Raw genomic sequence first — 288,358 nt, forward strand, 5'->3', positions numbered from 1 at the left:
CCCGTCACAAAATGGGCTCAAAAGCCTACTTTGTTATGATTGGGATATGTATATCTCGGATAATGCTAACCTGTTGACTCTTGTTATCTGGTATCAGGATGTCACTATCCGCCGTGCTTTACAGCTGTTAACTGTGAAATAACATGTTCTCTAGCAAAATTAATGTTCTGAATAATTTGGAGGGATACGTGCAAGTTTGTTTGAACTCAATTTGATAGGTTAGAACTACACCCAACACGGACAAAAATTGTCAAACTCAAGCTCCTATTTTTAGACAATTATATACATGTATTGGTTAATACTCATCATCAGTTGATGAAGTGCGCAATGTTCTTTGAATATCCAACAGAAAATGCATTCAATGTGGGAAAGACTTGAACGATCCGTTTCAACTGTGCTGTAATAAACTGGTCTCAATGCACACCCCCTTGTGATTTTCTTGATAAAGTCATCAATAAGTTTGCAATTGGTGCTGCTATTATTCTGAAAGGCTATGAAATGAGTGATGACAATCTGTATCTGACATTGTTAGGAGGATATAACACACGATGTCTCCAGCATAAATATGATCAAAAGAACTTTTTGGTTGCTTGTATATATTGTTTAACGTCCCGCTCGAGAATTTTTCACTCGTATGGGGACGTCACCATTGCCGGTGAAGGGCTGCAATATTTAGGCCCATGAGTCGACGCTTTGAGCCGGGGGAGACCTTTATCGTGCCACATCTACTGTGGCACGGGGCATCGGATTTTGCGGTTTCATCCGAAGAACCGCCCCCACTCGGCCAACTTCGACTGATTGCGCAGCGTACATCAAACATTAGTATGAGGTGCGAATATTCCGAGGTTAGCCGAATGGGACCGCCCCATTTAGTACATCTTACGACAAGCAAGGGGTACTGAGGACCTATTCTAAATTGGATATCCGTGGGACTGTTTGTGTTTTGCTGCAACCTTTATGTACATTTGGTATATAGCACACGAAAGCCGATTAGGACCACTCTGAGCAAGGGGAAAATGCCATGATTCGTTTTAAAGTTAAAGCGTTCCGTGGGGATCCGGGTAAGTATTGGTAGTAAGAATACCTTGCTTGTCGTAGAAGGCGACTAAATTGGGCGGTCCTTCGGACGAGACCGCAAAAACTGAGATCCCGTGTCAAAGCAGGTGTGGCACGATAAAGATCTCTCCCTGCTCAAAGGCCATAAGCGCCGAGCATAGGCCTAAATTTTTGCAGCCCTTCACCGGCAGTGGTGACGTATCCATATGAGTGAAATATTCTCGAGAGGGACGTTAATCAATATTTAATCAATCAATTAAAGTTATAACGCTTTTTTTTTTTTTTGCGTCTTTTCACTTCGCATTAGAATGCCTTTTGAATAGCAATAGCGCCATAAAAGCTTTTCACTTTGCATTATAATGCTTTTTGAATGGCGTTATTGTATGATGAAAGCAGTGTCATTTTCAAAAGAAATATAAAAGATCCAGTGTGAATTTTGAAATTTTTTATGTTATTACTCCTTTTGAATCGCGCGTTATTGTGATGATTTTTTTTTTTTTTTTGAAAAGCGTTTTTTAACGCCTTTACTTAGCGTTATTACGCCTTTTCCCGCATTTTAACGCCATTTTTTGCGTTATAACTCCATCTATTTTGCGTTCATATGCCATTTTACTTTGCGTTATAACACATTTTTTTTCCAGCATTGTCCTTAATCGGGCTAGTAATAGCAGGACTGGTCATGTCTTTCAGAGTAATATTTAGTATGTACATCTATACAATATTGAGTGTACCAGCAAACAATTTTTCCTTGCTATTTTGTTTGTTTTTCTCTAAAAACAACCTCTTCCTTCAAAACACGTTTTTACCATAATTTTCACTGTTTTCTACGTGAATTTTCTCGTGTTTAGAATAACATTATAGTTTTGTTGGTATTCATGTAAAGTATCTCTATAAGAAGGGAATGAATAAGTAGATAGAATGATAGTGTAACGGGAAGGCCGGAATTTAATGAAAATGCTGGTCACACAAAAATGCAACGGGAACCAGTTTATATAAGGACTAGCATAAGCCAGACCTTTCCCAAAGTACATATTATGTAAAATTTCTAACTTATCTGTATTTATTCAAATAGCTATGGTTAGTATTTGGGATTGGAAAGACTTGATAAATTATTGAAAATATAAACCACACTGGTTGCAATGTATACCCAGGTTCTTTAGTGCTTCCTATATTGTGATCAACACCGTGTTTTGAAATGAAAAGACTTGTAAGTAAGTAAGTAATTTTTATTTAAAGTCGGAACTATATACAGGTAAACAATAAACATGAGCTAAGAGCTCTTTAACCGACTATATAGCATTAAAAAAAAGCACAAAGCACTAATGATATATAATTGCATGCAAGACATATGCATGCAATTACATATATATCAATTGTAAAGTTTATGAATTTATTATGACAAAAATAAAAATGATATTAGGCTAGTTGATAACAAATAGGTTTTCCAAAAATATGACAACTGCAATTATCCAACTTGAAAATAATCAGATAACTAGATATATGAAAAACAAATTATATTGAAGAAGGAATGAAAATTATTTCTATATTGCTCTAACGGACTTCCACACACCCGATACGTAGCTAAATTCTAATAATAGATACCAGGATACCCAAGTGTAGATATATCCCCAAAAAGAAGTAGAATGTGGTAATTTTACCCTGAACCTAAATATTAATCTACTATGGGTAAATCGATCTACATTGTAAACAAAGAAACGAACACGGAGTTCTTGTGGAACGAACCTTACAATTCTTGACCCGTAGCAGAGTAATTAAATTTGATTTTGCAGCTCCTTATATACGACTGACAAAACAATGAGGTACTAAAGATAAACGCTCAATTGGATAAGACAGGATTAAGCATATTAGCCAATGAAATTGCAGAATACGAATTACGTTTGGAAAGACTGACAACATGGCGGTTATATTGAAGTAATTAGAGGATTGAAAGATGAACATTTGTAATACAAAATTATTTACTCTGTATGATTTTTAAAACAACTTACTAAGCAGCTACTTTTGAAAAGAAATTGCTTTAATATAAAAATTCAATTTCACATTGCGGTCCCACCCTAACCCTAGGGCCCCTGATGTGAACAAAATTGAATTTGAACTACCTGTAAACTCTTACATATTAATATGACTGATCGTGACCCTGCTGGTTTTGAGATGAAGATTCTAAAAATGTTTCTCATGCAAAAATTCGTATGTAAAACTTTGATCTCCTATTGTGACCCCAACCTACATGTACCCCCGGGGTCATAATTTGAATAAACTTGAATCTACAATACCTGGTGATGCTTGCACCTTAATAGAAATAATTATAGCCTTGCTGTTATTGAGATGAATTTTTAAAAATATGTTTCTATATATATTCCCATGTAAAATGTTAATCCAATATTGTTGTCCCATCCTACTTTCGGGGGCCACAATTTCAACAAACTCATGAATCTGCAATACCTATTGAAGCTCGCATAGAATAGGACAAATCATGTCCTGCTGTTCTTGAGAAAATTGTTTAAGAAGTTTAAATATATCCTCATGCAAAACTTTAATCCCCTATTGTACAAATTTGTTTGAAATTAACCCTGTGGTTCTAGAGAAGTCGAAAATGTTAAAATTTTACAGATGGACAAAATGTGATCAGAAAAACTCACTTGAACTTTTAGCTCTAGTTAGCTACAAGGTTTTCTTTCGATCCTCTGTAGTTTCTGAGATTATTCAAAGACAAAAACTAAGATGTTCTCAAATATAGTTGGAGGTTATGACTACAGGTCTTATCTCATACTGTTAAGGAGAAGAACTCGTAAGTTGTACCAACTTGCTTCTGATCCTTTTGTATATTTTATATATAATAAAATACGTTCAGATCAAATATCATACTGTATTCTTATTGTGAATTAGTTACAACGTGAGTATTTGATATTACCGAATAGCTTCCTTGATATTTTCCCAGATACTTAACTGTTCGGATCAACGGCGCAAAGTATAATTATAGTGAAGGGGTCAAATAGCAAGAACAGGAAGTGTGTTAAATCAATAACGCAGCTAAACTCATAACTACATCAATAAAATGTTCTAATTGTATCTCACCCCACCCCTCCAGACATCACCAAATCAGCTGATAGTTACGAAATTCACTTTCAAAATAATAATTACGGTGAAATTTGATGTCATTATGGATATGTCTTAATAACAATGCTATGGAACTGAGGATAAATCTCTCTCGATTTCTTTTCTAAGACTCTCCCAAAATACTGTTTGTCCAAAAGTCTGATCGGGGTATTCTATATAACACCCTTTCTTAATGAAGTCACGAGCTTTTCTTGGATACTTTGACTGACATACATCTGGCATAAGAATTAAAAACACAAACTTCAACGTTTTTCTCGCTTCTATGCCTTCCATCCTAGCCATATTCAACTCGTAATCCTGCCATTCGGATTCCAAGAAATTTTTCGAGACAACACATATTGTTCGTTTACTTCGACTGATGAAATCCATTATATTAGATGCATGCGCACCACAAGGCTCCATATCTCTATGCATTATTGCAAGTTTTATGTCGGACTGTTCTTCCAGGTTTTGTACCATCTCGTTTTTCACAAATGATAGATCATTAATGGAGTATGAAACGTAAGCATCAAATTCGAACTCGCCACTGGAATTGGACTGAAGTCGATGATAACCTCGAAATTTCTTGTTTGCCATGTACCGTATATAACGTATTCTCCAGCGGTTTCTGTAAATTAAATAACATGCACTGATTGTAACAATCAAAGTGCACCCAAAACAACCTATTACATACCAAAATAGGTACGATTTGCATTTTTCTGTCAAGATATCAACCGATTTCTGAAGGTCGTGAAAATTTAGGGTATCATCCAAGCAATTATAATTTTCAATACCTTTAAAATGTGAACCGAAAGCAACAAGCCAGTTCAAAACTGCTATGTTCTCGCATGTGCATGAAAAGCGATTATTGGTCAAGTCCACCGTTAGGTTGCTGTGATGGAAAAGATTTTCTAATTGTGTCATGTCTGTAGAACTAAAACTTGTGAGTCGATTGTCTGAAAGATCCAAAACTGTTAATTTTTTCATGTGATTAATCTTAACATCCCACTTGTATAGTCGGTTCGTTTTTAGCAACAACTGTATCATATTCGAAGCGTTCTTAAATATCCGCTGTGGTAGGCTTTCTATACCATTGTTTGATAAATCTAAAAACTCTAAAGATATCTGATTTCTGAATGTTGAACCGTTATGATCCAACGATAAACTTTTCGCAAGGTTGTTGTCTCTAAATTTTAACGTCTTTACGCCAGAAAAGTGTACAAGGAATTCTGTTGAAATATTATAGCAAAAATTTTGAGATAAATCAAGTTCCTCAATGGCTTCCACTCCATGCACTGGACCAATCCATTCATACCAAATGTTGTTTTGAAAAAATATATTTTTAAGGGAGATTGCATTTATCCCGAATTCGCCTAAATCTCCAAACAGACGGCTTGAAGACCAGTACAAGCTCTGGAGTTTGGGTGGTAGCTGGAAGATAAGAACTGGCTGTTTTTCCTTCTCTCCCAGATCCATCTGTTCATCTTCATCTGAAATCTGTATGGACTCTTGCTCCTCTGTAGATGGAGAGCACGAGGAGACGTCAGAACTTTCATAGCAATTCTGAAATAGTTTCTTTGTTAGACTAGGTGGGTTTACCTGAAAGCTTACATTGAGTTCCTTCATTCGTCCCAATAATCGATATTCGAATGAATACACACCGAGCGAGAGTCTATTGCTTGCCAGTGATAGTTTTTGAAGACTTTTAGGAAGACCCTGCAATACACCTCTCTGCATCCAATCAAGCCTGTTTCCAGCTAAACTTAACTCCTTTAAAGCAGTTTCTGACAAATACTTTGTATGATGCTGACAGAGACGCGTTGCCGGTCCCATGAAGCACCTAATATAGTCCAAGTGCAGTTTCTCTATTTTGGTATTTGTGAGGTTAAATGTTATGTTTTGTAGATTTTCAAATCCTAGTTCTTTATTGTGGGAAAGGTAAAGTTCTGTTAAGTGTTTGAGATTACCAAACACCCCTTTATCGACATATTTAATCATGCATGCAGAAACATCTAAAATCCGCAGAGATTGGAAGTATCGAAAAGTTTGTTTCCCAATATGTTTAATGTAACAGTACCCCTGTATTCCAGAAAGATCCAAGGTGTGCAGTTTCCTCAACTGAAAGAAATGATTTCCGAACACAGTTTCCCTGGGCGTGTCAATACGAAGAACTCGTAACTCTTTCAGTTCGGCAAACACTGTGTCGTTGATAAATCCCTCCTCGGAGTTGTGTTTAACATTCAAGTTCCGCAGTGACACCAATGGCGCAAATAAACCCTCAAAATAATTTTTATTTGAAAGATTAATGCGATTTCTTTCTAAATTCAAAACTTGCAAATTGTGCAGACATTGAAATGGGTTGTGGTGGTAATGTCTGATGTCATTTCTTGATAGGTCCAGCTCCAAGATTTGATTTGGACGTATCTTTCTTGTGGTAGTGTTGGTCGATAATTGGATACTTTGACAGAAATCTGGTACAGTAGTCAATCCACGAGAAGAACAATCTACCTTCACAAACTTTCCTTTTTTCAAAACTTCACAGCTTATGTTTGTATCATGACAAACAATTATATCGGTGTAAATAGCTACATATATTGATAACACACGCAGAACAAATATGCTTCCCATGTCAGAAATGATCATACAGACTAAAGTGATTCTGTAAAACTGCGCTTCGTTCACATATTGCCTGAAACACGGAAACAATTATATACACGCGATTTGGAACGTTGAATTCTTGTCTTGTCTAGCTGCGAGCAATTAAATGAATTGCAGTCGACTGCGAGTTTCCTGTAATGATAGTTGCACTCTGTAAACATTCAAAGAGAATTGACAAATCTAGGCTTTTCTTATCTTTGGAATGTCTCATATGTAAATAATACTACTTACAAGTTATTTGAACAACGTGTGATTGATGTTTACAAACAATTTTAGAAAACATTTCAAATTCACCAAAAGGTTATTTATATCAGCATTTGATTGATAACTTTTGTTCACAGTTTTACTTGACTAAACCCATTGACTCTGCGCTCAAATCTTTTATTACTCGCTTTAGAACTTCATCTCATCAACTGAATGTTGAAGTTGGAAGACATAATAATATAGTCAGAGAACGACGGTTATGTACTGTTTGTGAGCTAAATGCTGTAGAGGATGAGTTCCACTTTATTTTAAAATGCTCTCTATATGATGATTTGAGAAAAAAATATGTTAAGAAATTCTATTATTCAAAACCCAGTGTTTACAAACTGATTAAACTTCTCAGTGTTAAAAATACTGAAGAACTGATTTATGTTGAAATTTTTTTTACAGTATGCAACTAAGCTACGAAACTCTCATATGATGTGATATCATTTGTTTTATCTAAATTGTACATCGTTGTCTGCTCACGCTTTATAATGCAATTTTTGTTTGTTTTATAATTGTATTTATCCATATGATATCCAATGAGCTCACAGGGGCTAAGCCCGTTTTGGGCCAGAACTCTGTGATGCCAAAAATATTTATGGTATCACAGAGTTCGGGCCCAAAACGGGCTTAGCCCCTGTGAATGAGCCTGTGGCTCAAGGAAAATAAAGAATATGACTCCATATTAGAAATAATCATACAGGCTAAAGGGATTCTGTACAACTGCTGTTCGTTCGCATATTGCCTGAAACACGGAAACAATTATACATACGCGATTTGGAACGTTGAATTCTTGTCTTGTCTAGCTGCAAGTAATAAAATGAATTTTCATCGACTACCCGGAATATATACATGTGTACATGTCCGTGTTTGTCCTACTCTTACTTTGCAGGTGATCTTTATGTAGAGGAGTAATGCTATTGATCACTGTTCGTTATCTTAACCTTTCCATGAACTATTTTTTGAAAATTACAGAGAAGGAAGTTTTTAATAAATCCCTATTGCAGCGGATAAATCGTGTTTGACCCATACGTGCGATAGAGTCAACACAAGTACTGAAACTGGTCTAATCAAAACCTTAAGACTCAATTTTAAGTTAAAGCTCCCAAAATTTTTCTCTGCGGGGATCAATGTTGTGCCGCCTATAAAACAACAATTCTTGATTGGATTGCCGGTGCCCAATTGTTTTTAACGTACGATTACCTGGGGAGAATAAAAATGCAAAAATTGTTATTTACGTGGGGAGCGTCGTTAAATTCACGATTTTCTCCCAAACTTTGTTTTTATCTAAATCTATTGTCTAATGTGTTGAAAAGGGCACACAATTCTACATTTATACAAAAGCCCATTTTAGAGAGTTTATTTTTTGTTTTGTAAACAAAGTATTGCGGTATGTTATTGTTCACGATGTTTTCAAAAGAAATGAACATTACCGAGGTAGTCACCACCCAGAGAGCAACAAGAGCTCAATTTTCTCAATTCAATTCATTCTCACAAGTCAATAAACATGACATCGAGAAATACAAAAATAGTCACAACAATACTGATATGTACATGCATGTTGAGGTGCATATATAATAGTGAATTTTACGGACTCAAAGAAGGCGGGATGGCCATCGCATTTATAATTTCAATAAACCTAGCTATATTTGATATAGCAAATTTAAATTATTAGAATATAATAAATAGTGAGATTCCATAATATTTGGTCTGTGATGAAATTATTGCGGCAAGTACAATTTTCAAAAGTCTTTTAAATACCGGTATTCACATGGCAAAAGGCACTGAAGTTCGCCTATTTTAGAATTACACTTTGTATGTTCAATCTGCTCTGGGGATACTAGACCATTTCCCAGTCTCTATTTGTGAGCGGTGATTTGTCGTTCTGAATCTTGCAATTCTATGCATTCCATAAATATCCGTATTTGACAATATTTTGACATTTAAATTCAAAATTTCTAAAATGTTTTCACGTTTGCTGCAATTATTACATTCTGACAGCCATTGCAGCTGGAATTGATCCCCTACCTCTTATTTCAAATGATTTACAAGCCATCTTCTGATTTGTACATTTTGGACAATCCATATATTGCTTTAGCCAATCGTTGATAATGCTTTTAGCATTTTTCATCCATATTTTGTTTCGATAGGTACCATCTAAGATTTGTTTGGATGCGAGCTGATAAGATAAATAATGAAAGTTTTGATAATATTGGATCGGACCAAAAAGAACTGCGAACGATAGTATTGTTTCACCGCCTACCTTCTGTTCTTAAAAAAGTTATCATTTTTAGATGATTCTTTTATGTCAATATAGATATTTATATGGATTTTCATAAAAGTTGACTGATTTGACAAAACAACGAGAGGTAACTCTATAATTTGGGTTGAAATAATGTATATATCACTATAGAAATCGATGGAAAACAGAAAATATTTCTAAAACATCTTTCTCTTCAGTGAAACATAAATTTCGTTTAACAAGTATTTTAAAATGTCATTTAGCTAATTCATACCATTATCTTTTGTTGTTTCACCGGGGGGGGGGGGGGGGGGGGGGGGGGGGGGGGATATGTTTACATACCAAAACACGGTGGACATTTCCACTCTTTGATCAATTGTAAATGAGTTTAACCTATGAAAAATGAAAATAAAGATTAACCATATTTTACTCAATAAAAGTAATTTGACTAAAATGGCTATCTACTTATATCAATAAGCATTTTAAAATATATGGCGTTTTTTAAAAAGCCTGATTTCACGAAATAGATTTTTCTACCCCTAATCAAAAGGTGTTGTAATTAAGAACAATTAATTAATTAACACTAGTATTAAAGTTACTGATCAGTTACTGGTGAATTCTACTTTGCATTGAAAAAATCTTATTAGCAAAATTCCAAAGATTTTTAAGATATACAGGTTGGAAATGTAGGCGGGAATCTAGAGTTAACGTGCGTATTTCTTTGTAATTCTGCTTTTAATACCTATTGGTATCCTCATTGATTTGCATCCATTGTACATATTTACAATAATCTTAATACTGTTCGTTATATTCACCTTTCATTTGCCTGTTATGTTGCACGGCAATAATTTATGCCATAAACTTGTTCTCCAAACATTGTCAAAAGCGCCTTTGAAATCTATAAATGAACAAAAAAATTCTTTCTAGCCAGAAAGTACAATTCAATAAAAACAATATAGTATCAACATATCAAATTATAATATTTACATGTAGCTCTAAAGCCTGTTTGGTTTTCAATCCGTACTCATACTACCCGTAAGACAACCTTCCATAAACCGCTACAACGAACAATTTTCTAAAGTTAGCAAAGTACATGTACATAAAAATGATAAATAATGAGAACAGAACTTCTGATTTTTAATGAGTTACTCTACTGCCTACGATATCAAAAACACAGGACCCCAATCAAATCATTAGCATTCTAAACTACTTTGCGTTACAAAGCATAAACCGCATGCATCGATCCCGATCAAATGTTCTCCCATGTATATCAAATAGCATATACATATGTACATGTACACTGTAAATAGCCTAGTCGGCGCTTGTGACCCATGCATTTTATTTCGAAAACTGTCCAAAAATACTTGGTTTAGAAGGCAGGCATTTTTCACAAAGTTAAAAAAAACAACACATGTTAAGTTTCACCAATTCTTCGACTTCATATTGCAAATTAGGATTCGACAGAAAAATGGATTTTTTCCCTAACAATTTCAGTTGGAAATGATATCGCATTCCATTTGAAGAAATTGGGGGATTTTCAAGTTTTGGGACCAGAAATGGGTACTGACTAAAACCTGGTCTCGGTCCCGGTCTTCGGTCTCGGTCCCGTGACTAAAACCCGGTCTTCGGTCCCGGTCCCAGATTTTTTTATTCGATAAAAACAGAATACATCAGAATATTTTAGCCTCAATTTCTCGTTAATTTAGATATGACATATCATGTTTGCATTCTGATAGTTGATTGATAATATTATTGTCATCTTTCGTAATATAATATGTGAAAACTCCGGGACCGGTGGGACCGAGAAGTAAAAACAGTGCTAAAAGCCGGTCCCGGTCTCGATGGTTTTTATTTTTCTAAATAGCCGCTTTAATCTACTTTTTTATGAGAAAAAGATAAGAGTGTTATATTCAATGACATTCCCTTGTATGCACATGTATGTTTCTGATTTATTGTATGTTTGTGTTTTATTCCAATTTTCCTTTTTATGTCAAAATCGAACTCAACTACGTGATTTTTTCTCTCCCAAATGAACGCGTTACATTACATTTTCATAAAAAGATAAAGATGTAGAAGAGAAATATTATATATGTACTTATCCTGGTGTATTTGTTTGTAATTTACTGTTGGATATAGTATTTACAAAATTAAGTCTTCTTCTTTTTTTCCATTTAGGTCAAAAACCTGACCACACGATTGATAAAATTTTCAAATTCAATGTTGGTGTATTCCGAACCGGGTCTCTGTATATGTACATGTATACGCGGGTTACTATTCTCTCTCTCTCTCTCTCTCTCTCTCTCTCTCTCTCTCTCTCTCTCTCTCTCTCTCTCTCTCTCATTTACGAGTGTATCGTTAGAATCGCATTAATTTGTTAAATTATGATGTTATATTAGTTGTTTTAATCAGGGAAGAAAAGCCTCTATGTAAATATTAGAACAATACAAATTAGAGTGCACGTGCAAAATATGAGTCCAGAATGTACGATGTATGAGGTACTTTAAAAAATTATGTTTATTAGTGAAATGGAAAAAAAACAAAGCAAACATTCTCCTTAAATTTTATTATGATTATTGAAACATGATGAATAATTGTTGTTGATAGCGAAACAAAATTAATGTGCACTCTTGTCAACAACCCCGGGTTTTTGTTAATGTATATTGCATACACATGTAAGCAGACCTGTTATATAGTCCTTGGTGTACATGGCATAACAAGTAATTTTATCCGACTCAATCGACGTTTTTAATCAAAGTGTTAATATTTATGACCAAAAAAAACAAAACCAGGAAAAAGAAAATTCAAAAGCCATTTTATTTTTCATATTTCATTTGAATAGGAGGACATCGAACAGCACCTTCGAAAATATGATTGCGTTCTACTGAACAATTTCTGACAAATACACGCATTATTTTCCTCACTCTAATTAACACAAGATTCTTCCGCAAAATGTCTATGACCACGATAAAGTTACATGTAAATGAATTATGTATTTTCCATAGCATGCCAGTTTTCAATTGTCTTTGATCTCAATGAGTATTTTTATATAAAAAGTTAAAATTGTAACTTTTAGAAAAAATATTCTAGAAGAATCAGGGGACTGTAAATCCTATAAGGTCGATGACGTCGTTCCGAAAAACGACCGTCGGGAGATAGCGTCAGAGTTAACAATGCAATATTGTAACGTTATTTTCTCAATATCAGCAACAAGTAAATGGTACTTGTTATATATGAATGAAACGAGAAAATTATCACCTTTCTACCTGCAAAATATGATCGGTTTTTGAAGCGCGGCCAATTTTGGCCAATAACGTCCCTTGTTCTTTATGCACTTTGAAATATAAGATATTTTGAAAATAGGAAACCAACAGTTTTTTGTGCAGCACAATTAATACATATATGTTTATACATATACGTATATAACTATTCACAATAAATATAGTTACCACATAATATTACAGTAAAAACATACCATAGATTATTTGAAGATCATCTAAAGTCAGAGGGTATCTTCTGTATAAGTATACAGAATCTGAGAATTTTTGGTGAGCATGTGTATGGAGCGCCAAATTAACATAAACTCAAATAATTGGAGATATCTTTAATTATTTGAGTTTATGTTAATTTGGCGCTCCATACATGTGCTCTATTATATGACACACTTTTATAGATACTATAAATATATTAGGTGGATTTTTTTTAAGCATTGTATCTAAAAGAACCACAACTGAAAAAAGAAAGAAAACTAAGTATCAAATAAGAAAGGAAGAAATATTTTATAGTTATTATTTATTGGTCATATACAACTATACTCATATAAAGAGATCGGGTTCGGAATACAAAACATGAATCTTTGAAAACTGATTTTGACAGGAATAGAAGAAATAAAATAAATGAACAAATAAACTAACTGTAAATTACAAACAAATACACCAGGATAAGTACATGTATATTATTTCCCTTCTACATCCTTATCTTTTTATGAAAAGGTAGTGTAACGCGATCATTTGGGACAAAATGTCACGAACATGTAGTTGAGTTCGATTCTGACATAAGTACATGTATAAAGAATATTGGAATAAAATACCTATACACACAATAAATCAGAAATATGTGTATACAAAGGGATGCCATTGAGTATCACGTCCTTATCTTTTTTATGAAAATGTAGATTAAAGCGGCTATTGAGGGAAAATGTCGAGACCGGGACCGGCTTTTAGCATTGTTTTTATTTCTCGGTCCCACCGGTCCCGGAGTTTTCATATAATATTTTACGAAAGAAGAAAATAATATGATCAATTTACTATCAGAATGCAGGCATGAGATGTCATACCTAAGTTATTGAGAAATGGGGCTCAAATATCCTGATATATTCTGTTTTTATCGAATAAAAGTATCTGGGACCGGGACCGAAGACCGGGTTTTAGTCACGGGACCGAGACCGAAGACCGGGACCGAGACCGGGTTTTAGTCAGTACCCCAGAAATGGCTGTTGTCAAACAAGATGATGTAAAGGTCGAATAAATATCCAACTGGTTGAACATGTTTTAAGTCTGCAAGCGTTTATCTTTCTTGTCTTTGTTGTTGTTTCACGTCCCATTCAGCACTGTTTCACTCAGATAAGAGACCTCACCAACTAAAGTGCCAGAAAGGGTCAATTCAGGGTAGCCTACCAGTCCGGATCTGGTTTTAGTCTTTACAAACAGCTCACCTAAAATCGATATAGACTGTCACCTAAGGCTGAGTAAATGTAATTGATTGTTTTCAATGCCTTCAGTATGTGGACATAAATTTTAACAAACTTTTTTCAATGATGTACTAGCATGATGCATGTATTGTTTGCGCATTTTGAGCTCTAAATGCTCTTTCGTGTATTTATATTTACATTCAATGAATCTTTTCTCTTATATTTCTATTGAAATTGACATTGCTTTCATCTGGAACAATGGATTCATGTTTGTTGCAAACTAGTTCGATCCGGGTTTTTAGTACCACCTATCCATGTAATCATTACCAAATATGGAGAGTAGTCAAGGTCGAAGAGTGCAATTGGTTGTTCCGTTTAGCGTAACAATTGGGTCAACCATAGCGCTCTTAAGTGGATGGGTGTCTTTTCCATCCCATGTACCCACCAGAGCTACTCGGAGTGAGTGTGGAATCTGGTATGGAAGGTAATATTATATTATATACAAATATTGATTTATTAAACTTCCCATTTCAAATTAATTTGGTTACACGCAATATGATATATACTGATAATTAAACATCCTGTTGGAACCTGCTCTGATTGTAGAAAACACTACTTTGAAGAGGGAATAACGAAACACGCACAATCATTATAGAAAATTGCCATATCAACTTTATGAAATGTTTTAAGATATAATTTTATATATCAACGATCAGTTGTCATATAATATTGACTTTGTTCAAGCTACAACACTATCAATGTAATTCTCTGATAGCAAAATGGGACAGATAAGGGTTTTTTCCCCCTGAGAGGTGCCATTCTGCAGAGCTTTACATTGTACCTACTTAAGAAAGGAAGTAAGATTTTAACTTCCAGAATGATTTGATACTGCAAGAACAGTCAGCTGTATTCACGGCAACATCGCAGGTATGTTTATTGAGACTTGTACATTCAGCACCATTTGTAACAATCAATTAAAATAATGATTCGTAAAACTTCCGTCTTTATAAATACGTTTATGACAGGTACTTTTAAACCTCATAATTATTGTTTTATTGTAGTCTTGATAGGGAAGTGCTAAGCTACATTAAAAGAAACAGAAAAAAACAATCCTGGGAAAACCGACCTGATTCCGGTTTTTATTTCCCTGTTTACATCATTGTGTCAGTCACCAAAAACATTATCTTGTTTGAAAATGGAACTCTTACTAGGACTACTGTTTATACCTTTTGTGCAAATCAACACCGTAGAACTTCCCATGCACTCAAAGTGTAAGTACACCTTAAAGGAAAGAAAGGATGTGATTGTAAATTGTTCCAGGCTCGGCTTATACGATATTCCAAATTTTTGTCATTCTTCAACTGAGCATGATCTAACTAATGGAAAAATTTCTCCGCATAAAATCATAGAAATGGATTTATCGAAAAATGCCATCGCAAATATCGCAAAACATTCATTGCAGTGTTTGATTAACTTAATTTATCTGAATCTAGAAGAGAACGAGATCCAACTGTCCGATGAAAATTACTTTGAAGGTCTATTTTCTCCATTGACGTCACTGCGTGAATTGAATATTAAGCACAATTCGCAAAACGGATACATAAACGACACCGTATTTTCTGAGTTGAAAGCGTTAGAAATACTACGAATTGACTCTCCAAACATTACGAAATTTGGGGGGAAATTTTCTCAGTTAAAAAAATTGCATACACTGGATCTATCTGGAGTGAAAGGATATTGCTACATGAGACAGGTTACAAAACTAACATTTGAGAATTTACACCATTTGAAGGTTTTAGACCTTTCGTCATGCAAGATTAAATACATTGACAATGGGTCCTTTAGTTTGTTTCAGAATTTGACGGAGCTGTTTCTCTCTTATAATTCAGAAATAGGATTTCAAGGCGTACAAAACATAACATTTAATCTAAAAAAATACCAAGATTGAAAAATTGCATTTGGACAATATTCGATGCTTCACAGGACCCGGAACAATGCTTTGTCGTAATCACCTGTTGCAACTCGCCAACACTTCTATCAAAGAACTGGATTTAGCTGGAAACCGACTAGAATGGATGGAAAGAGGGGTCTTAAAAGGACTTCCAAAAACGATTGAGAAACTCTCATTGGCAAGTAACAGATTTTCAGCGGGGATGTATTCATTTGAATATCAAATGCTTCCAAGCTTGAAAGAATTAAACCTCAGCTACCAATTAAACCCACATAGTCTCGTGGATAAATTAATTGAAAACTGCAACGAAAATCCAGACCTGTGTTCTTGCTCAGCAGCATACGTTTCACATCCCCTTTCGGAGGACGAAAAACTGCAGATGAAATCAAAAGCTCGCATTACCTTTTACTTATCACCGAAACTTGAAAGAGTTCATTGGGATTCAAGCCGTTTATACGGTCATTTAGGGGCGTTTGGAATTAACACTACGTCTTTGAAATATCTCTACTTGCAAAACAATATATGGTACAAATGGAATGGACCTCTGCATGGATTTGAAACTCTCATAACCGTGGATTTTTCTCAAAACTTTTGTAGCAACGTTTCAACCGAATTCTTTACTTCTTTCACTAATGTAAAAACATTGAAGTTAGCTGACAATTTTCTTGGCAAAAGTTTATCTCTAGATCAAGAAGGTTTAACATTCAGAAATCAATTACGCTTGGAGTATCTAGATTTATCAAACAATGACATTGCATTTCTACACCCCAAAGCGCTGCAAAACGCCTCAAACATAAAGCATCTAATACTTCGTAGAAACAGACTCATCAAATGGACAGTTACTATTGGCCACATGAAGAACCTAACAAATTTGGACCTGTCCAATAATCGCCTAACATGCTTCGAATCCACAGAAATGAAAAATCTGGAAGTCCTGTTTAATAATGGTAATCATCATCTAAAGGTGAATTTGGAAAACAATCAACTGTCTTGCACTTGTGAAAACCTTAAATTTTTAACATGGCTAACTTCATACAAGTCTCATTTTACCAACTTCGACAACTACACATGCTTGGAAGATTCCACGTCCCTTGAACAATCTGTAAATAAACTTGCAACGAAGTGTGAATCTTTTCTCTTGTGGTATATAGTTGGTTGTGTTGCTGGCACTTTAGTCATAAGCTTGACCGCCAGCTATCTGGTTTACAAAAACCGATGGAAAATACGCTATTTGAGATATATTGCCAAGAAAAAACTTCGCGGCTACCACAGGCTACAGGCCACGTCCAATGGCGGATTTGATTATGATGCCTACGTTTCATACTCACTTAAAGACGTATCGTTCGTGAAAAACGAAATGATACCTAATCTAGAGGAACAGTCCAACATACGATTGGCAATAATGCATAGAGACATGGAACCGTGTGGTGACCACGCAACAAACATAATGGATTACATTAGCCGAAGTAAACGGACAATATGTATAGTGTCAAAAAATTATTTGAAGTCCAGTTGGCAGGACTACGAGTTAAATATGGCCCGAGTGGAAGGGGTCGAAGCGAGGAAGATGTTGAATTTTGTGTACGTAGTTTTGATGCCAGATGTTTATCAGTCTACGTTTCCAAGGAAAGCGAGATATTTCATCAAGAAGGGGTTTTATTTGGAGTACCCGGATGATTCTTCTGGATATGCTGCGTTTTGGGAAAATCTAAGAAACGAAATACAGAAGGACTGGCTTGCTTATTCGAATATTTCAAACCTCCAAGACACTTGTTGATAGGGGAAAATGCGTATTAGAGCGACATACATAAATATGTGTGCAGTTATGAAAGAGACCCATGTAATATATGGAATCCCAAATGGTTTCTACAAGTTACTGAGACATAAGAACAATTATTCTTTAAATTTTTCAAAGATTTCTTCGATATTATTATCCCACATTCAAAGTTTTTGCTAATAACCTTTGTAAATTATAATAATGTTTTATTTCCTTGATTTTTAATACTTAGCATAGTACTCGACATTAAAAACGCATTATTTTTATTGTTTTATTCCCCTTCTTACCCTTGTAAAGCGCCTTAGAGTATTTTGTTTGATATTAGGCGCTATATAAATTTTATTATTATTATTTTCATTTTTGAAATTGAAACAAATTCAGTATCCCAGCAACCTGTGTTCATGGAATTCGTGAATTACCAGATTTAAAAAAAAAAATGCAATTAGACTACCAAGAAGATTGTGATTCTGCCACGAATCTTTTCTCTTTTTCCCCCTCTTTGTTCTGTGCATGTAGATGTTTTGATAAGTCTTTTATATGAATGAGTTAATTATCGATATTTTTGAGGCCGGAAATTATTCGAACAGTTGGTATAGAGTGTACATTTTTTGTATTTTCAAAATATGTGATAAGGAAGTAATTTCATTTTTTGGCAGAATTATTATCATCAAGTTGCTAGAGTGTGGCGATACCGATTACTGCACTGTTCGGTTTTATCTGAAATAACCAGTAGAAGGAAATTGTGTTTTACAGCGGTTTGTTAAAATGGGTTTGGCAGTTCACAGTTGGTAGCATGTGCCATCTGTTTCTTGTATACTTAATGTAGTTTATATTTTTGTGCATATATATTGAATATCTGTAATTTTAGGGTTTAAGCATATTGAAACACCATTTTGTATTGTGTGATTAGCTGTTAGTCTTATTCCCTATTAAGGAAGTTAGTTCCTGAGCTTTTGTTTACAACTGCGCAGGATGATATAACTAAGTATTTACTGGTTCAATACTGATCCCATTGTTGCAAATACATTACACATCTATTGCTGAACCCTATCCAGTTGAAATTTTTTGTGTCAATTCAAATTTTGGAAGGCTTTGACAGGGACTATATTTTGTGGCGGAATTATTCACTAATCAACAAGTTCTAATTCTGCGTGATATTACAGTTTCTGTTTCATCCAATGTATTGTCTATTTTTTATACCCCTAAACGTGTATTTCAGTTTTATAATTCATGATACAGGTAGTTGAGACTTGGAACTAGTTCAAATGTTGTAATTTATTAATTTGGTTGATATATTTTTCCAAACAGAACACCGATTCCTCAAAGAGTTCTAATTAATTTACTCGAAATTTTATATAAAAATTCAAGATTTTTGCCAATAATTCAAAAATTTGATCTCCAACCCCCACTTTTTAAAGTTCCATTTTAAATTGGATTACCAGACCTTGAAAATTATGTAAAATTTTAGAAATTGACATTACTCCTAATATGTCCTTTTAAACTCTCAATTTTGATATCATGAAGTTTTTCGTATATCAAGTGCAAAAAGGTCATTATTTATTTCCTTTACGAGTATTAATTTCTTTTTTCATCTGAAGTGTTGGAAGACATGATCATGTATCTATTTTATGTAATGATTGATTTTTGTTGCATATGCTGTGTTGACACTAACAGAAAAATCAAGTTTAATTGAATAAATTTTAAGTGTAAAAAGGTCATATTTAGAACACTAAAGCTCAATAACAAGCGTTGCGACCCAGTTTTTCTTTTTAATTTCCTAATTCTCCTTCTGTGTAGAAATCAAAATACACTTCCCAAAAAATTGACATTACTCCAAATGCCAGGTGCGAACCTCTTTAAGGTTTATATATTTTTCTTAATTTTCGTCATTTTCAATATGACGTTTTTCATCGACTACACTGGTGTTGATTTAATTGATCATTACTCAGCAAAAATAGAGCTGCGGTTAGATTTTACAGCATGAAGAAGCATAAAACAACAATTATGTAAATAATTACATTTATTGAATATTATTATCATTATATAATTACACTTCTGCTTCATACTTATATATTTTATTGAAAATAAATTTAACGGCAAACTAACAACTCAACCTAATGACAAACAGGGTGATTTCAGCTTCTCCATGGTCAACTTTCTATATCAATGTAGCAATATTCAATTATCACCTGCATATGGTGTTTCTATCTCTCAACTGATTTGATACGCAAGAGCTTGTTCTGCGTATCGTCAGTTTTTAAATCCAGACAGGCTACTGAAAAAAGTTGATGGTACAGGGGATCAACAGTCTCGTTTAAAGTCAGCATTTGGCAAATGTTTTGGTCGTAATAACGATCGAGTTTGCCAGTACAACCTATCGTTGGATCATGTTTTATACAGAATGTTATATGGTTCGTAGCACTCTGATTTTGACTACGGATAACTCAATTTACTTGATCAAGCTATAAGGCTCATGGCGGGTGTGATCAGTCGACAGAGGGATGCTTACTTCTCCTAGGGACCTGATCCACCCTCTAATGTGTCCAGGGATCCGTATTTGTCCAACGCTCTTTTTGTATTGCTTTTAGGAGATATGAAATCACTGTTCGTTATCTTCACCTTTAAGTTAACCATTGAGCTTGTATCTCTGCTGGTGGACAGTCTGTCCCCGAGGATACTTGTCGCTCGATATATGTTCCTTCATGAATATACACAATAACGAAACAATATTGGCTGACACGTCGCCCAGTATAAAAATGTGTCACTCTGTGGAGTCTATAAGGGGCACATGCTCCTACAGGTGTCCCTCGGATTATACTTCGAGATATCAAATATTTGTCTGATGTACAATCATCAAATTGTCAGCTTTAGTACAGAAACCAAAATTCTTATACCCAAATTAAAGACTGTTATGTTGCTTTAGGAGATTTTTTATGATTCCTTTTCAGATCCTATGTGCTCGATCTCAAAATGTTCTGTAAAAAATTGTAAAACTTGTGATATACTGATCACTGGAAATTCATTTAGTAGTAATCTCACTGGACGTAGTTTCTGTACCAAAACGTTTGATAATTTGACTTCTATCGTTGTCTACGCTATTGAGTGTAACCTATGTGGCATAATTTATGTGGGAGAAACCAAGAGTTCACTTAATAAAAAAATATCAGGGCACATATTTCTAATAAATAATGGTGGTAACCAACTTCTTTACAAGCATTTTAATTCACCGGAACACTCCATCTTGTTCATGAGGGTAAGGATTTTGGAAAACATTTACCATCACACAAACAATCCAATATCAAGAACCATTTTTTGTAGACAACGAGAAGATCACTGGATCAGGACCCTAGGTACTGCATTTCCATATGGATGCAATGATAATGTATATGATATGGAAATTTAATTAGTCCACAAGGAAATAACGTGAACGTAAATACTCAAAGACGGAAACGCAGTCATGGACATCGTTCATATAAAAGATGATGTCAAGTTTGATTAACTTTTACCTTACGTCAACAGACAATTAAGTCCACATCATATTCGTACAAAACTTTACTATCTTCCATTGAGAGTTTTACATACGTTATTTAAAGAAGCCACAGCTATTCTATACCTGGAGTTTTCAACACCTGAATATAGACTGAACTCTGTGATTATGGATGTTGCTAATCACAGGCTCTTTAAACCATCACAGGTCATGGGTGACATTCCTTCCAAATCATGCCGCCAGCAGCTGGACATGTCATTACTGGTGAAGTTGATTTAGTTGATAATGAAGACCTCAAATCACTTATTCTAAAAGGTCTTAAATACAAAGAACCTCGGTCTTTCAATTGGCGATAGAACTTTATCTCTATTATGAATTATGTCGAAGATTATGCCAGACGATGGGCTACATATGAAAAAGAAGAATTTGATACATTGTCAGAATGGGTTAAAAGCATGCGAGAAAAATTAAATTCCAGCATTAGACATATCAAAACAAAAGTGCGTACCATTTATCCTTCTGTGTTTAGTAAACCAGAAGTGATAAAAGAAGTAGATTGGTTATATGAGGAATATGTTTTAGTTCCAGCTGACAAAGCTTGTAACAACATTGTCTTTGTTTGTAAGGCTCGTTATTCCAAATGTATTTTAAACGAACTTGGCATTAATTCCACTTTTGGTAATCGTACTTATACTCCAACTGCTTTTTCAAAAGATGAAATTTTTCGAAACCATGCTTCAGTTTTAGACACATTTAATATTCCAGTCAATGGGTCGAATGAATATGAGTTACCAACTTACCATACCTACATGTATACTGGATTCCTAAACTACATAAAAGCCCTTACAAACAAAGATACATTGCTGGATCCAGTAAGTGCTCTACCAAGCCCCTATCTTTGCTCCTCACGAAAATATTAATAGCTGTGAAGGAGAATCTCCAAATTTACTGTGCTACTACAGATGCCAGAAGTGGTGTTAATCAAATGTGGATTCTAAAATATTCTAAAGAACTTGCAGTAAACTTGAAATCGCAAAACTTTTCCCAAATCAATAGCATTAAAACCTATGACTTTTCAATACTTTACACGAGCATTCCTCACGATAAATTAAAGACTAGACGTTTTGAAATAACATACAGTTGCTTCTTCAACAAATTTGGAAAACGGAAATATTCATATCTAGTGATCACTAATCCAAAAACTTACTTTGTTAAACACCACTCTGATTCCACGCACAAGTACTCTGAAATTGAAATTAAAGATATGCTACAGTTCCTCATTGACAATATCTTCGTGGTCGTTGGTGATAATGTCTTCCAACAGTCTGTTGGAACTCCCATGGGTACGAATTGCGCTCCTTTGTTAGCTGACCTGTTTCTATATTCATATTAAGCAAAATTTATTCAAAACTTCTACTTGAGAAGAAAAAATCTCTTGCTGTGGCCTTCAGTTCGACATTTCGATATATTGACGACGTTTTGTCTATTAACAATAATAACTCATTCATGTGTCGATTCGATATATCCCGGTGAGCTCGAAATAAAAGACAACACAGAGTCGTCCACGTCTGCTTCATACTTAAATATTTTATTGGAAGTAAAAATTAACGGCAAACTGACAACTCAGCTGTATGACAAACGCAATGATTTCACCTTCTCCATCGTCAAATTCACATATTTATGTAGCAATATTCAATTATCACCTGCATACGGTGTTTACATTTCTCAACTGATTCGATACGCAAAAGCGTGTTCTGCGTATCGTCAGCTTTGAATCGAGTTAAGCTACTAACAAACAAGTTGATGGTACAGGGGTTTTCACAGTCTCGATTGAAGTCAGCGTTTCGAAAATTCTATGGTCGTTATAACGATTCAGTTCGTCAATACAACCTATCTTTGGGTCACTGATTTTGACTACGGACAACTCCGTTTACCTGATGAGGATATAGGGCTCACGGCGGGTGTGACCGGTCGACAGGGGATGCTTACTCCTCCTAGGGACCTGATCCCACCTCTGGTGTGTCCAGGGGTCTGTGTTTGCCCAACTATCTGTTTTGTATTGCTTATAGGAGTTATGAGATTGATCACTGTTTGTTATATTCACCTTTCATAAAGTATTACTTACTGATACCGTAAATGACAGTCTTTAGCAACAGAAATCCTTGCTTAACAAATAAATCAATAGTAATATATCATATTTTACCCGCCGCTAAGAGAGCGGCCATGGAAGTTTAATTTATGACGTCACACCGTCGGTTCCGGTTTAGTTCATCAGCAGCACTGCAAACATGATAAGTCACGAACAATTAAGTTTGGAGCTGTACATATTTGAGCCCGTTCTGTCGCAAGAAGAAATTAAGAAAAGAAGACGTTTAGTAGAGTCGCAGACCAGGCACATTTCTTCATACAAATGCCTCGAACCTCAACTTGTCATTAAGCAAAAGATGGATCCACAGTTTACAGTCTTTTATTTCAAATGACTAAGTTGGGTCTGGAATTTTGAAAAAAAAAAAACTTTTTTCACATCTCCCCTTCGCATTAATGTAATTGACTGCTTGACAGGTAGGCACCAACCTATTTATTCGAAAAATCTACCACATGCATATCTTTGATCATCTTAGAATGTCATCAAAACCGGAACAGACGGTGTGACGTCAAAAATATTGATTTTTGTGATCTTGAATACAAAAGAGTTCCTCATCATGGCAACCCCTATAGATAACGGGGATTTCAATTTTTAACGCTTTCAAATTAGTACTGAAGCTTATCTAGGCCGTATACCAACAGAATAGTATGACAAATCTTTATCATGTAATCAATCCTATCATTTATCATGTAAAATATTTTGGGTCGTCCTTCCCTTTATGCTTGGAGGCGACCATTATCTCAATTACTGCTGTTTCTCTGTAAGGTTGGAATAAATCCTTTAATTTTCTCGAAGATAAAATGTAAATCTGTTTGTGAAACATCGATACCTTCGGATAGCAGCAGAATTAAGGCCACAAAGTAAAACCTTTTGGAACACTGGAAAGTTCTTACCATAAAAACGCGCTTGTAAAACATAAAAGCCCTATTGTTACGAGTTCATTCAGAAGCTGTGGTCAATGTTAAAGTTTTTGCTAGAGATAAACAGACAAACGGACAGACAAAAAAAACTCTATCCCATAAAAAGTTGTTTTTGAAAGATTTTTAAAAGATCCCGCCCTATTTTTGTCTTTCCTTGATTATCTTCTCTTTGAAGGAGAATATTTAATTGAAAGTGGTTCAACAGTTCTGGAAAAGAAGTCGAAAATGTTAAAAAGTTTATGGATGGACAGACGGACGGACGCCGTGCAAAATGTGATCATAAAAGTTCACTTGATTTTTCATTTCTAGTGATGTGCACCATGTTGATGTCACCATGACTGGAGTAAGCATCCCCTGTCGACCGGTCAAACCCACCGTAAGCTCCATATCTTGATCAGGTAAATATATCGTGCAATAATGGCAACAAAATGTCATCACAGTTTATAAATAACTCATTCAAATCATATCTCCACAACTGGTTTTATTAGGTCTTATTTCTATTGCGCAGAAAATTTCTTCAATGAAATTTCTAATCTAATTGTCACTACGATCGCTTTCAGCATTTTGTATAATACGACGACTTCATAACGTTCCTAAAATGTCGTACAAAAACTATATACTGGTAGTTAAATCACTTCCTTACACTTGCAGTTAATTTCTTTCCAGAGAAAAAGTTAAAGAAGTATTTAGGACTATTCAAGCATATCATCTTCCTGTCTTCTATATCGTCGTTTTAATTTATTTTCCACTCTCTTGTTGATTTGTGTAGTTTCTCTAATATTTCCCTATTTTCGTCGGACCTACAAATAAACATTCCCATACTCATTATCTAATACTTTATTATTTGATCAGGATTTATTGTTGTGTAATACACACACATGTGACCTTGACAAGATTCTAGACGTTCTATTTTTAGAACGATATTTGTCAGAATTCAGTAGAAAGACAATGTAATGCTTGTTTGCTGAAACACTGTATGTTCTAGAAGAGAATTCTCCAAATATCATTTCAGCATAGATAGACCGTATTTTTGTGGGCTACTTTGACCCATAACATTACCACATAGATTTGATATTTGAGTGAACATTTTCAGGTTTTTGTTTACCTCTTTAACCAAATGGTAGAAGACAAAAATGTTTGGTCTCCAATCCTAACTTTTTTTTTTAGTTTCATTTTAAATTTAAAGACAAGACCTTTAAAGTTATGTGAAATTTTAGAAATTGGCAATACTCCTAATATGTCTTTTTAAACACTCAAATTTGATATGAATTTTTCGTACCGGTGTTGTATAGTAGCCTTTCCCCCTAGCCATCCCCCCCGAAAAAATGGCTATATAGTAGCCCCCCTCCCCCCCCCCCCCCCCCCCCTCGGGAAAAATGGCTATATAGTAGATCTTCCCCACGGAAATGTGGTTATATAGTAGGATTTCCTCCCTTTGTAGCCAGATGACCCCCACGGAAAACTTACTATATAGTAGATTTCCCCCCTTCTTTTCATTCCGGTTACGTTTACGGCGGACCATTCCCATACATATTCTTTCCATTCTGAAATTAATCCTTTTCTGGCTATTCATTTCTTTTATATCCTAAATGGATAGTAAATTTCCGAAATCCCTTGATTGGGATTTTTGGAAATAGATATTAATTCAACAAACATCGTTTCATTCAGTCGAATGTTATGTAAAACAATCATATACGTATTTAGAATGTAAAATCAGAATAGTTCGTGCTTTTAAAACAGCACCTATTTAGGCAACTCAGAATTCGTTAATTAAACGGATAAGTATTTATCGTTCGATGAATCGAAATTGTCTCTCTCCAATTGATTTATACATATTTGTTTACATAATTTCTCCTTAGATGAATTTATTTTGCATTTGACAGATGGAAAACGTCATCATATTTCATTCCTATTACGAAGAATAATCTGGAAACGTTTTGATTTTTATTGTGCATTCCTAAAACGTTTTTAGCTCGCTCAACTGAGGTTTTCTGATCACCTCTTGTCCGTCGTCTGTCTTTCTGTAACCTGTCCACATTTTCGACTTCTTCTCCAAAACCACTGGGCCAATTTCAACCAAACTTGGCACAAAGCATTCTTAGATTAAATCTGTTTAAATGAAGGGTTATAGGGCCTCTACAGGAGGATATGATAATCAAATAATAAATTTTGTGTTGTTACCTTTGAATTTTTTTTCTGAATCAAAATACTAGTATAATGATAGTTTTGCTCAAGCTTGTTTATTGCTAGGACCTGCTGCTCAGGTGAGCAATGTTGCTTATGGGCCTCTCGTTACTTTTTAAGTTTCATATAACAATTTTATAAAATTGTAGGATAGAATTATTCAAGTGTTAAAACTGCAGTCCTGCACATACATTCATGTGCGTTTCTCTCTGATTTGTGGATTTTATTTTGTTAATATTCTTTTACAAATAAAATGAAAAAGCGACTATTCTTGAATGTTTCAAACTCATTTCTAGAATGCAACTGGAAATCCCATAAATATTCATTTAAAGCTGAATATAAGATACTTGAGTAACATGAATTACGTAACTGTTCTCCAATACAGTTTTTAAGTCTAAATGAACTCAGTATAACATCTTATAAATACCATTTATAAGAAACATTTTAGGTCACCTGGGTCACTGTAGTGACCTATTGCTATTGGTCTGCGTCAGTCGTCGTCCCTTGTCCGTCCAGCATTAACAACTTCTCAAAAACTACTGGACCAATCTTTACCCTATTTGATATGTAACAACTGTAGGAGAAGGGAACCAGAAAATGTCAATTTCATGACCCACCATCCGAATGGGCCTTAATGTTGGGATAAAAACTGTAAAATATATGCAATTCTTTAAAAATCTTTTCTACTCCTAGGCATATAGCAGACTAACTGAATATATAGTAATGATGAGCCAGAAAGTTTCTACCAAAATTGTAAATTTCATGACCCCCGGGGCAGGGGTTCCTGTGTTAGGGCGTGGCCATATTAGTCATATAGTGACAATTCCTTCAAAAATATTCTCTACTACTAGTCAAATAACAGACAAGCTGAGCATATAGTAATGATGGGCAAGGAAACCTTTAACAAAATTGTAAATTTCATGATCTGACAAAATTGTTTATTTTGTAAACCAGGTTGCAGGGTTTCAGGATGGGGAGGGGGGGGGGGGGTAAATGGTCAAAGAGAGTTAATGTTTATAATGCTTAAAACCTTATGTCTAGTTCTTTTGATGTTATATAAAAACTAGGTAAATAAAAAGATGAAAGATGAGGTGATCAAGATGCTGCCTACCCGAGTAATACTTTTGGGGAAAGACTTTGCTGGAAGGGGTGGTGGTGTCTGAAATTCCATCAATTAATCTGCCAAAATATATTGAGATATTGAACACTGAATGCTTTTGTAAAGAGGTTACATAATGCAGTCTACCAAATGTTTCAATTGTGAAGGCTTTAGTGCATATAAGATCCTTTCAAACAGGTCCATTAGGGGGGAAACCCTGTTATGGGGGAAGATCTACTATATAGTAGACTTTCCCCTTAGGGGGAAAGGCTAATATATAGCCATTTTTCCGGGGGGTAAAGAATGATGAGCCAGAGAGTCCCTTTCCCCCATAGTAGCTATGGGGGAAAGGCTGCTATACAACACCGGTATATCAAGTGTAAAAAAGGTCATTATTTATTTCCATTACTTGTATTAGACTTTTTTTTATTATCTGTATTGTTAGAGGACATGGTCATACATCTACTTATGTAATGATTGATTTCTGTTGCTTATTTTGTGATGACACCAACAGAAAAATCAAGATTAATTGAATAAATTTTAAGTGCAAAAAGGTCATGTTTAGAATACTTTCGCTCAATAATAAGCATTGCGACCCCAGTGTTTCTTTTCAATTTCCTTCAACGTAGAAATTAGAAATACATTTTCCAAAAAATTGACATTACTTCAAATGTCAGGTGCGAACTTATTTAAGAGGAAAATGCCATGAAGCTATCCGTGAAATGTACGTTACAATATAGGGGCTTTGATAAAAAAAAAAAAAAAGTTTCAGAATTGCTTTAGGATGAGGGAATACAAAGTTATCGCATGCCCTGTAGTTGGAAAACATCTTGAAGTTTAATTTCTTGAAAGAATATTAAGATTATTATAATTAGAGAAAGATGCATTTAAAAAAACCGAATACAGTACGATATTTTAACATGATTATAAAAGACCATGACACAAAAATAGTGTCTCCGTTTAAGGAGTAGTTTTCTAGCCACATGAAATACACACCCTAATACTTTGTTTCCATTGATGTTTTCAATATTCTGGCAGCATAATTTCGTATCAGAAATACGTATTGATAGTGAAACTAACGCAGTATCACCTTTCAAAAATGCGTGATCTTGTGTAACGTACATTTCAAGTGTTAATTTACTTGCGATATGGTACTAATGGTACTAATGTTTGTCATTGTGTAAAATTGAAACGCAAGACAATTATAGGCAGATAATTATATTTTTCTTTTCTGCAATTGTTTAGCAATATGAAAAAGTACAGAGGGACAGTTCTGGAATTCTTTATTTTTCCCCCAGCAAGTAGATTTGTGATTTGCACACATTAACTGAGAATGGGTGCATGTACATTGCACTTGAAGTTGTGCAAGTGTTCTTATAAGAATGCTTATATCGGATATAGTCCCTTTAAAAACACCTTCATATTTTTCACGTGCCTTCTCTCGAGTTCCATCTCCCTTTGATTTTTGTTTTCGAATTTCCCATTAGGACCACATCCTCGAGATGATCTACCACCAATCCCTTTCGCCTTTATTGATCTCTACGTTAAGCCCCCCCCCCACCCCCCCCCCCCCCCCACCACCACCACCGCCACCATTGTTGCACTTCCCTGAGCAATTTCTTTGATTCACTATTCTCCCTTTTTTTCTCTATAGACTCAGAGGCGGATTTAAGGGGGCGCAGACCCCCCCCCCCCCTCCCCCTAAAATTTTCAAATTTAAGATAAATTGTGGTCTCTTATTTTATAGAAAAATGAAAACGATAAAAGAAGCAATAATTTCTTCCACTCTCGGAGGAATAAATGTCAAAATCTTTTGATATATTAAATTACTTTCATTGAGAGAACTTACATTTTTTCCAATAACCCTTAAAATTTGCGTCATTTTAATAATTTCATCTCTTTAAAATGTTTTAAAATGAAAATAGTAAAAATGACTATACATCCAATATTAATATCTCTCTCTCCGGCCTCCCTACTTTCTTCCATTTGCTACTTTCCACACCCGCCCTAGGCCCCTATCACCCTCCACCCCCATCCCCACCCCCTTAGATATCTTACCCCATCCATCCCCAAAGAATAGGATAAAAAGTTCATGTGCGAGAAAGTAACACTAGATCTACTGAAGTATGAAAACGTTTAAAAATAATTTTCTGCATCAAATGCCGGCTTTCGTAGCTTAGGAAAGTCACGAAAATTATTAATATAATATTCCCGGAATTTTAAAATATGATCGTGCAAATTTAACATTTAGAATTATATTCCGAATTTCCTTCGAGGAACGGGAGCTAGCTGAGGAATGGTAGGACTTTTGTGAATAGTCTTGACACTTATTATTCAAATGGAAATGTAATACTGCAAGTAAGTATTTACAAATTGTTTTAATGACTTTAAGAGATGATTATGAAGACTGAGATAGTCTCTATATTGGCAATAAAAGAATTAAAAGGGGTCATTATCTGGGGGTGATCTTTCTTTGCTGACAAAACTAAAATTCTGGTGTCATATTTTTCAGTACCTTAAAAGTAAGCACAAGCGTTTATTAAATTGATTAAACATGAGCATTAGCATATATTGCAGAACACTAAAAGTATCAACATTTTGAGTCTGATACTTTCATAGGCACCTTCCCTTGGTACCCTCTGTGTTTGTGACAACATTTTATAATATTGTTTTTATTTTACTTCCCATATAGCACACTTATTGTACAGCACATTTCCAATCAGTATTGTGATGAGAATTCAATACCTATGTCAATGTAGAAACCCTTAACATGCTTATATGGTACACATATGTAAATTACATCATGTAGTTATAATGTTTAATTGTTAATTTGTATATTCCCCCTGAGGGCCCTTGATTGGTGAATAAATATATTGGAATATATAAATAATTCTGCTATTTCTGGTGACCCTTTTTTGTAATTTAAAGTCCAGCTATCAACATAAACCTTGTTTTTGGCAGAACACCAAACATTGCAACAATAATTAAGATGAGGAAAGACAACAGTACTGTGTTAACTAATGAATTATGAATCATAAAAGATGACTGTGCAGTCAGTGGTCAATATGATATCATGCATAACATATATCCTGTGAGTGTGGTGTATCACATGCAGATGTGTAGAAACATTTGATTGTCGCAGACATTTAGGATAATGATGCAAAAAAGATGACTTCATGAGATCTATAGTGACATCACATGTACTCCATCGTGATGTGATTGACACACTGAATGACTATTTAAACGTAACAAAAAATACTTAAAACGTCTAGTATAATTCAATCTATATCATTATTGGAAAAATTCATTTAGAGATTTTTTTTTTTTTTTTTTTTTGAAATGTTATTTAAAAACAATTGTTGATTTGAACAATAGATATATGTGATCCAAAGAACTCAAATTTTAGTCTCTCTTGACTACTTGACAGGAAGGTCTTAGTGTCTTTTAGAAATTTAAATCAACGAATACCAGTGCTCATGTTTTAGCTGAGAGATTTTTTTGTCATAATATAGTATGTGTTCTTCACTTTGATTATTTTGGCTAATTTTCTCTTAATATACCTATGTACATGTGCTACCTCTATATTGCTTGCTAAAAGTAGTTGCAAGTGATTTATCATTATTAATGAAAGTGCCCAAAGGGATAATTGAGTATTTTGATTTTACACCATATGTTGGATAAATAATAGATGTGTTAATACTACATTACTTATTTCAATATGAATGTTTAGTCACAGGAATCTAAAAAATATTCATACAGTGTCCCTACAGTTATGTCTAAGAATCACATTAGAGAAAAATTAACATAGGAAAATAGGTTGCGGTAACTCGGTGACTAAAGCTAAAGGCAATTAGATATGAAAGGAATATATACAAATAATTTCATTCATGTTTTAAAAGGAAATCAGCCATTAAGATTATGAGATTTGATACACAATCACCAAGGACAGCGCATTCATTTGTGTGTACATGTCTTCGTGCTAAAAAAGATTGAATTCTACGTTGTGCAAGTTACACAAATCTCCCATAATCATGATAATAGAAAATAATTATCTCGTGACAAGCAAGCTAGGTTTTTATTTTCAAAATGAATCTCAGGTGTTTACCGTGTTATTTTCTGGTGTATTTGATATAAATGTGCACCATGGGTTTTAACATGAAGCGCAGTTTGATGCTTGCAAAACACAGCGGAAAAATCATGAACCTTGAATCAATATTTCCGATTAATTTTTCTATATTATCGTAAACCCATATTAACTGTTAAAAATAAGGTATATTTACATACCACATCTCTCTAATAATGCTAGGTATGATGTAGGTACTGGCATATAGTGTCTGAAAGAGCAATATACCGGTACCTCCTCTCTCATTAAAACAAGTAAAAATGGGGGACTCTTTTGATTACTGTGATTCTGTAAACAATTGGTAAAGCTGCTGCATATTGGTCAATTTTTTGCCAATCACAAAACCTGAAATCAAATACAGTCAAACTTCATTATTTTTAACTCGATAGGGACCAACATTTTTTTTTTAGATATCCAAGAGTTTGAGATATGGAGGTTAAAATACTTAAATAAACTATAGTTGACGCAACTCACTTCGACATATCCATGGCTTTCGAATTATCGATGCTCGAGATACTGAAGTTCAACTGTATGTCCTAATTTAAGATCTGTGTTTAGAATTTGATGTGTGTAGTTTGAGTAATTCTTATTGGTGACACTAGTACTACCATTTGATCACACCCATTGGCTTCCAAAGATTGATTGTAATTGTTGAACCTCCCACTCGAGAATTTTTCACTCATGTGGAGATATGTCACCATTGCAGGTTGCAAAATTTAGGCCTTATGCTCGGCACTTATGGTCTTCCAAAGAATCATATTGTAAACTGTTGATCTACAAACAGGGGACCTCCAGGTTTTGTTATGTCAGTTTGTGTTCAGTATGTAACACGGGACCTCCAGGTTTTGTTATGTCAGTGTGTATTCAGTATGTAACACGGGACCTCCAGGTTTTGTTATGTCAGTTTGTGTTCAGTATGTAACGCGGGACCTCCAGGTTTTGTTATGTCAGTGTGTATTCAGTATGTAACACGGGACCTCCAGGTTTTGTTATGTCAGTTTGTGTTCAGTATGTAACACGGGACCTCCAGGTTTTGTTATGTCAGTGTGTGTTCAGTATGTAACGCGGGACCTCCAGGTTTTGTTATGTCAGTTTGTGTTCAGTATGTAACGCGGGACCTCCAGGTTTTGTTATGTCAGTTTGTGTTCAGTATGTAATGCGGGACCTCCAGGTTTTGTTATGTCAGTTTGTGTTCAGTAGGGTGAGATGTCATCAGCTGTGTAGATAATTATTCACTTCCGTATATGTACCCCAAATATCATTATTCATCTAAATAAATATCACATGAAAATGTTACATAACTATTGAATCTATATTGATCAATCTATTTTTTTTTAATATAAGTTTAGCTGTATTCATGTGTATTCAGCTGCGGAATATATGATGAACTGGTACATAGAAAATGATATGCTCTGTTGATAAAGGGTTTGACATTCAAATAGGAAAGCATCAAAATATTTTAAAATTTAATACCACATGACCAAGTACTTCCACCACATGTATGTATGTGTATAGTCCTTTGGTACCAGGAGTTGGAGGTTAATGAGGTCAAACGTTTGCTTTTTATGGGGGATGAACAACAGATGTTGCTTATCAGTGGACACTGGCGTGTACATTAACACTGTGATTTAATCGTAAGAAACAGCTGAAATCAATAACGTCACATATTTTTACATATACTCTCACCTTGACTCGGTGTTGCAAATCTATAGTATTTGCATTTAGATTATGTCCATATTGCATTATGTACGAATATTGATATGATTGATGATGGGAGTTTTATTTGCTGCAGTCATTATCATTATATATATTGTGACAATCGTCTGTGCTATAAAGTGCTTTAACAAACCACCAGGTGCTGAAACTAACCTGGAGGAGGACATGTATGCGTCTGACTGCTGATGGCAGAACATGAAGTCAAGAGCCCAGGCGAGGGAAAAGCCATGTTCATTCCTGTAGGTCGGAACCTTCCACGACCCACCATCTTGCCAACGACTTGTGGATTTCGTCGGCTGTACATCCACGTTTGTTTCTTTGCCGTTGTTATCATTGTGATATTGATTCTCAGAGCCATATCCAATGTGCGAGTAGTTTTTGTGCAATATCACTCAAACTCGGATACGGATGGGGAGCTGGTTGTTCTTCCGGAGAAGTTCGCCTTTCCTAGAGGGGCATATTGCCTAGATGGCTCCTCTCCGGGTTATTACATCAGATATGGTAAGAAGTAAATACTCTTGATAATTAGTACCTGTATTGCTATCAACAGAAAGAAATATATAGAAATTGCTTATTATATAGAGAGCAAGAGATTTGATCAGTGAAAACAAACAGTCATTCAAACTCTACAAATTGTAATGATAGCTTCATTTATTCCTAAAAATGAAAATTATTTCTTAAATATACAGTGAAACCAGTCCAAACTGACATTCTCAGGTAGATGAGTGTTTTGTTAGGGTAGACAGGATATCAGGTTGCAGTGTAAAGAACACTGAAAAGTAGATAATTTGGAAAAATATAGAGTCAAAATTCACAGTAAAACAGAATACACAGGTGTTAAATTTGACAGGTGTAACTGTAAGATATATAATTGCAATACGATACATTGTGATATATTTTATCATGTTTACACTAAAAAAAATTATGCATTTTGATGAGTTATGGATCTTAGACATTTCAATTTTCACCAACACATTAATACATGTACATGCACGTAATATATCAGTGATTTTTCTACATTTTTTACAAGGGTCCTGTGGCTTTCGAATTGGGAAAAATTGTTGACATTTCAGTCAAATTGGGAAAAATCAATTTTATCATAAATAAGTTTTAAAATTATATCAAACATTATATTATCTTTAATTTACACATCTAATTTTCTTTAACCTTCTAAAATGTTCAACTATATTCTATCCAAATCATCATTCCCATAACTCTTTGTTAAGTCTTATGTATATAAATCACATCGAATGTTTATTTTTTTCAAATATATTTTCCTTTCATAATTTTATTATTGGGAAAAATGCAAGCTATTAAATTGGGAAAAAATTGACAAATTTTAGGAGGGGAAAGGGCCAAAGTTCGGATCTAAAATGGGCCTTACAAAATCACTGTATATGATAAAACATGTGAATGTTAAATCTATTAGTACCTGATCAAAATGATGAGAAATTATAACTGACATGCTGCGGTTATTATTATACATGTACTTATCATGTAAAATGTACGGTAATATGATTTTGAAAATTAGTTGCACCAATTTTCAACCTATATATGTTTTATTTAAGCTGCAAAAATAGCAGAACTATTAAATATATATGCACCAATGATATGTACCAATGTATATTATCAGAAATTTATTGCTATTTTTAGGGAAGAGCCCAAACTTAAACAAGTGGATCATTCACCTTCCGGGCGGTGCCTGGTGTACATCTATAGAGGAATGCTACAGCAGGTAAATGTCTATTGTTACCAATTCTTACAACAGATAGGTCTGTGTTGTGTGAGAACAGAATGTTGTAACAAGTAGGACTGTGTTGTGTGAGAACAGAATGTTGTAACAAGTAGGTCTGTGTCTGTTGTATGAGAACAGAATGTTGTAACAAGTGTTGTGTGAGAACAGAATGTTGTAACAAGTAGGACTGTGTTGTGTGAGAACAAAATGTTGTAACAAGTAGGACTGTGTCTGTTGTGTGAGAACAGAATGTTGTAACAAGTAGGACTGTGTTGTGTGAGAACAGAATGTTGTAACATGTAGGACTGTGTTGTGTGAGAACAGAATGTTGTAACATGTAGGACTGTGTTGTGTGAGAACAGAATGTTGTAACAAGTAGGACTGTGTTGTGTGAGAACAAAATGTTGTAACAAGTAGGACTGTGTCTGTTGTGTGAGAACAGAATGTTGTAACAAGTAGGACTGTGTTGTGTGAGAACAGAATGTTGTAACAAGTAGGACTGTGTTGTATGAGAACAGAATGTTGTAACATGTAGGACTGTGTTGTGTGAGAACAGAATGTTGTAACAAGTAGGACTGTGTTCGTTGTGTGAGAACAGAATGTTGTAACAAGTAGGACTGTGTCTGTTGTGTGAGAACAGAATGTTGTAACAAGTAGGACTGTGTTGTGTGAGAACAGAATGTTGTAACAAGTAGGACTGTGTTTATTGTGTGAGAACAAAATGTTGTAACAAGTAGGACTGTGTCTGTTGTGTGAGAACAGAATGTTGTAACAAGTAGGACTGTGTCTGTTGTGTAAGAACAGAATGTTGTAACAAGTAGAACTGTGTCTGTTGTGTGAGAACAGAATGTTGTAACAAGTAGGACTGTGTTGTGTGAGAACAAAATGTTGTAACAAGTAGGACTGTGTTGTGTGAGAACAGAATGTTGTAACAAGTAGGACTGTGTCTGTTGTGTGAGAACAGAATGTTGTAACAAGTAGGACTGTGTTGTGTGAGAACAGAACGTTGTAACAAGTAGGACTGTGTTGTGTGAGAACAGAATGTTGTAACAAGTAGGACTGTGTCTGTTGTGTGAGAACAGAATGTTGTAACAAGTAGGACTGTGTTGTGTGAGAACAGAATGTTGTAACAAGTAGGACTGTGTTGTGTGAGAACACAATGTTGTAACAAGTAGGACTGTGTCTGTTGTGTGAGAACAGAATGTTATAACAAGTAGGGCTGTGTTGTATGAGAACAGAATGTTGTAACAAGTAGGACTGTGTCTGTTGTGTGAGAACAGAATGTTGTAACAAGTAGGACTGTGTTGTGTGAGAACAGAACATTGTAACAAGTAGGACTGTGTCTGTTGTGTGAGAACAGAATGTTGTAACAAGTAGGACTGTGTCTGTTGTGTGAGAACAGAATGTTGTAACAAGTAGGACTGTGTTGTGTGAGAACAAAATGTTGTAACAAGTAGGACTGTGTCTGTTGTGTAAGAACAGAATGTTGTAACAAGTAGGACTGTGTTGTGTGAGAACAGAATGTTGTAACAAGTAGGACTGTGTCTGTTGTGTGAGACATTCTCAACCTTTTCTTCAAAAATTTTGATCCGTTTATTCACTAATTGTGGGATACATCTATGTGTGCTGTTGGGTGTTGTGACCCATTGGCGTCTTGTTTTATTGAAAAAATATTTGTATAGATACAGATTAAATTCATTGTGTATTATGTTAACAGGAGTTTCACGGAGCTGGGCTCCAGTGTGGAGGCTCCAATGTTCCGAGCTTTCAATGGAATTCTCTCCCCGAGCGAGTCGGAAAACCCTAAGTTTCACATGTGGAATATGGTGGATTTTCTGTACTGTGATGGGGGCTCATTTCTAGGTATGTACATCATGTCCAAGCAGTGCATTCAGAAATCTCAGTCTCGAAGTGTACATTTCTTTTTCAATAAAACGCAAGGTCAAAATGGCGTTAAACCTGTGTAGTGTGATACTGTGCTATAGAGCTGCTCTTATTAAAAGGAGTAGGATGGGGGGGGGGGGGGGGGGGGATCTGTCTGTCAATGGGTTGTTTCAGAATGATATATGAAATATAATGATATTTAGTGATGAAACCAGTGTACTCAAAAATCAGATCTTTTGATATGCTCAGTCATATTTCTAGTTATGTAGTGCAGTGAGTGGGCAGATCTAAGAATCCGATTTTAATTACTAACAAGATAACAACCTGAATGAGCAGGTGAAAGTATCTGATTTTAATAAAGCTGTATTGAAAATTCGTGTGAAGACTCTTTGAGGATGACACTTCTTGTTTTTGAAATACCAAGGTTTAGGTCACCATTTTACATATAGCAAGAAATGGTTTCATATTTAAACTTTAGCAATGCATAATGATATACCGTGGTTTTGAGTGGAATGTGTGGTTACTATGATATACATGTTATGATGTAGAACAGTACAGAAATGAAATTTCACACTAAGAATCTTCCATAACATATGGATGACCAATGGTCCAATGGTCAATGTGACATATGGCAAGAAATGGTTTCCTGTTGTTACATGTATCTCGTGTATATGAGCTTTAGCATTGAAATTTCATCTGAAGAATCTCCATAACTTAAGAATGTCATGACCATTATTATGGGGGTAAAAAGGTCAAATGTCAAGGTCACCAGGTTACAATTCATAAGAAATGGTGTCTAGATTATATCTTAAACACTGTTAAAGCTTTTAGCGGTAAAAATTTACATATTGTTAAGATCAGAGGCAATTTAAGGGTCATATTCTTTACCGTATTTTAAACTTCACAGCAAATATTCCCACATTCACTCTTTACCGTATTTTACGCTTCTCAGCAGACAAAGATTCCCACATTCATTTTTCAGCGTATTTTACACTTCTCAGTGGACAAAGATTCCCACATTCATTCTTTACCGTATTTTACACTTCTCAGGAAACAGGAGTAACATCATCAGCCACAAATCAAAGAGGCTGTACCTGACTGGTTTCCAGGTGTTCAATGCTCTGATAGACTACTTAGTAGAACACACAGAACTTAGAAATGCCGACCAAGTCATCCTCATTGGCTCCTCAGGTAATGATCAACAATTCTGGTACCCAGCACCAGTAGTGTGGAAGCACAAAGTGATGTTTGAATAAAGCATTAGTTACGTTGATAGAATGCAGATCTGTTCACAACTACCAATGTTTAAAATACTTTTCAGTTTTACACTTGTGAGTGGTGATGTATTTCACAATCAGGTCTGTGGTGGGGCCACAATAGGGGATCAAAATTTACATGCTGATATCTAGAAAAAATCTTTAAAAATCTTCTTTGCAAGAACCACTGGGCCAGCTAGGAAAGTTCGAATTTACATGAAAGCTTCCTGACATAGAGTAGATCCAAGTTTGCGCAATTCATGGTCCCCCATGGGTAGGATGGGACACCAATAGGAAATTGAAGTGTTGTATACTGATATGTAGGAAAAATCTTTTTAAAAATATCTCTTGAACTATTTAAGCTAGGGTTTTCATATTTTGTATATATATTTTTTCTGAAAGACCTTTCATGTAATGCAATGGTGAGTGATCTCTTGACCTTGAAGTTTTACCTATACTTTTAATGAAAATCTGACTTATACTAAATGTCCTGAACTATATAACTAAAGGTAGATCTTTCATATCTTGTATATATATATTTCTTTTTTCAAGACCCTTCATTACATATTATGATCTTTGACCTTGAACTCGGAGTTTGACTTAATTTTAAGAAAACATAATTCATTAAATATATTCGGAACTATTTAGGTCAGTGCTTTCATATTTAGAATATAGATTCTTTATGGCAAGACCTTGTACACAATGGTGGTTGATCTTCTGACCTTGGAGTTTGACCTACGTTTTAAGAAAACCCCTGACCTATTTGATATCTTCTGAACTATTTATGGTAGCACTTTCATATTTTGTATATAGGTTCTTTATGGCAAGACCTTTTTATTTCTTGAAGCTTGACCTTAAAGTTAGACACACTTTTTAAATCTCTGACCTAGTCAGTATCTCCTGAACTATTTAAGGTAGAGCTTTTATATTTTGCATATATATTATTTATGTCAAGAACTTGATATACTTCATTGTTTGATCTTATGACATTGACCTGAAAGTTTGACCTACTTGTAATAAAAAAATCTTACTGTTTAATATCTCTTGAACTATTTAAGATAGAGTACGAGAATAATTTTATAAAAGTTTTATAACCTTCACCTTTAAGTATGGGTATGATTTAGAGCACGGAGTTAAAGTTTGAGTATGAAATGTGCTCAAAAAAGTTTTATAACCTCCAGGCCAGAACAGCAAGATCATGTTAGTCATATTGGTGTTGAGGCATCATTCTGTGTAATATGAATTCATTTTCAATTATGTTGTAATCCTTTGGGGCTAGGTTTGGGGACACAATATGGGGTCAAAATTTTTTCTGGGATTAAAAATTCATTAAAAAAAATCTTTTAAAATTCACAACAGCTGAACAATGGCATGGCCAAAATTACTCAGGCGAGTGGTGTGACCCATGTTTTAAAAAATGCTACTCTTTCACCTTATAAGTTCAAAAATTTCTTTTTCAACTTTTAAAACTTGTACTAACTAAATATGTACCATTGTACTATCTGAATTTGTACTACGTACTGTACTTAAATTAGCTGGTGGAGTTGGAGCCACAATAAATGCAGACTACTTACGAATGCGACTGACTGGGGTAAACTCACTCCACCTGGTGGTGGATGGGGCCATGTTCGTGGACAACCCAGATCAGACCAGGCAGCATGTGATGAGAAACATCTTCAAGAATACTTTCTACCTCCATAACATGCAAGGTATATAGTCATCAATAAAAAATTACCTTTACTCGCAAATCTTTCCCCTTTTCGTATGTAAATTGTGTGAACATTATTATTTTAGAAACAGACCCAAGAAATGAAATATGAAGAAATTAGAACATTTTTATACAGCTATATTTCAATATTTAAGCAAATTTCATGGATTTATGGCACACAGAAATTACAATAACTCAAAAAATATAGCCAATATAAAAATTCTTATTAAACATAACTGTTCTCCAATATATGCAATACTCTCTAATATGTGCAAAACTGGAAACCAACTTTTATTCTCGATGACTTTACCAATGATGAACTAGTTCAGAGCAACTCATTTTTGCGACCTAGAAAATCTTAAAATACAAGAGACATTAAAGGGGCATGGACACAATTTGAGATGAAAATTTTCTAATTTTATTTTTCCAGTTTTAATGTTTAGAATGCTTAACTAAAGTATATCTAATGGTCAGCAAAAATTTGAATGTCAGTTGCCGAGGTACATGGGAGATGCAGAGCTCACAATTCTTTGTTATGTTGTTTTCACAAAAATTAAGCCTCCATGTTAATATTTAACTAATTTCCTTCGACAACAGGTGCTGAGAGTATTCAGGAATGTACCCAGAAGCTGCCAGGCAGTGACCAGTGGCAGTGCCTCCAGCCCACCTACTTCTACAAACACCTATTTACACCCGTCTTCTTCCTCAATTCTCTCCACGACACATGGTACAGCAAAAATGCAATAGGAGTTACCTGCCCTTTTTCCACCTGCAGCCAGGCCGACATTAGCATTCTGAATCAGCACAGAAGTTACCTCCTTTCTTGCATTTCCCCGATGCTGCAGTCGGTGCAGGATGGGATTTATCTGACTTCCTGTCCGGTTCATACCATGACCATGAATAAACGGTTCTCGTCGCAGTTGAGTGAAGGTGGCATCTCGCCTCAAACAGCTCTAATTAAGTGGTATTTCCACCAAGTACCGAATTACACTTTTGTTGAGAATATAGGTTTTAGAGAAGCTACTGCAGTTTGCAAGTTAGGAAGCTGATATTCACATTTGCGAGGATATACGATTGGTTTCTGAATGTTGTTTTTTTTCAATTAGAAGTGATCAGCTTGTACTGTTTGCCTTTCAGGTTTTTTTTTGGAAGTTTATAGAAAAATAACTTGATCTGTGTTTTATTAGCAATATCAGCTGCTTAATATCTTGAATTTCCGGATGATTTTACTGTTATAGAAGTTGGTGCAGGACATGTTAACCAAAAAGAGAACAATTTATGCCAAGGAACAGAAGACATTTGGATCTATTTTGATCACCTGAAGCTACTTAACAAACTGAATACAGACTACATGATTTCATCATGACAATTTGAATAGGTTTCCTTTGTAACACTTATTATTTTGCCTTAACTTTCTACTCTCTCCTAGCTGTTTTGAAAATGGAAAGTGTTCAGTTGTTAAAAACGGGAGTATTCATGCTCGAGTAGCTCAGAAGGGATGTTTTAATTTCTAAGAACAAAGAATATCAGGAGTAAGTCCTTGGTTAAGAAATTTTTATCATATTGATATTGAACCACCTAACTAGCATTTTAATATTGTGGATGTCTGCTTTTATAGTGATTAAACTACAATGCAGAGCCTATTACAAGGCATCTACTGTTGACAATCTACATGTACCATACTAGTGTAGATCAAATATGAAGACATTGGATCCGATCTTTCAATTTTTATTGATGTGTAAATTAAAAGAGTTGAAATCCTTCAAATTTCATCTAGGTAATTGCATCTCTTCCTTTGCACAAATGTTGTATACCAATCTGCATCTCATTAATTGTTAGAAGCTTGTAAATATTTTATTTCTTTTTGCAAGTATATTTGTATTTGAAATATCCACAAAAATCAGAGTACCTAGAAATACCTGGCTCAGTTTACAATCATCTCAATTATTGTCAGAATATTTGTTTTATATAATATTATGTTGTTCCCACTTTCCCAAACTCCATCACTTAATAATTTTTAGCTCACCTGAGCCAAAGGTGCAAATGAGCTTTTCTGATGAAATTTGTTTGTTGACAGGCAAGAAATGAACATATTTTTAAAGAATGTATTGAGGATATGGAAAAACGCTCAGGTGTTATTTCAGGTTTGTTTAACCCTGGCTATCCACAATGGACGTGCAAAGTTTACACGGATATGTATTATAAAAATGATTTTAAGATAGGATCTGGTTTTAATCAAATAGTTGCCTTTTGGAGTCAGGAGGTGTTAAAAATGGACATATTTGTTCAACCACGGATCCTAGCTGTGACTTACAGAAAAGGATACAAAAACATTAATGGCTAAATATTGGAAACTGCTGCTCAGGTGAGCGATGTGGCCCATGGGCTTCTTGTGTAATTCGATAGTACAGGGAGCTAAATTGTGATTTTTAAAAAAAAATTTGAAATTGTATTTCACAAGTGCTTTGATTACAACAAACGTTTCCCCAAAGTGATATTGTGCCAAATCTTGTTCATAAGGTAGACTGATTTGTGAACATTTGTGCTTTATCTGATGAAATCCATCAGCAGACACACAATGACTGCAGTATTAATGTGTAAATATATTGTGTAATGTGTATATACATGTTTTCTTTATTGAATTGCATATATAAATGTGGATGCCTCTACCACATATTACTACAAAAACAGTGCCATTACAAGATAATATACAGGAAGTAACCAGGCTATGGTAAAAGAATAAGTGCCATTATCTGCAACAGTTGAATAAACCTTCAATCATATACACACTAATACTCATTGTATTTAATCCATCAGGTTTACGATTCGTTGGACATTTTAATCCTGGAGCAGGTGCAAATCCGTATTATTATTATATAGTTTGTAGACAATTCTCAAGCCAACAGGTTTAGTTTACATGTTGCAACAGCTTTTAAGATTTCATTTCATTGTCAAGTGATCAAATTATTATTTGTGTATGCAAGAGAAGTCAACAGATGTTAAGATTGACTCGTCATGTCTAGTATTATTATCATTTTTGTTATTTGTCATACACGTGTTACCCCCATTATGTACCAGAAAGTTGATAAACTCATGTACCATTTGACTCTGTACACACATAGATCATCTCAGTACACTTATTGTGTTTAGTAGGGTGTTCTACTATATGAGATTCCCACTGTAGACCCCTCCTCTCTGATTACAAATATTTAACACAGGTTTAAATGAACAATTGTCTTTTAAGTGGACTGCTATGCTTTTCCCCCAGAATATTTGATTTCCCATTTGTTTTCTGTAGAATGAAGCTCGGTCTGGGATATACATGTATTAAGACATTTAAAAGTTTTACATCTCATGACAATAACAGTACAAGTATCTGTATTGGATGGATGAAAAGTCAACAAAAAACCAATGTATCTAAGTATTGCATGTACACTGTACTTCAGTTAATTTACTTATAATTTTTGCCTAATTTTAACTATGTGTGTAAATGAACAAAAATATTGTAACCCAAAGAATTTTGACTTGCTTTCATTTCCTGGTACACAAGATTTTTTTATTAGAACATTACCTTGTTTTTGCAATTCTTTATACATAGACCAATATCTTCACAAATCACAATATTTGTAGCCTTATTAACAAATGTTGCACATGACATTTTAGTTGCTCAAAGTTTGTATGCATTTTATTCACAAAACATGTAATAACAGTTCAGTTATTTATATCAAAGACAAGTATTATTTGTAGTGATTTGAAATGCACATTGAAATCGTGAAGTGGAATAAATTTGACATTTGCCAATTTTCATGAATTGTTTCTTTGTTTGAGGGTATCTTTCATGCTTTGTTGCATAAAACAAGAAATGACTTAAAGCATCAAGTCTGTAATACTGAAATCCATTTCTTTGATAGAAGGACAACTGTCCATTGATTTCAATTTCACAACAAATGTCGTCCAATTCACCAAAAATGCACATGGGATATCATAAACACAGAAGTCTCGAGTGTGGAAGAACCATGGGATTTGTGTTCTGAAAGATAGAAGATAAAACAAGATTAACTCCAAATGGCCTTGTAGATTGACATGTGATGTCTATTTGCTCTACTGTTAATTTTCTATGGCACAAAACAAGACAGCAAATGGAACTGGGGAGTATTCATATCTCATGATCAGTCATCCAAAAATTACTGTGTTAAACACCACTCTGATTCAATACATAAGTACTCTTACTATTATAAAGGTGCTAGAGTTCCTTATTGACAATGTATTCATAGTCTTTGGTGATAAAAGTCTTCCAACAGTCTGTGGAATTCCCATGGACATGGATTTTGCTCCATTATTTGCTTACCTGTTTTTGTATTCTTATGAGGCAAGTTATTCAAAAGCTAGCTGCAATAATGTAGCCCTCCCTGATTTTTTTTAAAAATTCTGACGCATGAAAATAATTTTTAAAAACAAGTCTGAGCTACATTATTGCAGCTATTCAAAAGCTACATGAAAAGAAAAAAAATCTCTTGGTGTGACCTTCAACTTGACATTTAGATGCATCACCAAATCTCTGGGGGCAATCTAATTATGTTGATTTAATGTATACCAGTTAACTTGAAGTAAAAGACACCACAGTCTTAAATATCTACTTCATATTTGGATATTTTATTGAATATGGACATTAATTGCAAATTAACAACTTTATGACGAACAAAATGAATACAGCTCCATCATCAACTTCTCATATCTGTGTAGCAATAATTCATCACCAGCATGTGGTGTGTATATCTCTGTACATGTACAACTGATTTGATACACAAGAGCTTGTTCTGCATATGATCAATTTTTAAACCAAGAAAGGCAACTGGCAAATAAGTTGGTGTTACAGAGATTTCAACAGTCTCATTCAAAGTAAGCATTATTGCAAATTCTATGGTTGTGATCTAATTTGCAAATACAACCTGTCATTAGGTCAAATCCTGACTGATATGTATGATACCAATTCTACTTAAAGACCCAATTTTAAGTTAACACCCCCAAATTGTAAGCCGCCTGTCAATCAAACATTTAACAATAGATCACAGGTGGATTGACATCTGCAGAAACTGGTCTGGAGGGACCCAGATAGGTGTTTTGATAACAATAACAGCCAGTACCTACAGGCATTTTTTGGATCTTGAGGAAGCCCTGTATTCTAGAGTTTTGATAGCATTGGTCTGTCCAGAACTGTGATTTCCAATTGTTTTTAAAAAGACCCCTGAACAATGCAATTTTAATATAATTGTATTTCCCTCTCTATATACATATATATATAAACCACACAATCAGAAATCAAACAATATTTTGCACATTAATTTCTAAAACTTGTAACTTATAGGTGAAATAATTTATGTCATCAATTTACATGTATGATACTTCTATATTTATAACAGAAATTATTCATTGAGTCAAAGACTGAGAGTAAGATGGGTGGGTGTAGACTGTGTGTCAGCTACCCTTAGAAAATATAACCATTATTCAAACACTATGACCACAGAAACTCTGCAGATGGCCCTGAGACAGGTCCTGTGTATATCAAAACTATACACCACACCCTGATGTCTTGGCAAGGTAAATTCCAGGTAAATAACAATGACCATAGATGTGCTCCACCCACACCCAGTGATCCGTGAACAAACCATACGGTATTTTTGTTGGGTCTTTAACATACTGATTTTGACTATAGATTACCCTGTTTTCCTGATCAAGATAAGGTCTCATGGTGGGTGTGACCGGTCAACAGGGGATGCTTACTCCTAGACACCCAATCCCACCTCCAGGATTTCCAGTGGTCCATGTTTGCCTTATTCTAAATTTTGTATAATTTTAAGGGATTTATAAAATTAATCAGTTTGATATAACTTTTTCATGATATCAGTTATTTTACCTCTGATTAGATGGAATGTACCACATGGTTATATTTCCAAAGACAATCAATAACAAAAATATAGACAGTATATATACATGTAGTGCTCCTGTCAAGATCTCTGTCATTGAATTCATTTCATGGAATGTGTTGATTTAAATTTATAGAGTAGCTTCCCTTTCAATTTTTCATGATGCAGGTGCTTGATGTTTTACAATTTTAAAAAGCAATCGGTGAGTACAGCTAGGTCAGACTAGGTGTTTTTACTCTTATTTTTGGCATACTGACTAATGGTTGTCTCTGTTCAGTTTCGTATGTCATTGACAAAATGAAAATGTTATTATTGATAGGTTTATTTTATGTCCCTTTGAGAATTTTTCACTAGTGAGGCATCACCTGCAGCTGTAAATGAAGTGTCATAAATTTAGACCTAAATGCATGGTGCTCAGGGCTGTAGCAGTAAGGGTTCTTAATTACCCCCAACATCTACTATGACACAGGACCTCAGATATAAAAATCTCATCCAAAAGACCAGCGACTCTCACACCCTGTAGATACTTACAATATTAGAAGAGAATGGCGCCCTATACACACCCTGTAGATACTTACAATATGAGAAGAGAATGGACCTATACACACTGTAGATACTTTCAATGAGGCGAGAATGGTCCTATACACACCCTGTAGATTATACTTTCAATGAGGTGAGAATGGTCCTATACATACCCTGTAGATACTTACAATGAGAAGAAATTGGCCCTATACACACCCTGTAGATATTTACATGTACAATATGAGAAGAGAATGGTCCTACACACACCCTGTAGATACTTACAGTCCCTGAAACATTCTACTTTACCATTTTTACGTTCGCTCACCGTTCGTTCAGCGTGCGTTCACCGTGCGCTCTCCGTTCACAGTTTTGCATTCAGCGTGCGCTCACCGTTCGTTCACCGTTCACAAAGCATTCAGCATGCGCTCACCGTTCGTTCATCGTTCAGTCTTTTCATTGTCATTTGGAACACCAAAGTGAAAGGACCAATCTTGATAGCAAGGCGAAAATGAAAATTGAACGTGTGCGTAAGAGTGGAAGGATACTTTCTTACTATATCAGAAATTTAATTTTGAAGTACAAAATGTCAGGATTATCCACTGTGAATGCCGAAAGGTTCATTGAGCTTTTGTTAAAAACAATTCTAAATGAGAGACGAATATAAAAGGTTGTCGTTATGAATTTAACCCAAGTACAAAAAAATAAGGCAATTTCAGGTAATGAAAACCTCTTCCCCTGTGGGGGGGGGGGGGGGGGGGGGGGCTGTTTGTTAATTACATGAACACCTGTAAACTCTGGATGTCACTACACATGTAGATTATAGTGTTTTCCTTTTCACATGCATTGTATATATATTATACCCATGCATTAAATGTATCTGTACACGTAATGGTACATGTATACACAATGTACATACGAAATTTGCTTTTGTTTGTGTATGACTGTTGCGTGTATTAATGTACAATTTGCAATAATTTCATGAAATATATACATGTATACTCGGTACTTGTACAAAAATATATTACATTGAATATATCCAGAACTGTAAAATATGCTGTATCACGATTCCGGTTTATTTAATTTTTTATTAATTGATGAAATATACATGTACATGTATTTTATTACTTGATAATGAAATAAGTAAAATCCCAGGGAAAAATCCGAAACATTCCAAGTAAATAGATCATTTTGCGTTCAGCGTTCGTTCCCCATTCACTTTGCGCTCTGCGTTCGCTCACCGTTCACCAAATTGTGTTCACTGTTCGCTCTGCGTTCACCATTCGCTCTGCGTTCACCGCTCAAGTGGGAAAGAAGGACTATACAATGAGAAGAGATTGGCACTATACACACCCTGTAGATACTTACAATATGAGAAGAGCATGACCCTATACACACCCTGTAGATACTTACAATGTGAGATGAGAATGGCCCTATACACACCCTGTAGATACTTACAACATGATAAGACAATGGCCATATACACACCCTGTAGATATTTACAATATGATAAGACAATGGCCATATACACACCCTGTAGATACTTACAATATGATAAGACAATGGCCATATACACACCCTGTAGATACTTACAATATGATAAGACAATGGCCATATACACACCCTGTAGATACTTACAATATGAGAAGAGAATGACCCTATACACACCCTGGACATACTTACAACATGAGAAGAGAATGGGCCTATACACACCCTGTAGATACTTACAATATGAGAAGAGAATGGGCCTATACACACCCTGTAGATACTTACAATATGAGAAGAGAATGGCCCTATACACACCCTGTAGATACTTACAATATGAGAAGAGAATGGGCCTATACACACCCTGTAGATACTTACAATATGAGAAGAGAATGACCCTATACACACCCTGTAGATACTTACAATATGAGAAGAGAATGGGCCTATACACACCCTGTAGATACTTACAATATGAGAAGAGAATGGGCCTATACACACCCTGTAGATACTTACAATATGAGAAGAGAATGGGCCTATACACTGACTGTATCTCCTCATAGCTTCATGGATGTCGTCTGGCTGTATGGCAGAAGAGATCTCCAATGCACTCCCTATTCCACACTGTATAGAGAAAGTTGTTGTTACAGCAAACACTTCGACATTCAAAGTACATAGTCATACAAAATCTTAGTAGGGACAAACTCCAACAGATAGGGCACTTGATTATAGGACTGTCCACAAGGAATAGAGAAAACTATTGAATGAACTGTTGTTTATTAATGAAATTCAAAAATTCGTAACTAGGTTCATTAAAGTAGTTGGTTGGTTGTTTATTGTTTAATATCCCACAAAAGAATTTTTCAATCATATAGAGATGTCACCATTACCGGTGTAGGGCTGCAAAATTTAGGCCTATGCTTGGCACTTCCTGCCTTTGAGCATGGAGGGATCTTTATCATGCCACACCTGCTGTGACAAGGGGCTTCGATTTTTGCGATCTCATCCAAAGAACCATCCCATTTAGTTGCCTCTTACGACAAGCAAGGGGTACTGAGAACCTATTCTAACTTGGATCCCCATGGGAGCTAAGGCACTACAAATAGGAAAACTGATTTTTTTGTGCCAACAATGCTCTAAAACTATTGAGTATGAAAATATATTTCATGTCACTATGTATGGTTATGATTTATGTATCCTACTATTGTAAATGTATTATATTTGGCATGTATAATATTCAACAAAAATAAAAATATTACTAGTTTATCTTAGATTTGATTTAGCAATTTTTGCAACTACAATGTATGCAAAAATTAACCCAGAGCAAATCAATATTATGGAACATAATAACATTTATGTTTAAAGCGTATATATGTGTCATTTACCCTATTGGGGACCTCGCAGAACTTTACCCCGTTGGGGGCCTCAAGTTTGATGGCCAATCACTGGCTTGGATAGGCACGCGATAGCTTGTGTTTTGCACACATTAGCCTTTCCATATACAGTAAAACTCGAATATAGCGAACACGGATATAGCGAAATTACGGCTATTGCGAAGTGAAATCGATTTCCCCGGCAAATTCTTTATATATTCTATATAAAAATCTGCGGTTATAAGGAACACGGATATAGCGAATTTACGGATATAAAGAAGTAAATTACAATTTCCCTTGAATTAAAAATGAACGTAAAAATCACCTTTTATAACGATTTTTTTTTCATTTTAAACTCGTGAATCTTAAAGATCGCTTATTACGAAATTTCTTTTTGTATTTTTTCAAAAGAGTTTGTTAACGCAAAACAATACTTACACATACATTAAGCAAATATATTGTCGGTTTTGTTTATTATTCTCGTTAATTAAATTTGAAGTTTGATTGCATTTATTATATCATACACTCATTTATTTAACTCCGCCATGGCCGATCCCAAGCCCGGATGAGAAAGGAGGAGGGTTTTGCGCAGGGCCAGCAACCCTGCCATGTAAAAAAACCAAACCTGCTACAGAAACCAACACTGAGGAACTTGGAACTGGGGAGAGGATAGACACTACCCAGCATACTGGATCCATGACGGATGACAGCCAAAGCCGACAGGACACTGACATCCAGATGGCAGACGTTCTCACCCCTAAAGACGTATGTAGAGTTGGATGCTGGAATGTACGTACCCTCTACCAAACAGGAAGGCTAGCACAAGTCATCAAGGAGATGGAGTTGAATAACATCGAGATGCTAGGAGTTTGCGAAACGAGGTGGACTGGAAGTGGATCCCGGAAGCTAGCTATGGGACATACCATCATTTATTCAGGAAGGAAGGATGACCATCATAGCAGAGGAGTAGGTCTTATAACCAACAGAAGACTCAGTAGATGCATGATTGGATGGAAACCAGTGAGTGACAGAAATCTGACTTCAAGATTTCACTCATAGTATGCCAAGCTGACAGTCGTTATCTGCTACTCTCCTATAGAAGACTCCGAGAAGGAAGAGAAAGAGGCATTCTACGACCAACTTCAGAAGACAGTGGAAGAGACACCAGTCCATGACGTGCTTCTGCTATTAGGAGATCTCAATGCAAAAGTTGGGACAAAAACGAAGGAAAAGAACGGGTGATGGGAAAACAAGGATGTGGTATAATCAATGACAATGGAAGCAGACTTGTCAACTTCTGCGAGGACAATAACCTGGTCATTGGAAGCACCATCTTCCACCACAAGAACATCCACAAATGGTCGTGGACATCGCCAGATGGACAGACCAGGAATCAGATAGACCATGTCCTGATAAACAAGAGATGGAGAGGGACACTACAAGATGTAAGAGTTTTACGGGGAGCTGATGCTGGAAGTGACCATTCTCTTATCCTGACAAAGCTGAACTGAAGTTGAGGAAAGCCAAGAAAGGGGAACAACGATCACTGCTTCTTGATGTGCAGAAACTGAAAGATCCAGTGATAATGAGAGCATTCCAGCTGAAAGTCAGGAACAGATTCGAGGTGCTACAAGATCAACAGCAACTCGACCTAGATGACTTCAACACAGTGATGATGGAAGTAGGACAGGAGGCACTTGGGTTGAGAAGGAAGAAGAAAGAAGAATGGATATCAGCCAAGACCTGGGATATGATTGTGAGAAGAAAAGCTACAAAGAGCAAGCTTCTGTCAACTAAGTCACCAAGGCTGAAGGAGGGCTTGAAGAGAACATATTCTCAACAGGACAAAGACGTCAAGAAGAGCGCAAAGAAGGACAAAAAGGACTACATCGAGAGGTTAGTTACTGATGCTGAGGATGCAGCCGCTAGAAAGGATATGGGCACATTATACCGTATCTCTAAATCTCTCAGCGGAGGCTTCAAGAATGCAGAAACACCAGTCAGGAAACAGGATGGGGAACTGACAAGCTGTACGGAAGAGGAGCTAACATGTTGGAAGGAACACTTTGAACGAGTGCTCAACAGAGAGGACCCATCAACAGAAGCAGAGATCAGCCCTTCAGATGAAGTCCTGGATATAAACACTGAAAAATCAACACTGGAAGAGGTCACCAAACCCATCAGGACCCTCAAAAATGGAAAAGCACCGGGATGTGACCAGGTACACGCAGAGATGCTGAAAGCAGAGGACGTGGTAACACCAAGAGTACTGACGGATATCCTGCAGAACATCTGGGGGAGACAGAGACAGCACCCAGCCAATGGAAAATTGGCCTGATTGTGAAGCTGCCCAAGAAAGGAGACCTGACAGACACCAACAACTGAAGGGGAATCATGCTACTGTCCATCACAAGCAAGGTCCTCTGCAGAGTCATCTTGAACAGAATAACGGACATGGTGGACCCTCTCCTACGGAATGAGCAGGCAGGGTTTCGGAGAGGAAGGTCATGTGCAGACCATATCTTCACATTGAGACAGATTATGGAATAGAGTAACGAATGGAACACCACAGTATATGGCAATTTCATAGACTTCGCCAAGGCATTTGACAGTATCCATCGACCTGCAATGTGGAAGATCATGGCACACTACAGAATACCAGACAAGATCATATCCATCATCAAGATGCTCTATCAGGACTTCCAGGCCAGAGTGATCTGTGGCACAAACCTCACGAACAGCTTCCCACTACAGACTGGAGTGAGACAGGGATGTTAACTATCTCCCCAACTTTTTGTGATGTGTATTGACTGGGTGATGAAGAAGACAACCAGTCAGAACAACAGGGGATTGCTTTGGACATTTGAAAAGTCTCTAGAAGATCTAGACTTCGCAGATGACATTGCACTCCTGGCTCATCGTTTCCAACACATCCAAGGGAAGACAACCGACTTGACAAACTACGGCAGCCAGATAGGTCTCAACATCAACGCCGGAAAGACGAAGATCATGAAAGTTAACAACAAAACAGAAAGAGAAGTGAATATTGGGAAAAACGTAGTAGAGGAAGTCTCAGAGTTTGTTTACCTCGGCAGTAAGATCACAGCCGATGGGGATTCAACATCTGATGTAGAGAGCAGAATAGCCAAAGCAAGAGCAGCCTTCGCAAGCCTGAGGAACATCTGGAAGTCAACAGCCATCAGCATCAAGACCAAGATCAGGATATTCAAGAGTAACATCATTGGAGTCCTCCTATATGGTGCGGAGTCGTGGAAGGTGACCAAAGGTATTGTCCACAGACTGGATGTCTTCCAGACCAAATGCCTACGACAGATTCTGAAGGTTTTCTGGGCCAACACCATCAGCAACAAATATCTATATCAGAGAACGTCAACATCACCAATATCTGAGATGATCAAGATGTGACGATGGAAATGGATCGGACATGTCCACAGGATGGGAGCAACATCAATCCCAAAGATCGCCATGAGATGGACACCAGCAGGAAAGAGAAATAGAGGGAGACCAAAGGAAACATGGCGGCGATAAGTAGAGAAAGAGATGAAGGAGTGTGGATGGACTTGGGGCCGGATTCAGAACATGGTAGCAGACAGACAGAGATGGCGATCCTTAGTGAAGGCCTTATGTGCTTCCTAGCACAAAGAGGATAAGTAAGTAAGTAACACTCATTTATTTGTGTAAAGCAACAAGTAAATGACAACTGCGATAGACTGTTTGTATGTATTGCACATAATTTTGTTGATATTTTTCTTTTGACATGTTCTTGCGTGACACTTAACAATCCCTAAAGATAAATCATCATATATAAATCAGTGTGTATATATCTTGTACAAAAATATTTCTTCTCGAAAATACATAGGCTTAATTTTTCTTAGACACAATACAAACTCAATTATATCGATTGCTGCTTTCTTATGCAACTGATATACATGTAGAACAAATCAGTTTTATAATAAATTTGTTATATTTTAATATTATGAATTCACTATAAACGTATAGCGAATTACACTTATAACGAATTTTTACAGAGTGTTAACAGAAATTCGCTATATCAGAGTTCGCCATCATTTTGCTCTGGGTTTGTTTTGATGAATTTTTATTTGTCATCTGCGTAGCATTATTTAAGTTATTTTGTCTTCTTTGGGGGAAATCAGACTTTGAGTAATTTAGCTTTGCAGGTACTTTGATGTAGAATGTATTAGCTGATTTCCCCCAGAATCTTCTGTTGATTTCTTTCATCATTTGGTATTGTAATAAATGACAATTTTTCAATCTCAATCACTCTTTTGTTCAGATTTTTAATGACAGCAAAAACGAGATATGGTGAGCAGAGTTTGGGTAATAGAAGCTGATAAATATAAACAAACATTTTGCAGTGTACTTGATTTAGTGAAAGATCGCTTCAGAAAAGAATACATCACCAAATGCAATGGTTACATACCGGGTACTATGCTAAAAAACAGAGGTCTCTTTACCAAGATATCAAGCTTTATATGTGTGTATTGTGTGGTCACCTTTTTCCGTTTCTTGCTCTTTTGTTTTGGGAGTGAGGCACTTAGAGATGAAGAGCTGGAACTTAAACTGAGGGTGGATCCAGGGGTGGTGGGGGTGGCAGGAGGACTCTGCAAAATCCAGATAAATTGTCCATATTACAACAAGGCTTCACAATATACATACACAGCTTCCAATGGATGCCTTTTAGAACTACAGCATTTATGTGGGCTTCCAAAATATTGATGTAGGTCTCCACATTTATGATAAATACAGAGTTTTTTGAAAGTCTTTTTTTCCCCACATACTAATCATATTAATAATTCTACCAGTCTGAACAATGAAAAGTACTGACATATCATAATTACTGGCCCAAAGAAAATTTCAGAGGTCAAAACCTTTGAACTGGAAGATATACAAAATTTTGAGCATATGTGATCAATTATTTGGCTACAAGAAATACCAGAGGCCCATGTAGACCTTGATAAAATGACACTGATTCACATTCATTACATATCATCTGATAATAAACAACTCTTGTGCCAAGTATCAGTTCTCCATTACAAAACTGTGGCCCAGAAACAAAGTAAGATAGAAAGACAGATAGGTAGGTTGATAGACAGACAGACATGAATGTTCCTATATATATGCCACCTACCATTTGTTTGTTCTTTTTGTTATGTACTTAATTCATTTGCTAGATGTTTAAGAGTATAAAGCAAATTTCACAATTCCATTCATTTCATGTACATATGAACCATCTTGAGACCTCGTATTTTGACTTGGGGACCAGGAATTTTCTTAATTTCATTGACAACCTCAAATGCATCATGAGAGATGCATATGCACTTGTTTTTGCAAAACTGGGGAGGAGATTCCCTTAGAGGCATTAATTATTTCATCTTTCAAAATATCTGAAATATCTGGATACTCCAATAAATCTTGGTGACATGATAGCAGATACATTAGATGCTGTTTTTACCCAAGGCCTGTAAACTTCACAACTTTGGTAGAATTTTCTTTGCTTGTCGTGACTAATCTGCAAAGTTTGCTTACTAGATAACCCACATTTAATAAGATATCTAAAGATTTTTTTTTCAAAAATGGCCCATTTAGGTATTTCAGAAGTAAAAATATATACAGTATAATCTGTCTAAACCGGCTATGTGTGGTTCCAAAGAAATTGGCCGGTTTGCACAGAGTCCGGAGTGCAGAATGTTGACAAGAATGAGAGTTGCTTCCCTTGTATTCACTATCTATGCATACATGTATAATGATTGCTAACGTTTTGATATACATGTATCACAAAAGAATTCAAAATGTAAAAATATAAATGTCAGTGTTTTATTGTCGTGCTCATTTGAAAAAGTTTCAATTTTTATTCAACAGTTTAAAATCTGGGAATTATTCGCGCAGTTTTCTGTTGGTAAATTGTCGATTTCGTCTACATCATCGCCGTTATCAAGTGCTACATTATGTACGTTCGTCAAGTTTGTAATATGTTCGTTTAAAATTTGTCTTTCCCAGCTTTCATTGTAAAAGTATCGCTTTCAACTCTCTCTGTTTGTGAAACGGAAACTAATGCAATGCGGAGTAATCGACTGGACATGGCGAGTTGTGCTAACTAACTGCATATCATCACTGTCTGACTCGCTGTAGAGCTCCAAGAAGTCCACGAGGGGAAACCCTGCTTTTGGAAAACATAACGGGATTGTCGTCGATTTTGTTTCATTCCAAGAATGTATTGAATTCATAGATTAATTGAACTTTGTCTTTTAACGTCAGTTCTCGTCTCTGTCGTTAGGGGGAGGGCGCCATTACCTCGTGCGTGGTGCTGTCATAATTGAAAAGTGCACCCCCTAAAAATCAGGTTTTATTTTGAACTGATCGCGACTCCTCGCCAGTTGCACTCTTTTACTTACCTGTGGCTTCCCTGGAGACACCCTTTATGTACACCGCGTGTGATCGACTGAATACCGACAGGTTGGTCATCGTGGGGTGGCTGGTTTAAATGTGATAATTAGAGCTAATTATGAGCAGTTGGGACCTTGAGTACACAGAGTACAATTAGGGTGGTGTATCATCGAGGGGCCGGTTTACACAGGATAATTAAAGTTAATTGATAGCAGTTGGGACTGTGTAAGCCAGCCGATATACAGAATACGCAGTATCCGGAGTACAGGGAATTATTAATAAAGGATTTGTTAAAGAAATGTTAGGGACTATATTTTGTGGCCGGAATTGACAGAGCGCCAGAGTACTCAGAGGCCGGTTTGGACAAATTATACTGTATGCTCAAATACAAAAATAGATCAACAGGTCACCTGAGTGATGTGTGTTACCTAAGAAATTAAAATTTCAAATATAACAATAATTAGAAAATACCTTCTAGGGATAAAATAGCATATTTCAGTTGCTACACACAAGTGATGCATGCTGCTTGGACACACAAAATTATCTGACACATACCTGAACAGGAGACGCTGGCCCCTGAGTGGAGGAGGGAGGGGAACCAATGCCTGACCCCAGGGATCTCTGGTTATAGTAATTTATGCACACATTTGGGGAATCCTTTGTTACTGGGTCACCATACAATGCTTTTTTGTCCTGTTTTACTAGCAAAGCCATATCCACAATCTGTTGAAAAGAAATAAAACACTACATCATCTCCAGAAGTGCTAAAGAGAAATAAAATGCTACTGCATAAATTTTTATTGAAGTTGTATCATCAAAATTAAAATTTTCAAAATGAAGCATGCAATCAGAACTTGAGTTGTCAGAAGATAACAAAGCTTGACATGACGCATTTATATGTGAAATATTAAACCCCTATCCCCCTTGGCTTAAAACATATATAGCCAATTTTTTTCCAAAAGTGAGTTCAAAGTCAAGGTCAAAAGTCTTAGTACCATTGCCTGGTCATGAGGTATCTACCAGTATATGTGAAATATCAAGGACACATCCCTTTTGTTCAAAACATACAGCAAAGGTTAAGTTTTATGAAAAATAGGTCAAAGTTCAAGGTTACAGTAAAATGTTTCAATACCAAATGAAAGGTCTGGTCACAAGGAAATAATATGTGTCAAATATCAAAGCCTTATTCCCCTTGATTCAAAATATGTATCGAGGTTAAATTTTTTTATAAGTAGTTCAAAGTCAAAGGTCACTAGGTCAGAAGTCTTGGTACCAAACGAAAGGCCTGGTTATATGTAAAATATCAAAGCTCTATCGCCCTCCCTTTAAAAGGTATAGCCAAATTTAAAGTAATTTCCTAAAATTTGACACCGACACCAGGGGTCATGACAATAGATCTCCAGACATTTTACATGGCTAGATAAAAATTACACCTAAAAATATAGATGAAGAAATAATTGTCTGTTCAGCTTGGCTTTAAAAAATTTCAATGAAAGCTTTTGTATATGATTTAGCCTTTTTTCTGATTCAGTGCTTCTTGAGAAGAATGGCCTCTGTGGCCGAGTGGTTAGAGCATCACGCTCAAAATCACACGACCTCTCACCCCTGTCGGCGCAGGTTCAAATCCCGCTCGCGCCGGTAAGTGAGAAAGTTTCCCAGTTTACTTTCGGAAGCTCGGTGGTCTCTTCCCAGGTACATTGTATCTGGGTTCTCTATTCCACCAATAAAGACTGGGCGCCACCATATAACTGAAAAATTGTTGATTGTGGCGGAAAACATCAATCAATCAATCTTGAGAAGATTTTTAAAAAAATAATTCCAATTTCCACTACTCCTTAATCATCTTCCCTAATAAAGTGGCATGGCCTTTCATCTGATCAGACTTAAATCCACTTTACCCACCTACTTGCCAAGTTTGGTTGATAGTGGCCTAGTGTTTCTTTCGAAAAAATAAAGTATGTGAAAAGTTTAGAGACAACAGACTTCCATCCGACAAAGGTTAGCTAATCATAGTACGGTAGAAGTGATAAGATGTGAAAGAAACATTGGCTATACATGTAATATGGTGAGCACCTACATGTATATGTATTTTTGAAAGCTATAACATAAAAAAATAGTATACTCTGAAAAACTTTGGAAAATTCCATGAATCATTCATGTGCATGTCATAATAAAGCACTATAACTAAATATGCAATCTTTGCTGTGCATGTAGCAACTACTTCATAGTGGAGTGGCTTCACTTCACCAATTTCAGAGATGTTCTGGAAAATTTTGATAGTTATCACACCTTGTTCTTTAGCTTCAATATTTGGATCTTGGAGATAATGAAAGGTGAAGATAACAAACAGAATAAAACTTCACAGTGATGTCTTGATGTGAGTAAAAAATTCTTGAAGGGACATAAAACATAATCAAACAAGAACAATGAAGAAAAACACACAGATGATGGACATTGAAGTGGTACTCGAGCATATGTCAATGAATTTCATGAAAAGACCACTGAATGGGAACACGATAAACCATTTAATCTTCTACAGATCAGGGCCCGTACAGGAATTCATGCACACCATTCCATCTTCTACAGATCAGGGCCCGTACAGGAATTCATGCACACCATTCCATCTTCTACAGATCAGGGCCCGTACAGGAACTCATGCACACCATTCCATCTTCTACAGATCAGGGCCCGTACAGGAACTCATGCACACCATTCCATCTTATACAGATCAGGGCCCGTACAGGAATTCATGCACACCATTCCATCTTATACAGATCAGGGCCCGTACAGGAATTCATGCACACCATTCCATCTTCTACAGATCAGGGCCCGTACAGGAATTCATGCACACCATTCCATCTTCTACAGATCAGGGCCCGTACAGGAATTCATGCACACCATTCCATCTTCTACAGATCAGGGCCCGTACAGGAATTCATGCACACCATTCCATCTTCTACAGATCAGGGCCCGTACAGGAATTCATGCACACCATTCCATCTTCTACAGATCAGGGCCCGTACAGGAATTCATGCACACCATTCCATCTTATACAGATCAGGGCCCGTACAGGAATTCATGCAGGTTCACTAATTGCCTATTAATTAACCTTCATTTTTCTTTCAGAAAGAGAACAAAACACAGAGATAGTTACCTGAGCAACTGTTTCATACGCGAAGTAGGAGAATATTTCCAGAGCTTGTTGGTTTGGTTTGAGCTCTGTGTTGATGCCAGTCAATAGCCAGTCCTTAAAACGCTGCGACTTGTATTTCCTCCCTATGATAAAAATGGATTAATGTGTACCCCCACTGGCAACTCTATGATAATCCTCCAAGTCTCACTGAAACCTCGACATACTCATACATACAATAAAAGAGAACACCGTAGTGATTTACAACATCATTTGTCACTGCCGTACTTTGAAAAGTGTTATTAAAATTATAAATTTTTAATTAAGTTGTATATTCACACACCTGCACATATGATTTTAAACAACTCAAAAAGAGGTGGGAAACCCATTCATACAAGATCTAACAGATTTAAATTTCAAAAGTCCTCTCCATAGAGTGCATGTGCATCATCTCAAATGCTCTTCGTGCACAAAGTTGAACTCCAATTTTGGGGGCAAGAAATTCTGGAATATAACTTCAAATGTCTGTACAAAAGACAAATGGTGCACATACCAAAACTCATCTGTCTGGCCTCACAGAATTCCATGTACTGCTTCTGGTCCATATATCTAGTCTGTAGCTCAGCTCGCTGTCAAAATCAGTGTCAAGTCATATTACATGTAATTCTTTCAATCATTCATTATGAAGCTCAATATTTAAATCATTGTAGCAATCATTCATCATACAGTTCTCTGTTTAAATCATTGTAGCAATCATTCATCATACAGTTCTCTGTTTAAATCATTGTAGCAATCATTTATCATACTGTTCTCTGTTTATACTGTTCTACGTTTAAATCATTGTAGCAATCATTCATCATAGCTCTCTGTTTAAATCATTGTAGCAATCATTCATCATGCAGTTCTCTGTTTAAATCATTGTAGCAATTAATCATCATACAGTTCTCTGTTTAAATCATTGTAGCAATCATTCATCATACAGTTCTCTGTTTAAATCATTGTAGCAATCATTTATCATACAGTTCTCTGTTTATACTGTTCTCTGTTTAAATCATTGTAGCAATCATTCATCATACAGTTCTCTGTTTATACTGTTCTCTGTTTAAATCATTGTAGCAATCATTCATCATACAGTTCTCTGTTTAAATCATTGTAGCAATCATTCATCATACAGATCTCTGTTTAAATCATTGTAGCAATCATTCATCATACAGTTCTCTGTTTAAATCATTGTAGCAATCATTCATCATACAGTTCTCTGTTTAAATCATTGTAGCAATCATTCATCATACAGCTCTCTGTTTAAATCATTGTAGCAATCATTCATCATACAGTTCTCTGTTTAAATCATTGTAGCAATCATTTATCATACAGTTCTCTGTTTAAATCATTGTAGCAATCATTCATCATACTGTTCTCTGTTTAAATCATTGTAGCATTATCATTCATCATACAGTTCTCTGTTTATACTGTTCTCTGTTTAAATCATTGTAGCAATCATTCATCATACAGTTCTCTGTTTAAATCATTGTAGCAATCATTCATCATACAGTTCTACGTTTAAATCATTGTAGCATCATTCATCATACAGTTCTCTGTTTAAATCATTGTAGCAATCATTTATCATACAGTTCTCTGTTTATACTGTTCTCTGTTTAAATCATTGTAGCAATCATTCATCATACAGTTCTCTGTTTAAATCATTGTAGCAATCATTTATCATACAGTTCTCTGTTTAAATCATTGTAGCAATCATTTATCATACTGTTCTCTGTTTAAATCATTGTAGCAATCATTCATCATACAGTTCTACGTTTAAATCATTGTAGCAATCATTCATCATACAGTTCTACGTTTAAATCATTGTAGCAATCATTCAGCATACAGTTCTCTGTTTAAATCACTGTTTCAATCATTCCTGTCATCATTATATTTAAGCTCCCTATTTACACTACTCTTTCAAACACTCATTATATACCTGTATTAAAATAAGTCATGAGGGGAAAACTTAACCATGAAAGCTAGGGCACTTACACATTACATTTCGACACATTTGTCCCCTGTTTAATTTTGAATAACTCACTAATTGTAATTGGATGATGGTTTACACATCTTTGGCAATTTTTCAGCCATATTCTGGCAAAAATGTATTGATTAAAATGTATTGATTTGGTATGAATTTACATAAACAAAAATAATGTACCTACAATCATGATATTTTTTTTTACACTGCATTTCTACAACAGTAAATTGTCGCTAGATTAGACAGAGATTATGAATTATATATTCTTCACAGAAAGTACAGTAAATTGCAGAGCTTGGTACACTGTACACAGAGATGGTCTAAAGATTTTATATTGTGGTTTAGCAATGTGATACCTGATTCTGAACTTCACCATATCACTCTGTTATTATATATACATCATGAATGAGTAGTAATAGTTATCTGGGTGTAAATCACGGATGCGCAGAATTATAAACCTTAAGTAATTTCTTATACACCCAGATTCGACAAAGATATTGAATCTATTTCAATGTAACATAAATCACACAATTTAATTTATTTCCCATACAACCTGAATCACAAATTTATTTTCTATATAATCTTAAGCAATGATTTTGTTTCCATTGTAAAATAATGAATTTATCTCCTATGTGACCTAAATAGCAAATTCATTTCCCATGACAACTAAAGAACTATACTAGTAATCTATTTTCCAAGTAACCTAAATAACAATTTTTATTTCTCTCTTGATACCAATTTCCCCACTACAACAGCGCAACACTGTGAGTACTGGTAAATGTAACTCTGTGACTTAATTGGAACATAACCATGTGTGTACTGAAAATGAAGCCACTGTGATGTCACAGACTCCCAGTTAAGGATATGGTCAAAGACTTAGAGCAGCAAATCAGAACTTATTGTTTTAGATACATAGATGATAAATAGCCTTTATTGATTTTTGGAATAGGTAATGAATTTCCTCAAAATTAATTTCCTTTTAGTGGAATGAAAACTGAGGGGGGGGAGGGGGTAACTAATGTAGGTACTGACCAATAATCGCTCCCTCTTCACTTCATCTGTACCATCATCTTCCATTAAAGCCACCAGTTCTCCTTTGTATAAAGAAACAACAGATTTTCAAGTATTCTACTTCTAATGACAAAGTCATACTGGAAAGCCAGTTTCTCCACTTGTATGATACATGTACCAGTCAGAAAATCTCTACCAAGAATGGAATGCTACAGACCCTGAAGTAGACCGAACAGCTTGGGATCAAATAAAAGCTTTTGGTTGAGGGAACAAATATTGCACATGTTGGGAACATATGCTTTTGGTTTGGGTAACAAATGTTGTACAATTTGGGAATGCATGCTAATTTGGTCTTAGAATGGGGTTCATGAACGATTGCAATGTACCAGGTTCAGAAGAAAACTCAATACTTCTAGATGAAAAGGATGACTGCATTCATTTGGTGCAGATGGAAGCACACTCCAGGGTCTGCAGCATGTGTTTGTATTACAAATCCTCAGTCTACAACATAAATCTATGTTTTTGTTTAATATCTTCACTTGTGAAGTTCTCAGTATATATTTCATTTTATGTCTGTTACAGTAATTAAAATAAGCAGGCTCAAATTAGTTATGGTAGAGGTCTGCAGTCTAAGAACACTCGTTATTCAAAGAATCAACATCATGATACATGAAAGCTCATCAGAAAATGTTCGCTAAGTTATAGATCAAATGAAAGCTGCAGAACTGTAGCTCTCTGGAGGAGACAATTGAGACAAACTGACAGCTAGGGTTCAAATCAACTGGCAATCTAACATGGCTTACCTTAACAAATATTTTTTTGTAGTTGAAAATGTGAGTTTTCAATTTGCATAAGACTTTTACAAATGTTTAAAGTTAATATGACTTGACACAAATGTTGTGGAAAAGTATGCCGGTATTTATTTATACCATACAAGTGATATTTTTAGCTAGACACAAATTTAACGATTTGTCCATAAATCATTCTAGTGAATTCTAGTGAATTTAAAATTCCAAGAAAGATAGCCATTACCTCTGATATCGAATAAAAAATTGGCAATATTCAATTTTAATTGTTCGATCAACACTGCAAGTCGCCATACTACAATTCTACCGCTATAATTAAATGACAACTTCCTTCCAGCCTTAGTTCCATCCTTATTATGGTATCAAAACATAGAGGAAGAAACTTGCAAGATGTAACCAAAAAGAAAACACAAATGAGAACTTAAATGTCAATCATTAATAGGCCTAGATTTCTCAAAAAAAAAGAGGCAAAACTTGGACTTACTATATGTGTGTCTGAGATTTTACTAGCATTTTGACTGCTCAAACAGAATGAGTTGGAGATTTTATTGAGAAATCCTGGACAGAATAGATAAAGATTTAAAAACCCGGGAGAAATTGATGAAATTGAGTGAAGTGCACATCTTATACAACAGTGCTACTACTGGAGCTTGCAAAAGCAGTTACATGTGAAAATGTAAAATGTCTTTCTATCAATTCCTATTCATATATTCTTGCATTATCTTTCAAATACATATCAAATATCATTGAATACAAAATTGACCTGGTTTTTTTTTTTTTTGTAACACAGCACAGTGAAACAAGTGACAATTAAGACACCGACTTCTTGCAGCATAAAAAAAAATTCTTCCAGTCAATGAACTCTCTATATATCTCCTCGACTTAGACGACTGATTTATAGGGATTACTAAAACCAGTCTTCTTCTGTTAGATCATCAGATGAAGAATTCCGCACTTCACAAGCCAACCTTATTAGAAATTCATGAAGTTCACCATTTCAAAATCTTTGTAATTATCATTTCTTGACTTTGTTATGAATGAATGAGAGAGAGAGAGTGAGAGAGAGAGACAGACAGAGAGAGAACATTATCTAAGTGAAGGCTCTTCATTAATTACTGTCAAACCTGTATAAGCAGATACTCGTGGGATTCAGCAAAAGTGACCTTTATAGACAGGCGACCTTTTAATAGAGCTAGGTCCACTTTATTAAACGAAACTTAAGACTTAATTCTATAATTTACAATACTATATAAAGTACATGTATATATACACTTCCATGCAAATAAATGCATAGAGAATGTTACATAATAAACAACAAAATTTGAAACATTGTAATTCATTGAAGAAGACCATTTCACATACAGTTGTGAATCCTATCTACTGATGGGAAAAGTTGGTGATTTTTTATCGGCAGTCTCAACTAGAGCTCTCTGTTTTCTACATCACTCATTATTTCAGCTTTCCCTTTTAAAATATTTGAAACTTGAGTTTCCCCAATGCCCGATTTTGAGGCAGCAGTGTGGGCAATTTAATCCCGATTTCATCATTTTAATATCTTCATATTGTTCTTTCCAATTCAGCAATTTCCTTTCACCTTTTTCTGCTATACTATTTGAAATGAACCCTCTTGGTTTACTGTAAAAACAACTCAATATGATATGCTCAGTTCAATAGATAACTTTTATTTGTTCATTCACCATTTCAAAATCGATCTAATTAGCGCGATCCTATTCTCGAAATTTCACCACGCTTTACCAGTTGTGTACAACAGTAAGAGTGCATTTGGAAACCGTTTAGCTGCATTCGGCTGATAATCCTTGGATGCAAGTCATGTGACAAATTCAAAATGACCACTATACTCAGGGGAAAATGGCAGTTTAATTTGAAATTTGATGATCGCTGACCATGTTACACAGGTGGCCACTTAAAAGAATTATATTAATATAAAGGATTCTCAATCAAGAGGGGATAAAATGACCGCAAGAGACAAGTGTCCGCTTGATAGAGGTGACTGCTATGGCAGGTTTGACTGTACATAGCCATGATATGAAAACTAAATGTCTCTATTTATCAAAAACAGTGTGCATTTGGAGTTGTGTATTCTTGAAATTCTTGCATGGGATACAAAATTACTATTCAAACAGGTTTCTATAATTACCCTCTTTTAAAATCATGATATAAGAAAAATTCTTTTTCATTAATTCATAAAGGGTTACTGTAACTTTAAGTATTTTACCCTCGACATGTCCAATCCTCGGCCATCTTGAAATTTTTTCTCGGCCCAATCGAGTTCGAGATATGAAGTTTGATTGTATTTGTTGTTGTGAACAAGTCTAATATTTTGTTTTATTAATAGATATGATAAGAGTATATGTGTAGGCACACTAAGTTAAATCATCACACATCACTTACGCGTGTCCCATCAACAATTAGCAAATTTGAAAAAATGGCTTACAGTACCTGTGGAATCAATAGAACTGAGAAAGTCGTAGCAGATTTTTTGACGTTTCTTGAAGGGTTGGGCCACTTTGTCTCCCCCCTGCTCCTCCTCCCCCTCATCACTGACCCCCTTCAATGCCATGGATCGCTGATCCTTCACATCCATATACCGCAACAAACGCCTCAGCTTTACCTTCAAAGAAATCACAGTAGTTCTAGAGATCGAGTCACCAAAACCAATCTAATTAAAGGTAGATCACAGTACTTCTAGAGAGTCACCAATACCAATCTAATTAAAGGTAGATTACAGTAGTACTAGAGTTACCAATACCAATCTAATTAAAGGTAGATTACAGTAGTACTAGAGTTACCAATAATCTAATTAAAGGTATATTACAGTAGTACTAGAGAGATACCAATACCAATCTAATTAAAGGTAGATCAGAATAGTTCTAGAGAGTTACCAATACTAATCTAATTAAAGGTAGGTTACAGTAGTACTAGAGAGTTACTAATACCAATCTAATTAAAGGTAAATCAGAATAGTTCTAGAGAGTTACCAATACTAATCTAATTAAAGGTAGATCACAGTACTTCTAGAGAGTTACCAATACCAATCTAATACACCGGTTTTGACAGTATTTGACATTTCCTACATCAAGTATTTAATAAGAAATCGGTTTTTATACATTTTATCGTCTTTCTCACTGATTGTGGTACCACTCTGTCCCACCTAAGGATTCAAAGTTCCACTAAATGCACCTCCTACACAGGAGAGCTCTAATCTCGAAACTGGCGTATTAAAGGTAGATCACAGTAGTTCTAGAGAGTTATCAATACCAATCTAATTAAAGGTACATCAGAATAGTTCTAGAGAGTTACCAAAAATTTAGATCCTTCAATTCAGCAATGCTCAAAAGTTCACATCATGAAATGATGTATGTGTTCTAGGAACTATTTTGTACTGATATTATCACATACATCTAATATTGTAGTGTGGTGCAAGGCTTAATGCCCTTGGATGTTGGTCTGGGAAAAAGACCCTGTCCCAATTGAAAATTGACTGGGGGTTTTCTCCCAAATTCTGATTGAAAATTTCCCAAATTATCAGCTCACATGCATGGTAAATATGGTATCTACATGAGTTATAATAAATCATTTAACTCTTAATCAATTGTTTTCTCATCCAGCACAGAATTTTGAAGAAAAAAAAATCAGGTTCCCTTCTGGCCAGATTCTGCCAAAACCATACTGCTTCATTCTGATGCTAGGACTGAGTTCCTACCATTATGTGGTTACTACATGAAGTTACTTTTTCAGTAGGAGTTTCTGGAACATGATTGAATACTACTGGTCTCAATATTACACGTACAGTATCAATATCTGGGTGTAACAGTCACACACACCTGAAAGCCTAGTCGAGTTTCATACTTCCAATCCACTGAGAGGTAGTGAATTAGAGTTCATTGCCCACTCCGTAATCTGAGTACAATACGTTGATCTAGACTGACTCTCTGATGTTATATAGTCCAATACAGGAAAATAATGATCTTCGTAATACGCAGAAATGGCACTGTGTTTCATGTAATTATAAACCTTTCCCACCTACCTCCGTGACATTTCATATAAAAAAACACCCACAATAGCATAATAAAATATAGAAATATAATACCCATCAATTAAAACTTGTCCGCCATTCCACAATTTCTTGTGAGGAAAATCTATATGAAATTGAAGTCATTCATGCCATCATATCATACGAGACTGGATAATATTCAATAAAAAAAATATACAACCGTATCCCCTAGTTCAAATCCTTGGTTTTTCCTGTTTTGGTTTTTCTTTTTTTTTTTGCGCATTATAGTGTTCTGGGGTTTCCAATAAGATTATGAGTACACAAAGACTTGAGATAATTTCCGTTAAATCAATAAATGGAAGATCTTGTGGTTTTTTATAATTACAATCAAACAGAATGAAATTCAGCCCTCCGGAAAGGTTACCTTATCCCCAGCCAATATATATACATACAAGTGTGCTGAAGTTCCGATTTCATTATTTCTACTGCACCAAATGCACTCTCGCGCGGTCTCATGTGATAGACTGAACTTTTAGTGCTGAATTGCAGTTTTATTTTCATCTTCTTTCTGTATAACTATCATAGATCACATGATTGAAATATATCGTATCAGAGATTCTACACTATAACAGCTAGTAGCTGCCGTAGCTTTATAGCTACAAGTATGATATCATAATCTACTAAACTATGTATAATGTGTCTCATAGAAATTCTTCTTTCCCCATAAAATAAGATGTGTCTGTCGCAATATTGAAAACGGGGTTATACATGTAGGAAATTTTCAAGTATAATTATATCATTATATTTTTGTCTAAACTATAAAATCTGAATACTCAATAATCATTGAGAGGGTATCCATCTCCCGTAGTCAGTGGCAGACAGAAATTGATTTTAAATAGGAAACATTTCACAGGACTATATGGTACATGTATTATATAAATGTTAATTTTACCACGGTTATTGCAAAGATAAAAGGTATGCCGCGGTCATTATTCTCCGATATATACCTTAATATACGTAATAACTGATTATGAGAAAATTGATACACAACTTGTTTGCACTTTGTGTTTTGCTAACATAACAATTAAGTCGATAACTGATGATTCAATTTTATAATCATAAAAATCAATATATGTCGTAATTCAAAAAATTTATAAATCATTGAAAAAGTTTTTGTCATTCAATATCATAAATCAACCGTTTGCATTCTAAGATCGATGCACATGTAAACAAACATGGCAATGCCCAGACAAGTTAACCCCCTTCCACGTATGTGTAGTTTTCTTAAACTGTGTACTCAAAGTAGTTTGTATAATCCATCAATATCAAACTAAATACTTGAAATATTTTTCAAATTAGATCTATTATACCCTAACATCTTGCCTTTTCATCAGCAAAAAACATGTAGGCCTATAAATATACTCCTTTTGGAAACCATGACGTTACAGTAACCTGATTTGTAAATGTAGCTGCATGTATTCGTAAACGATATGCTGTATACATTCTTGTTTTCATGGATGATGCATAATAATCTACTTGGTCTCAAAATGTTGTTTGAAATATGGAATCCTCGGCTTTTATATTTCAAAACTACATTTCTCAACCTTGGAGGTTATCCAGCAACATCCACGAAAACAAGAACTTTATTTCTTAATCCGTTTTCACAGATTTTTAGGGGAGGTATATCTTCCATGCCCACAACTTCTAACAATGATAAGGCCAAAATAAAATATCGGTGTGTTTCTTATAGTATTTCACTCCCCAAAAAACTGAGTAGGGTATGTAGGTAAAACATTTTATTTTATCAAAACTTTTTATTCAAATAGTTTCAATGTTGTAACGAAATTTTAATACATGTTTTATTTTCTTAATAACTTAGAACTCTGGTTGAAAATAAAACTAATCTTAGTGGGGATAAATCAGAAAAGTACAGTAATTCTTCCACTGTTTAAGCAAATACAAGACTAAATGAATGCAGGACCACACAAGGACATGCACCAAGACTGACACATTCTCACAAAGATAAAGTAAAACAGTTAATCAGGGATCATTATTCTCCAGACACAGGTTATAACTCACCTTCCAGACGGTGGCCTGGTTTATTACAATGTACACCACTACAGCGAGTATACAATAAACAAGAGGTCCATGGGCCACATCGCTCACCTGAGTTACCTAATGGCCCTGTCATTATTCAGCTGTTGTGATTTTTAAAAGATTTTTTTATCAATCTTTATTCCCATGAAAAATTTTGACCTCTGGCATATTCTGGCCCCAACCTAGCTCCAAAGAATCAAAACATAACTGAAAATGTATTCACATATGACTAACATGATCTTGCTGTTCTGGATAAGATCAAGGTCACAAGGTCAGAAAGACCTTGCCATAAGAAATCTATATACAAAATATGAAACACCTATCTTAAATAGTTCAGGAGATATTGAAAGCATCAGATTTTTTTAAGTAGGTCAAACTTCAGGTCAAGGTCACAAGGCCAAACACTGAATTGAATCAAGGTCTTGTCATGAAAATCTATAAACAAACTATAAATTTAAAGCTTTTCCTTAATAGTTCAGGAGATATTGATTAGGTCAGGTTTAAGAAAGTAAGTTAGGGTACAGTTTTTACAATAAAATCATTATTAGAAATCCAGTTAAACAAAATGGCATCAATATCCTCAAATGTGGCTGTATTTTGATAAATTGTATCACAGTATGTGAGATATGTCACACACATTCAAAATACACCACAGGATCAACATCATCAACGACAAAACATTAAAAGCATGGAATGGAAATGAGTAGAAGTGACATTGCTGTTTCCCAATGGATGTCTATAGTCTAAACCTACAGAATCCAAGTCCGCGAGTAATTATTATAACAAAATACAATTATAAAAGTTTTTAATTTCAACTTGTATAGTAGATTTTTAGAATAGCTATATATACAGACCCGAACCGAAATATCGGAATCCAATGTAAAAAATCCTGACCCGACCCAATCCGAATTTTTTCTGAAATGCGACAGCCCTAATTATATCTATGATAAGAGCATCTGCACAAAGTTGTCAAGATATCATGAAGATTATCATCAAAAAGGCTCAATTGGTACTATCCTGACGAGTGTGCAGGAGGGCAGAGCATATTCTTATTCATTGAAATATATTACCAGCAACTAGTGCCATATTGGACATATATGTGCATTTGTAAGTGGCATCCATGATTTAGTGGAACAATAAGGCTTACCTAAATAAGTCAATCACAAAACCAAATTTGTTTACAGTATAACATCAGCTTTATTGGGCTGCAGTAATTTAGCAAAGCTGTTGAAATTCAATTAAGGAGATTTGCTACACATGAGACATTTGATATGGATGAAAAGTGGAGGATATATGTACAATAATAATTTGAAATTGAAAACTTTCAAATTTACTTTATTTAGTCAAAAAATGCAATTTTAGTTGAAAGCAATCGGAAAAAAATTTAAAACCCTTGCTGGACTCGAACACGCAATCTACAGTTCAGCGGTCGACGTGCAAACATACCGAGCTACTCAGCGAGGCGAGAAATTTTTAAATGAATAGACAAATATTGCTGATGTGTGTATATTTTCATCCATGTTTTAAAAGGAAGTCAACCATTATGACGATGTAGAGTACCTCCTTAAGGTTTTCAATACACACACACACAAAAAAATATCATTAAAGAAAATCTAGATACTGTACTCAGAAACCTGCATGGTTTTCCATTAAAGGACATCAACAATGAAAAAGATTCTCTAGAAGGTTTTGATAAAGAAATTAACTTATGTACTTTTAAAAGAATAAAGCTATATTTAACATTGAACACCATGGGGAATACATCTTCTTGGCATACAAGATAATTAAAACAAAAAGACATTCCTTCAAGAAAAAAAATCTTTGTGCAATAATTTTTTTTTAAATCATTATAATATTCATAAAGAAAACTAAACTTTGAAGAATTACTACTTATATAATTTCAGAGCAAGGGGAAATAACTCTCTAAAAATAATTTGCATAAAACTTCCTTCAGGCATTTTGATATGTACTCTCTGTATGCAGTTTCACTAAGATACATTTGTATCATCCAACATCTAAAATGTACTTATGGAAAACTATTATTATGTGACCAATATACGCAATACAGAAAGGTGAAGGAGACAATGTTTGTAATCCAATTCTTGCTGCATGCTTGACATTTTGCCAATTTTATTGTCAGATAATAAAACATACTGTCACTTTTGAGGGAAAAAACCTCTGGAATGGCAGTTTTCTAAACTTCTGGAATCACAGAGAATTATTTGTGATCACTGTCATACCTTAAGAATTCGTCATTTGGCATTTACTTTAATCAATCTTATGTTGGTAATATTGTTTGAAGCAACATCATTTTGGTCCGAGTTTTACAAAAATCTCATAAAATTTAAACATTTATTGATTTTTGTGCTTCTAAGATTCAATTATATAATGTTATTAAAGAGCAATTGAATAGACAGATTTAACCCGGTTAATACAAAACTATTTTATATCCAGACACCAATATACATAGGTGACTAGGTGTAATGTCAAATGCATGCGCAATTTAAGATCTTTGATGACCATTATGAAAGCTGGATATTAAAACTTCTTGATAGCTATAAAATAATCATTCTGAATTTGTAAAGCATGCAAGTGCAACCTGATCATATATCAAAAGTTATGTAATCTCAGATACCAGAAACAACTATAATATTAATGCAGTGTCCATGGGCCACAACGCTCACCTTGCTCGTATGAAGATATTAACAGAACACAAACAGTGGCTCGGCAATAAGCAGTCTTACTATTCCACCACTATATGCATATCCCAGGACACAGCTACAGGTACTTGCATATATATATATATTCACAAGCTGTCATTATCATACTGTTATAGCAGTCTTTAGATTCCTATTATAGGCAAAGTCTACCCCACTGCTCATGACATCATAAATCAGTTTAGGAAACCACCCACTGCTTATGACATCATGAATCAGTTTAGGAAACTGCCCACTGCCCATGGCATCATAAATCAGTTTAGGAAACTGCCCACTGCTCATGGCATCATAAATCAGTTTAGGAAACCGCCCACTGCTCACGACATCATAAATCAGTTTAGGAAACCGCCCACTGCTCACGACATCATAAATCAGTTTAGGAAACCGCCCACTGCTCACGACATCATAAATCAGTTTAGGAAACTGCCCACTGCTCATGGCATCATAAATCAGTTTAGGAAACCGCCCACTGCTCACGACATCATAAATCAGTTTAGGAAACTGCCCGTGGTATCATAAATCAGTTTAGGAAATAGCCCACTGCATCACAATTCAGTTTAGGAAACTCTCATAACATGTACTTATAAAATCCTATTATGACTCCAAAGTCATGGAATAAAGTAAAACGATTCTGCACAACATGCGGACACATTCATATCAATTAAACTAATTAAGGGCTGTTCCATTTAAACATATAGGGTACCCAAGGACAGCACTTTTTAAAACTCAGAAAAGACAGTTTTAAAAAAACTCTATGGGTGGTTCACTGGTTGAATTGATTCTATGGTGGATGGCTTTTGCACAAAAATTGCTTCTATGGGTGGTTCTTTTACTAAACCATATAATACGTGAGAAAATAATCAGAAGTGAAGCAAGACAAGTAAAGAATTGAAGGTTGAATGTGAATCGAGTGGCATTTACACCTTTGTTTCCTCTCCGAAGATGAAAAATGTCAAATGCTGCAGAAATAAGTTGATATCATGATGAAAAAGTATTTTGTGCTGTACGTATGATGGGGATAAATCCAGATTTGGAAAAATCTAAAATTCTACTTTTCGAATAAATTGATTTGCTTCTATAGGTGCCTATAAAGCTTCATTATTTGCCTCTATGGGTGGATAGGAGTGTACCAAAATCACATCTATGGTTGGTCACCCTAATTTTCAAGTGCCTTCTCCCCATCCCATATATGTTTTACTGGAACAGCCCTAAACTGTATGTCACCTTATTTCATTATCTCCCCTTGGAAGACTGATCCTTCATTTCAACAAACTAACCCCATCCGTCCACCCACCCACCCACAACAAAGAATGCTTTGTGGAAATTTTGACTAAAGTCTGCCTTTGCATATCTTAGAGAAATAAAAAATTGGAAAAGTTTATAACACGGATCACAGTTGACATCTAATCAGAAACACTCAGGTGAGCAAATAATAAATGGATGTGGAAAAATACATCCATGTGTATCTAATACAAATATTTTCTGAGCCTTTTTATCTACTTCTCATCTTCTTATTGCAGAGAAACCTTACTTTGTCTTTCCGAAGAAGAAACAGAAGGTCTTCAATCCCAATAAAACGCCCATTTCTTGTCGAGGCCACATCAGATGCTTGAAGTAGCTGCAAGCAATAATCAAAGATCTTAATTAACATAATACTAGTTACCTGAAGTTCAAGGAAACTGATTAAGTTATCCAAGATCAAAGTGTAAGGTAGTGACAACAGGTGTTATTGTGTCTTCTGACCTCGAGTCATAAAAATTGTAGTGATCTCTCTTTTATAAAGATAGCATTTTGATGCCAGAGTTACATAAATGAATACTGAATTTTTTTCTCTTTGAGATTTGACCCTAGTGAGCTCCAAACCATAAAAAATATTTATCTCATAATGACAAACTGACCTCTACTTTCAAATGAAGTTTGTCTATTGAAAAATTTACACCACTCAATGTCACTATTAATTCCAGTCAATGTCCCATTGAGGAATGGGCAACTGGCCTTCAAATCTCAGAATCTATGGATGTTTTCTGCATATTACAGGATTAATCACTTAGATACCATGTACATAAAAATATTGGAGACAATGTATTTAAGGGTCCAAGACCATCTTTAAAATGGATTCCCAAACTTTTTACTTCAGAATTGATATTTAATTGTCACAATTGCAATAATCATTTGCTGGTAATAAATGCATTGTTCACATATGCTATCATTGCTTTTAATTTTTAGCTTATATTGCCAAAAGTTCTTTAATTTTCTGAAAATAGAACCTCACTAAAATTCTTGAAATTTGTTACATCTGTCACTCAATGGGGATCCAAAGTTCTTCATGATAGCTAGAGTGTCTAAATTGTTTAATCAATATGCAGGCATATTAAAAGTGGAGACTCAAGTGATTTTCTGGGGCCTGCGTAAACCCCAAATGGAGCCCATTTTACTTTAGATGGTATGATTTTGTCAACATGATATTCCCCGGATTCAGTGGTTCAGGGATATATGCATTTCTTGTGAGAATACCTTTTCAATGATACCTCATTTGTTGACCTTGTGACAATGACTTTTGGAAATTGTCAACAACCAAAACAAACTACTATGTATTGTTGTTCCACTTTGTTGTAAGGGGGGATCAGTGTTTCACAAACACATCTTGTTTCCTACCCCTTTCTGTAGCATACCTTTTTTGTACTAAAAGTATACTTTTTCTATACCAACTTAAAAGCATACTTTTATGATACTTTTTCTATACTTACTTAAGAGTATACTTTTTTTGTACTTTTCTTTGGATTCTTTTTTTTTTTTTTTTGGTACTTTTTCTGTACCAACTGAAAAGTATACTTTTATTTTTATGATACTTTTTCTATACTTTCTTAAGAGTATACTTTTTTTGTACTTTTTACATTTTTGTGCTTTTCCTGTATCAGCTGAAAAGTATATACTTTTATGATACTTTTTCTATACTTAACTTAAGAGTATACTTTTTTTGTACTTTTCTTTGGATACTTTTTTTGTATTTTATACATTTTTGTGCTTTCTCTGTACCAACTGAAAAGTATACTTTTTCTATACTTTCTTAGGAGTATACTTTTTTTGTACTTGTCTGTGGATACTTTTTTTGTACTTAATACATTTTTGTGCTTTTTCTGTATTCATGTACTTTGCAACAAATAAAGATATGCTAAAAGTATACTTTTGTTCTCTTATAGCACAAAAAAAGTATACTTTTTTTGACTAAATTTGGAATGCATGGTTCCAAATTTAGTAAAAAAAAAAAAAAAAAAAAGCATGCTTTTATTGTACCTTTTTTGTACTTTTTTCTGGTACTTTTTTTGTACTAAATTTCGCTCTGGGAATTATTTATATTTTTGTTTTTAAAACAGACAATGTTCTCAGTATACTTACTAAAGATGTCAGCTGTTGCCTAACAATGTCTTCAATCAAAACTGTCGAGTCATGCTGAGGCTTTGGGACATCTCCAAACCCATACCTGTCAAAATGTTTTAAATAATCAGTAAGTCAAATCAATGTACATGTTCTGAATTCACCAACATTCACAATTTTATACAATTGGACCTGTTGCATTGTTTATAGTGTAATCATGGGTCTGTGTTTGACGATGGAAAAACAGAGATTTCATATTTCTGCAAGCTGAACCCAATAGAAAGCCTCAATTTTTTTTGCTACATTATCAACAGAAAAGTTTTTAAAACAAGATGTGTTTATGAAACACTGATGGCTCTGGATTACAACAAAGTGGAACAAGGTGAAAGGTCTGAAGATTATAAGGTCACAAGCTCAAAGATTTTGGTGTTAATGGAAAGCTAGGTCTTGCGACAAGAAATACATGCACCTACCAAATATGAAAGGTCTACCTCTTACAGTGTAAATGATATATGACCAAGTTTAGAGTTTTTGGGGTAAAAATTTTTTGCCACAGACATACAGACAGATGAACAGGCAAAAAACTATATGCCCCTGAATCTTCGATTCCAGGGGCATAAAAATTTACACATCAAACACTTTTTCTACACCCCTTTGCAATCATCTGCAGGGGTAACAATTTAAAAAACAAATTACCACTATATGCATGGGCATGCAAATGTTCAGCTTAATATTATACACAAAACAGTCTAATTGAACCTGAACTGTAAATATTGGATAACCTCATAAACTTTTACACAATATACAGACCCATGCATACATTAATCATACACATAGAACAAGAGGCCCACAGACCTTATTATCAGTTACCTGAGTACTAGTGAAAAAGTATCACTACTCCCAAGGGCTATAAAATCTAGAAAAAAAATTCCTGTTCTGAATATCTAAGGTCAATTCTAATGTTCAGCAACAGTATAAAACAAGATGTGTTCTTAAAACTTCACTAGTCCTCAAAAGTGCATACACTGATAAAAGACTTTAAATAATGTGTATTAACATTAAAACATCAAAAGATATGACTAATTTGGTTTCATCCTAAAGTCATAACCCTTATGAAATTCACCATTTTTTGTACATCCTTTTCTGCTATTCTAAGTATGCATTTAGATTTTGTACTATCAGCAAATTTACACATAAATACGTACTATACATACTAAATTTGCATGGTCCCACCCTGGGTCAGAACCCTTACTCTGGGGATCATCAAATTTACAATTTTGGTAACAGACTACCTGCTCTATCCATTTAGTTTCAATTTAGTATCAATAGCACTAAAAGATGTTATTTAAGTGTTTTACTCATAAACACTATATAACAAGTTTGGCCCCGCCCTGGGGTCAGAACCCCTATCCCGGGGGATCATGAAATTTACTATTTTGGTAGAGGCCTTCCTGCTCTACATCACTAGGCATTTAGTTTTTCTTTCAAGTGTGTGTTTCTTGAGAAGAAGATTTTTGAAAATTGCGTCAATTTTGGGCAGTTTTTGTCCCGCCCCTCGGGAAGCAGGGGTGCTCACTCACTCACCAGGAGATCTGAAATTTACAATTTATGTCCCCTTGTCCCAATGATGGTTCAAACCAAATCTGAAAAGAATTGGAATGGTAGTTATCAAGAAGAAGTAAAAAATGTTCAATTGTTAATGCACGACGCATGATGGATATGACAACCAATTGCAATAGCTACATGTAGGTCACCTGAGTTTACTCAGGTGACCTAAAAACTTTTATTCAATGGATAATTTTCAGTATTATTTCACTGTTGCATATATAATAAAACAACATAAGTTTGCTATGAAAAACTCAATAACATCTATAGTGGTCAATTTGACAACGACTCACAATGACATCATCACAATGTCGTAATAAACAGTAACTTTGAAGAAAGCATCCAATTGCTGTTTTATGACTGTTCCAACTGTCAACTGACTAAGATGGAGAGTTAATTTCACATAAATTTAAGCATTAAATATTCATTTTTGATATATTTGATTGCATATGCTGATAGCAACACCACAGGCTGAAGACAGATCCTTGTAATGTACAATATTCAAATTGTCTGCATGGACGCTACTGCGTATTATGAACTAAATGCACTGTAGATGTCAAAATAAATATTCTATGCTTAAATATCTACATTTCCTGTTTTCGCCTTAGATATATCTCCACAATTTGTAATGATATAGTCATTTCCTCGTGAATGCACTGCGCCAGGAGATGTAAGCAACACGAGTATGAAAACAGATGAATACAGTACATCTATTTCAATGCCTGGGACTTCTGACAGAAATGAAATTAAAATGTAAATGACAACCTTAATTTATTTCTGAAAATATATGAGGGTATGAACTGCAATGTCAAATAAATTCACACTAGCATAGTTTTCATGAAGTGGCAATATATCGCAGTTCATACTCTCATGTACTATCAAAAATGAAATTTATTCCATGAATATATTGTCATGATATTGTTGATATCAGATTGACACATTACAACAGTGTTTCTCTTTATCATTGTTGTTATCAGATGGATATCAATATCGTTATCTATTTATCTATATATCTGGTGTCAAATATCAAATTTTTTTTTCAAACCAATATATTAACCTAATTAATTCTGATAAGAAAATTCAAATATCAGTGATTGTTTTGGGGCCAAAATGCCACCGATATTCGGCTGTTTCCCCTCATTAAAATTAGCTGTTTTTTCCCAATTATATATATGTTTTTCCCAATTTCAAATCTAGGGAAATTAGGCCATTTAAAAAAAAAAGGGTTACCGTATACTGTTGACAAAGAGTAAATACGTTTTTCTCTTCAGTTTTATTCTCCAAACCACGGCACATATATGCAAAAGGTTTTGTAAAAAATATGTAAAACAATAGAGGCATCCATATAAGCAGATATGCAGCGAAGTATATAGTTTCCAGATACACATTAAGCCATATTGTTGACAATTTAGTTTGACCGCCATTATATGTAGGGTCAGGCTAATAACAGGAAGTGGTCAACAGTATAGGGTTTTACTAAAATCCGAAAAATACAAACAGGAGAGACATTCTGGAAACTTGATTATTAATATAATATTTACAAGATTATGGGTACAAATGCTGGTGAATTAATAATTTATTATTTTCTTTATGAAATTAGACAATAAGTATTTCTTAGAAATTGAAAAAGTAAATAATATATATACAAGGTGTGACTTCTAATACGTATTTAATGTTAAATAATTATTTCTTTTATGATTTTAAATCAGATCTGAAATAAACCTCAAACAAAAAAATTGTTATTTGATTATTTTATGCATCTTTATCATTTTAATTTAGTACTATGAATGATTTTCCCAATTTGAGGGAAATGTCGCTATTTTTTCCCAATTCCAAAGGAGGGGTGGTAGTTTGAAAAACAAAAAAAATCACTGAATATCTAAAGGATAAAATGTTGTCAATTAAAACACTAGATGGAGCTGCAGTAGGTCAGGATATCAATCATTTTCATCTGACGAAGCTAAATATTACTACATTGTAATAAATGATATGTTACATGGACAGAGTAAAGACGTACATGCAGATAGAAATATCAGAATGATATATACCCCCCCCCCCCCCTATCTCATCAGGAGAGCCTCATTTCTCTGTCATAGTGAATTTCGTCTGCTATTCACCGAGTATCAACCATCATTGCAATAAAACCTGCACAATCCCAATAGACATGCACTCCTCAATCAAGAAAAGGAATGGAAAATTGATAGGATAATTTTTTTTATACAACAGGCTTCTATAACTATATATACATGTACTAAAACTTATACTGCTTTAATGGGCTTATAAATATTTTCTGTTTTAATTCACTCAGTAATCACTAATTCAAACCACATAAACTGGTTCATATAATGCAGGTGAGAGATAAAGGTCTAGCTGTTGTTATGATCATCAATTCAGTACTGACATCGTAGAGTATACATGATACACAAATTAAATGTTGTTGGTTACAAAATTTTCAAACTTGCAAAATCAAAATAAGTGCAACTTATATAACTGTCAATAAGATTAAATTCCTGCATGGCCTGGCTACTTTTGAAGAAAACAAAAGTATGCAAATAATTTAGATCTGTACAGATACAATTTTTATTTGAAAGAGCACATTTAAAATCATCAAACAATGACAACGGTGTCTCAATAGATTACTGATTCAGATCAAGCTTTTAAATTTCACATTTCAAATACATACAGTAAAATCTGTTTAATCCCACATGCTCTGGGTGATTTAATTTGTGTCATATTAGACAGGATCTTCGGACTGCACAGTATTCAGAACATGGAAAAAAGCTGACAATTATAGGAATGAAAATCAGGTCAGAATTTACAGTGAAAATAAGTACACATGTCAGGTTAGACTTTTGTGCTTTATACATCAGAAATTCAGGATATTCCTATGAGTGGGAAGTGCAGATGAAAGCTTGCTGAAGTAGTTTATAGTGGAAGAATATTAAATGGTACAATAGAACCAATGAACAAATGACAAGGTGTGGCATGTAGCAACAGCCTTGAATGCTTACTATATGAGATGCATATATAACGTATAAGATTGCATGCATGCATCAATTCAGCAATATAAAAATCAATCTGTCTCAACGGAAATATTTAGATAATTGTTCCATAATTTTATAATTGACTACATGGGCAACGGAAAAGGTGACTGACACCAAATCAAAATGTTGTAGGATAAAGTTATGACTGCAGTGATCTTCACGAGTCATCTGATTCAAAATAGACTTAATATTTTATAATCTGATTACATCTTTTTCTAAAATTATACACCTAACTCCTATCATTTATTACAGGTATTACTAAATCACCTGTCTGGAGCAGTTTTTAAAGCTGCCTTGCTGGTAATCTATCAAGTTTTCACTATGATGTCATCATGCAAGTGAGTTGGTCATCATTGATGACATCATAGCAATACAGTAACAGTGAAATTGTATACATTAGCAGGTGATATAATGTATTTTAAATAATAAACATATATATGTAACAAAACATTTTTATAAGACTTAATTAACAAATGCCTTGCAATATACCAATATGTCATTTATTTAATAAGTAATATACCCTTAAAAAAATCAAGAATTAATGGCTTACATGTAGATCAGCAACCTGCAATTTCCATGACAACAAGCAAATTCAATGAATTCATGCATGTTTGAAAAGATTCTTCTTGCAATATGTTTCTTTGCAATATTTAGGACATGATCCATTTGTTACTAGTAAGAGCTCTCAACCTGACGATGACATGCAGAGTATGCACATTAAACTTGTCACTGAACAACCTTTTGTGATACTATCGTAATATCTATTAATTGGTAAAGCTCAAATAGTATTTGAAAATAAACTATTTGGAGACCATTTCCTACCAAATGTGAGCTGACGATCCTAACCTCTGACCTCCAAAACAATAGTGGCATCCATTTGACGTACGTGATAGACGTCAGGTGAAATTTCAATGCAAAGCTCAGTTGGTATGAAAAACGAAGATAACAAACAACAAACAACAAACAAACAACTCCTTTTGGATTTAAAAAAAAAAGATTCTGAAAAAAATATCAAAAGTACAGTAAACAACCATCTTTTTCTAAACAGTAAAAGTTCCCGCTTCATGACCAGGAGGTATTGGCCGCATCAAAACTAAGTGGAGACTGCTCCTTCGCCAAATGCTCTGTATTTTGAAATGAGAGTCACAGGTCTTTCAAATGAAACCTTAAAAATTGAGAAACTGTGTCGTGGCAGGCATCCTTGGTATAATAATTAGCACCCTCACTTCTATGAGGCCCTCCATGCCATGCATAGGTCTAAATTTGAGGCACTTACTACAGCTGGTAATGTCCCAGTATGAGTGAAACATTTTCTAAAACAAACACCTGCAAACTATTTCAATTCATAATTTGGGATTTAGTGACCTTTAAAAATACTACAGGTCCTCCTTAGACTCTTCAATCCCATTACAGATACATGTAGATTGATGTTTACAAATTACCCCCACCATACCAATGCACCTAATCCAAAAATGTATGCATAAAAAGGAAAACTGTTTTTAACAGTCTAATAACAAATACTGGAACTTAGATTTCAAAGGAAATTAAAACCTAATTTGTAGTAAATACGCAAAATTTAAAAAACATTAAAACAAATCCCAACTATCAATCTTTCTCAATAATTTTAATAATCTAGTCTACTGATACAGCTAGGCCACACGTAATTACACTATTGAAAAGCAACAGTGAAGTGATTGGAACTATTAGGTCTCAGAAATCTCCTCTTAGACAAATATGAAATCCGTCTTCCAATTAGCTTCCCCCACAGGATGAATTATTCCCTTAAAGAACAGAATTGTCATACAAATTACATGTTCCTGTAATCATATAAGATTTTTTATTTAAGACGGTCAATTAAATTTGAAATAAGAGTACACTGCCGGTATGTCATCAGCTGAAGCAGTGCTGTGCAAGAGATGTCATTGCTGATCCCTAGTCTATCTCAGCACACCTTTAGAAGCCTGGCAGTCTGCAGCGTGTACACTGCAATCTCTGCCCACGGTTTTATAACCAGCTGCCCTTCTCAAGTTCATTCAAGAAAATAAATGAAGTCCCATGGAAGGAAGCAACAGGAGACCACAGAGATGACCACAAAGGTTGCTGTCCACCGCAGCATAAATCTTGTTGGATATTTCCTAAGCTGAGTCAATTAAAGACATATAAGGTAAGGCATTATAAGATATGTGATCTCTGCCGTGCCTTTTATTGTGTCATTCTGTGCCCTCAATCCCAGCAGTCTACAACTGTAGCTGGCATGTTTTGAGGGCTTAAGCTTAAATTTGCAAAAGCTACATAAATTGCTTACAGGTATCTAGAATATATACTCATATCATAAATCATCAAATGCATGCATATAAGTAATGAAATGCAGTAAAAAGACATGTAAATTCTTGATGCACAGAAACTCGTTTGCAGGGATAAAGTGTTCATTTTTACTGAATAGATTTAAAAGCCTGCAGTTGCTAATTCATCTATCAGTACAAGGTTAAGCCAGGTATCTCATTATGAAAGATTAAGAAGTACATCTTTGACCTAATTTGCTTGACTGCATATAGTTACAAGAGTATATATACAAACATACATATAATATAAAATATAAGGTACCACACAATTAATTATTTTCACTACCCGGTATATATATATTACTATACATAGGAAAAATAATTATTTAAAATCATTTTGTTAAATTTATGAGAAATAATTCAGTCAGAAATGTTCTAATATACATAGACATATATTACCTAACTAGTCTGCCAACACAAGAAAAATACCTCCTTACATGGCATTTTCTTATTCACAAGAAAAAGATCTCCTTACATGGCATTTTCTTATTCACAAAAGATCCACATGTTTTTCACAGGCATGTCAACAACTCAAGAGCACTTCAGGAAGTTGTCCAAGCTTCCAACATCAAATAGTTCCTTAGTAAACCATTGATTATTTCTACAAATTACAGTCAAATATTCCTAATCAGGGGTACAAAAAATTGAGAGAAAATGATAAAGGGGGTGGGGGGAGAGATGGAAAAAAAATTCTTTTAAATATCATACGGAACTTTAATTGACGGAGTTCATTTTGATTGGACAATATATACGTATAACCAGAGTGATACGCCTTAGAAAGAACTAAATCCGCAAAAAAAATGGCAATGGTGCAGCAGGTGCCTATTTCATTAATCAATAGTATATATCCTATGCAGACAGCAATAGGAGCAAGATAACTGACGAAAATGGTGATTTACTTCCCCTTGGGACCATGATGATTTCTGTCTGTTTCATCACTGAAAGGCATGTGTGATATTTCTAAAATGAAATAACTTTGTCGAAAATGATATTTGTGTAAAAATGGTTTCATTAGACAGAACAGAGATCAAATCTTATATTTTAATCAGCTATTAATCTTTAATTCATTTATAAAAAGTTTAAAATGGTTATTCCTATGAATGGGATCTATAATTTTATGAACTGTTACATACATATTCAGTTTTTGGTACTATAATGGAATCTGCATCTGGTCAACTTGGTCCCTAGGATAGCTAGCCCTATAGTTCTACCATAACACAGAACCTCCATGTTTAGAACCCTAACCTAGGCGAAGGAACAGTGACTGCCTATATTAATCATGGGAAATTAGTGTTTAAGATAACGACCCCTTACTCTGTCATTGGTTGCCTGCATTTCTCTGTTCTTCAGAGCAGGGGGCAACACTTCACGACCACTAAATACTGGTTCAAACTGGTAAATGAGATGAAGTCTGAATAACCAATAATGACATTTTGAACATTTACACAAATCATATAAAAAATTTTTACAACAATTAAGGTATCGATCCATCAAACTGTTCATTTCAAGAAACTTTTAAAAGTCCTCACATTTTCTAAATTCTGGTTCAAAAGAAGATGTAGGTCAAACAAAAAGGGTGTTATTTTAGTATTAAGTGATACTGAGTTAAATGATGAAGTGCTCAAAATACTCAATACTTTAAAACTATCAAGAGACTGTCATACAGAATTGATATGAAGGACAGATTACAAGAATATCAGTAAAACTGATGGATGCTCCCCGAACTGCATCTAATTAATGAACTACTTCATATGACAAATGACTCACACAATGATCAATAACTGTTGAAATATTGAAATGAAATTTTTTTTCATAAAAAAGGTAGATGTTCTGAGTGATCTTGACCTTTACAAAATGACAGGGTGACCTTTGTATGAAAGCCATTTTGTGTATTAATTATTTGTGTAATCTATGATTAATACCTGTTCAAAAACTGTTGAAATAAGGAACTAACCTCATACAAGGTATGTGTGTTCTGAGTAACCTCGACCTTTCCGATATGACCTCGAGAGACCTTTGTCCAAAAAATCAATAACTGTTGAAAAATTGTTGAAATGAAGGTTTTTTTCTTATTCAAAATACATGTATATGTTCTGAGTGACCTTGAACTTTACAAAATGACTTTGAGTGACCTTTTTCTGAAAGTCATCTGCATGTTACTTATTTGTGTGATTTACAACACATGTTGAAAAAATGCTGAAATAAAGAAATTGTTCTGCAATGTATCATACCCTCGTGTGTTTTCAAAAATGAAATTCATGCATTCAATTCTTACATACTTACATTGTACTTTTATTTCTGTCAGAATTCTCACCCATTAAAATAGACGTATTATATTTTCCTAACAGTTCTATATCTAAATATATGCACATTGTTTACATTTAGCCTCAGAAAATTCTTGAGGAAATGCCTATCGACTTGCAAAGATATCGATCTCAAAGGCAAAACGTTACATTGGATATGTAAATATAACCCAATAACAACTTACTTTGCTAAGTGAATTCATTCCTTAAATAGCTATTACTATTATTGTCATTCAATTTGTTGATACTGATGATCTCGACTCATCATAAGTGAGAGCTCTGAAAATGGCTGCAGAAAGTTTGTAAAATGAAGCTCAGCCAATTTCATGACATTGATGTATGACAAGTTGGTGCATCTGGTTTGCAGAACAGCAACAAGTATATGGTTTCCCCCCTGAACGCAATTTTCAAATCATGGCCCAAAACAAAGCCCTTATGTCAGCACTGAATAGCACACGCATAGTGACTTGCCATACAGCTATAAATATCAATTTCGTGTCAGCTAAACAAATGTTATTGTGACCATATTGGAATTATGGTATGGGATGGATCACTCAAAAAAAAAAACACCCCAAAAACAAGAGTACTTCTTAGGGAACGCCATTCCAATAGAATATTTGTAGCAAACATGGTAACAATTGTGTATATAGACATTCTCAATTAACCTCTTTCTCAGTTATAATGGCAACTGCACCCAGCTTATTCATTTTTGTTCATTAAATTATTCATCCTTCTGCCATCTTTACGTATATAGTGACAATGATCAAACCAATACTCAGTATGATATCATCACATGACCATGAAAGTATACCTAAAATCAAAATGTCAGTACAACACTACCTGGAGTATAAATATCTCTTCTAATTATATATGAAGGAATATATCCTCGAGTTTTACAAAAACTGTTGCTAGAATTGTATCATTTCCTACGGGAAATATAATTACACATTTTTTATGTAAAGTAAATTAAACCTTCTAAACTCTTTGCACTGTATGCTAGCTGATTCCCAAATAGATTTCTATATTCAGTTGCGCTTAACGTGTGATTCTAAGCAGCATTTCTTGCACTGTATTATTGATCATTCTTTTGACAATGCATTCTGGGTTATGTGTGTTTCACTTCTTGTAGTTTATCATCATATATGACAAACAAAATGCCAACCAAACTACAACTTGTCTCCTTTTCAGCACATGCATACACAATAAAACAAATATATCACCATGCAACATCTTAATGAACTGCAAAATCTAACACACACATTTCACCTATAATTTTGAAAATGCTCAACTCTGTGTTAATTATGTTTCAACTAGCCTGCCTTCATGTTCTCCATTCATTTACAATAAACACTCGATACTAAGTGATGATGTCATCAGGCTGCCTTTGCACACAGTATGATGGAAATGACATGATCGTGAAACGCAAATTTATTGACTTAATTTATCCATTTCACAGTTTTAATGATATAAGAACATTGTCCAAATTAGACTACAGAAGTTTTGTGATATACATATCTGCAGTATTTAATTTGTGGAGTCTGTGATCCCTCATTATTTTGAGAAGTTTTACCCTATCTGAATTCTGGGTGCATCCTTAGCATTATAATGTGCATGTACATTCGTAGGCACACCACGTCACTTTCTATACATGCATGCACACCGTTTCCCCCCAATCACACATTATCACGCATTTTTGGGATGTGAATGCTTTACCTATATTTATATCCACTTTGCAATGAAATTTTGTTTTACTTTAGAATAACACATCTATCTTGGGATGATGACTTAAATTTTGATTGTTGCTATTTTTTAATACAAGAATCATGCCATACCAACTTCTGCCGTGGAAAAGTATGCTCATATAGGGAAACGGAAAACGTCCTCTGTTTGTAACATTGAAATTATAGAGCTGTAGAGTATTACAGACCAGTCAAAACTCAGTAGCTGCATGTGCATGTCATCATGACAGTACTGGACATCCATAATATTGTCTATATTTGTTCTGCAAATGTATATATATAGTCAGTCCCAAACATTTCCAATATCTGCTTTAGTAACAAGTATATATCATCACCATGCATCTCCTGTACTGCGTCCTGTCAATGTTATTTTCTGAAATGTTTGCTTTCAGTTTCATTTCATTTCTAATCATTGCTCCCGGGTGACAAGATTTCTATTCAACCCCTGGTAGTGTGTCAGTTGTATATCTTAAATTGCCTTTTTAAGGCTGCCACAATGAATACCAATCAAGTGAATCGATTAAATTCTAAAATTTTTGGATTCTAAAGTTGTGTAATTTTTTTTTTCTAACTGATAGGAATGTGCATGGAATCATAGCAGTTTTATATTAAAAGGATTATTAAACTTTCATTGGTTAATAATATAAAGTTTGGTTTGAAAAACATGTGAACTTGTGAGAGAATTTTTCAAACCCAACAAGTATTCACTAATGTAAGTTCAATAACTCTGTTATCATATTAGCTCAACTATATTTTAATTGTTAATTGTTGATACATGTAATTTATTCATTTTCTCACCGAGCTATAGGAACTGATTACAAAAGCATTATTAGCACTGATAATATTAGTTACACAGTTAGTTAGTGACCTGATACGGAAAAATACATGGTGTAAAAAGAAAACCCATATCGGGCGAGGCGAACTAACTGTGTAACAAATTTATCACGTCGAAGACCTCTAACTGTATATGTGGGGGGTCTATATCATACAACTTAGTCAAACGTCTTTCCTTTTGACACAGCTGCAAGTCGAACCCGACGATAAATAAAATTACTCGCCCAATACGAATTTTACTCGCATGATACGGTTTTTTTCACGGCGTCATGTGACCAAGATCTGACCAATTAGATTTCAACAATTTTGTCTGAGGCGTGGTAAGAATGTGTTATGCGTGTTTTCAACATTCATCCAAAATTAATGCATCGATTAATGCTTGTGAATTGTTAAATTGTGAATAATAACATTTACTGATCCTTATATGTAAATCAGGGTTGAAATATAAGAATTGATTGATACAAATTTTCTTTAGAACTGAATTGCATGGCATATAGAAAGGTTCATAGTCGGATGAAAGGTATGTCCAGTCTGTGTTTACTGGTTGGTCACATGATATCTTCATGTGACAACCAGTTATTGATAATTACTCCAGTCGTGGTAGCTCAGCGGTAGAACGTTTGCTTCATAGCTGGGAAGGTCATGAGTTCAAGTCCCACTCATGCCAAACCTAAGACCTTAAAATATAGGTAGTGACTGCTGACCTTCGCCAAACACTCGGTGTTTAGAAGTGAGAATTACGGGTCTTTCAGACAGGACCTAAAAAATCAGCTAGAGATCCATGGTGCGGTAGGCGTTAAAACATTATAAAGAACCCTCACTAGCTGCTACAGCCCTAAGTGCTATAAGCATTATAGATCTTTTGCATAGTGCTTCACCTACAGCTGATGATGTCTCAATATGAGTGAAAAATTCTTGACGGGACGTACATTGTAAAACAAACAAACAAAACAATGATTACACAGTCTGAACAGTTTGGTTTGCATCATTTCAAAATGAACGTACTGATATGCAATTCTATTTGATTTTTACACAAAGATTCCAATGGTATTGCAAGAGATTAATTAATATAAGCCACAAAAATAAGATGCAACTTATGTTGCAAGTACAGCTAGGTTAATGTCAGTTTTTTTATTCAGTCTACTGCATGAACGGGCCACGATTAACACTCCACCATTTTGGTTTTTCTAATATTTCTTGACTGTGGTAGACGTTAACAACTACTATCATTTACAAAATACAACCTATTGATTAAATCTTCTATTGTAGAACTGATCAGCTAACACGGCTGGGTTTAATTGACCCTTTTGGGTATATACTGTAGTTTCAACTGGGAATTTTACATTGAAATATTTTTATTTTTAGAAAAGTACTTCGACAAAAACGTAGGTTAAAGAAAAACAATATGCAGAATCCTTTATATATCTAATTATTTCTTTGATTTACAGATTAACAATTCATAAAGGGCATTGGCATGATGATACAATATTTCACATGGGGCTTGGCAAATGTGAATGTGTAATATATTTCATTCAGATATGCACATCTAGGTGATTGCGACCTTAATTCATACATTTTGACAACTCATTCCAAAGATGTTTCAGATTTTACATAACAACACAGCTGATAACATTCTTACTTATATCCTTGCAAGCTGATATTTTGATGAAATTTTCCATCAGATTAGGAGTGGATTGGGGCAATTTTCAACTGGAAATGGCTCCATTTCCTAGACTTGTAAGTAACTGAAGGGATATTAAGCCCTGTTAAATGTTCTTCATAAGAACTTCCATTACTTTTCACCAAATTCTTCTTGAGGAATTTATAATTATATATATACCAATATGAGACATATAGTCATGCTCATCACCCCCCACCCCCACCCCCTCCCCTTAGATTTCAGTAAGGAAATAAACATATCAATCAGAAAACTATTAAACCACTTGATCATTCCATTTAAACTGATTTTTCTAGAACTTAATTGACTTGGAAAAACAAATATGCCTATACTAAATTTTTAAAACAAGTTTGTCATTTACATTTATATTAAAATTCGATATTTTTTCAACTGAATTATGAAGATAGAAATAATAATATAGTTTTAACTCAGTTGACGAAAATCACAAAGTTTAAAAGTTATATTATCAAAAATGCATTCCTGGCCTATAATCCTCGAGATTTTGTCCATGATCAGGATCTACCAGACAAGTGAGATAGCTGACTGACATAAGAGATTTCCGGGGGGAGGGCTTGTGGTCAGCAACCACAGCTGTTCAGGAAATACTTAAAAATTTGAAGGCCACACTTATATTGTGAAAGTTTACACTTGAATTATGTCGGACACTTGTGTGCTTTTGTTTTGTATTGCAATAATGGTTCTGAGGTAACTTTTTGCAGGAAATAATGCAAGCACTTTTTGAGGAAAAACATCTTTTAATTGCACCAACTTCAAGGAAGGGGAGGGGTCTGGACCCCCAATCCCTTTGTCTGGATGTAATACGTACATCCTCTAGCGTAGAAGTTGAACATTGTCTTTGGGGAGACCCATACCCAGACAAAGTATGAACAATCATACATTCAGAAGAGTTATCCATCTTTGCACACATTTGATAAAGATGGTTGTAATTGCTTCAAATTAAAATTCTTGAGAAGGCCAAGTTGCCCAGGAAATGTTCACATGTTAAGTCTCTTCAGTGAAGCATGGGGTCAAGTGAGAGGACATGTCAAAAAGAATGGCCCACTTCCTGTCCATTAATATCTAGTTCATTCCTCCCTATCCAAAAAATAAAAATAAATAACAGTTTGTAGACTGTCACACATACTATATACATAGTTACAAAGGGCTTTTTTGCTGAAAAATCTTTTATACTGCATCAGGATAGATAACTCTTCTCGCCTTGTAAAATTGAGAAAGACAACTCCTTTGAAAGCTAGTGTCAAGGTGATTCATAATCCGCCTACAGATGCTACTCCCTATCAATTACTACAAGAAAATTGGGAAATAAAAAAAATCTAAGACAGTTTATCAAGGACAGTCTAGATACAATAACTCACACCTCAAAGAGAAATATACAGGGTCAATCTGGTGCAGAACATATAAGTAAACCAGTATAAAGGAAAGCAGTCATTCGCAAAAGAAGTGGAAGACAGAAAGTATAGGCAAGTGCCAAAAATATTTCTGAACCCATTGGCAAGCACATGCAGCAAAAAGTTTTGAATGGTACTTTAAATAAAAAAAGAAAAGTTTTTACCCAAAAGTTTGGTCAATGGATATCAAATGAATTAAAGTTGAATAGAATTTCATCCATACATGTGCTTCATGACAGAATAGAAATAGATGATGACCAATTACATTATAGCCAAAGTGACAAAAATATTTTAAATATTTTGTGTCTTTAAATCATTGATGAAATCAGACTGAACCATTCATCAATACTAAAACAATAGAAGTTCGTTGTGCGGTTAAATCGACCATATGACCGCTTCATTTCCTTATATCCTGTTTCATCTTGAGGGCCATCGGAGACCGCAAACTGGATAATCTCAGCCTATCAGTTCGTGGCCAGACGAGAGTTGATTATCAGTGTAACAACACATTAACAAACTGGGTAGGAATACAGTGGCAGAGCTCAGTGTCACATCAGGAAAATCAACTGCTTGATAAGGCACAATCGGATGCTCTCTGATGGCTGACTTCCCCTCAAACTTAACCCCGGACAATGTATGCGTTGTAACCTCACGGACAAAATTCGCAGTGACACGGCAAAATTCTATGTTATTAAAAAATACATCAAATGACAGTTACCATTGGCCTAACATACCACATTCCAGACTGTACAGAAATATATTGCTATGACGTTCAAAATGCATTGAAGTATTTTGTTGTTGTTTTTTTTCTTCTTCTATACAGTGCATACATTATCTTACGGAAATTGGGGCAAACAATTGCATTCTTGTTTGCATAAAAACAGTTTCTCTGAATTCATTACAACAAGAAAATTTACTACCATAATTTTAGAAATAACTACCATATTTTGTGCACATACCACACTTACAAGTACATATAGTCCATAAGTAACTAGTGCTGTACTATTTCTAACTTCCACCGATACCTACATCCGCAAGCAGCCCCAAGTGGTATATAGATCCTTTAGTTCAATATTTAAACTAATTTTAACCAATGAAAAATGTGAAAAGAATTTTCCTCTCCTTCTTAAAAGGGGGCACTCCTTCGTGGTTTGGAATGCCTCCTAACCCAGTACATGTGCAATAAGTATGAAGTAAGCAAACAGATTCCACAGACAATATCGCATGTAACATCCAGTGAAAGTGTGTTATAACTTTACATGTGAAATTTGTGGATGAAAAAACTGTGAAATATTGAACTGACATACCATATGATAAAAGATTTGCAAGAAAGGGAGTAGAACCCATAAAACAAGGGCTTAACCACAAGGTTTTCATTGTTGTTGTCGTACAGCATTGTTGTGTGATTATTCAAAAAATATATGACATTATGTAACAAATGCGAGGATGCATCCACGACGTCTGGACAGTTATTCATCGAAACAATCACCGTTAGGAATAAAATATCAACTGTAGGGGATTTTTGTCTGACTGATAATTACATGATTTAAAAAGGAGTGATTTAAAAAAAAAAAAAAGAAGCAAACTGCCACCAAGATGGGCATTCGTGAAAATGGATATTAATTAATTCACAGAGGAAATATCAAGATATTTGTGAAGCTCAGGAAAATAATAATTCATGAATGAGGAGTTTATTGACGGTAAGTCTGGAACCTTTCACATTTTGAGATTTTTATTGTTTTAGCTTTAGGTAATGATTTTTATTTTTTTTGGATGATATGTGTGTGTGTTAATTGTATATGTGTGTGTTAATTGTATGTGTGTGTATATATATTATATATATCATATCATATTATATAGATTACAACTCTGTGAATTTTCTTCATTTTCATTGACTTCTTGTGTCAATGAAGCTTATATTGGTTTACAAAAACGTGGAAGATGTTAAAATTGGGTCTATAAATCAACACCTACACTCAACAATGCCTTCTCCTGTTCAGTACAAAACAAACATTCAGATGAAAAAAATACAACAAAGAATGCAGTTTGAAATTGCATGAATACATTTAACAATAATTCAAAGAATAACAAAATTAGAATATATTTCATGATAAAAAAAAATTAAATACATTCATATTCGCTAGTTTTAACCCAACCATATTGACAGTAGGTTTTCTTTCTTTTTTTTAAATTTTTGTTTTTTGTAAATTACAATAATACAAAACAAATTGTGAAAATAATGAAATATAGAATATGAAATGTTGCTATACCTATTTTAAAACTCAGCTATATACATACATGTAATTCATATTCAAAATTTTCAAATAAGTTCTTTTACTGATTATTAGTAATCATTTCCATATTTCCATATTTTCTAATTGAATCAATAACAGTATTCATGCAGATATAGGAAACTATATATAAGTAATATTAGATTACTTTTCGTTTGAAAGTTTACAATCTATCCTAAAGATGTTTTAAAATGAAAATGGATGTAAAATAACATTCCCTTTTTTTCAAATCTCAGTCATGTGGAATTCCTGTGGCAAACACTTTATTTCAAAATGAGAAATTAAAATTAATTTACAGTTTGAACTATTAGGTCTGTGACCTTAAAGCTTTAACAGTACATGTCATATAATATACTACCTATTTCAAATTATTTAAATCAAATACATGAATCAATCCCATGTGATAGAAAACATAGGAAATAGCACCAAATATATATCTAATTTATATTTCAATTTAATCTATCAGATTCATTTTTTTTTTTTTTTTTTGGTCTGCATCTATTCCTTTGCCAGATTTATGGGCAAAAAACATGACAGATAAAATCGTGACAATAGCATTACATTACTTTGAAATTTGTGGGCGTATTTTCTTCATTACTTGCCATATTCAGCCACTAATTTTCAGCTTCACTGAATACTATTATAAATAAATACAAATGCATAAAAAATCTATTTCCTTATCATATATAGTGCAAGTCAGAAAGGAACTAATTACCAATATACATAAAGCTATTCAATAGATAAACAATAAGCCAGGAGCTATATCTGTCTGTGTTAAGTCGGGCTTTTCTAATTACATCATGAAATTTCACAATTTATGAAATATTAAGCATCAGAAAAGGATGAAATTAATCAATTTTTTCCGGAGCAAGTCAGGAATCGTTGCTGGTTTTAATTACAATCGTGTCTGAATGTGTGCACTTAAGTTCAATACTGCATGCACTTTTATACACTACAAAATTCACTCGTCTGATCTTACCAATGAAATTAAAATTGAACAGTTTCTTTAAAAAAAATATATCTATATAATTTCATGCACATGCACCAAGATGCTAGTAATTCAAAAATTAATTATTGATATTACAAAATCTAAAATTTACCCATATTTCTGACAAAAATTATTTATTGCTAAATTTTTGTTGAATGTATATTATAATGATTAAACTTGCTTCAGTCTAGCTAGTATAGTTTACATACTATCATATTACCAAAATCTGTAAGAAAAATAAAATGCTGTACATTACCCATAGGAGAGAAAATTAAACCAAAACTGAAGTTTTAATGAAACAGATAAGACTTAGTAATGCTGAGACAATAAAATGAGATGCTTCAGACCAATCCCTCAAAAGGTATTTTTTCTGATTCTATATTGATTGAATTTCTACCGCACCCTCCATGACTGGGGAAATTTTAAAACACCTACCAGTGACACATGACCTTTGTAACTTCGGATTGTTATACCCGGGCTCCATGACCATCAACTGAGAATAGACTATATAAAGTCAACTTTCTATACATAGCATTGTCTTGCTGAAATCACACAAATACTTTTATTGACATTTTGAATCGCATCTTAAAGAGTTGAATTTCCAACATGAATTTTATTGACTTTATGAATATTTCATGGATGAGATTAATCTGAAGATTTAATTGTCTATTGTAATTTTATGGAGCAGTGTATAGTAAGTGTTAACTTATGTGATATTGTTTCTCTGATTTTAGAAACACACAATCAATAACATGTCTTGAACAGAGTCAACGTTAACAAACTGTAGAGAACAAATATGCTGAATCATCATAAAATTCAGAAGAAAAAAATTCTGTACCAACATTCAATCCAAGCATATTGAAGCCATAGATTAACTTAATCTAATTTATATATACATCTATAGCTATCTTTTTAACATGGAGATAAAATTAATATACAACAAACTGACAAATAAAAGTCTTTGCATCTTAAAGTATAATTGAAAGTTTAAAACAAAAGCCACTTTAAAATTATTATCTTTTTTTGTGTGTGCAGTTCTTTGTTTCATGTGTCATCTTGTTGATTGACACATTAACTTTGCTACCTAGATTCCTTAATTTTCTTTTAAAAGTGTTGTAGTATCTGATTTAGAATAATCTCCTATTTGCAGAATGAAATCAAATTACAGTTTAAATATTACATTTATATACAAGCTAGAGCATAAAACCCACTCCCTTAATGGACACGGCATGTAGTCATGCTGTCTATACAGCAGGGCTACGCTTGGTGGCACATGTATTCCTGTTCTTGGACAGTATACATTGTAACTTTCAGCATTTTTAGGATATATATTTCCATTTTTCTTTTTTATTTGAAAAGAATGTCGACCTATGATTTTAGCCTTTGTATTTTCCTGGAATGTAACAATTAAGAAACAATCACTTTTTTTGCTTAGCCTAATTCAACATTTAGTCTTAAATTTGAAATATATATTGCTTGAGATTTTTTTTTATTTTTTTTTACTTTTTGCAAAAAATAATTGGTATTCAAGCTACCCCCCCCCCCCTCCCCTCCTTGATAAAAACCCTAATCTCAGCCTCCTCTTAATCCCACAGATTGGAATCCTTTCTAAGCGCTATATTTTTGTACAATATGACTCATATTCACCTAATTCAATAGAAGACATTATCACTGCCAAACAAAGATTAACTACATCAGCGAAAAAACACTTCTGGAGATGCACCTGTACGTACCACAACAGGGTAGCAGGCTCCACAGTGCCTCAAATAACTTCTCAAACATCCACTAATCTATAATCAAGACAAATGAAATTGAAAAAAAAAAATAAAGGGCTACTAAAACATACATTAACCTCATTTTACTCCACACCATTTCTTTTTAGCCCCATGAAAATAAAGCCAAAATTTTTAGAAACCCCCACATTGAGGTTGTTGGTCCCCTTTGTGCAGCCTCATTCTGGTATTCTCCATTGACTCTGTGGTTTTCTAAAACATTTCTGCTTGTCAAGTCTTCTTGGCAAAAAATTCGATTAAGCTAACATTACACTTCAGACTTGATACCACAAAACAGTCATAATCCCGTTAATTCCTAAGAATCACTCTGTTAATCTTGTGTCTCCATCTTTTTTCTTCCTAGCTGCATTCATATATAATTTTCATGTTCAAAATCTTAAAATATGTTCATGCAGCTACAAAATTATAGATGAACATAATGGCTGACTTCCTTTTGAACTACAAATGAAATAATGATATTATGAATATTAATTTAGTAATATATTTGCAGTTCTTTTAATTTCATTCAAGCAGTCTGTCTGGTACATTAAGCTCTGCACAGCTCAATATGGGACCACCAACCAGTATATCATGAGTTCAAATCTCACTGGAGTTTTAATTTTTTCCTGATTACATTTTACTAATACTGCAATTTTTCACTAAAAAAGTAAACATTTTAAAGTTTTTGGTTTTATAATATTGTTGTACATATTCCCTCCACTTTCCAGTCATAATAGTTTTCTATGGCGTGATGTATCGATCTCCTTAATTCATTTCTTACTTTAACCGCTGCGGTGGACGAGAGGTTAGAGCGTCCGCCCCGTATGCGGAAGGCCGGGGTTTGAATCCCGGCTGCAACAGACCTAAGTCATTAAAACAGGTAGTGACAGTTCCATCACCAAACGCTCGGCATCAGGTGTGAATGTCACAGGTCCTCGGAGATGACCTTAAAAACGGATGTCCTGTGTCGCAGTAGGTGTGGCACGCTAAAGAACCTTCACAGCTCAAAGGCCGTAAGCCTGAGCAAAGGCCTAAATTTTGCAGCCCTTCACCAGCAATGGTGACATCTCCATATGAGTGAAAATTCTCGAGAGAGAGGTTAAGCAAGATACAATCAATCAATCAATCTTATTTTTAAAATATCAGTGCTGATATACAAAAAAAAATACTATACACAAAGAACTTGTTTATGTATACAGGTAATAAAAAGCCCTCCAACATTTTCCTCAAACAGAGAGAGAGAGAGAGAGAGAGAGAGAGAGAGAGGGGAGAGAAAGAGTGAATACCTTGAATTAGTAGAATTTTAGTGATGATTTAATTTTTGCATTATTAGCAACAGTATTGAGGTCGCTAAAATTGAATATCGCTAATATCTATTCCAATATCGGAGGGTAATTAATGGCCATCTTTATTGGAATTATGAAATCTCTAAACTCTGCTCTCGCTAAATATACACCATAATTTTGGAAAAATCGCTAAATTTGTGTCTGCATGGCTAAGAATACCACTTATACAGTATCAATTACTATAAGTTAATTACCAACAATTAAATTATAAAAAGTGGTAAGGGAACACTGGTCTCTTCCTTGAAAGACCAATTTAATAATCACTTCACTTCAGCATTTGGAATTCACATACATTTTCAAATGATCCATCTTTAACAGGTGCAATGTATTGATTCAGCACTTCATCAAATAGCATTGTATACCAACGTTTTCCTTACAAGAGCAAGCCCTGCAGTCCCTAAAGCCTTCTAACAAAATGTACTTCACAGCCAAACCCTCAATAATTACACTGTTGTTTCAAAATTCACAAATTTTCAAAAAATATTTGCTTTAAATGTTCACTAGAGGTTCGTTGCTCATTGTGACAGATGCTCAACATTCAATTTCTAAGAATTTATCAAAATGGATTGTGTTAGTGAATAGAGGAAATAGTCTTAGCTGTCGCGGAATGTGTCAAATGCTCTTAAGCAGATGACTTTTTCTCACATTAAGACATTGATAAAACAGTTATATGCCTCTTTTAAAACAAATAAAGAAAGAAATGCATTTCTAAAACAGAATTCAGAGCACATTAACTAGAGAAAAAATCCAGAAAAAGACACCGGATTGTTACAGCATGCATGCCAGAATGGAACCCCAACAATTTCTTGAAAAGAGGTAACGTCATCAAGTTCGTTGGAAGACACCCCATCCCACTATTTTTCATATCCTTTATGAAGGTTCTTTGCAAGACAATTAACAAATAAATTTAAGCAACACTACACCTATAGAACATTGGACAGAGTTGGGAGTCCTCCATCACTTTAAATAAAGTTGTTCCCTACAGCTCTGCATGTCACTGTCACAATTATACAAAAGTTGTCATACTGTTTATGGTCGAATCTTTAATTGCTTTTGTAAACTCACAGTCACACTCCATTCTTAAAAAATCTGACCAAAATTGCCAGCAATCTCCAACAGACCCTCTATTGATACAATATAAGACTAGTTACACTTGGTGGGGTCTTGTTGGTTGGAGGGAGAGATTTGACAGTTTGTATGGTCACTCCTGAAACAATGACTCACTACCCCCCATTAATGGTGAGGAAAAGTGGGAGTTTTCAACAAGATGCTACTAACCATAAAAGTGTATAAAGTATATTGTTTACATGACACTGCTGTAAATTACATTTCTACCTGTGTGGTTTCAGCAGGCACAACATTAAGGTGTTAATTAGACTGTTTGAAAACATTTACATCACTACAGGGATAAGTTTTCTTCATCATTCATACTTGTATTTATGAATGAAATTTCCTGTTATTATCAGATTTTCTCCAAAACAATTATCAATAAATGATCTGCAAATTGAAAATTATGAAAAGTCGATGTCATTTACCTCCCGCTATGACAATTTTTCAAAGCTATATATGAGCAAATTCGAATAAGAGGGAATCTATTTTCTTCCATTTTAAAACCAAGTGAACACTGTACAGTTTCGTTCATATAACTAATACTATTCAGTAAAAACAATATTGTATGATACTCAATTGATAGGACTGTATAATAATTTCTAGGACAGAGAAAAATTGGTTACAGGACTGTAAAATATTCTTTTAAAAATATGACTTTTTTCATATTAAAACAGTAAGAAAAAGGTTACCATGTCTCATTTATAACAAATAAGGGAAGAAATGAATTTAAAGATAGAGAAAAAGACAAGGGAATGTACAGAATGCATATACCATCAGTGCTGTCAGAACGGAACCCGAACCATTTCTCGAGAAGAGTTAATGCCATCAGGTTTGTTGCAAGATACCCCATCCCACATTTACCATACCCTTTCCACTGCCTCAGTGTAAATATGCGTAATGGCCAAAATTACAGATTGTGACCCCTTGTGCTGGGCCCCAGGGGAGGATATTATAACATATTTGGAATGGATTGCAATAGGAACTGGCATCCTATCGGTTGTTTAAGTCTCTACGTTCTGCCTTTTTTCTGTGTAGTTTTATAGATCTTCTAATATGCAACAAGTTGGGCTAGTACAGGTTTGGCTTAATAGGCACACACACAGTCTAGGCATCAAGAGAAAGAGTAAAACTCAATAAGTGACAAAATTTAAGAAAAGGAAGGAAGAAAAGAGTACAAGCTACAAGCAATGAAAAAGAGAAGTCTTTTGCGTACACTTCTTGTTGCAGAAACCCCGGAGCTGTGAACTATAGACACTAGAGGACCGATTTCAAAGTTCATTCTGTAGAATATTAAGCAACACTAAACCTATAGAACATTGGAGAGAGTTGGGAGTCCTCCATCACTTTAAAGTTGTTCCCTACAGCTCTGCATGTCACTGTCACAATTATACAAAAGTTGTCATACTGTTTATGGTCGAATCTTTAATTGCTTTTGTAAACTCACACACTCCATTCTTAAAAAATCTGACCAAAAATGCCAGCAATCTCCAACAGACCCTCTATTGATACAATATAAGACTAGTTACACTTGGTGGGGTCTTGTTGGTTGGAGGGAGAGATTTGACAGTGTGTATGGTCACTCCTGAAACAATGACTCACTACCCCCCACCAATGGTGAGGAAAAGTGGGAGTTTTCAAGGAGAGGTTACTAACCACGATGGGGTATAAAGTATATATTGTTTACATGACATGTGCTGTAAATTACATTTCTACCTGTGTGGTTTCAGCAGGCACAATATTAAGGTGTTAATTGGACTGTTTGAAGACATTTACATCACTAAGGATAAGTTGTCTTCATCATTAACTTTTCTGCTCTCCCACTGCACTTTGTATTTATGAATGAAATTTCCTGTTATTATCAGATTTTCTTCAAAACACTTATCAATATATGGTGTGCAAATTGAAAATATTGAAAAGTCTATATCTCTTCTACCTCCTGCTATGACAATTCTTCACAGCTGAATATGAGCAAATTTGAATAAGAGGGAATTTCTTTTCTTCTGTTTTAAAACCAAGTGAATACTATACCGCTTCATTCATATAACTACACATTATTCAGTTAAAAAAAAATATTGTATGATACTCAATTGATAGAACGTACTGTACAATAAGTTTTTAGGTTACGGTAGTTACAGGACTGTAAAGTGCTTTAAAGCAGATGTTTTTTTACACATTAAAACAGTAAGAAAAAGGTTACCATGTCTCATTTATAACAAATAAGGGAAGAAATGCATTTAAAAATAGAGAAAAAGACAAGGGAATGTACAGCATGCATATGCCATCAGTGCTGTCAGAACGGAACCCCAACCATTTCTCGAGAAGAGTTAAATGCCATCAGGTTTGTTGCAAGATACCCAATCCAATATTTTCCATACCATTTCCACCGCCTCAGAATAGATATGCATAATGGCAAAAATTACAGATTGTGACCCCTTGTGCTGGGGAGGACATCATAACATATTTGGGATGGATTGCAATAAGAAGTGGCATCCTATCAGTTGTTAACGTCTCTAAGTTCTGCCTTTTTTCAGTCCTATAATCTTCAAATATGCAACAAGCTGGGCTGGCTAAATAGGCACACACACAGTCTAGGCATCAAGAGAAAGAGTAAAACTCAATAAGTGACAAAATCTAAAAATAAGAGGCCCACAGGCCTTATCGGTCACCTGAATACTAGTAAAAAGTATCACTACTTCCATGGGTTATGAAATCGAGAAAAAAATTCCTGTTCTGAATATCTAAGCTAAATTCTAATGTTCAGCAACAGTATAAAACATGATATGTTTTTAAAAAAAACTTCAATGCCCTCAAAAGTGCATACACTAATGAAATGCTTTAAATAATAGGTGTATTAATATTAAAACATCAAAAGGTATGACTAATTTGGAATCATCCTTAAGTCATAACCCTGGGTTATGAAATTCACCATTTTTTGTTCATCCTTTTCTGCTATTCCTAAGTATGCATTTAGATTTTATATATAGTATCAGCAAACTTGCACATAAATACTATATACTAATTTTAGCCCCACCCTGGGGTCAAAACCCTTACTCTGGGGAAAATCAAATTTACAATTTTGGTAAACAAACTACCTGCTCTATCCATTTAGTTTGAATTTAGTATCAAAAGCACTAAAGAAAATGTTATTTAAGTGTTTTACACATAAACACTATATAACAAGTTTGGCCCCACCCTGGGGTCAGAACCCCTACCCCGGGGATCATGAAATTTACAATTTTGGTAGAGGCTTTCCTGCTCTACATTACTATGCATTTAGTTTTTCTTACATGTGTGTGGTTCTTGAGAAGAAGATTTTTGAAAATTGATCATTTTTGGGCAGTTTTTGCCCTGCCCCTAAGGCCCCAAGGGTGCAGAAATTCTGAAATTTAAAATTTATGTTCCCTTTGTTCCAAATATGTTTCATACCAAATTTGAAAAGAATTGGAATGATAGTTATCAAGAAGAAGTAAAAAATGTCTATTGTTCACACATTTAATAACAGACCATTTTGGCCCCACCCCGATACCAAAATCCCTACCCCTGTGATCATCAAATTTACAATTTGGTTAAGGACTAACACTTCTTTCTAAATATCTATTTACTTTCAATTTAGTATCAATAGCACTAAAGAAAATGTTATTTAAGTGTTTTACACATAAACACTATATAACAAGCTTGGCCCCACCCTGGAATTAGAACCCCCATCCCTGAGATCATGAAATTTACAATTTTGGTAGAGGCTTTCCTCCTCTACATCATTATGCATTTAGTTTTTCTTGTATGTGTGTAGTTCTTGAGAAGAAGATTTTTGAAAGTTGGTCATTTTTGGGCAGTTTTTGCCCCACCCATAAGGCCCCAGGGGTGCAGGAATCCTGATATTTAAAATTTATGTTCCATTTGTTCCAAATATGTTTCATACCAAATTTGAAAAGAATTGGAATGATAGTTATCAAGAAGAAGTAAAAAATGTCTATTGTTCACACACTTAATAACAGACCATTTTGGCCCCATCCCGATACCAAAACCCCTACCCCTGGAATAATCAAATTTACAATTTTGGTACAGGACTATATGTTCTTTCTAAATATCTATTTACTTTCAATTTAGTATCAGTAGTATTAAAGAAGATGCAATTTAAGTGTTTTACACATAAACACTATATAACAAGTTTGGCTCCGCCCTGGGGTCAGAACCCCTACCCCGGGGATCATGAAATTTACAATTGTGGTAGAGGTCTTCCTGCTCTACATCACTATGCATTTAGTTTTTCTTAAATGTGTGTGGTTCTCGAGAAGAAGATTTTTGAAAATTGGTCAATTTTGGGCAGTTTTTGCCCCACTCCTAGGGCCCCAGTGGTGCTGGAGTCCTGAAATTTACAATGTATGTCCCCCTTGTCCTAATGATGCTTCATACTAAATTTGAAAAGAACTGGACTGGTAGTTATTAAGAAGAAGTTAAAAATGTTCAATTGTTAACGCACGATGGACGACTGACGAAAACCAATTGCAATAGGTCACCTGAGTTTACTCAGGTGACCTAAAAAAAGAAAAGAGAGAGAAAATTACACCCTAAAAGCAATGGAAAAAAAGAGAAGTCTTTTGCGTACACTTCTTGTCGCAGAAACCCCGGCGCTGTGAACTATAGACACTAGAGGACCGATTTCAAAGCTCATTCTGTAGAATATTAAGCAACACTACACCTATAGAACATTGGACAGAGTTGGGAGTCCTCCATCACTTTAAAGTTGTTCCCTACAGTTCTGCATGTCACTGTCACAATTATACAAAAGTTGTCATACTGTTTATGGTCGAACCTTTAATTGCTTTTGTAAACTCACACACTCCATTCTTAAAAAATCTGACCAAAATTGACAGCAATCTCCAACAGACCCTCTATTGATACAATATAAGACTAGTTACACTTGGTGGGGTCTTGTTGGTTGGAGGGAGAGATTTGACAGTTTGTATGGTCACTCCTGAAACAATGACTCACTACCCCCCACCAATGGTGAGGAGAAGTAGGAGATTTGAATGAGATGCTACTAACCACAATGGTGTATTAAGTATATTGTTTACATGACATGTGCTGTAAATTACATTTCTACCTGTGTGGTTTCAGCAGGCACAACATTAAGGTGTTAATTGGACTGTTAGAAGACATTTACATCACTAGGGATAAGTTTTCTCCATCATTCATACTTCTCTGCTCTACCACTAGTGTTATCTGTATCTATGAATGAATTTCCTGTTATCATAAGATTTTCTTCAAAACAATTATTAATAAATGATCTGCAAATTGAAAATATTGAATTCCATCTCCTGCCAAGAAAATTGTTCAAAGCTGAAAATGAGCAAGTACAAATAAGGGAAATTCTTGTTCAAAGCTGAAAATGAGCAAGTTCAAATAAGGGAAATTCTTATCTTCCTTTGAAAACAATTACATGTATTAGACATTCCAACTAAAAAGACAGTGCATATAAAGAAACTGAAGTCCTTCAACACTTTTAAATGCAATGTTGAAACAACCTGATAAAACAGACTGTTATTTTCAAAAAGAGAGGAAGAAAGAAAAAGAGAGAAAGAGAGTAGCAGTACTATAGAGATGGGATGACAAACCAGGCACTTAAATCCAATAACTATTTAAATGGCTATTCACATTTCCAGAGCCAATAGTCTCTCGTACCTACATCAGAGAGATAACAAAACTGACCGTTACGTTGTAATAATGAGTCTCTCGTACCTACAACAGAGAGATAACAAAACTGACCGTTACGTTGTAATAATGAGGATTTATTCAGGACCACACACAGAGTCTCTATGATTGGTGATACTGACCTCTCTGATTTTGTAACCCCTTTTGTAAGTTTTAAAGTTCAAGATTAAACACAGTAACTTTGTAATATTTTGATTCTGGGACTATAATACAATACACAGATTCAAGCCTGTTCAATATCTATATTACAGAATGGTGTAATATCCAGTTCATTTAATATCCAGTTAATAGCACTGTACATATATTCAGTTTATTAGATGTTCATGTAATAGTAAGATTTATACAAAAAAAACCAAAATCTACTTTATAGCATCGTTCAAATTATTTAACTGTCTAACATTCAGTTTTGAGGACTGCAAAATATTCAGTTTATAGTACTGCTCAATATTTAAAGAACTGCACAGTACTCTGTTTAGATAGAACTGACGACAAAGACGAGAGCTTCTGACAATATTCAGTTGATAGGACTCTTCTGATATATAGTCTCTGGGACTATACAATATTCATTTCATGGAACTATACAATATTTAGTCAGTAGAATATTCCTTCATGAAAAGGTGAAGATAATGAACAGTGACAAATCCTGTAGAGAATACAAAATTGAGAGTAGGGCAAACACAAACTCCTACACATAGAGGTGGGATCAGCTAGGTGCCTAGGAGAGGTAACCATCCCCTGTTAAGCTGCCACGCCTGTCAAACCTTGATCACGTAAACAGAGTAATCCATAGTCAAAGTCAGTATATGGAAAATGGTCTAATAATTGGTATGAAACACATCAGACAATGATACATGTAGGTTTATTTGCAATCATATCATTATAATGACCATAGAATTTGCCAAATACTGACTTAAGACAAAACTGCTGAAACCTATGTAACATCAACTTGTTTGTCAGAAGCCTCCTTCGATTTCAAAAAATTTATTATATGCAGAACAAGCTCTCACTTATCGAATCAGTTGAGGGATATAAACACCATATGCAGGTGATAATGGAATATTGCTACATAGAGAAGGGAAGCGGACGATGGAGAAGCTGTTTGTCATATAACCGAGATGTTGGTTAGCCATTAATGTCCATATTTCATAAAATATTCTAATACGAAGCAGATATGGAAAGCTGTGTTGTCTTTCATTTAAAGTACACTGGGATATATTGAATCAAAATATAAATGAAAGCAAGCATTGTTAATAGATAAAATGTTGTCGGTGTATCCAAATGTAAAGTTTAAGCCCACAGCAGGGTTTTTTTTCTTCTCATGTAGAAGCTTTTAAGAATACAAAAACAAGTCAGCTAATAATGGGGCAAAATTTGTGCCCATGGGAATTCCACAGAATGATGGAAGACTTGATCACCAAACACTGCTTAGATACTGTCAATGAGAAATTCCAGCATCTTATTAATATTAACTTTGAGTATTTGGGCATAAAATCAGATTGGGGTTCAACAAAAGGGCCAGCAAAAAACAGTTCATTATAACCAAACTATGTTATATCCAATAAAATTTTCATTATTTTTCTCTCATAGGGAAATAAATATTACTTTGCATTAAATGTAAATTCATTATAAGTTTGTTTTATTATAAGTATGCTTTACTGTAATTGGTTTCTGGAATTGTATTATATTCAGCTTTTAGCATATCGCAATATTTAATTTATTGGAATTGAACTGTACAATATTTAGTTTATTGGACTGTGTAATATTTAGTTAGCTGTGTATCATTCAGTTCCTGACAGTGAACAGTTTCTGAAATTGAGATAATTCCCTTTCTACTACAAAACATTAGTTCTACAATTATAAAGACTTGAAACAAAGTATAATTTCCAGAGTTCTGGAACTGTACAATGGTCATTTTATTGGGCTGTACAATGTTAGGTTTCTGAGACTGACATCATCTATGATGGGGATTAAAACTATTTAGTTTGTGGTACTGCTTAGGCCTAAAAAAAAATTGTGTGTTTCGGGTAACCCGACCTACCCTATAAAAATGTGCCGATCCTAAAGATTTTTTAATGTCCGTTTTTATCCGATTAAAATTCCTGTTATATCTGTGTAAAAATCCATTTTTATCAGAATAATTTTTTTTCATTCATAAGAAACGTCTTCAAAACGCTTAAGCTTACAGTGAACATTAACGATATTCATATCAACATGCAAGCATTTTCATGACGGATACGACGGCATGGCAGGGTGCTCCGTGGTCATAGGGTCAAGGATATTGCACTATAACCTATTGTAAACAATGGAGGAAATTCGAACCCCGAATAAATATTTCTCTCCAATCTATGGTGTCTCTTCATACATTTTTCCCCCCATGTTTCAGGAAACTTAACTACACGTGTCATTATCACAGAACACTAATTTATCCACATTTTGAAAAATGTCTTATCCCACTGATTCATGAATCGGTGGAACAAGACATTTTTTAAAAAGTGGATAAATTAGTGTTCTGTGATAATAACACATGTATTTAAGCTTCCTCAAACATGACAAAATGTATAAATAGACACCATAGGTCGGAAAGAAACATTTATTTGAGGTTTGAATTTCCTCCATTGTTTACATATAGGTTATAGTGTAATAATCTTGACCCAGGCGCCTATGTCCGTGGTCAATATTTGGAGCAAAAAATGTTCACACAGAGAGGAAAAATGGATAATTAGCATTGTAAGACACAAAGAAACATTTGATATGTTTATAACTTTGTCAATGTATTAATTGTTGTTTAAAAAATATACTCTTTTGAAATGTTTCTATCATCTTCAGAGAAACTATGGAATGGGAAATCTTTTGGATAATAGAATTCTAACACTGATATTTTTGTAATTCAAAGGTTTTGTGACACAGCTGAAATGAAGAGAAAATGAAGAATTAAAATGATATGAAACTCTGTAAAATTTAGTTGTCTGATGTTTTTCAAATTAACATGGAGTTAAATTATATAATACTATAGTTAGAATAATCTAATTGTCTTGGGTCTGTAGGACATTATCATTTTAACGATAGAACATTCATTGTATCTCGGGGTTCTCTCTTCCATCAATAAAAACTGGGCGCCACCAGATAACTGAAAAATTGTTGAGAGTGGCGGAAAACATCAATCAATCAATCAATCTATTTAATATAATACAATATTCTCATGATTTTCTATCTATATTTCAGCGTTCATACATGTAAAAAAAAAAAAATTTTTAAAAAAAGGATCCCTACCTACCTACCTACCCTAATTTTTTCATCAGTGTTACCTGAAACACACAATTTTTCTTTTTAGGCCTTTCTATTGTTATTAGAACTATTTAATACCTAGTTCCACAAGACTGTGCAATATTTGATTCAAAAGCATTATAAAGTTATTTAGTTCATGGGGACAGCTCAATATTCACTTTCTAGTACTGAACAATTTCAAGATATGACAAATGAAATTTCTTCTCCAGAACGGTAGTTTTAAGATTATGATAAGCTGGGATGAAGTGCACTTTTCAGAGTTTTAATCCCATGAAATTCGAGTAATGAAAAATTCTCCTTTTTCAGAGGCTTGGATGCACATTATTTTTTTTTGTATGTACTGTTCAATAACGATTATTTTCACTTGGGCATATCATGTGATATTCTGCATATGCATGATGTTTTTCAAAAACATAATTAGTTTAATCACATTATAATGAAGACATTTAATCTTCAATTTGATGAGATATATGGACCATTCCACACCACCTGAAAATAAAATATCTGCTCCTTGCCTATAAAAGCAGCTTAAAATAACCCCTCAATGAGCTCAAAAGAGAAGACCATCTGAATTCTTCAGTGCATGATTTCCCTCTTTTTACCTAATTAAAGTATCACATAATTCACAGACTAACACCATTCTGCCTAATCAATTGATCCTCATATCCTCATTCAATATTGGGAACCTGGTGTACATGTTGCACATTTATAAACCAGGGCTTTGAATGGTTCAAATGCAATGCACAAAAAGGACATTGGATCTCACAGAAGTGTCACCTATCCCTGCCTGTCTCCTCATAGTCTTCATACAAACTGGGCAAATTTGTGCCAATTTGCCGATCAAATGTTTTCAATGGAGAGGAAAAAAAATAGAATTATACCATGACATTTTTTACTCTTTTTCTTTCACCCAGAAATCAAATGATTTCTAGTCCCCAGAGAGCATGCACTCTCCAAAACGAATGGCATACCCTGCGTAGTAAAACATAAAAACTGAATTAAATTAAAATGTAAATTAGAATGTTTCGATCCCAATGAAAATGAAACTGAAAAATAATTGGTATGGTGTAATGATCGAAGGATCAGAGATGCATGCATGCCCATTATGGTCTGATGATGCAAATTAAAGAACAAGCTAGCAGGGTAACATTTCTGGAATAATTTGTTAAAATGAAATACATGCAGGTGATTTTCGATAGAATAAAGAATTATCTCAACTTGAAACACATTTTTTTTTTCAGTTTTCACTTGCTCTCTCTCTCTCTCTCTCCCTAACTTCTTGCTGATGAGCCCATGAATAAATTATCTCAGACAATAGAAATGCTGAAGTATCAACAAAGACTCAATTAGTAATGGTTTAAGTTGACGCTTCCAATTCTTAGCCATTTCTTTACCATTTCAAATGGATTTTCTTAATCACGATATCTCTTTTTGTGGAGGCATTGGTTTTCCATACTTTCACTTTTGACTAGAATATCTTTATCACTGTATCTGATTGCCATCTGTCTTTTCAACAAAAACAATGTAACCTTGAATATAATCACTAAAATAATTCCGTAATTATACTTCATTAGTTTTCACCTGTGTAAAAACAATGATATCTACCAAGAATCTTCCAGTCCAACTGATAATCTACATGAATCTATCAGGGAGTACGACACTTTAATTCAACCTCGAAACTGAGCTTTAAAACTGGAACAATACGATTCCTGTGCCTATATCTTCACTAGTCAACATAAATAAATGTGAAGATAAATTACAATTAAGGATACAAAAAATCTTTAAAGAAAACTGTTCTTAAATCTAAGGTCTTGCATTACACATTTTACAGTTTATTTAAATACATAATTTGAAAGAAAAAACCCAAATCACATCCTCAAGGCAGCTGTTGAAGGCTTAATCTCCCAATTAAACGTTGATCTGAGCAGACCTTGCTTCTCTGAGAGTGCTACCCAATGTGGGCCTTATAATCCTGTCGTATTTAACACCTAAAACATTTAGTGACTACTTAACATACGCTGCCCCCGAGATACAGACTCCCCTCTCAACCACAAAACACCAAAAATCAGACTTAAGGTCTACCACAATATCAAATGTACATGTCCTGTATTCAGAATTAGCAAGCGGTACACCAATGAACCAAATCAGAATATAGACTTCTTTACCTATCACTAAATATACCCTGCAGTTATGGACCATGCTGAGGCACGATAGGTAGGTTTATCGTAAGAGGGAAAAACTTGTCTCAACCAATATTTGTACAAAATCAAAAACGTGAAGTCAGGGTTTTGCATGTAAGTCTTTGCACTGCTGTCAAAAGGTGATTCCGGAGAGTCACTGCTTTTTCGTGTTTATTTTCATTTCAATCACATGCAGAATTGTTTGCCATTTATCAAATGGAGACAAAAGGGAATAAGGGACAAATATGTGCTGCCAAGACAATATTCCATGGATGCAAGACGGTTCTATCCAGGTACCTCTATCTGCTTTCATACTTGCACATCTTTCTTATGAGCAATTAAAAAGTAGCAATTTATCAGTATTTGCATCTTGGGATAAATAATGTTGACTACAATGATTATTTCAACAATTTTCATTTCCCAGGACTACATGTCCAAAAAATATTACAAAATCTATCCTAGTCAAAACAGAGCTGTGTATATATAGTGACAGTGGGGTCTCAAGTCTGGAATCTAGAGGGATTGGCCCTGAATTTTGCATCCTTTAAAATCGGCACAGCTAGCTATTTCATTTGTGAAATTCATCCCCTCCATCATGGAAAATGTTGGCTATAGTGTAAACTTAAGCTTATATTTCTTCAAAGCTGATAGACAAATAGGAAATGGAAAATTTGTTATATTCGGAAATGTGACTAAATCATGAAATCTAATTAACGCCATGACTGTAACATTGCTGCATGAGAAACAAGACATATATTAATGGTAAATACCTGTATTCCTGATACTTACATCATCTGCTGGATATCAGACAGGTACCAATTCCTGGGACCACCGCTTGTCCCTGCTGAGCCCTGAGGGTGACCTTTCTCGGACTGTTGACCATTTTGAGGCTGCCCTGCTAGACTTTCCTTCCCAGACATTCCTTTTTTCTGAATCAATAAATTGCTAGTAAAGCCTACAAATTTCTTGGGCTCATCTATCTCCCAGGTCAATACAAAATGTCATGCTTGTCAATGATTGCAGAAATGATTTTCAGGGTGACCTTTACCAAGACAAATTTTCTAAGAAATTACTGTAATGTCACAGTTAAAGTCATTTCAAAACAATATGAGATTAACAACTATGTGTGCCTGCAATATTTGCCCTTTGCTGTAGATTTTCTGAAACAATAATTAAGGTGAAACTGATCATGAACATGTTGCTGTAGAGGGTATATCAGAAGGCAAAGTCTATATTGCCTGAAGACCCATCAAATGCTAAAAGCTTTTTGAAAATTAATACACTAGCTTGTTTTCTACATCAATATGCAAACTTGTGACATAAATCAAGTGTTCTGACAGTAATTTTTGTTTTTGAAAATAATTCCATCAAGTTGTACAAGGACAATGACTTTACAATGGACACTGGTAACATTTTTCAATTAAGGTGTTGAACTTTTGTTGACGCATATCTAACAATGTTTTTATTTCAATTTCACTTTAAAGGCAGTCTGTTTTCTGGATTTAACAACTGACTGCACTGCTTTTAATTCCCGTGCTGTCCACAATACTGGTATAATACTAATCTTAAAATTTTCCACATCAAAAACTACCATAACATTATCATCTCCAAATTACACACTGGATCACCACGTTATGTACACAATAATTACCCAGGCTTGTTTCTTATTCACTTTCATCATTTCAATAACCAACATCAGTCTCGAACCTATAAATCAATTACCTTGTTAGGCTTTCCACATATTACTATATACCCAACTCACTGCATTTCCCACAATGCTTTGCCATATGCACAGGTAGATTGGTCTCTGTCCATATTAATATCTACCACAAAGTCTCTCACACAGGTATTGCCTTTTTGTTATCTTACTGTCCAAGATAACATCCTTCTCAGGATAAAATCCTTCACAGGATAAAATCCGATAAAATCCTACAGATCTCAACACTCTTATAGACTTCTTGTATACATAGCAATCAGTACGTGGTACATCTAGGATCTTGCAAATGGGAGGGGACAAAACGTAAGAGGTAATTAGGGGTCCTCTTCAGACCTCCGTTTGGTCAAGGCAAATTATAGCCCTAATGAGGGCCCAGGGAGTGAAGTTCCCTGAGGCTTTTAGGTTTTAGCAGATAGAAGAACCAATTCTTAGATTGAAATTCACAGTACCAGCATATTTTCAAATATTGTAATGCGGGAAAATTGTGTGAGAACCAATGTTCACTAATTCTAACAGTAATCTGTTCATGAGAGTTTAATTTCAGAAAGCTATCGTCAATGGGAACTGAAAAGCTTTAATACAAATATTCCCCAAAGGTAGAAGTTTGAGATTAACTGCTCCTCACAAAGTTAGGGGAAATTAAACCCTTGCGAACTTCTCCAAGTTACATCACATGTATCAAAACCCTATTCATTGTCATAAAAATCCATCTTCAAAGCTTTCACACAATTTTTGCTCTACTTTAATTTAAGGATTTAGCTATGGTAGATGAAATTCTTTGATACATGCGAAATTGATTTGAAGTTGACTCTGAAGTAGCCAAAAATTTGTGCAACTTTCAAGAAAGCCTCCTGTTTCAATACAAGTGCAGGTAAAACAGCAGTCTGCTTACATGTTCCAGTAGTCACCTCTGCTATGACACATAATTACATTTTATTCCTGATTGTTCTTTTTTGGTCTCCCTAAACCTCCCTTTCACTCCCTCTAACTCTTCAGAGTATACAACTCTGTTCTTTGTCACCTCTTTCTGAGTACATGTACAAAATTTACCACCCCACCCCACCCCCACCCCACCCCCCATCCTCACACTTTTCCATCTTCCACAAGTCTATATAGCTCAATATTCATCTCCTCATTCTCAACCAACATCATATACCTACAGTTTAATATGGTAACCAATATTTTTTTCATCTGATACTTTCATCACAAAACTCGAGTCACCATGCACTAAATCTAAGTACAATAAACTTGCACACTACATACACATTTTGGTGTTTCTCAGTAAAAACACCATGTGGAATGCCTGTTATTTTGTCTCCTACCTCCATAGAACACTTTTATTTCCGGTCTCAGATATTTTGCCAACCAGCTCACAAGTGACTGAATGTGCATAGTCACTTCCTTGAAGTTTGGGGAGAAAACACTTAATTGCAAGTATAAAACTACTTCAATCAATGGCCCTCTATCTCACACTTACTTCTTTGGGATATATATCAATCCTACTTGTTCAAACACTCGGTGACCCTTGGCCTGCAAAATAAAGCAAAATTCATGACATCCGTATCGCTTCATTGTCTCACACTATCTGGCAAAACAACCTGCATTAAACATGCACATTTTCTTTAAAAATGTGTGCATGTAACACAATAAATTGTGTCAGGAATGTGCCATTGTTGTTTTTTAGCTCATAGAATTCTAATGATGTACATATTTCATACAAACTTGACAAACTGTCCCGTCTTGCAAGTTCTTGACTTTTAATAAATTTTAAAATAATATATATATATATATTTCATCATATTAATTACCTTAAATGGAGAATTTTTTTAACAAAACACAGCAAAATCAACTCCCCAATACAACACTCGCATCATCGACTAAATCACTTTTGCATTTTTAAAATTCACACATATATTGGTGAAAAGGAAGATGCATCTTTAAAGATTTGATAGACAAAATTAATGTACAAAACAATAAAACAAAAAAAAGGTAAAGTGTTCTCCGTACAGCAATGTACAAGGTATATAATCCCCTGCTGTTCCTTGGTATAAATACGTTTTATGTCCACGACCCAGTGCTCTACAGAGGGGAGCTTTCCAGTGTCAATCCACTGCTGACGGACTATATGTCATTCCTATACAAGGGCGCAAGGAACCCTCATCTCCAAAATCATCTTTTATTGTTTATGTGTTTATTAGTCGTTAGAGATTCTCTCGCAAATCTGTTAGCCGCAAAACTCTTTGCCCTTATGTCTGCGGGAAGACGCAACTTTGGTAAACCTGGCCACAACAAAAAATTGTAAATGCTAAGTGTTATGCAGGATTCAGCATTTGAATGTAAGTAAAATATTATCTCATTTGAATTTCTTTCATGGGTGACATCAAAATAAGATGTATAGACATCTCTAGATGTAACTACAGGCCTGCAAGCTAAAAAAAAGTGTCCAATATATAAATGTGATCTTCCATCAAGGCTTTTCACTTATCTTTACGCCTTGAAATATAATTCTAGGATTATGGGATTACCTTAATGTTTACTTTTACAATGTAAATTTTTGATGTAATTTTTTTTTTTTTTTTTTTTTTTTGCTATAAATTCTTTTTCTCCTTTTTTTTTATTTTTGATGATTGACTTGATCATTCAAGTTCTGATATGAAACACCTGAACATTTTCGACAGGTGTGAATTTCTACTTTATGAAAAGATGAAAAGGACGAAATGTTTTCTATTAATTGTGTTTGCTGTATTATGAGCCATAAAAATTACCTCTATTTTCATGATAGTAAAATAAATCTTTCTGTATTTGACTTCGCAAGCATTTAATACTTTAAAAAGTAAATGATTCACATTCTCGAGATATTTCTATCCTCATCTAATAATTGTTTGGATATCTTAAAAAAAAAAAAATGAAGGACAAAAATATTTCATTCACTGAAAATTTATGCAGATCAAGAAGCAAAAACACAATTTATAGATACAAGAGATTCATGAAAAATATGAATTGCAATACAGGTATATATATATATATATATAAACTCTTTACGAAATACACTGTAATTGTTAAGTAAGACAACGGAATAGTGTATTGTACATTACTCATTTCATCAGTGATATGAAGTGTAGGACTGCTAAAATTGCAAGATGTTGCCATTTAACTCAAGAAAAATAATTAACAATATTCCAATTTGTTATTTATTGGTATACTTATGCTTAAACAAAATAAATGAAAATTCACTCTCACAAGTAGACAGACAGGAAGTGCATATTGTCTAATAAGAATATGCTGCATACACTGTAAGTTTCTTTTAACCTGTTTTGTTGATTTAAATTTGCATATATTTCAATAATGTGAACATTACAAAATGATTGATAAATTACTCTGTCTACAACTAACTATTTAATTACAAAAACCAAAATATCAACTTTTTTAATTTTGTCCAAAATTTTACTTGAATATAGCTTTTGCATAATTTAATTTCACAACTGACCATTGTTTACTTGATGTACGTACATCAGGTGACCAAACCCAAATGGTCATTATAAATATATATATAAACAGCTTTTAAAAGTTTCACATAATTTTTGATCATGAGAAACTTTCAAGATGGTCATTGTGTATATAAACATCTTTAAAATAGTTTTCGATCATAAAATACTTTCAAAACATACATGTATATCTGCAGTGAGCATTCGTATATAAAAAAAAAAAAATATGAAGCAAGCTTTGTCCTCTATCATGTTTTCGTACCCATGCTCAAATATCACGTTTTGGGGTATATGTTAAATCAATCAAATGTATCTTATATATATACATGTATACATCCTAACTGTAGACCCTTACCAAGAAAGTGTAAAGTACGTGAGCCCCTCCCCCCTCACCCAAAATTCATTTGCCAAAAGATCAAAGGTTAAGGTTCATGTCTAATAAGGTAGAAGGTAAGGGTCAAAGGTGACCCAGTAGTTGTACTATCAGTAAGTTTCTTTTACAGTCAAGTCTGTATGTTCATGAAATATCAATTTGAAAACTGTATGTCAAACTGTTTTAACAAGAGCATTTTTTTACACTCATGCTGCAAAATATGCCTGTCCAAAATAGCCAGTAATGAAGTAGTAAAGAAATAACTAACATCTAAATAAACCATTCTTTGGTATAAAAAAAAAAAAAAAAAAAAAAAATGGTTCTGACAGTGGCAGATAATGTGAAAAACAAAATTCACCTGAGAAACATTACTTTTCAAAATATTCTTGGCACCAACACCATGGGCACATTTACACCAAGTTTGATGATCATTGCCTTATCAGTGTTGATTTTCCTTCATATTTACCTATGTGAAATTATGACTTTGACCTTGAGAAATATCAGGCATCTTCCTCACACCATGAGGAACAAATGTACAGTTTTGATTATCCTATAGCCTTATTAGTACAGCTCATTAATATCCTTCTCATGAGGTTATGTCGATGATCGAATGAACAATGGAAGACATGCACTCAGAAACACCCAGAGCAACACTGCACCATACTATATTGCAACTATAACTATGAGCATTTACTACCACAGTATCAAACTTATAATTATCTTAGTCTAATCTGTGCCTACAAATTACCAATGCAAGTTTAACCTTGACCTTTGACCCTGAAAATCTAAAGACTTTAATTTTTCAACTCATTGGAAACATTTGTACAGAGTTTGATGATCTTTAAGCCTAATCATTACAGTGTTTATCTGGCCTACAAGATTCTGACAGATTGATATACTGCACCATACCATAATACAACGTATATATCTATATGTCAGTGGTACAAAAGTAGATGTATATATAACCTTACAAAGTATAGAACCCTGGCTAGTAAAATGTTCATGAAAAAAAAGGAATTTGAGGAAAGGCCCATTCAGTAGGTCTCAATGATATACATCTATAAAGGCTCACATTTAGATGGAAAACTGAGCTAATTTTAAAATCATTGACAATGCAGGCAGACAAACATCCAAAGAGAGAGAAAAGAGAAAGGGTTGATCAGAACTGCAATCTGGTCCAATATATTTTTCATTCAAAACTTTGGCTAGAGACCACGTTGGTCTACCTCTCAGCATTACAATCTATAATGCATTAAATATACAACTCAACAAACTCTAGCTGTTTCTCTTCATCCCATAGTAAGCTTTATTTGGTTTGCATCACACAACAGTCCCATTATCACACAATGTCATGCATTGAAAATGTATCCAATAACGTAATCAGGATGTTCTCTAAATTATTACTCATGTATATTTACCTTCAACTGAACATTAGTGTACCAGTAAACAAACAAATGAACATTAATCTACCTGTAAACACACAAATGAACATTAGTCTATACCTGTAAACACACAACTGAACATTAGTCTACCTGTAAACACACAAATGAACATTAGTCTACCTGTAAACACACAAATGAACATTAGTCTATACCTGTAAACACACAAATGAACATTAGTCTACCTGTAAACACACAAATGAACATTAGTCTATACCTGTAAACACACAAATCAACATTAGTCTATACCTGTAAACACACAAATCAACATTAGTCTATACCTGTAAACACACATATGAACATTAGTCTATACCTGTAAACACACAAATGAACATTAGTCTACCTGTAAACACACAAATGAACATTAGTCTACCTGTAAACACACAAATCAACATTAGTCTATACCTGTAAACACACAAATCAACATTAGTCTACCTGTAAACACACAAATCAACATTAGTCTACCTGTAAACACACAAATCAACATGAGTCTACCTGTAAACACACAAATGAACATTAGTCTATACCTGTAAACACACAAATGAACATTAGTCTACCTGTAAACACACAACTGAACATTAGTCTACCTGTAAACACACAAATAAACATATATTCCATTCTTTAGTTTATGCATGGTTCATTTTCTTAATGAAAAGAACAATTCTGAAAAAGGCTTGCATGTTCATAATATCATATTACATGGGATGAAGAAGGTATGTGTATATTCACATTATATGTATAATTTTCACAAATATTCATCCCAATTAATGTAATTTTCTTAACATAGCAATATATTGATGTGAATTGTCAGTTGTGTACAATGTACAATTTTGACCAATGCATATATAGTGTCACCTTGGTGGAATATTACTTACCAGCCATTACATCACCACATGCCACCCCCGCATACCGCCATCACATTTCCATACTCTTATATTAACGCCAAATTCACCTATCACCATCAGCTGCCACACGTTTTCAGGTTTAAAAAGGTCAACTTACCTTCTTACCTCCCCCAATAACAATGCCCACCACTGCATGGGAATCAGATGTCATAATTGAACATGATTGGTCTGTCCGGCAAATTAAAATGAATCTAAATTTAGCACATATGTCATGAAAACAGGTACATGGCTAATTGCAGTAACAGTTTGAATATATAATGATTTAAAAATTGAGCTCTGACATTGTCCGGTAGAATTATCCACATGTAAACAACAGAGAAACAACACTACTATTAGCTGCTCTGAAATTGTGTGTACCATGTGACATTTGTGTGTACTGATGTGTGTGATATGTCATATATTTCTGTGATCCAGAAAAAGCTGCAGCCATTACATGTGTTTGTCAATTCCACTAAACCTATTCAGTCATCGTAAAACCTACCATGTCACAAATGATACTTGTGCGTTTTACAAATGCACAGAACAATATTCCACTATATAATGGAGTCTTAAGAACTAAAAGCAAAACAACTTCATGCGTTTACATATCTTGTCATAATGGATGGCAATAAAAGGACAATCATTCATTAATTGATCAACCACATTTTTTTTGGTCAAATTGATGAGCTAATATATGGTAATGACAAACTCTTCATTGCCATGCACCCTTGATACAACGTTAACGCCAAAATTAGCTGGGACAAAGCTGGCGATATACCATGGCGACACTGTATATACATGCACTGACATGCAAAAGAAACACAACCCTAATTAAATGCAGACAATAATTTTCTTACATCAGTAATTTATTGTTAACAATTTTGAATTGCAAGATATCATAAACACTCCCAAGCAAATCACAGAATTTGAGCAGCAAGAAATGCTAACATATTGAAGTAGAAAAATTTCAATGGTTACCACCTCTTCTGTCTTGACATTTTTTCACCAAAGTGATAAAGTTAAATTCACTGTGTTGTCCGATAGAATAGATGTGTATCTATATTATTGAGTTGTAAAGGCTAAAAGATATATTTGTATGAATGAAAATATTACTGAAAATTGGAACTTATATAAGCTTTCTCCCTTAAAATAACATTTAATTTTTTGCTTAAACTCACTTTATCAAATCATCATTTGTCAGGTTCTTGTAATTCATGATTTAACTAACCTACAGCACCCGGTAATAAGTTAGAAACATCAATAGAACCAGGATAGAGGTTTGTTTCATCATCTCTTTATGACACATAAATTCACAATGCCCCTAAGCATTTAACTGTGTCAAACTTGATCTTGACCTTCATAAATAACCTTGAACTTTAGCATGCAGTCACCTGCAGAACCTTGACCTTTCAGTATGAAGACGATCCACGGAGGAGAAAAACCCATGTACACTACAGTATAATGTCTATTGGATGGTGGGTGGGTTTTTTTTTTTTGGCTTTTATATAAAAAAATTCGTTATGTAATTAGGGTAGTGCTCCAATGCCAATGTAACACTTTTAAGACTATTTTTCTGTTATAAATCCCAACAGCATGATGAAAGTAAAAATAGTCTGCTCTACCACTGCATTGGAATTTCTCAATGATTTTCATTAAACTCAAAAGCCTGCAAACTGACGTATATCACAAGTTTATTGGTCCGGACAGAGAGACAAACAATTGTAAACAAAACTGTCAAAAGAATCCAGATGTTACATTTCCCCTTCCGAACAAACTGATATGAACTCCAGGAAAACTCATCTATATTAGCAGGTGTGTCTGCCAGGATTTGGTGCAGAGAGTATGGCATTTATGCCATTTTTGTCATTCGGGTCAAGTGATAATTCATTTATTGTTGGGTTTATAGACTGGTGCCCATGGTACCAGCCAACCCGACAACTAACACTCCTCTGGCAAACTTTGCTTGCCCCTACAGTAATGACATTAGTGTTGTATGGGTCTTCTTGATGACCATCATCTGCATGCGCGGAAATAGTTATATGTCACAAAATCCTTTGGTGTATATATATCTATATACAATTGTCGAGACGTGACCTATGATTGTTTCTCATGATGTGAAATTTTTAGTTTTTCTGCATGTCTGAACTTCACTTATTTTACTCTTTCAATTATTTCCATATTTTTGTTGTACATAGCTACTGTAGAATTTTTTATTTCATGCAACTACTTTATATTTGTGTTAAATCGTAATAAGCCTCACTTGTGAAATTAAAAGTTTCGTTTTTTTATTTCTTCATTACGTCAAGTACAGAACAACTGAAAATTAAATTCGTACATTCTTGCGAACTAATGTCGAACGACGATTTTACCACATTATTGCATTACTGGTAACTGTAGATAAAATACACAGTATATGTAAATTGATAAAACAATTTCTTAAAATATGTGTTACATTCACTTTAGTAATAATTGCATTCTTCGATCATCTTGATTGCAATCGTGTAATAATTACTTCCCTCTCACTCAAAAAATTCAGAAATTATTTGCATGCTTTAACTGAATTTCCTTATAAGCATCTGTTGAAGATTTAATTTTATGATGATTTATGATTTTTAAGATATTTTTTTACCTTAATTTTCTGTCAATAAAATTTTGATGCCCTTTTCATATTAGGAGGAGTTATTTTCACATGTTAATATTAAACCTGCATTTTCAATGCTGCACCTGCAATGTCAAGATTTTTAGCATATTCAAGGAAAGCATGTATACACATAATATATTAATGAACTTCAACGGTTTTAATTTGAATTTATTGGTTGGACCTCACAGTATTAATATATTTGGATATCAGTTGATTTAATTGTAAGCAGGGGTTTAATTGACAATCATTTTAATGCAGTGTTTTAATGTATGGTAACTGACAGTTCTATTCTGCTTTTTCATACCTCGTCATTCATCAATGAGGAAATAATTAGCAAGCAGGTCTTGTGTACACAACCTTGAAACCATAATACAATAAAGAGGTGTTGGAACAGAAACCATGACACTCCTTATTTTTGCTTTCTAAGATTTACTATTCATGATTTTAATCTGTTACCATTGCTGGCCGACTTTTCTTGGCATGTATTTACGTATAAAAGTAACATCTGCTCTCATTTACCCTTTGACTGGTTCTCTGAAAAACTTGGTCATCCTTGTAAAGTACTCAGAAGCTTCTTCAAGGCGAAGGAATTATTTGATATATCATGATAAATAATCTGGTGTTTATTCAAGCTTTTTCATAAGTTTTACTTCCGATGTTTTATGTGAACTTGATCACCCGTTACCCGAGCATTTAACACAATATATAGCGATACCTTTGGATAATCCCCTCACTAGGTAGACCACTATCAATGCGGCCGGTCCCCGAGTTTTTGTACTATTAAAGCCCTGCGGTTGGGCTTTGTTTGTATTACAAACTGATAATAGGTGCACCAAAACAACCTCAGAAGACCATGCTTCACGTACAGCTCACATTATCTTACTACAAAATAAGACGGCTTTTTTATGTAGTAATCAACAAAGTCCCATGTGTTTCCCGATTGATAAAAATCAAACTGCAATTTTGTGGAACAATTACAGTAACTTGGGAATCATGGATTCAAACCACTAGTTTCTAAAAGTAATGATATCTCCAAATTATGAACAGCTAGTGAATATTTGCAGCTGCTTTTAATCAACATAAGTGGAAACTTAAACTCTAAAAAAAAAAAAATTCTTAATTTTTGAAATCATTACTGATAGAGAATATTAAATGGCCTTGGCTTTTGGTTAATTGAAGTCTAGTATTGTGAGGACGATTAACAAATATAATAATGTTAAAAATCATCTTAATTAACTACAATATCCTTTGAAAAACAAAATCATAAAGGATTTACGAAAAATGACAAAATCAGTATTATTTTTGCATAATGAAACATGTCCTGAATGAAAAATGGAATTGCAAACTGGAGTCAATTTAAAACCATTATCTATTTGTCATGAACCCCGTGATAATTTGAACACGGGCAGCTGCAAATGACTGTGGGCTGTATATTGCTCACATACAACAGAACATCACATTACAAATTAATTTCTCCGTTTTCGAAACTATGTGTAAATACCTCAATAAATAGATTAATAGTCTAACAAATCCTGCAGATGGTGATCAGAACATTTCTCAGTGTGATGATCTGGTGTTAATCTTGATAGACATTTTAAAAACTAAAGATCACAATAGGACAATTATTGTCACATGCACAAGTGTTAAATACAGCGAACAAAGTCAGAGTCATTTCAGTACGTTCCACCTATTTTGCAATTGGAACAATTGAAAAATAATAAAAAATCATCATAGATTGAACAGGGGACTATAGTGTGTACTTAAAAATAACAAAAGAAATTTTCAAAAATCCTAATTATATACTAGAGTCATCAAGCCTTGCCATTGTACTTTAAGCCTCAGTTGATTCTTTATCATATATAGCAAACTTCACATCATACATGCCCATTTACTTCTCATCAAAGCCAGTTGTTTTAATCACGGAATTCAAATAACAACCACTCATTAAAATGGCTGGGTTAAAGAGACTCTTTGTACTCCATGCTTTGCCACCAGTCTCAAATGGTTACACCTTCAGTATAAAAATCTTGTTTTTGATAAATCACTTTTATGAACAAGGAAATCTGAAAATTCACCTCTGGATAAACACAGGTTCTAGCTAAGTAACATTAATATCCGGCTTTATTTGAATAATAAAGAGTTCATCCTATTGTTGAACTGTTTATGAAGTATTTGTATCTAAAACTATCATAAATCATGTGAAACAGGTACAGCTTGATTAATTTAATTAATGACTTTCAATCAATCAGGCCTCAGCCCCTTATTGTCCCATTCACAGGTAGAATATGGCTCACAATGGGATAAATGTTTTCTATTACTTATGAGTTTTTATTATTGGAAAATAGAGATGAAATAAAGTGATTCATAATAAAAGCTCAATACATTACTGACACTCGATCTGAACCTGCCGAATGAATCATACGTCCGGATGTAAAGAAGCTATTTTAATTTGCAACATCCTCAAGATAAAATAATATACAATATGTCAAGATCATGGATAAGAATTATGAAGAAATGCAGCTTCAATTAACAATTTAACACCAATTTAACACAAAAAAGTAAGATCTCTCAAACTTCAAGAAAACCCCACAGGGTATTCATTTTAATTTTACCCCGACCTGTATACTCAATAAATATTTTTAAAAGATATTCTAGTGAAAAATAAATACTGATGCTCAGGTGCCCTATATCTGTTCCTTTGTTATCAATTCAATTGCCCATTGGATCATGTTACTTCAAATGTGTGTTGCCTTAATTGCTTTTAGCTATTACTTTACTATTATGATGCTGGACTTCCAAAGGTTTGCATTAAACTTAGACAAACAGACACCTGGATGTAAAACTTAAGTTGGCGTTAACTCATCATTTAATTATTGTAACTAAAATTGGTATTAATTCATCATCTAATTATTGTAGCGTAATTGTGTAAAAGCCACTAAGCATTGATAAATATAAATGAAGATTAATTCAGATCATCTAGTATATTTCAAATAACAAACGCTAGAACTTGAAAATGGAGCCACACAATATTTGAAAGATTAAGGTAATTAATTCCACCCTTCTAGAATTATAGGTTCAATTTTATATTTCATTGTTGATTCTCCAAATAATATATCTTAGTAACAAATAAAAATACCTGTGTTAACTTTAGAAAATTGCAATTTTCCTCAAACAGCATTATCAAAATTTCACAAAAACTGGTTAAAATGATATAATAGTTTTTATAACAATTTCATGAAACTGTTTCTTTTAAAAATATCCAAATGTTAGTGAAAAATAAAGAAAATATATCGCATAATGGACTTGATAGATAATTTAATGAAAACAGATTTATTGCCCTTGAAAACATATAATTGATTATTAATATATATAAACTTTGACTTTTGAAATATATGGTTAACAATTTTTTTTTACAATAACTATTGAAAAAGACTCCAACAAAATTTATGTTCCTGTCATGCATCAATCTTGTTAAATTATTCGTTGACTTAGCGAAATCTTATGACGTCACAGGAGGGTGGAACTACGTTAAGCATATATATTACTTTGACATTTAATTCATTCCCCACCCCCATCATATCATAATATCATTTAAGCCAACCAGACAGATTATTGTGATGTCATTAGATGAAACATATGACATACACAATGTAAAATTAATGTTTATTAAAACACTTCATATCAGGCTTTCCTCCCTCAGATTCTCACATAATTATTGTTATACCCTTAACCCGGCCCAGACCAAATCCTTCCTTGAGTATAAAACCATGTATATTTATTTATTTAAAGAAACTATGAAATAATTATGGTCCATTTATAATATCAATTAGTATATTGACAGTTGTAATTAAGGTGAGAACCCCATAAATTGAAAAACAGGTATATAATATACACTTATATATACAAAAAATATTAATGTTCAAATCAATCAACCAAAAAACATATCTTGACAACAAGTAATACATTCAATATAAATATATTACCCGTGAAAAATTCAGCTCCCATGATTTGGTATCGTTTGCAGTATGGCATTATTTGAGAGTTTGAGATCAAGCAGATATTGAAATACGCATTTTAAAAATACAAACAACATCGATTGATAAAAACATAACAAACATTTAACAATTCAGAGGAGAGAAATACTCTTCAATATACAAGTTTATCAAATGTAAATTTTCTACAATACTGAATGGCTTTGATTTTCATGTATACAACAGTGACATATATTTCACACTCACCTTCTCTGAATTAACTCCTCAATGTATCCATAAGACTAGCAATTCTCACTGTATAAGAAAATACATCAACATATTTTATTTTTATACAAAATCAATTCTTCAAATTATGCTTCTACTATTCAAATGATATTAGTCATGTTAATGTCAATAAGCAATAATATGCTTTATTGACATTAATCAATTTTCAATCAATCAATTCACAGGCACTTCTAGTCAGGCATCAAGTTCTAACTGTGTTACTATAGAGTCAATCATTCTAAAGTTGTAGCTAGGCCACCTTATAAGATTTTTAACTATACCAGCAAGGGCAAACTTTAGTTGTGTAAAATACATAATCTTTCTGTATTTGTTTCTTCTTTTTATCATGTTTGTGATGACACATCTAAAACTGATGGTTAAATAATTACTATAGTATTCATTTGTATCTTGTTAATGTTGTCAGAGCCATACATTTCATGTAAATGTAATAACCACTCTTAAGTACTTTCAGTACTTTGATCTTTTATTTCACAGCAGCTTATGCACTGCAATGATTACCTGAGAAAACATTTGCTCTTTAAAAAGCTTGGAACAATTGCATTTCTGGATGAAGGACATTGGATTGCATGGTCAAGGAAACAATGTTAAATATTTTTCTTTAGTCTTTAGAAACCCTGACCATGATTTGAAAAAGAATCAGAGTATAAATATATTTCATGAAAAATGTATGAGTAATATATACCGTATCAATTTAATAAATTGTGGCCATGTTATTAAAATAGGTTTATATTAGATATATTCTCTTCTCAGAGAGTCATGATTTAATCAAACTGCAGGTATTAAGTTGGCTTACATAATCATTTGTATCAATTGACAAATTGTAGTCATATGTTATAAATTAATCATGACACCCCCACCCACCCAATGTTTGCTGTCCTGTCTTTTAAAGAGGCTGTTTTGAGCTTACCAATTGCAATCATTTACATTTTACACTTCTAGCCCTCTAATCCCAAAGAATAATTGCAAATGACCATGCACAAATACTTTTCAAGGATTCTAATCTTTTCAAAACAGTTTGTCTGGTTGAATATCATTAATGCACTGTAGTAATTTAATTGTTGATAAAGAGTGTGAGAGGGGAATAAACATTCAATAACATTAAAGCAGACAAATCAATAAAATTTGATCAGGTAATTAAGCTCTTTTCAACATTTCAATCTGGTGAGCTAAAAATTGCACAAGACTTTAATTCACAAAATGTACTCTTGCCTATATATTCTCCTGAAGTACATATTGACAATAAATCAAGCGCATTTCCTAATTACTCGCCAGATAAAGGGGAATATTAACATGATTTATGCACAGAATTTCAAAAGGTACAAATTATTCCTCTTACTAGATAATTTATCCATAATCAATGAAAAATCAGCTTCGATAATACGTGTTTACTGGATCATGTTCACAGCTAGTGTTTAAAATCAACCTGCTGCCATACGTACAAAGACAGTAAAGCCAACTCACGAGGCACCTGCTTACACTGAAATTGAAACCCTTCTGATGGTTTAAGTTCTGATACTGGACCAATTTATACCTTACAATTAATTGAAGCTTATCCAATTATCAATTAGCATGGTTATACAAACCTCCATATTTCTGATAACAGTTAGCTATATAGATATACAATTCAAGGACATAAAGGCATGCCAAGTGTTGATTTTGCATTCAGTTTATATATATACCTATACTTGGCCCTCCTTAAACAATTCCTTCACAATGCATGCCAATTAATCATAGCAGAAACTGCATTGACAAAATCTGACTATATAGTACAGGAAATCCTGAAAATCAATTTTATCCTAAACACCAAAATGTCTGGAAAAATTACACTCCAGGTTCTGAATAAGGCATAAATCCAGTGCAGACAGGCATATTGTTATCTAAGGGCTGGCAAGTCATCAATATACATTGATATTGGATCATCAAATACATCCTGCATAAATCAATTTAATCAATGCTGCTACATTCAAATTCCTTTTAATACAACTTGCAGCAATTTTAAAAGCAATGACCTTGAAGTCTGTTAAACAATCCCTGCAGACTAAATGAAATTTAATTGTCGATGATAAGTTTTGGAGATTAAGTGAATGGATTATTGCTAAGGATTTATATATGATATATATTATATGGATAGTTTTGTCGTAACTTATTCTTATCCCCACCCCCTTGTACATGGGTCTTCTATACGAAGTAATTAAAACCACCATATCTAATATTGCACGAGATGTATTTGAATTATTGATAAATTAGACTTCACATTCGAAAAGGATGTTTATGCACTGACAAATAAAATGCTTGATAAAATTAGGTCAAACACCTGGCAAATAAATTTAATTATCTTAAATGTAACCACGTACTTTGGCTTGAATGTATATATATATATAGTACATGTAATTATATTCATGATAAATATCTGTGATTTGATATCAGTTGTGTAAGAACATATCAAACACTCTGGCCACTTCCTATTGGGCTAATATTCAGTGATACATCATAGCAAACATCTCCAACAAGAACAAAATTTACATACACATAAATATTCATCACAAAAAGAGACTCCTTACATCAAACAGCAAAATGACACCTCATCAACCCAAATCTTCAGAATATGGAGGTGCAAAAAGTGTATATAATTTTGTGGTAAACCAAAATTGACTCAACTCCTCAATTTCATCTATATTTAAAGAGGCTGCTACTAATCCCAAATTTCTTTTTTTCTGGCCGAGTTGATCTGCACCCATTAACTGACTTTTTCGTTGGGTTGCATGCAGTCTATACCTTTTAAATCTCTATATCCCTGCTTGCATAGCTTTATTATTCAATGACACATCAGAGATAATGCAGGGCTTACTATCAAGGTACAGAGGCACCTTTAAACCATACACTAACTCTACCTTAGTTTTCATTCATGCCTTCTCCCCAAGCTCAAGGTCCACTGCAATGAATTGTTGCCAAACATTGCCTTGAACTTTAACAAGCCACAGGCATGCCTGGAATGAGGAGAATGCTTTTTTTGTACCTGTGTAATGTAACACTAGTTAATATAATTCTAACATCTAGAGTCACTTTAAACTCTGAAAATTCCACCCGCTCTCTCTCCAAGCTGATCGAGTATTACTTAACCACTTAATCATATCCTTTGACAATTAAACTATCTAATAGTTTCTGATATGATATGTTACCACCCATGGAATGAAAATCAAATGTTACAGCGATGCCTCTTATAATCACATATTACTGTTCATAACAAATCAATACTATTTCCATTATACAAAAAAGTAGGGCACTGACAACTAGTATATCATGATTGACCTAGATATTTCCGATATCAAAAATACTATGCACTTTTTAAGTACAGAAATGTTTTTAAGGAAGCTGTCTTTAAGAAACGAGTGGGATAGCAGCTGCTAATTTACGACCTTTTGGTGACAGGCTAATCAATTTATCCTGATCAACGCCAGCTTATGTAACCTGCCTACTCAGAAAAAAATGGAATTAAACGAGGAAGAAAAAACATAAATACAGTACCCTATAGACACTAATACCGCCAGCCACTGTAGAATAACTGAGCTAATCTTTTCTGCACTATCTACCAATTTGTCAATGTGTTGATGCATCCTCATGCAATGAACACCCGCCATAAGAATACATCTTCATCACCTAAATATTTTGCACTTCTTCACATCCAACAATATAAAAACACATTTTTCTCTTGTTTCCTTTTTTTCTGTTACATTACACATTGACCTTTTTTTTTTAATCTTCAAGGACTCCATCAAAACATGGGGGTGTGTTGACTTCTGAGATGTGAGCCGGTGCGTTTGAACGTTTTAACGTGATGTGTATTATTCACACACTGGGATGGTTCAGGAGAAATGGGGTCACTGTTCATCCTTTAAATTATTAATTCAGGTAAAAAAGAAATGGATTTTTTTCCCTCTCAATTGTCAGTCGTTGTGCTATAAATAGAAATTCATTTCAAAAATTTAAGTTTTTGATTTCATAAAAAAAAATGCATGGAGATTACACTTCCATTTAAAGTACACAAGTATTTCAATAGGGGGGTCTTTATTTTCATCTGTCAGTGCTCCGTGTACTCGGCAATGTTAGATTAATCTATCCGTGACAGAGAACTGGAAATAAATACACCGTACTCCACACAGGGCTAACTTTTGTCCAAAATAAACGGAATTGATTTTCAATGAATCACAGCTATTCACGACTATATTAAACCTTGCTAAAAGCACCTTAAGATCTATATTGTACACAGGTTAATCAGGCAGGTGAAATTCTTTGTAGATATAAAGTGTGTTTAATGAAAGAGAGTACACACTTCATTAAAAGCAATCTCTGATAGGCATCAACTATTTGAAGTGTAACGTATATCTTAGGGCAGCAAGTATAAAGCCAAGAATGAGATGCATGAGCCATCATTGGGTTCAATAGTGCTCCACAACAGAAAAAAAATTAAGACACAGGAGTAAAACTTAGGCATTTTTACTATTCAATCTTCCATATTTCTCTTTACCCATCATAATACATGAATTTGAAAACTACTATACCCTCCTGTCTGACGTTTACTATCTTAGAAAGAGTTTCACACTACCCATACAAGGAGACGATTCAGGAATTCGGGATTGGTCAACATTGTGCAGTGAAGGAATTGGTATCCTTGACACACTAATTAAAAGAAAATCTGCATTTATAAGGTTAGGTACAACAGCTCAAACACAAATGTTATAGCTGCAAGTTCTTTGATGGTTTAAATCTCCCTGAAATGATCAAGAGAATTTTGTGACTGTGAATTGTTGCTTTGTGGTCATCTCATTGTGGTCTACAGTAAATCACTGGTCTTTTCCAGTATCTGCCGTTTCCTGCACACATAACCATACTGTGGTTACAGAAAACCACTTGTTATAGGGAACTTCCATTGGCAGTATTTCTCAGGGTAATAGAGGCAGAGAGCAACTATATATCAAATACAATTGACCTTGAAAACCGAATTTCACAACACACAAGTCTACCTGTTTTACCATTTTTCTCTTGAGGAACCTGTTCCTGATCATCATTGCTAAAATTCCTCACAAGTTCTAGCTAGAAGCAATCAGAGAGAAAGAAAAGAACATTTATTAAAATTATCAGAATGATTGATTCATCAGCAGGTAATCTGCATAATAATAGATTAATTTTGCTTAGTACTGGTATCATTACTTTTCCTTTACTCTAGCTTTTCTGACATTGAGAATAAACCTGGCTAAATATAAACAGTTTCAGAAACTATTAGTTTCTAAATTTGGTCCTTTTATAAACGGCATTTAATGATTTCTTCCTTCATCAATGAGCTTCCCCGCGGAGGTATTGTCAGCCTATGTACCCCTCAGTGAGCTTCCCCGCGGAGGTATTGTAAGCCTATGTACCCCTCAGTGAGCTTCCCCGCGGAGGTATTGTAAGCCTATGTACCCCTAAGAGTCTCCCAATATGTCTCCTCATTGGTAATCTTTTTAAAGAAGAAAGAAATCTAATATTTCGAAATGTCAGCATCCGTACACAATTCAAAACCTGTTGAAAATGTCACCTTCGTGACCAAGAAATGGGTCTGTGAAGGCTGCCTCACGGAGACTAGGAGCACGAAAGATTACCTATAAATTAGCAACCGTGCTGTGACTGTTTTGCAATATATTGTGGGCTAAGTATAGCCCACACAGCATTAGCGGAATCTGTTGTACTAACAATCTGTCTCGATGCTGTTGCTGCTGCTGGTCCAATATATATATAGTGCAGTAGACACTCTGACATTATAAACGTTTTCTAACAAAAATTCACTGTTATCTAAAATATTTTTAAATATACATGTAATGGAGAATTTTCCATTAAGAACTTTTATAATGCCACCTGCCTGCGAATCCCAAAAAACAGGCTCATAACATGTCAATCAGCCTTCTCTAGCGTATTCAATTTCCCTGTGGAAGCTTGTGTGCTGTGTTAGCTATTGGCTTAACAGTATGTCTTTACTTACTGCTGCATCATATAATGATCATATATATTGAAAATATACATTAACATCGACTCTAAATGCTAGTAGTGTAAAATGAATTAATTAATCTATAAGCTTTAATTGGTATGAGAGTTACGCAGCTCATGATATTTTATTTTCTGGGGGGAAAAAGTGACAAATTCCTTGAGTACCTGTATTGTTTAGGTCACCGTGACAACCTATGTTAAATAATGTAGTTCCTGTTACTGAAATGAACATCCTTTCAAAAACTACCTTAATCGACAAACCATGCCCAACGAACATTGCAGTCATCCAAAGAATCCCTCCCATTACTTAGGCCTAATGATTAACATGAATCCCTGATCACTGGTAGCCTTTTGTCACATGGTTTGATTAACATGTTTTCAACAGAAACATTTCACACCTTGAATCAAATTTCTGGCATACTAACAATTACTTGGAATCTGAAGTCTGGAATGCACCAACATTTACATTAACAAGGTGCTTTTTCATCTGTCTTGTACATCAATCCTTAGATATTTCAACTTTCAATAAATTTATATATATAATATGAAATATTTCTTTTTATGAGCCATGATATTGCTCCAAAATTTTAAATCAGCACATTAGAACATCAATTTTACATCTTATTTGTCCCTTATCATAAATATTTAACACAGAAATCTCAACCATGCATAAAATGCCATAAAAAAAATATGGCATGGGGATTTATGCTACTGTTTAAAATTCAAATTATTCATATGAATATTCTTTGTTTTATTCATCAGCATACAAAATTAATCCAACAATTCATAGATAAAGCATGTCCAGTACACAGTACTCAGGGATAAACACTAACAACTTAGTCTAATACATGTGACCATGGTTTTTAAAATTGAATAGCCCCATGCACTAGTATTGAGCGACTGATGCAATTACTTGAAGGAAGAAATGCCAAATGGGATTTCGTCCCCTCAAATTGACCTTATCTGAAAAGAATTCAATTAAAAACTATCTCCCCCTGACCCTCTTCCTGGTGCAAGGGCTCAATCACATGGGGTATATTACATGTATTGAAATTTCACAAATATGGTTGTCATCAATGAATTACCTACTTGGGTGAACTTGATCTTTTTCAATTTATGACCACGGTTGAAGGCTACAACAACCTTTGGCTGAGAGTATGTTGCAAATATATATATAGCCTTGACATATATTTCTCTTATTCCCCAATGACCTAAAATGCATTGCCTAAATGACCCTGGTATAGACCACGACACATACATAGGTCACAGGCAACTTTGATATCAAGTAAGATTGCACCAAGGCCTAGCTTCATGATCTTAGTTCAGAATTATGGCATGCCATGAACTTGTATAAATGACATGCATCATGTATGAGCCTATAATCAAAACCAGCTAGGTCACAATCATACCTTTAATTGTATTAATTATTATTGTCTAAAGTCTTTTTGTTAAAAAGATATGGGTAAAACAATTAGGTTTTCTGTGACCTTGACTCTGACCACATGACCTTAGTCCTAAAGCATGGCACACTATCAAGTCCTAAGTAACATTTGTGCCAAATACTGAGTCTGGATTTTAATCTCAAACTTTTACCTCAGCAAACTTGACCTTGTCCAAATCACCTTGGCTTTGAGATTCATGACACACCCTCAGGTCATAACTTAACATTTGTGTCCATTACAATGTTATAGCATGGATCAATCTTTTTAAACTTATCCCAGTAACCTTGACTTTATCACAATGACTTTGCATTGGATTCATGATGCCAGTATAAGCAAGAAACCTTTGTATTGAGGAAGGCCTGGTCTATAATGTTCTTGTATCAAAAGTCATAGCCAAGAAACAAGTTCCACATGCAGGTAGATGTATAGTCCGGTAGAATGGTGATTCCTATATACCCATGCAACCCCCGGAAAAATTGTTTTGCCCAGGAAACTCCGGGATGGGAGGCGGGGGTATGATAGAAAAGCATCCTCCTATTCAGAGAAATTAATTTAAAAGGTGCGAGTATCAGAATATAAAAATAGAAAATTACAAGTAGTTAAATTATGCAATATCATATCAGAACTTTTAATCCATCAATGTAGTCATTATCTAATCACATTAGTCCTGAAGAAGTGTACGTTGCTTATATTTCCCTTGTTCACTATTAAAGGATTTTGATCCATGGATCATCAAACCTGTTGGTTCACTGTGTATACAGTGGTTCTGAAGAAGATAAAAGTCAAAATACAAAACTTGATGCATTCTATAACACACAACAGCAACTAACATTCATCAATGACTCCCACTCTTTAGTCCAGGTGAGCTAAACACCATACAAATTAATGGTCAAAGTTATATACCTCCCAAAACAGACAAAAGTAGATTATACAAGTATCCTTTACAATTAGCCAGCAGAGAAGATCTCAGCAATGATATAAAATTGGCAAAGTTCGTAAATTATTAAGAATGATGCACTTATTGTAGCTACAGATGCATGTGAAATGTCAACAGACTATGTTTTATTGAAATCAATACCCATAATGCAGTAAAAGTACGGCCAACGGAACTCCATCTGCAATCCTCAGTGACTGCAGCCTACGAAAACTTAATTACTCCAAATCCTTCCTCTAGGGAAGTGGTCATTCCTTTCTGTGCAGCTAAAACTGTAATCAGCTAAATGTGCAGAAAATACTGAAAATTAGTGATTATTTATGGTATGCATTGAAAATATTGACGTTTAATGCAAAGCCTAGATAAGCTGAATCAACATTTCATATGATATTTTCTAATATCAGCTACACGCCATGCAAACACACTGATGAATAATAGAACACCATACATAAAAACGCTTGGGCACCTTGCTGGGCGAGATGTAAAAAGAGAGAAAGAGAGAGAGAGAGAGAGAAACTGCTTCTGAATTATCAAACTGTATGTATCTCAGTCTAAGTTTAATAATTACTATATCTATAAAGCTTTCAAAATTTAAGGGGCCAGTTTTCCTGTATGAACTAGGAGTTGGCGTTTTTAGAAAATCTTATAGGATATATCATCTTTTCCATGTTATGGTGAATCACGACAGAGTCACCAGCGGTGTTGTTAAACTACCATAGGTGTGTTTTTATGATGTGCGAAGTGTGCTTTATAGTCTGTAGAGGGGGAGGGGTGTACATGTTCCAACTATGTCACAACTCCCAACGGACAAATATTCAGCAACACAGAGTTCGACCTTTAGATCTCTATCTCTCTCATTTTGCTTCCTGTGTAAACCAAGCGGCTAGTATCTTAATTCCTTCACTTAATGATTCATTAATGTAATTAAACACTACACGAGCATTATGCAAAGTGACTAAGAAGCTTTGTGTCTTTAACATATCCTTTAAAACCAGACTCAAAATAAATCTTCGATGAGGCAGTATGAACTAGTAAATTGAACACAATAGCAAAGTGACGAATACTAAATTAAACCACAATTGCAGGATTACGTTCATTTACATTTCATCCAAGGTTGACCTGGGTTCAACTCCCCTATTGCAGCAGATCACACACTCAAACCCTGTAATCTACTTAATACAACCACTAATTCTCAACAAAACTGACCCCTATTAATCAACATTTTCCCATGTCGAATTCAGATTGCAGATATTATGCCTTGTTTTCAGAAGTCAATTCAGTTCGTAGATTACCCCCTCCAGAAATGATTCAACCGTGGCAGTGTTAACCCACACAATGCACTGCACTACGTGTTGCACTCGTATCCGTGTTGCAACAAAATGTTCAAAACATGAGGCAGACTTCCTCACTGTGTCATGTTTACAAGAAAACCCACAGCTTATGGCAACATTTTTAAATGATAAATAATATTTTACATACAGTTTATTCTAATAGTGGATAAACATAAATCTCGTGAGAACTATAATTCATGACTCTGAAATTAAAAGAGAATTTATGTCAGATTTTTATAACTTTTGTCTCTAATATCCCCACAAGCATGGTTATATAACTATAACTAAATATAATCTGGCAAGATTCACTATTACAACACAAACATTTATCTATAACCACAAAAAGTGATCCAAGTGAAGTGGGGCAAGCATAAAGTCATCACTAGAATTAACCCATTTATCAGAACAGCAAACAAACACAATGCCATTTAGCTTGATATTTAAAAACCATTCCTATTAATTATCTCATCATATCTTCACTTCATAAACCATAGTTACCATACCCACTTACCAATATAAAGAATACACACAAGTATTTGTCTACAGTGGTAGTCAGATTTATATTAGTATGTCTCCTGAAACCCACCAGGGCAAAAAACATCCTTATATGTCCATAATATTATATATTCTTTCATCAATATATATTTGTCTACATTATTTTAAGAATTATTATCACAACTTTTATGTAAATTTTGACCTGTGCAATTTCAATTCAAATAAATTTTAAAAAGTCACACATAAAGTTTACAAGTTCTGACTTAATTTTTCCAAAAGAAAAAAATCAACCACAAAAAATGTTTATCCAAAGAACAGAAAAATCCATCACTAAGAAAATCCGGCAATATCACGTAATGTACTTAAAATCCCCTCCATAAATTAATATCAATATTGTTTTTGTTTACGAACATATACAATTTTTTTATTTTTTTAATTTAGATCTCCTTTTCACTTCAACTGTAAAATTTTACATAAACATATAATGCCCTGTTTGTTGTACAGTCAGACATATTTACATGTAATTAAACATTTCATAATTTAGGTTCTTTATCAACTTCAAATTACAAGCTGTCAGTATTAACTTTGTGATATGAATTCATGAAAATACGATGACCTTCCGCTTTCCGTATACATAATTGTTATAATCTTGTAAACTCCACAGAGTGAATCACTTATAAACTGTGGCATCTACATTCTGCCAGGTAAATCTTCAGGTGTGAAGTAGGTATAGTCTTGATTGGCCGTTGTCCAGCCATGAATCACCTACCTGGTACAGGTAGACTTTAAATGAAGGAAAATTAGACTGTAGACCTTCTGGCGGGGATGTTTCCCAAACAATGGATGACGAGGAAATAGCTATTGAAACTCACTTCAACTTTTGTAGTATTTTTTTTTTTATAATTGTAGACAATTTCTAAAATAGTAGGCAAGTGAGACGTTAAATTCAATACCTACATTTGTACTAAATTTGTTTTCCATCGCTGCTTTTGTGATGCTGTTTCAGTACATACAGTAAAGATTTTCCTAAATGTGATCATTATGATGCAGTCTTATAATTAGCTAATTCAAAATAATCCTTTAATCAATAATTAATTGATCTGCAAATCAGAATCACTTAAAGACGAGAGTCTGAATCCTATTTGAACAGCGGGTTTATTTCGAACATATATTCCAGGAAACAAGGGGTTCTTAATTATAACAGCTGTGAGATAACTGATATGAAATAACTGTCCTAAATATTCTTGTGTACATTTAACAGGTATATTACATGCATGTTTCCTGCAATGTGTCATGTAATATCTTCATTAATCTTACAAAAACCATCATATCACACATACCTGTGATGTAAAGCACACATTTCTGCATTTAGTGTACCGTGCCTCTAAAGTCTCGTAACTGCTCTGAAATTATAGAAAAATTCTCCGTTACATTGAATTCATAATCATGTAAGACATATGTTGAGAAATGTATGCACTTTGTTCAATGGATGTATGTGTACAAGCACCTCAATTAACAGTATACATTTGATATTGGTAAGGTTGATCAAATCCTACGATATATTGAATTCAGTACATGCTCAGTGATCACTTAATATACAATGAATAATACAAAAATAATATTTGAATACTTAACCGTATTGTACATGCATGCACATCTAGAGAACAAAGAGAGTACACAGTGTTTTGTGACATCAGTAGTTGCACTATACACACACAGTCCCATTCAGCATTCATCACAAAAATTATCATTAAGGAGAGACTTTAAGAAGAAGAAAAAACAGGCCAAATAAGTACAGATAAACAAGTGTGAATATTTAATATGTAGGAAACTGCGCACAACTTGAAAATTATTTATATTGACAATCCACCACGTTTCATTTGTACTGAAGCCGTTAAAATTGAGGTTTTGGTTAGAAGCGACATGTAAAGTCGTGATTCTTCGGCACATTACGTCGTCTTTATGTGCTGTCAACAAGACGCTTAATTTGCATATATTGTGTCTTCCACTGTAATTAGTTCTTAGAACCGAACCAGTGTAGTGACCATGTGACAATTTGCCGCTAATCTGACATATGTACATCTATCTTCAGATTTCAGTTGTAGCTCTTTTGTTGAATTTTAAATTATCATAATCTATCTCTGTCGCGATGACTTATTCTCCCTTGCCACTTTAATAACTTTTGCCGACATTCCCAAATGAATTATAATTACAAGTCATATTTAATTTCCACAGAAAACATTTTAAAAAATTATTATTCAAAAATTTGTATGCCATTTTACAATGACAAATAGTATTTTTCACAGAAAATGTCCCTTATTATATATAATGATTAAGTATTTTGCATCGAGTTTTCACACTTTAAAATGAGTTACTGGTGTAGCAAAATTGTCAAGTGAGTGGAATTTTTTTTTTACTTTGACTTTGACATCACATTTAGGCTATGAGCTCTCTCTCCCTCTTCTCTCCCTCATTAATCAGTCGGTTAATATGAAAAAAATATTACTTAATTACAAATGTCTACTTCTGAGTCTAAAGCCAATTTATCCTCTGTCTACCTGAGAGACAGAATTGGCAGTATTGATGTGCAGTGGCTTGTGGTATTCTGATGAGGTAGGAGACTAGGCTCACCAGTAGGTGTTAGTGGGGCTCACTGGATACTCACATCTACACAAATATTGTGGTAAGGATGATAGAACACTAACGAGATAGAATGAGCCACTTTTATCTTTTCCTAATGCATTTCTAGTTTATATTGATGCCAAACAACTACAAACATCTACTAGCTATTCAGCAAATTATATCAGCATCACTATGTGGGAAACCCTGTGGATTTTGTCAATGAGCAGTCATTCATGATTCCTGCCCACGCTCTGGTCACCTTGAACCCTTTCCAATCTCAGGGTACTTGCTAAAGCTGCCTACCTATATTGTGATGGTTTTGATTTCCATGAATGGAACATGTCAACTTCTTAAAATCTATGATTTTTCTTCTTTAATTAAACATCTAATTTTGACCACAAATGACATAGTGTACAATATACAAAGTATATGAATGTCAATGCATGTAACACAACTTTCATTAATTACATGTAATCATAAAACTCCTTTCCTCAATTGAGCACTGCATTAATCTTCACTGTTTGCACTGTACAGGTTAAAATAAACTTAGCCAAACAGATTAATTAATAAAAGTAAAAGTAACTTTATAAAACTACTAAAAATAATACTAAGGAATAATTTTGAAGTGGTTATAACTATGGTACATGTTCTATAAATTCATTTTTTTAAAGATATAAATAAAATAAAAATCCAATGAAGTTACATTTATAATTAGAAACAATTTCAAATGATTATATAATGCTATTAATAGAGAAATAAGACAAACATGTGACTTACTGCTTAGCATATTTTGACCATTAGTACCAAGCACGACATCAGTCCAATCTATTTCTGAAGCAAGTCTAACAATGACCAACAGACCAGTTCAAACCAAAGTCAAATATATGTATATATCAGGAACTTCATTATATAAATATAAAATCATATGTTAAATACAGCCTTTGGAGGTCAGATCCATGTTTACACTACAAAGAAAATTAATAAGCAGCAAAACGGGGTTTTTTAAAGCAAAGGACAGTGCAATATACATGCACCATTACAAGTTTACAATATTGACAAATCTATCTGCACAATTTCACCCACAATCAAAAATGATCAACCTTTAATGCGTACATATAAATGTATCTAAATGGTAGAAATACTGGTTTATAGCCCATCAAACAGAGATACAATCAGCCTGGTATATTGTCTAAACATTTCTTTTCCCTTATATTTCTGACAAATATAAAGAACTGGCATGCCTCAGAGAAAAGAGTTTTTGGAGGATCTGTTAATGAGTCACCCCTCATAAAAACTGTGCCACACAGAGTTTTTGTGTAAAGCATCCCCCATCACCCATCCCCTAGCCTTCCCACTCAGTGTCTGGACAAATTATCCCATTTCTTTCTCCCCCCGGTGTGTTTCATGGCACAGTTCATGATTTTATAATTGTCTAAGTGACCTCCCAATGTCTGGTACAATTCCCATTCATAAAACTCTTTACTACATTGCATTACAAATACATTGTACTTTAAGCTTGATACAGGTCTGTAGGTATTATATCTAAATTGCATATGTAGCGATAGGTAAATCTGTTTTAAAGGGGCATGGACACGAATTGAGCTGAACATTTTCAAATTTTATTTTTACATATTAATGTTTACAATGCTTATAACTAAAGTATTTCTAATCTTTAACCAAAATTTGAGTATCAGTTGTTGACTTACAAGTGATCGAGATACAGCACTCACAATTCTTTGTTATGTAAAAAAGGCTCATGCCATGTGTTTTTGATTTTGTAGAGATTGCTCAATATATAATAGCAAAATGAGATGTGTTAAACACTAGAAACTGTTTAATTGTGTTCAGAATTAACTTGTAATTTGACAAATCTGCTTTAAATGAAACTTTTATTAGGATATTTAACCTATGTAAACAAATACATGTCACGAGCCTTGTTTACATAACACAGAATTGTGAACTCAGTATCTCCCATGTACCTGACTTGTAACTGACATACAAATTTTTGCTGACCATTCGAAATACATTATTGAAGCATTGTAAACAATAAAAATAGAAAAATGAAACTTGAAAATTTCTATCTCAAATCATGTCCATGCCCCTTTAAACCCCACATTACTAAGAACTCATACTGGTCAGGGTAGCCTAGTGGGTAGAGTGCTCACCGGGAGGCCCAGGTTCGATCTCCATCCTGGTGCCACATTAAGCATTAGACGTTTAACATAAGTAGTGACTGTTCCTTCGCCAAGTGCACTACAGTCACAACCTCTTTCTTGGATGTCACCTTCAGTGGCGTAGCTTCCATTGAGGCAACCGAGGCAGCTGCCTCGGTAAAAAAAAAAACACCTTTTACGTTGTTAAAATGTCGATAGCTTCTGGGGGGCACAGCCCCCCAGACCCCCGGCCTCGGTAATATTCGAACCCAAGCTACGCCTATGACCTTAAATACAAAATTCCCTGTCACAGCAGGTGTTGGCACTGTACAGAATCCTCACTGCTATGGTCTCAAGTGTCGTGCTTGGGTCAAAATTTGTGGCATTTCACCTAAAGCTAGTGTCTGTACAGGAGAGAAAAAATTTTATATAGGGTGTACATAACAAAACAACTAAGAATAACTGTTATTCAAAATAGCACACAGTGTATGTTACATTGTAATATTGAAGACTTTGTCAAAGATTTCACCTAAAAGCAGTCCATTCTCCTGCTACCAAGGCTTAATGCAAGTAATTATCCATTTTCTAATGTCCAAAAAGCAATTTAGCGTGTTTCAAACTAAAGAACATATCCATGATCTCCTAATGATTCAGCTTTAGGACTTAATTAATGGATTCAGCAGTACTTTAAATTCAAAAGTACATTTATAGATTTTAGAACTTATCAATACAAACTGTACATTAGAAAAAAATCAAGAATTACAACATCCCCCTCCCCCCCTCAAAAAAAAAAACATACACAAAAAAAATACAGTTATATACTCAAATGATACAAATTTGTTTATGCAAAAGAGCCAGTGTAAATTTTAAGCACCAAATGAGACACTTTGAATTTTGCTATATATTCATCTTAAATTCCCCAGTTTATGTATATTCATGCACAGTAAAGTCAGTCATTTACTAGATAGTAAGTGTATATTTCGATATGATTTAATACTTAATAATTAAGCTTAAAAAATTATTACACAATAGTAGACGTGAATGTTTAATACTTGTATGTACAAAGTAACAAACAAATAAAAGGACACAAATGAACCAGTTCTTGAGTATTACTGAATTCCTCTTGAAGTATGCTAGATGGTCTGGGGCCAAATTAGATGGTGTTAAGTGCTGCACATCACAGTACCAAGCTTCTAAATCAAAACAATTGAAGACCACACGATGATAAGTACAAACAAGGGCATTCGTGCTGACAGTTATTCACTTCAACAAGTATCTCTTTGAGACTTTAAACAATATGTGGTACTCCATATGATGAGCTTAGTAAGAGGTCCACATATTTAATGATGTACAATTGTTTTCCATTGAAATCCGTGTTGAACATCAGTTTTCAACCATTACACCGAGATCTGCAGACTGATACAAGTATATAGTGACATAGCTACAAGAAATATATTCATATGTTATATATATAGAGAGAGAGAGAGAGAAAGAGAGAGAGAGAGAGAGAGAGAGAGAGAGAGAGAGAGAGAGATTTTAAACATCACTAAATATGTTGTGATTAGCACCTTTAAAAATGTGCATTTTATCGTGCAATATATATATTTTGAAGAGCCGGATCTCGCCATTAATTAATGTATTTCAATGATTACCTACACACGTGCCTTTCTTCACTTGTACTTTAAATTCGAAAACAATTCAAATACCTCCAGACATAATACACAGTTTGAAATGTCCACTGTTGATATAAGGAGATTTGAGTGTGACCTGTTAAATGATGTTTAGGGCTTTTACACCGTGTTATGCAACACGGCCGCTCTTGATGTGGCTTTACCTTGTGGTAAATTTTTGAGGTAAAATGTATTGCCCTCCGCTTGTAATGGACAGACAGCCAACAAAATGCTATATTCGAAATTCTATCTATTTAATTTCTTTGTATAGTAAATCCCTTTCATCCCCAGTCTTCCCTTTGAAGAGAAATAACATTAAACTCCGTGTCCACAATACAACGAGTCAGTTGATGGATTTCAATTATTGGGGAGCAAATGGGCGATCGTCTGTTACGTATAGGATAAACACGTGTAGATAAGTCTGGTTATGTAACTTATCACTACATAGCCTATATGATCTGCGTCAACAACAACAAATTCCACGCACCGCCCACACGCCTCTCAAAAATTATGTAGGTCAACTGTGGCAGTGTGGGTCCTACTCGCACCCAGCAAATATTACATATTAGTGTTTCGATAGCAATATCGTGCATGTCACTACACGGATTAAAATAGCATACTATATGAAAGCTGCAAGACCTAAACACTTACGATTTTTCATGTAACAACATCGACCATGCAATTCTACTTTCATTTTAAGAAAACGCATGCGTATTAAGATATAGTTTTCGCGCCATTTTCTGAAGATCCAGACACTTGCTATATATACAAATTTAAACAAAAATTAAATTTGTGGTTGTATTTATGCGTAAAATCAATACAACTTTCTGAATGACATATAATTCATTCACATACTTTAATTCACTTAAGTCCAAATCAATGGGGAAAATTTGTATAGAATTATGTAGGGAGGGGTAATACAATATATTTTAACTTTTGAATATCAAATATAGGCCTAGTCAGAAAATTTACGAATCCCTTATATTTTAGGAATTTTATATTTGTACTTAATGCAACAAAACTAAGCCAAAAATAAAAATATATATCAACCCATGCATCATCCATTCGGTTTTTGTTGGTTTCCCCCTTACTAATATCAAATTTGTATTTTCTTTTATTGTAATTCACATAGATTTATTTATCTATTTATTACATATCTTGCACAAATTGAGTGTCAATTTCAGATGATTATGATGCTGAAAAATAATTAGATATATTTTTATATTGACATTATGTATGTAATATCACAATCAGGCGCGTAGCTGCCCATACGCAAGTACGCAACTGCATACACATCATTTGTGAGAGAGAGAGAGAGAGAGAGAGAGAGAGAGAGAGAGAGAGAGAGATACCGTTGAGATATATATGTGCCTCAAAAATAATTTTGCATTATATAGTTCCGATTTATGATTTAATCAACATCGATATCATTAATCAAATTCAAAGTCACTTTAATGTACTTCATATACATGTATGTACATATCGTAGATAAATTTAGGATATTCTTTGTTATCAGTAACATCATAAATAATAGTCGAAAAAAACGAAAATAAGCTTTAAGTGGACAGCATAATTCGTAAAATAAATGTTAAGTCAGTCCATGTACACACTGTGAGTTGGCATTAAAAACACTTTAGAAAATAATTTTGTGCATTCTTTTTGTTTTGGACAAGAAACCTGTTTCTATGACAAAAACTAAATGATTTCATTGGTAAAACCCAGGAGCTTCAGGGGGCTTCGCCCCCTGGGCCTCCACCAGGGCTTTCCCTGGACCCACGGGGGGCCTCAAGGCGGCACCAGACCCCTTGCCGTGCTTTGCGTACACTTCATTTTCTCTCTGGCCACGTGCCTGACAATTGAACAGAAAATGAATGACAAATTTGATCATGATGTGTCTGATCAGAGATATATATAATTGGTCCTTGATTGGTGAATAAAGATACTCATTATAAGATTTCTAATGTCGCAAGTTTCAAGTTGGTCAAGGCACGATTTTTTTTATGTTTATTTAATGTAAACAGTATTTTATCATGATAATTCATAATAGGATTGGATATAGCAGGCATTGCCTATATATCCTCTCCGTATAGAAGGTACAAAGTCAAACAAACTTTTTATGTTTATCTATCTATCTATTTATTTACTCGTACTTATTTATTTACTGTTTATTTGTTTGTTGATTTACCTATTATCCCGACTTATATAAAGATGTATACAAATTATGTACTAGGCCTAAAATTTATTTTGTTCAATATTCATTGCATTTTAAATTTCATCAGTTCCTGTTCTTTTTTTTCTTTTTTTTTTAATTCGCAATAATCATAATGAAAATGTCTACATTTTTTAAATGTTTGAGAAAAAGATATATCACTTTACTTTCACATTACTTTACTTTCAAATTCTTGTAGTTTGTTTGAGAAAATATCCTAATATGAATATAGGCATTGTGCGCCTGCCGCCCAATCCTAATTATGTATATATTTTCTAGGCCTATATGCTTATCAATAAAACATCACCAAAGTTTTACAGTGTTGGATTCAGGTTGCCTCAACCAAGCAGTGGCGGATTTAGAGGGGGGCGCAGTCGGCGCCCCCCCCCCCCCTAAAATTTCAAATTTAAGGTAAATCGCGGTATCTTGTTTCGGAAAATGTACTAAACGATAAAAGAAGCAATAATTTCTTCCACTCCCGGAAAACTTTATTGGGAGAACTTAATTTTTTCCATGCCAAAAACACCTTAAAATTTTGGGTCATTTTATTAATTTTACCTTATTAAAATGATAGCAAATAGTACAAATGACTAAATAGGAGAAATATTTCAAGCCCCATAAAATCTGTAAAATCCAGGAGCTTCCGGGGGCTTCGCCTCCAGGACCCCCACCAGGGGCCCTGGACCCACTGCCTCATAAAGTGGCGCCCCCCCCCCGCCCCCGTAACCGTAATTCCTGGATCCGTCACTGCCAAGGATGGAAATAGTGCCAAAAAGACACGCGTCAATCTCTCTAGGGTGGGGTGCAGGGGCTTAATTGCTCCCAATTTTGATTTAGATGAAGCAAAATTGTGAATACTATAGCAGTAATTTGTACTAAATATCGCTAGATATGCAATACTGTTATCATATCTTCAGAGATTAATGTGTGTAATTTAAGGGGGAGGGGGTAAAACCGACACTGTAAAACGTGTGTATCAACAATAATTATCTAATTTGCCCATTATTTAATAAATTTTGAACAAATCTGAATGACGGTATATACGGGTATTACAAAAATGTTTATTTGAGTTACTTTGAATCATTTAAAGACTGAAGATCACGTTACTCATGGAATTGATTTTTAAAAAGTTGAAATTAGAGATATTAATGATATGTGCAGACACTAATATATTGCAGTTAATTTTGTTTAGTTGATTTCTGTTTTAAAAAGTTTATTAAAACGATGATTGAAATTTCCGTTCAATATTTTGATAATAATTCTGCATTATTAATTGTCCCATAATTCACATTTTACACTTATTAATCTCGCTTCTTTTCAGTACAAAGACTTTAAATTTCATGACTATGAAATCATTTTTTGGGGGGAGGGAAAATATGTTTGACATAAGGTTGCCCACACATAAAATCCACCTTGTTCACACGAAAACGACGAGCAAAGAGGAAATAATTAAACGCCTAATCTTCATTCTCAATTCTCAACTGTCATAAATAATTTGCATTTTTGATAAACCCGATAACAAAAGGGGAAACAGATTACATGTCGTCTCTATAAAGAAGAATCAATCATGGATATCGTCTTCTGTGTGTACGCACACTGTTATCTACGTTACTCATGTAAATAGAACGGTGGGTTTCACAGGTAATTCGCATATGATTGACAGCTGTAATGAGCTAATCCCTGAGAAAAAATAGTTCCAACAATCGGCAAAGCTTTAACACGTGTTTTACCAAATGACAGCAGAAAATAAAATGAAATGTGAAGTCATAATTCGATAATCTTATGGTTTTTACATTACGCACATTGATAAAATAAATACTTTGCCCAAAAATTGCGGTTTAAGAGCAATAGAATAACAGTAGCGTAGTAATTTATGTGAGTCACGCTGCGCGAAGGAGTGGCTTAAACCGAGTAAAACCGCGACAAATTGTATCTTCATTCATAAAACCACACTAGTAGCGTTCATGTCAACATTTATAGATTTTTCTTTAACTGTTGTGTTTGTTATTCTGTGACTTAAGTTTACCACATGCATTTACCCACAGATTTAAACGGGCTAACCCCCTTCCCCGACTCTCCCCACAATATGTCCGAAGTATTGCCCGGGGAGAGGAGTTTGACATCGGTTCTGAACGACACAGGAGGAGGAGAACTGGTCAGGACAGGGAGTCCAAACTTTGTGTGTACAGCTCTACCGTCTCACTGGAGATCCAACAAAACTCTGCCCCTAGCCTTTAGGGTAGTGGCACTGGGAGATATTAAGGATGGAACCAAAGTTCAAGTCACCGCGGGAAACGATGAGAATTTCTGTTCTGAATTAAGGAATTGTACGGCTTACATGAAGAATCAAGTGGCGAAGTTTAATGACTTGCGTTTTGTTGGACGTAGCGGTCGTGGTAAGTGTTTATGAATACATATATATCTATCTACAATACATGTTGTGCATGTGGTTGTATATAACACGACCTGTATACCTTGACAGCTGATCGAGTGAAATGGACATGGTCTCGTGATCTGGTCACTTTGCGCTGGCAAACTTACTTGCCTGTGTAAAATGCGGTACACCGATTGAACCACTTCTTGGTTATACACACAGCTTATAAAATCGGAAATACCGTACTTCCTAGCTCTTTGAGAAAAATAACTTTCTCAGGTTTCATTCTGGTCTTTTGAAAAATTTGGCGACTCACCAGCTTATCGGAAGTATCTATCAATCTATTACTCTTTATTTCAAGATCTTTGAACTGATGGCTCTCTTAAACTTCTGTCATGAAAGTTCAAAGTATGGCTGTGACACTCTGAAGTAGTTATTCAGTGTACTTAACTGATTTTTAAATCGTTGGAGGACCACAGTTGTTATTTCTTAATTCGTTTCTAAATTTCAACGTTTACCTGAGATTGCCTCGAGTTGATTAATTACAGTCTCCTCTACGAGACGTAGTTTAATTACACTAACAATATTTTTTATCATTATCATGTACGAGAACTGACGTTAATGTAGGACTAAAAAACAAAGAAAATTATTATTTTTTCTTTTGTTTTCTCTCTGCGATCCTTCCATTGTTCAGAATTAGGCCCCACCATGAAGTCAGCGCCGCGAATATCTTTAGTTCGAAGTTGATTCATAGGTTTGTTTACATACCTTTAAAAGTTTCATTCATAAAATGTTCAGGTATCCGTGACGAGGATTACAGGTAGTGGGAAAATTTACCTTGGTGGGCGTTTATTTTTTGACTGTGTAAGTAGGTCATAGTAAACAATGACCATATTTGGACGAAACGTAGTAAAGTTTGGCAGAGTATTTACTAATAAGCTGAAACGTCTCCTCTCTAAATCGTGACGTTTGATTATGAAATACTTCGTAAAATATAAAATGATAAATGTACCACACAACCTCACTGTCCAGTGCACTCTTTTATCTAAACGATCGTGATGATGTTGACCGAGAAGAAGTAGTTTGATGTGTGTAGCCGTTGAACTAGTTGCCTCTCAATACGATCAATACTAAAAGAATGAATTAATTACATACAAGTTTCAAAGCTCCTAGAACCAGCGTAATAAATGATGAAGAGAAAAATACTCGTTGTAGGTACAAAGAAAGCGATCAGGGTGGGGGCGGTGTGAGGGGGCTAGATTCAAAGGGTATCCAATATCAAATTATTATACAAAAACTACAATAGAATCTATATACATAGGTAGATATATATTCTAAACTTGAATTTACAAAACATCTAAATAAATGCAACACGAATTAAATCTTTGTCATTGACATATGAAAAGACCCCCCCCCCCCTCAATTTTTACTTAAAATACATGTAATGTATGTTTATACACAAGCTGTGGCAATCATTTCTTTGGAAACTCATTTCATTTCTGAATTTATAACTCCTACTAATTTTGATTTGAGACGTATTTTCTTTTAAAGACTGTACATACTAAAGCCTTGAAAATAGCTAAAGGAATCAAGAAGGCCATCCACTAGTCAATAAACCAAAGTAAACAATTCCTTGGAAGGCCTTTTTTCCTCTCCAAGAGGCAGCCCTCATGATATCTCGGTTTAAGAAATTAGCATTTTGAATAAAAATGTGCTTTGGAGTGCAAATGAGTGAAACCCACTAACCCTCTTCTAATAAATCAACGTTAATTACTGACCAAAACGCTTTTCGACCCCTTGCCTTGTCGATACTTTACAACAGTGGAAAAATTAAGTGAGGGGCAGTTAATAAAACGTCAGTTCTGTAACAGATCATTCATCAAGTCAGCTGTCACGAGAAAATGATTTTAACAAAGGACTCGACTTTGTCATAAAGTTTTCAATAAACCTTTTGTTATTTATGATTTTGTCGTCTTATTTCATTAATATGAATTTTGACGTTAATTTTCACGAACGAAACTGGTTGCAAATAAATGAATTAAAATTATCTTGATTGTCATGCTAATATTTGTCGGAATGAAATGTTCCATTGTTAGAGTAAACAAAATTTTAAGAAGATTTGATTAATTTACTTCGTCTCTTACAAGCAATTTACATGAATAAGTCAAAATACAGTATTTATAAAAATTCGACATTTTTTAGGAAAGAGTTTTTCTTTGACGATCACAGTATGGACACACCCACCACAGATCACGCTTTATCAAAAGGCCATCAAAGTCACCGTGGACGGACCACGAGATCCGCGCAGCAAAATCAGTAAGTATAGATCCCAACTCTAGAGTGACCTCCCTTCTTTTCTGACACACACACACACACACACACACACACACACTCCTCGATTTCATTTTTCCCGGGGGGGGGGGGGTATTCATGTGAACTCAACATTTTACTAGGTTATTTTATCAAAACCGAGGAAGGTTAACGATTCCAAAATAAATTTAACCATTTAATGGGGGTTCAAATCGAAAAATATCCGTTAAATTTTAACATCAAACGGACCCATGAATTTGTAATTAACAAAATTAAAGCTGTCTGACAAAAACCGCGGGTTTAACATGCCGCATATCTCCTCCATCACACGCCGAGTTTTTGCCCTCTTTTGGGACACCGTGTTCATAGTGACAGTTGTTTCAGCAGAAATGTGGTCTAACTTTATGCAATTATACCTCGAACCCGATCTTTAGATTTACATTACAAAGGACTCTTGGTATGAATTGCCTGTTGGGTTACGTAATACGCATTGGGTTCTTCATCGAATGTTATATCAACTTCATGCCATCTGCGTCTTTAATGATGAAAAAATAATTCCTTTAAAAGAACTTAAATTTCATTAAGTTTTGAAAAAAAAGAGACGCTGGTTTATAATTATCACAGAGTCAACGGAGAAAGTTCTTCTATATAAACCAAGTTAAGGGCTTAGTGATATTGTCTCCCAGAAAAGTTTGACCTTGATGAACATTCGGGTGCACCATATGGTGATCTTTCGTAACACATGCACTAATGTGAGAATGGTTTTTCAATAGAGTGTTAGATCGCAATCCAGACGATACATTGTAAAATCAGCGAAATGAATTTTTTTAGAGAGAGAGGGAGAATTGTAATTTCTACAAAAAGTAAAAAAAAAAAGAATCCCAGAAAATTGGCGATACGAGGTGTAAAATCGAAATAAAGCCAAGTGATGCTCTGTAATCATTGAAATTAGCATACCATCTCGTTTGGATGTCTTGCTGCTGATTATAGAAATGAGAGACGGGTCTCTTCATCGTTCTACAATTTTCGTAAGATTTATCTTTAAGGGTAGACGTAATCAAACCCCTGCCATTGATTAAGGGTCCGCTACCACTGCTATGGAGAGACATGAATGTTCGGTCCCTCCATCTCCTCTCGGGGACATATGCCAGACAATAAGGCTGCACGTGTCGAAAACAGGGGGTTCACGCTAGCGCGTGCAAAGAATAAGCGCATGTGGAAGAATTGAAATGACTAAGAAAATAAAGGATACTGTCGCAAAGATGATTATGCTTAGATCGACCATCAAACGAAAAAAAATAATATTTAGAATGAAAACGACAAACTATAGACGCCAAAAAGGACTATTGCGGAGTTTCCAATAAGCTTTTGTTAGCTGTTCAGTATTCATTATCGGAGTGAATAAACTAGATATATTTAATGTGAATCATCCGTCTTCTTTATGGCTAAATGAATAAACAAAATATCACAGGCATCAAATCATAGAATAAAATATTCTAATAAAATGTCGCAATTGACAATGACTGATTTGCTTTAGATTTCCCAATTTCACTGCCTTCTAAAGAAAAGCCCTGGCTTACGGAATGAAATAAAGTCGGTTCCCCAAATTTGTATTCGCACGCCAGTGGTTAAAACTCTGGTGAACCGCAAACCGGTCTTCCGGTTTAGACCTGCTCTGGCAGCCTCATACCGTACGAAATGAAACTGATTACTTCCGAAACAATAAGAATTTGATGAAAACTTAAGAAATGGAACCATAGACACTGATAAAAAAAAGTCCCTTAGCAGATCTCTTTCAAATGTATGACCTCGTTAGGTATGACTGCAACAATATATGTGAGACCCCCATAGGAATTATAGGAAAGAAAAGGTTACGTATTAACTTAGACATTCAAACAAAAAGGATCTACATTCTATTGTGAGACACAAATCGAAAGAATGCCAATTTTTTCGGGAGTTCCCGATTTTCCTGTTGGTCATACGATAGCAATGTCGTTGTATGCATGGTTGCTTTTCGGGAAGTGAAACTTGCACTGCACGTGATATTGGCCGTGTACAAATCTTGTGCCTTGTTTACGAGTAAATAACAACACGGTGTGACACGAGAGAGATATTTGGTTTTTATGGCTCACCGCGTTAGATTCAGGGGTCCACGGGCAACCACACATACCACAGTGTAAAACAGACATTTATGCATAATAAATTGATTATATGCCGATCATGAATACTAATTAATGACCCGGCCCTATGCAGCAATACTATAGGATCTGGAAATCAAAAAGAAGTTTGTACCAAGGTCCCAGCTTACACCAAAGAACAAATAAAGACATTGTTCACCCAATCAACGAAATACAATCGGTCTAATTGTCAAAATTACTGTCGTCTCGCTTTCTATCTCGATATCTCCTATTTTTACTGTATACTTGTGTAATTTGACGTCTTGGCATTTCTAAAAAGGGAGTGCTTTTATTTCCTTTTCTTATGATATATGACATCCATGTTTGATATAATATACTGCCCTTTCCAGCATTTTTGGAACAAAGTGTGTGAATTTTCAAATGTTTCAGATTATAGATCTACACCACCAAGAAATTAACTGTTTAAGCATATGATTTCTTCTTCTCCAATTCATTATTGTTTTGGTTTTTTTCTTCCCACAAATGTATATGTATATTTTCTGCTTTCTTCTAGAATTGCGGACGGATGATCGTCGGGTTCGATGTCCATTAGATATGCCTTCGGACAGAAATCCATTCCCCAATCCTTTGGAGTCAACTCGATTTACACCACACATGTCGGACTGGGGTCCTGTGCGGAGACCCACGTCACATCCGGGAGATTCCGTCAGAAGATTGCAATCCTCGGATTCCAATGGATTCCACCACAATGGTAGATAGAGATTTTTATTTCAAATTCAACCATCATTAAAATATCACGACCAAATGGCGTGCTTTATTTCATACTTGTAATTGTATTTTAAGAAAAACCTAATTAATCAATATTTCCCCAAATGCAAATCCTGTTCCGTATTAAGGACTTGTATCGCTAGACAACGAACAATTTTAGGTGTGTCAATTGCAATGATTTATATTCATGTACAACAAGCAGGGTGATTGAGAAAAAGTGAAAATAGATTACAAAAGCATGCATAATGCATGCACGAAAATACGAAAGATAATTTTAGATCATTGTGCATCTCATGACAGTATAGTAAATTGAAGATGCCCAACCTATTTTGTTTTTAATTCAATATTTCAATCTAATGACGAATTGAAGAAAGGAAGACAGACCGCGGCACTGTGTCGAGGGAAATCTTGAAATGTCAAAGGTCATGGTGCCAGGATTGAAAGTCATAAAAACAGAATATAGTCGATCAAAAAAAGTAACGGTCTCAGAAGAGATTTCTAGTCATTAGAAAGAAGTTGCACGCGCCATTTGGGAAATAATGAGACTGTCCTCGTGCACAAAAGTCGCCAACTTTTGGTAACCAGGCGCTCTTTGGTACCGTGACCTACAAAAGCAGCATTCCCGACACGACATAATCCAAATTCTGTCTGATATATGGAAATATATTCAATCAAATAACCATAGATTTAACTTGTTGACAGGTTGACCTACATTTATACTTTTCCTTTTTTTTTTCACAGACCCCATTGGAAAGAGAAATCATTGGGGATTTGACCCTTCACCATACCCCTCTATTACTACCCACGCGTCAGTCCCACCTTACACCCAGTCTCAAGCTCTATCTGTCACAGGTAAATTTTTCAGAAGTGAGTAGTTTTGTGATTTAAGAGCTTTTGATATACACAACCAAGTTAAGCTAATCAGTACATGAAATCACTAGACAGGTGGCAAAATACAGATTTGTTCAAGTTCAAATTTATAGACAGTATAATGTACATTTCTCTCGGGCTGCTAATTTGTGATGAAATATTAAATTGCACTTGGTTGTGTAAATTAGAAGCATTGACGATGGACAGTCTCCTAACGGGAGGACACAACGTTACGCAAACCAGTCTACTTATCCCAGACGACGGTTACTTGTATTGGTCGCAGTATTATGCATTCTTCAGCTCATATATTATTTAATTGAATAGTTAATGTCGTTTGCATACGAATTTTATGGCAGATATAAAATTAATGAAGCATCGAAACATAAAAGTCAAGAATAGTTTCACTGCATACATCACACTATATTCTGAGCTTCATTTGACTAATTTCTGTGTAAATGAAATCATGAGATATATACCTGTGTTAGTAAGTAAGATGAACCTACAGAGACATGACGTTAGAAGCAAAGAAACAAATCTGTTTCCGTGTCTTGTAACATATATTAGTCACACAGCGAAGGAAGAGTTTAACGGTGTTTATTTCTTTATAGGACATCAAATAACCTCCGCAACTCCCATTACTCAACCAATGGATCAAGTACTTCAAGATAACAGAATTCCGATCATGTCCAAGGACAACACCCAATTAGACATTTTACCCCCAAATCAGGATAGATCCATGCCCGTTATTATTCCGGATCCACAGCGAGCAGACGGAACAACTCTAGAACAAAGAGCTTCATCACTTGATCAACAACTCTCGCTGTTCCCGAGATTTTCCGAACACAGAATGCCCGAGTCTCGATTTCAAGATTCCAGACACCTGTTTGGGTCGTCCAGTTTACCGCCATATCCATCTACAAATTCAAATCTCGCTATACTACGTGAAAGTGCTATCTTGAGAGCGTCAGAAAATATATCTCGAGAAATAAATAGAGAAATATCACTGCCCATACCCGGGTCCCATAACACTTACCCAATGATGACCACAAACGAAATTCTAGATCGAATCAATCCTCCAACGACCATGACGTCATCCTATTTGAGCACGTCACCAACATTACCAACGAGTTTGTTTTATCCACACATTTATTCAAATCCGCCGCCAATGCAATCCAGTCTATATTTACCAGAAGAGAGAACATACGCAATATTAGGTCAAAGGTCACAGGAGATCAATACTGTGAGAGCAGATCGACCTCTATCTGGTACTCCGCCGCGCTTGCCGATTGATGGACCAAATAGGCAAATGATTCGAGACGATAGCGACGAAAGATCAAGAATAGAAGCAGTTCGCGCCAATATCATGCAGCCAATGGAAACTCACGTTACAGATGCGAACAATTCTCCTGTTCGTCACGGCGCTAACCCAAACACTGTTGCTGACGTTTCGTCTGTGTGGCGACCTTATTAAAGACAATCATGTGTATAGATATTTACCGCAACGTCCCATGTTGCTTTTGTTATTTTGGCGATCTTGTCGAATCCGGCGAAGTCTTTTCCTTGCGCCAAATTCCCAGATTTTGACATTCGCTTTGAAATCGTCAAAGGGAAGAAAAAGCGTACGTGTGAGCTCAAGAGAAGACGGCGTGGACAGTTGTTGCACATAGCATTGGAGTGGGAAACTGATGCCGATTTAATGGTGCTTGGAAGATTGTGCATTTAAAGGACACCATCGTCCTGATTAGTTTGGGGGTTCTGTGATCTCAGATGGCGTTGACTTACGTTTGTAAATTTCAACGTGTTTATTTTTTTTAATGTTGTGTAAAAAGTCCAATGTTTTGATCTCAACGACATTATAGTATGTAAAAGTCTTCTCTATACCTATATCTTAAACTGTCAGCAGTGGGTATTTGCGTAAATGATAGATTGTTTAAATTACAAGTTACTTGCTGTTATTTTGTAACAGGATCTTTTGAACTGCGCAAATTTCAGATTAACTGCACTAAATGTCCTTCTCATATCTTAATTGTAAACTGATACATTACAATCAACCTTGCCAAAGAAATCCTGTCGGATGAGAAAAGAATCAAGACAAGCGAATTGTTTACGACGAAAGAACGAAAGTATTGGATAAATAAGTATGGTTTTTACATCCCCCATCATGTATTTATCAAACATCCCCTTCTCTTCATTCCACTTTTCAAATGTGCTGTTTTATGTGATGTGATTTTTCCATATTTTCATTGTTATGACAAACTTCCTACTTGAGACCACTCTTTTTCTCTTTTGTCCAGTTTGTTGTGTAATTCTCAGTGCTATATTGTTGATTATTGTCAGAAATTTGTTTACGTCATTTATATTTTTAAACTGTTAAAATTTTAATTGTCTGCCTTAAATGGTTTTTCTCAAAACTAGCCTTGTGGTGTTCTCGGACAAGTGCATTTTTGAATAAAGAGACTAGTTGAAATTTGAAACTGTGGACGACGAATAATTACCTTGGTTACACTATTTCGACATTTTTTTCGATGATAGTGTTGTATTTTAGAAGATTTACGGATTGGTACAGTCTCCGATATTGTTTTGATACGGTTTTGTATTTTCTGCTTTAATAGTGCTCCATGTCTCTGTGTATGATCCACACTTTTGTGTGGTTAAGCATTCAATAAAATGTTGATATATCTATATATACAATATCTTTTCTTATTCTTACGTTTGCAAAATTTGTTTGGTCAAAATCCGGAACAGACTTACTGGGAATCACTTCACAAAACGTCATGAAAGCAAACGTTGAAGCCAGTTTAGTCTGGAGTGTCATTTTATAGATGAAGAATACCTTTAGTTGATTGTATAAAAATGAAATCCGTTATAGTGTATATATGACTCCCTTTCTTTCTCTCTCAATAGAGATTCAAATTTTTAATAATGCATCTGGAAAGCGCTGTGAAAGACAAAACTGATTTGTGATTTGGAAGGAAATGATATGCTGCGACATCCTTTAATTGGAAAAGAAAGCTAGTTGAACGATTTATGAAAGTCCTCTAATCTGCTGATACAAAAGACTTGTTTCCTCTACCAAGGTGTAGGCGGTAGTGAGGATCCAAAATTTTAGAAGTAGTGGGAGTTAAAACATCACTGCCCGACTAATTACAACGACTCTTCTTTAATTAATACAATTACATGTTCATCTTGCGACTTGATTGGATTTTGCGGGGGGGAAAGCACCGCAACTTATACTTACAGTGTAATAAATTTGTGTAAAATACTACACGTTTGCGCTCTCGATATCGGCATTTTGTTGTTGACATTTTTGTATGTTTATTTTCTTACTTAATTTTTTAATATTTCTTAATTTTCTTTTTGTGTACATTTATATATTTTTGGCGTTTTTTATTAAGATAAATGCTAACTTTAAGGATATATACGAACAAGATATAACATTGTAGCATGAAACGTGGCGATACGAGCACTATTCCATAAACAAAAGTGGAGGATGCGAAGTATCTCCATACACAACTGTACATGTACAGTGTATATGTTGTGTGCAATCTGTTTTTCAAGAGTCTTATCAAGTAATGTGTTATTACAAGTACTACATTTTACGCAAGTAAAAGTACTATCGTCAAATCTACGTCAGTGCAGGGTTGTAGTGGTGAACATTTGAAAAATTGGAATTTTTCAGTTACTTGTACTATAATTACACTGGGTCCACACCCTCAAAGTGATAAAAATATTAAAATATTGTTACTTTCATACAAGAATGAACAAATATAAAATTATGTTTTTGCTTAAACTTTAACCTCGGGTTAAGATATATATGAAAAATAAGCTCTGTTTAAATGTTACTATGCATAGCGTATTCATATTGTAGGTATACGACCACGTTAATATACTTATCAATGTACCAAACAAATGAAAGTTTACAGTAAATTACGTTAACTTGAACAAGTGAAGATAATGAGCAGTGATAAAGTTCATAAATCATATTAACAATGCAAAATTTAGAGCAGGACAGACACGTACCCCTGGAAACACTAAGGACGGGATAAGGTGCATAAGAGGAGCAACTTAGCATCCCCTGTCGACCAGTCACACCCGCCGTGAGCCCTATGGACATTTGTTTAAAAAAAATCCAGTAAAATTTGGGGGAAGTCCCTATCATATAGGTGGTGTGTATAGGAACAATTGTTTCTTATATAAGGCAATAAAACGTTATGAACATGTTCAATGTCTCACAGTCCCGCTATGTACTACGCCACGACGGTTGATGTATTGGATCACGTGATTACCTAAATATCTACTGGCGACCGGAACTGCATGGTGACAAATATTCAAAGAACGAATTCATTTCTCCTTGACATTTAATTACCTAAAAACTAGGAATATACAATGACCTACTCTTCTAATTGCCGAAATAAAAAAGAAAGTGCGAATGCATGTATTTTGTACGAAAAAGTAGGTACGGTTTTCATAAACCTTGCAATATTGCCTAACTTCAGACGTCGTCAGTCAGAAACTAGAAATAAGGCAGTGGCGCAGTGGCGTTACGCTAGGTTTGAAATATTTGCAAGCAGGGGGTCTGGGGTGCATCAGACCCCCAGAAGCTGAGGACATATTTCGTAATATGTAATAAAAATTTAACGAAAATATTTGTAAGCACGTGCATACAGTGCTACTGTGTAGCTACGCCACTGTAAGGTACTAGTTAACATGTACCAAGTGTTGATTCTGACGACAATTCGTGCATCAATTGTTCTATTCATAAACTTCACCTGCATCAGATGCACGATCATCCTCCATGATACACTCCTAGAGTATTTCTCATCAAAAATTTAAATTAAAAAAAAATCGTATTCCAATGAATTATTTAAAATACCCCATCAATGATATGATAGTTAGTATAAGTAATCTATCAATCTTTGAAAACACTGCATGAATGAATGATGTTTCAAATTTCAGTTATCATATGGTTGACGACATTCATGTTCTGTTCCAATTTCACTGGGTGCGTACAGATACAACAGATAAAAAAACAAACAAAAAAAACAACCACGATACATGATTTATTGAATCTTATTGATCTTTTGTTTTAAACATCCGTCCATTAAATATAATGGTCACCTGAATTTTCCCAAATCTTATAAAGCTAAACTTTACGATATATGTTTTCTAATATATAAACAATGAACATTGCAGAGTACATTCTGAACGCCTGACACATATTTCCTTTCGGGAGAAGAATAATTGTTGAAACATACATTTCAGATTGGTGACATTCAAGCCCTACGGGAAATTAAGGGGAAAAATTCAGATCAAAATTTTCATTATTTTAACATTATGCGAGCATCGTGACAAACTCGATTCCTCAGCGTCTAATGTTTAACTGTTGGGAAAGTAATAGCCTTAAAAATCGTACTTTTATAATCGTAGGATTACAAATGTCTAAAATGACCTTGGATCAAGGTTGGTTTATTTACATACCCATAGGTCAACAACGAGAATTTCGTGTCAAGTATGAACTTCAATATTTTTCAGTACAAGTATACTAAAGTAATTACCTAAATGGCCTTGCAATATGGGAGTATCTTATATATACATGTAAATATGAGTGAAACATTCTCGAGTGGGACGTCCATGTATAACAACATACAAAGAAGTTTTCAATCTCTGCAAATTGAATATTACATTGCATCATTATACTGTATGAAAAAGATTGATTGATTTTATATTGTTTAACGCCCCCACGCCCCCCCCCCCCCCCCCTCGAGAATATTTCACTTAAATGGAGACGTCACCATTGCCAGTGACAGACTGCAAAATTTAGGCCTATCCTCGGCGCTTACGACCTTTTCAAGAGCAGGAAGGGATTTTTATCGTGCCACACCTGCTGTGATACGGAGCTTCGGTTTGTGTGGTCTCATCCCGAGGACCGCCCCAATTAGTCGACTCTTACGACAAGCAAGGGGTGCTGAGGACCTATTCTAACTCTATTCGTGTTCACAAAAATTGTATTTTCCCGCGATTCGCTAGTAAAAGCGGGAAAATGATGTATTCACGTTACAGTAACGTGCTTTGTTATAGGGGGTTTGGTCCATTATTGACGAATAGAAAGGTAGCATAGGGTTACAATAGGAAACAAGTTTGTTAGGCTGGTCAGTTTCTAGGCGCTCTTCACGAAGATAGGACAAACTTTCAGTTATACATTAGTTTTGTTATATGTAGGCTTACATGTTTTGTGTGAGGTCCGTCACACTCCTCCTGCACCTTGGAGCAATGGCATCGGATACAGGTTTCCTAGAATTTTTCTCGATTTTTTAATCGTTTTATTTCTCGGTTTTTCCTGGCCGGCTCGGGTAAGCTAAAGGGGGGGGGGGGGCTTATTAACGTTACTGAATATTGTGTGTGGAGTATTTCTGTATATTGTGTATGGAACATTATTGTACATTGGTGTGTTTTTCATATTTGTGATTAAATATAATAAATGTGCACGGCCTCCAACGTGCGTGGCTAGCGTTATGTTATGTATTGAGGTGTTGTGGTTATGTTTCGAGTAGGTAGTAGAGTTAATACTACTACGTTACAGTTACCGACTGTTCGGCCGTTCTTGACACACTGATTTTGACTACGGATAACTCCGTTTACCTGATCAGGATATAGGGCTCACGGCGGGTGTGATCGGTCGACAAGGGATGCTTACTCCTCCTGGACACCTGATCCCACTCCTGGTGTATCCAAGGGTCCGTGTTTGCCCAACTATCTATTTTGTATTGCTTATAGGAGTTATGAGATTGATCACTGTTCGTTATCTTCACCTTGCAGTTATCAAAGTTCACAAAACAGTATCCGTTGTTTGCTTACCGCAAAGTTGAATTAATACAGTATTCACTCTTCCACGCCCCGCCCACCGATGACAACGAACGTCACATGTTTTCAGACTCCGTCAACTTATGTAAACAACATGGCGGGCGATTTCGATCTTATACAGGATACCTTTTCAATCGCCTCGTTTACTCGTGAATTTTCATAGAACAGTCCGTCAAAGGGTTTGACATACTTCAGAGAAGGTTATGTTCACATAATTTCAGTGGGTAAAAACGCGGAAGAAACAGTAATTATAACTTATTTGTTAGCGCTAGATGCTTTCGCTGCATCGTCTAACCATCGAATTGCAGGATTCGGCTGCCATCGATGCTTACTGTTCATGCACAGCTGGGTTAATTACGAAACGTTTTCCGAGTTTTGAATAATTGTTTTGTTACGGAATTGACGATGTTTGTTGTTCAGTTGAAACTGAATAACTATATATCATATATGCTGCGTTGACCGGTTCAATAAAATGTTTCATCTGCTTGCTTGCTTTTATTTTACTATTATTTATGATTTACTTATGAAAAACAGTTAAATATTATCAAGAATTTACATTGCAGCTCAAATACCATCTGTGATCTCCATTAAATGTTCAACTTCAGTTATACTTGAATGGATATTGTAGATCTAGATATCTGCATTGAGATATTTATAATTCCACGTCCACCCAAATATCTATTTCTATTTAAAAACAACAACAACTTGCAAATCAACAGAAAGAATGTGTACAATGTTTGATAGACATCACCATTTTGACAGTACAGTCAAGAATATGTTAAATGACACACAATAGAAAACTTGGAACAAGAATATTATAAAGACTCGGACCAAAAAACAATTTCCTGTTCGTAAAACATCTGTTTTAATTAGTTATCCAACCTCTTGTACTATAGTACATATTGTAATTACATAGGATCAGCAACACAATATAATACTTAGTTAAAGGAGTAGTTTATCATAAATAGGACAATAAATTAAGTACCACATGTTTTTTTTTATTTTCAACAAATAATTCAAAACTATGGAATAATCATTGTTCTTTAAGAATAAATGGTTTACAATATCTGTCTATTTTAATTGTCAATGAATCAGCACAAATTCTTACATTTTCTTAGTTGTGAGCATTCACACATTTCGAAGGAAAATTTAAGTAATCTACTAGTTTATATTCATCATAATGTAAGTTTTCCCAAAGTTAGACATAAATTTACTCTCTTATAAAATGTTTATGATTTTAAATAAATTCCTCATATTGTATACAAGTAGTACACAATGAATTCACATGCTCTACAATTTTCTCTTCAACACTGGGTTTTGCCCAGGAGTTAGTAGGGTGCAAACTATCCAACGTTATTGATGTCTCCATATATATACATATACTAACTGGTTGGAATACACCAACAGAGATACAGAGGTGCAGACATATTTCCCCTGATTCTTTGGATATCGTGAAACCTTTGTCTGACATAATGAATTCCCCTTCCAGAATAATTCAACCCACCATCAGTTAACAAAGGAGTTTGTAAAATCCGCTATTCTCTGTAACAGCAACATCTGACATAGATCCAGTAAATAATTCACTAACAAATATGATAATAATAATAGCCTTTATTTATCCAAGATAACACAAATTAGCATACAGCTAGTTTCCATTGTGTCCCCTAAAGGATCACAATCCACAAGTCCCCTTTAGGTTGTAGCTGATTTGTAGTCAGAATGTATAATTTGTAACTGTAGTTTTAAAGAAGATTGTTTCTGTGATTTCCTTTCTGCACAATCAATGATAGCGATGGTTTTTGGGAATTGAGCTTTTATTCAGTTGTCATGTTGTTAATATCATTCCTATAGGACTATATTGAAACACAACATAAGGTCAATTCAGGCACAGAATATATCACTGATACACTGTGTTGAAATACAAAATCTTGATGCCAAGTCTTTGATTTCAAAATTATGTCTCAGCCTCATCAGTGTTAATAACAACTGCGATTGTTTTGTCATATTTGTTATGTCCCTCCTTTTTTTACACACTGGGGAATTTGCTCAGATGTATAAAAAAAACTCTAACAAAGTACAAAATGTGGCATGTCTCAAATTGATATAATATAAAAACAACCCTGTTTTTTTTTCTTCTCTTGCTGTAGAGTACTGTTAATGTCAAAAGGGGTGGCCTGTTGGTGGGGTTAATCTTGGGCTTCCATTGATAACTGGAGTTGCAGATGATGATTAAGTATGCTCTGTTGATGAAAGGCATTTTCTGCTGTTGTTAACTGGTCTTGTAAATTCTCTGACTTGTGCTGCTGTTACAAGTATATCCAATGAATCTATAAAGAAACAACAACATTTTTTTTTAGCATTTGGAAGTAAAACATAGATGCTGAGAGGGGCCATGGAATTTTAAAAGGTGACCTGACCTATAACATGAAAGATCCTATGCATACATTACACCCAACAATTTATTAGCTACTTATAAAATTTCAGTTTGCTCGAATTATTATGAAATCTAAATTCGAATTTAAAACCATTTATTACAAAATATATATGGACATAAATTCTATTGATATTTAAAAACTTTGACCACGGAATTAGTCTGATTACTGAAACTTTAGAACTGTATCCCCTGGTATGATCTATTGTAGGAATCATGGAACGAAAACTTTGAATATGGCGCTCTTACAGTCATGTTATGATATGTATGGCTGAGCAGGGAAAATTTAAGACATAAGACCAGAAACTGCATATATATTGGTGTAAACATTAAATGAATTGACCCTAGATATGAAAATAGTTTAGATAGGGGATTCTTTTTAATAGATAATATTATAGTAAAAAAAAAAAAAAGTATTGTGTAGCTCTTAGCACAGGTGCTTGGGTTCATGACCCCCCCCCCCCCCCCCTCCCTTGAATAACCTAGCTACACGAATTGTTATATTCAATGGGGGAAATTCTTAAAAAGAGCTATTTTGGGGTATGCATGACATTGTTGACATGCATTAGTAGGATTTTCAACAAGAAATAATTTAAATCAAGTCGTGCAGGTTATTCGGCCAATTCGGGAGAAGGGGGGGGGGGTGGTCCTGAACCCAAGCACCTGTAGCTCTTAGTACATGTATACACATGACATGGGCATGTATTATTATCAGTCCCTGATTTAACTATTACTATTAACTAATACATAATTGTCTGCTAAGACTAACTTACTTTGTGTGCCGGTCCATTCTGCTCTTACTGTGGGGCCAACCGCACGCCTTTACGTAAACATTAATCTTTATGTGATTTTGGGTTTGGAAATGGGATAAACATTACTTCTAGTATCCTTTCTGGGTAACGTGAATCACTGTTGTATTTCCCCGATGCACACAATTCCACCAATTTTATGAGAACTCGGAAGTAATCAGGCTAAAACATATGTACCTCAAAACCTCCGTCATCATAAGTTTTGACGGAGGTAATGGCGGACAATTCTTCCGCGATTCTGATTGGCTGTGCGGAGATGATAACCGCACCTCCCCTGACGACAGTGGAAGCGTGAATTTAGGCCTGTTTATACGCTGTCGAAATCGGTCGTGAAGTCCAATCTCTAGTTTTGTAATATCCAATGTAATTATGCAGAATGTTTTCTTTTTATCACAACACATCTATTCATACTAAAACAAAGTTCTAGAGAATTATTTCTAGAAAATACACAGTGCAACAGGTATTATATTATTTTTCTCTTGAACTCTTCCAAACACCGTTCTAAAATTAGAAAATCTTTTCCAGATTCTTTTTTTCCCTTTGGTTTTTCCCCCAGCAAACATTCTGTATGAAAGGTGAAGATAACGAACAGTGATCAATCTCATAACTCCTATAAGCAATACAAAATAGATAGTTGGGCAAACACGGATCCTTGGATACACCAGAGGTGGGATCAGGTGCCCAGAGGAGTAAGCATCCCCTGTCGACCGGTCACACCCGTCGTGAGCCCTATATCCTGATCAGGTAAACGGAGTTATCCGTAGTCAAAATCAGTGTACCAAGAACGGCCGAACAGTCGGTATGAAACAAGTCAGACAGCATTTGACCCAATCATAGGTTGTATTGACGAACTATATCATTATAATTACCACAGAATTTGTGAAATGCTGACTTCAATCGAGACTGTTGAAACCCCTGTACCATCAACTTGTTTGTCAGTAGCTTGCCTCGATTTAAAAACTAACCATACGCAGAACAAGCTCTTGCGTATCGAATCAGTTGAGAGATATAAACACCATATGCAGGTGATAATGGAATATTGCTACATAAATATGGGAAGTTGACGATAGAGAAGCTGAAATCATCCCGTTTGTAATACAGTTGAGTTGTCAGTTTGCCGTTAATGTCTGCTTTCAATAAAATATCTAAATATGAAGCAGAAGTGGACGACTCTTTTATTTCGAGTTCACAGGGATATATGTGTATACATGTATATTTTACAGTACATCTTTATAACATTATGTGGAAGTACAAAAGTGTTAAAAATTATTTGAGAGAGCGAGGTCTATTAAAAGATTTCGTTCCATCTGTTCCGAAGGGTATCAACATTTTTCATTATCACCATTTTTGTATGAAATAAATGTTTGTATTTCATAGAAAAACTTTGAATATGATATACATGTGTATATTGAAAAGCACACAATCAAATTTTTTGCTGTACACCTTGCTGTGAAAGGTGAAGATAACGAACAGTGATCAATCTGATAACTCCTGTAAGGAATACAAAATAAAGTTGGGCAAACACAGCTCCCTGGATATACCAGAGATGGGATCAGGTGCCTAGGAGGAGTAAGCACCCCCTTTCCACCGGTTAAACCCGCCATGAGTTCTGTATCTTGATCAGGTAAACGGAGTACTCCGTAGTCAAAATTACTGTGCCAAGAACGGCCTAAGAATCCGTATAAAACACGTCAGACAGCATTTGACCCAACGATAGGTTGTATTGGCAAGCTAGATTATTATAACGACCATACAATTTGCAAAATCTCGACTTTAAACGAAACTGTTCAAATCCCCGTAACATCAACTTGTTTGGCAGTTTAAATATAAACCTTTAACCAAAGGATGGAAGTTTTTTGTATACCATTTGTTTTGTTAAGGATGCTGCAGTGGTCTAGAGGTTAGAGCGTTCGCCCCGCATGCGGAAGGCCGGGGTTCAAATCCCGGCCCGACACACCTAAGGCGTTAAAACAGGAAGTGACAGTTCCATCGCCAAACGCTCGGCATCAGGTGTGACTGTCATGGGTCCTCGGAAATTACCTTAAAAACTTATGTCCCGTGTTACAGTAGGTGTGGCACGCTAAAGAACCCTCACTGCTCAATGTCCGTAAGCGCCGAGCATAGGCAAAAAATTTGTAGTCCTTCACCGGTCTTGATGATGTCTTCATATGAGTGAAAAATTCTCAAGAGAGACATTAAACATAATACAATCATTCAATCCAAATAAACTTGCAAAAACATCTAGAAATGATTGGAAACAACATTCCCACAGTATATGTTTTGTTGTATCCTCCCCACTGTAACAAAAAGCGCACATCTTTGTTTCACCATTTTGATTTGACATAAAATGAGTTTGTTGCGAAAATGTTATTAATCATTCTACATTGTAACCATTGAAGTTTACTGGGTTTTTTTTTTTTTAATTATTTTTTGCTATGAAAGGTAGTGTGTGGATTATTTTCCACTCAGTATTATCTATGTATCAAAGATTTCACCCCACCTTGCTTTACCTGTTGACACAGGGCAATTTTGTTCAGAAGTTCATAAAAAGAGCTGAGATTTTGTTTTTTACATTTCGGTTCATTGTATATGCTTGACCAAGTGATAAATGGATTTGCCAACTTTTTAAAATGAATGTTTATGCAATACTTCTTAATCTAAGTCTTTATTGCATGAATGCTGCTTGCAGTTATGCAAGAGTTTGCATCACAAAAAGTCTTATCGCTAAAAAAAAACAACTATCATCTTCAATAGTGAAAGTTGAAGATAACGAACAGTGATCAATCTCATAACTCTTATAAGCAATACAAAATAGATAGATCTAATCGGGCAAACACGGACCCCTGCATGACACACCAGAGGTGGGATCAGGTGCCTAGGAGTAATCATCCCCTGTCGACCGGTCACACCCGCAGTGAACCCTACATCTATCCCAAAATTATTTTTATGGATTGCAAAAGTAACTTGACCTATTCAATCCCACAGGATGTGAACCTTTTCCAGATTCTTATCTCGGTCACATACGTCAATCAACACTATGTAGTACAAATGTATGACGCAATACTCTCCCCCTTAAAAGGGTTTGAATTACAAGAAAAATGACAATAATTTCTCCAAAATACAAAAATCAAACCAACAAAAATGAAACTGAAATACTGTATTCCTGGAAAAGCATCTGCAATAATATACATGTAAAAACTTTACTCTTGTTGATATTTTGCGTAAAAATTGAGGAAGTTGTGATAAGTAAAAACAAAGATTGGATGCAGTGACATTCAAATAAACAACAAAATGTTGTAAAGCTAGCAACAAAGCAAGATACTCTTTCTCGATGGTAGAATAATTTTATTGACATTTTGTAAGTTTCTTTAAAAACCCAACAACTCTATCGCTATTGTCACCATGTTCTTGAAACAAAGCAGCCCCGACTCCTACATCACTTGTATCAACAGGAAGCTTAAACTGCTTAGAAAAATTTGTGAGGAAAAGAACTGGACTACCTGCAAAATGATTCATCACAGTCTTTGTCCATTAAAAATCAATCCTCTTTTGCAATAGGTTGGTAAGTGTTTAGCATGTGGATCAACTATTGAGGAATAATTTAAACCTTTCTGTAAAAACCAGTCATGCCTCAAAAATCTCAATAACTCTTTCTTGGTTGTAGGAATCGCGGGATTTTTGTGACAGCTTTGTCAATACAACCTATCATTTGGTCAAATGCTGTCTGACGTGTTTCATGCCAATTGTTAAGCCGTTCTTGGCACACTGATTTTGACTATGGATAACTCCGTTTACCTGATCAAGATATAGGGCTCACGGCGGGATATCCAGGGGTCCGTGTTTGCCCAACTCTATTTTGTATTGCTTATAGGAGTTATGAAATTGATCACTGTTCGTTATCTTCACCTTTCATCCGAAAAACCCGTGATTCTCACCTCTCAATACCAAACGTTTGGCAAACGAGCACTTGCTATCTATGTTTACGTCTTAGGTGGCAGGAGTGAGCCTCGAACTCATGATCTAATAATGACAATGCGAATGTTCTACCATTGAGCTACCGGGACAGGTCACTTATAGAGTGAAATATTACGTAACATGCAGTAAATGTTTTGTCGAAGGAAATGTTACTTGATTGATTGATTGAATATTGTTTAACGTCCCTTTCGAGAATATTTCACTCACACGGAGACGTCACCACTGCCGGTGAAGGGCTGCAAAATCTGGGTCTATGCTCGGCGCTTATGGCCATTGAGCAGGGAGGGGTCTTTATCGTGCCACAGCTGCTGTGACACGGGACCTCGGTTTTTGCGGTCTCATCCGAAGGACCGCCCCATTTAGTCGCCTCTTACGACAAGCAAGGGGTACTGAGGACCTATTCTAACCCGGATCCCCACGGGGAAAATGTTACTTGAAGTGAAATGAATATCTTAAGGGAAATGTTACTTAGAAGTGAAGTAAATCTCTTGTGGAAGAAAAGATTTCCAAAGGTGCACTAAATCTTTTGTAGATGAAATTATTACATGCAGAAGCAAGCACGAACCACACAATCAGTTGCTTCGATCTTTGCATAAAGTTTCACTTCAAAAACACTTTAAAAATTCATACTGCGCTTATTTTTCATTTAACACCGGAACGTGTTTCACAGAATAGAATCGCCTCTTCTCAGAAAAAAATCAAGTAAACCATATTTAAATTTGTAGACTTGCCTCTCCATATAAAGCCAGTGATCTCTTAGATTGCAAAGTGGGAAAAACTGCCACACACCTGTTTTCTAGTCTGTACTACACATGTGTGTGCAAGGTACATTCGATAGGAAGGCGTGAAATGTCAATTTTGTAAAACCCAGAAATATAAATAATGAATACTAGTTTTAATGATATCGTATCATAATTTCATACTACATGTAATTGTTTTGGCATAAACACTACCAATAAAACTATTTCAGTGACATCATATCATGTGATTTTGTATTCATTATCATAAATAACACTGCTTAACAAATTGAAATATCTTTAAAAGACATCTTGAACACTGTGTGAGATTTTGAAGTCTTTTCATCGCTTCTTAAACTTCAATTACTACAAGGAATATATTATGTCAATATAAGCAACATTTTTCGTCTTAGATAAAGTTCAGTCTTGTATTCAACCATATTTCAAATTCAAGTATATACCCTGTATTTCATACAAATATACTTCTACAATTGCCTTGTCGTAAGAGGCGACTAAATAGGGCGGTCCTTCGGATGAGAGCGCAAAAACCGAGGTCCTGTGCCACAGCAGGTGTGGCACGATAAAGATTCCTCCCTGCTCAATGGTCATAAGCGACGAGCATAGGCCTAAATTTGGCAGACCTTCACCGGCAGTGGTGACGTCTCCATATGAGTGAAATATTCTCGAGAGGGACGTAAAACATTATTCAATCAATCAATCTACAATTACATCCAAACTTTTTAATTACAAACTTTACAGTGCCCGGATATAGACCATCTTATACATAACCCTCCTGCATATTCTTCAATTCTTTCAACTGCATTCCAGCTGAACATGATGCAGATATAGTTAAATATAAATACTTGATGTCTTTTATCTTAAAAGGTCCAAAATTCAGAGAACCCCGACCTTTAATTGTTGATAGAACATCATCTCGATTATAGAATGTTTCGAAGAATATGCCAGATGATGGGCTAGATATGAAGAAGAGGATTGACACCGTATCAGAATGGATAAAAAGTATACATTATGTAAGAGGAATATCAGTATTTCGTATTAGACAACAAAAACACGTACCATATACATTCTGTATCCTCCTATGGCAAATAAACAAGAAGTGATGATAGTATTAGATAGGTTACATGAGGAATATGGTTTGGTAACAGCTGACAAAGCTTGTAACAACACTGTCTTTGTAAGGCTCATTATTAAACAAAATGGTTTAATTCCACATTTGGTAATTCAAATTATACTCAAAGTTCCCTTTCCAAAGACGAAATTCTTCAAAACCCTGTTTCATTTTTAACACATTTGATATCCCAGGCAATGGAACGAAAGAATATGAGTTACCGTACCTATACCGGATTTCAAAACAAAAACCCTTACAAACAAAGATACATTGCTGAATCCAGTAAATGTTCTACCAAGTTTTTATTTTTACTTCTTACGAGAATGTTAACGTTGTGAAGGAAAAACTTAAGGCGTATTATGTCCCAACACATGCAAGCAGTGGTGTAAATCAAATGTGGATTCTCAAAATTTCCAAAGATCTTTTAGTAATTTGAAATCACAAAACATTTTCCAAATTAATAGCATCAAAACATACGTGTACGATTTTTTAAAACAATTTACACCACCATTCCTCACAATAAATCGAAGACCAAGCTTTCTGACATCATGAACAGCTGTTTTGTCAATGAAACTGGAACATGGAATTACTCATATCATATATAAAAATCCTCCAAAATTATTTTGTTAAACACCACCCCTATGAACACTAATTGTGCTTCATTATTAGTTGACCTATTTTTGTATTTTGAGGCAGAATATATTTAAAAGCTTCGACATGAGAAGAAAAAAATATATGGCTATGGTCTTCAATTCAACATATAGATATATCGACAACATTTCATCTATTAACAATTGTCACTTTCATTCCTGTGACGATTCGATATATACCAGTGAACTCGAAATAAAAGTCACCACAGAGTCTCCCATATCTACTACATATTTGGATACATTTAATTAACATTTATATCAAAGGCAAACCAACAACAGAACTTTATGACAAACGAGATGACTTCAGCTTCTCCATCGTCAACTTCCCATAGTTATGTAGCAATATCATATTATTTCCTGCATATGGTGTTTATGTCTCTCAACTGATTCAATACGCGAGAGCATCTCCTGCGTATGATAATTTTTTTGATCAGGGCAGGCTACTTCCAGATAAGTTAATGTAACAGGGGTTTCAACACTTTCGTTTAAATCAACCATTTCGCAAATTTTATGGTTGTTGCATTACATCATGATCTAATTTGCAAATATAAGCTATCACGCAGTCGAATCTGTCTGGTGTGTTTCATACCAAGCCGTTCTTTACACAATGATCTGCGGATTACTCCGTTTACCTCATCGGATTTACTGAATGTGTTACAGGTCAACAGGGGGTATTTACTCTTCTTAGGCATCTGATCCTACCTCTGGCATGTCCAGGGGTCCATGTTTGCCCTTTTCTTGATATAGGATTATGAGATTGATCACTGTTCTTCATCTTGTCTTGTTTTTAATTTATCAAACAATTGCAAACATGCTCTCAAATCCTTTTACCTATAGAAATAACCAAATGTACTGAATAAACACATTAGAAAGTATTAATGTTAAATCAAATGAATTTGGGAGAAGGTATGGTACTGTATTCGGCCCAAAAGCAGGTTATTAGGCAGTTAAAAACGAATCATTTACAAAATGCATAATAGAATCATCTAATTTAAGTGTACAATATTTTACTTCTATTCTCATACATAGTAATATACATTAAAGTGATTTACTTTAGACATTCAACTTTCTTTGTTACATGAAGCAAACCAAAACCTTAAGCAAAGCAAAACCATAAATTTTCAGGCAATTTACTTACAGGATAAAAAAAAAAACAAAAAACATTTATGTTAATCACGAAAGGAAGGATTTTTTTTGGGACAAGTCATGCAGCTGAAAAAGTCCGGATTTCGTAGAGTAAGTGACTTCCTTGAAACGATTTATTACTCATCAAATATCCCTTTCGTTCGCCGCACACAGTGAACAGAGAAACCTCTTTCAAATTGTAGCTTTACCTTTTTGTCCGACACCACAGCGGGTCTATTCAATTTGAATGATAAGTGTATAAATTATTTATTGTTTTGTAAATGATCTGATTTAAATAATAGCAAGTGAAGAAAATATCATTCATTTCATAGAAACACCAGAAACATAAAGGCATGATAAGTCTTTAGAAAGTCAGCACTTTTAATAAGTACATTAATGGTAATAAATTTTACTTAATGGATTCGATGTTCCATGATGAGACTTGTGTCCAATAATTGCTTCTTTGTGTTTTAAAATAATAAGCATTGAAATTTTCATTCATTGACGTAAGCACCGGTAATGTACAATGGATAGGGTAAATCAAAGTATTTCAATTCTACAACAAACAACTCTAAAAGACATTGCAGCTCCGATCAGGATTCTTGCTAACTGTCTACAGAAATTTGTAGGATTGTTAAATATATAGTGTGAAGGTGCATCGTAGAAAGACAGGGAGGGGAAGGCATGCAATGTTGAAAGGTAATCCTAACCGAGAACATAGTCATTGGTCTCAATAGGTTTTAGTTCATAATAATAATATACATGTTGCGACATTCTCCTCTCACAATTCGTTTTTGAATGTCCATTTCCCGCGAGCAGGCATTTGTGACACTTTGATTGTAGAATGTAAATAATATGCACACCATAGCCCCAATTCAAGAGACTGTTATCGATGTGTTCTCAGAGTTTCAAAACGTTTATAAATAGCTTATAGTTTAGAACAAAAAGGGACAGAACGCCATTTGTGTTCTACATCTAGCAAAAAAAAAAAAAGAACATTTACAATGTTTCCTCACTATTAATTTGACCCTGAACTGATGAGATGACCTGAAGAAGACACCATGATTAACTTCCTGTCGTCATGTATCGAGGAGATAACGGACGCCTGCGGTGTCACACAGTAGTCGTTAACTGACAAATGACGTAACACACTTCACATGTTGACGTCATTCAGGCTGACAAATTGTTTCCTCTCTGTTCGTCTTTTTTTGCTTACCATTGATTTTAACTTTACACGGATTTTAACTTGCCGATTTTGTATCGCACATCATTGTAGATATAAATTTGTAGTGACTTTTCAGAAAAATAATGAAAATTGGTTGTTAAGATTAGAAAAGTGGGCCGATAATAAGTATATATTTTATATGATATGAGTTCGTTACACGAATAATTCTACATTATTTTCAAATTCGCAGATACGACCTACGGTCAACAAAAACGAAATATATATATATGTAAAACTTATACGGTACCAATTTTGATGCACCAGATGCGCATTTCGACAAATAATGTCTCTTCAGTGATGCTCAACCAAAATGTTTGAAATCCGAAATAACAATGAAGTTTTAGAGCTAAATATAGCCATATATATATATATATATATATATATATATATATATATGCCCATCTGGTGCATCAAAATTGGTACCGTATAAGTTTTACATTATGACACTGTTGATCATTTAGATATCAAATTTTCGACGCAACCTGCGTCTTTATCAAGAGACATATATTACATAAACAAATATCACACACCACGAAAACACGACAAATATTAATAATCTAGATTGTTAACAAGAATATACACTGTTGTAAAACGGTTTCTTCGTAAGCGTGTCTACAAACGTAAGCGTGTCTACAGACGTAAGCGTGTCTACAGACCTAAGCGTGTCTACAAACGTAAGCGTGTCTACAAACGTAAGCGTGTCTACAGACGTACAAGCGTGTCTACAAACGACGGGGTAGACAGTTTGTACCATGGTTGGGTCGGGATGAAAATAAAAATATTTTTCAAAATTATAGAAATCGGACAAATTTAGAGAGAAAATGTCCTAAACAATGTGATTATGAAATAAAATGGTGGGAAGATAATGATTTGGAGTGATTAAGTTTTTAAAAAATATAGTAGTCCATACCATTGTGGATTCGGATATGATGGTTAAAAAAAAAGGGGGGGGGGGGTAAAAGGAAACAAGACTAGCATATCATCAATATACAGTATCATCTTTAGACTTTTAAACCATGATAAAACATTATTCTAAATATTCATAAGTACGGATTCATATGGCATGTCAAACGTTGCAATATTTGGTCTTTTCCACTTGTATTGTATAATGTTCCATTTGTATTCTATATTTTCCATTTGCATTGTATAATTTTTCATTTGCATTGTATAAGTTCCATTTGTATTGTATAATTTTCCATTTGTATTATATCAATTTCCATTTGTATTCTATATTTTCCATTTGTATTGTATAATTTTTCATTTGTATTTTATCCAGGGAATGTTTATTTTGTTTTGTTACGAAGGATTTCATCAGTTAACGTTGCTTTGAGAATTGTTCACTGATGTACCACAAATGTAAACGTGCTTAGCACACAGGGCCGTAGCAATAACGGTTCTTTATCGTACCAACGCCTGCAGCGACACGGAATATCTGTTTTTAAGGTCATTACGGAAAGATCCGTGATTCTCATTTTTAAATGCCGAGTGTTTGGCAAAGGAGCAATCTCTGCCTTTGTTTATGTCTTAGGTTTGATGCGGCAATGACAGTAACGGGTCTCGAACTCACGATCTCCCGCCCACAAACCAAGCAGGACAAGTTATTTTTAAAAATACGTACATGTAGCTAGCCCTAGTAATGGCACCCCCCCCCCCCCCCATGATAATTGTTTTTAAATAGAACTGTCCAGAAAAGCATGCACATTTTTATTTAGTCAGAATTCAGTAGATTCGGGGGACTTAATTCGGCCCTTGGGTCCCCACTAACTGTTAACATCGAGTTTGGTTTGTTACAACTATTCAATGGATTAATCTTAAGTTATCGTTTTTCGAATTTGGTAATGCGCGAAATGCTGAAGAAGTCAAGTTCAGGAGCCACGTTTCGCAGGAATGTACCGTATTTGCTAAGTGCAGTGGCGTAACACCCCCCCCCCCCCCCAATTAATTTATCGCTTTTATGCGTCTAATGTGATCAGTATATTCAAACTAGTCTCTTATTTAACCACTGGCTGATCTAGATAATTCTGAACGAAAGGATGCAGTAAACTGCTGGATGTCTAGGGACTGTCTAAAGATCCCAAGTGAGCCCAGTGCAAAGCCTTGGTGGAGGGGGGGGGGGGGTGCAGGGGGAGGGCGAGGTCCCCTGAAACAAGTTCGTTCTGACAAAATAAAACGTACCTGCATGCTTTTTTTCGACATTTCTATACAAAATATCATATTTGTGAAGGGAGGGGGTCTCCCGGCGCATTGCTAGCTACATGTATGTTCAACTAGTCCTTATATGGAACCGATCGCGGTAGTTTAGTGATATACCCTTTGGTTCATAACCGTGAAGTCGCATTTTCGAGTTCTACTCGTGTCATGGCTTCATCAAACCTAAGACGTAAATATAGTTAAAACTTCCCCATATGCATTGCTATTTAAAAGTGAGAATCACGGATCTTTCGGATAATGTGACCTTAAAAGCAGACATCCCGTGTTGCGACAGGCGTTGATACGTTAAAGAACCCCCACTGCTACGCCACTGTGCACGTACATGTAGCATAGTAAGTCTATTTGTGGTACGTCACATACAGCTGGTGACGGCTAAATATAAGTGGGACCTAAACTAATGAAATCCTTCGTAACAAATCAAAATAAACAATCCCTCGGATGCAATACAAATGAAAGATTTTGCAATGCAAATGGAAATTATACAATGCAAACGAAAAACTTATACAATACAAATGGAAAATATAGAATACAAATGGAAAATTATACAATACAAATGGAAATTATGCAATGCAAATGAAAAATTATACAATGCAAATGGAAAATATAGAATACAAATGGAAAATTATACAATACAAATGGAAAAGATCAAATATTGCAACGTTTGACATGCCATAGATTCACGTAGTTCTTTATGTTTCGATATTAGAATTTCAAGATTGCGGCTTGAATTTGCTTGACATTGTAAAATATGATACATGTAGCTTGAAAACGAATACAGTATCTTTTCCTTAGACTTCTCTCTTACTCACCTTTTGGATTGTTGATTACACTGCGAGATTTATTTTGTTCATTAATTGGCTTTATTGCTGATTTTGTAGTTTAATCGTGTTCTTGTAGTAATCATATTATTTTTCGTTGTCGGCACTTTTTACCATATCCGAATCCACATGGTACGGACTACCAAATATTTTTTAAAACTTAATCACTCCAAATCATTATCTTCCCACCATTTTATTTCACAATCACATTGTTTTGGAAGTTTTCTCTCTTAATTTGCCTGATTTCTATAACTTTTAAAAACATTTTTATTTTCATCCCGACCTGACCATGGTACAAGCTCTCTCCTCCATCGTCTGTAGACACGCGTACAGAAGAACCATTTTCCCCAATTCAGTACAACAGTGTATATTCTTGTTAACAATGTAGATTATTAATATTTGTCGTTTTTTCGTGGTGTTTGATATTTGTTTATGTAATATATGTCTCTTGAAAAAGACGCGGGTTGCGTCGAAAATTTGAGGTTTAAATAATTAACAGTGTCTTTTCAGTACTTGTATATATTTCTTTTCTTGCCTTGTATCTTTTAAGATCCGATACTTTAAGAAAGTAGGATGTTGTTTGGTTTTCGTGCTTTGCTTATATAGATATAGAATAGGTCCTCGCAATACCCCATGCTTGTCTTAAGAGGTGACTAAATGGGGTGGTCCTTCAGATGAGACCGCAAAAACCGAGACTCCGTGTCACAGCAGATGTGGCACGATAAAGATCCCTCCCTGCTCAAAGGCCGAAAGCGCCGAAGATTGACTTAAATTTTGCAGCCTTTCGCCGGCAATGGTGACGTCTCCATATGAGTGAAAAATTCTTAAGAGGGGCGTTAAACAATATAAAACCAAACCTATATATAACACATAAAAACCATAGTAAAGGGTGATAAGAACGAAGGTTATACAATGTTATAGATTCTGTATAAAGGATGTCTCCTTTTCAAAATGAAATCGTATTACAGATACATATATTTAAATCAAAGATCATTGATTAATCACAGGCATCCAAACTCGTCTAAGTAAAAGTATGAAATTGATGGAATTATTATTTCGATAAAGGAAAATGTGTTACAAGACTTACAACAACATATTCGTACGTATTTCTAATGTTTTTACTTGTGATATCGGTAATGATAGCAATTTCCTCATGGACACCCTGCAATTGTAAACAATGCGCGTATGAATCTTGATATAATATACCAGGAATATGTCTATTTTCCCGGTTGGGTATTCTGACAGAAATGAAATTAGAATGTAAATGTAAGAAATGAATTTCATTTTTGAAAATACACGAGGATAGGAACTGTGACGCTTCACGTCAACATACAATAAGAACGTCAGCGCTTCGAAAAGTATGCCGGTGTAACATTAAATAGTGACCCCATTGAAAAACGATCCCAGGGGTCAGGCGTTAAGCTTCACAATTCGTAGCATCGTGTATTTTCAAAAATAAAGTTTATTTCTTAAACATACTTGTTACATTTAAAGTGCTTTAAAAAATCCAATCAAAATCCGTATTTACCCCGATCTTTCAGAGGAAATTCTAGTGGTTATTATTATTATGATTATCATCAGTTTTTGTAGTGATAGAGACCGAGTCTGTAGACACATTGAGGGTATGAAACGAGCGGCGCAGATGATCCTGCGTGAAACACAAAAACCGACTGAAGAGCCTCTTAATCTGCTCTTTATAACACAGTCGATCAATCGTTTTATGCTCTGAAGAAACATTATTATTAATGCAAATATTCGATATCCGTTGATCTCTGTTTGGACCCGCCGTCTGTTGGGTACTCTTAGGTACTCTAGTACACGTCCTATTTGGGTTCCGTTTTGTTATTTTTTATTGTTAACCATTGTATTGTTTTCCGCCACGCATCTGTGGCTAAATCTGTTCTAACTGGTGAAAATTTGGTTAACTTGACCAATGCCTAATTCGAGGCATGCCAAGAACACGCCAGCAGCCACTTTAACAGTTTAAAAATCTGTCTTAATGGCCACAGCTGAAAGATATGCCTTTCTTTAACTTTCTCATGCAAATGCGATAAGTAACAGCGTCGCATACTCGAAACTATATATCTAGGGACCCCTTTTAGCCCCCAACCCCGGGGTGTGTCTGGGACAAAACCCTAGGGGGACTGGTTCTGTTCTGTTTTGTTTTATTAGAAAACTTGAGTCGTTGGTTTCTACATGTGCACTTGATTAGTGCACACTTGATTAGAAATATAAAACACATTACTTGGAGATAGAGTTCCATACTTTTATTTTCTAGAATACTGTAAAGTACAATATACAAATTTGAATAAATAATGGTTTTATATCACTATAAAAACATGTTTTGAAATATATAAATCAAAGACACAGTAGAGTCATGAATATCCAAGTGATCCAATATACAAGGCCAGCAGGAAGTCATGTCTGTGTAATCAAATTTAACGACAGAAAACTTTATAAAATAATTAATACTACATGTAATGTTCTGTCAAATACGACACTCATTCTCACGAAACGTCCTTGGAATAAAGAGAAGAAAAAAACATCCTGGAATCATCTGATTAATCTAAGTTCTTGGAGGCAAAACTGAAAAGAAACATTTATCACAAACAATCTGAAATATTAAAATTATGTCGCGAACCATAAGTATACTTGAAAACACGGATACTGCTGACATTAAAAAAATTAATGCGCTATTAAATGTTGAAAGCTTAAGGAAAATACAATGATAAATAGTGTAGGAAATGTAAAATAATACACGTACTTTCATGTTTTATGTTTTTATACATTTATTTTTGTTGCAGATAACTATTGATCCAAAGCAAATTTTCACTTTTAATACTGTTAAAACGGATTTCTTATTAAAATTTGCGACTGGTAATTGATATTGTATACATTGTTAACTTTGTTCCAGCTTATTTTCACGCTTTACTGTCTAAATATAGTTTTGCATACATGTATATATATGTACATGTATATACAGAGAGAGAGAGAGAGAGAGAGAGAGAGAGAGAGAGAGAGAGAGAGATTGCAAATAACGATTGATCCAACACAAAATGCTGCATGTACTTTTAATTCTAATAAAAACGATTTCTCCTGAAGAAGTAAAGAAACTAGTCGAGGATACTCAATCGGCTCTGTGATATCGTTATTATATACATATATCATGGCAAGGTCATATTCACTGCAGCTTTGACTTTAGTGTTCTATAGCGATAAAGCTCAAATCAATCAACGCAAATAAGGTTATATTCAGTATATTGTGTTTCGTATCTTCTTTTCAGCACAACTTCACTAGAGATATACATGTATATGATACTTGGGGTGCCTTCTTCTTTTGCCTAGACAATTTTTTTTATCTGCATCTACTACGTCTGGAGTGTATGCACTGCTTTTATTAACCAGATAAGAGGAGATAAGTAGTTTATTTCCTATTGCTGAAATTAACATAAAAAACATATAAATTGATAGCAACATCATATAGACAGATCATTCTAAGCACAAAAAAACCTACACAAAGCTATTTTAATTTGTAAGAATTTATCCCCGTCTACGAAACTCCTGCGCATTTCAATTTGACACAAGAATGGACAACTTCCTTTTGATATCTTAACAATTTGTACATATTTAAGTCGAGTACAAGCATTTATCAGAACACAGGGCATAAAGTGGAACTCTTCAATGTGTACTGTGCTTCGCCTGTATAGATTATTTTAAAAAGTTTATAAAACATTAAGTTTGTATTTGGTATGTCTCCGAAGGAGAGTCATCGTGCTCACCAAGTAATGCATAGCACTGATAATATTTTAAAAATCTTAAATAACATCTGAATGCATATTCATTATGAGTAATTTATTTGAAAATGTATAAATTCCGCAAAGTGGCATATTTACTGACAGCTAGGTGCTCGGTGCTATACCTATTGTCTTAAACTTGCTATGTTGCACTTCATCTACGTCAAACCTGAATCACTGGATATTTACTGCTCAAAGCTTTGACGTCAGAATGGAAGTAATTGAAAAAGTTTGTCATTGTAATCGTATATATGTCATAAAGTACCACGGTACAGACAGAAGAGGGTCACGTGATCGTGTCCTATGCATTGTCATTAGTCTAGAAATGAGACACTACCTAATTTTCAAATCAGTTTAAAGTAATTAAAGTATGTTTAAAATTGCATTTGAGGAAAAAGAGCTCGGAAGGAATTGGAATGAGAGCAATTCCTGTCAACTTGGCATGCTGTCATTCAGGGAAGATCTCATTAGCTTCACTATAAACTTTTTTTTCAAGGCCAACAAAGCTGAATTCTGTGGGTTAAGATCAGGAGATAATTTTGATTTTCATTCGCTGTACATTGTGTAGCTCATTATAATACCCATTATGGAAATCGAATCAGCTGCAGACAGGATTATTTCCATCAAGATTTTATAACTATTCCCATTTCTCATCATTTACAGATATTTCCTCTATCATACATGTATCGATTTCATTGTTCAGATAGTGATTCAAATGTAACCTCTGCGCTTCAGAAATTCATAATTCAAACAGATACCCATGGAAACATCTTTTGGGTGAAAACGTGTGACTATGTAAATCCTCGTGTGCTTAGCGTCGTTTCATCTTTTCTTAAGCTTATTATTACACAAACACTAACAGGGCTTTTCTTCGCATATAAATTTGCCTCATTTCCCTGCAGGTGGAGCTTACGGGGTAATTAAACGGAAAAGAAAAAAAGCCATCTTCACCCGAATAAGGTTGACCCAAGAAATCAATCCGCTGACCTCCCATTTATAAACAGCATATGTTACAGAAGTCAATTATCGAAAGCCGTGTTAAATCTCAGAACAAAAGTCCTGTTGGCTTGACGACATGTGAATGTTCACAAGTCCATTCACGGAGTTCGTTTGCAGGCACTTGGAACACAAAGACGACGGAGCGCATGTGTGTGAAACCCCAGGCCGTCCTCGGTCTGTAATTTTCGTGACGGGAAGAAAGAAAAATGCATATGAATAGAGGAGAGAGAATGTCGGGTGCACCATCGTTTATACTTTAAAAAAAAAATAATTGTTTTGAAGTTTTCAGAAATATGTGATTACATTTTAACGATAATTAAGAAAAGGTATATATAATAGATGATGAACAAATATATCATTTCAAATCGAAATTCTAAATGACAACGAAAAACAAAAACGAATCTCCAATTAATTAGAATATTACGTTCAGTATACACATCTATCAATACATGTACTAGTACATATACATATGATATCATACGATAAGAATACCCTTTCCCCATTTTAAATCTTAATTCAGTGACATTCTATTAAATCAGTACAGGAATGCAATATCAAAGCCTTTGTCATATTTTAAATTTTCAGTTACTCCAGGGATTTTGTAAATACATACTATACAAAACGACAACACCTTCTAATCATTGTATTTACAACCATACGGTGAAAACGACACAGTATAGCTATAAAAAGCAAAGAAAAACTTATTCATTTTATTCTATATTAGGGTCTACGACTTCTAAAAAAAAAAAAAACATGTTTTGTTTCGTCTTCATCATCGTTTTCATCCACGAAACGGTGACTTTGACCCACATTTGATAGCAATTGTTTTTCTAATTCCATTTTTATTTGATGCTTGTTTGTTTTTATTTAAAAAGACGTATTCTTCTCATATTGAATCGACGCGTCAAAATGCGATATTTTGTATGTATGCCTAAAACAATTGGTTTTCATGGTTCTTGTAATTGTGTCAAAGACGGTTCAAGGTCATAATATTCAATTTAGGAGTGTTTGGGAATTCTGGTATAACAGATAAAATCATATTAGTTGTATTTATTTGTGCTTTATTACAAGGTATGTCCTAATTTGCATAAACAAAAAACATACTTTCTTGTTGGTTTTTTTTTTTACAAAGCAGAACCAACAAACATTAAGAAATTTAATACGATTTTAGAGAAACCGAATATTCTCTAATATTGTTAATATTTTTGCCCATTAATCGTTATTTCCTCAATAATTAAAAAAAAAAACTTAAAAGTTCTCTGAATACAAAACCACCGAGGAAATAGGGCACATATTAACATAAATTAGATTACGGGTATTGGATTAAAAAAGGAATTAAAATGATTTTTTACCATATTTTTCCTTTCCAAGAAATAGGGCATCTAAAATGGCACCCAGAAGGACAGCTAGTAAGAAATAGCATGCTTTTTTATTTATCTTGTTAGTGGTATAAAATAAAGCTTGTCATCATTGTTTTGAGAAAGATTTGTGCGTTGACTGTGTTTTACTGGGGGCAGATGTCACTGCCGTATGATATCCGTTTTGAATAGAGGGAATCAAGTCTTATGCTTATTCCACCGAAAATGCATACAAGAACGGAACTTCGGTGCTATGATTCACATAGTCTAAAAGCAAAGAAAATAATTGCACATATGGTGAATATCTTCAATTTTGTTTGGATTCTGACAAGCATCCACACTTAGATAATTCAATTTTGTTTTAAACATACACTTTGATTGGCTGAGCAACATACATCATTTTTCAGTAGCACAATAGCTTCGTGAAAACGCTTGACGTATTTGTTCAAATTTTATCCTAAAACATCTTATTGATAGGTGAAATCAAAATGAATTGTATATGCAAAAATGTGGTTAAATTGGTGCAGAGTAAACTTTTCATAATATTCACTAATATATTTTATAACTTTACTATTAAATGCATTCACTAAAGAAATTCGTAGTCTATTTCATAAATAAAGATTTTTAATGCTAATCGACACAAAAACTTGTTAGTTCCTGTTCTCTATCTCACTAAATTTGGTTGACAGAAATGATTCAAGACTCTTAAAGATTAATATGATATGCGTAAGCAGTTGAAAATTAATGACACATTTATTCTCAAATCCTGTGTCGACAAAAATATTCTCAGTTCCTGTTTAGGAAAAGAAAATTGTTGGAATCAACGTTATGGCATTGTTACATTTGTGCTGCCAGACTGTATATCATACTCCACAACATGGTTTATGCTGGTTTTCAATCACGTTAATCAATAACTTGCAATTGACACAGTTCAACTGATGCAAAGTTCAAAGGCTTATGAAAATTGTTTAATTATAGATCTAACGTTATTCATACTGACACACACACACACACACACACACACACACACACACACACACACACACACACATATATATATATATATATATATATATATATATATATATATATTCCTCATCACGCCGTCGGTTCCTGAAACTTAAATGTATACTAACAGAGAAATAGATGCCGTTAACATATACGCAAAAGTCTTGGTCAAACAATGTTCAGTGTTGTATTCCATCATATTCCAAGTTAAAGACTAACCCTATTTCCTACATATGCTTCTACTATTGCATCCAAACTTTATTTGCAGTTTACAGTGCCTAGGTATACTTGTCAATACAATGTTTTATACAAAGTCTTCCCTCATCTTCTCCTTCTTTCAACTACACTCTAGCTGGACATATCATTTCTGTGGTCACAATATAATTTAAATAATTAAAAAGGTCCAAAATTCAGAGATCCCCAATCTTTCAATTGGCAACATAACCTTTATCATAAAATATGTCATTATGCAAGACGATGGGCTAAAAATAAAAAGGGAGAACTTGACATCTTGTCATAATGGATAAGAAAATAAAAGAGAAATATCAAAATCTCGTATTAGACACGTTAAAACAAAAATACCATGAATCCTACTGTGTTTAGTAAACCAGAAGTGATAAAATTCAGATAAATTACATGAGGAATGTATACTGGTTTCTGCTGACAAAGGTTGTAACAACATCGTCTTTGTAAGGCTTATCATTACAGCTGTATTTTAAACGACCTTGGCTTTAATTATATATTTGATAAATTTCCTCTCAAAAGTCGAAATTCTTCTAACTAATCATTAAATCTGTATTCTAAACGAATTTGACATTAATTCCACAATTGGTGATCCAACTTATACTCCAACTTCTATTTCAAAAGATTCCCGTGGGGATCCGGGTTAGAACAGGTCCTTAGTACCCCTTGCTTGTCGTATAAGGCAACTAAATGGAGTGGTCCTTCGGATGATACCGTAAAAACCGAGGCCCCGTGTCACAGCAGGTGAGGCACGATAAAGATCCCTCCCTGCTCAAAGGCCATAAGCGCCGAGCATAGGCCGAAATTTTGCAGCCCTTCACTGGCATTGGTGACGTCTCCATATGAGTGAAAAATTCTCTTCAAAATCACGTTTCAGTTTAAACACTTTTAATAACCCAACTAATGGGACGCATGAATTTAAGTTACCGTACCTATACTGGATTTTTAAAAAAATCACAAAAATTACAAAAAATGAATGTTTTTGTTGGAAAGATTCAGTAATAGTTATACCAAGCCCTTATCTTTATTCCTCGCGAAAATAACAGTTGCTGTGAGGGAGAAATTTCAGACGTGTTGTACTACAACATATGGAAGAAGAGATGTAAAGTAAATCTAGATTCTTATAAATACCGAAAAACTTTTAGAAAAATTGAAATCACAAAACGTTTCCACCAACAAGAGCATTAAATCATATGAGTTTTATACACTTTCCACCACCATTTCCCACGTTAGATTAAAGACTAGGCTTTTTCACACCAAAACAGCTGTTTCTTCAATAAACATGAAATTCAGAAATAGTCCTATCTTTTGATCAGTCATCCACAAGACTTCTTTATTAAAGACAATTCTGATTCTGTGCTCGAGTGTTCTGAAGATGATATTAAAGAGAGCGATCTAGTGTTCCCCATTGACAGTATTTACATAGTCTTTGATATTCTAACAGTCTGTTGGAATTCCCATGGGCAAGCATTGTGGTCCATTAGCTTACTAGTTTCTGTATTTGTATGAGGCAGAATTTATCTAAAAGATTCTACATGAGAAGATAAAATCTCTTGCTGTGGCCTTCAACTCGACATCTATATACACCGACGACGTTTTGTCCATTAACAATCATATGTCGACTCAATATATACCAGTGAACTCGAGCTCGAAATAAAAGACACCACATATTCTTCCTTATCTGCTTCACATTTAGATGTTTTATTGAACATAGATATTAACAGCAAACTCACAACTCAGCTTCATGCCAAGCAGGATGACTTCACCATTGTCAACTCTGTATGTACTGTTGTAAACCTGAAAATTGTACCCTGAATTTCTGGCCCGAGCCACGATAGCCGATAAGCAAAGAAACATCGCAAAATCACATTTGACGAATGAACTGTGAATAACATGGATGTGTGTTCTCATTTGGACAAGGTCAGTGTCAGTGATTAAAGGTGAAGATAACAAACAGTGATCAATCTCATAACTCTTACAAACAGTACAAAATAGATAGTTGGGCAAACACGGACCCCTGTACACACCAGAGGTGGGATCATGTGCCCAGGAGGAGTAAGCATCCCCTGTCGACCGGTCACACCCGCCGCGAGCCCTATATTCTGATCAGGTAAACGGAGTTATCCACAGTCAAAATCAGTGTGCCAAAAAACGGCTTAACAATCGGTATGAAACAAGTCAGACAGCATTTGATCCAATGATAGGTTGCATTGACGAACTAGATCGTTATAACGACCATAGAATTTGCGAAATGCTGACTTCAATCGAGACTGTTGAAACCCCTGTACCATCAACTTGTTTGTCAGTAGCTTGCCTCGATTTAAAAACTTACTATACGCAGAACAAGCTCTTACATATCGAATCAGTTGAGATATATAAAGACCATATGCAGGTGATAATGGAATATTGCTACATAAATATGGGAAGTTGACGATGGAGAAGCTAAAATCATCCCGTTTGTCATACAGTTGAGTTGTCAGTTTGCCGTTAATGTCTACTTTCAGTCAAATATCTAAGTATTAAGCAGAAGTGGACGACTCTGTGGTGTCCTTTATTTTGAGCTTACAGGGATATATCAATTCGACATATGAATGAAAGTTATTATTGTTAATAGACAAAACGTCATTGAAATGTCGAATTCAAGGCCACAGCGAGGAATTTTTTCTTCTCACGTAGAAGTTTCTGAATAAATTCTGCTTCATATGAATATAGAAACAGGTCAGCTAACAAAGGAGCACAATTCGTGCCCATGGGAATTTCAACAGACTGTTGGAGGACCTGATCACCAAAGACCACGAAGATATTGTCAATGAGGAACTCTAGCATTTTTTTTAAAATTTCAACTCCAGAGTACCTGTGCGTGGAATTAGCGTGGTGTTTAACAAAGTAAGTTTTTGAATAACTGATCACTAGATATGAATATTTCCGTTTTCCATTTTTGTTGAAGAAGCAACTGTCTATGATGTCAAAATGTCATCTTTAATTTATCGTGAGGAATTGTCGTGTATAGTGTTGAAAAGACAGGTTTTAATGTTATTGATTTGGGGAAAATTCTGCGATTTTAAGTTTACTAAAAGTTCTTTAGAATTTTTTAGAATCCATATTTGATTAACACCACTTCTGGCATATGTAGTCGCACAGTAAGTTTGAAGTTTCTCCTTCACAGCTGTTAATATTTTCGTGAGGAGCAAAGATAAGGGCTTGGTAGAGCACTTACTGGATCCAGCAATGCATCCTTGTTTGATATGAGAGAGAAAACTTGCAATATTTGTATATCCATAGAAAACTAAGAAAAATTCTTTAAAGTTGCAATGGAATTTTTTTTTAGGTCACCTGAATTCATTCAGGTGACCTATTGCTATCTGTTTTTGTCCGTCGTCGTGCGTCGTGCGTTAACATTTGAACATTTTCAGCTTCTTCTCTGAAACCCCTGAACCAATTTCAACCAATTTTGGCATATAGCATCTGTGGGTGGAGGGGAAGAAAAATTGTGAAATTCGTGGTCCCTGCCCCCCCCCCCCAGGGGCCTGAGGGGTGGGGCAAAAACCATTAAAATGAGTGTAATTTTTTAAAAATCTTCTTTACTCCTGGACATCAAGAAGCCAAACTGTGGGCATAATTATAATGAGCGTTGAGCCCTCTACCAAAATTGTGAAATTCATGGCCCCTGGGGCAGGGGTTCTTGTGTTAGGGTGGGGCTCTATTGGTCATATAGTGAAAATGTAGAAATTCTTTGAAAATCTTCTCTGTCTCTGGGTATTAAGTAGACAAACTAATAGCATGGTGATGATGTGCAAGGATGCCTCTTTGTACCCCGCAACAAGTTGTGGGGGGGGGGGGGGGGGGGTATACTGGAATCGGGTTGTCCGTCCGTCCGTCTGTAGACGCAGTGGTTTCCGGGCTCTAAAGCATTATCCTTTCCACCTACCGTCACCATATCATATATATGGACTACCCATGGGATGAAGATGTACCCTATCGATTTTGGGGTCAAAAGGTCAAAGGTCAAGCACACTGGACATCGAAGTAGCAATATGGTTTCCAGGCTCTAAAGTGTTATCCTTTCCACCTACAGTCACCATATCATACATATGGACTACCCATAGGATGAAGATGTTCCCTATTGATTTTGGGGTCAAAGGTCAAGCGCACTGGACATTGAAGTAGCAATATGGTTTTTGGGCTCTAAAGCGTTATCCTTTCCACCTACAGTCACCATATCAAACATATGGACTACCCATGTGATGAAGATGTTCCCTATCGATTTTGGGGTCAAAAGGTCAAAGGTCAGGCGCACTGGACATTGAAGTAGCAATATGGTTTCCGGGCTCTAAAGCGTGATCCTTTCCACCTACAGTCACCATATCATATATATGGACTACCCATGGGATGAAGATGATCCCTATCGATTTTGGGGTCAAAGGTCATGCACACTGGACATTGAAGTAGCAATATGGTTTCCGGGCTCTAAAGCGTTATCCTTTCCACCTACAGTCACCATATCATATATATGGACTACCCATGGGATGAAGATGATCCCTATCGATTTTGGGGTCCAAAGGTCACGCGCACTGGACATTGAAGTAGCAATATGGTTTCCGGGCTCTAAAGCGTTATCCTTTCCACCTACAGTCACCATATCATACATATGGACTACCCATGGGATGAAAGATGTTCCCTATCGATTTTGGGGTCAAAAGGTCAAAGGTCATGCACACTGGACATCGAAGTAGCAACACTCAGAAAAGAGGTAGTTTATACCTATTTCCAACACCCTTTGGGAGATTGGGGTAAGCGGGGGGTATTCTTAATGAGCATTGCTCACAGTACCTCTTGTTAAAAATTGTGAAATTCATGGCCCCTGGATCAGGGGTTCTGGTGCTAGGGTGGGGCTCTATAAGTCATATAGTGAAAATGCATTATTTCTTTGAAAATCTTCTTCTCTGTCCTTGGGTATTAAGTAGACAAACCAATAGCATTGTTATGATGAGCAAGGATGCCTCTTTCAAAATTGTGAAATTCATGGCCCCTGGGTCAGGGGTTCTGGTATTAGGGTGGGGCCCTATCGATCATATACTGAAAATGCATTTTATTTCTTTGAAAATCTTCTCCTCTGCTGCTGGGTATTAAGTAGACAAACTAATAGTATGATAATGATGATCAAGGATGCTTCTTTCAAAACTGAAATTTATGGCCCCTGGGTCAGGGGTTCTGGTGCAAAGGCGGGGCTGACCACATAGCTATTCAATGTTTCTTCCATCCAAAAGTAAAATTCTTATATTTAAACACAAACCTAATTCAAACATTGGAAGGTTGTTACATGATACTCAGGTGACCTATAAGGCCCCTGGGCCTCTTGTTTAAATACACAATTCTAAACGACAGTTTTTCTGTATTCTGTCAGTATGTAAGAAATGTGTAAATATTGTTATTCATGAGGACTAAGGTATTGATTCAATTCAAGTTCTTGCGTCAAATCATGTAGTGCAAACAAAGAACGATAGAATCCTATATAAAATTGTGTTACTTTAATTAGAGTAGAATCTTGACTGTTAATTTAGTCTTTTTCTATAAACTTATGATGAAGGGAAAACAGTGAATAAAACCGAACTGTATAATCTACGCTTCAATTCATTTTGTGAGTTTGAATGGGATTTAGACGTTCTAAGTGTATTTCAAAAGTTTGTATTTCTATTTCATAATTTCTATTTTCATATGTGAGGTATATGTTTTCGTTTGCATTCTATATTTCCCACAGTATTTTAGAATTTTTTATTTGCGTATTCTGTACTTTCGTACTTTTATGCATTGATTTTTCATTTGTATTTTATCTGAAGGATTCTTTATCAATTCATATTACGAAAGATTTCATTAGATGATTTTGTTAGTCTCAAGGCCTTGGGACTGTCAAACTGACATTTCAAATTTGTCCTCGCTCAGGTCTATAGTATACAATGTAGGTATTTCACATGTTCTGTTGGTACAGATGTAATTTGCTGTCGTTGTTTGTGACTTGTTAGAATGAATATGGATCTCATGATTACAAACAAAGCATATATTTAATAGTGTAAAATGTCACGGGACACTTTGTTAATCTGGGCGAGCATTTGAGGGTGCATCTTTGATTCCATTTCAAGTCTAATATCATAAATACATTGGATATATGTTTATGGTAATGATAAGAAAATAATCAGACCAAAGACCAAGACTTAACAATTCACATTGAGAATCCAACTATGTGATGTTGTCAGGCAAAATGTTAAATGTATCCCATGCACTTCGTCTCTAGATCGACAGTGTTCCATCGAAATTTCATCCCATTTAATTTTTACTTATTACTTGATCATTAATTCTATCAAGCACTGCTTGTTAATTACATTTGTATAAATTTGATTTATTATCATTATTATATTTCCATTTTAGATATTCGAATCTGATTGGACTAAATTCATCAACCAATATGTTGTGCTTTCCTCAGCATTAAACGATAATGTCGCATGCGTCAAATTGATGCGCGTACGGTTTGCTTTTTGGACGTCGTCTGAGCGTTTGAAATAGATGCGGTTTACAGTGCGGTACAATGACACATAAAATGAAAGCATCTGATTTTAGACACAAACAATATAGGGACGACAATACTAACCTTTGGCCATCTCACTAATTAACTATATTAATTTTGGACAAATGGCCGCCAACATTTGAAAGGTTATTTCAAGTGCTGATAGAAAAAAAAAACCGAGAAAAATTCTTTAGGATGTCGTTGCTTTTATAGGTCATATTTGTACTTCATTTTAAACACACCCCTACCATGGTGATTTCCTCAGTCATTTCTCGAATGTGTACGATAATTCTTCACACCCACAATTAATTTAAACTTATACTATTTCTTTCAATTCCAAATAATTTCACGAATATAGTATTCCCAGCTCGTTAAATAATGTTGTTCTAAGGTACCTAAAGCATCGAATTGACTTAATATTAACTGTCATTAATTGTAAAATACAAGTGGAAAATTGTACAATGTAAATGAAAAATTATACAATATAATTTTTTTTAATATATCAACATTTGACATGTCATAGCTTTTGTATTTCAGATAGATATTATTTGTACAGTAAGGTTTATATTTCACGGTTATACTTACACAGAAATAAAACAGATTTTCCCTGAATCAAACGTCTACGGCCAATCGAATCTGGTCTATACTTTTCTTATTCATTGCGGTTGTTGTAATCAAACGCAGCTTTTTGACATCATAGACAGTTGCGTCTTCAACAAAAATGGAAAACGGGAATATTCATATCTAGTGATCAGTCATCCAAAAAATTACTTTTGGTAAACACCACTTTGATTCCACACACAAGTACTCTAAAGTTAAAATAAAAAATATGCTGGAGTTCGTCATTTACATATCTTCGTAGTCCTTGGTGATCAGGTCTTCCAACAGTCTGTTGGAATTCCTATGGGCACAAATTGTGTTCCTTTGTTAGTTGACCTGATTTTATATTCTTATGAAGCAGAATTAATTTTTTTAAAAAAAACTTCTTCGTGAGAAGAAAAAATCTCTTGCTGTGGTCTTCAATTCGACTTTTAGATATATCGACGACGTTTTATTTATTAACAAGAATAATTTTCATTTATATGTCGCTTCGATATATCCCTGTGACCTCGAAATAAAAGACACCACAGAGTCGTCCACTTCTGCTTCATACTTAGATATTCTATTGAAAATAGATGTTAACGGCAAACTAACCACTCAATTTTATGACAAACGGGATTATCTCAGCTTTTCCATCGTCAACTTCCTATATTTCTAGAGAAATATTCCAATATCACCTGCATATGGTGTGTATATATCTCTACTGATTCGATACTCTAGAGCTTGTTGTAAATATGATCAGTTTCTAAATCGAGGAAGGCTACTGACAAATAAGTTGATGGTGCAGGGGTTTCAACAGTCCCGTTTAAATTCAGCATTTCGAAAATTATATGGTTGTTATAACGATCTAGTTTGCTAATACAACCTATCATTGGGTAAAATGCTGTCTGACGTGTTTCATACCGATTGTTAGGCCGTTCATGACACACTGATTTTGACTACGGATAACTCCGTTTACCTGATCAAGATATAGGGCTCACGGCGGATGCGACCGGTCGACAGGAGATGCGTACTCCTCCTAGGCACCTGACCCCACCTCTGCTGTGTCCAGGGGTCCGTGTTTGCCCAACTATGTATTTTGTATTGCATATAGGAGTTATGAGATCGATCACTGTCGTTATCTTCATATTTCATCCAATGATTATGAAATCTTTTCGATAAAACCGTATTATAAATTCAAAATTTTCACGAACGATAATTCTTATTTAAGAAATCATTTTTGCGTGTTTACATATCTATATCTAAGATATACTGGTATCTTGTTCTTATGTAATACCTACCTACCTACCCACTCACCCACCCTCCCTGCCTACCTACCTAGTCCTTATTGTACCCTGAGGTATACAGGACACGGACTAGATATTTCCACTCTCCTGTCTATCTTGAGTTGTTTTCTCAACACCCATAGGTTAGCTTCATTTCCTTCATTTCTGTCTCTATGTTGATTTTGGACGACCCTTTTTCCTTCTGAGGTCCATCTGAATGCTACTCTTGTTATTTCTTGGTTTTCTGTAGACGTGGTCAATCCAACGATATTTTCCCAGCATTGTCTTCATATCTGTCGATTTTGCCATTTTGTGCAAGATTCATTGGTCACTTGTGAGTCAGAATATCCTTAATATCTTTCTGAGGAATCCTGCATGAAAGCCAGAGAGTTTGTTTATGTCTTTTTCAATCACTCTCCAAAACCCGGCTCAATACAGGAAATCTGATAGTACACAGCTTTTACACAGTTTGGTCTTAGTGTTTGTACTGATGCTTTTTGATTTCCATATTTTCTTAAGGTTGATAAAGCTTTTTCCAATCTTGATACAATCTCCTTGTCAGCGCCACCATCTGAAGTCGCAACACTTCCTATATATGTAAAGGACGACGTATTGTCTGTATTTTCTCCATTCAGCTGTATTTTGAGTGGTTTTTTCGTATTTAGGCACATTACTTTCTCTTTAAGGTAATGTTGAAGTCAATTTTGCTAGTATTTATTTGGAACTTGGGTGTTTTACTTTGCCTGTGTGACTCAAGACGTGAAGAAAGTAAGGTCAGTTCGTTAACATAATCTAGGTCATCCAGACAATTGAGAAGAGTCCATCTGATGCCTGTACTGTGTCCACTAAGGGATTATCTCATTACCCAGTCTAATGCTGTGATGAATAACAGTGCTGACATCACTCATCATTGCCTTACTCCTAATTTCACAAGAAAGCTGGTGCTTGATGATCTACCAACAAAGTATTTACATTCTGCTTAGAAAACACCTTTTTAGGTTTACTAGTTTTGATGTTATGTCATAGTGCCTTCGTATCTTCCGCAAACTGTCCCTGTGAATGCTATCAATGGTTCGAAGTCTATCAAACTGATCATAAGTGGTCTTTGTCATTCTCTGGATTATTCTATTATGTTTTTTAATGTAAATACTTGATCACAACAGCTTTTTCTGAATACTGCCTGCTGTCCCTTAATTTGCTGCAATCTGATTAAAACCAGATCCTGAGATCCGCTCACTTAGATCGCTACACTTGATTAAAACCAGATCCTGAGATCCGCTCACTTAGATCGCTACACTAGTGTAGCGATCTAAGTGAGCGGATCTCAGGATCTGGTTTTAATCAGATTGAATTTGCTGTCGACTGCAATCTTAATTCTGTCGACTATTGTTTTACTATGTAATATTACATAACGTTTTAAACTAATTTGCTCAGTACAATTGCAGTTCATCTGTCCGACACCTTGCTCCTTCGACACTGTGTCTCACCATTTGTTGCTTTTTTATGAAAACAAATTAAGTAAATTGGAAGAATGGATTATTTCAAGAGATTAGTTTTACACGTGCTACTAGACGGAGTGTGACAATATTAATTTTGATACGGATGACTTCATTGCTTGCAGACAGGGACACCGTTTTGCATCAGGAGGATTAATTGCTCTGACCTGTTTATGACAGATATATGTACTAGTATATGTAAATTCTAAATTGTTTTCAGCGTATGCATGTATGTCGTCAAAAGCTTTAGCGACGACAATATTTGCATATAATGAATTGAAACTTTTAAAAACATACACATATACATGTACAAGTATTTGTCAAACACAAAATTGAGAAAGACTGAGGAGTATGTTAAAAATATTAATACCTAAGAAAAAGGTACAGATGCCTAGAAAATGACGCCGTGTTTCCTGAATTTTACACACGCTGATTAGTAACTATGGGGATGCAGTTACTACAAGGAAATGTTTCTGATTTATATTTGATTTATAAACAAATGTTTTTGTATTTGTCCAAATTAAAATTCAAATAATCCCTGATTTCTAGCTGATACGATGGTGTTAATTGTTATTTAGAATATATTTAATTATTTCCTGACGGAAGTTAGCGAAATCAGTCATCATCATGTCAATTAAGCTGCGTCATGCTGAGGACTATGGGGACGGGACCGCCAATGGTCCAAAGATACTCTCTCATTAATTAATACTACTAAAAACGTATCAAAGACATTGGTCGATTCATTATTAACTACTGAGACAGAACGATGCTTGTTTTATAACATGGATATTTACATTTAGTTTTTGTTGCTACCTAGTATATTTCATATTTCTTTTTAAAATCATATCCTATAGATTTTGTCAGTTTTTTGGTCGATTGCAAGCTTAATATTGAGAGGGTGATCCAAAGGTGTTATGTACATGTAAGTAATATTTCAATAGAATATGTTCAAACCAAACCTTTCGTTATTACATCAATTAAGCTTTATCAATCTGAAGACCAATGATCGAAACGCTATCTATTGCAAACCTACACTCTCACCTTTGCCATAAATTTGGCTAATTCTGTCTACGTTGTCGTAATTGTTAATTCTCACATATCTATAAATCTTTCGAAATGTCTGTATATGACGATCCTTGTTCAAATAAATGAGATCATTGACATCGATTACTCTAAGAAATAAAAAAAAAAATAGGCAAAGAAAAAATTATTTTAAACATTTCGTGTTTCTTAAAATAAGCATTATTTAAAATCTCACTTAGAGAATTTGACCTGATTATGCAGAAACGAACACTGCAGGAATGATAACATAAATCACCTCAACTTAATTCGCACAAACGATAGAATTTATACCTCATTCCTTCCAATATATCTTGTTAATGCGAGTACGAAAAGTTTACACCACGTAGCACCTGGCAAGGTGAATATTTCATTTATTGCTATTTTGTTCTAATTTCTTCAAAAATTAAATTAATATGCATACTGCATTGAGCGGCATATATTGCCCGTGAGTCTTTTCTATAAACGACATACATAATTAAGTTCTGCTATAGTTCCATGAAAAATTATTTTTAGAATCTGAAGTTGTCTCTACTAATTTTTATATATTCATCTATTTGCGCTATTTCATCGGCGCAAATTAGCCAATTAGTTCTAATTGGCGAAATTACAAAATTAGTTCGCTTCGTAATCGGAGGTCATCAGTTCGAGCCATGCCCGTACCATGGCCGAGTCAAGCCTGAGAAGGATTGCTCCTTCGCTAAACGCTCAGCATTTAAAAGTGAAAATCACGGGTATTTCGGCTATAGTCTTAAAAAAGGATGTCTCGAGTCGTGGCGGGCGTTGGTACGTTAAAAAACCTTCACTGCTACGGCCCTGAACGCTAAGCATAGGTCTGAAGTGATACTTCACGTACAGCTGGTGAAGTCTTAATGTAAGTGAACAATTCTCAACGGGACGTAAAACAAATCAACAATCAATCACATTTATTTACTGCTATAGTTTTTAATCTATGAAACATGATATATCGCAAAGATGACAATAAGGGCTTGTATCTAACAGCACAGATCCGCAAAAACGAATGACCGGATCTCTAACACTTTTTTTTTTTTTTATCTCTATGGTGTAATGGATTTTACCTGTCGATTTAAATTTTTAGTAGAGTTGGCAAGATATGTACAACATTAGTACTATTTAATAAATTTTAGTCTGTAACGCTGACTGATTTGAGTGAATTGTGAAGAGTAAGTTAAGTTTTCCAAAAAATATCATTCAGCTTGTATAGTATACATGCATTTAGCGTTTTTTTTCCTTCCAAATATCAAGTTAACAAGAGTACTGCTAACGGTACACCATACGCCCGTCGGACAGTGATGACAAAAGTTCAGTGCAATATCTGTATCCATGATGAAAAAAAGTCCAGTAAACTATTTGACCTACTTTTAGCCCTAAAGTAGGTCACTGTGCACCAATTAAGCTGAAATGCAAACTGAATCTGAATTTCTCTGATAGGAAGGTTGTGACTACATTTCATGGCATTACCTATGTCCAAAAAAAAACCAAAAAACTGGAAAACTGTTTGACCTGTTTTTAGCCCAAAAGTAAGTCACGATGCACCAATCCAGCTGAAATGCAAACTCATTGTTACGTTTTTTGAGGGAGAAATTGTGACTAAATTTCAACGGTGTACATGTATCTGTTACGGAAAAAAGTCCAGAAAACTTGATGTCGGACGAATACACGGACGGACGGACGCACGGACAGCGCCATAGCATAATATGTCCCGTCGGACGATGGGCGTATAAAAATGAATACGTTAAACAAATGTTCATTGGACAGAAATTAGAGCAGAAATATTACATTTATAACATTTGAATACTAAATTACCATTCATACAAGAAATCTTTCTCGTGCAGTTTTCATTCAAATAGATTTCAAACTGACGTGTTTTTTTTTTCAAAGGCATTAAAATGCAAAAACGTTTACACCCCCCATGAAGCTGTGTAACCACATGTACGAGGTCAACCGCAACAGGACAGGCCGGCTAACTACAGTGTCTAATCAGGGGGGCTACCGTTGCGTTACTCCAGTCAAATTCCTGTCGACCTTCAAGAATTTTATTTCCATTTTTGGATAATTAAATTATCATTTTTAACCTGTTGGAACCATGAACATGAATTCTTAATTACAGAACTGTTTAAACTCAGATGCTTAGAACTCTTCTGCCATAGTCGTTTGATTTACTACGTGTTGGAATGATAAGTTAATTTTCGTACAATATATCATAAACGTATCGTAATTTACTTCATCAAACATGAAATAGACTACAGCAATTAAATCATATATATTCGTATTCAAAATGCTAACATTTGCCCCTCTGCCCTCAATGTTGAATTTTATAAATGCAGAAATGCTTTTTTTTTTCTTTTCTCTTTGCCTCTACTTGTATGTTCCTAAATGTTTGCTTAGTCATCAACAATTTTAATTTGTGCATGTCATAGGTCACAACCAATTAAGACATTCCGTAACTAAGAGACGATGTACCATAATGGAGTCCTGTCTCGCGTGTTCTTGCAGTCAATACTTTGTCATGTATACTTTTTGTGATACAGTATGTAACGTAATCTCGTCATGTTTAAGTTGCAGCTACTGATAATGAATGATCGCGAAAGACTTGACGGATTGCACCATTTACTACACTTGGGAGAAGACTTAATATGGATTTCTCAAAAGAAACTTAAGTCGAAACTCGGACTTTAGTCTTAGATTTTACTCAAATTCTGACTGCTCAAATAAAAGAAAACTAAAATCTAAGTTTGGGATTTCTTCGAGAAACCCAAGCCAGGAAACCGAAATAAGATAAAAACGACAACCATATTTATAGTTATTATTATTCATACTGATAGCGTGTCTGTTGATTTGATCAATTACGAATTAATTCACGTAAAAGAAGTTTTGCATGTACTCTAATAATACATCATTTTCAATTGTAACAGTTGTCCTACACTGGCATTTATGAAGGATAAACTAACTAGAATTGCAATATCTTTGTGTCCATTTCCTATATATATATATATATATATATATATATATATATATATATATATACACACACACACACACACACACATTGTAGTTGATTTTCTTAATTTACTTGGTGTTTTTAATTGTCGTGTTTAATATTTTTGCCCCGCATTTTGTTGTTGATCTCAGTAGATATTAAACAAAAAGAATACAAAATACAATTTATTCTATATCCACTAGCAATTGATAAATGTATTTAGTACCTGCAGTGCAAGTCATACGTAGAAAAAAATCTATTTAGCGGAAGGGATAGATACAGGATAGTGTCATAAATGATATCGCCGTGAGACTGACGTCATCGCAGGTACCGACCAATCAGTAACCGAGTTAATTCATGGCCCCAGTGAATTTCACTGAAACAGGTGTCAAGCGCTAACGTATGTTGTAGATTATCAAAAACAAAAACAAGAAATGTTTATTTTAACAGGTAGTATGCGTACAAGGGTTGGAAGTGTACATGATCATCGTAGAGGTAAAAAAAAAAATGTGCATTTTACCTTGTTCAACTAAGAGCTGACACACCTCAACAAGACTCCAAAAAGAATAAAACAAAACGACCGAGACGGATCAACAAAACACAACAAAAGGAAAATAGGAAATGACTAATCAGCGAAATTTGCTGGAAGACCGACGCAGTAATACATCATTATTTGAGATAAAAGGAAACATTATGCGGGTGTGCAATTCTAAAGTGCAAATCGAAACTGTATTGAAACACCTTTGGTACAATTTTATGAATAAAATATATTAAGCATGTGATCAGATAATTAGGTTAGGTAACAATTATAGATATTTATTTGCATCATCAATAGCAAATATAAATAAATGAATTAAATAATAAGAAATTATAAATGTAAAATTGAAAAATAGAATAAAAAATGAATTAATAAACAAAAATGATCATATCACGATAAAATAGTTTGATCCTCGTAATCACAGGCATAAAGGTAAACGACTTTTTAGGCATGATGCTTTCTATCCTTTTGTAACATCGTCTATAAAATATTCCCAAGGCAGTGAATGGACGTCTAGATTGTGTGATCTACGGAATCCGAAATCATGGAAAGAAATGAAGAACCTTCCGCAGTGTTCAATGGATGTACATATAAAGTATCTAATGATGCCACGGTGTGTTCTCTCATGTGCTAGATACATTGTCTAATAATGTTAACAACACAACGGCGACCTTGAATTCGGAGAGAAATAGGGTTCAAATGATCCATTGCAAAGACAGACGTTACAAGCAACCGCGTTATCTTTCCTTTTCCAAGTTTAGAACAAATGACATATTTCCTATCCGCAAAAAATTGCAATGATTGTTTTTTTTTATCAACATAAGCAATTCATTCTAATGTATATATCAGACTTAGAGTTTTAGTAACTTAATTTTTTCTTCTTCAAATATTTATTAATATTCAATAACTGTTTTTTGCTATGAGTCTCGGGTCTATTTTTCTTCTTGTCGTTTTCTGACTACACTTGCATATTTGCATAGAGAATAATAACAAATAAGAAAATGCTTACGTTTATACGCATGATTATAATTAGGAGCGTTCATGATAAGACAATAATTTCCTTTCATTGATTTCATCTATTCCGTTTTAGTTTAAACTGTATTTATTACAAAGAAAGAAGAACACGATTAAATACATATCATTTGAATTGATGAGATTGGAAAACAAATGCATGTATGCACTTATATCAAATCCTCCCCGTCTTGTCGTCTGTGATCAATGCCAATGGTTCAGAAGATGTAATATACACTGATTAAATTCATCTAAAAGTTACTAATTTAGTTTATTTTTTAAACTAGGGAATAAGACTAAGATAAAAATAGGTTAGGAATTTTAATAAACACCAATTACACCATACATCTTTGAGGAAATGGGCCAAGAGCAACTATCTGTCAATCGTTACTAATTTTGAAATTATACTTTGTTTAAATTTTTCTAATCAACGCCTTAACAAATTACAATTCTATGTGTAAAAATATTGATGCAGTTGACTTTTTCTTAGTAGGGGGGAACTTGGGTGTTACATAGAAGCAATCTTAGACAAAAAATTGTAACAGAAGGGCAACTAGGACTCATTCAGCTCTTGGACTTTAATATATGACTGTAAGTAATAAGAACCACTTTAACTTGATCAATTCCATTTGATGAAAACCCCTGGGCCCTGTTTTACAAAAGAACTTACGACTAGGACTAAAAATGTTACATAGTCCTAAAAACTCGTCAACTTAAAATTAACTTTGTGAGACTATACCTATATAATAAAAACAAAACTTAATTCTTCTTAGTCACATTAAGATCACAATTGAATCAACGTAAAGATTAAAATGACTTGCAAAGGAAAATGTTGGTCTTAGTCGTAATTTCGTTTACAAAATATGGTCCTGGTTGTTTAGAAACTACTAAATGATCAAAAACCACCAGGTTATTTATTCTGGTAAAGCTTAACAACTACTTTTTGAGAAAATCTCAGAATTATAAACTGTAAAAATGTCCTAGTAAAACACGGCGTCTTTGTCTGCACTTTCAACATTGTCTTAACAACTGCTTATTAAGAAAATCTCGAAATTTTAAACTTCGAGAATGTCTTTATAAAACTCGGCTCCCTTGCATTGTGTTAAAACGCAATCAAACACCAAAGTCATAGTGAATGATAAAATTTTCTCAAACTTAGAAGGAGACCTACAGAAAAAGGGGTCTATTGACATTTCCTCATAGAATTTTGAAAATTAGTATCAAATCTCATCCACATTCTTTCTTCGTGATTCCTAAAAACGTATATTTGAAATGTTTTTGTCATGACAAATATCAATCAAACTCTTTTTGACCATAGGATCTTGCACAATGACGCACGCGATTCGAGTGTCAATGAGGACATTGAAAAGGCTGACATGTGATCTATACCTTTTCATTTATTATCATTATAAATAGTTTCATGTGTATTGAAATAATTTTCTGTGTCCTATCATACCTGAATCTTGTATCTAATTATAAATATGTGTCTTTCTCTTTTTTTTCTTTCTTTTTTATTATTTTTGTGCACATACTGGTATATCAGATATACATTAATATTATATCCAGAGAAGAAGAAAAAAAAAAAGAAAAAAAAAAAAAAAGAAGAAGAAACAAACAAACAAAGCATATGAGCTGAAGGTATGTGGGATTTAAGAGAGAAAGAGGAAGAGAGAGAAGTTAAGAAAACATCGATTCCATTGGGCATCAAACTTTTCCTTTTTACCATTTTTATACGAAATAAATTTTTGAGTTTCATAAAAAAAAATTCATTTGTGAAATTGCAGCACGCACACTCAAGGACTTCTCAGTGCGTCTTGCTGTGTACACATAGTATTTAAGCCATAAGACAATAGTGTTTTGTATCATACTATTATTTTCAATAATACCAAGAATAAAAGATTGTTTTGTAATAGCTATCTGTAAACCAGTCTTATTTTCCAAACAATGCTCAAATTCTGCAAGGAATAATTGTAAAAAATCACATTCCCACAGAATATGTTCTATTGTTTCCTCTTCAGAATGACAATGATTGCAGTACTTTGAGTTAATTTTTTTTATTTTGAATAAAAAAGAGTTTGTAGCTAAGATTCGGTTTATAATTCTGTATTGAAACCATTGGGTTTTGCTATCTATATATATCATATAATATGTGTCTTTCTTGATTGTCCCGTAGTCTGTTTTTAACAATTTTATCCCCTCCCAAATAAAACCAAAACTGCATTCGTTGGTTTCCATTGATATGCTTGTTACTAAAATAAGAAGAATGTTTCTCAGATAAATTGGATAAGAATAAAATTTTAACTTCAAGATTTTTTAACCTTAATATTTTACTATGTATATATGTTTAACATTATTGTTATGATAGATCAAAGAATACTAAACACAATAAGTTGTGTTAATCTCAGTTTCATGTCTTGAAACCTATTTTTGGTCTTTGGAGAAATGAATTCAAATTAGGATATGACTCGAGAGCAATAACTATTTTGTTTCCTTCATTATGACGTAAGATTTCTGAGAAGACTAATAATATTTACAAAATTCATTATCGTCTATTCAAAATACTAGTACTTCCAGACCCTAGAATTTTCTCCCCTAGCCCAAATATTAAGATAATGATCCCCAAAACTAGCAAAAACCTAAAGAGAATCAATAAGAACATTTAGGGGCACACACGCTTAGAATGCTTAGCTCTCCTTGGTAAAACACAATCTTGAATGTACCATCTACTCCATGACATACATTTAATTAGTCAGGTACTGACTCCATCTCTGGAGAACATCTCGAAATATTTCTGAAATATCAATTATTTTTATATAGTATTTTATCGCATTTGTGTTTTGTAACAATATTGTGGCTAGAAGACCGCTGTTGTGTAATACCGTAATATCTTGCATTTCTAGTCAAGATGCGAGTATGTCTCCCAACCAATCGGTTTCTGTATTTATTTCTAGAACTCACATTTTTTGTCATTTTTAAAATAAATGACAAACTTTTACATCTTAACGTGTTTTTCTGTTATGATTTACATGAAAATAAACAGAGCTGCAAATGTTGCCTTGGAGTGATAGCGAGGTTTTAACATAAACAGTGTTTAGGTTGTAAGACGGTTTTATACACATATTGCGTAATATTACTGAGAGAGATTGTCTGTCCCGACCGCAAGGTCAGTGAGATAACCCCAAATAAACAAACCCCCATGAACTTTGTAGCTGTACAGACATGTCATCTGCGCCACTTTGATACCAGCATCGCTCGGAGATGCGTGTAGAATACGTCAATTTGTGGGGTGAACGCCATAACACAAAATAACAGACAGACTGACAGACCAAACCTTGGTAATGGTAATCATTTTAGTACTTTAAAGTAAAGCAAGATTTATGGTTTGATATTCATGAAAAGATGTGATCATTTTAGAATTTTTATTTGTTAAATCTGTCAATAGCAATAACCCCGGCCACATGAAGGTTCTCTGTGTGATGTATGGAAATCGTGTGGTTTTTATCACACACCTAGTTAGGGAAAACGTAGCAGTGTCATGGCCGACATTCAAACGTAAGTTAAAGGAAATATTATGCACAAGGGCACAATGGAAACAATTTTGTTTTGCGAATTTGAATAAACAGCGCGCCTTATTTTAATATTCATTGTTCTTGTTTCATGACTTCACACGCCTTGAATTTCATATATTAATTTCTATTTTTTTTTTTTTCAAGTAAAGTTTAAAAAAAAACAACTTCGTTTTCTTCGTGTGCTATAAAACTTATTTATCATACGCCCTGAATTTTATGTACGAGGGCGAGGGACAATTCAGAATGTTCTATTGTTTATATTTTCCCATTTGTTTGACACCATACATGCATGTATAAAAAAGCATTGTTTACTGCAAACAACATTTCCTAATATTTGTCACGTTTCAAACAATATGTTTTGATTTAAGTAATAAAGTATACATTTTAAGATCAGTGCAACTTAAAACATATCAATTGTTTAATTGTACCGTAGATTTGTCCTAAGAAAAACTAGTGATTCATCGACGTTTGGACGTGACTAATTACGCTAATTGCTCTGCGCAATCTCCAACCTTACTCGTGAGCACTAGATGATGTTCGTATTACCTTTGTCTTAGTGCTCCTAAAGTATTCAAGATGTGAAACAATGTCATTTAGACAATAGAACGATACATAATCGTTATCTGGTGTTTTTTAAGCATCCTATTTTGGTGACAAATAATGTGCAACTATTAAAATCATTGTGTGTTACCCCCCCCCCCCCCCCCCCCCCCCCCAATATTAGAGATAGGTGTCAATGGGTTGAAAACTGGGGTGTAACGGTCATTTTTCGTCCATCACTCCCTACACTTTTGTCGAAACTGGAGAATTTTGAAATACTTTAAAACGTATTGAATGTGCTCGAAATGATATTAAACATTTTTACTAGTGTGGACTCAGAAGATTAACAAAAGGTGCTCGCAAGGGTATTAATTTTGTAGTTTGTATGAACTCCAGAATAAAAAAAACCCCGAATATTTGATAAACCTCTAATTTCATTTTTCATTCCCATTTTCAGGGGGAGGCACGATTCCATGCCCACAATTGTATACTTTAAATTTCCCTCGATATTACACATGATTTAGATATATTTGATGGAGGATCCTTACAGGTACAGCAGGAATTTTCCAAGTATGAGTAAATGATTATCCGCATCACTGTCCTGCCTATCCTACACCAGAAAATTAAAACACTGCAAATTCCTTGTCTGAAAATTCCTAACATATCAATGTAATTACAATTGAGTGTCATATTGTCCTCATAAATGAACTCCATCAAAGTATACACTTCTAAAGGGCTCCGGGTTTATCTGGAGATATTATATCTTTTGACTTGCACTTCGAATGCCCTAGACAAGAGCATGTGTAAGAAAACGAATATATCTTTTATTTGAAATAAAAAGGCCAACATTTAGAAAGTTGAAAATTTACGTTGCCATAAATGAGACTTTGGGACTGGTAGACATTACAAATCTATCTATTATCCAGAGAGAGAGAGAGAGAGAGAGAGAGAGAGAGAGAGAGAGAGAGAGAGAGAGAGAGAGAGAACAGAATCTGTTACAATCACACAAAAGTTGTTAATAACGGAATACATTTCCTCTTGGTGTGCACTGTATATGCATGTAAATATGTTCTACCAAATCGAGTATGTCTGTTATGATAAATAATATATCTATCTATCGATCGATCGATCTTATGATCGACAACATGAATATGTACAAAATAATGGCAATAGGTCTAGTAAGGTATGTTGTCCATATTCAGTATGATAGTTTAATTTGCTAGCAATTAAATGTTCCTAAATTCTAGAGAATTTTATCGTGCAATTTTTTAACCATTATTGAACACTAATTTTTAGTGAAATGAACTGATTCACAACAAAGCGATTCAGGTACAAATTAACGTTATTGCACTCTAGCTGTAAACAAGGATGGCGGAACAGATGTCTTTTGGTGGTATTAGCTCTAGTAGTTCTTGTAGTATTTCGACCTTTACGTAAAGTAAAGGACTATAACAGAATTGAATCTAAAACATATCACTAACATTGATCGATGTAAGTGGGTGAATGTTGGAAACTTGTTTAATTGAGCGAATAAAGCTTCAGTTTCTAAACTTGACGAAAAAAAAATGAACTGAGCAGGAATTTAACACATCTGAAATATGCATTAGCTTTATAATAGAGGAGTTAATGTACACATATTAATTAGTGAAAATTGCAATCATTGGATGTAAAACTTTGTTCGCAAGCTCGCGAATGTTTGCATTGAACTGGTGTCAGTATCAAAAACGTAAGTTCAATAACCCTATATTCAAGGTAATATTTTTATTGTATGGAAGAAACAAAAGTTTTATGTGGTATTTCAATAACGTGAATTGACATTGAATGCATCTGCGTCACTAAGTGATGTCGCTATATTCATACAGTAGTTTCTTCCTGAAAAACCAAGTGATCTTATGATGTAAGACGAAATATACTTTTTGCAATCATATAATGATGTATTTTATTCAAATTTGAATTCAAGTCTATTCAAAAGTTTGAAAAATGTGTACATAAAACATTTATCTTCACAACTACGTTCATGAAAATAATTTTGACCTATTAAGAGTACTGATTTTAGTCGCAAGATATTTCTTAAACTAGCCCTTGGTCTGGCGACATGTAAAAGTTTTACAAGTCAATCAGGCTTGGCTAGCAGGATTGGGGAAATCTACGGGGCTCCCATGTGGAATCAGGCTTGTCTAGCAGGATTGGGGAAATCTACGCGGCTCCCATGTGGAATCAGGCTTGTCTAGCAGGATTGGGGAAATCTACGGGGCTCCCATGTGGAATCAGTCTTGTCTAGCAGGATTGGAGAAATCTACGGGGCTCCCATGTGGAATCAGGCTTGGCTAGCAGGATTGAGGAAATCTACGGGGCTCCCATGTGGAATCAGGCTTGTCTAGCAGGATTGGGGAAATCTACGGGGCTCCCATGTGGAATTTTTCTAATGCTGGTAATTATTACTTGGAAATAATTCGTTTCTTTTTAATTTTCAAAAGAGTTTCTATACTACTTTTTTGAGATTTCTATTCGAAATGTGACTCTGAAGAAACCAGTACGTCTCCTCTTATCTTTAACGGAAGTTATCTTCCATTGATTAATGAAGAGTTCTTTTTTTTCAATTTCGCAGAAAACAGTCCTCTGCAGCATGAGGTAATGTATGTACTCAATAACATTGTTTTCACGCCCCTTCCAGAATTTTTTCACTTTTATTGAGACGTCACAAGCTGTAGATGAAGTAACACAAATTTAGACCTTTACATGGCAAAGTCAATCAAGGTCGTAGCAGTGAGGGTTCTTTATCGCGTCAACGCCTGTCGTGACACGAGACCTCAGTTTTTAATGTCTCGTCCGAAAGGCCCACGACTCTCACTCCTGAATGCCGAGCGTTTGGCGATAGAGCAGTTACTACCTATTTTTACGTCTTAGAATTGGGGCAGCTGAGGCACAAATGGGGCTCGAACCCACGGCCTTCCGATCACGAAGCTAACAAGTGAGCTACATATACCGCAACCATTTATTCAATAAGAGAGAGAGAGAGAGAGAGAGAGAGAGAGAGAGAGAGAGAGAGAGAGAGAGAGAGAGATGCGTCGAAACAAACTCATATAAAAGACAAAGATACATTTTACCAATAGTTTTACAATGATGGAGAAAAAGAAACTGTCCCAGATGGAAATATCTTTCTGTCAGGTAAAATAAATTCCATCGTATTTCCTCATAGATTTTACATTTTCTAAAAATAATTTTCCCTTTTGGTCTGTACTTAAGTTTGAAAGCATTGAAAACAAGGAAACTGCAAAATTCAAAATCTGCATCTTCAAGGACAAAATATCTTAACCTACTTTACACTTCTTCCTCGATTTACCGACATCGCTCTCTCAATTTGACACGAAATAATTAAAAAACATGTTTAATTCACTATAGATGATAAAATTGACATGAAAATCACATAGTGCTAACTCGAAGACATCCCAAAACGAGGCAGACTCTGAACATATCTCCCAAAAACAACAAAGAAAAACTTTTCCTGGTTTTGTAATTAATGACAAGTGTCAGATTGTCAAAATTGACTATATGTGTTAAATAATTATCTGATAGCAAATTAACATACATATAATACCATACCGCATTTACCGAGTTATTTTAATAACGCATAAATCGAAATTTTTCATTCATAATGATAATTTATCAGATAAGGGCATAAAAATAAGAATAAGGGCATTAAAATTAGAATGTTCACTATCATGCCCTCGTGCTAAATAATCAAACTTTATGTCCTTTTATAGTTTTGAATTTTATAGACAGGCACAACTCTATTTGGAATATAATCCCATGATTAGGGAAACACCTGGTACGAGGGATTGAGAGGTCCATCCATGCAGTGATGTAGTAAGGTTATTACAAAATAAACCAGTTATGGAAAGGAAAAATTAATATGCATGTATTGAATCATAGCTGTAAAAAAAAAAAAAATTCAGAGCAGGGAAATTGTCATCTTAAAATTTACATTTCCAATGTGTTTGCCTTTTGAATCTTTTCAAATTACGATAATTGCCATTTCCTCATGAATGTCTTGGAGTTGTAAACAATGTGTGTATGACTCTTGGTGAATATAGTACATCTATTTAATGGCTGGGAATTCCGGCAGACATTTTTTTTCGGGGGGGGATACATGAGGATGAGCTGGAATGCTTCATACCGGCACACTATTCAGGAAGCGCGAACACGCAACATGAGCTATGCCGGCGTGAGGGGTCGTTGTACATGCCCTCAAATATTTTTTAAAATTAAATTTATTTCTTAATAGTCGCAGAATCAATTTGATGTCATGCTTTTGCAGCACACATTCGTGATTTTGTTTGTACAATGTATCTTTTTTGTACGTCCCATTTCATTTTTTTTTTTACTCATTTAGAGACATCACCAGCGATGTGCCACAAATTTTGACTTACGATCGCAGCAGTGAGAGTTCTTTATCGTGCCAACCCCTACTACGACACAGGACTTCCGTTGTTAATATCATATCCGAACGACTTCTAACATGCTCATGTATCAAGAGAAGAACCCAGTCAATAAATGTTCTCGTGTATCTTCCTATCAATTTATATTCTAATCTGGTGGTAGTGTGTTTCAAATGACTCGGGGTGTAGGATAGGGATACACTGTATCTCCTGAACCATTTAGAAATTTCAAATTAGCACAAGTTTTGTTGCGCTGCTCTCGGTCAACACTTTATTCAATTTTAGAGAAAACGAAAATACACATGAAATTTCTAATGTAATTCATAATAGTTGAAGATTATAATTTACGTTTTGACATTTTCTTTCGAGATCAACACAAATAGTAAATGAACGTTTTTATCATATTTTGCGTTTTGACATTTTCTTAGGAGATCAACACAAATAGTAGATAAGCGTTTTTATTATATTTTGCGTTTTGACATTAATTTTTTTCCTTGGAGATCACCATAACAAGAGAAAGAGTTACCTGTTTTGACACGTATGAGCATCAGGAAGTGTCAGCTTTTCGAATAGAATGCAAAAGGTTTATCCTCTTGAACTTTAAAACGTAAATGGTTTTACTGCCAAAATGTGCATGACAAATGGCGTACATGCCGACTAGAAATGAGAACTGTGATATTTATTTAGAAAATGACAATGGTCATACTGTAAAACAGTTTTCAGTGAAGATCTTCACGACGACTTTTGTTAAATAGTATTTATAGTCCATGCATACATTTTTAAGAATTTAGCTAACTCCAGTGATTTGGACGGACAATGTATTTGTCTAGGGCATACAGTATGCCTTTTAAATATGAATTCTGAAAATGAGATATAATACTAATGTGTATTTAATTTCCATGAAATGATAAAAGAATATCCATATCGTAACATTCCTGATCCCACTTCTAGTATATCCAGGGATCCGTGTTTACCCAACTCTCTATTTTGTATTGCTTGTAGGAGGTATGAGATTGATACTGTTCGTTGTCTTCGCCTTTCATTCATTGTAACATGTAAGTATGGGAAAATGATTACAATATATTGTAATTATTTCCTCATAAATCAATTAATTTTGTTGTTGTTATTTCAAAATCCAAAATGAAACGAAAGTTTGTAATCTGAAAGTATATTTCATATATTTCATAAGGTGACAATCTGAATGTTCGTTTCATTGATCCTTTAAGAACTTTATACCATATCAGTTTTTTGTTTGGCCTTCTATGTATACTTTGTGGATGCGATACTTTAAGGTTCTCAGTGTTGAATAGTGATGGAAATCTCTCTCTCTCTCTCTCTCTCTCCTCTCTCCTCTCTCTCTCTCTCGCACGGTGTTATCCCATTTTGCGCTGATAAAGAAGACTCAGTGGTACGTGTAATGCCTACATGTTGATAACATCCTATAGCAGATTAATCCATTAATTCTAAGTTTTTATACATACATGTATTCATAAATGCGTTGAGTGCATTTTTAGAATCATAGTCATCAACTTCAACATTTTTGGACTCTCTCACTGAATTAGAACATGCGCAGTGAAAACGAAGAATAGTAAAAATTGTTTAATGGGGGTCATTTGGGTTTATGATTAATCTTTACAGGAAGGCTTTACAATGAATTGAATTCACCAAATCTAAGAAATATTTTTAGATGTGGGATTTATGTTATCTTTCTGAACGTTCATACCCTTTGTGGAGACGTGTGATGCATGCATTTAACGATTGGGCGTGCCTGTTCATAAATGTCCACAAATATTTTGTGGTGATATTCAAGGAAGTGTCACATCGAATGAAATATATCTTTTATAATGAATAGACCTTGACCCGGTGTGATTTTCGAACCTTCAAGGTTAGAATGGACATCAGTCATTAGATCTCGTGATAAGAAAGGATAGAATTATTAATTGTAATCAATCTGGATCTGTAGTAGTGCAGTCAATTGTGACATTATCACTTTTAAATACAAAATCTGGCAAACAGATAAATCTAAATATTGACGATGGAATGAGTAAAGCATTATTATTATGGCACTGTTCAAATCACCCGCATAACACAGCGATTAGGGGTGATAACTCTAGGACTTGATCTTATGCAGACATTTATTTTCGAGACATGGAAGTTCGGGTGGAATTGAATGAATTGAGGTCATAGGTCATGATAGGCATATACCGTGAAATACTGAACAATTTCAGCAACACAGGATTAAACTTTTAGTCCGTGATATCGAAATGTAAAGTTTATATGGCGGAAAACAAGTTAAGACCCTTATTTATTTTGTTTCATCACTCTGGCACAATTGTTCGGTTTGGTTTACTAACATGTTATAAAAATCTGGGACAACTCTGATTGTTTTATTTTTATTTTTCAATCTTTGAACTTTTCCCTTGTATATTTCATTTTGACAGATCATCGAGAGCATTGTGTCTACTGCATGTAAATGTTTATTTCAATAGAGTTGACATCAGTTAAATGAAAGAAGTGTTAAAAATGTGCATCTTTGACAAGGCCAATTGTTCTGGTATTAAACAAAATTCATAACATTTTATCGTTCATAAGTGGTTATTAGTCCCCTGCCGGTTTGTAAAACAGAAGGGGCTATAGCTTTCTTCTCCATTTGTCCCCCCATCTGTCCATCTCTGTTTCACTGTCAGTCTGTCCTATTGGTGTTCCAGACTTTTTTCCCGTTATACTTGCGACGATTCAGTTGATACATGCAGTATAGTTTCTGAGTGGCAAACTACATATCAATTTCGAATTTCATAACGTTTGATTGAAAGATGTGAGAGAAATTAAGTTTTATACTGTTAGGTTTTTATATTTATCGTGTTCCGATGGAAAGGCTGTAAAAGTAGTATACATCTGTCTGAATAGAGGCAGTCGACGAAACTCTGTCTCTGATTGTGCAAGTAGTTACTTCATTATAATAAGTTTTCAAGCTCATCAATTCAAGCCTCGTGCTTTTGAAAATTAAAAAAGAAATTGACTTAGAGAGAGAGAGAGAGAGAGAGAGAGAGAGAGAGAGAGAGAGAGAGAGAGAGAGAGTTCCTACTGTGACTCGCGCTGGTTATGGAACTTAAATAACCTCAATTTAGAAATTAGTCTTTAAAACACCAGATTCTTCTTTCAGTGTATGACCTATGTAGGTTGTCCTGCATTATAAGAAAGATATGATCCAGTTTTATGAAAACGATAAAAACTGACTGATGAATTTGGAAATTATCTACGGTTTTCTTGAGACGAGTATCAAGCGTTCATAGTTGCAAACGTTTATGTCACGCTAATGCCAGTACTCTCAACTACAACAATTAAGATATTATTTAAATCCTTGTAATCTCACACATGATAGAGGAAATACCAGTCTGATAAGGCCCTATTGTTCTGGTATTATCATGAACTAAAAGGTCAAAGAAGGGCAAATGAGAAGGCATTGGGACGGGGTGCTGGGTAGAGTAAAATGATATGTCGAAAGGGTTTGCATTTTACGTGGTACAATTTTGGGCTTTACCAAAGATCGAAATGGATTATAATGTCTTAACACTGAAAGCGAGGACGGGGTGTCACTTACACACGTGAAATCATGGAATTTGTACAATATAATGATTCCCTCATAATTCAGTCAGGTCTCCACAATCACTACCAATGTTTTTAAAGTACGTGAATTTCAACAATACGAAATTATGATACATGCATATTTCTTTTTTAAAATTAGCTTTAGATTTGGAATAAGAACAAATTATATCGCAAGTACTAAGGAGGGTGTTGTTTGATTGTAAATTATTCTTCAGGAAAAGCGTAGAATAAACAAACGAAGATGTTATCAGTAAAGAATCAAGTAGACTTTCTTCCTCTTCTGTCCTCATTCATCTCTTCAATGCCCCCCCCCCCCTCCCCCCCCCCACGTTCCAAACGAAAAGAATATTAATTTTTTGATCAAAGAAAGATGCCATGGCTGACATCTCTCCGATCTATTTGTGATTAGTTGTCGGTGACGTAATCATGTATTATCTACTGATGAGTCTTCCGTTAGTTGTTTGCATATCAGTGGCGGATTTAAGGGGGGACGCAAGGTACCTGGTAAATCGTGGTCTATTTTTTACGGTAGAAAAATGTACTAAACGATCAAAGAAGCAATAATTTCTTCCACTCCCGAAGAAATAAATGACAAAATCTTTTTGATTTCTTGAATTACTTTATTGGGAGACCTTAATTTTTTCCAAAAAACCCTTAAAATTAGCGTCATTTTATTAATTTCACCTTATTAAAAATGATAGAAAATAGTACATGCATATGGTATACCAACGAAACTTATCACTCTCATAAAATGCTTCTATCAAAATTTTGAATGCAACATCATATTAGAAAACAACATTTCTGATCCATTCGAAGTAAAAAATCTGGTGTTCGTCAAGGATGTATTCTATCACCCATACTATTCTTGATGGTAATAGATTGGATACAGAGAAACACAACATCTGTTAGAAATGGAATACAGTGGACAATGTTTAAACAATTAGAAGACCTTGATTTTGCTGATGACCTAGCAGAAATATCAACAACCCAGAGACAACTACAAGAAAAAACAAACATCTTAAATTCATATGCCCAAAAGACCGGACTAAACATCAACATAGCAAAAACAAAAGTGATGGTGGTAAACCAGAAAATCACAGATCCAATTACCATCAATAACCATCCAATTGTAAATGTAGAAGATTTTACATATCTTGGCAGTGTAATCAGCAATGATAATGGAGCAAAAAAAGACATACAATCAAGAATATCAAAAGCCCGTACAGCCTTTCACAGACTTCAGCCAATCTGGAAGTCACAAAACTTCAGCATAAACACCAAGCTGAAGTTGTTTAACAGCAACGTGAAATCAGTCCTCCTTTACGGCTCGGAATGCTGGAGAATAATACAGAGCGACATACAGAGGATAGAGGCATTCCATAACAGCTGCCTCAGAAAAATTCATCAAATATACTGGCCTAACAAAATAACAAACAAGAACTTGTTCAATCTTAGCAAATGTAGTAGTATCTCAACACAGATAAAACAGTGGCGCTTTAGATGGCTAGGTCATGTTCTGAGAATGCCCAGTGAGAAGATTCCAAAAACTGCCTTGCACTGGACACCACCAGGGAAACGAAAGCAAGGTAGACCTCGAACCACCTGGAGGAGAACCATCCAAGCGGAACTTCAAGGGGAAGGTTATACCTGGGGGCAGGCTCAGCACTTGGCAAAGGACAGGGACAAATGGAGGAAGCTTGTTGGTGCCTTATGTCCCACCGGGGATGAAGAGGATAAGTAAGTAAAGTAAGTAAAAATGATAGAAAATAGTACATATGACTAAATAGGAGACATATTTCAAGCCCTATAAAATCTGCGAGCTTCCGGGGGCTTCGCCCCCTGGGCCCCCACTAGAGCTTCGCCCTGGACCCACTGGGATCCTCATAAAGTTGCGCCCCCGTAACCGCAATTCCTGGATCCGCCCCTGCATATTGTTTTACGTCCCATTAAAGAATTTTTTCACTCGCGTATCTAGACGTCATCAGCTTTAGGTAAAGTGCCACAGAATTTGACGGACGACTGTAGCAGTGAGGGTTCTTTATCGTACCAATGCAAACCGTGACAATGGACCTTCTTCAAAAGACCTGTGGCTTTCAGTTATAATGCCAGATCTATGCTTGACGAAGAAATGATCATTTCCTAGGTTTGACGAGGCGCTGCGAGAATCGAAACCGGAACTTTCCAGTTGTAAAGCGAGTGCCCTAATCGCCCGGCTACTGCGACTGGTGTCAGACATATGTTGACAAAATATATCAATGACTTAAAAAATGTATGCGTTCTTTGAGAATATTGTCAAAAGAGGGAGGTAACTCATAACCCACGAATGAATCTGTGACGATTTTGACAGCTATTTTCTTGCAAACAGAGTCTGGTAAACCCAATGGTTATGCAATCATGTACGTTTTTCCTAACCAAATAAATAACGGGAACTCTCCATTGTTGTATTGAAATGTCGCGTACAGTATACAATTATTTCATGCCTACTCGGGAAACAGTCAAAATTATTGTTCCGAGGTAGTGGAGAAGACCCGGGAAACTGTTGTCAGAAGCCGTATAGGCCGAGGACAACAGTTTCCCGGGTCTTCGCCACTACCGAGTGGCAAGTTTTGACTGTTTCCCGAGTAGGCATGAAAAATCGGGCAGTAGTTTGTCACGTGACCTGGAAACAGTTCGTCACGTGGTAGGGTAATAGTAAGCCATGTGATGAACTGTTTCACCCCCTGCTCATTGTGTGTACCCTTTTCTGCTAATTATAGTTGGAAAACAGAAATGAAATATGTAATATCAATTTATATAGTAGATTAGGTGATAATATATATATTAATAGCGTAAATGAATCACATCAAATAATGAATACTTTATCAATACTTCAGAGTACTATGCTAATATTAGTACCAATAATTTTAGATAGTCAGTAAAAGAAAAAGAAACTACGGAGAAATCGTAGACTTATTCAAACCATACCGTACAAAAGCATTTCTGGCGATTAAGGGAAAAATGATCAAAATATTAGATGATTGCTTGGAAATTTTGTTCTGTTTGTATATAATGCGGGCGAGGTGCGTGATACGGATAATTAACGTTTTATACATCAAAAATTCTGATCCAAGCTCCTCGTGTAAAGGTCAAACATATACATGTATTCATAAATGAAGAATGTGCCAGGTATGAGGGGAAACAATCATATGTACATATATGAATTTATCCATATATAATTCATGTGACCCAAGAACGGTAATTTTTAACGATTCTAAATCTTAACGAAAGATTGAACAATATATCATTTTTTCAAAAGTACCTAACTTTAATTTGTGCAGAATGTTTGAAATGGGGTTCAAGAAAAAAAAAATACAAAAACACCCCCCCCCCCCCAAAAAAAAACAACCAACATCGATGATACCGTAATTTGACGGGATAGTATACAATAATAGTTTTAAAAAATGCAGTAAATAAAATAATAAAATAAACAAAAAAACAACAACAACAACCCCCCCCCCCCAAAAAAAAACAAAAAACCAAACATGCTTTTTGTTAGTCCTTGCAAGCTACTGGATGATAAGACAGCATTAAAAATACCCCCAATGCAATTTATGTAGAGGAACTTTAATGAGGCATTTTTATATTAATATAAGCAATTTCAACAGTGACTCCTGTACACTAATTGCCAAAATGAATCAGCTGGACACCTGGATTTCATCTATTTTCAGTTTCATAATCATTCCAAAAGGGATTAATGACTCAAATAGTTGTACACGGTTGCACATTGTACCAACGGGGTAAATTATTCCTAGAATTAATTAACATGGAATATTTGAGTAACCGTGAAACCTCGGAGAAAAACAAATGGAACATGATTGATTGACAAAGCAATTATATTACTTTATACATAATTAAGGGTGGGGAAAATACGTGATGCGCATGCCAGGCAAATCACGTGATAATTTTTCTTCATTCTGAAGTCCATGAGTATACCATAAGATTTCGTGTAAATTCAAAATGAATGGATAACCTCATTTATAGTGTCTGCATAACGGAAAAAAAGAACAAACCCCCCCCCCCCCCAAAAAAAACCAACAAACAAACTTGAAATCATTTATATTTTCAAAATTGATAATTTCTCATATCTTGTGTGCAGACATTGTCCGACAAATTCTCAGTGAATCAGATGACGTAGGCATGTACATGTATTTTTATTGATAAAAGATAGGAGCAACCAAAGCCTGCAGCATTAAACCGTGAATACCGACTCAAAAGTACGTGACGTCACAGCAAGACTTGCTCAGTATCACTTCAAATGGAAAAGAACGATTTGCAAGAATTTATCAATGAACATCACACACACACTACGATTCTACGATTCCTGATAGAATTCGCGGTTTTGTCTTAACCAGTATTTCCCCAGACTTCCGTGTTTGTATATATAATGATAGAACACATTTAAATACAATGCTCATTCCCAATGATGAATTATATAATCATGTAATGCAAAACGTATGCGATGAAATGGCTATACAGCACGTGCGAGAATTCGTTGCACTGAAACACGATTTGCACACTTTCAAAGATAGAAACACAGTATTTCAAAAATTGAAAGAACGGTCATGTATGTGATCATTGGACGGAAATGAAATCCCTGTACTAAGTATTCAAACATGTTTTGTCATTAACCGAGTTTTCTACATAAATTCATATTTAAATCGGGTTTTTTTTTTATGCGAACTGAGGTAAACCAAGCTGGGTTCATTTTCTCCGCAACTACTTTCGTTGACATTGACAAAGAAAAATATTTTGATAGTGCGAAAAGATGAACAACCCTAATGCACCTTTTGACACTACTGTTATCATCTTTACTCTCATTGATGTTTCATCCGGGTTCCCAAATGTAAATTTGAGTGCATTTTCTGTCGTAGAAACAATGGTTACACTGTGAATTCAACAAGACATCTCATCAATTTTATCAACATAAAACACTTTGGTTCATGGAAAAACAAAACAAATGTCAACAGTGTCTGTTAAATGCTAAGAACTTCTCTAATGGTTGTCTAGTGTTTACAAGAAGAACAAACTCGGAATGTCAATCGATATCTTTGAAATCGTGAGCGAGGGGTTCGAGTCTGGAATCCCCGGGGGTGGGGGTGGGGGTGGGTGTAATTCCGATAGGTGACATTCCCTCGCTTGAATTAAACGCAAGGATTTTTTTTGGGTAAAAGTTATGTATCCTTTATGGAACTGAGGTTCAGTGTTACGATACACCTTCAAACTACTCAGTATAAATCCAATAGCTCAGTATTAATCCAAAAGCTCAGTATTAATCCAAAAGCATATACACTTGGCCAACAGTTGAAGATCAACGTACTTTCAAATGAACATTATCATATTACGAATTACTATTCATAATCAAAACTTGTTTTGTATATCTAGACAATATAATGTGGCTAAAACTTTGGTACAAGTGAAGTTATAAAAATGCATTGTTGCTGTTGTTGTTAGTTTTATTGATCAAAAGAAAGTTCATACAGAGTGTTATGACGATGGAGTTATGAGATTGATCACTGTTCGTTATCTTCACCTTTCATTCAGTAAAATTCTGGAAATAGGGAATTTGAACTAAAAGAAATAGATCAATGCCATAGGTCACTTTTAATAATCTACTTTACTAGAATAAATAAGATTTAAAATGCGTTTGATGTTAGTATTTTTTTCATGTTGTAAAAACAAATGGGAACTACTGTTAATCAAAGTAAAGTCTTTGATGCTTTGATGTGCTTTATTTAACACTTTGGTGGTGTCGTTAATCATTACAAGCAATAGTTAACAATAGTACTTTCTGTTAGAGACTGCAGGTGATGAATATTGTCCATTTCCATTCTTTATTTTGTGGTATACATACATCATAAAGACTGTGTATAAAATGCAAGTGTTCTGTACTCGTAAGATCTATTTTTGAAAATTACTTTTTACAAAATCTTATTATTTATTTCACATTTTAAGAGGACTGTTTGAGAGTAGTTTGATAATTCCTAAGACTATTTTTGAAATGTCAATGAACCTTAAGGAAACAATGCACACTAGCATACATTTTTTTTTATATCAGTGCATAATTTACTTTTATGAACCAGAAATAGCTAATGCAATGGGAAGTCCAAATATATCAATAAAACATTTGTGCCGTGGATTTCATTGCAGCATAGGTCTCACGACAGGAACGTGCTGGTAGTGATTAACTTTGGATGAATGTGAGCGCATTTTTTGCTGAAATAGTATCACTAACAGTGGCTGTATGAAATGCATTAATCCTACAGAATGAAATACGTTTATAAAAATATGTTTGCTCTACTTGACTATTTCCTAAACGGATCAAGTATGCAGTTTCTATTTCAGATTTAAAGGGAGAAATGCAAAAAAGTGTTATAGTAGGTTTTCGTGTTTTTTTTTTTTTTAAAAAAAACCCACGTTATTATGGATTCCAAAAGGGATTAACCAGGAGCATGTCAATGTCTATTTCCTGTGTTTATTACATTCAGATATAATTATACGTGATAGCATTTTTAATTTTTGATTGTCAAGACTCTTCCATCGATAAATATTGAAAACAACAACAAAAACACTTGATCGAACATTTAGACGTAGCTACGTTGGTACATGTATTTCATAGATGCAGAACTCCATCACAATAAGTATAATTAAAGGTACGAATGAACTAAATTTTCATCTAAAATTTGGGCGTAAATGTCCAGACAAAATCAAACCAGGAAATCTAATGGGCCTGTCAGGGTAACAAATGATTGCTGTTAATGTCAAAACACGGTTCAAATTAAAATAGGGAGTCCATTTCTCAAAATCCTCAACAGGTAAGAAAGACTGAAGTCGAAAACATTTATTGATTGATCGATCACCAACAAAAAATGATAAAAACCGCAAATTAGCATTTGCTACCAAAGGTGAGCATGTCTCTGATAATTTAACTTTTCCAAATTAATGGACTTCGGCAAGTATGAAGTTAATGAAAGTATTTCTGTAAATGACAGAGCAGAGAATTCGACAGAATGCGCGGACTTTTGACAGTAATGATATTCCTAGACATACTGGGATGACATGAACCAAGGTACATCTGTCAACGCGTTTTGAAGCTTATTCCTGTCAATCACTGTTTCTATGCAGACTTTCACCAGATGCATTTCCTCACATTTTATTAAAAACAATCGAGAAATTCTGAAGAATTTGACATTCTTGTACATGCATGCAAACGGAACATCGAATTTACAAAGTATACATAAACAAATCCTTGTGGATGACCTCTATGGATAGTTTTGACTAAATAATAAGCGCATGGCCGATAATGGCCAAATAAGTATCACACACAAAAATCAAAATGGAAGTGTTACATGTTGATTTAGATCTAGACAATCATTAAATTATCACTAGTATTTCTCCCAGATATTCATTAAAAGTTTATCTTTTTAAAAAATTTAGAATTTTTGAGGGACTATTTTCCACCGATATCCTTCAGTTCATCTTAATTTTCAGTGTGTCGAACATCCTTACAGATCTTCAAGGGCTCTCTAGTATTGTTCCGCAATACCACTCTCTAAAATATTTAACTTCAAATTACAAGATGGCATCTTAAGAGTTCATGAGGGTAAGCCTAGATCACTACTTATTTCAAAGACCCGCACTTCGTCATTCCAATAAATCCCCGTATCGCTCCCATATCACGCATGGCTCATGAAAAACCATTCTTGTATTCCATCACATTTCAAGTTCAAGTCTGCACCCTGTATTGCCTACAAATAATCTACCATTGCATCCAAACTTTTTTAATTCCAAGCAAACTTTACAGTGCCAAGATATACAGTATCTTATAAAAATCCATCTACATGTCCTTCTTTCAACTATAGTCCAGCTGGACATGTCTTTTACTGATGAAGTCGACATAGTTGAAAATGACGACCAAAAGTCACTCATTTTGAAAAGTCCAAAATTCAGAGAGCCTCGATTTTTCAATTGTCGACAGAACTTCATCTCTATTATGCATTCTTTCGAAGAGTATGCCGGACGATGGGCTAAATATTTAAAAAAAAAAAACTTGTCGGAATGGATAAAAAGTATGAAAGGTGAAGATAAGGAACAGTGATCAATCTCATAACTCCTATAAGCAATACAAAATTAAGAGTTCGACAAACACAGACCCCTGGATATACCATAGGTGGGACCAGGTGCCTAGGAGGAGATGCATTACCTGTCGACCGGTCATACCCGCCGTGAGCCCTATATCTTGATCAGGCAAACAGTAATCCGTAGTCAAACTCCGTGTGCCAAGACAGGCCTAACAATCGGCATGAAACACGCCAGACAGCATTTGACCCAATGCTATGGTGTATTGGCAAACTAAATCATTATAATCACCATAAGAATGAGCAAAATACTAAATTGAAATGAGACTGTTGAAATCCCTGTCACATCAACTTGTTTGTCAGTAGCCGTATAAGAGGAATATAACAATATCGTGCTAGAAACAAAAGTGTGTACCATTTATCCTTCTGTTTAAAAGAACTTCCCATATTTATGTAGCAATATTCCATTATCACTTGTATATGGTGTTTATACATCTCAACTGATGCGAAACGCAAGAGCTTGTTCTACGTATGATCAGTTTTTAAATCTAGGTAAGCTACTGACAAACAAGTTGGTAGTATAGGGGTTTCAAAAGTCTCGTTTGAAGTCAGCATTTTTCAAATTCTATGTCTGTTCTAATGATATTATTTGCAAATACCATCAGGTCGATTGCTGTCTGACGTGTTTCATACGGATTGTTAGGCAGTTACATACATATGAACATACTGATTTTGACTACGGATTACTCCATTTGCATGATTAATATTGATATGCTAGAGTTCCTCATTGACAATATATTCGTGATCAGGTCTTCAAACAGTCTGTTGGGAATCCCATGGGCACGAATTATGCTCCTTTGTAAGCTGACCTGTTTTTATGTTCTTATGCAGCAGAATTTATTTTTAAAAACTTCTACGTGAGAAGAAAAAATCTCTTGCTGTGGCTTTTAGTTGTTCATTCAGATATATCGATGACGTATCATATATTAACACTAATAATTTTCATTCGTATGTCGATCCGATATATCCCTGTGAAATAAAGGACACCGCAGAGTCGCCCCCTTTGCTTCATACTTAGATATTTTATTGAAAATGGATATCAATGGCAAACTAACAACTCAACTTTATGACAGATTTCAGCCTCTCCATCGTCAACTTCCCATATTTATGTAGCAATAATCCATTATCAACTGCATATGGTGTTTGTATCTCTCAACTGATTCGATACGCAAGAGCTTGTTCTACGTATGGTCAGTGTTTGAATTGAAGGCAGGCTACAGACAAACAAGTTGATGGTGCAGGGATTTCAACAGTCTCGTTTAAAGTCAGCATTTCGCAAATCCTATGGTCTTTACAACGATCTAGTTTGCCAATACAACCTGTCATTGGGTCAAATGCTGTCTGACGTGTTTCATACCGATGGTTAGGCCGTTCTTGGCACACTGGTTTTGACTACGGATAACTCCGTTTACCTGATCAAGATATAGGGTTCACGGCGAGTGTGACCGGTCGACAGGGGATGCTTGCTCCTCCTAGGCACCTAGTCCCACCTCTGGTATATCCAGGGGTCCGTGTTTTAGCCGAATTCTCTATTTTGTTAGAGTTATGCGATTGATCACTGTTCGTTATCTTCACTTTTATAGGTGTTATGCGATTGATCACTGTTCGATATCTTCACCCTTCATTAAGGGATTACAGTGGATGTGACCGTTTACCAGGTGATACTTACTCATCAGAGACACCTGACACCACATCTGCTAGTTCCGGGATTCATGTTTGCCCTGTTCTCCTTGTTGTGTTTTTGATAGGATTAAGAGATTTATCACTTTATTTTTACCTTTCCCATATTGTTCACACATCTGCCTGTAAGACCATTTCTGTAATTATTGTTAGCCTTACTAAGTGAATTCTCAAAATACTTTAATTTTTGCTTGGTTGGTTGTATATTGAAATATGGAAATTAACTATTGCCGGTAAAGGGTTGCAAAATTTAGGCCTATGCTCAACGCTTAAGGCCTTTGAGCATGAAGGATCTTTATCGTATCATATCTGCAATGACATGGGACATCGGTTTTTGCGGTCTCATACGAAGGACCACCCTATTTACTCGCCTCTTACGACAAATTATTTTTTCATCGCATATCCAGGTACATGTAACGTATATTAAAAGCTAATGGTATCGTAAATATATTGTTGTTGACTTCATTTGGCATGTGAACAGAACGTCTGTAGGTCGTAGACTTGAGTAACAAAGATGCCAATTCACCATCATGTTGCCAAATCATGGCACAACAATTTCCTCTTGAACTTAAATGGGGTTTCAATGAGGTAAATCATCTACAGTATAAAGTTGATTTCCGTGTTCGTTGAATCATATCACAGATCTGCAAGATCTCTCTTTGATTGATTATTTCTTCCTGGGATATTTCTGATATATCTTCCTGAACTTTTACTTTTTGATTCTCTGTACCTTGCATTGCTTACGAATTGATCTTCTTACAAAGTACATTATATAGTGCGATGAAACTTCAGCCCCCTTTTTATGTTGCATGCATTACCACAACTGTATATTCTGTTTGTACTTTTTTGTGAATCGTAAGTCGGGCAATGCTGTTTTTGATAGAGCGATCGTTTGTTGGTTTGGTCTGTCATCCTTTCTTTCCAGCTTGTCGGTGTCTTCTAACAGTTCTCGATTTCCAGGTGTAAAATTACTTTGAATATGGCGTCAAAATGTGCTGTTGTTCTGGTTCCATCCTTACATAAAATCACCTTCTCTCTTTTATCAGACGTTTTCACACGTTCACACGACGATTCCCATTAAATGTGTCAATTGAGCAGATCAGATCTAGAAATACTAGGTATTATCGCAGATTAGAGTAACAAAGTATCTTAAAAAATAAATAGAGATTGTTTATTGCACCTGTTTCTAAATAAATAAGTAATGACCTCTGTAAAATAATAACTACAATAACAAGGCCATAACCTATTTACAATAACAAGTGTTTGTGATCTTTGCCTTTCAAGCACGGTCGGGTTCCCTTTACCTATATATTTACATTCATTTGTAATACATGTGTAAGTAATGTGACTTTTGTAGTACACATGTACACTATCAATGCATATTTGACTCCATAGCTGATCGAACCACTTTTCGTAGAAAAATGTAGAATTTTGAGGATTTACCTGATACTACGTGTAAGAGTAACAATAATGGAGAATTTTTTGTCTACCTTTCCACTTGTGACGACACCCGTTTGGGAAAAAAAGGTTCCCGATTATTTAGCGGATTTTTAGAAATTATGTATTTGATTGAACTTTTATTTTTATTATATATATTTTTTATCTATCTCGCATGTCGATTATAAAAATCTGGTGCTCTGATCAGGAGGTTCGGCGGAGAGGATACGTAAACTGAGACTCTGATCTACGAGAAGGAAGTATATTTTTCCATAGTTGCGAACCAGCACCTGGTCTGGTATTAAACGGTTTAATGAATTAATCAGCAGAAATCATGATTGATTATGATGAACAAGTGAAGTTAACGATTAGTGATAAAAAATCCTTCAAAAGATACAAAATTAAAAGAAGGACAAACATGGGCCCCTTGAATACTAGATGAGGGATAATATGCCCAGAAGAAGTAAGCATCCCCTGTTGACCTACCATGAGCCCTGTATCTTGATCAGGTAAACAGAGTAATCCGTAGTCAAAATCAGTAGGTAAAGAAGGACCTAACAATTATTATGAAACACGCAAGACAGCATTCGACCCAGTGATAGGTTGTATTGACGAATATATATTGTATTTGCATATTAGATTATTATAAATACTATAGAATTTGCGAAATGTTGACTTTAAACGAGACTGTTGGAAACCCTTGTAAAATGGACTTGTCAGTAGCATGTCTCGATCTAAAAATTGATCATACGCAGGGCATGCTTTTGAGTATCGAATCAGTTGAGATACATAAACAGCATATGCAAGGGATAATGGAATATTGCTACACAAATGTGGGAAGTTGATGATATAGAAACTGGTCAACTCGTTTGTCATAAAGCTGTGTTGTTGGTTGACATCTATGTTCAATAAAGTATCTAAATACGAAAAATACATTGAAGACTGTGGTGTCCTTTGTTTCGAGTTCACTGGGATATAACGAATCAACATAACATGAATGAAAAGGAATATTGTTAATAAATGATATGTAGATAAAATGTCGTCGATACATGTATATCTTGGGGTACGTTTTATTGGGAAGACTCTGGTAACTCTAGGGTGATGTCTGTTCATGTGCAGAGGCTAGACTCCTTGAATGTGAATAAAACAACTGTTGCTCTAGTCTTGTTTTGAAAAATGGCGTTCGATATGAAAACCGTATCAATGACAATTTATTTCAATTTTGTACTTCATTTTAATACACAGCAGTATTTAATTACTATTACACGAATATACATTAACATGCAATACTGAAATAGTGTAAATATCATCAAAATTAAACCAAACGTAGACCGTATATAATTCATCCCAAAATTGACTAAACATACATCTAGCAAAGCTTACAAATATTTTTATCAATTATTAAAATAATATTAGTTACTTAAACTTTAGTTATATGACTTTTTCGTGGTAATTTTGCTTTATATCCCCCCCCCCCCCCAAGTTTTAATTTCATAAGTCAAATTCAACATTTATCTTCATTCTCCGCTATATTGAACACTTAATGCTCCCGCTAAAGTCAGGAATACACTTTTCCAACATGTGTTCAACACTAGTATCATGAAATACACGTTTTATTTACAACTCTCGTAACTCGAGTTGTTCAATCAAACGTGCCCTAAATGTCGACTTGACGTCCACAGCAAGAGATATTTTCTTCTTATATACATGTAGAAGCTTTTAGATAAATTCTTCGTCATTTAAACACAAAAACAGGTCAGCTAATAATGGGGCACAATTCGTGCCCATGGGATATCCAACAGATCGTTGAAAGACCTGATCACCACACTACCTATCAATGAGGAATTCCAGCATCTTTTTTGTATATCAACTTCAGAGTAATAGAACCAGAGCGCTGTTTAACAAAGTAATTTTTTTGATGACTGAGCAAAAGATATGTTTATTTATATATCCTTGTTCATGTTTTTTATTGACGAAACAGCTGTCTTTGATATAAAAAAGCCAGGTCTTTAATTCATCTAAAGGAATTGTTGTGTAAAGTGTTGAACAGTCGTACATTTAGATGTTGTTGATTTGGGATAAGTTTTGTGACTTCAAATTTCTTGGAATTTTTGAGAATCCACATTTCATTTATACCACTTCTTGCATATGTTGCGGTACAATACGTCTGAAGTTCCTCCTTTACAGCAGTTAATATATTTGTGAGTAGTAAAGATGGGGACCTTGTAGAACATTTACTGGATTCTGTAATGAAAAGGTGAAGATAACGAACAGTAATTCAATCTCACAACTCCTATAAGGAATACAAAATTAAAGAGTTGAGGAAACATGGATCCCCGGACATACCAGAGGTGGGATCAGGCTTCTATGAGGAGTGAGCATCCCCTGTCGACCAGTCACATCCACCGTGGGCCCTATATTGGATCATGTCCACGGAGTAATCCGTAGTGAAAATCAGTGTGTAAAGAACGGCCAAACAATTAGTATGAAACACGTCAGACAGCATTTGACCCAATGACAGGTTGTATTGACAAACTAGATCGTTATAACGACCATAGAATTTGCGAAATGCTGACTTTAAACGAGACAATTGAAACCCCTGTACCATCAACTTGTTTGTCAGTAGCGTGCATCGATTTAAAAACTGACCATACGCAGAACAAGCTCTTGTGTATCTGTGTTTGTTTTTATGAAGTTCTGGAATCCAGTAGAGGTACGGTAATTTATATATATTCGTTCCTTTGACTGTAATATCAAATATGTTGAAAAACGAAACGTTGTTTTGAAGAGTTTCGTCTTTGGAAAAAGGAACTTTGAGTATAAGTTGGGTCACCAAATGTGGAATTAAAACCAAGTTCGTTTAAAATACAGTTGTAATAATGAGCCTTACAAACAAAGAGAACGTTGTTATATCTGGAACCGATACATATTCCTCATGTAACTTTATCTATTTTTTTCCACATACTAAATAAACATTCATTTTATTGAAAGTCTGATATACCTGTACTTCATAAAATTATCGAAATATTTGATTTGATTGTCTCATTGTAAAACGTGGTTCGATTCACTCATTTTCTTGACATTTCAAAGAGTAAAAATGATTTGGAACGTATAAAAAACAAATTAGAGAACATCGCCATTTCAACCAATTTTTGTTTAACTCATAAAGAAAATTTTTGGAAAATGTTTATGGTGTCGTTGCAAACATTTCAATAAATAAATGTGCAACTCATTTAAAATATTCAATGTTTCTGATATCCATGCCTACTTCGATTGAACTACGTAACCAACTTAACCGGGCCGTGTAAATGCGAGTTATAATGGAGTATGCAGTGTATCTGTAAGTACAGCTCAGGTGACAGTAGAGTTAAATACAGGGAAGTTATCAATTATTGTGCTAATAATAACATCAGCCGTAGTGCAGACACATTGAATAACGTGCGTTAGCGCATTATCGAAATTTGCATAGATGTCAAATATTAGATATTTGATGATTACATTTACATAATGTTTACTAGAGTTTTTAAAAAATGTATCTTTGTATTTTTCAAAGGACTAGGAGCGAGAAAAGCTATGTGCAGCTCTGTATTTTGAAATGGTTTTTTAAAAATTTCTTTGAAATATCAGAAATGTTTGTATGTTTCAATACTGTGAAACGAAAAAAAAAATCCATTTTCACTGCAATTGATTCATGTTTACGAATATGACATCACAAAGTGGGCAACATTTTCCTGGAAAACTGCTAACTTTTTATGCAATGTTTCCAAGAGAAATGACGTGTCATAAATCATTGACCAAAACTATTACCATGCATTTGCAATATGGTGATATGATCTGCCTTTGTTGGATTGTGGTTGTCTATACTGCATGTATGCACCCAAGCAACTTCTGAATGAAGTAGATTTTTTGGCTGTCCGAGAGAAAATGGTTGGAATGTAAGTATTTGTGACGTGCACTAATTATAAATTCATGGTTTCTGACTGAATGTTTTTTTTTAAAAATAATATATCCTAGTACCTTCTGAATAACAAATTCACTGTTTTGCTGTTTTCGTTTTACTTTAAAATTGCGGCCTGAATTAGGGCCAAAATAGATGGTTATTGAAACTAGTTCTTTAAATTTCCTAAAAATTTCCTCGTGTTCTGATGAACAGCCATGAAATAGCTGCTGTCTTGAACATCAATGATTAACAAAATGGCTTTCTGATATCCAAGCTCAACATTGTTTAGTGTACATAATAATAAGAATTAAACGCCGACTGCATTTCTTTTACCTCTACAAATGTTGTAGTTTGCAGTATGGAAATATCAAAAAGGGGTTGCAGGGTAAACATTGTTCTACGCTTGCCAAAGTAATCTCCCTTTACCAACCTGCTACATGCATTTCAGATCGTTATACATAGGGAGATGTATAAAAGTTTTACATCATATTATAGATCAGGCTGTATAATAACATATACATGTAACCGATATTCTAATCTTAACATGTTTCGATATCAGACGATATTTTAGCTTCAAATTATTCACCACCAAACGTCAAAAACACCCAATTTTTCCTTTCCTTTAAAATTGATTTGAAATGATATCTAATATCATTGCATGGAATTATGAAAGATCCCTGTACACGATAAAGCCCTCAGCGAGTTTGACGTTTCAAGACTGAAGATAAAACGAATCTTCATATTTATAAGATTTGTTTGCCTCGAGGTGGATTTAGAAAAATAATATTGCAATCATTGACCTTCACTTTCAAAGTAATCTGATAGTTGATTACTAACATTCAAATTACAGAGAATGATATCTTTTTGCCAGTATTCAACAGAATTTTTGTAAACTAAAAAATTATTGTCAATTTTGATAATGGGATGTCCGGTTTCACTTTATATTGCCATGCAGATTATGATTTATGGCAGTTGGAGTTATTGCCCCTTGATAATCACGTGACACTTTGCAATCCCAATTCATGCAAAACATTTTCTCTCTTCCCAAAATACTTCCTCAGTTAATTAGTCGGTTAAAGTATCACAGTTAATTAAAGGCCCAATTTGAGCTTACGTTTATTGTTAAATGCATAGGAGCCAACACTTTTTTTTTTTTTTTTTTTTTTTTTTTTTACAGCAAGTTAGTAAAATAATTAAAATTTCAAGGTGGAAATAAATAACGGTATTCGTGAAATATTCGGAGGAAACTGAGAACTTTGCGGATGTTTCTCCATTTTGATAGATATACCTACTTAAAAGCAAACGTCCCATTTGATGTGCTGCATAATGTCATATGCATACAACATATCAGCCCTCATAAAGTTCAACATTCTATCTTCTTTAATTTGAATGCATATTCATTCGTGGTATTCCTTTGTTACATAAACATACTGAGACGTCACCAGTTGTAGGTGAAGTACCACAAATATAGACCTACGCTTAGCGCTCAGAGTCGTAGCAGTGAGGGTTCTTTATCGTACCAACGCCTGCCGCGACCAGATACCTCTGTTTCAAGGTCATCTCCGAAAGACTAATGATTCTCACTTCTACATGCCGAGCGTTTGGTGAAGGAGCAATCACTACCTATTTTAACGTCTTAGGTATGGCACGAGCGGGGATCGAACCCACCTCCCAGTTACGAAGCTAACACTCTTTCAGAGGTACCGCGGCTGGTTTCCAATGAAGTTTTGGGGAGACGAACGTTCATAACGGTAAAAGGGACATCGATCAGATAAAATCATACAACCGGGTATCAGATGCTTAAAAAGGAAAGATATTTTCGCGATAAAAAAAATCCACAGGAAAACGATTAACTTGGTCATGGTGGAATACGAGTCACCAAACACGCTATTCTAGATTGACGAAGACAGAAATTTTCAGATAAAATATGAAAATCGTAAATTAGATACTAGGCAAATACTGTTTGTATCTGAGTCATTGCATCGTCATCTTGTACAGCGAGGCTACGCCATTTCTTCGTATCCAATGCTTAATATTGTAAACAACCATTTTAAAGTCTTCACTAGGTTAAGAAGTGAGGCGGGCATATGGTCAAATAAATTGAAAACACAAGGATTTTATCACGTGACTTCATATCCCAGTGAAGGTTTTAAAATGGTTTACAACATTGTATGACATCAGTGTTAAAAGAGGGACAACTCGCTAATACAGAACTAAAAACTACGAAGTATTGTGAAAAATGTATTCATTTACGTTAATCCTAGTTACTAATATCAGACTAGGTAACAATAAAATTCGTAATAAAAGAAGGATATACATAAATTATCATTCTGTTGTATTGCAGTACACTTACCATTGTATATAACATGTATGTGTGTAGCACTGGGAAAAAAAACAAACAAGCAAAATGTCTAAATTTAGAATGTAGGGTATTAAAGCAGAGACATGAAAGACAAAGCCAGCAAAAGCACATGATCCACTCACTGCTCAAATACGTTTTAAAAAATTATAAAGTTTATGTGTTTTTTTCTGTTTTAGTGATTTATACAATGTAACAATGTACCTCTCCTTGCTAACTATATAACTAACTAGCACATATTATAGAACAGGGTTTATTTATGTGGGAAGCTCATTTTTGTCAACTTAAACTCCAAAATAAATACATCATTATTTCATTAAAAAAATGTTCTAATGTCACTCCATTAAATCAGCAAATATCTAAATGGCTAAAAATAAATGTGTGCTTTTTTAAAGCACAAAAAATTTCAAACACAAAATTTTTCCGTTTGAGTATTACATGTATTTTCTATCATTAAAAGAGCTCTGATCTAACTATCACCTTTTGTACATAATCATGATGAACCTTGCATTACGCAGTGATTTAACAACAAGAGGAAACAGGGGAAAATAACCTCTGATATATTGACAATAAAAAATATTTCCATGTTTGGACAAAATATTTTCAACACTTGTACCTGTGTTTCACATTTCACTGGAGAAGAAACACAGCTGTACACATTAATCAAACAACAATGTAAACCCCAAATATGTACATTAATCCAAGAAAATAAAAAAAAACAACAACCCCAGAGCCAACAGTCTCGAAACATTTAAAATTGCTTTTGGAATCCTGTAACCATTACTGTAAACCAATTTTGTTCCTGTGGAAGAAATGTTTGTAGGGTTTGCAAGAACATTGTTCTTGTGAATATTTCTCACCATGAACCAGTCCTTTAATCTCTCTTACTATCTCCGTAATGAAAATTAGTTGCCGCAAAACCAGTTTATCTCTGTTAAATAGCAAAAGAAAGCTGTTGCGAATAAGAGCTGGTTTATAGTAACACACTGAAAGAATATATAGTACGTGAAATATACTTTTTAAACATTTCTTTGCACTATCTTTGAACAAAGAACATGAAAGACTCCCACATCGAAATGTAATATCATAAAGCATAAAACTTAAATCTACATTTCTTAAATATTGGAAAAACTATGTACATAATATATTTCTAAATGTGTGAATTTTGAACACAAAATAGGGACTTGAATATTCTAGATAAATCTTGATAAATTTAATATTTGTTAAAATGAAATATTAGTACAATAAAACTGAAAATATTAACATTGAAATAAAATAACGACAACATACTTCACGGAAACTCAACATGCCATTTCGAGATATCATATTTTCGAGACTCTGCTACTGTATAAAGAAAGCTTCGTAATTGTACTTTTGGGACTGGGGTAACATTTGCTTTACATACAGCTACACGCAGTACATAAATCCAAGAAAGATTGTTGATTGATTGCATCTCGCTTAACGTCTCGCTCGAGAATTTTTCACTCATAAGGAGACGTCCAAGAAAGACACTTTTCTCAGCCTATATATCAACACATATTTTGTCAGGTTGAGAAAAGAAAGACACTTTTCTCAACCTATATATCAACACATATTTTGTCAGATAGTTTTCTAGACATTCCAACACTACATGTTAACTACTGCAAAATTCCTTTGACATACACATTCATGTATCTACCAAATGAACTACCTGTGTCAAATATCGAGAAAATAAAATTCTATTGAAATTTTTTTCCATAGCAACAAAGAGCAATAATAAGCAGTAAAAATAACACAATAATAAAAATACCAAGATTTATACAATTATGATAGAACCGTGTCTCAAAATTACATATCATTATTTTTCTTTAGTGATTAAGGACAAAACATCCCCAGAAGCCCTCATCACTAAAATTCTTGAGCATCCTTGCTCTCCAAAAACAACCCTTCCTTATTCCTTTCTTTGGAATTAAAGTGACAAAATGGGAGACATGTTAACAAGTGATTAACATTGAAAAAATAATCCAGCATTGAGGAGTAAGATTCAAAACATTAAACACATAAAGTAACAACTACATGTATGTAAACTAAACAATTCTTCCTGAAAGCACTGCGCCAAGACTGTACCTGTTACATCAAGAAGTTAATTCCAGAAAAATAAGATAAGAAAACAATATACATGTATTACATCATATTCCCGATGCAGCACAATAAATCAGCATTAAAGTTGGGAAAGAGAGAAGAGATTTCTTTTTCTTTTTTACATTAAAGCTGTCCTACATAATTCAAAGTAGCCTAACCTTTCATTGAGAGTAGAAAGTTACAGGATAGTAGATGAAAACATTTCAACGCAAGCAAACACAACATACGCAGTCGTATAAAACACGAAATACGCAGTCTTATAAAGCATGAAATACGCAGTCGTATAATACACGAAATACGCAGTCGTATATCATACGAAATATGCAGTCATATAAAACACGAAATACGCAGTCGTATATCATACGAAATATGCAGTCGTATAAAACACAAAATACGCAGTCGTATATCACACGAAATACACAGTTGTATAAAACACGAAATACGTAGTCGTACAAAACACGAAATATGCAGTCGTATAAAACACGAAATACGCAGTCGTATATCATTAAACACAGCGTACTAGTTGCATAAATATATCATTCTAGAAAATAAAATTGTCCACAAAATAAAGGTGAATCCAAACAGAATACCTCTATAAAAAGTTGATATAACAATCACCCAATTAAATGAACATGAGATTGAAAAGTTTTCTTGACATATGCACATAAAAATCATTAAAGCTAAGCATTGGGCATTAAGTGAATACCATTATTGAAATATTGAGCAAAAGAAATGATGCTGAAATTATAGTTGTATGCAAAAGAGTATATATAACATTATAATGATCATGTTTTTATTACTGCAAAACATGTCATAAGGTCAGTATTACTTCAATATAATAAACACCTCAAACAACAAAATTTCACACAATGACACACATGATGTTTGGAATTTGGGAAAAAGCCAATCTTGATATAATTCTGTGCTTTTAGACACAGCATGCCACTTTATATTTTGTGAAATTTACATGACAGTGAAAATATGAAGGAGGGGGGGGGGGGGGGGTCTGTGAATTTAAAAAAAGAGTGAAAATAAACTGTTACCACCAAACTTTTGTGCATTCTAAAGCTGTGAACTAAAAAGTTCTATACCGCTATGTATTGCGAATCTATGTAAAGTTTCTGTTATGGCATCATTAATCCTTTTTAAGGTCATATGCGACGTTTTTCAATAATATGTAATTTTTCATGATCATTTTTAAAAAAGTATAATTCACTAGCATTTTTTGTCTTATATACGATTTTTCATGACATTTCAAGTACAAAACCCCTGCGCCTTTTTTGTTTCTACCAAAAAAAAAAAAAAAAAAAGCTTGGAAATATTACCAGGTGTTGCAAGTAAAAATGTAAAGTCAACTCTTATGTATTACAGAAGGTTATATATATGAACATTACTAAGTTATTGCAGCAAAGAAGGGGAGAAAAAAATCTTTGGATTAATCAGAGATTGAACCTGGGACTCTTGCATTACTAGTTAAATGATCTAACCACTGAGATGATCAGGCTGCTATACAAACTATAGTAATATTACTACAATACAAAACTAAAACGTATATCAGAAATCATACAACAACAATTCATATCGAGAAGACAAGAGAAAAAGATTTAGAAAAAAAATGGCAAAAATGTCACATATGACCTTTATAAGGTTTATAAATGGTATTACAATTACAATACATGTCATAACCTTTTCCACTTGTTACTGAAACTAAATGTAATTGGTTGTTAGTGAAACTAAATGTAATTGGTAACAAGATAAAACGACTATCTTGTAGAATTGTGATTCACAAATTATATCAAGTCATTTTTCCTTCAAAGTATTGGTTAAGCCTTAGTGCCCCAAAAACTGCAAAATCCCCCCCGAAAATGGTGAAACTGTGGCAAATAAAAAATAAAATAGTTATTGTAACAAATGGAAGATTAAGTACAACTCTAAAGGTTTCTTAAATGTTCATTTGCACACAATGCGAGTTTGCTTTATAAAAATAACAGATGTTTAGAAAATGCTTCTGAAATCACTTTTTTAAAAAGCTATATTTGAAAATAACATGGGAACATGCTTTAGTTATATTTCATCACAACATAGATTTGAATACTGCTATAAAATACAATACACTCTGTGGATCCTCATACCTAGCTATAGATCAATGTTATATATATAGGGTATGTACACTCACTGGGACAATGAAAAATATCAATAATCCATGTGCTGACTTTCATAATTTCTCTCAACATGTAAATTATCTACACATGCCAAAAATTCACAGATGAGGCGACAAACATCCATTCCACTTACCTTTTAACAAAAGTATATATGTGTAAAAAATAAAACTGATCAATATTGCAACACTGAGAGAATTCTTACATCTCAAAGAAAAAAAGTTTTGTGATACTATGCAGGTATTTGCATCATTACAGTTCACAAATTTCTATATATAGAACTTTCCTCTTTGACTAGGTGGAGTTTCCCTTTCGTCGTCTACGGGTGGACGTGCTGAAGCGATGGCCTCCGTTCCTTGTCGAGACTGGATGTTGCCCCTGACGACAGTCCTGTTTTGGTCCATGTTAGATGATCCCTCTTCCCTGATTGGGTCCAGGTTGGAAGAGCTACTCTTGGTGATGTTCATGGAGGGACGGTTCGGGGAGGGCGAATTGTCTCTGAAACTGTTGTAGTCTTCAGACGGATGGTACAGCTGTCTGTATTGGTGGTCATCCACACCCCCAAACAGGGAATTCTGACAATTCATAAAGAACAGATTACCGTATATACTCGCCTATAAGTCGGTCCGCCTATAAGTCGGTTGTATTTTTTAAGGTTGTTTTGCAGGAATTTGCCATTGACCCGCTTATAAGTTGGTACAAATTTTTGTCAGAATCGGTTGACAATTTCAAGTCAATGCTCTAGTGTTTTACCTATGTTTCAAAAAATATTTTGAGAAATTAATAATTATGAGGTGCTCAATATCCAAGCCATATCTGTTTAGGGTTTAAACGCGACCCTTGATCTATTATGGACGATGATCCCTTGTTTACCTAAGCAATTATGGTCTCCTAATTCCAGTACCTGACACCGTGTTTACTTAGTGGCACACGCCTCACGAAAACTGTTATTGTGGGATTCTGGTATAATTCATTGTATCAACAATAGAGTTTTAAAGAGTCAAGAATGATGATCTAAATTATCTGTTCACAATATTCAATCTTTTATGGAATATATTTCAGCTGGTATACATATGAATATTTTAATATCAAATCGGGTTCGTAATTCAATTTTAACAAAAAACTACAGATTAGTTGAATTGAAAGTATTAGTTACCGGTATGTAAATAATTTTTAACTAGATAAAAATATGTAAATACTTGTACTTTATACATAATTTTAAAATACATAAACAATACAACATGTCTAGATATTTGTGAGCAATAATCATTTGTGTGGTAGTCCATGATAATCGTCGGAGTTGTTTAAAAAACACTACATTACGCCGCCCAGAAAAATACCAATCTTCTTAGGACGCGCCTATAAGTCGGACATAGAGTTTTGGATAAAAAATTGACTCCCAAAAATCCGACTTATAGGCGAGTATATACGGTAAAGATAATTGTATTTATTTAAATGTAAAGCATCAGGGCTATATGGGAGGTGTATTTCTACCTTCTCCTGAATGAAGAGTGGGCCATGACATGAAATATTTGAAATACAGCATAACTTACAGTGCCATAATGTTCAGAATATTCACGATGTAACTCGAAGTGGAAGTTTATCAAAAGAAAATTGGAGTTTCCCCGAGATATAAATAACAGGTCAAATAATGTAAACGTTCAGTTTTGTGTTCTCTCAATAGCATCTTTGGATCTGACATGTTTGCTCATATTTCTGCTGTAGTACTTAGTATGAGAAAAATGGTACGTAAAACCTGCACTAAATCCCCTAATCCATTAAAAACATTATTGATCTAGAGTACCTTGAATGGAAACAAGGAAGAGGACACCTCATCATAAAACCAACTCAAATACTGTAAACCACCTTTTGTTTGTGACTACTTTATATCACGCTTTACCAGAGATGAACTGGTTCACAGTAACCAACTTCTGCAAATTAAATTATCTTAAACAAATACAAGAGACATTTATGGACTGGTTCGCAGCGAGAAATATTCGCGTTGATTTGGTTCTTGCTATTCTGGCAAAAATTTTCGCGTGTAAAAAAAATTTGGTTTACAGTACTCGCATTCACCACAACTTGGTATCAAACTGCTAGTTAACACTTACCGCGTCCTCGCTGAGGGCTGGAACCAAATCCTCGGGCTCAGTCACAACTGGAGTGGCTTGAAACACAAATAACATGACCCAGATTGGCAGCAAAAGCTTCAGGACCTAAACAACATCATTACATTTAAATAGGCAAATCAGAAACATGTTTATCAATCTCTCAATCAACAAATATAAAGAATAAATCTTTTTAAAGTCAGGATCAATTGTTGTGAAAAGACACATTTAATGTTAACCCCCAAACAGATCCTGATAGCTTCATTGCAAGTAAAGACTAAGCTTTCTATATATCTTTTGAATATTGACCTTATTTAAAACTATTGAAATAAAAAGTATGGTTTTATAATCATCTTCTTACCATAAAGACCAGAAATATTGAGGAAAAGAGCTCTTCTCTCCCACCCTAAAAGTAGAAATACACTACATCATGTCCACGCCATACAATGTACATCTCTACAAACACTCTTATATTGACTGTTCACATCACACATCTCTATATATACTCTTATATTGACTGTTCACATCACACATCTCTACAAACACTCTTATATTGACTGTTCACATCACACATCTCTACAAACACTCTTATATTGACTGTTCACATCACACATCTCTACAAACACTCTTATATTGACTGTTCACATCACACATCTCTACAAACACTCTTATATTGACTGTTCACATCACACATCTCTACAAACACTCTTATATTGACTGTTCACATCACACATCTCTATAAACTCTCATTCATCTTTGTTATCTTTCAATAAGATATTCTTCAGCCATTTGGACATGCTTATAAATCTATGCATCTATATTGTATTTTCAACTTTGATTTTTTTCGTATTGTAGGATGAAGTGAATGATGATGTAAACACGGCATCATCCTTAATGATATCCAGAACATTAAGTAGCTGTAGTTGTACTCACAAATATGTATCCACAACCATTGGATTCATCTCCAACTGAACAACAAAATATTTTTTAAATAGTTTGAATAACGAAATTGAAATCTAATTTCACAAACTTGTAAGGTACTTAGAAATCTACTTACGTATCTGGAGTGTCAGATCATAAATGAATCCGATGAAAGCTGATATTTCAAAAACGATGATAATACTGAAAAAAAAAAATCAACAATCAAAATATAGAAAACAACCAGACACATCAGAAACATCCCTGCAAAAAACACGAGACCCATGGGCCACATCGATCACCTGAGCAGCAGTTCCCAATATTTATCCTTCATTTTTATCCTTTTCCTAGTCAGAGGAGCCATTCTTGAACAATTTGTTGCAACAAAATGATTGTTGCTAGTTTCATTCTTTAGGACCATTTGTTTAAAAAACATATTTTCATGTTTTGTTTTCATATAATCTACCAATAGATCCATTTAAAGATCACCAGGTTACAGAGAGCAACGCTCTCATTAAAATTAGATCTTTCTATTAAAAATAAGATGTGTTTGTGTAACACTGATGTCCCCATTTGGCAGCAAAGAAATTATGGCACTCGAAGAAATTATATATATATGTGAAATATGAAAGCCCTATCACCACCCATTCAAATGTTATGGGCAAGGTTAAAGTTTCTCAAAAGTAGGTAAAATTCCAAGGGGAAGGTCACATGGTAAAAAATGTTTATATGAATGAAAAGTCTTGTCACAAGGAATACACATGTGAAATATGAAAGCCCAATCACTATCCATTCAAAAGTTCTGGCCAAGGTTTAAGTTTTTGATGACAAACAGACTAACTTGAATCTCCAATAGCCGTGTTTCGAGTTCCTCCGGAACACCCGGGATTTTTCGTATTTAGCCACGCCGGTCACGTGATATGAGCAAAATGTTCCACAGGGGTACTTCCGGTTAATTTTGTTTACACTGGTAACAAAATTGTTTTTGACAAAATATAGATTTTGCGGCACAAACTGTCGCAAATCAGATAAAGGATAGCAAGGGATATATATTTACTTGGGAAGATGTCAAAGTTTACCTTTTCCCAAACCCGGGAAAAGCGTTCACGCAGAGGAAACGATGGCGTCATTTGTGTAGAAAACCACGAGCAGCCGAAATTGTGTGCGATTATTACATTCCGTGAAAGCTGAACCAAAAAAGAAACATCATTGTTCTAACCAGTTTCCTTATATTAACTTTTAGGAAAACCAAGAGGTTTGTACTGACTCTTAAAAATATAATATTGACTGTGCAAAATCTTGTCAATCTTAAGAATAGGTATACTTGTACCCTCATCCACATCTGAGCAGTGTATGTATTTTACAACGGTGTTCATGTGACATTAAATAGAGAATTTCAATTATGAACTTATGGTTCAGGCTCATAAAAATTACGAAGCAATTTCACAAGGGAGTGAGAGGGGGGGGGGGGGTATATATATCTGCCAATTAAATAAAATATGAGAACACCAGATAATATATCCCTACGGATCTATACTAGAATTTGCATGATCATTTATTCAAGCTCCATACCGATGGTTCATTCACTGCAAAATTTTGAATTATATCAAAGAACATTGATCTTTTCTCCAACTTTTAATACCAATCAAGCACAGGCAATATGCATCGCTTGGGGTCGAATTTACTATTAAAGAGTACTCTTTAATAGTAAATTCGAACACAAGTGATGCATATTGCCTGTGCAATCAAGGTACTTTGCATGTACATGTACATCAGATATGTACATTTCCACTCAAACCACTTATATACAAGAATGGAACCAGCTGAACATGAGCCAGGTTATATATTATGTATTTGCTCTCCTACCCCTTTGATTCAGTACTGTGTAAGGAAATATACTATTGAGTATATATATATTTTAAAAAGAATAACAAAGAACAACAATTTTCATTCATATTTCATTCAACATATATATACACAGGTCTGCATATAATGACTGCTAGTTATTGGCTGGTATGCAGTGAAAGGGAGCTAAAAAGGAGTAAAAAGTTCATATCAGCCAGGTGAGAATTAATTTCTTCTTTTTTGTGTGTTATACATATGTAATTCTTTTCTCTTGCTGCTTCAAATCTTGTGTATTTGAAAATTTTCAGTCTAATATTTTGGCAATGTTATAGGTAGCGTGGCTTAAATAAACCAGTGTTAAGGAATATCCAGTAATGGCATGACATCATGAGAGTTTGGCATACCAACATTCAGATGATTAATGATGAAACTGAAGACCTCAAGTGAAAGGCATGGAAAATGATCCTGTTCCCATATACCTGAAAAAGAGGAGGGATGCCACAATATTGATAATAGACTTTTGTCAATTTGAGAAGCAAAGATGTAAAAAAAAAAAAAAAAAAAAAATAATAATGCTGAAATTATAATTCATGTATTTGTTAAAAATACTGTTCACTGTACATACATGTATATTTTTTTTTAACTTATTTGGAAATACATGAAGTAATTCATATCAAAACTGTGAATGTATGAGTTTTCATGATTTTTATCAATAAAGCTTACCATATTTATTGTACATATATCTGATTTCCCCTATACATTGTAGTCATATGAGAGCTTGCTTGCATTCAGAGATCTGACATCATGTATAAAGCCGAGTTAAACAACTTCAAAATCTACCCAACATGTTTTAAATGAACACAAAAGATTCTTCCTAATTTCTTTTTTTTTTCAATTTTGTTCATAAATATATATTTAAGTCAATTCACCTTTTTCAAACTTTTGATGCATATGATGGATTTCCTCTGCATTGCTATATCTATCAGGCCCAGCACAATCTCTATATTTAGCTATATAGTTTTATAAAGCTATTTCAAACAGCTTCATTAAGCTAGTTTCGATTAAATTTCTTAAGTGCAATGACACATAACAATATACATGTACTTTGAACTAACCACAACACTATTCTAGGTATAGATCATATGTCATTTTAAGAATTTTCATGAAAAGAGAATTTCTTTTGTATTGATAACTGTCCACTACTTTGTGTGTGTCGAAGCTTTGATAAGTTTATGATGACTTTACAATGTGGAATCTGTAACAACTTAATAATCCTAAACATTTGACAATTTTGAATCAAAATTCTTCCTAAGGTACATAGTTTAAGAAGCTTTTTTTGTTTACAGTGTGTTGTTTCAATTACAAGGATGAAATATTTTCACTTAGAAATTTAATTTTTATGCTTTAAAAATATATTTGATAGAAGATTTGAAATAGTTATATCAAGCAATTTCAATTAGCTTTAAAAAGCTATATAGCTTGATTAGCATATTTATATAGCTAAGTATACTAGAGATTGTGCTGGACCAGTCTATGAGCACATAATTGAAATTATGTTGCTGAAAGGAATAATATTACCTTAATCATGATCAGATATATATTTTGTTCAGTGATATAAATATGAGCAGTAATCACAAATACCTACTGGATTGTGAAAAGTAAATAAAATGACTACAACAATAAATAGTCATGCTAAAAATTCTTCCAATTACATGAGTATATCATTAAAAGTCAAACTCCAAAGATTTAATTTGTAACACAAGTATTAGTTGATAAATAATTATTTTCAAATTAGACAGCATATTGACTATACCCAAGTAGATAATTTTATCCTTACCCACATATGGCTATATCATTGCACTAAGAAACCCAGTCTAATTCAATCTAAACTAGCTTTAAATAATAAAGCCATTTCAAATACCTATAATATTATAGCTAATCTATTACTTTTCACTGTGTATTGTCATTATCTAAATTTTATATCAATAATTATCAGGTCCAGTCCAAAGACTATTTCTACCTATGTAGCTACTTATAGCTACCTAGGTATTTAAACCTACTCCAGGTAGCTATTTTTACCTACGTTTTCCTTTACTTGCATTTCGTGGCCAAACGCAGGAACGGCGCAACATGGTGTGTACCAAATTTCTTGATTCACTTATACTGACACTAAATGAATACCACAAAAATATTGGACAAAAAATGATTACTTTCAAATTTGCATCAATAACTGCACCCACTTCCATTCTCTAGGAACTTAGGATCAAAGATACATGATAAGAAGTCTAGAATGTTTTACAAATCTTTATTAATTTTAAAGTTAACATTCATGCACTCTTACATTAAAAGTTTTTGAGTCGATTTTTCATGCAATTTCTTCTACATTTTCCACCCTCGTAAAGTATTTGAATTTACACTCCGAATTTTGTCATGCACATGCACAACATGATACATAAAACGACTGACCTGTTTAAAAGATTTGCCTTAATTATTATTTATTTAAATCTTTAAAAACATGTAAAAGTAGCTACTTTAAGTAGCTTTAAATACCTAGGTAGCTATTAATAGCTACGTAGATAGAAATAGTCTTTGGAATGGACCTGGTTATATATGTTACATGTTTATGCCCATTTTCGCCCTGATTTGGTAACGTAAATTCTATTTCACATAGGCCCTAGACTGTACTGGACCTAATGCCTGCTTTATGAAGCAGTGCACATTGTGTTTTGTTTAATCATATATATAGTAAATATATATATACATGTATATAAAATGTCGTCATAATTTTCATTTTACCTGTTTGACAGGTTTCAGTGAGATTAATACGTTCTTTTCCTTTACCCCTCCGGTTACTAGACAGCTGGGCCTTGTGTGAGTTACACGACATGTATCGTCTTCTTCTGTTCTTGACGAAGTCTTTCGTTGTATTTTGTAGATCAATAGTAGCTTATCAAACGCTCATAAACAAATATGTACCGCATACACCCCAAACTATTAAATGTGTATTTCAATTTCATGATGATCGACAAAATTAAGCCTAGGCCTAATACACGAAGTGTCGACTGTTGGTAAACAACGATAAACCGGAAGTAACCCTGTGGAACATTTTTGACGCGGCGTGACTAAACACAGAATAAACACTGTGTTCCGGAGTAACTCGAAACACGGCTATTATGGGGGCATAAAAATTATGCAATATGTGTTCATTGTGACTCCTTCCTGGACAATAGAGGCTACACTTTGAAGAAACTTTAAACAACATCCTATTTATTAAGTATGTTTCCTTATTCATATCTATTTCTAATAAAAAATTAATATATTTCCTCTTTCTAAAAACAAAATATTAATATTTCTTTGTAATACTTGGGACTCCCAGTGTGCTCCTTTCCTAGACTCTGGAGATAATGACGTGAACTCGATTCTAAACAAATATAAGAAAGCTAAAAATACAAGCTGTACCTGACAGTATTTTTCAAATACATATCCAATTATGCATCAATTAACACCAATGTAATCCCCAAGATCTGAAGAGAAATGCAGCATAAATAAACACCCTCACAGGAATATTTTGAAAGATCATACCTACAATAAACCGCCATTGTGTTGTACACACGTATATGGGAACAATGACTGATCAGTTTACTGAGACTGAAGTCACATACAAAGATGGAAACTGATGTGAGTAACTACTCGTTTCGTTTGTTTTAAAATATTACATCATGTCATGAGTGACAGTAAGAAAGTGAGTAAATAATGCAAAATGCCACTCAAACGGAATTTATATAGTGAATTTGCTACAAGATTGGCATGTTAAATTGTTTATATATCTGACACGTGTGCAGTGCGTCTTTTTTGCATTTTTCTGAACTGATGACCTCCAAGGTCAATGCACATCGAAGGAATTACTGACAGGATGGCAATGATTCGTGAATAGACATTTTCTGCTGATTTGACATATTTATTGCCAATTCCTGATGATTTTGTCTTCCTATATTTTTTTTTAGACTTATAGATGTCACTCATGGTCATAGCATTGAGGGTTCTTTATCGTGCCAACGCCAGCTGTGACACACAATCTCAATTTTTAATGTGTCATCTGAAAGCCTCACAACTCTCACATCTAAATGCTGAGCGTCTTTAAAAGGAGTAGTCACTAACTACGTAGTGACTTAGGTTTGACCTGGTCAAGGAACGAATGGGACTAGAACCCACAACCTCTTGGTCATGAACCACTAAGTCACCACATTAGAGAAATTGTGTACATTATCATATTGCATCTAAGAAAATAATGCAAGAATGATATTCTATCTTTCATATTTGGAATTCTCATATTCTGTTTAAGGTCAGAATAAAAGCTGCTGTATATCCAGTGTTTCTATGGGCCTGTTAATTCTAATTCCCATATTCATATTTATTATGAATTTTCCTTATATTGTTTTTAAAATGATTTCCTTCATTTTCAATGGTGATGTAGCGATGAAGAATATGGTGTAAATTATGAATCAATTTGATGTGTGCACTCCAACTTACCACCAGAGGTCTCTCTTTTGTGACCACCTGACAGAATCGAGAGTGCTGATCTCGTTCAGACGACGAGTGATATAGAAGCCAGCCACCATGAAGAGCTGGACGGTGGCAAACTCGGCTCCTGAGAGCTCCAACCAGTAGGGCTCTGAAATTTTATCCCAACACATTATTTATTCTACACATGCAACAAGAAAATATCGTGGTAAAATTGACTAACACCCTTCAGAAATAGATTTATTAAAAACAAATTGACCAAAATCAACAACTCTGGCAGTCATATACCGAGGGTTTTTTTCTTCTTCACTTACTTGCAGTTTTAAGATTTAAAGCATGATGTTGGTTGTATTTCGTCAAAATTCCTAGAAACTGAATGGCATGCTGAATGGACAACATGAACCTAATTTCAATTTGTAAACTTTCTCACCACCTTGTAAACTGTAACACTCACGTAAACATTCGGTGATGGGAGGTTCTACATTGACAATTCCCAGGGTGGCTATAACAGTGAAGTACACACACACCAGAGTCAAAAACGGAATCAAGAACCTGAAACATCAAAGGATACTTAATTAAGAGTTAATACAGTGAGACAAAAAACAGCCATAACTTTTTCCAAAATCTTAAATGCTTTGTGAACAGTTGTTTTTACAGTTTGTGGGCTTATGCATGTTGCTTAAACTTGCTTCATGTAGAAATTGATAACTTGAGAAATGTACATTTTTTGCACAGTCCGATTAAGATGAGAACTTCAATGTCACTCCCCCCTTTTTTCTATGTCCGCTCAATGAAAAGGAAGGAATGAGATTGAAAGTCTGGTTTTAATCAGACTGATTTTTTTGCACAAATTGCTTAATCATGTATTCATGCATATGTACAGGCAATTATAGAACAGGATTTGAACTAGCTTCAGTTTTAGGAAACTGACTATGATACATCTTTTCCAATAATTTATGAATTTCCTTGAAAGAGGAAGCCTGTACCTACCATTTAGTGAGTCTCTCCCGTCTCAAAGCTCTAGTGGCCAGCGTCCAGTAAAAGTGACACATGACCAGGAACTGGATGAGCTTCAGGTATTGTAGAACAAAGTCCATCTGGGCATACTGGACCAACACCCAATGTACACCTCTAAATATACAACCCAATCTTTTATAAAACATTGTTTCATAAAACTGCCCATCAATCACATCAAACACTCACAAATCTCCATATATTAATCCTTGTTAATAGCCATTCAAGTACAACTTATTTTTCACTGATCAGTAGAGAAGTGTGAACTTGCAAGTTATTTTCACTCTGTTTTGCTACAGGGACATCAAGAAAATGCATTTGTGATAACAATAGATGTATGGAGTTTAATGGAGATTTCTATATCTAGAAGCTGAGAACAACAGACAGTTTGGGGATGTTAATACAATTTACTTAAACATAGCTGCTTAGACTTAGCCCTGACTTACGCAATGGTGCACTCCAGTGAGGCCGTGTAGAAGATAACGTACTGGTGCCACGCCGGGTGGTGCATCAAGTGGAGTCGAACCACCTTCAGGATACACACCAGCCCCGTTACAACAGCCAGGAAAGTCAAAATGGAGCTCCTTCAAGAGAAACAAAAATAAAGACTTAAAAAAGTTTGATGTCCCAATTCATGGTGAGATTTTTCACCATTGACGAGATCCGTAATTTCTTGTATCTGAGCAGAGACTAACATTATAGAAGTTTCTAATAACAAAGCATTAAAAGAAGCGTGTGTCACTTGCATCCATCATGTGTACTTATTTTAGTGCATTTAAAATACCATGCTATCAAAATTTATGAACTATTTTGTGTAATCATAATTAAGGGTTTCTATGTATGATCATGGATAAAAAATAAAAGATTTTGTAATTTAATACAATCTTCAATCAGTGCTTTATCTCATCACCAAAGGTGCAATAATACGAATCCACTAAAACAAGTAAACATGAAGCCTATCAACTGACAAACACAATGACCTCTAACCTTAATAACAAAGTCCTGTCTCATAAAGTTACAATGTTTCAAGGTGTGACAGACAGACAGACAGACAACAGAGTAATTATCAAGTGTTGCTAGGGTTTGTAGGCACTACAAGAACATACCTACATAGGAGAATTGTCAAACAGTACAAGCAAAACCACAACTTAATGAACTCACAGGCATTCACATCGAAACCTAAGCGATAAAAATCATGCCTGTAAGTGAACTAAGTTAGAAGATCATAGCATCTACTTTGTAACTAGTACCCTAAATCATCTTATTTTAATACTATCAACATTTACTCTTTTGTTTTACTTTGATGAATGTATGCGCAACTTCCTGATTTAATTGTTAATAGACTTAATACCTATAGAAAAATGCTTTTATCCAAAATCACATAAGAATGGAAATGTGAATATGTGTTTTAAAAAGAGTTTATATGTACATATGTACATTAAAATTTTTCCCATTTTTGTGAGGACCCAAATTAAGTCTTCGTTATGTATACTAGCCTCTGACTACAGCATTTTGTTAATCATGTTTACACACACAACTAATCCCGATACATACACCCATGAGATTAAACATGCTTAAAAGGTGTATACATGTGTAAGCATAAAAGCATGTTTTCTTTGAAATTCACACCCAGTAATGCTGTTACAGATTGCATCCATAAATCTGTTCTCTCAGCAATGAATTCTGCATTATATCCAATCTAATTAAAATTAGATCCTATGATCCGCTCATCTACTATCGCTATGCATAGGCTATGTGTAGTGTTAGTAGATGAGTGGATCATAGGACCTAATTTTAAGTAGATTGCATTATACCCACTGAATACTGCAGATCAGCATGCAATTTATACGGTAGTGGGCGGGCTTGATATAAACACAGAGAGTGGACTGTGAACTGATACTTACCTACAACACAGTTCATATACAGATCACATTAAGCATGTTTTTTCACCTTAAAAAGTCACCAATTATCAGTGCTGTTTTGCATGATTTAGAATGAAACTGAAATACCCCTTTTTGGTCTGATAATATTGTCTCATTGGTCACCCAGGGTGCACTCCCCACTTTGTCATGTCAGAATCCTACCCTTAACAGTGTCGCAAATCGTACTTCCCACCTTGTCATTTTAGAATCCTTCCATAAACAGTGTCGCAAATCGTGTGACAAAAGGTTGTTACAACTTGTTTGTTTACCCTGGTACATGTCTGAATGACACAGAACATGAAGATCAAAGATTCAAGCTTTCCTCGTATAATACTGGTATTGAGGGACCTGTTATTTTGGAAAGCATGTTCCTAAAAACTACATGTTTACAATTCAATATGCCTTGTAACAGGAACTTTGAAGACTGACATTATATGATGAGCAGCAATAAAACCTACAAAAAGGTGCACATACAAACAGGTACACTTCAATTTTCTTCATGCTGTGAAATGGTCATCTTCGCTAGCCAAGGATTTACAATCCGCTCCACTTCTCTACAACCCTTGGCTGTGTTAGCACGGTTTTCGTGTTAACAATTTCCTGCATATGATTGGATGCAGGCCAAGTCCCTTGCATCTAATCAGATAGCATGTAATGTTACACCATGATATGAAAATTGAGCTAATGCAGCCAAGGGCTGCAGAGAAGCGGAGCGGATTGTAAACCCTTGGCTAATGAAGATATGAAATGGTCAGCATGTAAACAAATCCTTTTTCCACCATGTGATTCACTGGTTGAAAAATCTCTCTCTTTATATACTAAATTAACTCACCTTATGCAAGCTACTGTGTTGAAATTGATAAAACAGCCAGCCATGATGATGTCTTTACTCGGAGTAGTGTTGTTTGACATCGATGAGTTTCCTACAGACCCCATCATGCTGATCAATTCTAACTATGTGGAAAATTGTCAGTGTAGAAAGAAAATGTCTAGAAATCATTCACCCCTTCCTTGTTATCATAATCCTTGTTCAGGATTAAGATAACATACTGTGCACACACTTTTTAAGTACACTTCAAGATATATACATTTCATTTAAAGTTTGCAATTATTTTTGAAATAATATCAAAGGCTGAAGTTATTTCCAATAAATGACACAATAATTGTATAAATGTACCAGGTCATTGACAATGAAAAATAGACAGATTTAATTTCATCTAAACACCTGGGATTGGAAACTACTGTTTATACAATCACGATGTCCAAACAAGACACCTCAGTTTCATTATCATTCCCTTCACTGTAAAAGAAGTTATTTACCCTGGGGGTTAATTACATGTTATTATGAGTGTGAAGGGGGGGGGGGGGGGGTGTGGGGATATGTGATAACTGAAAATAATATATTATACATCATATCAAGTATCAATAACTATACACATGGGGGAAATTTACGTGTTTATTACGTGACAGCGTAATTAGTGTACCCCCCCCCCCCCCCTCCTACATATAATTGGGAAGTGGAGTAAACAAGTGATTTTATGCATTAAATTACAATCACTGCCAAGATGTTATTTTCATCTACAATCAACTTGGAGATGGCCTGGATAGTAATTTAATTGCAACCTCTATAAATTACATTTATTTTTCTATTTAATGTGTAGTCCAAGAGTTTTAAGATAATAAAAGCAAATATATAACTTTACAAAATTTCCATTTTAAAAATCTTTAAAAAAATTCACAAATTCAATCGATTCCAACTCCTAAAAAAAAAAGATAAATTAAAAAACAACAGAAGGTGAGTTCTAAGACAAAATGATAACAAAAGTCTACACTGATTCAGGCCATAGTACTACAAGAAATATGAGGTTCCTAACAGGGCATCTTCCCAAGTCAAGATTTTCTGACCCGCTCTGCTCCATGTGCAGTGGAATAGATCAGAAAACCTTGATTGAGGAAGATGCAAACTTGGGTGAGATTCAGCTTGGCGCTGGTGTTTCCAAGCCTCAGTTCATGTATCAGACTAGAAAAATTTTGCCCGGGGGTCGTGGGGTGGTTGCTGCCATAACTCATGCTGTGATGTTTCCATTTTTTGCACAGAGATCTCCCTTGACTCTTGCTTGCAGCTGAATCATGCAATTAATTCTCAAGCTCCATAAAGTCTTTGGAAAATGTTCTGCAACAGCTGTGTAAAGCACTGTAGCCGAGACATGAAGAATCGTAACCTTCCGGTAGTATACATTCAATGGACATATGACCTTGTTTTTATTATCTAAACGGTATGGGGGTATGCAAATAATAATTTTAAAAAAAATATGAATTACCTGGCCTGGAAATTTTTTTTAGCTGGTAAATTTATGTAAACATCCGGTCATGTAATAGCGTTACTCCTTTTTGATTGTAAGCGTCTTCCAAATGAAAATAATGAATGTTTCAACTTTCGTTTCACAAATTACATTATCTAAAATATGGCTGTTCATTAAGAGACAAATTTACTTCGTCATTGAGACATGAAAACCTAACGATAGACAAGATCCCTGAACGAAAACCAAAATATTGTGGTTGCACTCAATGTCATTTTCCGGAAGTAAAAGTAAAGTTATGCCTCTTTGTGGGCTTGCCGAAAGGTAGCGCTGCGTGCATAAACTGTTCAGGAGCGGATCTAGATAATATAGGAGGAGAGAAACTGACGTAGCCACGTGAAGAAAATTTGAGGAACATATCAGCCTTACGAATAAAACAAACAAACAAATAAATAAATAAAAAAATAAATAAATAAATCTCTGACAAGTAAGGACAGGGTAGGAAGAGGCAATAGTCTTAACAGAATAGAATATTTATTCAACATGCAGTTTGGGCCCACAGAGGAGAATAAGAATGCACATTAACAAAGACCCAAATCCCAGAAGCATATGTCAAAGGAAAACAAATACAATTACACTGCATGATGAACAGAAAGTTAGCCATCAAATATATCAATGCATAAAAAAAACACCCCAAAACAAATCATGATCCATCTTGAAAGCTCGTCTCTAGAAAATGGTACTAGCGTTTATAACTAAACATAGGCCTACCCGTCATTTACCCTTTTAGACACAAATGCGGCATTTTTCGAAGAATTTACTACATATATAATTTTCTTCATAAATTTTGATTTTGGGCATAGTTCTAAGAGGGATTTCACAATTTCACAAATTCTTATGAGTGTGTCCTCCCACTTCTGAAGGGGGGGGGGGGGGGGTGGGGTGGGGGGGGGGGGGGGGCGCTGTCTTTTTAGTCACGTCCTTGAATGAAAGTTTTACTTTAGTTAATTGATTATGCATATTCTAATTTGTAATTACCTAGCTACAATTGAATAGTGAAGCCGGCTTAATTCCTTAACAATGTGTGACCGGTAAACCGGGGGTGCAATCTGATTACAAATATTTCAGATTGCATGAAGGGATGCATTGTCCTTACAAGCACCTGATCCCACTTCTGGTATGTCCTGGGTCCGTGTTTGCCATACTTTTAATTTTGTAATCTTTATAGGATTGATGGGATTTATCACTGTTTGTTATCTTAACTTTTTCATCTGTATTTAGTAAACCAAATTTGACCATATAGTAATTTCATTAGAGAAACAATGATCCGAAAGTCAAGTTACCGCCAAGTTACAAATGTGGCAGTAGAAACAGGCAGTACGAATTTTCGTTGATTTGAGTGTGATTAATTGTGAATTCGCCGAGATTTAATGAAGTTTTAGCCAGTTTTGAATCGTACGAATTGTAGAAATTGCCGTATTGTTACCAATATTATCGGTATAAAGGTATGATGAGATGACCATGACTCCTATTAATGATGATGCTGACGATGATGGGGACGACTGTATCTTTACTTCATGGCAGACTAACATAATTACTTTTCTTGTATTTCTATTATGCTAGTATTTGTGGTTAAATCTAGTATCTTGAGCAAGGATCAGAATCATTTTTAAACATTCTTTTTAATTTTCCTGTTTTTCACATTATCATAATAATCCATGAAAAATAATTCAGAAACATGTTACACATTTTTATACAATCTGTCAGCATATCATGACGAAAGAAATCAGGATCGATCAGCTGATTTCATAGTTATACATGTAGTTAGGTCATTGAATCGGCCAAACCCCGAGAATGAATAGGGTTATAATATAATAATCCTACTCTGCCCCTTCTGAGGTCATGCTTTGAACTTGTTTTTCTTTTACTACGAATCTCAATGATTATATGTGACTGTAATAAATATATCCGGATGATGAAAGGTGAAGACAACGAACAGTGATCAATCCCATAACTCTGATAAGCAAAACAAAATAGAGTCAGGCAAATACGAACCACTGGCTATACCAGAGGTGGGATCAGGTGTCTAGGAGGAGTAAGCATCCCCTGTCGACTGGTCACACCCTCCGTGAGCCCTCTATCTTAATCAGGTAAACGGAGTTATCCGTAGTCAAAATCAGTGTGACAAGAACGGCCTAACAATCGGCATGAAACACATCAGACAGCATTTGACCCAATGATAGGTTGTATGGGCAAACTAGATCGTTATAACGACCATAGAATTTGCGAAATGCTGACTTTAACAAGACTGATGAAACCCCTGCACCATCAACTTGTTTGTCAGGAGCCTGCTTCGATGTTTGAAATAAGGATCTTTAAAAAATATTCCGTAAAACTTCAAAAACGTATAATTTTGACCCATCCAGGTCTGGTGGAGGGGTGATGGTTTGAACAAACTGCAGTCGTAAAGAAATGAGAACTGTGGATATCTAGACCAAGTATAAATGATGACACGCTTGATTCACTTTTGCCTTACGTCATCAGACAATTAAGTCCACATCATATTTGCACAAAACTTATTCTGTTCCATTGAGAGTTTTAGATACGTTATTTGAAGAAGCCAAAGGTAGTCTATACTTGGATTTTTCAACACCAGAATATAGACCTAACTCTGTGATTATGGATGTTGCCAATCACAGGCCATGGATGGTATTCCTCCGAACCATGCCTCCAGTTCCTTAAGCTCAAAGGAATAGATGCCGCAAAGATAAGCAACATTCTTCGTCATAAAAGAGTTTAATCTTGCAGTCCAATATATTTGAAGTTCAAGTCTACACCCTGTAGTTCCTACATATATACTTCTGCTATTGCATCCAAACTTTTTAATTATAAACAAACTTTGCAGTCCCTAGATATAGACCATCTTATGCTTAATCCACCTACGTGTTCTTGTTCTTCGTCTTCTTTCAACTACAGTCCAGCTGGACATGCCATTATTGGTGATATTGATATAGATGAAAATGAGGACCTTAAATCACTTATCTTAAAAGGTCCTGAATACAGAGAACCTCGGTTTTTCAATAGGAGGAAGAACCTCATCTCTATTATGAATTCTGTCCAAGATTTTACCATGCGAAGGGCTAAATATGAAAAAGAACTTAATGCATTGTGAGAATGGATTAAAAGTAAAAGAGGAATATTAAAATCCCGCATTGGACACAGCAAAACAAAAGTACGCACCATCTATCCTTCTGTGTTTAGTAAACCAGAAGTGATAAAAAAATTAGATAGGTTACATGAGAAAGGTAAAACTTGTACGGTACCAATTTTGATGCACCAGATGCGCATTTCGACAAATAATGTCTCTTCAGTGATGCTCAACCGAAATGTTTGAAATCCGAAATAACAATGAAGTGTTAGAGATATTATAGGGGAAAACAGTGTGCCAAAACAGTGGAGTCAAATTCATCTAAGGATAAGAGCTATGCATGAGGGAGATAATCCTTAATTTTGAAATGAATTTCTGAATTTTATAACAGCAATTAAATATACATCCGTATTTTCAAGCTAGTAACGAAGTACTTAGCTACTGGACTGTAGAGACCATCGGGGACTAACAGTCCACCAGCAGAGGCCTCGACCCAAGGGTCATAATGTAAAACTTGTACGGTACCAATTTTGATGCATCAGATGCATATGATTTGGTTCCAGCTGACAAAGCTTGTAACAACATTGTCTGTTTGTAAGGCTCATTATTACAACTGTATTTTAAAGAAACTTGGCATTAAATCCACTTTTGGTAATCGTACTTATACAACAACTGCTCTTTCAAAAGATGAAATTTTTCAAAACCATGCTTCAGTTTTAGGCACATTTAATATCCAATTTAATGGATCGGATGAATATGAGTTACCGTACCCATAATGAATTCCTAAGTTTGATAAAACCCTCATAAATATACATTGTTGGATCGAGTAAATGTTCTACCAAGCCCTTATTTTGCTCCCCACGAAAATATTAACAGTTGTGAAGGAGAAACTTCAAAGGTACTATATACCACTATATGCGCGAGAAGTGGTGTAAATCAAATGTGGATTCTAAAGCATTCTAAAGAACTTTCAGTAAATTTGAAATCACAAAACTTTTCTCAAATTAACAACATCAAAACATAACTTTAGAACGCTTAAGAGGACCACTCATTACAATAAATTAAAGACTAAAGTTTTTGACATAATAGACAGTTGCTTCTTCAACAAAAATGAAAAACGGAAATATTCATATCTGGTAATCAGCCATCCAAAATTAAAGTACTGTTTTAACACCATTCTAATTCCACGCACAAGTACTCTGAATTTGAAAGAATAAGTATGCTGGAGTTCCTCATTGACAATATCTTCGTAGTCCTTGGTGATCAGGTCTTCCAACAGTCTGTTGAAATTCCCATGGACATGAATTGTGCTCCTTTGTTACCTGACATCTTTTTATATTCATATTAAGCAGAATTTATTCAAAAACTTCTACGTGAGAAGATAACATCTCTTGCTGTGGCCTTCAATTCGACATATAGATATATCGACGATGTACACCTGTATTATTTATTAACAATAATAGTTTTCATTCATATGTCGATTCAATATATCCCAGTGAACTCAAAATGAAAGACACCACATAGTCGCCCATTTCTGCTTCATAGTTAGATATTTTATTGAAAGTAGATATTGACGGTAAACTGACAACTCAATTGTATGACAAACGGGATGATTTCAACTTCTCCATCGTCAACTTCCCATATTTATCTAGCAATATTCCATTATCACCTGCATATGGTGTTTACATCTCTCAACTGATTCGATACGCAAGAGCTTGTTCTGTGTATGGTAAGTTTTTAAATCGAAGCAGGCTACTGGCAAACAAGTTGATGGTACAGGGGTTTTCGTTTAAAATCACCGCTTCGCAAATTATATGGTCGTTAAACCAATATAGTTTGGCAATACCACCTATCATTGAGTCAAATGCTATCTGACGTGTTTCATGCCAATTGTTAGAACGTTCGTGGCACACTGATTTTGACTACGGATAACTCCGTCTACCTGATCAAGATATAGGACTCACGGCGGGTGTGACCCGTCGGCAGAGGATGCTTACTCCTCCTAGGAACCTGACCCCACCTCTGGTATATCCAGGGGTCCGTATTTGCCCAACTCTCTATTTTGTATTGCTTATAGGAGTTATGAGATTGATCACTGTTCGTTGTCTTCACCTTTCATGAAATCAGTTGAGAGACATATACACCACATACACTATATGCCTTCGCGTATTATCAGTTGAAAGAGAAACATACCAAATGCAGGCCCTGTGATAATGAAATATTGCTAATTAATATTTAATTGCTGTTATAAAATTTAGAAATTCATTTCAAAATTAAGGATTATCTCCCTCATGCATAGCTCTTATCCTTGGACGAATTTGGCTCCACTTTTTTGGCACGTTGTTTTTGGCTATATTTAGCTCCAAAAACTTCATAGTTATTTCGGATTTCAAACATTTCGGTTGAGCATCACTGAAGAGACATTATTTGTCGAAATGCGCATCTGGTGCATCAAAATTGGTACCGTATAAGTTTTACATTATGGGATGTTGACGATGGAGAAGCTCAAACCATCCCGTTTATCATAAAGTTGAGTTGTCGCTATCTTCAATAAGATATCAAAATATGAAGAGGACATTGAAGACTTTTATTCATTTCGAGTTGACTGGGATATATGTTTATTATTTATTCACCAATCAAGGGCCCTCGGGGGGGGGGGGGGGGGGCATGTACAGGTTAACAAGCAATTAATTATAACAATGAAAATAAATAACAATCATTTAGAATTACTACTGGTAATGCTGACAGAGTTCACACTTCTGCATTGCACATATCTATAATTATATGTGAAATATTGATTGCAGACAAGATTTAAATTAACAACATGATATATACAATAATATAACCCAGTTATATAACCCAGTTGCTTCACACACCAGTTTCTTGGACAGCAAATAATGATAGTGTTGTGTGAATACATATAAAATTGTAATCAAATCGGTATAATTATAGTTTAGTAAGTACAGTTTGCAAGTTTGTAAAACACATGTACATGTAGGATCCAGTTGTTATGATTGTTAATAGATCAAATGTCGTGGATGTATATACATGTCGACTTGAAGGCCACAGTAAGTGGATGATATTTAAAAATTTAGTCTTTGGTATTGCCACACTGACTGTGTTTCATTTTCCCACTATAGCTTCTTTAGTCCATTTCATGGTCTTGTTAAATGTTTTGAATAATCCCTTCATTCACACATTTCGGTGTTGACATATGTACAGTCACAGCTGTGACAAAGTCGTAACTCCATATTGTGGTGTTTTTAGATATCTATTTTAGTGTATCTCTAGTTATCTCTGACTCTGACATTCGTAAGTACATTTGTACTTGATAAATAACATTCCACACGTACATAATGTTCACTAAGGGACAGCATGGATATTATTGCAAAACATATCATTTAAATGCTATGCAACGTAAAATGCTTCTATTTACAGCGTGCTTTACTAATCTTTGTAGTTTACCCATGTGACCATTGTTCATATGTACAATAAAAGGAGAAGCCACGATTGTTGGCGTTAAAAGTTTCGTTTCAATATTCATTTACTTTGAATTTGACATTTTATTTTCTCCCTCACAATCTGATGTAATACCGAAAAGGCCACGACACTGTTGATTATTCAAAACCCTAATTTTCGATGCAACCCACGTTTTTATCAAAAGACATATATTACATAAACAAATATCACACCCTACGAAAAAAACAAAACAAAACCCGCGACAAATATTGATAATCTGCATTGTTAACAAGAATGTTAAGAATAAATAATGTTAAAAATTCTTGTTAACAATGTATAGATTATCAATATTCGTGGTGTGATAATTGTTTTTATTATATGATTGAATAATCCCTAGCTCTCTAATTGGCTGAGATCCAACAATGTAGAAATCATACTACGTTATGTTTACCTGCGAGTGACCTTCCAGGTGAACATTAGGAATTATTTTTTCCACATAGGATCAAAAATAGGTCGGGAACTTCCAATTTGACACGATCGATTATACTTATTTTTGCCGTCCAATGAAATTCCGCGTTTCTCACTGGGTTCGGCTAAGATTTCAGCAGTTTTGTTTTCCGGTCGTCACATGAACAATCTTGAAGTTTTTTTTAATCATTTAAGCATATAATAAAACAATTATTGCTGTTTTTGAGGTCAATACGATGATTTAGCCACCTTCGAAGTATAATATTCACCTCGCCCTTCGGGCTCGGTGAATATTGTACTCCTCATGTGTCTAAATTATCGTATTGACCTCATAAACAGCAATAATTGTATAATGTAATATGTCGCTTGATAAAGACGCTTATTACGTCAAAAATTTGAGTTTTGAATAATCAACAGTGTCGTGGCCTTTTCAGGGTTTTTATAAATTTCTTTTCTGGCCTTGTATCTTTTTCAGATCCGACACTTAAAGAAAGTAGGGTGTTGTTGGGTTTTCGTGCTTATATATAAACTCTAAACACTTTCCAGAAATATACATATATACATACATAAAGTTTCAAACTCTTTGAGGGTTTGAAAAATCGTACCTACTGATAGAGAGGTTCTTGTATGGTAATTAATCGATTAATCCAATATAAACTTCCATGTGTTTATTAACTGACTAGTATAATATTAATTTCTTTTTGAATTTATTTCTATAACTACTGTAACTTATCATAGTAAAAAATTGCTAGACTATTGTTTTGAAATTTGAACTGGTGAAGATAACGAACAGTGATCAATGTCAAATCCTATAAAGAATAACATTAATTAAGAGGAAGGCAAACACGGAAACCTGGATATACCAGAGGTGGGATCATTTGCTTTGGAGTAGCAAATCCCCTGTTGACCGGACACACCTGCCGTGAGCCCCATATGTTGATCAGTAAAATGGAGTGATCCGTAGTAAAATAAGTATGCAAAGAATGGCCTAACAATTGGTATGAAACATGTCAGTCATCATAAAAATATTGAAACAATCAGGTGGTAGAAGTTTACTTTGAAAACGAACCTTTCCATATCTTTTACTGTACGATCATGCGATTGAAATATATGTCATTAGGGATGTGTCTATAGATGTCACTGTCAGCCCTACTTGGGACTTGATCTATCATACAGCAACAATTAACATTTTTCAAAGAACTACACAATAGTTTATTGGTTGAAGCTTGCGTATGCACACTGTCAATGTGAAGACCGTGTTATGTACCCACTACATGTATTTATAACTATCGTCAGACCAAATGTGATTGAAAACAAACCGTTTAATTTACTTTTTGCGTGAGAACGTTTGCATGCATGGATTTTCGTATAAATTTACACGTTTTGCTACTTTTTGTAGGGTATCTTTATACTATATATACATGTATATATGAAACCGCGCTTTTTAAAACATATAGTTTTCAACAGTATCAGCATGTAAGTATTACTAGACCTTATAATCAACCATGTATCTAAAGTAGACTGTGAAATGATTCTGATTACATATGTAGAATTAAGGTTTATACTAGGCATTTGTTTCAACCTTATTGCAACATATTTTCTTTTAACGCAGGGGTTTCACAATAAAATGGATCTTCATTGTTGTGGTGATAGTGGCTGAATTGTCAGTAATAGAGACTACAAAGGATTTCATCAGTAAATACAAGAGATACAATACTTTGTGTCGAGAATTGGGATACGAAAGGAAAACTTCAGGATCCAGCGATAACGGTATAAATTCAGATAAGCTTAGTAACATTTAGTAACCTAAGGGTTATTTCTGGAACTGTAGACATTATGCACTTCTAAACAAAAAATATCGAACAGATTTCATTCAGATTGTAAACCACAGTAAGGCATAATCGAAGATTAAGAATTGTTTTCAGAAGAATATTCATATCATATTGCTTAGATTTGAATTGTAATTGACGAAATTTCTGAATTAATGAGCTACTAAGTATGTCATTAGATTTGTTTTTGTTTGAAATGTCCCAAGTGTGCATTTACTAGTAGCCAACATGAATGCGATACATATCTTACTATAACTATCACAGTTTGTTTCTTCAAGATAGTTTTTAAAAAAATCGCAATTTTTGACATTTCCATATCACAATTTGAATTTGTTTCCTACTTTTGCAATATAGTCACGTTCATAAGCATTACTCATCATGATTTCTCTACACATGAATTCAATGATAATCGTTCGCAGTTTTAATGTATCAAATATTTTAAACTGAATAACTTTCTTGGTGTAACATCAATTTTAAAATGATATTTTTGAAGGCGCAACTCTCAGAAATGCTAGCATTTCTGATAACGTAGTATATAGCTTTAAAAACCAAAAGAAATTGAACACCATATCTATGCATAGGGAAAAGCAAAGAATTGAAAATTAGCATGGATCTAGTTAATGATTGTTTCAAAGTTTTTGCCATATTAAATCAAAGTTCCATGATTATCTTTATGCCTAATTAGGTTTCCAATTTCCACGGTACGTATTAATCTACAATAAATCAAGTTGAACTGTAGTATATTTGTTAGGTTTAGCAGTAGCCCGTAACTTGAGATACCGCCATCTTAAGATGGTACAACAGAAAAAACCGATTTGTATGTTTCGTTGATACATTAAGATTTCAAGTTTTTAAATTCACTTAATAAATGAAGTTTCAACCAAATTGAAGCAAAAAATTCCACGAATTTTTGTATGTCTAATTATATTTCAAGTATTTATTGTAATGACAGTAACCTTTTTAATTGATTTAAGAGAATACCGTATCTTTCCTATCTTGCATACCGGCATCATTTCTCATATTGTATTTCTACTATATTTTTGTTAAATCTAGAATCTTTCTCACCGATCTAAATTCCCCCATTTTATATGATTATAAAAGTTAAGAAGTTCAAATCTTGCGATGTTTACAAACGCTCTTGCGAATGTAAGTCAAAAGTCCCATGTATAAATATCATATCCTTGAAAACATAGTGTTCTCGAAATATTGTTATGCTAGATAAAATTCTTTGATTTGAAGATTATTTCAGTTTGAACTTATAATATCATAATAAATACTTTTGAAATCGAAGCTGAGATCTATATTCTGAACCAGATGCTGTCATAGGACAGCAATTCCCGCACGAAAGTGTTTGCCTTTTATCATAATCTCCTTTGTTCCTGTGTAACCAAATAAGCCCCGATAGGTATTCATAATTTACATGAATATGTTATTGTTGAAATTGTGTGTAAAATATTCAGTTTACCATGCAACTCATAGGCCTCTTATGTTAGTATTTCATGAAAAGGGGAAGATAGCAGTGACCAATCTCACGCCTCGTATAAAGAATACAAAGTTGAGAGTAGGGCAAACACTGACGCCTGGACATACTAGAGGTGGGAGCAGGTGGTTGGAGGAGTACGCGTATTCTGTGGACCGATCACCCACCGTTAGCCCCATATCTTGAACTGGTAAACGGATTAATCCGTAGTCAAAATCAGTGTGTAAAGAATTGGTATGAAACATGTCATACATCATTTTACCCAATGACAGGTATATAGTCGTATGATGACTTGATTATCAGTCTAAATTTGCAATGAATCATAAATTCCGTCCAGAAAGGAGTTCAAGAAAGAAGGTTTTTGTGTATAAAATAGAAGAAAAGAGAGAGGGAAAGAAAGGATTTTTAAATCTTCGTCCCCTTAGTGGTCCCAAGAATGAAAATGGAATTTCTGAAAAACCTTTTTGCACATCTACAGGACGCCACCAATACTATTCTGAAAAATTAAACAATTACGTAATGTGTGAGAGGAGTTATGGAAACATAGGGTTTGTATATAAAGGTCATTGATCGGCCCCACATTTGGCCTCCTGGATGAAAAAAAGATTCTAAAACTTTTTACATATCCACAGGACACCGCCAATCATGTTCCAAAAGATGTATTGACTAATGCGTAAAATTTGATAGGAATTTTAGGAACATGGTTTTTCTAAATTACGTTGTTTTCAGCTCCAAATTTGGCCTGCAAGATGAAAATGAAAATCCTGAAACTTTATTGCACATCCACCAATCACCTTCCGAAAGATCAATATTTTGCTGCGTAACTACTGAAATGTAATAGGAGTTTTGGAAAAACAGTTTTTTAAATAAAAAAACAAACCACATTGCTGTTTGACCCTTATTTGACTTCAAGGATGGAAATGCAAATTTAATTCCGAAACTTTATTGCACATCTAAAGGGCACTACCGTTCATATTCTGAATGAAGATTTGATTACTATTTAAAGTGTAAGAGGAGTTTGAGGAAGACTAAATGTGACAGACGGACCGGGATTACAACAACTTACCCAAACTTTCTTAAAAGTTTACTAGAATACAAATTCAAATCTTCGAGATTTGGTATTTGGACGCTCTCAAATGAAAAGCAGTTTTAAAGTTCAAAATTTGGTTTCATATTATGTTTCAAAGAAATTGCTGGATGTAAAACTTGTACGGTACCAATTTTGATGCACCAGATGCGCATTTTGACAAATAATGTCTCTTCAGTGATGCACAATATTGGAAATCCGAAATAACAATAAACTTGTAAGAACTAAACAGAAAAACAGAGTGCCAAAGACTGGAGTCAAATTCGTCTAAGGATTACAGCTATGCATGAGGGAGATATACCTTGATTTTGAAATGAATTTCTAAACTTTATCACAGCAATAAGATAAGGATTATCTCCCTCACGCATAGCTCTTATCCTTAGACGAATTCGACTCCATTTTTGTGGCACACTGTTTTTCCCTACGATAGCTCTAAAACTTCATTGTTATTTCGGATTTCAAACATTTCGGTTGAGCATCACTGAAGAGACATTATTTGTCGAAATGCGCATCTGGTGCATCAAAATTGGTACCGTATAAGTTTTACATAAACCAAGTAATTAAATGAAGGGAATATAGAATTATCGTTGTACAGTGTAGCAGTAGTTTAAAAAAACATCCCAACCAAAAATAAACCAAAATAGATGAATAAATAGAAAATAAAATAGATACCCAACGCAAATCAGGAACGATAATTTTGCCCACGGAATGGCGTACGAGGTGGAATCACTGTGGATGGGGACTATGTGGTTCTGGAAAACCGTAATGTCGAATGTTCATACTGATATAGTTAACCTCATAGCAGTTATGAGATTGATCGCTGTTCGTTATCTTCACCTTTCATGCATACATGTACTTCGAATTGCTTTATATTACGATATATTGATTCATATTTCAGTACTAAAAATCCCTTTGAAATGTCTCACCATCTTGCATATAGCCGCAATGGATAATAAATTTTCATTACACAGTAATAAATACGATTAACATATCCGCCAATTTGATTTACAGATTTATACATGTACGTAACATAATGGCCGAGAATAAAAAAAAACCAAAACAAATAAAACCATATAAAGGGTAAGTTAGGTGCTTTTGCAACATGTACAATCAGCAAGCTTGACAGATTTGTTAAACAAATCATCATCATCACATATCATGGTATACTTACTCCTCCTGGGCACCTGGTCCCACCTCTGGTATGTCCAGGGATCCGCGTTTGCCCAGTTCTTTATTTTGTATTTCTTTTAGGAGTTATGAGATTGATCATTGTTCGTTATCTTCACCTTTCATTATTATTTAAATTTTTGATTCCCTGTTATTGGGAAACCATGCATGTTTTACGAATTTTATAAAAGTAACTCTCTTTTACCTTTTCATTTCTGTTTCATGATTTACAGAAAGTACGTTTGTAGTAAAACGTCTGTTTCAGTACACTAGCAATCTAGTTTTTAAATCCATATCATATGATTGCATTATGCTATTTATAATTACCACCCTGATGGACAGATGTATGAATTGCACAAACTAATCAGTTACATATATGTAAATGTTTCAGTACACTGCAGGGAACAATATTAAACTGTGGGGTTCAGTTACAATTTTGTGATTGTTTTTTAAAACAGAGATCATCGCCTTTTACGCCCAGCTATCCGCGGATCAGTGGAATCTACATGCGAATGCTGTTGTTGTATTTGGGAGAATGATTCTGAACTCTGGATCCGCTTATGACGCTAACACGGGTATATTCACAGCACCCAAAAAGGGCACCTATGTCTTCACATGGACCATGCTATCAGCGCAAGGGAAACACTTTCACACCACAGTTGTTCTTAACGGCATGGTAATGGGCTACAATTTTGTTGACGGCAGAACCGGTAATTCTCATAACGCAAGTGGAACCTCATCAGCTATTATTAAAATGAAGAAGAACGACAAAGTGTGGATAAGGACATATAACAGATTCGGGGAATTTGCTTATAAAACTTGGGCATCATTTTCTGGTTATCGATTGTAAATAACAGAGTTGTTTTCAAAAGTAAAGGACTTTTGACCATTGCCATACATGTCTTTATAATTCATATCATATAGCGGATAGCATTGGTATACATACAACTGCAGAAATTCTGAATAAATATATTGAAGAGTAATGAAGTAAGGTGCCTTCTATGAAGGTCATATTTATCCAGTACAATGAGAGCAACACAAAAATAAAGATATTAAACGAAATGGGCAACTGACCAGTGGTTCAATGGAAACATCAATTACATGAGGAGCTGCATTTTTTCATGTAAAGTATTAAATTCTAATAATGTCCCTTGTCTGACCTTGTTAGTCATAGTATGAACAAACTTAAATTAACAATACATAAGGATGCTTACATTGTACAGTTATTTAACATGTCTAATCCTAGTGGTTCCTGAGAGGAAGACTTTCAAATTATTTTTCCTATGTAAAACTTAAATACCAAGTATTAACAGGTATTAACAGACCTCGAGATCAAGGCATTTTAAAAACATGGAGTGTATGCGTTATAAACAAATGCAGGTAAGACTAATTATGCCGCTCTTTCACTACATTTCCTTTGCAGCTAAAATATGTCAAATGTTTGGTGTTTTTTGTTGTTGCTGTTTTTCGCCATACTCAACAATTTTTCAGTTATATGCACGCCCAGTTTTTATTGGAGGAAGAGAGAACCCAGATACAATGTACCTGGGAAGAGACCACCGACCTTCCGAAAGTAAACTGGGAAACTTTCTCACTTACCAACGCGAGCGGGATTCGAACCCGCGCCGACCAGAGGTGAGAGGCCGTTTGATTTTGAGCGCGATGCTCTAACCACTCGGCCACGGAGGCCCATTCAAATGGTTGTGAGTTGAAATTAACGCCAATAAACTCTATACACTGTTCGTTATCTTCAACTTTCATTAGATTTGTTTTAATCCTCTAAGAACATCTCATGTTTAGATTGCTTGTTGCACCAATAGTACTTAATCCAATTCTTGACGTTTTTATATGTCTGTTGTGTTGTACATGAATCTTAATGAATTTTACCAAAGCATATCATGCCAGAAGTTTGAAGCATGACAGGTGAAGATAACGAACAGTGATCAATCTCATAACTCCTATAAGCAATACAAAAGAGATAGTTGGGTAAACACGGACCCTGGACACACCAGAGGTGGGGTCAGGTGTCTAGGAGGAATATGCATCCGCTGTTGACCGGTCACACCCGCCATGAGCCCTATATCCTGATTAGATAAACGGAGTTATCTGTAGTCAAAATCAATGTGCCAAGAACGGTCTAACAATCGGTATGAAACATGTCAGACAACATTTGATTTCATCTCATTACATTTTTGTAAAGTGAGCATAACACAAATAGCAAAATCATTTACAACAGTATAATATATTACTAATAATACATGTAATACACTTTACATTTTAGCACAATGCAAATATAACTTTAACAGTAAATAGATTTAAGACATTCAACAAAACACTAAGACTACCATAAGGTATGTGCACACAATGAAGGAATCACAATAAATTGGGGATTTTTTTCTCCCCAAAACATTTTAAGTTTTACTTTGCTTCTTTTGCTTAATTTATAAATGATGTAATAAACATGAATTCGTAGAACAAAACTACTTAACTATCGATATGGTCCCATATTTGAACAAAAAAAAAAATACATTGTTGGTAAATAATAGTAATTAGTGAAATACACATGGAACATCAACTACAAAGGTTGCTGTCATTATAACAAATACTTCAAATATATTGGTTGTGTTGTTTTTTTTTTCGTTCCATCGTGAAATTTTCACTCATATTAAGACGTCACCAGATCTAGGTGAAGTACCACAGGTTTATATCTTTGCTGAGAGTTTGTGGCCCTAGCAGGGAGGGTTCTTTAACGTGCCAATGGCAGCCGCGACACGGGACCTCAGTTTTAAAGGTCATATCCGAAAGACTCGAGCCGAGGTAATAATAATTTCAAAAACTTTTATTTCAGTTTTGTTTGATCTTACTAAGTATACGAAGACGGGTACATGCATTACTGTAATAACATATAATAAACCAATGCCATATTACATCATTGTACACATTTGTTAATGCGCTCGGGGTTACTTTCACGGATTCATACGAAAGCCCAGAAGGCTCATTCGAGATTAGAAATTCAAAATACGAGATTCGAAATTCAGAATACAAGATTCGAATTTCGAAATTCAAAATCCAAATTAACCAATCAAAATGTAGGTCACAATAGATTAAAGGTTAGAGGGTACATGTATATACATGTAAACTTAAAATATGCTTCTAATATGTTTACCAAACAACGAAACATTTCTTTCAAAACTACAAATGTTTTGATGTATGCTTAGCATGCAGATAGTCCCGTAGAAAGCGGGAAGGGGGGCGGTCAGAAAACTTGGTCCAGCTCCCATATATTAATTCTGCACTGTATGTGATAACCAGGTCAAATAATGACGAATACACGTCATGATATACCTTAAAGGCAAATCGTATATGAAGCCTATTAACCGATGATACCCCTCCAACAATTGATTCTAGTTTGATTTTTTTTCAGGAGTAAATAGCGACGCACGTTCTTTAAATGTACTCAAAACTTTGGAATTTATTTTCTTCACAACTCTAATTGAAAGGGAGAACGATAGAAAGATGAAGAAAAATACAAATGGAAGAAATTCATAATACGAACTTACATTTATTATAATGTTATATTATTAATTATTATACTATTCATGCTAAAGTGCGTGTTTTACTTCTACATAAGAATTAAGTACATCCGCGTTTTATCATATTGAATAATTTTTACGGAATAAATCTGTGCTATTATGTAAATATTACTTTATTCCGTATATTCATATCAAGGATGTAGGCGAATTTAATATAAAATAAAATTGGTCTTGATCCGCGCATCAAATGCGTGTTTTACTTCTACATGAGATTAAGTACATCCATGTTTAATTGTATTGAATAACTTTAATGGAATAAATCGTTGATATTAGTAAATATTACTTTATTCCGTACATTCATATCAAGCATTTAGGCGAATTTATACAAAATAAAATTGGCCTTGATTTACTTCTGAACCCATACACCTGTGTCGTTGTTAACTCAAACATGTACAGTTATCTTCATGTAAAATAAATTATACCAAAAAAAAATGGTATGCTTGTAAACCTATAGATTAATCTAAAGTCAGAATCCATTGCTACGAGGTGTCGTCAGTTAATTTTATTCATATAACCTTCGATTCCATTTCAATTAAAGTGTATTATTTGAGGTGTATTCGATCTGGTTCCACCCCCCCCCCCCCCGCTTTCTATGAACCAGACTTCCTATACAGGCCTGTTTGCATATAATGACATGATTTATAATGTCAAAGTATTGTCCATAATATGAATCAGTGGGATACAAGAATTTTTAAAACGTGGGTAGATTATTTTTCTGTCGTAATGACACATGTAGTTAAGTTTCCTGGACCCTAAAAAAAATGTAAAAAGAACATAGATCGGGGAGAAATATTTAATCATGGTTCGAATTTCCTCTATTGTTTATATATAATAGATAAGTACTTGACCCAAACACCCACAGCTACGGGCTTGTCTGCATGCTAAGCATACATCATAAAATTTATAGTTTTAAAAGAAATGTTTCGTTTGGTAAACATATTAGAAGAATTAGCTTTCTGTCATATTTTAAGTTTATGTGCATGTACTCTCTACCCTTTAATCTATTGTGACCTACATTTTGATTGATAAATTCGATTCTCGTATTCTGAATTTCGAATCTCGTATTTTGAATTTTGAATCTCAAATGAGCCTTCTGGGCTTTCGTAGATTCATGTCAAATTTCCTTTTAATGTATTTGAAATTCTGAATTTATACCAATGTTATACAATCTGAGCTTCAATCACTGCATTTTAAATTTCACAGCGAGAATAGCAAACATTAAACTGCAATGAAAATAAGACTATATATGGAATTTAATTAAACAACGTTGAATAGAATGGAATGTAAAAAAAAATCGCTGATAAACATACGAAATTAATGTTCAAATAATCATTTCATAATCATGGAATCAAATACTGTTTCTTTATAATGGCTGAAAAGTTTATAGTTGTTCGGCAAGTGATTAAGTACAGCATATATATTTGGCATCGTTCTTCAAAGTGAACATGGAGGTGGGGGTGGGGGTATAAAAGATTGTAGGAAAGTACTTGACAAGCAGGAAAACTAAAATGATATCAATGAAGAAAACGTAGAGGGAACGAAATTTGAATCTGAAGGGGGAGGGGGTGATCCTTAAATTTTTCACTACACATGACAACTACTGTAGGACAGTGAACATATAGTGGGGAAGGGGACAGCCTATGGATCGATCTTTTAGCTTAAAAATAACTACACTGTAACATTGCGTGTAATAACAACAAAAATAGATAGCCGTAAAAAAAAGTATCGTTGTGTGCCTGCAGTATTTCTGTAACTATAACATCGTGTGAATTAAAAGCATGCTATAATACAAATGTAATGACTGTTTAAAGTTACACAAAAAATAACAATAGATACAACTTCATGACAATGAGACAGAAACAAAATCTAACAATATATAAAATTCATTTTCAATACCATCTGATTTCTTACCTCAGATGTATTTAAGTAGTATCGGTGAGAATAAAACTAGATACAGTACACTGTATTTATATACAATATCTATAGACTGTTCCCACATAGACAATTCATAGTTTTTCTTCTCGGAATTTACAGATATTCTATTTTATATCTTCAAAACAATGTTTCTAGAATCAAATCCATCTTATATCTTTTACAACTTTTTTTTTTCAGAATAAGAATGATATATCATTAATCACTTTAAGTAAACACTAGATGATTTCTGCAGACTTGGATCATGGAATGCAGTTAATAAAAGAAGAAAACGATAATTTACTATTAACGAGGACATATCTAAATTAAAAATGTATTCACAGAATAACAAAATATCAACACATCACGAATTTTAACCTACACAACAAAACGTATTGTTCAATGTCATATGAAGGTTACATCATATGCTTAGTGTGTACCATGGAGATCTGAACTCCATAGATGGTACAAGTAAACACATGTACACAAAATTAAAGAAGAGGTTCACTTGCTTGTTCAAATCAAAGTGCTGCATTCTCCGGCGATTTCGTATCTACTCCATCATAAGTATTACTATCCGAGGACTTGACATCTAAACCATGATAACTAGGGTGTTCGTCAGATGTGACTTCGGTGCTCAGACTGGAAATCACGTTTGTTTTCAGGCTTTTGCTGCGACCACTGTCTTCATTCCTCAACTTTAAAATAAATATCCGAAAACCGCGGTATACAAAATTATCCACATAACTATGTATTAATCATCATGATAATTTGAAGTTTGCTGCTAACTTTTCTATCAACTTTCAAAGCAATTCAAAATCGTTAAGATACTGTCCTTTCCTACCTTCATTATTGTCAACTGCTTTTTCATTTCTTCAATTTTCCTTGCCTCCATCTTTTTCTACATTTATTGAAACAAAGCGTGATTTTTTTTTAAATGGAAGAAACAAACATTAAGTTAGCATATATAAGGGTATCAAAGCATCAAACATACCAAAGCGTCAAACATACCACAGCGATGCACATAATACCTCACATTATCTTGATAGAACAAGTAACTTTATTAGAATATCAGTTCCATGTTATAATCCAATCTTATACAATGATGCATGTACTTGTACGTGAATTTTATTACCTTTGCCCTCAAGACAGCCATGAGTGTGTAGAGTATGGGGTTTATAGCCGAGTTCACTGGCAATACCACAATGATCATCCAAGCATACACATCAGGTTGGACATCAATTCCAAAAAACGTCAACATTCCTTGTATAGAATTCAAAACATTAACCAAATGTATGTAGAAGCTCATGGATTGATTAAAAATGTGAATATATACCAAAATAGCCTACAAATAAATTATTCAATATGGTGTCGCAGACACAGCGAGTTATTATGGTAACAGGTATGAGAATAGGAAATGAGTGAAAATTTGCATAGACAATTTGAAAAATCCCGTATCATCCCGAAAATATCTTCGACCTAACCATAATGCATACAAGGGTAGCCATCTTGATTCCATTATTGCAGCCTCTGTAGATTGATCTTTGCATATTTGGTGAAGATCCTTGGTTACTTAATATTGAAACTATAGATTGTGACTCAATTCATTATTATTAGTTTTGGTTATGTATAAAATTTTCTTTGAAATGAAAACCAGACTATGAAAAAATCGATTACATAGACTTCACTACCTCGAAATCCCGATAGATAAAAAGGATGCTGAGTTATTCGCAATGACCAGTGAGTATATGCATATATAATGAAGATTCCGATCTTGGTAGAGGCAAAGACAAACAAGAGGCCCAAGGGCCTAGAATCGCTCTTCTGATAAATTGTACAACCCCACCATTTCTATTCTTAGCCTCTTAGTATTCTAAATCTTTAGTTAAATCCTAAGAATTCAAAAAAAGTAGGTCAATGTGACCTACTTTTTGGTTTACACATTTTGAGAACCCAAGAAATATCAACTGACAAAGTTTGATGATTTTAAGCCAATTAGTATCTGAATATTGAAATATAGCTGTCAAATTCCAATCGTAGGTCATGGTGACCTACTTTTTGGTCAGCGAACTCCGAACATGCAAGACCCATCAACTGACAAAGTTTGATGACTGTAGGTCAAATAGTATCTGAAATATATAAATATAGCCGTCAAATTCCAAAAGTAGGTCAAGGTGACCTACTTTTTCGTCAACACCCTTCAAACATGCAAGACCCAACAACTGACAACGTTTGATGACTGTAGGTCAAATAATATCTGAATTATATAAATATAGCCGTCCAATTCCAAAAGTAGGTCAAGGTGACCTACTTTTTGGTCAACACCCTTTGAACATGCAAGACGCATCAACTGACAAAGTTTGATGACTGTAGGTCAAATAGTATCTGAAATATATAAATATAGGTGTCCAATTTCAAAAGTAGGTCAAGTTGACCTACTTTTTCGTCGAAACCCTTCGAACATGCAAGACCCATCAACTGACAAAGTTTGATGACTGTAGGTCAAATAGTATCTGAATATATAAATATAGCCGTCAAATTCCAAAAGTAGGTCAAGGTGACCTACTTTTTGGTCAACACACTCCGTTGACTCAAGATGCATCAACTGTCAAAGTTTGATGATTGTAGGTCAAATAGTGTCTGAAATATAGTAATTTAGCTGTCAAATACCAAAAGTAGGTCACGGTGACCTACTTTTTGGTCGACACAAACCGAAGACAAAGACGCATCAACTGACAAAGTTTGATGATCCTAGGTTTTACAGTGCCCAAAATATGCATCTAAAATTGAAAATGTGAAATTTGAATATCTGCAAAATTCAAAAAGTAGGTCACTGTGACCTACTTTTTTATAAATATGTTTCAAGGCCTCAAGATGCATCAACTTACAAGATTTGATGATTCTAAACCTCTCGGTATTTGAAATAACAACTTAAAATATATCTATAAATGATAAGCCATAAAATTCAGAAAGTAGGTCACGGTGACCTATTTTTCAGTTGACGCATTTCAAGGTCCCATGATCCACCAACTGACAAGTTTTGATGATCATAGGCTTCAAAGTGTCCAAGATATGCATCAAAATTAATTTTAAAATAAATACCTGCAAAATTAAAAAAGTAGGTCACCGTGACCTACTTTTGAGACAACTTGACACAAGGTCCTAAGATGCATCAACTGTCAAAATTTGATGATCCTAGTTCTTATAATGACTAAAATATCTAAGATTTAAGGAATTTAAAAAAAATTTAAATTTAGGTCAACTTTGAAGTGACCTTGAGACCACGCCCTTTGCCCCAGGGTAATGACTTGAACAATTTTTAATCTACAACATATCCTCATCCTTATGTGTAAGTTTGGTGATAATCTGCCCTGTGGTTCTTGAGAAGAAGATTTTTTAGCAACCACTACTTTTGTTTGTATTTTCCTGATTATCTCCCCTTGTTAAAGGGTCACATCCCTTTATTTAGTATGTATGAAAGCCCTTGGGCCAATGATACCCTGTACCAAATTTGAAAGAAATTGGCCAAGGGGTTCTTGAGTTATAGCCCTTTTTCTAAAAAGTTTACGCACACCGCACACCGCACAAATGGCCATAGCATTAGCTCTTTGAGCCTTTGGCTCAGAAGAGCTAAAAACAATAGAGGAGACTCTTTCTTCATTTCGGAAAGACGTTTCTAATTTTGTCGGGAGGCATGGAAAGCAGATTTCCTAATTATCCATTATGCACTTTGGTCATATCGATATCATATTAACTTCCAAAACAATGATCTTATCAACTTTAAAAACAATGAACGCCGCGGTAGTCTAGAGGTAGAGCGTTCGCCCCGCATACGGAAGGTCGGGGTTCGAATCCCGGCCGCGACAGACCTACAATGTAAGTCGTTTAAACAGGTAGTAACAGTTCCATTGCCAAACGCTCCGAATCAGGTGTGAATGTCACGGGTCCTTGGAGATGATCTTAAAACAGATGTCCAGTGTCATAGTAGGTGTGACACGCCAAAGAACCCTCACTGCTCAATGGCCGTAAGCGCCGAACATAGGCCTAGATTTGAAGTCCTTCACCGGTCTTGGTGACGTCTCCATATGAGTGAAAAATTCAAGTGTTGATATATCGGTGAATATATTCTATTTCTTACTACTTAGTCAGTTATGTATGGACCTACAATAGAGATGCGGTCTCCCTGACGATAATACAATAATTACGAAAATCAAAATAGATTAAGCATACACCGGTTGATCACGAGATAAATGTATAATTGACAAAGCATTCATAGTACCGGCACAGTATTTTGTATATGTCTTATTGGAAAACACAGTTATTTGTCATTTGTGTACTATAAGAGTGGAATTAAAACAGTACTACATAATGTACATGCTCTTTTGATGAACAGAAAAGATCCACTAGCACACCAGATTTGATGTAACTAGGCCTTGCAAAATGTAATCCCGACACGATTTGAATATGTACAATCATAAAACTTGCAAAATTAAGCCAAAATGACTTAATTTTAGGTCACGACCCACCCCCACCTCAACGATACATCAAGTAACTAAGTCTTATAGTCCTACATGTAGGCCCGATAGTTCTTAAGATATCAAACGAACACAATTTAAACATTTATCATCATATAATTTCAATATGAGGCCAGTGACATACTTTTGAATCGCGGCACACATTTCCCCAAGATACGTCAGCTGACCAAGTTTGATAGCCCTTGGCCTCAGTGTGAAAGATATGTCACAGTGACCCGGATACGAACACAATTTTACAGACAGACGGACGAAAAAGCCCTACCACAATATGACCCGTCAATCGACGGGTGTATAACTTTCATTTGTAGCCTCTTTACTAATAATCCACCCTCTGCAGGATTCAAACATTGCTTGATACTTAAAATAGTAGCCAATTGTTGACTCAATCTATACCACACAAGACTAGTATATTTTTGGAAAAGTAAATTGGATTTTGATTTGATTTGAGTTTTAATTTACCTATGGTTCCAATTGGTATCCAGCAGCAGATATCCGTGACAACAATAGCGAAAAGCGTTGTGGCCAGAGAAGTCTCCCGCTCTTTTTTGTTGGAGGACTCGATACTTCGCCCCACAGCGACTACTTCCAAGAATATTGAAATCTGCCCAACAAAAATACCCAGAAAGAGGAAGAAATTGAGGCCCACAAAAATAATCATAGAGTACTCCCAGCCAGATTTTCGTATTACGGAAAGGGGAAGAGAAATGCAGACACCAGACTGAGCATAAAAACCATCTAGACCTATACCTGGGAACAGTGGTATTACAGACAGGATAACTCCAACCAACCAGGAAATCAAACACAAAATGAAGGCCCTTTTGGCTGTAAGTTTCATATCTGAGAATGGGTATTTGACAACAATAAATCTGTCCAAAGTTATCAAGAAAACAGTAAAAGCAGAAACCTCGCTAGACAACGTACCAATGATTCCCGTCATAGTACAGCCAATACTATGTCTCCAGTAGTAATCAGACAGACCATAGTTACCAGTGTAATACAAATTAGTTAACGCTATGGTAAATAAGTAGATACCCATTAGAAAATCCGCACAACCCAGGTTTATCGTGAGCACATAATAAGCACCTGCTTTTTTGCTCTTTAGATTGTATGAATTGTAGACAAATACAATTATGTTCCCAAATGCTGACAACAACGCTAAATACCATATAGCCACATTAAGTACTGGGACAACGATCAGATGTTCGCAAGACGATATTTCGTTAGGAGGAGCAATGCACTTTATATCATGAATGCTACTTGGTGTAGCACAACAAATTGTGTAGAAGCTAACTTGCAAAGTATGCAAATTAAACAGGCCTTCAAACATTCCATCGACGACCTGAAAAGGATTTCCCTGCAAATAGAGTTCTTTCAAACTACCCAAAGGCAGAAAGGTTCCTGGGTAGATTTTCAAGATGTTGTTATATGACAAATCAAGTTCTATAAGGTTTGTGGTAAGATAGAAAGCTTCCACCTCTATTGTATGAATATGATTTCTACTCAAATTTAGATAGATAAGTTTACCAGACCTCAAATCCCCAGTCGTAAGTATAGTAATATCATTATATGATAAATCGATAACCTTAACTGTATCTTGGTGGATGTATTTAGCAGGAAAAGTCTTGGCTGATTTAATTCTATTGTTGTTGAGATAAAGCATTTCTAGAATACGCGGTGCATGATTATAATATTCTAAATTATTATGACTCAAGTCCAATATGCGCGCCTCCATCTCTTTCAATGCAGGTATCGCATTATTGCTAAGATTTAGCATATTCTCGAATTTAAAAAATATACTCCAAATAAATGTAGTTGGTACGTTGTCCAATTTACTTCCTGTTATTTCAAAGACTTGTGGGGAAAACAGTATTCTACTTGATGCTAAATGGTATGTGGCATTGCCTCCGAAGCGCTGAACTCTGAATTTATTCTGCTTATCCGATCGTGGTTTATTTTCCGGAATAGACCTCCCTTGAAAAACTTTTCTGAATGTAACATTGCTTATGTGTATAGACTGGAGTGATATGAGTTTATTCGGAGAGGAGTATACATAGAAAGAACCCACGTCACTGTGTTCAAGATGAATTTTGTGTAAAGATAGAGCAATACTCAATGGTCTAATCCAAAGCGTATCTATTACGGAGTGCGAAATTATTAGCTCCATAATGTGTGCATATTCAAATTCTTCAACGTGAAGAGTGTTACAAGTGACATTTTGCAGTAGAATTTTTTCAGTAAAAGCGGGACAGTTTTTCCTTGTGCAAATATAGCTGTTTCCAGAACAGTTGCATCCAAGAGGGCAGAATGGGCGACATGTGGTATTGCTTACCTTATCACAATCACATTCAACTAACATACTAACATTCAAACAGTCGGAACAAATACTTGTATTCATTGAGTGTTTAAAGATGCACTTTGGACATTCTAATGGAATCGAACGGTTGTCATTATCGGTGGGACCGGAAGCAGTGCTGCTTAAAGCATTTTCAGTTGCACATTGTGCGCTGCTTTGTGTGCAGTCGTCACACTTAATCAAAACATCCGATTTATTTTCTGTGCAATCTGAACTGTTATTTATGACATTTAAGTAAAGGTCCGAGAAGTTGCGATATAGAAGGTCAACAAAGGACACCAGACACTGTGAACAAAGTTCCGAAACACAATGACTTGCATTTGTGAATTCTGAGCAATTATTTACCATCTCTGAGATAGTGAATAAACAATTGTAACAAGTTGTTTCCGAGGATGAATTTTGATAAGAGCAAACCGATGGAAGGATTCGGAATACTGGGGACCCTTGTAATGACTGTATTGATGAACAAATTGTAGAATGATTCCCAAATGCTGACGAACATTTTAAACAGAGAAGAAAATCTGAAGAGTTCAGGCTAAAACACATGTCATATACGCTAGAGTTAGATATCCAGAAAACTGGAGAGGTTTGAGAGAAATCCCCAAGGCTTGCAGGAGAGTACTCAAAACACAGAGTTTGAGACGCATTTGAAGAACCCATACAAAATGTTTGAGAAAGAGAGTAATTCCAGTGACATGTTTGTGAAGTTTCCTGTATAGGGTTAGCAATGGTACCATCAGTGATGTCTCCTTCACCGCACGTAATGTTGTTCGGAGGAATATCTTTAAAAAACAAAATTGACATGCTACCTTTTTATTTATAGGATTATATATATTTCATTCCCTAATACATGTATGACTTTTAATTTTTTTTTAAAAGCAATGTGGATTTTATTTTGATGAAGAGTGCATGCAGTTATTCATAGAAATAATTTGGTAGGCTCATGTATCATAGACGTATTAGTTGAAATATTGTCATATATGAGTGCATTGATAATGATTTTTAGTGCAAAAGTTTCGAATGGGACGTAAAGCAATAGAGAAATACACAAATAAGTTTGATATATATAAAATGTTATCATTTGAAAGTACTTTTGCCAATACTACAAAAAGTGTGTTGATACTTACCACAAAATTTTTCATCGGAACCATCGCTGCAGTCAATGATTTCATTACATACTTTATCAGTATGTATACATTCACTACTGCCACATTGAAATTCGTCATCAGAACAATCACCTATCACAAATAAATACATAATGAATGTGTTGACATCCAGTATAATCCATCAATTATTCTTAAAAATACATTTATTTAGGTATATCTAGCATTGCATGACTTTGATGATCTGTTATTGTTATTTTAAAACTAGGTATTAGCCATCATGTGACTCTCTTCTCGGTTTATACGTCATGTAGAATATCATGAAATCAGGACAAGAGAGGGTTAGGCTAATGCAATCGACGACTTAAAAAATAATTCTAATTTAGAAAGGCTTTGTAGCATTTAACAGCCTTTCTTCTACTTAAGTTAGCGGCATTTAATAACATTTTCCTCAAGATACAGCCTCTAATTTCCAGAAGCATTCAGCCACTCTTCTCACAGATATTGTCTCTGGTTAAGTCAGGGACGATTCTTTCTAATATTATCTTTGTTAAAGTCGGTGATGATTAATTAGGGACATTTCTCCGAAATACAATGTATATATGTCTGGACAAAGTAGTGGGGTTTACTGATTTTTCTCCTAACACTTATTCTCACATTACCATGTCTGCATATCTAGCGACATGGAAATCTTACAAGTAAATCGTAGTAAAAACCAGCTACGGTAATTAATCAACGAATTACCTACTTGTACCAGTTGACAACGATGGATGCTGTTATAAAATTTAGAAATTCATTTAAAAATTAAGGATTATCTCCCTCACGCATAGCTCTTATCCTTAGACGAATTTGACTCCACTTTTTTGCCACACTGTTTTTCCCTATGATAGCTCTAAAACTTCAGTGTTATTTCGGATTTCAAACATTTCGGTTGAGCATCACTGAAGAGACATTATTTGTCGAAATGCGCATCTGGTGCATCAAAATTTGTACCGTATAAGTTTTACATGTGAAAAACTGCCACTGAATTAACTAGAAGCACCGTTTTGGAAAAATGGCATCAAATGACGCTTACTTTACCAGCGACAGGTTCAACTGGAAATGTTGCTTAAAGGTGCTGCCTTTTCTAGAGGGAGTTTGAGAGTATTTCATTTGTACATACCGTTGACTTCACTAAAAGCAGAGTTTGAGAAAAATGTCGCTAAAAGTCCCTAACTTCACCTGAAGTTTTTGTTTGGGAATAAGTTGGGGTCTTCCGTTAACATTCTTTCAAACTCTTTGTTGAGGAGAAATGAATATCATCGTACCGTTTGGTAGAAATGTTGTCACTAAATGTTGATGTCATTCACTGAGGCACTGTTGTCACCAACTTAATTTGAAACCATTTCTTGGAAGATCGTTTTTGTTTTTACTGTAAACAGGATCATCTACTTTATTTCGTGGGACAATAACATATTCGACACTTCTTAATGAAACCCTTTAATCGTAAACCGACAGAGTAGCTTAGTCAGTTGGTCGATTGATCGCGTCTTGTGTAGGAAGCATAGTCTGCTTACAGACGGTGAGAAACCTCTGCCGTTAGAAGACGGCGCAATGCTATACCAATACTACACGGATACAAACCTATGTCTCTCCAGACGGCCACAAACCTGTGTGGTTACAAGAAGGCGACAGTCTATGCCGTTTCCAGACGGCATCAAACCTTTGTCGTTACAAAATGGTTACAAACGTACGTCTTTACTAGACAGGAATTAACCTATGTCGTTACAACACGGCAACACACCCTGTGTTGTTACGAGATGGCGACAAACCTTTGTCATTACTACACGATGACAAACCTATGGCATTACCAGACAGCAACACAACAACCCAATGACATTACCAAACGGCGACAATCTTGTCGTAAGAATAAAATTGCGATCAGCATGAAACGAAATGGATCTTTTGGACAATATCTTAAATTCTTATGATCCAATTCACAACAGGTGTAGGCATTAACAGGAAATATAGTTTTTTCTTTTGAATGTTCAGGAGCACCTAACACAGGTCTAAATCCATGGCACTTTTATAGAAATAAAGGCTGTAAAAGTTATATATGGGGGAAAACTTACGACTTTCAAATGGACATTAAACTCCAAAAACAACAATAAAACCGATCAACCATTCGATCAACCTATCTTGTAAATTTGATCGTGTTTGCAGATGTAACAAATTTTTGCGCAAGCACTTTCTTCAACAACTGCTTGGCAATACCTTAAAACTTTATCCATGTTTTAGAGGTGTGTTGTCATATCAGCAATAAAACATTTAAGGTTTAAAAAATGCTTTTACTTACTCTGGCACATTCCATCAACTATTTTCACATAGTCGATCATGATAGTACTCAGGTTATGGTTATCAAATATTGCTCGAAATAATATCTACAAAATAAGTGTAGATACATACATTTTGCAAACGATATGCATACATGTATAAAACAACATAAAAAGTTTCAAATTAATACCGTCTTTCGTAGCTATTTTCGACTTTGGAAGAAAAAGAATACAAATTACAATTGGGTAAAAGCTAACCACTACACAGGCTATTCTGACATATCTGTATTATCAATAAATAAGGCTATGACATTGGCCTTGGTAACCTAACTTATGTAAATTGATTTTGGGAGTAAAGAGTTGATCGAACCTAAATCTTCATAGACTAGATAGGGTGAAAAAAAACAAACAAAAAAAACACACACTCGTTTGCTCATCTCGGACAAATAAAAATGACTATGGATGATTGTATGCCACAATTTACTCGTCTCTGGTAACCACTAAAATTTTCCGCTACAACTGAATTTATTTTCATTTAATTAAATATTTAGGATTACACTGAATTTTACAATGTTCTGACAGAAAACTATTTGCCCTCTTTGCATGTTACCGGCATACAGAGAAACCACCTCAGTCATATGTCAACATCCGAGAGGTCTACCAATTTTAAACTCCATATTCTGATAACTCTATTTAACATTTGTATTGTGTTAAATTTCAAACACAAAGAAAATAGAGAATGAGTTGATGTTTGTGTATGTTTTTATTGGTATTTAACCATTAAAACAGTTATAGTCATTTATTCAAGAAACGTTGAAGATAACGAACAGTTCCTATAGAGAATGCAAAATTAAGAATAGGGCAAATACGGACCCCAGAACATCTTATAGGTGAGATCAGGTGTCTAGGAGGAGTTATCATCCCCTGTCGACCGGTCACCCCCGCTGTGAACCCTATATCTTAATCAGGTTAAGGGAATAATCTGTAGTCAAAATCAGGGTGTAAAGAGCGGCCTAACTATTGGCATGCATTTGACCAACGATAGGTTGCGTTGTTAAATTAGATCGTTATAACGGCCATAGAATTTGCGAAATGTTGATTTTAAACGAGACTGGTTAAACCCCTACAACGTTAAGTTATTTGTCAGTGGCCTGCCTTGATTTTAAAAACTAATATGATGAATGACAACAATGCAGAGTCTGTCCAGAATGCGACAGGAAAGAGTTACGCTATTGCTATATATTACAAAATATGCTTTTCAAACTTAGAAAAATATCGAAAGAAGCGAACAATTGTTTGATATTTCTTATAAGTTATAAAAAATTGAATTTTGTTGTTGTTCATTGATTGATTAATTGTAAATGTATATTGTTTAACGTCCCTCTTGAGAATCTTTCACTCAAATGGAGACGTTGCAAGTGCCGGTGAAGGGCTGCAAAATTCAGGCGTATTCTCGGCGCTTATGACCATTGAGCAGGGATGGATCATTATCGTGCCACAGCCGTTGTAACATGGGACCTCGGTTTTTGCGGTCTCATTCGAAGGAACGCGATATATACTCGCCTCTTACGACAGGTAAGTGGCACTAAGGACCTATTCTGACCCGCATCCCCACGGGGTTTGTTGTTTTAAGTTACATGGGACTGTGGTGCTCAAGTTTATCTTTATGTGATTCAGACACAGATTAATGACTCAAACTGTCAATTCATTCATGACACAGAGGGATGTCTTTAAATATCAAAGATAAAGAATTAAAAACGCATGCGCAGTTTTTTATCATTTCAGTAAAGTATCAAATGATATGGGAGGAGAAATACCATCATAGGGAGGAACGGTCATTATATCTTACTCTTTCAGTGGAATGAATGATTGTGCTTTTTTCTCACCGTAGACCAGAACGTTTATGTGTAGTTTAAAGTTGTTAGAATGTTTGGTATGGAAAAATTCATAACTTTAGATATTTACAAGAGAAACTAATATAAATGATAGAACGACAATTCTACGACTATGAAATCAAGTCATCATTCAGATGGTTATATTTTCTCAAACCATGATAGCTTGCACTTACGAAAATAAGCGATTCTACATTATATTTACACACATATTTTCACTACAGATTGTTTTGGTTAATTGATCAAGATATAGGGTTCACGGTGGGTGTGATCGGTTGACCAGGGATGCTTACTTTTCCTAAGCTCCCGATCCAACCTCTGGTAAACCCAGGGCTCCGTGTTTGCCCATTGATATTCCTTTTTGTATATTTGCAAAAATAATTAAAAGATTAAAAACATATAGTTTTAACGAGAATTGTTGTTATAAACTGACGATAATTGGTGATAAATTTACTATTAAGCATCTCTCAATACTATATAGATGTAAGAAGGTTTGTCTTTCAGAATTGGTGTTAATGGTTTACAGAGATTCAATCCTTGATATTACTAACTAAGCCGCTGATGAGGTACTCGTTCTTCTAAAGCTTTTAAAGCATTAATTTTACAAGTTTTGTTTCGACGGTGTAACCAGTAGTTCTACATTAATTGGGAAATTAAAAAATATGGTCAGTTAAAAAAGTCTACCTGATCAAAATTGTCTTACATAGTGCAATTAGCAAGAACCTACATATATCATGTTTAACACACCTTGAACTCTCTCAGAAGCGGCAAGCTGGTGTATCCGTGGGTAAAGTGTTGACTTTCAAATGATGCATGAGCAGCTGTCGGTACATCTAAATATAAGTCGTTAAAGTCTGTGAGATAAGAGACGGTGAGATATACAGATCCTACCAGGAGGAACCGGTACTTCAAGCAGCGGTCTGTAGGGGAGGCCGAAATAGGAACTGAATATAAAATGTTGGTACTTTTGTCTTCTGTTCCTCTACCATCCCTGTACAAAAACTTGTTGTCTGTGTACGAATAATTTTTCCCTTCGAGATCTGAAAAAAAAAGTTATTTGACATCTAGACTATTGATATTTATTTCACAGAAACAGCTGATTGATATCTTTGCGGGCTATAAAAAGATATAATCTGACATTCAAAACAATTGTATTCATGTGAATGGAAGTAAAATTTTTCGCACGCAACTCTATTTAGCTGTTCAATTGTATTTATCAAATACATGTAATTGGCTAAAGATAACATGAAAAATATCACACAGAGTACAAATGTTGACGGAAAATTGAAGACGGAGATTACAATGATCAATCTCATAGTATCAATAACGAATTCAGAATTAAGAGTAAACACGGACCACTTGAAATATAAGAGGTGGAATCAGGTGCCCAGGAGGAGTAAGTATCCCCTGTTGACCGGTCACTCCCCTATCTTAATCAAGTAAATGGAGTACTCAAACTCAAAATCAGTGTGTAATGAATGGCCAAGCGATGCCAGACAACATTCGACTTAATGACAGGATGTATTTGCAAGAAAAGATATAACGGCCATAGAATTTGCGAAATGCTGACGAGATTGTTGAAACCATTGTAACTTATTTGACAATGGTTTGCCTTGATTTAAAAACTGATCACATGCAGAACATACTCTTTCACATCAAATCAGTTGAAAGACGTAAATACCATATGCAGGTGATAATGAAATATTGCTACATAATTATATAACATCAACGATAGAGATGCTGAAGTCATCACGTTTGTCATTAAATTGATTTGTTAATTTGCAGTTAATATTTATGTTCAATAAAATATCGCAATATATAGAGATCACAGCGAGTGTGATCGGTCGACAGGGAATGCTTACTCCTCCTATGCACCTGATCCCACCTCTGGTATATTCGAGGGTCTGTATTTGGCTAACGCTCTATTCTGTATTGCTTATAGGAGTAACGAGATTGATCACTCTTCGTTATCTTCACCTTTCATAAAGGAGATATGGAAGACCGTGGTATTTTCTATTTCGTATGAGGTATTTAATCTCTAAAAATAATGTTTTTCACATCCTTTGGTGATCTCAGCCACTTTAAACAAAATGATTGTTCTAATTTCTTATAGGCGAGATCATATTTTACATACTAGAATCTTTTTCAATTCAGAACTATGAGATTCAATCGAATGATCGTACTATGATTTTTCTTTTCAGGTAGTTGTACAAGTACATGTATAAGTAAAATGTATTATCAAATTTCAGTGTACTTCTTTTTCTATAAAACTGTATTACCCCTTCCGATTTTATATACTGGGTCATAGAGCTTTTAGATTAACAACACTAGCAGGGCATTGATTTGTTTATCACGATCAGGCACAGGTGACATTAGGCTCAGGTGACATTCTGGAGCGATTTAATTTTTTCTTTTCAGCTGTGATTGTCTGTGGGATGCCATTTTTGATACACCAGTCGCACGTTTTAAAACAAAGGACAGTAGTAAATTGTTACAAAATATCAAACGAATATATCAAAGAAAAAAATCTTTGATCGCGATTGCATAACAGCAAACATGATTTACAGTATCTTTCGATGTTATGTATAATGAAAGACTTCAACACTGGATTCAGATACATATTCAACTACTTCCTAATTCCCGGAAATCTTGCAATTCATTGCTATACAGCATCACTTTCAAATGTTCGGTATGGAAGAAATAGAAAACTCTTTTAGTGAGCATGACGATATAAACTTTGTTGGCATACTCCATGGTGCGAATTAGCAAGTGGGCAATACCAGATTCGAACCAAGACAACGTACATTTTCTTGAACTTAGGAAACCCTGTACAATAGATTTATATGTAGGGTGTATTGCAGCATCGTATAAAGAATGAATAATCTATATTTGAGAAATATCAATTCCTACTTATATTAACGGAGAAAGTTCAGACGTACTGTTCAGATGTACTTTAGACGTACTGTTCCATACTATGTACGAAAATTGGTGTAAATCAAATGTGGATTCTAAACAATTCCAAAGAAGTTTAAGTAAATTTGAAAAACACAAAGTTTTTCCAAACCAAAAACAAGCTTCAAAACACCAAGCTTTTCAACACTTCACTCCATCATTCCTCACTATAAATCAAAGTCTAGACTTTTTGACATCATAGACAGTTGCTTCATCACTAAAAATGGAATACCGAAATATTCATGTCTTGTAATCGGTCATCCAAAAATAAATAAATAAATAAATAAACAAAAAATAAAATAAAATAAGCACAGCTCTGATTCTACATACAACTACCCTGAAGTTTATATTAAAGAGTGTTGGAGTTCATTATTGACAATATCTAATTAGATTTTGGTTATGAAGTCTTCCAACAGTCAACTGGAATTCCCATGCGTACGAATCGTGCTCTTTTATAAGCTGCCCTACTTTTGTATTGTTATGAGGCAAATTTTATTCATTATTTGTCGAAATGCGCATCTGGTGCATAAAAATTGGTACCGTATAAGTTTTGTGTTGCAAATAAGAGAGTTTAAAATCCAAGCTTCGCTTTGATTTGATGCATGATATAATCATCTTAAAAAACCTGCCGAGATGACTCATGTTAATGTTCTTGTTTTTTGGATGATGAAATATTGATGAGATTTCCTTTTTACAACATATTTGCCTTATATATTTTTTCTTTCTTATATAATTTTTCTAGTTGACATTTTTCTTGAAGATTTTAGTTGTAGAATTAAAAAAAAAGTTAACAAATAACGTTTTTGATATTCAAAAAATATTTTTTATTTAAAATATTAAACCGTCTACCTGAGTTCTTTACGAATGCTTTATTCGATACCCATATAATGCAACAAATCACAGGGAAATTAAGAGTATACAACCTCTTATTTCCAAAGAAAACACATTTTTATCATTACAGAAATAAACCCACAAAAATTCATATACAGTGCTTGAGAGCTGGTATCATTATTTCTTTACTTCTTTACTTAAAGGCCTCCGTGGCCGAGTGGTTAGAGCATCAAGCTCAAAATCACGCAGCCTCTCACCTCTGGTCGGCGCGGGTTCGAATCCCGCTCGCGCCGGTAAGTGAGAAAGTTTCCCAGTTTACTTTCGGAAGGTCGGTGGTCTCTTCCCAGGTACATTTTATCTGGGTTCTCTCTTCCACCAACAAAAACTGGGCTCCACCAGATAACTGAAAAATTGTTGAGTGTGACGGAAAACATCAAAACAATCTTGCTTTACTTCATATGAGATGCTTTAACGAATCATTAAACACAATTTTGAAGTAATAAGCCAGAGGTTTTTGAATACAAATGTTAATATTTTTCACGAAACAAGTCAAAACTAAATAAATCTAATTGTGATGTAATGAAATCAAAGTTACGTCATTTCCTGATGTCGCTAGTGTCGTTTATTAGAGGAACAAAGGAGGTATCAAGAAAACACCACGAGACATATGTCTCCGAAAATGCCCGAAAGAGCGACGTCAGACATCCGAACGGAACAGCGTGCGAAAAATATAATTCTGTATTCACCTGGGGAAAACGTCGATAAAGAGATAAAAAAAAAAAAAAAAAACCTGAGAGAAGTAACAGGGAGGAATCGAAATAAATCCAGGTCGTTTATTTACAAGTGTCATAAACGGTTTTCCGATGGTGTGCTCAATTTCAGAGATGCTGCAAGACTACTATAAAGTAAAAAAAGGAAACATACAAAATCCCGTATTGATGACGTTATCATAAAAGACAGCTGCCTTGCATTAAGAATGTCGTGTCTTCTTGTCTTGTTAGTAAATCTTCGGTTTTCCGATATCCTAACCGAGGACAGTAAATGATATTCAAGTGTATCTGACTTATGGCTAAGGAAATGTGAGAAGTGTAATGCACTGTGCAGGTGACTGAAAAATTCTCGAGCGGGACGTTAAACAACATCCAGTCAACCAATTGATTGCACTGCTAGAGAGAGGTCATTACGACTTGACGTCGGGCTGGGCCGTGCTCCTTGTATTTACAAAGTATTAATGCTCGTAACACACCTATAGTATTCAGTAGTCCTATGATATTACATAAACACATGATTATAGTCTAACTCAAAATATTATTTCACAGAATTGCTACATTTGTCACCATAAAGAGAAATAAAATGTATCCATGGAGTTTTTGGACAGCCCTCTTAGATGTATCAACAACGGTTTATCGTTATATCCTTTTCATTCATATGTCAATTCGATAAATATCAGTAAACCCAAAATACATGTAAGAGACATTGCAAAGTTTTCCATATCTACTGCACATTTAGATATTTTATTGACCTTTAGATTGATTGATTGTATATTGTTTAACGTCCATCTCTAGAATCTTTCACTCATATGGAGACGTCACCATTGCCGGTGAAAGGCTTCAAACTCGGCGCTTATGGCCATTGAGCAGGGAGTGATCTTTATCGTGCCACACCTGCTGTGATTAGGGACCTCGGTTTTTGCAATCTCATCCGAAGGACTGCCCTATTTAGTAGCCTTTTACGACAAGCAAGGGGTACTGAGGACATATTCTAACCAGGATCCGCCACAGGACTATTTACCTTTCAAAGTTAACGGCATACTAACAAGTCAACTTTATGACAAATGGGATGACTTAATCTTCTGCATCATCTTCTTCCCGTATTTATGTTGGTATGTTCCATTATCATCTTCATATGGTGTTTATGTCTTTCAACTGGTTTGATGTAATATGTAAGGGCGTGTTTTGTATATAATCAAATTTCAAATTCAGAGAGGCTACTGATAAATACATGTACTTTGTAATTACAGGAAACTAAATAACTCATTTAACCTGGAAACATGAGAGGTCGGATCTGGTGGCTAAGAGGAGTAACCATCCCCTGTTGACCGAACACAGCCCTCTATCTTGATCAGGTAAACAAATTAATATGTAGTAAAAATCAATCTGTAAAGAATGGTCTCACAATTGGTATGCAATGCGTCAGGCAGCATCTAATCTAGTAATAGGTTGTATTTACGAATTAAATAATGAAAATGACCATATAATTTGTGAACTGCTGATTTTGAACGTGACTACTTAAAACACTGCAACATACACTTATTTGTCAGTTGCCAACCATGATTTAAAACAATGATCTTGCAGATCGTATCAGTTGAAAGATAAACATCATCACAATATACAGTTGGAAATGGAATATCGCCACATAGAAATGGGAAGTTGACGATCAAAACATCTTTATGGTAATATATATATATATATATATATATATATATATATATATATATGCAGTAAACAGATTGAAGGATAATATCAATGCTAAAAGTTGTACTAATACGAAAGGTTAAATGGAGTACGATGTGCGTAGCCGTTAACAAGCTCAGATATCAGAATATGCAGAAATAGCATACCGATATGCATTGCTTAAAATACGAGAAGAAAAGAAGGTGAAAAGAATTAATCAGCTCTACGAAACAACGTTAAAGTGTAAATAACAGTAGATTATGATAATCACGAAGGTCACTCTAATGAAGAAAGCATTGATGATAAAATCAAAATCATTTGTTCCCATGATGGTCGACAGGGTATGCTTTTTCCTCCTAGGCACCCGATCACACCTCTGGTATATCCAGGGATCCGTGTTTGCCCAAACTGTATATTTTGTATTGTTTGTAGGAGTTATGAGATTGATCACTGTTCGTTATCTTCACCTTTGATTTCAAAAGGCTTAGTAGTACAATGCACATACCTTTTGAAAAACCAAAGAGCGCTGTGGTCTCATTATCAATTGTCTTTATTTCAAATGGAATAGCTGAGTGAATGCTCTCTGTGCTGTAGCAGTTTTTCAAATCCCCGCCAATCCCGCAGAACGTAATGACTCTGCCAAACGTATCAGTGTAAATTCTATCCTCTGTCGACCAGTTGCACAAGTCAGTCTCAAACTCACAATCATCTGTAAAAAAGAAAATATCAATTGAATTAAGGTCATGATGCTATACGAATTTTCAATCTTGCGAACGGATGTAAACCGCGAAAACTTAACAATGTTTGCAAATTTGATATATTTTTCTTGTAAAATCACAGACGATTTAATAAATGATGTGAAACTATGCGTATATTGATCATAATATATCGTTTTATATTCACTCTCACTGAAGTTTGTTTAACTTGTATAAGCGTATTGCAGACTTAATTCCTATTCTGCTTTGTCACTCTTGTATGACTAAAACACTGAATGTATACTCCTTCCCATATCCCAGCATTGATGTTCAATAACTGCATTAGAACGTTATAGTCATAAGCAATGATATTGAGACGCAAATATAAATCAAATACATGTATTGTTTTGAAATAGGGTAATAAATATACAATCAATATAGAGTGTACAGAATTCACAAATACCCATTTCAGTGTCCTTAACCTTCAATATATTTCTTTTTACTGATAGGGAACCAAATAAAGCCTTATGCAAACATTCAGTCCTGTAAGCTTTATATGAATTTAATATACTAGATCTTGCATACAAATACTTTCCAAAACTCAGTCTCAGTGACGGTGACCATTTAAAGATACCCTTGAGGAAAGAAGACTGGAAATTACCATTTCAAGTTTGACAAAATTAGGTTTGGTAACAGACATAGAAATCGGACAACAGATGCGGCTTAAATATTGTATGTAAAGTTTTATAAGCGGTCGTTGCTAGCTTATTGGTTAGGGTGCGGGGTTCGTAACCGGAAGTTTCGGGTTCAATTCTCGATCCCGGCGCCCTGTCACATCCAAGACGTATAACATAGTTAGTAACTGTTCCTTCGCTAAGCAACCAGCATTAGAAATGAAAATTACAGGTCTTTCTAATATTACGTTAAAGAACGTCGGTTCCGTGTCTCACAAGGCGTTAGAACAATAATGAACACTCACTGCTACGGCCGTAAGCGTAAGTGCCAATACCAAGATCAAAAATAAACTATTGACGTCCCTACATGAGTGGAGAATCCCCGGATGGGAGGTTGATTCCAGGATACTCTGGATAATGATAATAATAATGATAACAATAATACTCTGGAGCATAAAATTCTATATTCCAACATATATATCGCCAAATTGAGCTCATATTAATTAGGAGAGAATACATATAAAATTTATTTCATATACTTAAGATAGATACATACAGTTGATTCTCGTTACACCGCCGTTATTCTGTTTGAACGGCAGAATAATTATGAATTGAATGTAGAGGATATCAATGGATGGTTTGATCCTACACCTTCAATATCTATTTGTCGTTCGTTTATTGTACATCTTAAAAATAAATTTATGATACAAATATCTATGATGGGTTAAAATAATTTGCTCTTCACTAAAATGCATCCGGTATTGAGTAAAAAGTATCACTAGTATCATTTAAAACATTTCGTATTTTCTGACAACGGCATCAGAATAATGAAGTCTTGTGAACTTGGGTAAAGTTACTTCTCAAGCATTTCATCATCATGAATATATCACAAAAGTTAATACAGTTTTCAAGCAAATTTTGCAGGATCGAACAGACACGTACATATTTAATTGTTTCGTTTGATCAATTAAGAACTTGGACATTTGACACACCAATGTGGACATTTGTTTTGGAAAAGGAGAGGCGGATGACGATGTGCAAATGTGGTATTAAAACGAAAGATTTAAATTAAAGGGGAAAAAAAGCTTTCCTGACATAAACATAGCAGCATAGTGAAAATGACAATTAATCTAGTGGCGATAATTCCAGAGTTAACTGTACAGGTATCGTGACTTGAAGATTATGTTGACCAAAAGATATGCGAGTACATTTTTGAATTTCTTTGTTCGTGCTATAAAATAACAGTACTAGCATAAATCAGGATCATACTATAAATAACGTACGTAAATAACCAAAAGAAACACTTTTAATCATAACAAGAAGCAACGCTCTTACAAAGAATTCTATAAAAAGTTGTCAGCATTGCTTTGCTTTCAGACATTTCTATATATTTCAAAGGACCCTTTGATTTGAAACCTATGAGTGGGATATATACGATTTCATACGGCGCAACTGTCTGATAAAACACCAACGTAATTAATTAAACATGATACGAAAATTTGCTTGCAGGTAAATAAATCAGTAATGTTTATCCTAAAACTGATCTGAAACAATGTCTTACTACTTCACATAAATTGACGTAGAGAGAGAAGTTTAAATAAACATTAATAAGCGCATAGTTCAGAGCGTTAAAGGAATATCCGTTAATATCTGTATTATATAATTCATTTCCCTTGAATATCTATTTTCTTCTTATAGCAATGAACACTGCAACAGGGGTTCAAACAATTTGAGAACCGATTCATATAAATTTGAAAAATGATTCAATTCATTATATAGCTGAATGAAAACGTGAGGATAGTGAACAGTGATCAGTCTCTTAAATTCTATATAGAATACAAATTGAGAGCAAAGAAATATCGGTCCCCTGGAAACACCAGAGGTGTGAGCAGGTGTCTAGGAGGAGCAATCATCCCCTGTTGACCGGTCACACCCGCATCGGCCTGTTTCTATTATCAGGTAAACGGAGTAATCCGTAGTCAAAATCAGTAAATAAAACAGCCTTACGATTGGTATGAAACACACCAGGCAACACTCAACCTAAATACGGGTTCTCGTTGCAAATTATATAATTATAATGACTATAAGATTTGCGAAAGCTGTTTTAAACGAGACTGTTGCCACCACTGTGACGTCAATTTATTTGTCAGTATACTGTTTCGGATTAAACATGGTGGTATAGAGTATTGAAAAGTCGTATGCTTTGATGTTGTTGCCCGTTCACACAGCAGTAATATTCTTATATGAGGATTGAAGATAGAGACATTTACTAGATCCTGCAATGTATCTCTTTAAGATAATTTGAAGTTTTGGATTCCAATACTCGTACTGCAACTCAAATTCTGGGCTGGAATATCAAATGTGTTTAAAAATGAAACGTGATTTTGTAGAATGTCGTCTTTTGAAAGGGTACTTGGAGTATAAATTGAGTTACAAAAAGTGGGACTAAAGCCACGTTATTCTAAAATATGATTATAATAATGAACCTTAGAAACAAAGATAATGTTCTTACAAGCTTTGTCACCTGGAACCAATTCATATCCATCTAATTCTTTTATCAATTCTGGTTTACCTAAACACAGAAGAATAGATGGTACCCATCTTTTGTTTCAATATGTCCTATACGGGATCTTGGCCCGTGGTGATTCGGGTTAGAATAGGTCCTCAGTACCCCTTGCTTGTCGTAGAAGGCGACTAAATTGGGCGGTCCTTCTGAGGAGACCGCAAAAACCGAGGTCCCATGTCACAGCAGGTGTGGCACGATAAAAATCCCTCCCTGCTCAATGGCCATAAGCGCCGAGCATAGGCCGAAAATTTTCAGCCCTTCAATGGCAGTGGTGACGTATCCATATGAGTGAAATATTCTTGAGAGGGACGTTAAACAATATTCAATCAACCTATACGGGATCTTAATATTCCTCTTATACTTTAATCAATTCTGACAAAGTGTCAAGTCCTTCCTTTTCTTATTGTGCCCATCGTCTAGGATGATATTCGACAGAATTCAAAATAGAGATGAAGTTCTGTTACCAATTGAAAGGTCAGGGCTCTCTGAAATTTGGACATTTACTAAAAAAATATTTATACATCGAAGTAAAAGTGAAAATATGGCATGTAATGGCTATACCAAAAAATGTGTACTTTATAAGAAAATCTGGAAATGGGTTTCAAAACTCACAGCTTGCATTTTTATGTCATTTGCAGTGACCTTTTGTCTGTACCTAACTTGTATGTACTACATATGTATTACTTATCAATGAGGTTTTTCTTTTTATCTCAGTTTTTCGTTTCTAACAATTATTAGCTGTAAGGTGAAGATAACGAACAGTAATCAATCTAATAACTTCTATAAGTAATACAAAATACAAAGTTGGGCAAACACGGATCCCTGGACACACCAGGGGTGGGATCAGGTGTCTAGGAGGAATAAGAATCCACTGCCGACCGGTTACACCCGCCATGAGCCCTATATCTTGATCAGGTAAACGGAGTTATCCATAGTCAAAATCAGTGTGCTAAGAATGGCCTAACAATCGGTATGAAACGCGTCAGACAGCATTTCACCCAATGAAACGTTGTATTGGCAAACTAGATCGTTATAATGACCATAGCTCTGTTTTAGTAGGTAGAGGTAGCCATAAAAAGGTGATGATAACGAGCACTGGTCAATCTCACAACTACTTCAATAATACAAACTTAAGTTAGAGAAGTAGTGCATTGTGTACAATATGTTAACACATCGATTACATTCTTCATAATTCTATATCGTTCATTATGTAGTAGGATTAGGAATGGCTATAAAAAAAATTAACGCTATGTGCCAGTGTACTACATGAATCACGTACAATATCGATACACTATAAAGTGATGGGTTTTCTTCATATTCGTTTGAGGAAGGTGATGGTAGTGTAACGGGGTGAAATCAATGTCATGGATGATGCTTAACATCACCGTAATTCACTTTCTATGTTATCTTCAGTATCCTCCATTTATAACTAATCGTTTCTTAATCATAGTGTATTTGCATCAAATTAAATACATGTAAGGTTAAAAAATGGGGCGATTGCTTTACATTGTAATACAATAAATACAAAATCTGCATATGGATATATACCATTGGTAGAGAGATTTCAAACAAAATATGTTCAATAAAACTTTCTTTTAAGGTATAAGATAAAAATAACAACACAGAATTGTTGACCTCTGGGGGGAAAAGTGGACTTTAAAAATATTCACATTTTTTATCCATCGGTTCACACTATCAATGTACAGATAAAATCGGGAAAATGATAAAATTCAAATTAAGCCGCAAATCCATATATTTATCTTTAATATATACAGCATTTCAAAGACCTGTATTGAAATACGCTTCTGGAAGATTGGGAGGATGTAGTGAAGCTGACTCTAACATATTGGAGGCATTTCAACTGTAATGAGTGAGAATCGTCGGTCCAGGATTGAACGCTATTAGCATAGTTAGGTTCTTTTTATCTTAGCCAAAAGCCGGAAAATATGAAGATGAGTACCATTATTTCTTGTCTTGTATTAGATATATATATATAAAAGAAATATTTCTTTAATAACATATATTCAAAATTTAAAAATCTCAATATTGGCAATGTGCATGTGTATAGGGATATACAGGTATATCCAGGCAATTGTTACCAAGTTTAGTTCATATTTCCGTTTTTAGATTATATTTTTAAAAAGTTTTATTAAACTTGGATTCATGCAGATTATGTCAGCTCGATCCTATCTTTGTGTCATTTAGCGGTTCACTGGGAGAGAGCAATTTGTCTCCAGATTCCTAATGGAAATGAAACGTGTTCAAACCACACATCATTTTCAACTCTCTAGACATTCAATAATTTACCACTCTAATTAAATTCAGGTCCTTTGATCCGCTCACCTATGATCGCTAGCGATCGTAGGTGAGCGGATCAAAGCATCTAATTTAATTCAAATTGATAATTTACAAGAACCAAACCTCTCATACTTTCTAGCAATAGAAGCATGGATGATGTGTAACAAATATTTATCATTAATTATATCATATTTTTACGTAAAATTATGGGATTCGATTAACCGAGAAAAGTTTGAAAAATTCATGTTTTGTCGTCGCTTTGAAATAGCATGGATTTATAAAAATGCATTGAAATTGCATGCATTGATAAAAATTCATTGACATAGCATGGATTTATAATAATTCTTTGAAATGGCATGGATTTATAAAAATTCATTGATATAGCATGGATTTATAAAATTTCATTGAAATGGCATGGATTTATTATTAGCAGATCATTAAAAAAAGTAAACTAGACTTATAAAATTATTATTTCTACTCTGTCACCCAGTGCATGTTTCTCTCGCCGTAAACGTCAATGTTTTTGGATGATGTATGTAACGATACTTGGATAATTTGAAATGATCTTCTTCCATGAATATAAGGGCCTCCGTGGCCGAGTGGTTAGAGCATCAAGCTCAAAATCAGACGGCCTCTCACCTCTGTCGGTGCGGGTTCGAATCCCGCTCGCGCCGGTAAGTGAGAAAGTTTCTCAGTTTACTTTCGAAAGGTCGGTGGTCTCTTCCCAGGTACATTGTATCTGGGTTCTCTCTTCCACCAATAAAAACTGGGCGCCACCATATAACTGAAAAATTGTTGAGTGTGGCGGAAAAACATCAATCAATCAATCTTCCATGAATAGCACATTCGGTGTTCAATTATCAAAAGATATACTACATCAAGAGAAATAAATAATGAAAAATAACTATCAAACAAATCTAAGAAAACTCATCTTTTAAATTAACATATTACTTTTAAAAAAGATAACTTACTTGGCGTTTCCAACTTGGTCCCCGGGAACATCAAACAGCTACTTATCAATAGCGTGAACACATTTTTGTTCATTATGTCCTGCAATTTAGAAGAAAACAATATACATCCTTTGTTGTTTATATTGTAAAATTCTATTACGAGTATTGTTCCAGGGAAATTAAGGTCTTTTCGTTAACTGATTTGAACACATATTCTAATATTATCAATGGAAAAGGGTCGGTCATATATTCTTAAAACTGAGAGCGCACTTTTCCTACAGAAATTGTATAAAGAACAGAAACATCTAAAGAACTGAAATTTCTTTAAACACCATGTCATAATATTGGAATCGATGTACAAAATATTTAAC

At 34.7% G+C, this 288,358-nt stretch overlaps 9 protein-coding genes, 2 long non-coding RNA genes and 1 pseudogene across 26 annotated transcripts in view; 6 read left to right on the forward strand and 6 right to left on the reverse strand.

The window, feature by feature from the left end:
* Positions 1 to 2,267: 2,267 nt before the first annotated feature.
* Positions 2,268 to 6,912, reverse strand: LOC125676971 (toll-like receptor 4). Its single transcript, XM_048914861.2, has one exon. The coding sequence runs from the start codon at positions 6,811 to 6,813 to the stop codon at positions 4,258 to 4,260; it is 2,556 nt and encodes an 851-aa protein (XP_048770818.2). The 5' UTR covers positions 6,814 to 6,912; the 3' UTR covers positions 2,268 to 4,257.
* Positions 6,913 to 14,670: 7,758 nt separating this feature from the next.
* On the forward strand, positions 14,671 to 19,482 carry LOC125676972 (toll-like receptor 4; annotated as a pseudogene).
* A 10,327-nt stretch (positions 19,483 to 29,809) lies between these two features.
* Positions 29,810 to 43,794, forward strand: LOC125676981 (uncharacterized). Its single transcript, XM_048914876.2, has 7 exons — positions 29,810 to 29,928; positions 33,549 to 33,910; positions 35,063 to 35,144; positions 36,862 to 37,007; positions 38,079 to 38,219; positions 39,820 to 39,993; positions 40,590 to 43,794. Exons 2-7 carry the CDS (start codon positions 33,595 to 33,597, stop codon positions 41,039 to 41,041), a joined length of 1,311 nt encoding a protein of 436 aa, XP_048770833.2. The 5' UTR covers positions 29,810 to 29,928; positions 33,549 to 33,594; the 3' UTR covers positions 41,042 to 43,794.
* Positions 43,650 to 140,714, reverse strand: LOC125676982 (transcription initiation protein SPT3 homolog). Of its 12 annotated transcripts, XM_056160559.1 has the most exons (16): positions 140,661 to 140,708; positions 134,905 to 134,967; positions 131,883 to 132,020; positions 123,306 to 123,353; positions 111,723 to 111,775; positions 109,318 to 109,457; positions 74,912 to 74,996; positions 73,047 to 73,133; positions 65,147 to 65,318; positions 61,902 to 61,963; positions 59,400 to 59,475; positions 58,871 to 58,992; positions 56,272 to 56,439; positions 53,826 to 53,933; positions 48,434 to 48,541; positions 43,650 to 44,022 (listed from the first exon to the last, which is right to left on the reverse strand). In XM_056160559.1, exons 6-16 carry the CDS (start codon positions 109,446 to 109,448, stop codon positions 43,975 to 43,977), a joined length of 1,167 nt encoding a protein of 388 aa, XP_056016534.1. In that variant the 5' UTR covers positions 109,449 to 109,457; positions 111,723 to 111,775; positions 123,306 to 123,353; positions 131,883 to 132,020; positions 134,905 to 134,967; positions 140,661 to 140,708; the 3' UTR covers positions 43,650 to 43,974. The 12 variants fall into 12 exon arrangements, 11 of the variants coding, with proteins under 11 accessions (XP_056016534.1, XP_056016533.1, XP_056016537.1 ...); XM_056160558.1 differs by lacking the exon at positions 131,883 to 132,020 and having other exon boundaries at positions 140,661 to 140,714; XM_056160562.1 differs by lacking the exons at positions 123,306 to 123,353; positions 131,883 to 132,020.
* Positions 90,961 to 153,362, forward strand: LOC125676979 (runt-related transcription factor 1-like). 4 transcript variants are annotated; one of them, XM_048914873.2, is made up of 6 exons: positions 90,961 to 91,544; positions 144,264 to 144,614; positions 146,795 to 146,908; positions 149,594 to 149,791; positions 150,550 to 150,660; positions 151,287 to 153,362. In XM_048914873.2, the coding sequence occupies exons 1-6, from the start codon at positions 91,523 to 91,525 to the stop codon at positions 152,147 to 152,149; spliced, it is 1,659 nt and encodes a 552-aa protein (XP_048770830.1). In that variant the 5' UTR covers positions 90,961 to 91,522; the 3' UTR covers positions 152,150 to 153,362. The 4 variants fall into 4 exon arrangements, with proteins under 4 accessions (XP_048770830.1, XP_048770831.1, XP_048770828.1 ...); XM_048914871.2 differs by having other exon boundaries at positions 91,037 to 91,544; positions 150,550 to 150,675; XM_048914874.2 differs by lacking the exon at positions 150,550 to 150,660.
* Positions 153,363 to 159,132: 5,770 nt separating this feature from the next.
* Positions 159,133 to 160,783, reverse strand: LOC130053399 (uncharacterized). The gene is made up of 2 exons (XR_008801974.1): positions 160,744 to 160,783; positions 159,133 to 159,866 (listed from the first exon to the last, which is right to left on the reverse strand). It is a non-coding gene; the product is annotated as an uncharacterized LOC130053399 (long non-coding RNA).
* A 47,818-nt stretch (positions 160,784 to 208,601) lies between these two features.
* Positions 208,602 to 209,976, forward strand: LOC130053541 (uncharacterized). The gene is made up of 2 exons (XM_056160880.1): positions 208,602 to 209,470; positions 209,877 to 209,976. The coding sequence occupies exons 1-2, from the start codon at positions 208,602 to 208,604 to the stop codon at positions 209,974 to 209,976; spliced, it is 969 nt and encodes a 322-aa protein (XP_056016855.1).
* Positions 209,977 to 225,192: 15,216 nt separating this feature from the next.
* Positions 225,193 to 244,975, reverse strand: LOC125676986 (uncharacterized). Of its 2 annotated transcripts, none has more exons than XM_048914891.2 (11): positions 244,253 to 244,975; positions 242,764 to 242,885; positions 240,456 to 240,593; positions 239,986 to 240,126; positions 239,450 to 239,547; positions 239,005 to 239,146; positions 232,769 to 232,833; positions 232,645 to 232,679; positions 232,073 to 232,117; positions 231,715 to 231,819; positions 225,193 to 230,178 (listed from the first exon to the last, which is right to left on the reverse strand). In XM_048914891.2, the coding sequence occupies exons 2-11, from the start codon at positions 242,868 to 242,870 to the stop codon at positions 229,873 to 229,875; spliced, it is 1,182 nt and encodes a 393-aa protein (XP_048770848.2). In that variant the 5' UTR covers positions 242,871 to 242,885; positions 244,253 to 244,975; the 3' UTR covers positions 225,193 to 229,872. The 2 variants fall into 2 exon arrangements, with proteins under 2 accessions (XP_048770848.2, XP_048770847.2); XM_048914890.2 differs by having other exon boundaries at positions 242,764 to 242,897; positions 244,253 to 244,974.
* LOC130053400 (uncharacterized) lies at positions 234,603 to 235,014 on the forward strand. The gene is made up of 2 exons (XR_008801975.1): positions 234,603 to 234,692; positions 234,807 to 235,014. It is a non-coding gene; the product is annotated as an uncharacterized LOC130053400 (long non-coding RNA).
* Positions 244,976 to 252,732: 7,757 nt separating the features above from the next.
* Positions 252,733 to 257,762, forward strand: LOC125677003 (complement C1q tumor necrosis factor-related protein 3-like). Its single transcript, XM_048914912.2, has 3 exons — positions 252,733 to 252,782; positions 252,919 to 253,076; positions 257,328 to 257,762. The coding sequence occupies exons 1-3, from the start codon at positions 252,736 to 252,738 to the stop codon at positions 257,717 to 257,719; spliced, it is 597 nt and encodes a 198-aa protein (XP_048770869.2). The 5' UTR covers positions 252,733 to 252,735; the 3' UTR covers positions 257,720 to 257,762.
* Positions 257,763 to 261,462: 3,700 nt separating this feature from the next.
* On the reverse strand, positions 261,463 to 273,085 carry LOC125676522 (leucine-rich repeat-containing G-protein coupled receptor 5-like). The gene is made up of 6 exons (XM_056160555.1): positions 272,700 to 273,085; positions 270,389 to 270,499; positions 267,368 to 270,043; positions 263,509 to 263,636; positions 263,218 to 263,274; positions 261,463 to 263,071 (listed from the first exon to the last, which is right to left on the reverse strand). The coding sequence occupies exons 1-6, from the start codon at positions 272,737 to 272,739 to the stop codon at positions 262,895 to 262,897; spliced, it is 3,189 nt and encodes a 1,062-aa protein (XP_056016530.1). The 5' UTR covers positions 272,740 to 273,085; the 3' UTR covers positions 261,463 to 262,894.
* A 2,221-nt stretch (positions 273,086 to 275,306) lies between these two features.
* LOC125676993 (uncharacterized) overlaps positions 275,307 to 288,358 on the reverse strand; it is a 15,472-nt gene continuing 2,420 nt past the window's right edge. Inside the window, exons 2-4 of the mRNA XM_056160881.1 lie at positions 288,009 to 288,087; positions 281,310 to 281,513; positions 275,307 to 275,608 (exon numbers count right to left, since the gene is read on the reverse strand). Of these exons, the coding sequence (XP_056016856.1) occupies positions 275,307 to 275,608; positions 281,310 to 281,513; positions 288,009 to 288,081 (579 nt within the window). The 5' untranslated portion in view covers positions 288,082 to 288,087. The remainder of the gene's footprint in view (positions 275,609 to 281,309; positions 281,514 to 288,008; positions 288,088 to 288,358) is intronic.

This window comes from Ostrea edulis, chromosome 3 (assembly GCF_947568905.1).
Source record: "Ostrea edulis chromosome 3, xbOstEdul1.1, whole genome shotgun sequence".
Lineage (NCBI taxonomy): Eukaryota > Metazoa > Mollusca > Bivalvia > Ostreida > Ostreidae > Ostrea > Ostrea edulis.

Excerpts from the sequence above, each read along its gene's own strand:
- LOC125676971 (XM_048914861.2), bottom strand. The coding sequence starts at position 6,813 with ATGATCATTTCTGACATGGGAAGCATATTTGTTCTGCGTGTGTTATCA.
- LOC125676981 (XM_048914876.2), top strand. The coding sequence starts at position 33,595 with ATGGCAGAACATGAAGTCAAGAGCCCAGGCGAGGGAAAAGCCATGTTC. Across the intron at positions 35,145-36,861 it reads ATAGAGGAATGCTACAGCAG|GAGTTTCACGGAGCTGGGCT; the intron begins GTAAATGTCTAT and ends TTATGTTAACAG. Across the intron at positions 38,220-39,819 it reads CATCCTCATTGGCTCCTCAG|CTGGTGGAGTTGGAGCCACA; the intron begins GTAATGATCAAC and ends TACTTAAATTAG.
- LOC125676979 (XM_048914871.2), top strand. The coding sequence starts at position 91,523 with ATGAATGAGGAGTTTATTGACG. Across the intron at positions 91,545-144,263 it reads GAATGAGGAGTTTATTGACG|ATTTAAACGGGCTAACCCCC; the intron begins GTAAGTCTGGAA and ends ATTTACCCACAG. Across the intron at positions 144,615-146,794 it reads TGTTGGACGTAGCGGTCGTG|GAAAGAGTTTTTCTTTGACG; the intron begins GTAAGTGTTTAT and ends GACATTTTTTAG.
- LOC125676982 (XM_056160557.1), bottom strand. Across the intron at positions 74,997-109,317 it reads TCTGATATCCAGCAGATGAT|GTATGGGTTTGGAGATGTCC; the intron begins GTAAGTATCAGG and ends ACATTTTGACAG. Across the intron at positions 65,319-73,046 it reads TTCTTCTTCGGAAAGACAAA|GTAAAGCTGAGGCGTTTGTT; the intron begins GTAAGGTTTCTC and ends ATTTCTTTGAAG.
- LOC130053541 (XM_056160880.1), top strand. The coding sequence starts at position 208,602 with ATGGTAATAGATTGGATACAGAGAAACACAACATCTGTTAGAAATGGA. Across the intron at positions 209,471-209,876 it reads ACCGGGGATGAAGAGGATAA|GTTTGACGAGGCGCTGCGAG; the intron begins GTAAGTAAAGTA and ends ATCATTTCCTAG.
- LOC125676986 (XM_048914891.2), bottom strand. The coding sequence starts at position 242,870 with ATGATGGGGTCTGTAGGAAACTCATCGATGTCAAACAACACTACTCCG. Across the intron at positions 239,147-239,449 it reads TCCCATCACCGAATGTTTAC|AGCCCTACTGGTTGGAGCTC; the intron begins GTGAGTGTTACA and ends ATAAAATTTCAG. Across the intron at positions 230,179-231,714 it reads CAGCCCTCAGCGAGGACGCG|AATTCCCTGTTTGGGGGTGT; the intron begins GTAAGTGTTAAC and ends ATGAATTGTCAG.
- LOC125677003 (XM_048914912.2), top strand. The coding sequence starts at position 252,736 with ATGAAACCGCGCTTTTTAAAACATATAGTTTTCAACAGTATCAGCAT. Across the intron at positions 252,783-252,918 it reads GTTTTCAACAGTATCAGCAT|GGGTTTCACAATAAAATGGA; the intron begins GTAAGTATTACT and ends CTTTTAACGCAG. Across the intron at positions 253,077-257,327 it reads TTCAGGATCCAGCGATAACG|AGATCATCGCCTTTTACGCC; the intron begins GTATAAATTCAG and ends TTTTTAAAACAG.
- LOC125676522 (XM_056160555.1), bottom strand. The coding sequence starts at position 272,739 with ATGATCGACTATGTGAAAATAGTTGATGGAATGTGCCAGA. Across the intron at positions 263,637-267,367 it reads GATACCAATTGGAACCATAG|GAATGTTGACGTTTTTTGGA; the intron begins GTAAATTAAAAC and ends ATTCTATACAAG. Across the intron at positions 263,275-263,508 it reads TGGCTGTCTTGAGGGCAAAG|AAAAAGATGGAGGCAAGGAA; the intron begins GTAATAAAATTC and ends CAATAAATGTAG.